This window comes from Sesamum indicum, linkage group LG8 (genome assembly GCF_026168435.1).
Source record: "Sesamum indicum cultivar Baizhima isolate 11 linkage group LG8, ASM2616843v1, whole genome shotgun sequence".
NCBI classification, from domain to species: Eukaryota; Viridiplantae; Streptophyta; class Magnoliopsida; order Lamiales; family Pedaliaceae; genus Sesamum; species Sesamum indicum.
In genome coordinates this window covers 18564084-18835096 of record NC_142664.1, presented here as the reverse complement: position 1 = coordinate 18835096, position 271013 = coordinate 18564084, and the positions used below count along the sequence as shown (strand labels likewise).

General features: G+C 36.6%; 43 protein-coding genes, 2 long non-coding RNA genes, 1 other non-coding gene and 3 pseudogenes across 84 annotated transcripts in view; 21 read left to right on the top strand and 28 right to left on the bottom strand.

The window, feature by feature from the left end:
- The first annotated feature begins 405 nt into the window (after nucleotides 1-405).
- On the top strand, nucleotides 406-2770 carry LOC105168616 (zinc transporter 1). The gene is made up of 3 exons (XM_011088751.3): nucleotides 406-1410; nucleotides 1536-1685; nucleotides 2278-2770. The coding sequence occupies exons 1-3, from the start codon at nucleotides 805-807 to the stop codon at nucleotides 2581-2583; spliced, it is 1062 nt and encodes a 353-aa protein (XP_011087053.2). The 5' UTR covers nucleotides 406-804; the 3' UTR covers nucleotides 2584-2770.
- A 3972-nt stretch (nucleotides 2771-6742) lies between these two features.
- LOC105168094 (myb family transcription factor IPN2) lies at nucleotides 6743-8896 on the top strand. Of its 2 annotated transcripts, XM_011088028.3 has the most exons (6): nucleotides 6743-7064; nucleotides 7176-7252; nucleotides 7389-7455; nucleotides 7546-7615; nucleotides 7780-7822; nucleotides 8044-8896. In XM_011088028.3, the coding sequence occupies exons 1-6, from the start codon at nucleotides 6896-6898 to the stop codon at nucleotides 8722-8724; spliced, it is 1107 nt and encodes a 368-aa protein (XP_011086330.1). In that variant the 5' UTR covers nucleotides 6743-6895; the 3' UTR covers nucleotides 8725-8896. The 2 variants fall into 2 exon arrangements, with proteins under 2 accessions (XP_011086330.1, XP_020551474.1); XM_020695815.2 differs by lacking the exon at nucleotides 7176-7252 and having other exon boundaries at nucleotides 6753-7064.
- A 2640-nt stretch (nucleotides 8897-11536) lies between these two features.
- On the top strand, nucleotides 11537-13431 carry LOC105168615 (organic cation/carnitine transporter 3 pseudogene; annotated as a pseudogene).
- A 5828-nt stretch (nucleotides 13432-19259) lies between these two features.
- LOC105168092 (polyphenol oxidase I, chloroplastic pseudogene) lies at nucleotides 19260-21322 on the top strand (annotated as a pseudogene).
- A 3073-nt stretch (nucleotides 21323-24395) lies between these two features.
- LOC105168091 (hydroxyproline-rich glycoprotein family protein) lies at nucleotides 24396-27766 on the bottom strand. Its single transcript, XM_011088026.3, has 4 exons — nucleotides 26619-27766; nucleotides 26384-26533; nucleotides 25319-25504; nucleotides 24396-24790 (listed from the first exon to the last, which is right to left on the bottom strand). Exons 1-4 carry the CDS (start codon nucleotides 27654-27656, stop codon nucleotides 24710-24712), a joined length of 1455 nt encoding a protein of 484 aa, XP_011086328.1. The 5' UTR covers nucleotides 27657-27766; the 3' UTR covers nucleotides 24396-24709.
- Nucleotides 27767-28461: 695 nt separating this feature from the next.
- Nucleotides 28462-30597, bottom strand: LOC105168090 (metacaspase-5). The gene is made up of 2 exons (XM_011088025.3): nucleotides 30211-30597; nucleotides 28462-29639 (listed from the first exon to the last, which is right to left on the bottom strand). Exons 1-2 carry the CDS (start codon nucleotides 30554-30556, stop codon nucleotides 28717-28719), a joined length of 1269 nt encoding a protein of 422 aa, XP_011086327.1. The 5' UTR covers nucleotides 30557-30597; the 3' UTR covers nucleotides 28462-28716.
- A 1020-nt stretch (nucleotides 30598-31617) lies between these two features.
- On the top strand, nucleotides 31618-50372 carry NUA (nuclear pore anchor). Its single transcript, XM_088883271.1, has 34 exons — nucleotides 31618-32206; nucleotides 32293-32439; nucleotides 32711-32809; nucleotides 33677-33805; nucleotides 33926-34018; nucleotides 34121-34186; nucleotides 34841-34930; nucleotides 35062-35139; nucleotides 35907-36016; nucleotides 36203-36323; nucleotides 36483-36575; nucleotides 37830-37878; nucleotides 38515-38618; nucleotides 38715-38783; nucleotides 38998-39141; nucleotides 39232-39336; nucleotides 39423-39536; nucleotides 39662-39740; nucleotides 40220-40263; nucleotides 40371-40440; nucleotides 41675-41781; nucleotides 41920-42054; nucleotides 42133-42231; nucleotides 42348-42389; nucleotides 42478-42531; nucleotides 42728-42907; nucleotides 43035-43082; nucleotides 43409-43450; nucleotides 44709-44783; nucleotides 44849-44923; nucleotides 45006-45190; nucleotides 45420-45522; nucleotides 46338-46454; nucleotides 47323-50372. The coding sequence occupies exons 1-34, from the start codon at nucleotides 31901-31903 to the stop codon at nucleotides 50134-50136; spliced, it is 6186 nt and encodes a 2061-aa protein (XP_088739397.1). The 5' UTR covers nucleotides 31618-31900; the 3' UTR covers nucleotides 50137-50372.
- Nucleotides 50373-52253: 1881 nt separating this feature from the next.
- LOC105168088 (nitrobindin heme-binding domain protein) lies at nucleotides 52254-54261 on the bottom strand. The gene is made up of 4 exons (XM_011088022.3): nucleotides 53965-54261; nucleotides 53728-53868; nucleotides 53080-53148; nucleotides 52254-52577 (listed from the first exon to the last, which is right to left on the bottom strand). Exons 1-4 carry the CDS (start codon nucleotides 54127-54129, stop codon nucleotides 52458-52460), a joined length of 495 nt encoding a protein of 164 aa, XP_011086324.1. The 5' UTR covers nucleotides 54130-54261; the 3' UTR covers nucleotides 52254-52457.
- A 1079-nt stretch (nucleotides 54262-55340) lies between these two features.
- Nucleotides 55341-58994, top strand: LOC105168087 (serine/threonine-protein kinase RHS3). Of its 5 annotated transcripts, none has more exons than XM_011088018.3 (5): nucleotides 55341-55736; nucleotides 55932-56053; nucleotides 56250-56368; nucleotides 56632-57470; nucleotides 57919-58994. In XM_011088018.3, the coding sequence occupies exons 3-5, from the start codon at nucleotides 56366-56368 to the stop codon at nucleotides 58787-58789; spliced, it is 1713 nt and encodes a 570-aa protein (XP_011086320.1). In that variant the 5' UTR covers nucleotides 55341-55736; nucleotides 55932-56053; nucleotides 56250-56365; the 3' UTR covers nucleotides 58790-58994. The 5 variants fall into 5 exon arrangements, with proteins under 5 accessions (XP_011086320.1, XP_011086319.1, XP_088739398.1 ...); XM_011088017.3 differs by having other exon boundaries at nucleotides 55917-56053; XM_088883272.1 differs by lacking the exon at nucleotides 56250-56368.
- A 568-nt stretch (nucleotides 58995-59562) lies between these two features.
- LOC105168086 (isocitrate dehydrogenase [NADP]) lies at nucleotides 59563-64156 on the top strand. Of its 3 annotated transcripts, XM_020695983.2 has the most exons (16): nucleotides 59563-59795; nucleotides 59944-59987; nucleotides 60499-60542; nucleotides 60622-60731; nucleotides 60895-60932; nucleotides 61172-61249; nucleotides 61338-61391; nucleotides 61476-61577; nucleotides 61743-61834; nucleotides 62591-62694; nucleotides 62821-62889; nucleotides 62969-63084; nucleotides 63220-63254; nucleotides 63338-63480; nucleotides 63567-63689; nucleotides 63767-64156. In XM_020695983.2, the coding sequence occupies exons 3-16, from the start codon at nucleotides 60507-60509 to the stop codon at nucleotides 63858-63860; spliced, it is 1194 nt and encodes a 397-aa protein (XP_020551642.1). In that variant the 5' UTR covers nucleotides 59563-59795; nucleotides 59944-59987; nucleotides 60499-60506; the 3' UTR covers nucleotides 63861-64156. The 3 variants fall into 3 exon arrangements, with proteins under 3 accessions (XP_020551642.1, XP_011086317.1, XP_088739399.1); XM_011088015.3 differs by lacking the exon at nucleotides 59944-59987; XM_088883273.1 differs by lacking the exons at nucleotides 59563-59795; nucleotides 59944-59987; nucleotides 60499-60542; nucleotides 60895-60932.
- A 452-nt stretch (nucleotides 64157-64608) lies between these two features.
- On the top strand, nucleotides 64609-66837 carry LOC105168084 (Acid phosphatase/vanadium-dependent haloperoxidase-related protein). Its single transcript, XM_011088014.3, has 5 exons — nucleotides 64609-64880; nucleotides 64973-65107; nucleotides 65204-65241; nucleotides 65393-65459; nucleotides 66227-66837. The coding sequence occupies exons 1-5, from the start codon at nucleotides 64698-64700 to the stop codon at nucleotides 66620-66622; spliced, it is 819 nt and encodes a 272-aa protein (XP_011086316.1). The 5' UTR covers nucleotides 64609-64697; the 3' UTR covers nucleotides 66623-66837.
- Nucleotides 66838-66981: 144 nt separating this feature from the next.
- LOC105168083 (protein SOMBRERO) lies at nucleotides 66982-70310 on the bottom strand. Of its 3 annotated transcripts, none has more exons than XM_011088013.3 (4): nucleotides 70174-70310; nucleotides 69534-69715; nucleotides 67915-68192; nucleotides 66982-67673 (listed from the first exon to the last, which is right to left on the bottom strand). In XM_011088013.3, exons 2-4 carry the CDS (start codon nucleotides 69700-69702, stop codon nucleotides 67134-67136), a joined length of 987 nt encoding a protein of 328 aa, XP_011086315.1. In that variant the 5' UTR covers nucleotides 69703-69715; nucleotides 70174-70310; the 3' UTR covers nucleotides 66982-67133. The 3 variants fall into 3 exon arrangements, with proteins under 3 accessions (XP_011086315.1, XP_088740426.1, XP_088740425.1); XM_088884300.1 differs by lacking the exon at nucleotides 70174-70310 and adding an exon at nucleotides 70082-70135; XM_088884299.1 differs by lacking the exon at nucleotides 70174-70310 and having other exon boundaries at nucleotides 69534-70068.
- Nucleotides 70311-73196: 2886 nt separating this feature from the next.
- On the bottom strand, nucleotides 73197-79683 carry ABCD2 (ABC transporter family protein). Its single transcript, XM_020696461.2, has 10 exons — nucleotides 79164-79683; nucleotides 78865-79063; nucleotides 78680-78747; nucleotides 77567-77893; nucleotides 77251-77415; nucleotides 76371-76599; nucleotides 75643-75875; nucleotides 75236-75548; nucleotides 74093-74352; nucleotides 73197-73803 (listed from the first exon to the last, which is right to left on the bottom strand). Exons 1-10 carry the CDS (start codon nucleotides 79428-79430, stop codon nucleotides 73618-73620), a joined length of 2247 nt encoding a protein of 748 aa, XP_020552120.1. The 5' UTR covers nucleotides 79431-79683; the 3' UTR covers nucleotides 73197-73617.
- Nucleotides 79684-80734: 1051 nt separating this feature from the next.
- Nucleotides 80735-87529, top strand: LOC105168082 (sodium/hydrogen exchanger 6). Its single transcript, XM_011088011.3, has 22 exons — nucleotides 80735-81119; nucleotides 81248-81299; nucleotides 81411-81470; nucleotides 81609-81633; nucleotides 82080-82165; nucleotides 82283-82394; nucleotides 83256-83318; nucleotides 83426-83445; nucleotides 83529-83626; nucleotides 84475-84503; nucleotides 84602-84633; nucleotides 84722-84769; nucleotides 84873-84933; nucleotides 85010-85107; nucleotides 85188-85263; nucleotides 85362-85381; nucleotides 85549-85646; nucleotides 85776-85885; nucleotides 86364-86447; nucleotides 86671-86768; nucleotides 86849-86931; nucleotides 87171-87529. The coding sequence occupies exons 1-22, from the start codon at nucleotides 80939-80941 to the stop codon at nucleotides 87218-87220; spliced, it is 1584 nt and encodes a 527-aa protein (XP_011086313.1). The 5' UTR covers nucleotides 80735-80938; the 3' UTR covers nucleotides 87221-87529.
- A 1345-nt stretch (nucleotides 87530-88874) lies between these two features.
- On the top strand, nucleotides 88875-92369 carry LOC105168081 (protein ENDOSPERM DEFECTIVE 1). 2 transcript variants are annotated; one of them, XM_088883097.1, is made up of 7 exons: nucleotides 89425-89565; nucleotides 89643-90133; nucleotides 90455-90574; nucleotides 91151-91267; nucleotides 91383-91472; nucleotides 91767-91874; nucleotides 92116-92369. In XM_088883097.1, exons 1-7 carry the CDS (start codon nucleotides 89457-89459, stop codon nucleotides 92200-92202), a joined length of 1122 nt encoding a protein of 373 aa, XP_088739223.1. In that variant the 5' UTR covers nucleotides 89425-89456; the 3' UTR covers nucleotides 92203-92369. The 2 variants fall into 2 exon arrangements, with proteins under 2 accessions (XP_011086312.1, XP_088739223.1); XM_011088010.3 differs by having other exon boundaries at nucleotides 88875-90133.
- A 312-nt stretch (nucleotides 92370-92681) lies between these two features.
- On the bottom strand, nucleotides 92682-98211 carry LOC105168080 (putative WD repeat-containing protein C2A9.03). 2 transcript variants are annotated; one of them, XM_011088009.3, is made up of 10 exons: nucleotides 97990-98211; nucleotides 97408-97515; nucleotides 97122-97289; nucleotides 96934-97020; nucleotides 95979-96113; nucleotides 95787-95897; nucleotides 95342-95433; nucleotides 94603-94708; nucleotides 93690-93776; nucleotides 92682-93529 (listed from the first exon to the last, which is right to left on the bottom strand). In XM_011088009.3, the coding sequence occupies exons 2-10, from the start codon at nucleotides 97504-97506 to the stop codon at nucleotides 93116-93118; spliced, it is 1299 nt and encodes a 432-aa protein (XP_011086311.1). In that variant the 5' UTR covers nucleotides 97507-97515; nucleotides 97990-98211; the 3' UTR covers nucleotides 92682-93115. The 2 variants fall into 2 exon arrangements, with proteins under 2 accessions (XP_011086311.1, XP_011086310.1); XM_011088008.3 differs by having other exon boundaries at nucleotides 97408-97558; nucleotides 97990-98210.
- Nucleotides 98212-100192: 1981 nt separating this feature from the next.
- Nucleotides 100193-104223, top strand: LOC105168078 (Phosphoglycerate mutase family protein). Of its 3 annotated transcripts, XM_020696484.2 has the most exons (6): nucleotides 100193-100596; nucleotides 100921-101020; nucleotides 101111-101290; nucleotides 101769-101886; nucleotides 102857-102935; nucleotides 103483-104223. In XM_020696484.2, the coding sequence occupies exons 1-5, from the start codon at nucleotides 100371-100373 to the stop codon at nucleotides 102932-102934; spliced, it is 702 nt and encodes a 233-aa protein (XP_020552143.1). In that variant the 5' UTR covers nucleotides 100193-100370; the 3' UTR covers nucleotide 102935; nucleotides 103483-104223. The 3 variants fall into 3 exon arrangements, with proteins under 3 accessions (XP_020552143.1, XP_011086305.1, XP_088739376.1); XM_011088003.3 differs by lacking the exon at nucleotides 102857-102935; XM_088883250.1 differs by having other exon boundaries at nucleotides 102857-104223.
- Nucleotides 104224-104465: 242 nt separating this feature from the next.
- LOC105168079 (myb family transcription factor PHL7) lies at nucleotides 104466-108494 on the bottom strand. The gene is made up of 7 exons (XM_011088004.3): nucleotides 108228-108494; nucleotides 106776-107006; nucleotides 106156-106232; nucleotides 106020-106062; nucleotides 105820-105877; nucleotides 105467-105536; nucleotides 104466-105224 (listed from the first exon to the last, which is right to left on the bottom strand). Exons 2-7 carry the CDS (start codon nucleotides 106993-106995, stop codon nucleotides 104682-104684), a joined length of 1011 nt encoding a protein of 336 aa, XP_011086306.1. The 5' UTR covers nucleotides 106996-107006; nucleotides 108228-108494; the 3' UTR covers nucleotides 104466-104681.
- Nucleotides 108495-111266: 2772 nt separating this feature from the next.
- LOC105168076 (protein PHR1-LIKE 2) lies at nucleotides 111267-114064 on the bottom strand. Its single transcript, XM_088883249.1, has 6 exons — nucleotides 113698-114064; nucleotides 112877-112953; nucleotides 112699-112753; nucleotides 112192-112261; nucleotides 112016-112085; nucleotides 111267-111872 (listed from the first exon to the last, which is right to left on the bottom strand). The coding sequence occupies exons 1-6, from the start codon at nucleotides 113897-113899 to the stop codon at nucleotides 111441-111443; spliced, it is 906 nt and encodes a 301-aa protein (XP_088739375.1). The 5' UTR covers nucleotides 113900-114064; the 3' UTR covers nucleotides 111267-111440.
- Nucleotides 114065-115978: 1914 nt separating this feature from the next.
- SRD2 (snRNA activating complex family protein) lies at nucleotides 115979-123093 on the top strand. Of its 6 annotated transcripts, none has more exons than XM_011087998.3 (12): nucleotides 115981-116287; nucleotides 116720-116875; nucleotides 117017-117072; nucleotides 117838-117904; nucleotides 117981-118036; nucleotides 119476-119674; nucleotides 119747-119835; nucleotides 119936-120014; nucleotides 121383-121478; nucleotides 121868-121993; nucleotides 122084-122344; nucleotides 122716-123093. In XM_011087998.3, the coding sequence occupies exons 2-12, from the start codon at nucleotides 116729-116731 to the stop codon at nucleotides 122995-122997; spliced, it is 1458 nt and encodes a 485-aa protein (XP_011086300.1). In that variant the 5' UTR covers nucleotides 115981-116287; nucleotides 116720-116728; the 3' UTR covers nucleotides 122998-123093. The 6 variants fall into 6 exon arrangements, with proteins under 6 accessions (XP_020551558.1, XP_011086300.1, XP_011086302.1 ...); XM_011088001.3 differs by having other exon boundaries at nucleotides 115982-116287; nucleotides 116723-116875; nucleotides 119933-120014; XM_011087999.3 differs by having other exon boundaries at nucleotides 115982-116287; nucleotides 117981-118041; nucleotides 119484-119674; nucleotides 119933-120014.
- A 323-nt stretch (nucleotides 123094-123416) lies between these two features.
- LOC105168074 (E3 ubiquitin-protein ligase WAV3) lies at nucleotides 123417-125649 on the bottom strand. 2 transcript variants are annotated; one of them, XM_011087997.3, is made up of 3 exons: nucleotides 125338-125648; nucleotides 125130-125243; nucleotides 123417-124750 (listed from the first exon to the last, which is right to left on the bottom strand). In XM_011087997.3, the coding sequence occupies exons 1-3, from the start codon at nucleotides 125464-125466 to the stop codon at nucleotides 123455-123457; spliced, it is 1539 nt and encodes a 512-aa protein (XP_011086299.1). In that variant the 5' UTR covers nucleotides 125467-125648; the 3' UTR covers nucleotides 123417-123454. The 2 variants fall into 2 exon arrangements, with proteins under 2 accessions (XP_011086299.1, XP_011086298.1); XM_011087996.3 differs by having other exon boundaries at nucleotides 125130-125649.
- Nucleotides 125650-126508: 859 nt separating this feature from the next.
- LOC148787279 (uncharacterized) lies at nucleotides 126509-129391 on the bottom strand. Its single transcript, XR_016066604.1, has 3 exons — nucleotides 129279-129391; nucleotides 128676-128771; nucleotides 126509-128493 (listed from the first exon to the last, which is right to left on the bottom strand). It is a non-coding gene; the product is annotated as an uncharacterized LOC148787279 (long non-coding RNA).
- A 278-nt stretch (nucleotides 129392-129669) lies between these two features.
- On the bottom strand, nucleotides 129670-130209 carry LOC105168613 (cell wall / vacuolar inhibitor of fructosidase 2-like). Its single transcript, XM_011088747.1, has one exon. The coding sequence runs from the start codon at nucleotides 130207-130209 to the stop codon at nucleotides 129670-129672; it is 540 nt and encodes a 179-aa protein (XP_011087049.1).
- An 818-nt stretch (nucleotides 130210-131027) lies between these two features.
- LOC105168073 (glucose-1-phosphate adenylyltransferase small subunit, chloroplastic/amyloplastic) lies at nucleotides 131028-134246 on the top strand. The gene is made up of 9 exons (XM_011087995.3): nucleotides 131028-131482; nucleotides 131896-132192; nucleotides 132338-132607; nucleotides 132699-132878; nucleotides 133057-133160; nucleotides 133296-133407; nucleotides 133568-133666; nucleotides 133732-133851; nucleotides 133969-134246. The coding sequence occupies exons 1-9, from the start codon at nucleotides 131186-131188 to the stop codon at nucleotides 134083-134085; spliced, it is 1596 nt and encodes a 531-aa protein (XP_011086297.1). The 5' UTR covers nucleotides 131028-131185; the 3' UTR covers nucleotides 134086-134246.
- A 1399-nt stretch (nucleotides 134247-135645) lies between these two features.
- Nucleotides 135646-138448, bottom strand: LOC105168072 (26S proteasome non-ATPase regulatory subunit 11 homolog). Of its 2 annotated transcripts, none has more exons than XM_011087993.3 (2): nucleotides 138289-138448; nucleotides 135646-137090 (listed from the first exon to the last, which is right to left on the bottom strand). In XM_011087993.3, the coding sequence occupies exon 2, from the start codon at nucleotides 137063-137065 to the stop codon at nucleotides 135794-135796; it is 1272 nt and encodes a 423-aa protein (XP_011086295.1). In that variant the 5' UTR covers nucleotides 137066-137090; nucleotides 138289-138448; the 3' UTR covers nucleotides 135646-135793. The 2 variants fall into 2 exon arrangements, with proteins under 2 accessions (XP_011086295.1, XP_088739178.1); XM_088883052.1 differs by lacking the exon at nucleotides 138289-138448 and adding an exon at nucleotides 137205-138261.
- Nucleotides 138449-140189: 1741 nt separating this feature from the next.
- Nucleotides 140190-144207, bottom strand: LOC105168071 (putative galacturonosyltransferase 4). The gene is made up of 9 exons (XM_011087992.3): nucleotides 143568-144207; nucleotides 143390-143424; nucleotides 143259-143300; nucleotides 143019-143145; nucleotides 142706-142941; nucleotides 142022-142293; nucleotides 141469-141826; nucleotides 140796-141371; nucleotides 140190-140718 (listed from the first exon to the last, which is right to left on the bottom strand). The coding sequence occupies exons 1-9, from the start codon at nucleotides 143674-143676 to the stop codon at nucleotides 140443-140445; spliced, it is 2031 nt and encodes a 676-aa protein (XP_011086294.1). The 5' UTR covers nucleotides 143677-144207; the 3' UTR covers nucleotides 140190-140442.
- A 5547-nt stretch (nucleotides 144208-149754) lies between these two features.
- LOC105168068 (putative galactinol--sucrose galactosyltransferase 2) lies at nucleotides 149755-154509 on the bottom strand. The gene is made up of 14 exons (XM_011087990.3): nucleotides 153939-154509; nucleotides 153416-153660; nucleotides 153085-153175; nucleotides 152840-152888; nucleotides 152669-152760; nucleotides 152331-152438; nucleotides 152132-152260; nucleotides 151529-151939; nucleotides 151236-151377; nucleotides 151083-151150; nucleotides 150816-150950; nucleotides 150524-150735; nucleotides 150318-150406; nucleotides 149755-150223 (listed from the first exon to the last, which is right to left on the bottom strand). The coding sequence occupies exons 1-14, from the start codon at nucleotides 154244-154246 to the stop codon at nucleotides 149942-149944; spliced, it is 2361 nt and encodes a 786-aa protein (XP_011086292.1). The 5' UTR covers nucleotides 154247-154509; the 3' UTR covers nucleotides 149755-149941.
- A 1353-nt stretch (nucleotides 154510-155862) lies between these two features.
- Nucleotides 155863-162719, bottom strand: LOC105168067 (calcineurin B-like protein 2). 4 transcript variants are annotated; one of them, XR_848307.3, is made up of 10 exons: nucleotides 162277-162710; nucleotides 159913-160067; nucleotides 159277-159359; nucleotides 159044-159103; nucleotides 158677-158785; nucleotides 158266-158318; nucleotides 157713-157793; nucleotides 156784-156896; nucleotides 156076-156267; nucleotides 155863-155938 (listed from the first exon to the last, which is right to left on the bottom strand). XR_848307.3 is itself a non-coding variant. In XM_088883824.1 (10 exons), exons 3-10 carry the CDS (start codon nucleotides 160034-160036, stop codon nucleotides 156210-156212), a joined length of 681 nt encoding a protein of 226 aa, XP_088739950.1. In that variant the 5' UTR covers nucleotides 160037-160067; nucleotides 161833-161983; nucleotides 162277-162713; the 3' UTR covers nucleotides 155863-156209. The 4 variants fall into 4 exon arrangements, 3 of the variants coding, with proteins under 3 accessions (XP_088739950.1, XP_011086290.1, XP_020551240.1); XM_088883824.1 differs by adding an exon at nucleotides 161833-161983 and having other exon boundaries at nucleotides 155863-156267; nucleotides 162277-162713; XM_011087988.3 differs by having other exon boundaries at nucleotides 155863-156267.
- A 382-nt stretch (nucleotides 162720-163101) lies between these two features.
- Nucleotides 163102-167227, bottom strand: LOC105168065 (BTB/POZ domain-containing protein At5g47800). The gene is given in 6 exon segments (XM_011087986.3): nucleotides 163102-163410; nucleotides 163412-163780; nucleotides 163858-164595; nucleotides 164688-165086; nucleotides 165263-165332; nucleotides 165413-167227. Coding segments are annotated over 6 exon segments (2007 nt in total). The 5' UTR covers nucleotides 165688-167227; the 3' UTR covers nucleotides 163102-163254.
- Nucleotides 167228-169199: 1972 nt separating this feature from the next.
- On the bottom strand, nucleotides 169200-172076 carry LOC105168064 (protein phosphatase 1 regulatory inhibitor subunit PPP1R8 homolog). The gene is made up of 3 exons (XM_011087984.3): nucleotides 171923-172076; nucleotides 170758-171378; nucleotides 169200-170184 (listed from the first exon to the last, which is right to left on the bottom strand). The coding sequence occupies exons 2-3, from the start codon at nucleotides 171234-171236 to the stop codon at nucleotides 169374-169376; spliced, it is 1290 nt and encodes a 429-aa protein (XP_011086286.1). The 5' UTR covers nucleotides 171237-171378; nucleotides 171923-172076; the 3' UTR covers nucleotides 169200-169373.
- A 640-nt stretch (nucleotides 172077-172716) lies between these two features.
- On the bottom strand, nucleotides 172717-178558 carry LOC105168063 (C2 and GRAM domain-containing protein At1g03370). 2 transcript variants are annotated; one of them, XM_011087983.3, is made up of 10 exons: nucleotides 178386-178558; nucleotides 177645-178301; nucleotides 176143-177375; nucleotides 175656-175838; nucleotides 175239-175522; nucleotides 175017-175133; nucleotides 174370-174632; nucleotides 173987-174254; nucleotides 173633-173905; nucleotides 172717-173340 (listed from the first exon to the last, which is right to left on the bottom strand). In XM_011087983.3, exons 2-10 carry the CDS (start codon nucleotides 177991-177993, stop codon nucleotides 173146-173148), a joined length of 3165 nt encoding a protein of 1054 aa, XP_011086285.1. In that variant the 5' UTR covers nucleotides 177994-178301; nucleotides 178386-178558; the 3' UTR covers nucleotides 172717-173145. The 2 variants fall into 2 exon arrangements, with proteins under 2 accessions (XP_011086285.1, XP_088740100.1); XM_088883974.1 differs by having other exon boundaries at nucleotides 174014-174254.
- Nucleotides 178559-179147: 589 nt separating this feature from the next.
- Nucleotides 179148-182538, bottom strand: LOC105168062 (farnesyl pyrophosphate synthase). The gene is made up of 11 exons (XM_011087981.3): nucleotides 182247-182538; nucleotides 181274-181298; nucleotides 181049-181164; nucleotides 180857-180943; nucleotides 180658-180774; nucleotides 180490-180578; nucleotides 180157-180208; nucleotides 179975-180070; nucleotides 179832-179876; nucleotides 179645-179734; nucleotides 179148-179558 (listed from the first exon to the last, which is right to left on the bottom strand). Exons 1-11 carry the CDS (start codon nucleotides 182364-182366, stop codon nucleotides 179358-179360), a joined length of 1038 nt encoding a protein of 345 aa, XP_011086283.1. The 5' UTR covers nucleotides 182367-182538; the 3' UTR covers nucleotides 179148-179357.
- A 1680-nt stretch (nucleotides 182539-184218) lies between these two features.
- Nucleotides 184219-184982, bottom strand: LOC105168061 (farnesyl pyrophosphate synthase-like; annotated as a pseudogene).
- A 4157-nt stretch (nucleotides 184983-189139) lies between these two features.
- On the top strand, nucleotides 189140-192562 carry LOC105168058 (serine/threonine-protein kinase D6PK). Of its 3 annotated transcripts, none has more exons than XM_011087977.3 (3): nucleotides 189140-189405; nucleotides 190109-191188; nucleotides 191339-192562. In XM_011087977.3, exons 2-3 carry the CDS (start codon nucleotides 190236-190238, stop codon nucleotides 192207-192209), a joined length of 1824 nt encoding a protein of 607 aa, XP_011086279.1. In that variant the 5' UTR covers nucleotides 189140-189405; nucleotides 190109-190235; the 3' UTR covers nucleotides 192210-192562. The 3 variants fall into 3 exon arrangements, with proteins under 3 accessions (XP_011086279.1, XP_011086278.1, XP_088739803.1); XM_011087976.3 differs by having other exon boundaries at nucleotides 189140-189561; XM_088883677.1 differs by lacking the exon at nucleotides 189140-189405 and adding an exon at nucleotides 189586-189768.
- Nucleotides 192563-192752: 190 nt separating this feature from the next.
- LOC105168059 (uncharacterized) lies at nucleotides 192753-194421 on the bottom strand. Its single transcript, XM_011087980.3, has 4 exons — nucleotides 193825-194421; nucleotides 193622-193740; nucleotides 193407-193522; nucleotides 192753-193256 (listed from the first exon to the last, which is right to left on the bottom strand). The coding sequence occupies exons 1-4, from the start codon at nucleotides 194234-194236 to the stop codon at nucleotides 192974-192976; spliced, it is 930 nt and encodes a 309-aa protein (XP_011086282.1). The 5' UTR covers nucleotides 194237-194421; the 3' UTR covers nucleotides 192753-192973.
- On the bottom strand, nucleotides 192911-192983 carry TRNAF-GAA (transfer RNA phenylalanine (anticodon GAA)). The gene has a single exon. It is a non-coding gene; the product is annotated as a tRNA-Phe (tRNA).
- Nucleotides 194422-197217: 2796 nt separating the features above from the next.
- LOC105168056 (SEC14 cytosolic factor) lies at nucleotides 197218-200739 on the top strand. The gene is given in 12 exon segments (XM_011087973.3): nucleotides 197218-197851; nucleotides 197941-197969; nucleotides 198574-198657; nucleotides 198747-198800; nucleotides 198875-198952; nucleotides 199069-199122; nucleotides 199289-199348; nucleotides 199424-199519; nucleotides 199667-199768; nucleotides 199889-199969; nucleotides 200172-200436; nucleotides 200439-200739. Coding segments are annotated over 12 exon segments (1008 nt in total). The 5' UTR covers nucleotides 197218-197796; the 3' UTR covers nucleotides 200489-200739.
- Nucleotides 200740-200871: 132 nt separating this feature from the next.
- Nucleotides 200872-202933, bottom strand: LOC105168057 (WEB family protein At5g55860). The gene is made up of 2 exons (XM_011087975.3): nucleotides 202672-202933; nucleotides 200872-202573 (listed from the first exon to the last, which is right to left on the bottom strand). The coding sequence occupies exons 1-2, from the start codon at nucleotides 202915-202917 to the stop codon at nucleotides 201017-201019; spliced, it is 1803 nt and encodes a 600-aa protein (XP_011086277.1). The 5' UTR covers nucleotides 202918-202933; the 3' UTR covers nucleotides 200872-201016.
- Nucleotides 202934-204093: 1160 nt separating this feature from the next.
- On the bottom strand, nucleotides 204094-218616 carry LOC105168055 (sister chromatid cohesion protein PDS5 homolog A). 3 transcript variants are annotated; one of them, XM_011087970.3, is made up of 33 exons: nucleotides 218346-218615; nucleotides 216852-217055; nucleotides 216559-216740; nucleotides 215576-215702; nucleotides 215274-215492; nucleotides 214650-214866; nucleotides 214432-214577; nucleotides 214191-214336; nucleotides 213721-213870; nucleotides 213554-213602; nucleotides 213268-213459; nucleotides 212960-213142; nucleotides 212336-212490; nucleotides 212118-212244; nucleotides 211779-211928; nucleotides 211633-211692; nucleotides 211400-211536; nucleotides 211180-211297; nucleotides 210937-211065; nucleotides 210610-210809; nucleotides 209138-209291; nucleotides 208801-208947; nucleotides 207777-207857; nucleotides 207048-207677; nucleotides 206857-206958; nucleotides 206270-206349; nucleotides 205798-205849; nucleotides 205615-205698; nucleotides 205468-205505; nucleotides 205278-205340; nucleotides 205043-205197; nucleotides 204544-204893; nucleotides 204094-204460 (listed from the first exon to the last, which is right to left on the bottom strand). In XM_011087970.3, exons 1-33 carry the CDS (start codon nucleotides 218436-218438, stop codon nucleotides 204428-204430), a joined length of 4953 nt encoding a protein of 1650 aa, XP_011086272.1. In that variant the 5' UTR covers nucleotides 218439-218615; the 3' UTR covers nucleotides 204094-204427. The 3 variants fall into 3 exon arrangements, with proteins under 3 accessions (XP_011086272.1, XP_011086271.1, XP_088739177.1); XM_011087969.3 differs by having other exon boundaries at nucleotides 206857-206961; nucleotides 218346-218614; XM_088883051.1 differs by lacking the exons at nucleotides 204094-204460; nucleotides 204544-204893; nucleotides 205043-205197 and having other exon boundaries at nucleotides 205278-205380; nucleotides 206857-206961; nucleotides 218346-218616.
- A 2717-nt stretch (nucleotides 218617-221333) lies between these two features.
- Nucleotides 221334-226819, bottom strand: LOC105168053 (uncharacterized). 7 transcript variants are annotated; one of them, XR_016066904.1, is made up of 5 exons: nucleotides 226628-226819; nucleotides 225592-226407; nucleotides 225368-225449; nucleotides 224444-224551; nucleotides 221334-221589 (listed from the first exon to the last, which is right to left on the bottom strand). It is a non-coding gene; the product is annotated as an uncharacterized LOC105168053 (long non-coding RNA). The 7 variants fall into 7 exon arrangements; XR_016066907.1 differs by having other exon boundaries at nucleotides 221334-224551; nucleotides 225592-225660; nucleotides 225786-226407; XR_002287633.2 differs by having other exon boundaries at nucleotides 221334-224551; nucleotides 225592-226121; nucleotides 226225-226407.
- A 4656-nt stretch (nucleotides 226820-231475) lies between these two features.
- LOC105168051 (sm-like protein LSM7) lies at nucleotides 231476-234875 on the bottom strand. Of its 2 annotated transcripts, XM_088884088.1 has the most exons (7): nucleotides 234533-234875; nucleotides 234211-234378; nucleotides 233397-233465; nucleotides 233173-233254; nucleotides 232569-232640; nucleotides 232303-232355; nucleotides 231790-232080 (listed from the first exon to the last, which is right to left on the bottom strand). In XM_088884088.1, exons 3-7 carry the CDS (start codon nucleotides 233397-233399, stop codon nucleotides 231949-231951), a joined length of 342 nt encoding a protein of 113 aa, XP_088740214.1. In that variant the 5' UTR covers nucleotides 233400-233465; nucleotides 234211-234378; nucleotides 234533-234875; the 3' UTR covers nucleotides 231790-231948. The 2 variants fall into 2 exon arrangements, with proteins under 2 accessions (XP_011086268.1, XP_088740214.1); XM_011087966.3 differs by lacking the exons at nucleotides 231790-232080; nucleotides 234533-234875 and adding an exon at nucleotides 231476-231783 and having other exon boundaries at nucleotides 234211-234442.
- On the top strand, nucleotides 234875-238109 carry NUDT2 (nudix hydrolase homolog 2). Its single transcript, XM_088884087.1, has 9 exons — nucleotides 234875-234975; nucleotides 235079-235305; nucleotides 235984-236049; nucleotides 236173-236310; nucleotides 236514-236591; nucleotides 236690-236740; nucleotides 236838-236872; nucleotides 236964-237072; nucleotides 237679-238109. The coding sequence occupies exons 2-9, from the start codon at nucleotides 235129-235131 to the stop codon at nucleotides 237868-237870; spliced, it is 846 nt and encodes a 281-aa protein (XP_088740213.1). The 5' UTR covers nucleotides 234875-234975; nucleotides 235079-235128; the 3' UTR covers nucleotides 237871-238109.
- A 1492-nt stretch (nucleotides 238110-239601) lies between these two features.
- Nucleotides 239602-241008, top strand: LOC105168050 (uncharacterized). Its single transcript, XM_011087965.3, has 2 exons — nucleotides 239602-239983; nucleotides 240469-241008. Exons 1-2 carry the CDS (start codon nucleotides 239722-239724, stop codon nucleotides 240804-240806), a joined length of 600 nt encoding a protein of 199 aa, XP_011086267.1. The 5' UTR covers nucleotides 239602-239721; the 3' UTR covers nucleotides 240807-241008.
- A 153-nt stretch (nucleotides 241009-241161) lies between these two features.
- On the bottom strand, nucleotides 241162-242693 carry MTACP3 (mitochondrial acyl carrier protein 3). 3 transcript variants are annotated; one of them, XM_011087963.3, is made up of 3 exons: nucleotides 242578-242693; nucleotides 241673-241886; nucleotides 241162-241487 (listed from the first exon to the last, which is right to left on the bottom strand). In XM_011087963.3, exons 2-3 carry the CDS (start codon nucleotides 241877-241879, stop codon nucleotides 241296-241298), a joined length of 399 nt encoding a protein of 132 aa, XP_011086265.1. In that variant the 5' UTR covers nucleotides 241880-241886; nucleotides 242578-242693; the 3' UTR covers nucleotides 241162-241295. The 3 variants fall into 3 exon arrangements, with proteins under 3 accessions (XP_011086265.1, XP_088739243.1, XP_088739244.1); XM_088883117.1 differs by having other exon boundaries at nucleotides 242630-242682; XM_088883118.1 differs by lacking the exon at nucleotides 242578-242693 and adding an exon at nucleotides 242216-242571.
- Nucleotides 242694-246417: 3724 nt separating this feature from the next.
- LOC105168048 (SNF1-related protein kinase regulatory subunit beta-2) lies at nucleotides 246418-249742 on the top strand. The gene is made up of 4 exons (XM_011087961.3): nucleotides 246418-246981; nucleotides 247793-247971; nucleotides 248056-248218; nucleotides 249250-249742. The coding sequence occupies exons 1-4, from the start codon at nucleotides 246784-246786 to the stop codon at nucleotides 249574-249576; spliced, it is 867 nt and encodes a 288-aa protein (XP_011086263.1). The 5' UTR covers nucleotides 246418-246783; the 3' UTR covers nucleotides 249577-249742.
- A 7272-nt stretch (nucleotides 249743-257014) lies between these two features.
- On the top strand, nucleotides 257015-261361 carry LOC148787278 (uncharacterized). The gene has a single exon (XM_088883559.1). It carries the CDS (start codon nucleotides 257015-257017, stop codon nucleotides 261359-261361), a length of 4347 nt encoding a protein of 1448 aa, XP_088739685.1.
- A 1926-nt stretch (nucleotides 261362-263287) lies between these two features.
- LOC148787277 (uncharacterized) lies at nucleotides 263288-266942 on the bottom strand. Of its 2 annotated transcripts, XM_088883426.1 has the most exons (3): nucleotides 264971-266942; nucleotides 264139-264899; nucleotides 263288-264079 (listed from the first exon to the last, which is right to left on the bottom strand). In XM_088883426.1, the coding sequence occupies exons 2-3, from the start codon at nucleotides 264886-264888 to the stop codon at nucleotides 263423-263425; spliced, it is 1407 nt and encodes a 468-aa protein (XP_088739552.1). In that variant the 5' UTR covers nucleotides 264889-264899; nucleotides 264971-266942; the 3' UTR covers nucleotides 263288-263422. The 2 variants fall into 2 exon arrangements, with proteins under 2 accessions (XP_088739552.1, XP_088739551.1); XM_088883425.1 differs by having other exon boundaries at nucleotides 264139-266942.
- A 334-nt stretch (nucleotides 266943-267276) lies between these two features.
- On the top strand, nucleotides 267277-268861 carry LOC105168047 (uncharacterized). The gene is made up of 3 exons (XM_011087960.3): nucleotides 267277-267443; nucleotides 267554-267635; nucleotides 267907-268861. Exons 1-3 carry the CDS (start codon nucleotides 267429-267431, stop codon nucleotides 268656-268658), a joined length of 849 nt encoding a protein of 282 aa, XP_011086262.1. The 5' UTR covers nucleotides 267277-267428; the 3' UTR covers nucleotides 268659-268861.
- Nucleotides 268862-269911: 1050 nt separating this feature from the next.
- The window catches only part of SVR7 (pentatricopeptide (PPR) repeat-containing protein), a 2389-nt gene continuing 1287 nt past the window's right edge, over nucleotides 269912-271013 (top strand). Inside the window, exon 1 of the mRNA XM_011087959.3 lies at nucleotides 269912-271013. This exon is cut by the window's right edge and continues 1287 nt beyond it. Coding sequence (XP_011086261.1) covers nucleotides 269972-271013 — 1042 coding nt within the window. The 5' untranslated portion in view covers nucleotides 269912-269971.

Sequence of the window (271013 nt, the reverse complement as noted above, 5' to 3'; positions counted from 1 at the left end):
TAATTAACATGTCCAAATCCCATACAAGATATGTACGTTCGTCTCATTTTTATGTGAATTTGATACATTTAGTTATTTAATTATTTTTTTTCCGTTAGCTGACTGTTAATTTCAAAAAGGGTATTTGTAAGTTTTTAAATAATAAAAAAATATCTATAATTATGACAAAACTCATTAGAGTACATTAAAATTTATTCGATAAAATTACACTTTATATGTATATGTTAAATACAATGTGAATTTAGGATGTTATCGTTCTGTATTTCGAACAATACTTATTGAAATCAAATTTAATCAGATCATCAGCACTAAGTGTGATATATATTTGGCAATATAATTGATGAATTTTTTTCTAAATTTCTCAATTCCCAAAATGGATCTTTCGAACTATCATATCACAAGAGTCCATGGTGGAAAGTTCTATCTTGGTTGCACCAAGACCATTAAACGCGCTACCATGCCTACACTCACTCAGTCAGTCACATGATCATCCGCTCATCCAATGGACTAAGTGCAACCAACATAGGAAAAAATTCCCCCCATGCAATACGTACCTAGTACAATGTTGTGATTTTTGGACCCATCACAACCATTCATCGGCCTACCCACGATCCTTCCCCGGAGATACTTCCAACAATCTAAATACACATTTCTTTAGCTGCACTATAGCTGCCACATCAAGACTTGACGCAGCAAGCATTATAACACGCACTACATTGTCCCTACAAAAGACTCAACCTCTCTACCTCACAAAAGACTTACAAGCTTTTCTTCCCCACCGATGATTTCTCCCTCCAATCCGCCATGACCAATCGTAAGTTGGCAATCTTATCGTCCCTTATCGTCGTTTTTGTTCCAGCACCGGTCTTGGCGGACTGCACGTGCAATGGCGAAACCGAGCAGCGCAACAAGAGCGAGGCCCTCAAGTTCAAACTCGTCGCTATTGCTGCAATACTGGGGGCTGGTGGCATTGGCGTGAGCCTCCCACTTCTCGGCAGGAAGTTCAAGCCCCTTCGGCCCGAAAATGATGTTTTCTTCATGATCAAGGCATTTGCTGCCGGCGTGATACTAGCGACCGGATTCGTTCACATCCTTCCTGATGCATTCGAGACCTTAACGTCTCCTTGCCTTGCAGGGAACCCGTGGGGGAAATTTCCCTTTACGGGGTTCATCTCGATGATGGCATCTATAGGCACATTAGTAGTGGACACAGTCGCCACCAGCTTCTACGAGAGTTCGCACCTCAACAAGGCTAAGCAGGTGAGTGTGGACGAAGAGGCGGGTGATGATGAGCGTGCTGGCCAAGTGCACATGCATAGTCACGCCGCACACAGCCATGCTCATGGAGCCGACGTTTCGGCCCAGGAAACAAGCCTGCCGGATCTTGTCCGACAGCGCATAATATCACAAGTACGATTGTTAAAGATTCATTTAACCTTGAGGTCCTTGGTTCCAGGCTCTGCAGCCATCACATTGGCGCAGAAGTGGCCTTTTTTCTTTTCTTCCAGTTCTTGATTGGAACATTGGTTTTGTAGGTATTGGAGCTGGGAATTGTGGTGCACTCAGTGATCATTGGGATCTCACTCGGGGCTTCCAAGAGCCCTGAAACCATAAAACCTCTGTTGGCAGCTCTGTCTTTTCACCAGTTTTTCGAGGGTATGGGGCTTGGTGGATGCCTCTCCCAGGTATTACTATCCTCTACATATAGTCTGTTCATTCTGGGAAAACGAATTTAAGTATGTTGCCATAATGTTTTCATCACTTCGTCATATATTCCCAATTCTCACTACAAAGTTATTCCAGTCCCCACTTTTGCTTTGTCTTTGAATCGTCTTCATCTCTACCTGTAAGGACCAGAACTGCACTAATTAAGACACGCCCAAGAAACTCAATTCATACATGTACATTTTGTTACTACTTTTGATCATACATAACGACCCGAGTCGTTTTTTGCCCCTGATGTCGTCGCGGTTGAGAAAAGCCGAGTCCAACTTGACAATTTCAGAAAGCGTTTCTCAACAGAAACCCTCTGACGGTCAAATTAGCAGAGCTATTAAAAGGAGGAAGGTTGTTTTCAAAATTATTGGCATGGCATCTCGAGATGCCTCCACATGTCATTCCACCTGGGATCTCACATGGGTAGGGTCAGGCCAGACCAAATTCGAATAAAGAACTTAACCACAACGTGTCAAGGGTATTTCAATATTTTAATACGTTACACCATCGCATAATATCTGACAACTATTCGCTATGTTCTTCTTTTTGGTGCATAATTAGGCGAAATTCAAGTCATTGACAACAACGATCATGACCGTGTTTTTCTCCTTGACTACGCCATTCGGGATTGGGGTTGGAATTGGAATTTCAAGTGTTTACAAGGACAGTAGCCCCACAGCCCTCATAGTTGAGGGGGTCTTCAATTCTGGATCAGCAGGAATCTTAATCTACATGGCTCTTGTTGATTTATTAGCAGCTGATTTCATGAATCCGAGGATGCAAAGCAATGTGAGGCTGCAGCTGGGAGCTAACGTCTCACTGTTACTAGGAGCTGGATGTATGTCGTTTCTGGCTAAATGGGCATGATTTCTTTCAACTTCATTCCTATGTTTATGTACTTTTCTTGAATAACCAGAATGGGACTAATGTTTGTGTAATATTTCAGTCGATGTAAATTTCTCTGTTTTTTTCTTGATCCTTCAATCATTTTCTCTTCTGTACTTGTTTTGTATTGGAAGCTATTTTGATTTCAGTATAAAAAGTTTTGACGTTATACTCAGGTGTCACCGACTGAATTCTTTTATTTTAGGACAAATTTGGCATAAATACCAATATTTACTTGTTATCTAGAAAATTTTCAATACTTTCTACGAATAGAAATTTGAAATTATTAATTTTATCTTTAGTATATCTTTTTATTTTTTAAAACAATTAAAAAATTATAAAAAAAAAAAGAAGTCGGATGAGATGCATGGAAAAACTTGAAAATTGTAAAGAAGTTGTTCCTTTAGTCCATAAATCTTTTTAAAAAATTTAAGAAAGAAGTAAAATTATAATTTATAGTGCATAAGTACATTTTGATTCGTTCGACACAAAAAAACAAATGAAAAACTAATGAATGCTAACGAATTGGATTAGTTATAGAACTGCTGTTAAAATTATAGATATTAGTAATTTTTCATGCGATCAGATATATTTATAAATTATAATTATACCAAACTTGATAGAAATTGATTGTAATTTACCTAAATTTTATTAAAAACTCTTGAAACTGTGGATACATAGACAGCACAAACACTAATCAGTAATCAGGACTTGACCAAAGACTTCCTGTTAACAGCAGGCGTCTTCACGGTTGCGGGAGGCCCTCCCTCCGGCGGGCCTTCGTCGCCGCCGCCGCCGGGCGAGCCTTCGTCGGGCGGGCCACCTGGATCGCCTCCGCCGCCGCCACCAGTGCCGCAGTCTTTGCTGCAAATGCATTTCCAGAATTTGCATTGGCCAGTTACGAACTTCTCTTTCTCGCAGATGGCGGAGCAGTTTTTGTCGCTGAAGCAAAGGCCTGTAAACAGTTTGCTGGGCGACTCGCAAATAGCCGCCTCCCCACGCATTATTATCATCTCCTCTGCATTCAATTTTTATATGAACATCATAAAAAAGAATAATTATATTTGGACATATTATACCCAAAAAAAAAAAAAATTATAATAACACCCTCTATAATATTACAAATTGCCCCCCACCCCACCCTACAGAGACTATCTCGTGATCAGGGGCATTATTGTAATTTAATATATATAACAGGTCTAGCGTAATTTTTCAAAATCGAAAAATCATGATATAATATGCCTAAATTCCAAAATGTGATTATATCTAGATAGGACAATTTAAATTTATAGAAAAAACTTGAAACAATTCTATATTAAATTAATTCAAAATTCAATTAATAATTTTCAGAGTGTATAATTCAACAATCGGAACACAAGGTAAAAACTTACGGAAGGCCAAGAGGAGGAGAAAGAGCAGAAGATTTTGGAGTTTGGAAGGCATTTTGATGATGAAAGTTGGAAGGTAGGATGATGATGTCAGAATGGGGTAGCTTTTATAGTGAAGGGGGACATCAACATGGTAGCAATGTTGAAGCATTTCGCAGACGATTGAAAACTACATTCATAACAGTTTTCCCATTATTACAAACTCATAATTAGTGAGAGCTTTTTACGTTAACTGCAAATCTTCATTACATTATTATAAGGAAACCACCATTACCAACTCACCCCTCAAACTACTAATGCTTCCTACCACCTTTTCAAAATCGGATACAAAATTACACTCTCTTACAAAATTTACTGTTTAAATCAAATCATTTTTTGTTTGGATTTGGACAAAAAATATTAACGTTAGAAAAAATTTATATATTTTTCTTCAAATACGTTAGTTTGTTTTGTCCAAACCTTAATGAAATAAGTATAATTTCAAATTCAATACACAAAAGTCCAGAAGATCCGAGATCCAATTTGGGCGGGTCTCTTTGTTCACAAGTTTGAGTTATGGGCCACCACATTTTCTTTCTTTTGTTCATTCAGCCCATTAGGATGTCAGAAGAAAATGGTTTTAGCATTTCATAGGGGACATTGGTTTCTCAAAAAAAATAAAATAAAATTAGGTTGGTTATACTTACCATCTTCCAAGAATACTATGTATTATAAATACCTTTTAAAATTTAAAACGTACCATAAGGTCTTTTTTATTTAACGGCATTAACAATTCTATTAAACTGCGATTGATCATTTCTAAATATTAATTTTACTTAATATGTTATAAAATAAACTAATAAATATATATATAGATATTCTTTTTCCTCCCTTAATTAGCCAATATATGTGGTGTAGGCAAGCATTGCTTATTAATTACTATATATATTTGTCGCTATGAAAAATTAATTTAAATTGCGTTCCGACAGAGTTGAATGTATTTTGGACAGTTGAAGCAAGAAAGTGAGAAAATGCCAAATTTGCATCTCAGATTGACACCCTCAAAGAAGCCCTTATTAAAAAATGTGATGGTCCCATGCATGCATGCATGCACGAATCTGATTCCCCACCCCCCGCCCCTAATTTCTAGTTGACTCACTCCTCATTCTACACTTGATATACTTAATAGGATAATATAAAAATAAAAGGCACTTTTCACTCACAAACAACGATTTGTGACACTGTTATATTCATTTTTTTTATCGATAATATACATTCTCTAAATTAGCTTTTAATTTTTTAATTTAAAATATATATATTTTAAAATATAAAATATTATTTATTTTATACATGCAGAATCCACGCCTCACGTTGAGCAGAAGATGATACATAAGGGGTCCCACGAACACGACCTCAAAGGAATAGGAACAAATACTTGGAAAAGCATGTAAAGATGCTTAAAATTTAAGCAAGCATATATGTCCCCAATATCCATTCCCTACCACTTTTTCCACTACTCTCTCTCTCTCTCTTCAAAAATAAATTACATGACAATTTGAACACATTTAAGTATTTATTAATGTAATAAAAAAATAATCAATTATATGACAAGTACAATAATCTTTATCATGTGTTTGTTTAGGTGCAGTCAAACCTAATAATTAACAAGGAAAAGGAATTAGTATAACTCTCTGTCTTATCGAAAGGACTTGAAATCCAAATGATGTTCCCCTTATTGGTTTTAATTAAACAAGTGGTTTGAGTGATTTACAAGTTTCAAAATCTTATTTTTTTAGCTAGACATTTTTTTAAAATAAAATCATAAGATTCGTTAGAAATTAAGACGAACAATATCTCGCGTAATGAGACAACGACCAACTCGCAAGTCGCATCTTTTATTTAGAAAATTTAGTGGGAAGAGAAAGAAGCAAGGAATGAGAGGACAATCTTGTATTCCACAAAAGCGCTAGAGTTGAGATTGAGCCATTGACGCTTTTAACCAGTGGAAAAGTAGCTCCGCATATTTCCCGCTTTATGCCTTCAAGTTCCCCTCCCTTTGTTTTTTACTTTTTTCCACCCTTTGTTCCGTATGTGCACCCAAATATTTTTTTTTAATATGTTATAAAATAAACTAACAAATATATATATAGATATTCTTTTTCCACCCTTAATTAGCCAATATATGTGTTGCAGGCAAGCATTGTTTATTGATTGTAAACAAAAAGTTTGGGTGGTTTATAAGCCCCAGACTTTCTCTTTTTAGTAAGACGTATTTTCAGGACAAAATTATGAGGCTCATATAAAATCAAAATGAATAATACCTCATACAATAAGATATCGATCGAATTACAAGCCACATCAACATACTAATCAACTTTTTAAATTTTACTCGAAAAATTGAAGGGTTTGTTTATTTTTGTTACAGAGATTGCCACATCAACCACGTCTAGTGATATTGATAATTTTAATCCAGCTTCTCATCATCATTCCATTTTAGATTTATAATGTGACCCCCCCCCAAAAAAAAACAAAAGAAATGAAAATTATTGACTATCTATTTCGAATTCAACTGTATCTTTTATTTTGGGAAGTCAGATGTACAAAGATGGCATCACTTGAAAAGATTTTTTATACAATATAAATTTGTATATATTAAATAAAATAAAAAAAGTGAAATAATTAATCAATAGTTACTATTAATTATTAATTATAGATGTAAATAACTGATAAATAATTATTATTAAAATAAACTAACACTCATATATGGATGGTTTACGATCAAAAAGTCATCAACCTCGACTTCGCCAATTAAGTTCTTCCGCCCCGGCTATTCTCCCTTATATGCGTCGCATTTGTTCTTGAATCTCCGGGTATTCCAAGCAATACTGGCAGCAGAAAGGGGAGGAGAGAGAAAGTAGAGAGAGAGAATGTTCCATCAGAAGAAGGCATCAAGTATGAACTCTCACGAGCGGCCGATGTGCGTTCAAGGAGACTCCGCCCTCGTCCTCACCACTGATCCAAAGCCCCGTCTCCGCTGGACCGTCGAACTTCATGAACGCTTCGTCGACGCTGTCAGGCAGCTCGGAGGCGCTGACAGTCCGTATCTATCTATCTATCTATCTATCTCTATACATATATACATGCATCATCATCTCATTTCTCTATCTGTAATTAATTATGATTAATTGTTTGTATTAATATGTTTAGAGGCCACACCGAAGACCATCATGAGAGTGATGGGGGTGAAAGGTCTCACTCTCTACCATCTCAAGAGCCATCTTCAGGTTCTTTTTAAAAAAATATAATAATTTGTTTTTTATTAACTTAATTACCCTTTTTTTTTAATAAAAAATTATAGAGTGGGATATTGTTGTGATTTTAATATAATTTTTTTGTTTTGATTTTGTTGATAACTTTCAGAAATTTAGGCTGGGAAAGCAGCCTCACAAGGAATTCAATGATCACTCAATGAAAGATGGCGAGAGAGGTACAAAAACACAACACAGACTTGCATATTTTCTTGAACTCTTATTACTAATTATATTGAAATCATACACTTGTGGAAATATGCATGCAGCTTCATCTTTAGAACTTCAACGAAACACTGCGTCTTCGTCGTCTGGAATGCTGGGGCGCACCATGAACGAGTGCGTTTTTCACTTTTTATCCTGCCGTCTCCTCTAATGAAATCTTGTATATATTAGCCCTTGTATTATGCGTGTTCGTGTACGTTTAAAATAATTTGGCGGTGATTTCATTTGTGGGATGTGCGATATTTGAATAAGTGTGCTAATACTTTTGATGCACTTAGGATGCAAATGGAGGTGAACAGAAGACTGCATGAACAATTAGAGGTAATTATTAACCTGTTCTAAGACCAATAGTAGAAAATTTTTAATCGAATCAGGTTTGATTGAATCAAATTTTCACAGCTCACGACAAGTTTATTACATTTGAAATGTTTCGACCAAATTTGATTTGAGTTACAATCTTTCCGAATTAGAAAGTATATATATTGAATGAAATATGTCAAAATGTCTATATAAATTGGTAATTGATTTACAATATACAACAGGTCCAAAGACACCTGCAACTCAGAATCGAGGCTCAGGGCAAGTACATGCAGACCATTCTTGAAAAGGCCTGCCAAACCCTTGCCGGCGAAAACATGGCGGCGGCCGCTGCTGGTGGCTATAACAGGCCGGCCATGGACCCGGAAACATCAGCCATGAAAGATTTCGGGCCGCCACCTCCGCCGATGATGAATTTCTCACCCCTTCAAGATCTTAACATGTATGGAGGCGGTGATCAGCTGGAACTTCATCACCATACTATGGAAAGATCGACTGTCGATCATGTCTTCATGCCGAGTGTTAACGACAACCTGTTATTAGGCAAAAAGAGACCTAATCCATACAGCAATGAGAATAGCAGTAGTGGGAAGAGCCCTTTGATCAGCTGGGCTGATGATCTGAGGCTGCAAGAACTGGGAACAGCCTCATCGTCATCATGTCTTGACGAACACCAGATTCATCAGATCACTCCTCTCTCAATTGACAGAGGCGGTGACGTCGATTCAGTTTCGGATATTTACGAGACAAAGCCGATGGATCTTTTATTGGGGGACAAGAAATCGGAAGCTTCGACGGCGCTCGAGAGGCCCTCCTCCAGTCAGGCGGCGGCGGAGAGGATGAACAACTCCTCCATCAGCGGCGGCGGAGGAATGCCACAAGGGCGGAGCTCACCGTTTGGGTGACTAATTAATTAACTTTATTTTAATTTAATTTCCTCATTAATATAGACACTTGCACTAATTAACTACGTGTTCTTGAAGGGTATGTGTAGGGTTTGAGAGTTTAACATCAGAGTTGCATTGTAATTCAATAGAAACATCTGCTATGATCATATTTAGAGCGATGATTTTTATATCAGGCTTGTTAATTAATATATAATTAGCACACACCATAATTACCATGTTTATTTTTTTATTTACGTGACTAAAATTATAATTTTTTCTTACTCTTCAATGGAAATTATAATCTTGAGAGAGAAAAAAAAAATCAGAAAACTCTTAGGAATTTCTAAAAACAATTTTCGTATATTTCAATAAAAAAATACATTAACTGCAGGTCAGGAAAGGCAACAAATAGGTACGTATCCAACTTTCATGCCCTCTAGGGTTCCATGTTCCGGTTGGTATCAACTTTGACTAGATGTGGTAACTACGCGCTGCTCCTAACTTTATTCTCATTCCCTCCAGTCCCCCCCTAATCTAATTTTCCACAGTTTTATTATGTTTTTTTTTTAAATGATCAACTATTATTAACCGAAATAAATTAATTATAATTATAATACAACAATTTTTACTATGCAGTATACAATATTTCATGTACATGGGGGGGTTCGAACTTATGAACTCTAAGATCATGGGACCTCAATTTCGCCAATTGAACTATGCCTCATTGACATTTCCACAGTTTTATTATTTGACCACTTTTTGGCACTCTTTGTTCGTGGCTTCGGCAGAGGGGTGCCAAATACCTAATTTAATTGGATTATGTATTGGGCTAAATTGATAAAAAATAAAAAAAAGATTAAAATTATTAAAAAATTACATGACTAAATTAAAAAAAAAAAATTCGCTGAGATGTTTTTGGGAAAAATTCTTAACCAAATTAGATTTGGCTAAACAAAACAGATCACCTAACAAGTGTAATCCATTTGTCATTTGATTGGTCACTTTTTCATAACTGTATATTAATCATATGGCAAGTGTATGTACTTATTATATAGGTTAAATTATAACTACGTCTCCTAAGGTTTGATATAATTACGAATACGCTTTTATTTTATTGAATAATTACAAATACCCCCCAAACATAAAGTAATTATGTAGCCCTTCGATAATGAAATAAATATTACTATTTTACCCTTGTTGGATTTCTTTTAAAAATAAAAAACTATTTTAAAAAATTTTTAAAAAAAATTAGGGTAGGTAAAATAAATATTCCATCGGGAATATTAGTTCCCAAGAATTGGACAATCCTCCATTTATGTCCCGAAATCATTTTGGTCATTTAACTATGACAATATTAGTTTTAATCATGTACCTTTCCATTTTGCTTAGATTCTGTCGTTCAGCTATTTTTATGACTATTTTGCCTCTTTTTATAATAAAGTTTAATAGCTCATTCTAATGCTCTAAAAATAGCCCAATATGCTTCAGAAATAAATTAAGTCCACATAAATTCATAACTTCTTTGAATCGCTTTGTTTTCGGATATTTCAAGTCCTCGATCTTACTAACTTCCTCCAACCACACACCACAACAGAGGATCTTAAGGATCTCATCCGTTTTCTGGCTTAAATATTCTATTTTCATAGGTATATGGATTAACCTATGTCCATAATCTTGCACCGTCTTTTGAATTGAATTTCTTTCAAATCTTGAGAAATCTTCGAGGCATCCAGTTCGAGTTCTTTCTAATCAGTTCCTTTAGTCATAATTTGTAAAACTGTATTAGTGAAGGAAATTACATGTTTCGTTTCTCCTTGCTGGTAATCTATCATGGACTTCGATTGTGTATATGTTTTTCACTGTATTTCCTGGTAGCACCTTTTCGATCAGGTGAATTCTCCACCATTTTCTTTGTTCCTCCTGGTAAGAGGTTTAGAATCCGATTTTATGGTCTTCTTTAGAATTCTTAAGACGAAATTCTGTATCTATTTTTTCAAGATTTGAAAATACTCATGGTTGTCATTCGAATCCTCATTCGGTGTTTGAAAATAATCTTCTCCCTTTTCTAAAATTTCCATAAAGAAATTTCATAGCACCCAATTTTAAATTTTATACCACCCAAGTTTAACCATTAGACCAATTATAGCTACTGATGGTCGGGGTTACCAAAAAGTGAATTCTACAAGCTAATTAACCTGGTGCAACAGGTTCGGAAAATGATAGTTGAATCATTAATTTATGGATAATTATGTTGTTTTTCTTGAGATTATGTGTAATTACGTATAAATTTTATGTGGTTTGGAAAATTAAACCTAATACTTCAGAAGTTTATTTCTATTTACTGAATAGACCATTCTATTAATTAAAATTTATCAAATTTACTGATATTTACAAAAAAAATAGAATGAAAGGCTATATTTACTCTATGATTGATTTATTATTAACCTATTACAAATCAAATTTTTCTAACCAAAACTACCCATATAGAGATATCTTCACCCTTATAAGGTTATTTTAGTTAGAAAAAAATTGTTTGACATGCAATAAGTGAGCTATAAGTCAATTGGGAGTAAATATAAATTCATCTTTTTTTTTTTTGGCTAATATCTGTAAATTTGATTAATTTTAACTAATTGAGGGATTTATATGTTAGGCAGAAATAAACGTCACGTATTACAATATAATTTCATATAACATAAAAGATTTATGTGTAATTATATACCAAATAGAAAGAAAAATGTCATTTCCAATGGATTAATGATAGTCGTACCATTATTAATTATGTATGGCTATAAGCTAAAAGTTTCCCAAGTTCATTAATTGTCTTATTTATATTCAAATCTGTCGACCGCTCTATAAATAGGCTTCAGCGCAGCTCCGCGATATATGTGAAAAACGGCAAACACCACGTACGTACTCATATGCGAAATATCAATGAGTAATATAAATTCACTATCCTCACCGACGGAACCGTCGACTTGTCCACCGGAGCAACACCATCTCCGCTCGCTCGACGGCACAATTGAACACTGTGTGAGCCCGAACTTGTCGTGGAAACAATTTCTCCAATGCATCATTGTATCATTTGCGTGGTTCTTCGACGCGCAACAAACCTTCATCTCTGTCTTTACCGATGCTGAACCTAAGTGGACTTGTAAGAAACACTTTTCGTGCAATTACGAAACCACTGATATATGCCAGCTTCCCAGGGACTCCTGGTCTTGGGTTTCACCTGCGCGCACGTCAATCGTATCAGAGTGGTCCCTCGAGTGCGCTGGCCCAATAATCACGGGCTTGCCGGCTTCATCCTTCTTCTTGGGGTGCCTGGTCGGCGGGTTCGCGCTGGCCTCCTTAGCGGACTCGTCTCTGGGTCGGAAGAATTTGTTGGTTCTGTCTTGCCTGCTCATGTCACTACCCGGGTTGCTAACTGCATTTTCCACCAACATATGGATGTACTGCGGGTGGAGATTTATCAGCGGGTTTGGACGAGCCACGATTGGAACCTGCGCGCTTGTTCATGCAAGTGAGCTAGTGGCGGAAAAATGGAGGGCAAGAGTTGGAGTCATTGGATTCTTGTGCTTTACTTTAGGATTTCTCTCTCTCCCGGCTATAGCTTTTCTGCTAAGAAGTTGTTCGTGGAGATTAATCTATCTCTGGACTTGCGTTCCCTGTGTTTTCTACTCCCTGTTAGTGTATTTCTCAGTTCATGAATCTCCCAGATGGCTTTTCATCAAAGGGAAAAAGCAAGAATTCGCCAAAACACTTAGAAGCATGTCCGCGCCCGAGCATTGGAGCACCTTAACAGAAAGTTTCCTGAGCCATTCCATGGAGTGGGGGGAGACAGAATCAGAAGAACTTGGGATTTGCTCTGCCCTCGCGATCTTGCTACAGAAAAGCTGGGCTTTTCAGCGTCTTGCAGTTGTAACTTTAGCAGGTTTCGGCATCGGCATGATATACTACGGGATCCCATTGGGCCTAAGCAATTTGTCGTTCGATGTATATTTAAGCGCCACATTCAATGCGCTGTCCGAATTGCCGGTGACACTAGCCATGTTTTTCGTTATGGGGAAACTTAGGAGAAAGGGCACAGTGGTGGGATTGGCTTTACTGAGTGGGATCTGTTGCCCTGCGTCTGCGTTGGTAAGATGGAAGGGACTGCAAATTGCGCTGGAAATCGTCTCCTTCTTTATGGCTCGCGCGGCATTTGATGTTCTCTTGATTTACACATTGGAGTTATTTCCAACTTGCGTCAGGAACTCCGCCGTGTCGATGGTCCGGCAGGCATCGTTGTTTGGCGGGGTTCTCGGCCCAGCGCTAGCCGCGGTGGGCAGAAAAAAGGGGTTGCTCTCGTATGGCGTGTTTGGGGCAACGATTTCGGTCTGCGGATTGTTGATCGCTTGGTTGCCGGAAACTAAAGGAAGAGTATTGTGTGATACGATGGAGGAGGAAGAAGAGTGTAACAAGCAATGGTTACACAAGTAATCAGTTTACGATCTGCTACAGTGCTTCCAAACCCTAAAATTTGACTCCTTCCTTAGTGATGTAATTGATATTTCTTCTTCTGGGAATTAAAATAAAATTTTACATAATAAATGATCATAATAATATAAAAGAAATTTGATGGTTAAAATACATAGGTAGCTATATATAGATTAACGTCCTATTACTTTTGCAAGGCTTTAATTACTTGTTTCCAATTCTCTTTTCACTGTTTTTTTTAATAAAATTGAGCTACTTTCTAACTGTGTCATAAATCAAAGTGATGTGAATAAAGAGTGTATGTCCCAAAGGATCCAACTTGAGATTTTTGGATCTTAATTGGCAAAAAATGGAGAATAGTAAACCAGTTTAAGACTGCAACTTTTATTCTTGTGCAAGTGTAATGAAAAGTTAATCATTTATAGGCAACTTTCCCCATCAGTTGCATGGACTCGGGATCTGCAAGTCTGCATTAGACAGGTATAAAGATAAAGCAGTTAAGAGGATAGTGGTTTGGGACCAGTCATGGTTGGGAGTAGGGGACCTGGCCTGGGCGTAGGAGAGTAAAGGCAAGCCGGAGCTGTCTGGACCCAGCTCATATCATCATAATACCATGCCTAAGCTTATCCAATCCCAACTCCCAGATAATACGGCTTCAACTATGATTAATTCTAGCTTCCTATTACGAAAACAACAGATTAGACAATTGGTTACTATTTTTTTTATAATTGCTGGTCTGTATTATGACTTAGTTTTTTATTGTATTATATTGGGATGATAAAATGAGTAGGATATATATATATATATATATTCATTTGGTTATATAAATTCTAAATTTTGCTAAAAAACTTGAAAAGAAAAAAACCATAGAGGCAGAATTGGCAAGGGTTCAGAGATAGAGTTTCAGACCAAAGTATGGATTAGAGAGAAAAAAAAAAAAGTATTTCTCTTTATAAGAGACGGATTATTAAAAAAAATTGGGATAATTAGACTTTCTTCCCTTAAAATTTGGTGCAATTACACTTGGACCCCCTATGATTTGAAAAATTACATCAAACACCCTTGCGGTTTGCTTCCGTCTAACAAATAAGTCTTCCCGTTAGTCAAAATTCACCGAATTTGTTAATATTAACGAAAATAATAGAAAAATTATATTTACCCAAATTATTGACTTATTACATGTCAAATAAATCTTATTATGACCAAATTACCCTCATACGTCTTCATGCATTAATGCATGTGAGAAAGTATATCTTCACCGTTATAAGGATAGCTTAATTCGAAAAAGATTGTTTGACCTGCAATAAGCCAGTAATAAGTCAATCGACTTATTTGTTAGATGTATTTTTTTCAAATTATAAGAAGTTTACATGTAATTACACTAAATCTTAGTAAAGGAGAGTGTAATTATCCCTAAAAAATTAGTTGACATTCGGATTAGTCCATCTCTTATCCATAGATGGAAACTTTTGAGTTCACCACTGCGCCATTAGTAAGTAGTGTAGAGACGGATTTTTTTGTCGCTATTTATTTTCAGCAACGTGATCTTAATTTCAGAGACAAAAAAATGATACCCATTTTCTTGTACTATATAGAGATTTCAATTAATATTTTTCTATATATATACACACTATTATAATCAAATTATATACAATATTAATTTTTTATAATTTTGCATAAGCATCGAGTGAGCTTCATTGATAGCATTTTTAATCAGGGTGTATTTTAGGTCAGAGTTGTGACTCAACACAACTTAATTACTATTCCACCGGCCAATCTCGTGTTGAATTTTCTATTTTAAATCATGTTACATTTTATATTTCAATTAGCACTAAAATATTTTCGTAAGTAAAATAAATGATGTAATTTTTTGTAGACATAACATGTTTATATTAATTAAAATAAAAAAAATATAATAGAATTTGAATTTGGGTATTATCATCTAAAAGTTATTATTGTAAATTTGTTAGTCAAATAATCATTTAAGTTCATTATATATTCTTAACTATTATTGTTCTATATATAAATTTTTGTATGATTTAATAAATTATTTATTTATTAATAAGACGATTATAAGTTTAAGTAATTATTTATAAGAAAATCTCAATATTATAAAAATAATAAATAAATAAAATAAATACATCTGAACCCAATGTGGGCCTGGGTTGATCCATGGGATGGGCTTTGATTTTAAAAATAGACCCAATTGAGACCCACTTAAAGGTCTAGGACCATGTCGACCCAAACTTTTATGTGATTTGAAAAATTATATCTAATACCCCTGATGTTTTGCTTTTATCTAATAAAAAAGTTACTCTGCTAGTTAAAATTTATCAAATTTGCTAATATTAATAAAAAATAGGTAAAATATATTTTGCCTCCCCGAACTATTTTTAATGTAACATTTATTCCCCTAAACTAACAGATAGGACACTTACCCCTTACAATTAAATTTTTGGACAACATTATCCTTATATATTATATATATTTAGCTAGTTCAAAGAACTCTTTTTAGCAATTTTTTATTTTAACTGTAATTAAATTTTTTCTTAATTAAAATAATATCTTTTATTTATAATAAAGTAAAATATAATTAGTGAATTAAATAGTTTTTTTTTTATTTTTACAGACTCAAAGTTAAGCAATGAACGAATAAAATAAATACACAAAAAAAAATTGCATGAAAATATTTTATTAATTTGGTAATGAAATTAAGTTATTAACTATTTACTCTTTTAGATAAAAATGAGTAATTACATATTGGTTTATATTTTCTTTAAAAATATGCTAAAATTAATCATTTTTTCTATTTAACTTTTGGTTAAACATATATATTTATCAATTTCTTTTAAAAAACACATATGAGTTGTTGGTAATATTATATTTATTGTATATATATCTACTATATATATTAATTTATACTTCACTTTTAATTTAAATTCTTCACATATTGAACAAAATTTTTATTTAAAAAAATAATTTGATAATGATTTAATACGCAAAATACTAAAATATATTAAAAATAATATATTTGTTCAAGGCATGAGGGGCATTTTTTTCCAACCAACGTGGTAAGTGTTACATTTGTTAATTTAGAAGGATAAATGTTAGATCAAGAATAATTTAAGAGGGCAGTGTATTTTATCCGAAAATTTTTTGATTGATATTCATATTTACTCTCAATTATCTTATTAATGACTTATTGCAGGTCAAAAAATTATTTTACGTCCAAACTACCATTTACATCTTCTTACGTTAATGCGTGTGAAGAGTTCGACACATGAATAAGTTTGAAATCATGGGGACCCCTCTCCCTCTCTCTCTCTGTGTGCAAATGAAGATACCTATTCCATGAAAATGTTTCAATTATAATTAAATTATAAATTTCTATCATCAATAAAAAATATGTGTAATTAATTAGTAATTATTATTATAGTATAACTATTCATAAATAGACCAATATCTACATGGTTAATGGAGGTATTGTTTTGCGTATCGACGTGAGTTATTTATTTATTATTATTAGTAGGAAAAAAAACAAAATAACAATAACAACATGAACCATCAAAATCGAAATCACATTGATTTTCATGGACATAGTAAACAATTCTGATCAAATTTGGACGAATCAAATTAATCACAGAGCAATTATATCACACTTATTATATAATTTGTCACTTTTTTTGAACTGTATATCAATAATACAACAAGTACATTACACTTGTCATATAAGGAAAAAGACTTATAGAAATGGGTATTACAACAATTGTAGCCATAATATTTAATTCCACTTTATTTATAATTTTTAGTTCTTATCCATACCAAAAATATATTAGAACGGTTGGTTCGGAGTATATTAGACGTGATAATAACCTCGTAATCGACTTAGTTTTTGTAAAAATATTTAGGATGAAAAATTCATCGAATTCTAAGGAGCTAATAATTAATTATAGGAAAAAATTCATGAACGGCTAAATTTATTTGATTTAAATGAATGGTCTACATCTAATATTCTTTTATATTAGATATTTATATATTTTTATACATTAGATATAAATATATAAAATATATATTTTTAACATGTATATATAGAGAGAGAGAGGTAGGTTCGGAATGGGGGGAAGAAGACGATTGGTTGGGGGGGGGGGGGGGGGCATAGAGTGGGGCGTTGGGTGAGGCAGGGGGAGGAGTTGGAAAGAAGGTGATTTTTTTAATTATTATTTTTTTTCTAATTTTTATATTGATTTTAGATTTATATGATCATATTATATATCAATAAATATATATGAGATCAATGTTCGGCTTTTGATTGGTTGATGAAATTTGGGCCTGAATTAAAATGATCCAAATTGAACCATAGTTGTTATTGATGAAATTTCAACCATCAATTTATATGAATTAAAATCTAACGATTTTTAGATAATGGTATAAATACTATTATAATTAAAGGATATTTTTCCAATTAAAAAAGTTTTAATTAAACGTAAAATGCAAAATAGTTAGAAAAAGAAATTCTTTGAACTATATATATATAAGGGCAATATCGTCCAAAAATTAATTATCGGGGATAAATGTTACATTTGTTAGTTTTATGAAGTAAATGTTACATAAAAAATAGTCTTATGACATATATATCTTGTTTTAATTTCAACACTGAATTACTATGGGTGTTGATTTCACTTTCGTTGGTTTTCCTCTTGAAATTATTTCTGTTCTTATTATTGTGGTTTATAATCTTTGGGAAGTCATGCATGCATGGTTTATATAAATGATATTGGGAGAAATAGTACTGGTAGTTGATTAAGCTTTAAAATATTTTGAGCAGTTGCACTCTTCATTTCTCACTCTCTATCCATGAACTTAAAAGTCATATTGTTTTTCCTGCTGAACAATCGTTAATTTTTTAGTTTAATTATTGAGATTAGTACGTGGGTGTTTTTTTTCTGAAGAATTGATGATTTGCCGTGGATTATGGCCTCTTTGAAATTACTGAAAAGGTTGTTGAAAAATAATAACTTCTTTGAATTTAAAAACTTTTTTCTTAAGCAGTTGATTTTAATTTATTTATTATTTTGTGGATCCTTATGTTATTTTTTTCTTTTTGATTGGAATTCGGTATTTTTTTTCAGAGTCTCTAGCAGAATTATTGATGGTACTTCCTAAACGTTGTTTTTGCAATCTGCTAATTAAATTGTTGAGCTTGATGTTCTTCTTTTAATATTGGTTCAACCGGTTTTGTACGATAAAATATTACCGTTCTGATTTGCACCAACAGGATAATTATACAAAGGTTTGATTTGTTTCTATATATGGTATTATTAATCCTAAGTTTTATACTAAAGTTTTTATAATTTTTTTTGCAAAAATAACTAATTGTGTATCAATATCTCAATCTATCTATACTGTAAAAGAAAACCTTTTTAACGTACAAACTTTTGAATACTTACGTTTACCCTTTAATTTATTTCTTAAATTTAAAAATTGGTCATAATTGCAATTTCAATATTTTTTAATAACCTCATAATTATATATATTTTTCTTTCTCTCAGTCCACTACTCTATGTTTCCTTCTCACATTCTCCATTTTTTTTAACTCAAAACTTTTATATTTTTAATAAATCCATAATTATATTTTATTTTTTTTGTCTTGCACCTTATGCTACATTTATTCTTTTCACAAACTTCTTTCTTTCTTTTCACCTTACACTATGTTTATATCTTTTTATAATTTTTTTTATATGCTCGCGAGGACCGCATACAATAATTACTAGTGTCTACAAAAATTAATCTTTTCCAAATTGAGCATATTTAAAATATTTATATTAATATAAAAAATCAATTTTTACTCATAAATAACGGTTTGTAACATTACTAGACGAGGACTCTTACGTTGGTTTACTTTTATTTCTTTCTTTAAAAAGAAAAATATGTTGTATTGATTCCTGAATTGATAATAATATCATAGCGTTCGGCAACTTGTGTTGATTCTTCAAGGGTTTGGAACATGTGCGAAATTATGCAATCCCATGGATTTTTTCCCCCCTCCCATTTCAAGTAATTCATAGAAATAAAAAATGAATGAACTGGAAAATAGTGACGGAAAAGAGTGGGGTCTAAGTTTTCACAGGGTTTGCACTATAAATAGAGTCTCATGCATGCTCCTGTTGCATCCAATACCCATACATACATCAAGAAACTATCCATGTCTGCTTTTCTTCCTTGTTCATGGGCAGCCCCCATTCTTCCCACCTCCTCCTCCTCCTATTCGTCTTCTCGTGTTATATACTCCAACCCAACGGCACCCAAGAACGCCAAACCTAAACGGCGATTTTTGTGTAGTGCCAAAAATGACAACCAAAATGCGAAAAAGTAGTCATGATTCCCAAGGGAATAACAAGTTTGATAGGAGAGATGTGTTGATAGGATTAGGAGGGCTTTACGGTGCAGCGAGTTCTATCAACCCACTCGAATCATCGGCTGCCCCCCAATACCACAACCTGATCTTAACACCTGTAGCACTGCAACAAACATAAACAATGGCCAGCCTGTGCCCTACAGTTGTTGCCCTCCAATTAACAATAGGATCGTCGATTTCAGGCTTCCTACCAGGCCTGTCGCATTCGAGAGGCCCGCGGCTCATCTCGTCAATGCTCAGTACATGAGCAGATTCAACTTGGCGTTGCAGCGCATGAGGGACCTTCCTGATTCTGACCCGCGTAGCTTTACGCAACAAGCAAACGTGCACTGTGCTTACTGCAATGGGGCGTATACCTATCCAAGTGGAACAGGGACGCAAAGGCTGGAGATTCTCAAGTCCACAACTGTTGGCTCTTTTTTCCTTTCCACAGGTGGTACCTATACTTCTTCGAGAGAATCTTGGGATCTCTGATCAACGACCGAACGTTTAGAATGCCGTATTGGAACTGGGACAGCCCCTCGGGTATGTACACTCCTAGTATGTACCTGAATAACAGACAATACCCTGCCTTATTCAACGAAAGGCGTAATCAACGGAAGATGAATAGACCGGCGGATTTGGGCTACTTCGGCGAAGACAACAACCTGACCCCAAGCCAGACGGCTGACAAAAACTGTGTCATAATGTACAATGAGATGATCCGAAATGCTAACTTGCTCGAGCATTTCATGGGGGAGCCGTTACGTCGAGGAGACCCGATCAACCCCGGGGCTGGAACACACGAGGCGGGTTCACACACCGCCATACACATTTGGGGTGGGGACCCAAGGCAACCCAGTGGAGAGGATTTGGGCAACTTCTACTCAGCGGGTCGAGACCCGTTGTTCTATGCCCACCACGCCAACGTCGACAGGATGTGGACCATATGGCGAAACCGAAGAGGCAACCTGCCCAGAGATTTTTCGGATCCGGACTATTTAAATACCCAGTTCTTGCTTTATGATGAAAACAGGCAACTTGTGCGTGTCAGAGTTGGTGATTGCGTGGATAACTTGAGACTGGAGTATAATTTTCAGAGCCGAGGGGTGACTATCCCGTGGACCAGTTGCCCCCCAAGAGCCCGTGTGACGGGGACAAGAGCGGGGAGAACAGTGGAGGCCCCGAAACTTGAAGCAGTGGAGTTTCCGCTAAAACTAGACAAGGTCGTCAAAGTTTTGGTCCCCAGGCCTAAGAAATCGAGGTCGAAGGAAGAGAAGGATAAAGAAGAGGAAGTGTTGTTGATCTCAGGCATTGAAGTCGACACTCAGAAGTTTGTGAAATTCGATGTTTTCGTGGACGAGGAAGAGGATGATTATGTGAACTTGGCTAAGAGTGAGTACACGGGGACATTTGCGCAGGTGCCGCATAAACATGAGACTCCATTGCAGATAAAGACATCGAGATACCTGGAACTGGTGGACTTGGGTGTTGACGATGATGATGAGATATTGGTCACTTTGGTACGAAGAGCCGGAGATATCACCGTTGGTAGTATCAAGATCGTCTATAATCCTTCTAATTAGTCAAATGTTCCACCTACCACATCACCCCTATCTTGTAATAAAACAAAGTTCAATTCCACAACTTTATTTTAAAATTATCAAATTGATGAATTCGGATATAGACTAAAATTGCCACTACTACTAGAATTGTTATTATGTCCAAATAAAAATACACGTAGAAATTGGACCAACCATTCAAAGCTTTGATTTATCCATTATTTATCACATATTTCGGAAAATATATTTTTTATATTCAGAAAAATAAGATAATGAGAAAGCTTGGGTTGTAGCCATCAAATGTATAAATCAATGGGGTCGTTCAGAGGCTAATCTCCGTAAAAAAAAAAAATAGTTGAGACATCCAAATTTGTACTTGGTGAATGCATTTCTAAATACGATCAAGTTGTATGATTTCGTACTGATCTAATGATTTATTTGTGCTTACTCGAGTAATTTGGATTAGATCAAGTTCGATCAACCCGAGCATAAGGTGAGCGATTCTCAAGAGCTTCTTAAATGTACGCTTTGATTGAAGGATATGAAATTGTGAATTTACAATAATAAATTCTTTAAGATGAATTATTATCTAAACTTTTGAATAAATATAACATACATGTATATTCATGCTAAAATACTAAAATATTTTAAATTCTTATGAATATAAAGGGGAGAAGGCGGGTTGGGGAAGGGGGGGGCCTTACATGGGGTGGGGGTGGGGGTTGATTATTATTTTTTTAAAATAATAATTTTATTTTAAAATATTATAATAATATATTTGTATCCAACACATCATTCAAGTAATTTTCTAAAGTCACGGGGGACTAAAAATCCCAAAAAAATATTTAATTGGCACGCCATTTTATTTTTTCGATCAAAAATCAAAATTTCGGCCACTGAAAAATTAAATTCATCAATTTGAAACTTATCAACTTATAAATAATGAGCATAATTATCAAATTAAAATTGACATTGACCATATTTTAACGGACTAAAATTAGCCCAAGTGATTAGAGGGTAGTGTTAGACAGTATTTTTAATAGACGGATATTTAAATTTTTACATGATTTTTTTTTATATTTCGTCATATCAAAGAAGTCAGAATAAATTTAATTCCTTTATAATTACTTATGGTGACTGAGTTTTTGACCATCTATTGTCATGGAACATGTAAACCAGTTCATAATAGACGTGTAATATGACTATCCAAAGAAGAAAGAGCGAAGACGCATAACGGAATTTTTTTCACGTTTTCGGTTTTTGTTTTCATGCAATAATTGAAAGTCGTGATTGCTCTTCCTACACAGACAATGCACTATGTTTGTTTTCATTTTCAAGTTATTTTCGAAATAAGTCAAAACATATTCAATATTTGTCATCATACAAAAACACCTTATCTGAGTGTTTTTAACTGTTTTGGCATAATACATATATATACACATACATAAATATATATAAAAAAGACATGATTTGACAACGAACAGTAATTTTTGTCTCTCAAAACACAATATTAAACATACAATATTTATTTTAAATTATCTTAAAAAACAAATCCAAACATATATACTATCTCTAACACATACTTATTTATCTTTGTTTTTCTCTCTCTATCTCCATAAAACACAATAAAACACTGCGAAAATGAATCCAAACATTATGACGGCACCTTGGGGACAAAGTTGGACCATTTCCCTAAAGTAACGTGCGTGCCAGTGCCAACCTTTATACATTGGCAGTACCTACATTATAGTATTTTCTACTTATAATAATAAAGTTGATTATTGGTAATAATTTGTAAATCATTTATAATTTAGCAAAGATTGAACACATGCGTCCTACTTAATAAGGTTTATCTCAATTAACGAATTTATTGGGTTTGATTCCAACCATATACGTGGAATGCTATTATATTATATAGTATATATTGTTTACTGTAATAATATGTGTTGTTTAAATCTAACTTATCTGATATTATTAATCATAATATAATTGTTGTAATTATTTTGTTAAATATTGATATTCGACAACAGTAATTATCATCGATATATTTTAATTAATAATAATTCATCGCTTTTAATTAAAAAAAAAAACCAACACACACGTCATATATATATATATATATTGCAGCAATTACGATCATAAGATTATAATTTTGCTTGTTGTATAATTTTTTGTTGCCGTCCCATAAGAAAATATTAGAAGAATCACTCCAACCGCTCAGAGTAAATTCGGGCGACAATGATTGAATCTTTTTGGGAACAAAGAACAAAAAATTGTTATACATATATTAAGCTTGATAATAACATGTTATCTACACATACCTACCGTGAAATTTTTCGAAATGTACCGAGCAAATAATTGATTATAAGGATAATTACACTCATTTTCCTTAAAATTTGGTGTAATTGGTGTAATTACGCATAAACTCTATATGATTTAAAAAATTACATCTCATATCCATGATCTTTCCTTTCATCTAACTTATTTATTTTTTGACTTATATATTATCCATAAAATAGATTGAAGTTTAGTTTTAGGGACAGTGACAATACCCTCCCCTAGACCCCTGTTATTTAAAAAATTATATTAATACCCCTAGGTTTGCGTCTATTTGAAAATAAATCCATCTATTAGTCAAAATTCACCAAATTTGCTAATATTAACAAAAAAATTTGAATGGCAATTGATATTTAATTTTTTCAACTAAACTACCCTTATAACGATTAAGATATACCTCCTCACATGTATTAATGCGTGAAAACGTATGATAGTAATATAATCATAAAAATATTTATTTGACCTACAATAAATTAATAATAAATCAATTAAAGAAAAATATTTTTTTAAATTTTTTATTAATATCAGCAAATTAAATAAATTTTGACTAACGGGATGACTTAGTTATTAGATGAAAACAAATCTCAAAAGTATTAGATGTAATTACTCAAATTATAGAGAATTTACATATAATTATATCAAATTTCAGATAAAGGGAGTGTAATTGTCCCTTAGTTTTATGTATGTCTCAATGTACTCAAGTATTATGAGAAAATATATGAAATAAATGTGCAAGTTAATAAATAGTTTCTTCATTATATTTGCTCATGATGGTGCCACAAGTAGGCCAATTATTTCTGGCCTATGATCACAACAAAAAGAACAAGAATTTAAATTTCATCCTTCTCAAGCTGCTGAAGTCTAATCGAACTGGGCGGAGCTTCGGCTAATTCCAGTACAAGGTTGGGACATCAAAATGAAGTATCTATGAAATTAAAATCCAAATATATGCCATCATGAATATAAATGTGCTACAGGGAGAGAGCCCGTGATGAATGGCTTCAACCCCCTAAAATTCTCATGGTTGTAAATTATTACACATCAAGCTGAAATGAATGTCGTGAAAAACGTTCACTACTTCGATGTTTTCGCAAGACAAGGTCGAAATAAAGTAACACTGCGACTATTCAACCAAAAAGCTCCTTTGGGCAGTTTGACAAACCTCCCGGTGATATTACATAATTCGAAACACAGAGCTTCTTCAAGCAGAGTATAGCCAGGCCATGCAAACTTATTTGTATTGCTGAGAAACCTCCATTACAAGCTTATCCATGAATTGGCATTTCTTGTCAAATCCCCAGCCTGGATTGCTCTGCATAAGTTATCAAAGCAACCAAAAAATAGTAAATAAATAAATGCACCGGACAATTAGATCATAAATTCAGCCCAATACATATCTTGACCAGACTTAAAGAAAGCACGGAAAAACCACAAGTCTTATAATTTATTTATTTAATCGTTTATTTTGTGAAAGAAAATAATGTTTAAGATTCAAAAATACACTATTCAACTTAAATTCAAATTAGTGCAGCAAACCAACATTTTGTGTTCCGTACACTAATTTTATCGAGTTTTTTTCTTAACTCATGATATTGTGTCACCATAAACCTGTTTCCTCCTAAGTCTACACAGAGCTGGAGAAAATCTTTTAACCTCTAGGTACAAAATCATTTCATACTGGGCCTAAATGCATATCCCCTGAGGGGAGTGGTATGAAGCAGACACCAAACAGTTGACCAAATGACACACAGAAAGGTGTGCTTGCAGAGAAAGCATGTCATCAAGCAATAAATGGTTTTTATGGCACAATAAATAAGTCCAATGGAGACAGGAATTTCACCTGCAATGAGAGAACAGCACGCTCAGTAAAACGCTTTACAGAAGAAGGTGCACTAGCAGGGAGAGTTTTGGCCACTCTCTCCAGCTCTTGCTGCTGCTGCTTTGCAGTTACTCTATCCGGACCACTATAATGGTCTACTATCTCTTTAATAAGAGGAACTGTCTTCATTGTTTCTTCCATAACTTCCTATATATGGGGCATCAGGCAAGATCGTTACAGTTGATAAATCAAAGGCGAACTAAAGAATAAACGACACTATGTTTATGAAGACAGCACAAACGAAACACAACAGAGGAACTTCCTTACAAGAATAATGAAAGTCTAATGCCATAAAAAAGCTACTAAAGAAACGATATTCTGTTGAACATATTACTTCATAAAACAATCAGAAAGTAGGAGTAAAATCAGAAGACACTTCGTAGACCAAGAACATTCAAAATGAAATAAATGGATGAGAAGCAAACTCCTCAGTTGCTCATTCAGAAAATGGAATTTGCAGATAAAGCTCAGGTACATATTCCGTTGATGAGAACACAGCTCTAATAAGTCAACTGAAGACTTGTCAACCTAGATTCCCAGAAGCCATAAAGAACTTCAACTATCACAAAAGAAAGACCACAAGTTTCAGACCAATGTACTAGCTAATCAGAACATAAAATCTAGAAAAAGACTGAAGAATGAAACAGTAAATACAGAAATATAGGCCCACATTTTTGCCACATTTTATGTTTTTCTACATTTGATGCTTCAACATATACTTTACCATTAATTCTGTATTGACCCTCAATATTTAGTTCAGTTCTGATTTCCTTTTATGTGCAAAGGGTTCACAGGAATTTCCTAAACCAGTAGTAATAACGGGCCAAAGGCATATATCACACGGCAAACCACCAAGGAACATAGCATTGCAAGAAATTGAAGTTTAGCAAGTCCTGTTGCATAAATTTCGCAATTGAATGGCAAATATGCCTCATATACCATTCATTTGCACTAAACAGAGAGCATATGGTTGGATAACTCAGCAGTTCCAGGAGAATGAAAACCAAAAAGTATAGGTTGCTTTACCTCCCACTCTTCTTGACTCTGGATCCCTTCGTATGCCATGAGGAATGGCTTCATCTTCTCAAGTGCATCCCGAAGAGGAATAGGAGGCTTCTCATCAATATCTGGGTTGGTGCCAAACTCTTCCATCAAATACTCTGGTTCACATTCAATCTGCACAAGGAACCCCAAAAACAAAAATCAAATGAGTTCATCGCACAGACCCAATCCAACAAGAGGAAACCCATGAAGGAATTACCAATAAGTTAGTGTGAAGAGCATCCAAATAGGCATCATCAACAGGGGCCGGCAACACACTGTTGGACGCTTCCTCAAACGCTTCAGCCAATTTATTCATACTCTCAGGGCCAAGCTTCTGAGCCAATTTCTCCCCATCCGCTGGATCACCAAGATACAGTCCCCCAGCTTCATCATCAGAATCCTCATACATATCATCACCTCTTCCTCTCCCACCAATCCTTCCTCGTCCTCTTCCTCTTCCTCTCCCTCTCCCTCTGCCCGCTGATGCACCTCTGCCACCTCTAACTCCAGCTCCACCTCTCTCGCCTTCCTGGTCTCCCCTCGACAAAATCCCCACTGCCCTTTTCACTTTCTCCTCCTGGCTCAATTGCTCACGAGGAGAGCTCTTATCTAGTGCCGGCACGTCAGAAGCAACAGCCTCGGCTGAATTGGGCTGCTGCCGCTGGCGAATGTGACGATTCTCCATTTTAGGCTTTTCGGATTGGACTGCAGGTGGTTTTATGGGCTTCCCGCGGCCCACGCCAGATAAAACATTGACGATTTCCGTTGGAAGTTCTTTCTCTTTTCTTACCGGGACTTCAGATTCAGCGGAATCATGTTGTGCCTCTTCGTCCTTGACGAAGAGCAATGGCATCTTGACATTAGCTTTTGACGGTTTTCCAGAGGAGTCCGATTCTTCTTGCGGAGGTGGCGAGGGGGACTTACTGGGAACAAAACCACGCCCGCGGCCAAGAGGAGGAGCCCTGGAGTCATTGTTCAAGAAGGAAGAGAATGAAGGGATAACAGGGGCGGACGGAAGTAGTTTACCTCTGCCTCGGCCATGTCCATGCGGCACTGGAGATACATCGTCGTGTTTGGCACTGTCGGGTTCATTTTCGGTGGGGCTGTCGACGGTGAACTGGAAGGGGCTAGCGCGGCCACGACCTCTGCCGCCACCGCCGCTGGATGAGGTGGAGAAAGCGGCAGAAATGGAGGAAGTGGTGGCGGTGGGTCGGCTGATCACTGGGTAGGGGATCTTCGTTAAGCTTCTTCGCATTTTGGAATTCTGGACGAAACGATTCGGATCGAGAACCGGATAGTACAGCCACTAGGGTTTATATGTTTTGGGAATTCTTTCCCTTATTCCTTAAATCTCTATTTTCTTCTCACCATCTCCAACTTTTAAATTCGTTAGAAAAATCTCTAAAACATTTAAAAAATATAATGAAAAATATGTATACAATTAAAAATTAAATAAAAAGACATGAGAAAACATGTAATTTGCAACAATTTATTTAATTTAAGAACAAAAAAAAAAATCATATATTAGAAAACATATGTAAAGTTTTATCAAATAAATGGAAACATTAAAATTGAACAAAAACCAACATACCAAGAAAGTATAAAAATAAAAATATAGATCCGAATTATGATTTTATACAAAACTCATAGGTAGTTCAATATCAAATTATAAGTTACAACGGTGATCACTTTTCATAAATTGTAAATTAATTATATTATACTTGTTATATAATTAGTTCGAGTTCGGCCAATCCCAATTTGGATTATAATTTTTCGTATAAATATAGGTGTATTGCACTTTAGATACTTTATCTCCTAAAAAAATACATTTGGTCTGATAAAACTTACACTATTGACATATTAATTCTGTAACAATGCGATCAATTTAAATTCCGTATGTTTTATAAATGGTAAAGTATTGCATTAAAATATGAATAAAGCATTTTGTTAAATAAGTAGACGGGATGAATTTTATCCACAAGATATGTATATATAGAGCTAACTGATATGAAAAGATTGATATAAATCAAAATTTCAGAGAAAATATAGCTGGAATACAAATCACTTTGTTCTTGCTGATCAAGTTGCGACCTAAACTACACAGTTCAATGTCAGCATTCCACTTCTGTTCAAGTATTTAGTGAACGTCAAGCAATGATCAACTTCTTATAAAACTAAGAAATAACACAAGCTCACCACACGAATACCTCTGCAGATCATTCACCATCATGATCACAATAACTTCCCAACAAGAGAGTATTACTCTTCACATGGTAGGCAAGCATATGTTGGAAATGATGATCAAGGCCATCATGCTAGCAAATAAAAGGAGCTTTAACATGATTGTCGCTGCAGTAAAGTCCGGGACGCTGAGTGTAGCCTTGTCTCTTCAATATTTCCCTGGCGTTGAGCACGAGATCTCGGTTACTGACTCGACCATTTGTTTCTGCTATTATCATCTGAATTGCATTGCTTAGGGCACCATAAGCTTGACTAGCATCACCTGGTGGGTTGGCATCGGCAGACGTTTGGTCAGTTTGGCAACCGCTGATGAGAATGCCACTATCTGGCAGTGATCTGCTGGCGCCTCCAGCATAGACTTCCTTTTTGCTTCCAACTTGGGTTTCCATGGCAGGTTTTCCATAACTCCCATTGGTTTCTTCCAGCTTTTGTTGCAAAAACTGCATGGCCATGCCCCCCACCATACCCATGAACCCACCACCTGCATCTGCTCCCTGGCCCTGGCCCTGGCCCTGAAGATTGGTCAAGATCACCTTCATAAATTTCTTAACCTTGGGGCTGGCATCATCACCGAACACATCAAATAGAGTCGGCCTCAAATTGCCTACGTCTATATCGTTCTTGCCAGTCCTTTGCTGGAGTATCTCAATAAGAGTTGGGAGTGGCAAAGATTTGTTCTTCATGTAGCCCTGCCCTTGATGATGTCCTCCCAAGTCTTCATGTTCTTTATCTTCTTGGTGTTGGCTATGGTCGCGCCCAAATCCCATTCCAGAAGGGATGCGGAAGCCGTGGGACTCAACAGCATCTTCAACTCTTTTCTGCAAGAAGTTCATGAATCCACCGCCAGATCCATGCTCATCTTCCTCATTTCCCTTCGTGCTCTCTCCAATTTGCTCCTTGGCCTCATCAATTAGACCACCACTGTGACAAGAATCGGATACAATGGTGATTCGGCATCCCCCTGGTACTTGGTCAACTAAATCTCTAAAATCATCATCTGATGTCGCACAGAAATCATAATCCACCGAGTCAAAATCTCTAATTTCATACTGCAATCTTTCATATCCAATGAAAAGGCATACAAATATTATTGTCGTATACATTCATACTCCTACATCGCTTGAAGCTAAGGAAGTATGAACATACTCAGATGCAATCATCAACGGCGAAAAGATCATACCAAGAAACTCCATCATATCTAGTATTACATAAATCAGGCATCAAAATTGAGCTTCATAAAGTATATGAGCAATTCTGTCTTGTCCAGGTCAAAGCATAATCTTTGGAGCACAAAGAACAACACATTATTGATGTAACCATGAAAAGTCCAATGCACGTACCATGATCTCACCAAATCATTCAAAATGCTCAGTTCACATTTTTTCCATTTTGATTTATCTATATCTACAATCTTACCCAATAGGGTTTCAAATCAAACAACACCTTATAATATATTTCATCACCCAGTATGTAACACTCACATGCCACACACACGTTTACGTACGAAACACACAAAGCACACAAATCATCAGAAAATACGAAAGAAAAGAGAGATGCCGGCGGCTGACCAGTAATAAGATTCATGTCACTGGGGACAATGCACTCGTCGTAGCCGGTGTCGTCATCCTCGCCAGTCTCCGCCGGAAGGCGCGTGCCATGGCCGCTGTATTGCACGAAGAGAAAGTCCCCGGGGTGGGCGGATCTCACCAAACTGTCCAACGCCGCTCGAATGTTCCGGCCGGTGGGCTCTGTGTAAGAAGCGTCTGTGTCTATGAGCACCGTGATATCGTCATTGTGAAATCCATAACGCTCCACCAGGCATTCGTGCATTCGCCGTACATCATTGATGCAGCCCTTGAGCTCCGCATTGGTTCCCGGGTAATTGATCCCGATCAATACCGCCCTTTTCGCCATCGCTTTCCCGGATTGTTTCTGGTGTTTGAATGTTTTCTTTATATTGCGTTGTGTGGAGTTCTTTGTATGAAAGTGTATAAACTTTTATTTTATAGGATGATGATGTAATATAATACCATACTACTCGGCCTCCTTTGGTTTTATTTTCGTTTTTGATTTATAATTTTTAGGATAAATTATTAATGATTTTCATAAAATTTATCATAATTATAAATATTTAATTATTATTTAAAAATTTATAATTTTGTTATAAAATTAATATTTATTTAATAAATACCTTTTACAATAAACTGTCATATGTATTATTTATTAAACGATGGTTCATACAATATGAAATTTTAAAATTTTTAAGTGACGAGGGATATTATAATTATAACAAATTTGAATGAGACTTGTTGTATTATGGATTTATGATTAATTATTTAATGTAAAAATCATTTATATTTTTACTTAAATTGATATTTGATATGATATTATTGAAAATTTTAATTTAATGAAAGTACAATCATAATTTTTATTTAAATAAAAAAAATACATTAGCTTTATACAATTAATAATAAAAAGTCACTCTCTAAGTCTCACCAGCAAATTTAAATAATTTTTGTATGGTCAATTTATTTTTATACGTTATCCGTATTAATGCATGTGAGCAAGCATATCTTCTTTTGTAATTAAGTTAAAAAAAGTTTGTTTGATTTGTAATAAGTCACTAAGAAGACAATTAAGAGTAAATATCGATTTTCGTTCAATTTTTTTTATTAATATCAATAAATTTAATAAATTAATTTAATAAAATGACCTATTTATTAAATATAAGCAAAGCTCAGAAAGTATACGTGTAATTACAATTAAGCGAAGGAAATAATTTTGTTGTATTTCAAAATTTGGGCTTGGGTCTAGATCCGTCTGTTTAGTGACCTAACCCGATATTGGAATTAATGGGTCGAATAGGCTTTAAAATAAAAGGCCCAATACTATTGGGCTTCATTTAAAGTGAAGCCCAACATTCACCGACCTCCTCAACCCCTGTCTGCGGTTCTGAGTGTAGAAATTGTAACGTTGGTTTAGATACGAACGGTCCTCTGTTTTGCTGGTAAGGGAAACGCGAAGAAGCTTTTCTAGTCTCCCTCCAACTTTCCATTTTTCGCATTCTTCCATTTGTTTATACGCTCACTTTCCGATCGCTAGGTTTTTTTTTTTGACGCTCCTGTTTGAATCCCTCGGTGCGGATAACTAGGGCACGGTTTTCAATGAAGAAAGGAAGAGGAAGAGAATAGGTGATGTTTGTAATAGGAAGATAGTTGTTTATAACTTGAGTATACATAGAACAAGAAAGAGAAGGGGATGCCGCTGTTTATTTCGGAGGAAGAATTCCAGCGGTGCTCGGGGGACGCCGGGCTGGTGGCAGAGAGGGCGGATACATTTATCCGGGAACTCTACAGTCAAATCGAGACGGTCAAGGCGGAGGCTGATGCGGCGTCCATCACCCTCGAGCAAACTTGCTCTCTCATTGAACAGAAATACGTTTCCCTTTCTGCGGAACACTCGTCCCTCCAGTCTCAGCACTCGGAACTCAACTCTTCCCTTGAACAGCGCACCTCTGAACTCGCGCAACTTCAATCCGAGAAACAGCAACTCGTGCTTCAATCTGTAAGTTTGTGCTATAACTTATTTAGGTGGGTATTAGATGATTACTAACTAGTCACACTTGTGTTTTGGGTTGGGGAAAAATAAAGATTGAGAAAGATGGAGAGATTGAGAGGCTGAAAAGGGAAGCATCAGAACTCCATAAATCAAAGAGGCAGTTGATGGAACTGTTGGAGCAAAAGGATTTGGAAGTCAGCGAGAAAAATGCCACCATTAAGAGTTATCTTGATAAGATTGTAAGTGAATTAATTGTCATACTACTATTTATGGTACTTGGAGAAATTTTAGTTGACTATGTCCTTTAACTATGTTGCTTTCTTTTTGTTGTTCGTTGAGTGGTGAAATAATTGTTGACATCACCTGTATCTATTTGGATCTTATCTTTAGTTGTATTTCTTTAAGATTTGTGTTATATCGATAATGTTGAGCAAGAACTATGCTCCATCAACAAATTATGTTTGTTTTATGAAAAACTTTACATTTATCCTTGACAACCCGGCTTTGAAGGTCAATTTGAGTGAGAATGCTGCATCAAAAGAAGCACGAGTGGCTGATCTGGAGTCTGAATTGGGACGACTGCAGGCTACATCTGCCCGTGCTTTGCAGGTGATTTGATCTCTTCTTATGTGTTATGTTTGCTTTTAAACCATGGACTAACCACTAACCATTGCTTCTGATCTTCTATTTTTATTTGCTGTCGTTACATCTACAATATTGTCATATCTAAATTCTGTGATAAATATCCATGTTTGCTGGTAAGTGGATATCTTCTTACATGATGATGTTTGCATTCAACTATGGACTAACCACTGCTTCTGATCCTTAATTTAATTTTTTTTTCCTTGTATCTACACTTTCATGGTGCATATGCATGTGGTGCATCTATCTGTCTTTCCTTTCTATAATCCTACTTTTTCTAGTGCTAGATAACTTATCAGTGAGTATATGGAAAACAGAAGTTTTCCTTTTAGGTATTGTTGGGGCCTCCTTACAGAAAATGGAACATTCTATTAAGAGTTGAATAGATTTATGCAATGATTCTATGGTTAATTCCTTGTTCAGTGCAGATGGTTCCCATTGCACTCTATACAGCAAACTATAGTTGATCGACATCTTAGTGTATCGTGAAGTGTGGACAAAGTTGTGCAGAAACAAATATTTAGCATCTGAACATTGAAAGTCAAAAGTGTACCTTGAGTTGCACTTTTTAATAAGTGAAGAGATTGTTTAATTTTTTGTTACAATTTTGCAACCTGATTAATTGTTCAAATCTACGAAGTCAAATTCTCTTAGTTGCATTTGATACTGAACTCTACTGCAAATTGCTTTTTCTCCCCCAGCATTTAGCACAACACTACCTCTCTATTTTTAGATTATGTAATGTGAAGGTAGAATTTGTCAATTCTTTTGCAGGGGCCTTTCTTCTGGGTGTGGGCTATACTAACATCATGATTTTTATTTGAATCTGAGCAGGAAAAAGAGCTTCTTGAGAGGCATAATACATGGCTTAATGAGGAGTTGACGGCTAAGGTTGACAGTCTTATCCAGCTGCGCAAAGCTCATGGAGAGCTTGAGGCTGATATGAATTCTAAGCTTGCTGATGTAAGAATCATTTTTTTGTACTCCTAACAAGGAAAAGAGGATTCAATTTTAATATAGAGTCTGATATTCTAATTGAAATGCACTTTATGACTTTAATGCGATATTTTCTCTAAATTCCAGGTAGAAAATAAATTTAAGGAGAGCTCTAGTTCATTGAAATTGCACAAGAATAGAGTGAGGGAGTTGGATGAAAAGCTTGCATCCACAGAAAGGGTGTGTTCTTTTGCATGTCCTTTCTTTTTCAAGAGACACTATGTCATTATATTTCTATTTAATTTTCCATCTCCTTATATATTTGTTAACATATTTCGCTAGGAGTTGTTGTCAACTAAGGATGCAGCTGCGGCTGCAGAGGAGCGTTTCTCTGCTGAAATAGCTACAGTAAGTTTAACCATGTAATAATGCTTGTAAATTCTCCTTAACCAGATTACCTGTATTTTTTTGGCTATTGTTTAATGATTTCTGTTCTGGCTCTAAAATTATTCTCTTCAAATGTTCTTTCCTTTTAATACTGTGAGTGTGGTTGATGCAAGAGCATCTGTATTTTCTTGGCTATTGTTTAATGATTTCTGTCCTCTGGCTTTAGAAGCATTCTCTTCAACTTGTCTTCCCTTTCAATTTTGTGATTGTGGTTGGTGCTGGAGATTATGGTGTGGGCTACTGGTTGGGTTTGCATGGGTATATTTGTAGTGGTGACGGTATGATATAATTGCTCGAGTCGGGTTTGACCTGACCTATTCTGCAACTTATTCTGAAGTAAGGTGATCAGCATAACAAAAACAAAATACGAACATCTCTTGTAAGAAACTGCCACTTTTGTCTGTGTTGTGTGTCTTGTGTGTCTGTAATGAGTCATGCTCTTCTTAGTTATTTGATGGACTTCCAAGTTATTAAAGGATATCTGGTTAAGATTTCATGTTATTGATTACATATTTTCAAGCAATGCACTGGTAAACCGTATTTTATGTGCGAACATTTTGCCATATCTATGCATTTGATAGCTGGTTTGTGTTTGAATGTTTTTTGACCACATAGGTAAGCAAGCTTGTGGACTTGTATAAGGAAAGTTCGGAGGAATGGTCCAAGAAGGCAACCGATCTTGAGGGAGTCATTAAGGCTTTAGAAGTAAGCCATGTTTATAATTATTTTGTCCAAAACTGCCGAATGACACGCAATGCACTAATTCCTCCTATGAACTTGCTTCATTAATATGCTACGTACTTTTGCTGTCTAACTCTGTTGTTGCTGCTGGTTAGACTCACTTAAATCAAATTGAAAGTGATTACAAAGATAGGCTTGAAAAGGAAGAGTCTGCAAGGAAGGAAGTGGAAAAGGTATGCCTTGTTTCATGTGCATTTTCCTCTGGTAATCATTCAGTTCTTTGTTAATAGTCGACCTCTTCTTTTCTGTAACGCCTGTTATGTAAGAAATCTAAAAGGTCAAAGACATGCATAATAGATTATGGTCGGTCCTTTTCACAATCCCAAGCTTAACATTGTTATTGTATTTTATAATTTGGTATCTGCTCCTCAGCACTAGCTCAACCTCCAGTGTCTTTTCCTTACGATCAGGATATAAACTACAGGAGCAGGAACTGATTGCATGGTTCTCCATTCTTTATATCCATTCTATTACAGTAATACTTTATTCACTAGAAAAGAATTTTGTTAGCATGTTTATTACAAGTGCACCTGGGTTACAGCAATTGGGCAGTTCTTTTATTGAACATTCACAAGATTCTGTATCTTGGAATTAGATATCTTTTGTTCACTGGCTCAATGTGTGTTTCTCAGTTCTGTCTGACCATGCACTTAACAGTCTCTGGCTCATTCACTTAATGAGTGTCTGTTGATGTCTACGTGCATTTTTTGTGTTTGTTAGGTTGCGATAGCCTTCTTGCAGAACTGCGAAGGAAAAGGAATAGAAGGCAATGGTTTTGCCTCTCTAGAAAATACTTTTTGCTCAACTTCTTTGTTGATCATAGTTGTTCACTTGTTTCAATTTGGTTTATTTTCCAGCTTTTGCCATTGTTCTTTCTGTTCTGGTAGCTAGTTATGCATCTGTGGTAACTTATGTTTACTTTTTCTTTTGGCTGGGATAGGAGTCTGCTGGTCTAAAAGAGAAGCTTCAGACTACCACAGCAGAATTGGAAACATTAAGGAAAGAAAACAAGCTACAACTTCTTCCTCTGAGTAGTTTTACAACCGACTCGTGAGTGACTCTGCAACGTCAGAAGTTTTTCTAGATAAAGTTGAATATTTTATCCTTTTGTTTTCCACTGATTTTTGCAAGACATTTTTGTCTGAATGCATTAAATAATGACAAACAAATAGCAGTTTACAACTTCCTACTAACAACTGCAAAGCTTTAATTTCTTTTCACTTTCTTTAAATCTAGGTGGGTAAACTCTGTTAATACTGATGAAATGGGTGAAGATGATCGAGCAATTGTACCTAGAATCCCTTCTGGCGTTTCGGGAACAGCATTAGCTGCTTCACTTCTCAGGGATGGGTGGACTGTGAGTTGTATTTCTGTTTTATTATTCTTGTAATAAATCTTTCGGAAACCGTAATTTTTCCCTCTATTAGCCTTTCCAACGCAAAGTATAGGATCAATATTATAAATTACTTAGCTTATCCTTTTGCACTCACTTAGTTGTTTGCATGCTTTGGTGAAGCTGGCTAAAATGTATTCCAAATACCAAGAAGCTGTTGATGCACTACGACATGAGCAACTGGGAAGAAAACAAACCCAAGCTATCTTGGAGCGTGTATGTTTTATTGAACCGTTACAAATGTCTTTGATGCCAAGTTACCTAGTTTCTATATGCTATAGTCAAATCATGCTTATTGCTAGTCCTCAGTGATGTATCTGGATCCTGATGCTGTTTTCCGTTGTCACTAACTTCAAAATTTACTGTTTGGATCATGCCCTGCTTATGCTTTTGTTCGAAGCAATTTCTGCACCTCCTTGTGCATCCTTTGATTAGCCATGAAGCTATTGTTCTCTCTTACTGTGCCTAGTGGCCAGTGTGGTGAAATTTCAGATTTAGAGATAGAAATGAACTGTGTGAATATCCTCTGAGCTGCTCTTAACTTTGCATTTATTATCAAAGCCATTTATAGATGTTTCCCTACGCATACTTTGTTAGCTGGTAAAACTTTTCTCCTGTCATTCCTGTTGTTGATTATTTTGATGTTGTAGCAAATGTTAAGATTTAGAGCTAGAAAGTCGTCACATTCTCCACGTTCTTTTCTAATTTTCTCAAATCAGGATATTGTATAAAGGAAATTCTTGATTAACTTTTGTGGTTTATATACCTGCTATGGTTGTATCTGTCGTTTCTCTTTTGATGTTTTACATCATAAAATCTGTTATGCTGACAATAAGGTTAACTTGTTACTGTTAGTTTCCAAAATTATTATATAATTGACCTGTATTTTATAGCTGTAAGGTTATTTACCACCTTAAGTATAGTTTGGACTTGGAAGAAAGTAAAACAAAGACTAAATGATAACCATGAAGCGTGGATCAAAAGAGAAAAGGATAACTGTTTTCAAGGTGAAATAGAACTTATCATTTTCCACAATCCTGAAAAGGGACTTTGTCAAGTTATTTGGAACATAATATTCTCAACAGAATGGTTCTGGGTTATAAACAGTATGGACTAGCTGGTCTGTGTATCTAGTTTGATGGTTGCTCTAGAACCTACTGCTTGCTTCTGTTTGTAGAGCTCTATTTATTTCCTTGGTACTCACATTAATTCTAGCTGCATTTGAAAAATGTTATATGCAATATAACATGGTTACTGCATGCTACCATAGATTGTGGTCACCCACAATTATATCAATGTATTTGGCTATTTTGTTGACAGATGCCAGAAAGTTGTGAAGTTGAATATCTTCTTTCCTTCTTCTTCTACCTGGCTATAAAAAATGGCTTTCCTTTAATTGCTTGATTTTCTAAGTAACGATTTGGTACTGATCTCTTTTGGTTTTCTGACCTTTATTTATGTTAACTTTAGGTGCTTTATGAAATAGAAGAAAAAGCAGGAGTGATCATGGATGAACGAGGTATTTGCTTGCTGTTATATGCTTTTTGCGGTAGGGGAAAGAATTATGTCATGATATAATTATTCCTAATGCAAGCATTGATGCCTGTTATTTTGGTCGGGTAAAGCCTGCTAACCATAAAGTTTTGCCATATTATCTTTACAAGTGGTGCCAAGATGTTTGACAAGGAAGATACACTATTTAAATTGAAGTTTATGCTTCAGGAAACAGGATAGGAAACTAATGGCTTTCTGTTCCTTCTGCATATCCTTGCTTGTTTAAAGCAAGATATATTTTTCTTTTTGGTCATGAACATGGATCATTGTTATACATATGCGAATGTGCTGATAACTATATATATCTTCTTTTGATGAGAGCTGGCATGTAGCCTGAGCTTCTGATTGATAGGTGAGGTCATTTGTTAGCCTCTTATTGTTGTATTGCCATGTCTTTTCAACTTTATTTCTTCCTTAGTTGGAAGAAAGTTTCAAAGAAGCACATAAGTGGCCTTTGAGATGTATATATATATATATGTATGTATCTAGTACCAAGCATCCATACTGTTTTCATTTGTTGGTCTTTCTTACAGTTCTACAGTCAATGTGGAAGCCCAAGAAATAAAGTTGAGCTGACAATTGAAGAAATGTCTTTTTGCAGAGGAACATGAGAGGCTTGTTGAGGCATATTCTGCTTTAAATGAAAAACTGCAGCATTCACTGTCTGAGCATTCTACTTTGCAGACAACCATTCAGGAGCTGAAGGTTTGCGCCGTGATCTTGTCTAGATTGGTACTAAAGCACATTGGTCCCTCTTGAGTATTGTCTTTGAGGTTGACACATACCCAATTCATTTTTTAGGCTAGCTTAAAGAGGCAGGAACGTGACTATGTGGTTGCTCAGAAGGAGATAGGTGACCTCCAAAAGCAGGTTTGATTTTCATGGCATCTCAATTGTTTGGTTTAAATTTGAGATATTACATTGATGTCACAGGTACATTTGCTGTGAGCTGGGTTCTGAACTGATAAACCTTCGGGAGCTTTCATTTTCATGCTTTCTAGTTTTGTGATTGTGCAGTATGTAGCCTATGCTTGTTAACATTTTTTAAAAAAACTTTCTACACCTACTTTTGTTGCTGTCTTAGGTGGCTGTCCTTTTAAAGGAGTGTCGAGATGTTCAGTTGCGTTGTGGATCTGTTGCTCGTTATAATGATGATGAGCTGATCACTGGTCCTGCTGTACCTTTGAATGCTGAATCTAATACTGAAAATATCATATCTGAACGGCTGGTATGTTTTTGTGTCATTTCCCTTTACATGCAAGTGACTTGCTTACCTAGAAACAAGGAATGATGGGTGTTGAGTCTCTTTATGTTGCAGTTGACCTTCAAGGATATAAATGGATTAGTTGAACAAAATGTCCAGTTGCGGAGTCTTGTTCGCAACCTTTCTGACCAAATTGAGGAGAAAGAAGCAGAGTTGAAGGCATTATCAAATTCCCGTTGTAGTTGCATTCATTATGCTTCATTCGAACATTATTGAGCTCACAGGTGTTCTTGTAAAATTTCCAGGATAAGTATGAGAAAGAGCTTCAGAAGCATACAGAGGAGGCTGCATCTAAAGTTAACGCAGTATTACTGAAAGCAGAGGAACAGGCAACAATGATTGAATCACTTCATAGCGCTGTAAGTTTCTCTAAGTGCTTCGTGTGTGCTTTACGTTGTGTCTATTGTTCATCATGTGATATTTCAGTATATTTTTTTAATTGACTTGTTTATGCTTTGCAAATTCTTTATTTATATGCAAATAGGTGGCGATGTACAAGAAATTATATGAAGAGGAACATAAACTTCGTGCTCATACTACTCATCCTCAAGAAGCAGTTCCAGGTTTTCCTACTTTCGTCATTTCTTTTTCTGGCTCCCTTGTGCCATTCTCTGTAATCCCTTGCTCTAGATTGCTATTTTCATGCTTTTGAGTGAACTCTTCACATGGAGTGCCTTTGGGTTGTCAATGCATCAAACATCAGTAGAAGAGTCTCTCCTGGTCTTGTTTTGTTCAACCACTAAGTTGGAAGTTGGATATCTGATGGTGAATTCTCAGTTTTTGTGTCTCCTATGTTGCTTCCTTTGGTGATGGTTGTTTGAAGGTGGGGGTGGGATAGGTGCATGCTTGGGCTAACAGCCATTTAACATCGGACAACTGCTAAGTGAGCTATGGAACAAGCTCTTGTCCATGATTTTGTTCATGATTAAGCAGATAATCTCCCTTATTTATCTAATTGGCATTGTTTTTATTTACTTTTGTTGCTTAGTTAGTAGTTCATTTGCTATCATTCTCTGACATAACTTGTGTTTTTTATGTGCAGAACGAGGAAGCATGGAGATCATGCCTTTACGTGCAATTAGTTATGTATGTCTGTAAAATTAGCTAGAGAAAAAGATTTCTTGTGGCCTGTGGCTATCATCAGTGCTGTGTCTAACTAATTCCTGTTTCTGATTACATGTTATACTTTGTAGGATTCATCAAAAGAAGTGCAAGAGCAGGCTTTGGAGCGCCTGAAGAATCTTGAAGAAGATTTAGCTAAATCTAGGCACGTCAATATTTTCTTTTCTTTTTTCTACTTTGGTCTTTCTCTCCCTGCTATCTTCATTTCGTTCTTAGTTCTATATTTTGCTTGTGGATTATATTATGTTTGTGTTTGTCAAACTTTTCATTAGTTTAACTTTCCCTTTTCCCTTGCTAATCGTCGATGTTAAAGTGATGTGCTCTTGTTATGCTCCTGTGACTAATGCTGTCTGGCAGTTCATAGTGATGGAATATTCAGATAAAGCATTAGTTGGATGTCACGATGTGGGTGCCACTAGGATCAGCAGGGGAATACAGTGCTACTATTTAAACTAGGATGGTGGAGTTAACAGCTGCTGTCATCCTATTGAAATCAGTTTGTTTGCATGCCATTGTTATATTTGAATGCATTTTTCCTGGTACATTTGATGTAATGATTGTCATGGTAGTTCATGACTCACGAGCTAGGTAGTCGAAGGCAGCACACTTACTTTTGGTCTCTTAGATCTGTGAGCTTAGGTTTCTGAATGCAGCGTGCTTATTTTTTGGTTTCTCATATCAGCCGCGGCGACCATGTGGCCTCTCAGATTGCTTTTATTAATACAGTTGAGATATTTAAATGTAGAAATAAGTGCAGCAATGATGTATAAATAATATTAGGTTCAGTTTATATGATTGCAACTGTATTAATTTTGAACAGTTGTTGCCTATTCTGTTGTCTGAGTTGTTACTCCATAATTATGTTAATGTTATCACTATTGGCAATGAAAGTACTAGTTATCGGGTGCATTGTACTATTAAACTCCTGAGAGAGAAATATGTGTTGGAGCTAACAGTTACCAGGCAGTATGTCACATTCTATTGAGTAAACACTTTGATAATTTATAAGTATTAGTAGTATTGGTGATGATTCTAGAGGCGTGAAAGTAAAAGGGTACATAGCTTGTGTGTGATTACGGGAGTTTACTGACCTTGTTTATTTGCTTGGTGAATAAGATATGTAAACTTGGAAAGATGATATTCATTTTTAGATCTGTTGGCTCAGAGTTGCCTTCCCTGCAACTTCTTGATCATAGATCTATGCCCACAAAGAATGGACGAACCTTTTCTGGTCATCTGGCGCTTCTCCAGGAACATGGCCTCTAACTGTAGTTATCTTGATCTTATTCTCTACTGGGTGCTTTTAGAAGGGATATGACTTTCTACCTCTAGTTATCTTCATTTATTCATTAATGGTTTGTATTTATTGTGCTACCCAGGAATGACATAATATCACTGCGAGCTGAACGTGACAAGTTAGCCCTAGAAGCACAATTTGCACAAGAAAAACTTGCCCGATTTATGAAGGAATTTGAGCATCAGGTTGACATGTTTGAAAGCTGTAATTTAATTTGAGCAAACACGGGATGGATGTCACGGATCTAGCACATTAGTTTCTTTAATATGTGCGCATTTAAGCTGTTGGTCTTATGTATAGAATTTGTTAATTGTTTATCTCAGAGAGAAGAACATAATGGACTTATAGCCAGAAACGTTGAGTTCTCACAGTTGGTAGTTGACTACCAGAGAAAGCTGCGTGAAAGTGCTGAGTCGGTGGATGTGTCCAATGAACTTTCGCGAAAGTTAACAATGGAGGTCGCTGCCCGCTCTCTGCCTTTTTGGTGCTATTGGATTTTCTTTTCAATGATAATGAATGTTATGTGTTCGTTACAGGTATCAATATTGAAGCATGAAAAGGAAATACTGCAGAACTCTGAAAAGAGAGCATCTGATGAAGTTCGTAGTTTGTCAGAGAGAGTTCACCGGTTGCAGGTCTTCACTTCCTTGCTTATAATATTAATGATGAAAAAGATGATGAAATGAATAAGATGTATTCATATTGTAAATGTTTTGTGCCAGCACTCATTTTAATTGTTACTTTTCTTTAGGCTAGTTTAGACACCATACAGAGTACCGAGGAAGTGCGCGAGGTAGTTTTTCTTCCATGATTTTTCTTGTCTTTGCAGTCAGTTATTGAGGATTATTCAGGATCTAACTATTATTGTCTCCACGGTCCAGGATGCCAGAGCTATTGAAAGGAGAAAGCAAGAGGAGTATATCCACAAAATTGAGGTACTGAATCCTGTTATTTTGTTGTGCATCCAACCTGTGGATGTGAAAGTTATGATTCTTGACTTTGTAGGCATGCACAAGAAGCATAATGAAAGCTTTCCTAGCCTTTTTGATCCTTTTATACGTGCGCGTTTGTGCCCATAAATGTGTAATTTCCTTTTTGGTTGGTGATGTATCCTGAAGTATTTCTATGCAGAGAGAATGGGCTGAGGCAAAGAGGGAGCTTCAAGAAGAGCGAGATAATGTTCGGAGTCTCACTCTTGAGCGTGAAAGCACCTTGAAGAATGCTTTGAGACAAGTTGAGGAATTGAATAAAGAATTGGCTAGTGCCTTGCAGTCGGTGGCAATTGCTGAGTCTAAGGCTGCAGTTGCAGAGGTCCTTACTTGGGAAACTCATTTCTATATGATAATGGGGATTATTCTTTAACATTTATTTAGTTCTTCTATTGCTTGGTCATTTAGGCTAGTAGTAGTTTTTTGACTGGTGCAAGTATTTTATCCAGGCTCGTTGCTCTGATTTGGAAAAGATTATGGAATCTGGAAGAACAAAGGTATTCTTTTTTAATTTTATGCACGTTAGAACTCCAAATAACCCCCAATCGCTGGGAAAAAGAAGAAAGAAAAAGGAAAAAAAGGCCCAGAACCAACCAGAAATAGAAGACATACAAAAGTGATATAATTAGAAAAGGATGTATCTTTATCATGATTTGGTCATTCATAATAAAGGGTGGTTGTTCGTTGGTTGTCCATATTGCTTTCCGCTGTGCAGTATTGGGAATAATTCCTTACTTTTCAGCCGCTGGGTCTTCTGTCCAAGTTTTGATTGAGCATATTGCTACTTTATTTTGAATATTGTCTCTCTTAATTTATGCTGCAGGATCGTGATGGTGCAGATGGTCCATCCTCTTCTACTGAAAAGGTAATTCTGATGATCACTTATATCTAACATTTGTTCTGTATTGATACTGACTTCTGAGCTTTACCATATTTGGTTGTTCACGTGATTTATCTGTATTTAAACAAATTAAACATCGTCCTTAACATTTCTCCGGTTTAAATAAAGAGATCAATTTGACAACGATAAAATGCATTTATTACCCCCGTCCAATCTTCACCATAGCGACGTGTAATGAGTCTGGAGTTGGAAGAAGCCTTGCTGAGAACTGGCTATAAAATTATCATGTTGCACCTGAATTCTTTCGAATCCTAAACAATTCCAAAAATTGTGTTATACCTTGTAATTGATGTTTTGCTTATCAAATTGATACAAGATAAAATTCATATGTTTCAACTAATTGTTTGATTCGATGTAAGTCCCTTTAAGTTTGAATTTAGATGAGAGTTCCATTCACGTGGGCGCTTGAAATCATCCTATTCTCTACCCATTAGGGTCCCTCAATTGGATTCAAGTGATTCTTCTTGTGGGAGTTATTCTGTTTTTTGTATTCTTTGCTCTAATTATGTATGCTAACATAATTTATTGGCATATCTCATATCTTGGCCAAATCTTTAAAACTATCTAGGATATTCATAAATAGTAGGCAAACTATTGAGAACTGTGCTACATTGAATTTAATTGAGTTATGTCATGTAATTTTAAGTATTGTAAACTTGAGTCATATTCGGATGGTGAACCTATCACCTATCAACTAAAAATGTATTTCCTCGATGTCTCTGTATTTTCCACCTATTTTTCTGTTTCTGGGCAAAATATAGGCATTAATTAGGTTGATGCCACCAAACGGGTCAACAGAATAGGAATTGCACCTTTTGGTGTATGCTAGCCTCCATCAGCACTTGAATCTGTGTTGGATTTGATGTTATTTCCTCCCATATTCTCTGTGACCCCCAATGTTCGCTTGTCTTTCAATGTATGAATATGTTACCCTTGTATAAGATCTACCAACAATGCATATTGCGGGAGTTACCTTAGACAATATCTACCAAGAATTTCAGCAAAATTCTCTTCAATTGGTCAATAGATCGTCTGGTGTAATGTTGGCTTGAATCCAAATTTTAGGCTTACAGTCATATTTTATCACATCTCATATAAATCCTAGAGCAATTTTCCTTGTCGGTTCTTTCTTATTTTACTCTAATTTAGCGCAATACACGGTGAGGCACATTCAAGATCGTTTATTAAGAATGTTGATTGAAATGTTTTTTCAATCCTTTAGATGTTGGCGAATTTCCGGGATGAAATTGAAAAATGGAGAGGGGAAGCACAGGCTAGCAAAGATCACATGCTTCAGGTATGCGAGTTATAATTTTTGTATTTTAGTTCTACATTTCAAGTGCTGAAATTCAGTTCTCTCAGTACAAGAGCATAGCGCAAGTCAATGAAGAAGCACTCAAACAGATGGAGCTGGCCCATGAGAATTTTAGAAATGAGGTACTATTGTTGCAGTTTAACTTCCACAGAATGTTCAGTAACCTCATTAGCTAGTGCCATTTAAATGGAATTTGTGTTTCAGGCTGATGAAGTTAAGAGATCTTTAGAAGCTGAGCTTCATTCACTTAGAGAACGCATCAACGAGCTTGAAAGTGAATGTAAACTGAAGACCGAGGAAGCAATTTCTGCAACTGCTGGGAAAGAAGAGGCCCTTGCTGGTGCTTTGTCTGAAATTGCTAATCTGAAGGATGATTGTTCTGTTAAAATGTGAGTTATGTTGGTTGGTATTATCACCCAATGTAGTTCGGTTAACTTTTCTGGCAAGGTTTGATTATTATAAAGTTTGTGCCATATGATGATACAGTGAGTTGAAATTTATTAATTTTTTAAGGTAGAGATAGACCCACACTTGGCTCAAAGTTGGGACAAAATATTTAGATATTATGATCTTATATGTCCAATTGACATAGGTTTGTTGCTTGTTCTTGTAAACTAGGTCACAGATTGTGGTAATGGAATCAAGAATCTCTGCCTTAAAAGAGGATTTGGAGAGAGAGCACCAAAGATGGCGAAGTGCTCAAGATAATTATGAAAGACAGGTTCCGTTAATTTCATATCGTTTGGCTTTCTGCAGGTTATATGATTTATCTTTATTCATCATAAAAGCTAAAGTGAATCAGGTTGCGGTTACTATGTCAGTCGTGTTAATTAGGTCTTGAAATTTGTGTTTTGATATTATGTCCTGTGGAGCTTAGGTGCTTCTTGAGAAAAAATGAAATTCAGCTTGGTGGATGAGCTTGTGTTTAACTTGCTGTAGAAAATTTTATTTTCCTTTTTATGGCCAGATTCTCACAGTTTGACTGAATTATGCGAAAAGATATCCTGTTTTATTTACACATGCAAGGGCACAAGCTTTCTCTTGAATTTTGCTAGTTTCATTTTGCTCCTAGTCTACTATACACCTTATGAATCATGACAAATTGTTTCCTTCTTGATTATATGAACCCTGCATGACATCCCCCAGAAAAAAAATAAAAAATCAACTTCCCAACATGCATGCATCATGGAATTGATAGATGGAAGCCTTTATCTTGGTTTTGGTTTGTACCTTATGTTGTGTAGGGAATTGTTTCCAGTAAGTTGGGAGAAATATAGTGATTGGCATCATCAACATCTAATAAATGGTTTGTATGGGATTGAATACTCCCAAATCAAGTTATATTTTCCTCCCTTTCCCGCAGGAGAATCACGTTTCTAAAAAGATTGATTCCATTGGTTTAGCAATTTTCAACCTCCTCAAGTTGCCTGTTTGTTTACGTGCGCATGTATCATGTTTCTTGTTCTCAATCTCAGTGATTTTGCTAAAACAAAGTATAAACCCTGTTTCTTTATGGTTTTGGTTATATTTATCCAGGTTATTCTACAGTCAGAAACAATTCAAGAGTTGACAAAAACATCACAAGCTTTGGCTTCAGCTCAAGAAGAGACAACTGAGCTCCGTAAAGTGGTGGATGCTCTCAAAACTGAAAACGTATGATTTTTATCTATTGCATTTCACTTCTTGTCTTGTATTTCTGCTTAGTTCTAGTTAAACTATCTTGCATGCATAATGGGACTACTAGGATTGGCGGTAGGGTAGAGGATATTAAGGCCTATATTTGGACCTTGAGTTTGAATGAGCTAATTGAAAAGCATTGGAACATAAAGCTAAAAGCTGTTGATTATGCGTGTTAGTACTCAGAAGCTCTATTTGAAAGAGTTGGTCTCTTTTTTCCTTTTCTGGTTGGGAGGAGGTAGACAACCTAAGTGTGATATAAGTGCAAATCATCACATCAAGAATGACTTAATACCATCCCAGAGAAAAGGTAATGACTTAATTATGATTTACGTGTGAAGATATCTCGAGTCAACTGCAGGGAAATCATATTGGAACCTTGGGCTTCTCCTGTGCCTTTTCCTTTGATAGTAACTATAGAAAACTAAGAGAACCTATACCTGGATAGGTATTTCACCTGACTGTGGATGAAATATATTTCTTCCTCTTCATTTCTTACGATAAATGATTAATCTGAAAAAGACTAAAGTTATAAATTATATGGACAATGTGTGCTGTCAATTAAAAAAGATTCATGTAGTAGACTAATAAATAATTGGTAATTATTGACAAAAAGCATGGTGAAGCTTTTACCTTGCAATGAGGACTGGGAGGTGAGGTCTTGATGAATATCTGCCTTATTGATGCGGAGGGTGGAACCGAGGGTTGTGTTTTACTAGTTGGCGATGCACCAATGTACCATTGATTATGTGTTTCTTCCAAGTTATGGTTCACTGACTTTTATTGTTCTGCAGTTATTTTGAAAGAATTGTACAATTGAGATCTTATCTGCTTATATGTGCAGATTGACCTGAAGTCGAAATGGGAAATAGAAAAGTTAGCTATAGAAGCTTATAAGAATGAAGCAGATAAGAAATACAGTGAAGTCAATGAACTGAACAAGATGCTTCACAGTCGACTTGAGGCCTTGCACATCAGATTAGCAGAGAAGGAACGTGGAATAGCTTCTGGAAGCAGTTCCCAGAGTTTTGCTGATGATGATGGGCTGCAAAATGTGGTGAATTATCTTCGACGGACAAAGGAAATAGCTGAAACAGAGATCTCATTGTTGAAGCAAGAAAAGCTACGTTTGCAATCTCAGCTAGAGGTTGCTTTGAAGTCAGCTGAGAATGCACAAACATCGCTAAATACAGAGCTAGCAAAAGCACGAGCATCTTTATTCACAGATGACGAGTTCAAGTCTCTTCAACTACAGGTTAGAGAACTAACTTTACTTCGTGAAAGCAACATGCAGCTCAGAGAGGAGAATCGGCATAACTTTGAAGAATGCCAGAAGCTTCGTGAAGCATTGCAGAATGTTAGGATTGAAACGGAGAATTTGGAGAAGCTTCTTAGAGATAGAGACACTGAGTTGGAAGGTTATAGAAAGGAAATTGAAATTCTAAAGATGGAAAAAGTGCATCTTGAAAAGAGAACTGATGAGTTGGTGGAGAAGTGCAATAATGTTGATCTTGATGATTACAATCGTCTGAAAGAATCTTTTCAGCAAATTCAGGTCAGTTTAAGAGAGAGAGATTCACAGTTAGAGGAAACTAAGAAACTTTTATCAGAAAAGCAGGATGCTATATCACTTTTAGAGCGAGACCTTGCCAGAAGCAGAACAGAATTGAACGAAAGAGAGACGAGGATTAATGAAATCTTGCAAGCTGAGGCTTCTCTGAAGTCTGAGGCTGAAAAAATGAGGCGACTAAGTCTTCAGGCAAGGAGAAAGTCTGAACAATTATTGAAGGAAAAAGAGGAGATGAGCAAAGAAATGCAGGCCTTTTCCAAACAATTAGAGGAGGCCAGACAGGTAAAAAGAAATACAGTGGACCTTGCAGGTGAACAGGCTCTGAGGGAAAAGGAGAAGGAGAAAGACACCAGAATACAAATTCTGGAGAAAACACTTGAGAGGCACAGGGAGGACCTGAAGAAGGAGAAGGAAGATCATCATAAAGAAAAAGAAAAAAGTCAGAAGATACGGAAAACAATTATTGAATCTCGTGAGATTGTTACTCAGCAGAAGACAAAGCTCTCAGACGAGCTGAAGAAGCATAAAGAAGCTTTGAGAGCGCTTCAAGATGAAGTGGAGAAATTGAAGAACTCCGGAGGTAGTCAGACGGAAAGTACATCTGTGGGCCAAGATTTTTCCAGTACTCTTTTGGAGGACTTTGCCTCTGCATATTACCAGGCTGTAGAGAATTTTGAACAGGTTGCACAACCAGCTTGTGGCGAGCTAGATTCTGCCACCACTGACACTCCTCTGGATAATGCATCATCTGCTGGTGCTCCGGTTGGTCAAGCAGTCACTTCATTGACTCAAACCCCTGCAGTGTCAGCTGCAAATATTCCTCCGACTAGAACAAATGAAGAGAGAAGACTTGCTGTAGCTAAGGCAAACATTAAAATGGGAAGGAAACTAGTCCGTCCTAATATTACAAAGCCCAAGGAACCTCAAGGTGATGTGGAGATGTCAGAAGCAGATGAGTCTAACATCGGGTTGTCATCCCAGAATACAGAAAGTCAAGGAAATGTAACTGGCCTGGCAACAGCGTCTGCGCGTAAACGCCCATCAGCTTCAGTTTCTTCTGATCTGCAAGATGAGATGCTAGCTCCAGAAGAAACAAGCTCTGATACGCCAGCTCCTCTGCTGAAAAAGTCAAAAGCTTCAGAGAGCGCACAAGAGGGTGGTGAAGAACCATCAGCTGCTCCTGTGAAGCTTTCGGAAGTTGTACCCATTGAGGAATCATCAGATGATGCCGGAAACCTTCAGCAAGGCATTAATAAGGAGGAGCATGCTGATGCTGAAAGGGAAGATTTTGAGACTGCAGGTGAGCAAGTGGAAGAGCCAACAACGGATGAACAAACTCAGGCCGAGCTATTGAGCGACACAGGTGAAGTTGCAGAAGAAAAACTGGACAAACCAAGTGAAACTCTGGTATCTGATGATCAATTGAGAGATCAAACTGAACAGGACATCCAGCAAATAGTTACAGAATCTGGTGGTGAGAGAGAAGAGGGAGAACTTGTTGCGGACTTTGCTGATAATGATGGTGATAGCAATGTATTTAATGAGATGGGGGCCTCTGAAATTGGAGAATTTCAGCCAGAACAATCCGTAGAACGGGAGAATTCTCCCATTGCTGAACCATTAGCTTCAGCGAGCTTAGAAGCAGGGGAGATTGATCCTTCTGAAACCCCAGAGGAAGATAAGAATGTTGACATGACTGAGAGCATGCTTGATAGTTCTATTAAGCTTAATAATAATGCGGATCAAATTGCAGAAACGAGTCAGGTCCCTGGATCTTCTATTGCGACTACCACTGATGAAGTGTCAGTTAGCACTTCTGTTGATGCCGCCGGGTCTTCAGAACAAGGTGGGTCTGCTCCTACATCTTCAGAACAAGGTGGGCCTGCTCCCACACCAGATGCAGGTGCGAAACCAGTATCACCTCTGAATAGCTCAACGACCATTAATCTACAGGAGAGAGCAAGGCAAAGAGCACATCTGAGACAGGCTGGCTTGATTGCTTCTTCCCCCAGCAGAGCCCGTGGCAGGGCCATCCGTGGTCGTGGTGCACGTGGTGGCCGTACTCCACGTGGGCAATCACCTTCCTAGGAAGGTCAGTACTTGATCCTGGTTTTACTTTTGATTGATACTATGTCGATTATCCCATAGAGGAGAATCCTGGAAGCTGGAAAGATTTTAACTTTTAGCGGTGTTGATGAATTCATGTTTTAGATGTGCTCATATTATGTAATGATTTCTTTAAATTTCATCTCATTTTTGTTTCTGTGGTTTTAAGCGTATTTATGTATTCATCCATCTTATCTATCAATGATGTGTGTGTATTAGATGTGGTTTCTTTTAATTTCATTTCATTCTTCTTTTCCTCTGTACTCTCCCATCTTATAAATCAGTGATTTTGTGTGTGAATATTCGCTAGATGTCTCATTTATTCTTTTGTGTTTTTCCCTTCGCGTCCATTTTTGTTGGTCCGCATGGTTGTAATTGAGGAGATAAAGAACTCACACGCGTGATCGTCAAAGTTGAAAACGAAAAGTGACCAGCTAGGCTATGTTTGGTTGACCCTTTATTCTTTTCTACAAAATATGTTACATCTCCCCGTTCTCTTTTTCCAAAATAAAATGCTTCTTGTACTCTATACCCCCGGGATATCAAAAATCTTCCGATGAAAATATTAAAAATCATCTCTGTATTACGAATAAATATTCACACCGCTTCTTGGTTAGTTTGAGTTTATTTTTTATTAAAACAATTATTAAAATGTCTCTTCTAGTCAATCAGTCAAATTAGGTTTATTAATGCATTTAGTTTATAATATATATAGTTTATAACTATTAAGATATATTTATAATATATATAATTATAATTTATAAAAAAATATTATATCAAAATAATAATCATAATCCGCCCCCCCCCCCCCCCCCCCGCCAAACCCACTTATCGGCCCCTGCCTCGCCCCCTCCCCCAATCCCTGCCTCACCCCCATGCCCATACTTTTCCTTCACCCCCACACAGTCCGACCTCCTCCCCCCTTCCCACCCACCCTTCCTCACCCAAATTTTGGTGATGATCGTCGCCCGGGGTGATAAGGGTGTGGTCTGCCGCCGTTGCCACTATTTCTTTTAATATATAAATTAATTAATTAAAATAATATTTTATTGTATAAATAATTAAATACTTATTATATAAAATAATATTTTATTATTATAATATTGTATATATCAGATGTGAGAGAATGGTAAAAATATATATAAAAAAAAAGGTATTTTTATAGTCAATTCGCAGTCAAAGCGTGTGTGATCTAATTTTTGTATGTGGTTTTTTTTTTTTTTAACTTTATTATATATCACTGGGGGGTAATTGACACTTCAATTTTTATAAGGAGTTTTTTGAATATTTCTGTTATCATAGGGGGTTCCTGAAATTTTTCCCTCTATATATACTTAGTCATCGAAGCACATTCCATCCGCGTGTATAACTTAATTTTTTATTATATTAATCTAATATGAAAATGCAAGAAGATAAAGCGAATAACTAATAAAAATTGATTAAGTGAATTGACTTTAATTATGCATGAATAAAAGAGTATTGTTAGAATTCTTAAGCAGATGGTGAAAAATGAGTATACTTGAGGGTACTTTAGTTGACGACATATATGTTGTTTACCAATTGTAGTTCTAAATTATTTTAAAAGGTATTTGAAATTTGTTTCAATTACAAATATATATTCATCGTTTGAAGAAAAAAATAAATGTTTCTTGGAATATGGAATCCATTACTTTCTCTTTTGCACAACCATCGTTCTGAAACAGGCTAAAGCAAAACCTTTTTAGAAGGATAACGGAAAACCAGTTGCCCGAATGTTTTACGAAGAATATCCTAGCACAAAGGATTTTTTTTTCCTCCATAGAATCCATAGTTACATGATTATATTATTTTAATAAATTGGATGATTAAATAATACATTAAGTCACTCTATATATCAATATAACTAAAATTTTTAATAAATTATAATAAATTCACATAATAAGATGAATTTACTTTAAGTGATCGAACGTCCAGGGGAACATAGGCTTTCGGCCTAATTTTAATCACTAAGCTAAAAACTCATTATTGAAAGGATTTTTTCTTTTCAACAGTCATTTTCTACGCATCAAGAAGTTGTCACAACCCATAAAATTTTCAGTAGTAAGAGTCACTACTGACGGTGACTTGTCAAAGAATCTTTTGTATCCGTTTACTTCTCTTTTCTTTATTGATAATCTTTTAGTTGAATATCTTGTCAACAATTGTCACATCAAATTTCAAGCCCTCAACTTCAAGGATGTCTAAAGATGTAGGAGAGTAACTGCAATAGCGATGGGTGGTACAACCGCTGATTTATTCATCACAACCTGGGAAAAGGGTTGTCGTCATAGCTTTTTAAGGACGGCCTTCAAATGCGGCTGCAGGCTTGTGAGGTTGGTGGCCATCTCAACCACGTATGATAATTCTCCACTAATCACTTCATAGATTCGACTCATCTCTTTCACCTGCCATCACAGAAACAATGTGTTATTCTTGATACATATTAATGCCGTTCCCTAATTTCTGGTCTTAAATTTATGGTAAATTTCATTTATACGTATTTTTTATAAAATTACAAATACATCTCTTGAAAGGTGTTAGTGCACTATTTTTGTGGCAGCTTTTGCCTCGGAATAGGGGGCGTAATACCTACAACCTCAATGGGTGTTTTTAATTTTATAAAGGGTAGGCAGTGTATTGTATTTGGGCCTAAATTATCTTGAGCTTCAAGAGGCTTCTAGAATGACTAGCTAATACAAACTCAGCCCATTTCGAATGTAGATGTACTATTTAACTTGTCAACTTAAGGTGTACAAGGACTCAAGAATTATTCACATGTTAATGGGAAGACATCTTCCTGACAATAGAGCTTGGGGATCCATCATGCGACTACGCAATTAAGATAGTAGAAGTGAAAACAAACATACTGAAATAGTTCAAAAAACATGCACATCTCTACTGATTTACCTTGGTAGCATTCCCAACAAGGGCACTCTTTAGCTTCACTCTTCTCTGTTCTGCATCATATGTTCCTTTCTGCAGATCAATGTAGAACCACAGCATAATAGCATCAGACGCTAGCTAATTCTACTTGTATCTAGTTTTCTTCTATCTAAGTGGTGACAAAACCTATCAGCCCATTTCGGAGGTGATTAACAGCTGCACCATAAGTATGAAAATTTTCTGGCGAAATACCATGAGATCGTTGATCAGTTGGGAAATTTTCTCTCCTTAGACAGCATGGAAACTTGCAGTTACTACATATTCTAATCAAATCAAGAATCAAGTTGCTCTGACTTACAAGCTACACATATAACATCAACCACTAAAATAACCAAGTTAAGCAATCAATTGTGCAAAATTCATAGCTAGAACATATGATTTCTTGGCTTTTTCTTTTTCGCAAGAAAGGTAAATTGGCCTATGCAGGGAATAAGGCATCCCCTGGTTCCAAAACTAGCTGAGAAAACAGAAACACTTCTCTCGAGCAACCTAATAGACTACAGAAGGAGGACATCCTACTGCAACATTCACCACTGTCTACCATCTTAAGACTTATCCATGGATGATCATCCCTGTGGCAACTTAACACACTGATGAGAGAATGATGATTACCTGAACCTCAACGAGAGCAGTGCTCTGAGCAATAACAACTTCAATTGTACCATCGAGTTTAGGCCGCCAGAAACCACTCTCGGAATGCATTGGCTCTCCGCTGCTCAATTTCCACGTCTTGGAAGAATAAGCTATCACGGGCTTCCCTCGTCAAAATATAAAATTCCTTCAGATCCTATATATTTGTGCCGTAATTTCAAAACGGTTTTGCATTCAGACAATTGGAAACGAAGGTACCTTGTTGGGAACGTGAGAGAATTGAAGCTCCTCGGAGTACTTGAAAGGGGAGATGGTCGGGAAACTGCCTTCCCCTTGTCCCCTCCACGTGCCCAGCAAGTACGACAGCGGCTGGACCGCCGGATGCACAGCCGCTTGCTGCAGCGGTAGGGAGTTTTCAGCCATCTCCACGCTTTAGTTCCGGCTGTTTTGCGCTCGTTTGAACCTTACGGGCCTCTGCTTCTCCGTCGGCTTTGGGGAGATAAAGTAGCCGTTTCTGACTTGTGCGATAACTGTATAATACGTCTGGTAATTCCAAATCACATTTATTCGGGCGGGCGACCTATGAGTCTGGTGGGTCGGATCGGATCCGGCGTTAGGCCGGCATTTATCTCCACTACCAAAAATAATTGATTTTCCTCATTATGTCAAGAATATTATTGTCATATAAAATCAATACAAAAATTTAAAATTTAATCATAGTTATATATTTAATTGGACGGGAAATCTATTCTTATATTTGAATTTGTATTTTGAATGTTTTGGCGATAAGAGAAAAAAATAGAGATAAGTAAGTGTGTGTTGAAAATAGATGGGGTTTGAATTTATCTTTTGAGATAATTTAAAATATTTTAAAAAAAGTGGTGCAGGTTTGATATTGGGATTTGAGAAAGAAAAGTCACTGTTCATTGTCAAATCATATATCTTTTATATATATTTTTATATATAAATATGTATGTATATAAATAGTGTATGTTTAATGTTGTATTTGTTAGACACAAAAATCACTGTTTATTGTCAAATCATGTCTCTTTTATATTATTAAAATATAGAAAGTTGAAAAATAAAAAAACACATAAATAAAGTGTAGAGACACAAAAATAAATATTAAATGTGTTTTATCTCATTTCAAAAAATGTGAAAACATGAATCAAACATTAAAATTTCATCAAAGAAATGAAGATAGAAGGGGGAAATATTCACCATCATATATTGATCTTGCATATTAAATTCAACTCAAATATTTCCCATATTTTTTTTCAGCTTTTTTATTTATTATTATTTTTTTATAAAAATATAGTTCGTTAGAGGTCTATCGAAATAGATTGAATTTTCTGTTACAAATCATATTTCATCTTTTACTGTATTTAAAAAATACATATTAAGTATATAAAATATTTCTCAAAATAAAAAAACGTGATGCCGACCTGTGTATTGAATGGTGTAGAAAATGGGATAGAGTTTGCAACACAAAATTTAATCTGCCACCAAAGTATAATATATAATTTGTCATATTTTAGGGAGTGAAAATGGAATTAAAAGAGAGAAGTGGGGCAGAAATGAGAATATTGAAAATTAATTCCTACCACGAGTATATTCAGAGTTTGAAATGCCGAAGCCGATCCTCGCGTATCCCCCGATCTGGCCTGCCACCTCCACTGACCTCTTCTCCCTTTCATCCCTCCACGTCTCTCTCTCTCTCTCTCTCTCTCATTCTTTTATTCAGTCCTGGGTATAAAATGGATTTTCCATTTCTATTTTTATTTCTTTTCCTCGCTTCCCGCAAATTTCTCTCCTCGCCCATCCACCAAACGGATGATGCCTTTGATTGTAGCAACAACCACAACGATGTCAAATACCAAACTCCATTGCACGTAGTGGCAATGGATTTTATCAAAGTCCCTTTATTTTCTTGTGGGATTTCCCTGTGTCCTTCTGCCTGCCTTTCCATAAACCAAAACACCTTCTCCAATGTTCGCTGATTCCTTGGAGGCCATAGCAGAGCCCACCTGGTGAGTTCTTCGTATGGAATAATATGGGTTGTATGTACATTTGCATGCACGAGGATTATCAGTGTATCATTGTGTCATATAGGAATGAAGATTTGATGTTTAGATCAAGAATTCATTGCCTGATGAAGAACAAGAACATGGGCAGATTTTGCATTTTGTAATTCGTTTTACTATTTGCAGAGTTTTTTGTTTCAGAATCTTGTCGTGTAAGCCCCTGGCGATGTTATTTTGTCTCACGGGTGCAGACTTGATTGTTATCAGTATTTCCTGTCGATTGATTCGGCTATAAATGCAAGTGGAACAATATCAGGAAAAAGGTACCTATTGATATAACAATTTTGGGATTGCCATAGACTTCAATGGTCTGCATGAATTGAAAAATGTTGAAGATGGGTAATTGAAATGTATCTCTATGTTTCCTTTTCAATGTTGTTTCCGGAGACGTTAGAATCATCATCAAAACTGGCATAGGTTTATAACGAAATTGTAACTCTGATTTTCCTATGATTTTAGAGCAAATTTCAGGGCAGTGGCACCGTCTGTGATCCTAAATTTGATTGGAAATGAGGAGGAAGCTTAATTATCTTCAGGGAGCTAACTGTTAGAGGATTTTGTTACGTATCCTGGAAATGGTTAGAGAAAGATTTACAGCTTGTGCACATATGCATAATATAGCTTCATGACTATTCTGAAAATGAAGTTTGCTCTGTAGTTATTAGTTTTTATCTTATTCTTGGAGTTCTTCCTCAGTAGAGTAATTTGATAGATCAAATGGAATAGGGCATAACGGGTTTTAGTTTTCATCTTTTGATTCTTGCATTTGATTCTTAATGGTTCTTCATTGATTCGGTGATGAGATAAATGGATAAGATTTATGTGTTTTCTTCAAATGTAGATGAGTCACACACCATCAGAAGACAATGCGTGTGAACCTGGCCAGCAGGACCTGGCAAGCAAAAGTTCTGCCACATCAACTTCAAATATATCTAAGGACTTGAAGAAATCAGATCAACTGCCAAAAAGAAGCGCCAATCCTGGCCGTGTCTCTCCATGTGAACCTTTATCTGTAGGTCCCAACTCTGAATTTAATTCAACCTCCACTCATAAATCGCCAAGTGAATTTAGAAGAAATGACGCAGTGACTCCAATTGGTTCAAGTCCATGCCCATTGCCCAGTCCTAAAATATTTACGGATACAGATTATCTGACAAGTGGATCACCCGCAATATCTTCTAACTTAAAATCAAGTAATGCTAAGAGCGGAGTATCAAATATCAATCATGGCTGGGGCGGTGTTAGCAGCAATCGCAGTGACAGCTTAGAAAGTACAAGTGCACCCCTCAAGCCCCATACTGGTGGTGATGGCAGATGGGATGCCATAAATTCTGCTTCTCAAAGAGATTCTCATCTTGGCCTTAGCAGTTTTCGTCTCCTAAAGCGCCTTGGTTATGGAGACATTGGAAGTGTCTACCTTGTTGAACTCCGAGGAACAAATGCCTTCTTCGCCATGAAGGTTATGGATAAAGGTTCTCTTGCAAGCAGAAATAAGCTACTCAGAGCTCAAACAGAAAGAGAGATTCTTGGTCTTCTTGATCATCCTTTCTTACCTACCTTATATTCTTACTTTGAGACTGATAAGTTTTATTGCTTGGTCATGGAGTTTTGCAGTGGAGGTAACCTTCATACTCTTCGGCAAAAGCAGCCCAATAAGCATTTTACAGAGGAAGCTGCCAGGTCACTACCCACTTACGTTATTGATCTTTATGCGCCTTTCTCATTTACATGCCATCTCAATTTTTCTCCACTGCATGCTAGTAAATTTGGACTATAGTGTTAGGATTTGACTACTTGCACCATTGTCACATCAGTCACATTCCACACTAGGGGGAGCCTTATTTATGTAACTGATATTTGCTTTCTCTTATTATATCTTTTGCATTTATTATCATCATTGATGAACTCGCCTATGAGCTATGTCACCAATTTTTTGTGTTACTTCTTTTCCACAATCCGAGTTGGTTTTTCTTGAAGCCGAAACTGTTATTCTACGTCTATCTGATGCATGATTAGCCTTAGGCATCCCATGACTAATTGTTTGTTCTGTGTACATTCTCCGACATGAATTTGGCAAAGCAAATAGCACCCTATTTGACATTTTGTTTATTAATTCTACTTTTTACAGATTTTATGCATCAGAGGTCTTGTTAGCACTCGAGTATCTGCACATGCTAGGAATTGTTTACCGGGACCTGAAGCCAGAAAATGTCCTAGTGAGAGAAGAGGGCCACATCATGCTTTCCGACTTTGACCTCTCACTTCGTTGTTCTGTCAGTCCAACACTCGTAAAATCTTCATCTGTTCATGTGGCAAATCAGAGTGAAATTCCTGGTGGCATCTTGGATGATGACCATGCTGTACGTGGGTGCATGCAGCCATCAACTTTTCTTCCGCGCCTCCTTCCTACCAAAAAGAATCGCAAATCCAAATCTGATTTCGGGCTGGGTAACAATTCTAACTCCCTTCCCGAGCTAATGGCTGAGCCAACAAACGTTCGTTCCATGTCATTCGTTGGGACTCACGAATACCTAGCCCCGGAGATCATCCGTGGAGAAGGGCATGGCAGTGCAGTAGATTGGTGGACATTTGGCATCTTCTTGTACGAGCTCTTACACGGAACAACCCCGTTCAAGGGTGCTGGCAACCGCGCTACACTCTTTAATGTTGTTGGCCAACCATTAAAGTTCCCTGAAACTCCACAGGTTAGTCTTACAGCCAGGGATCTCATCAAAGGGCTCTTGGTGAAGGAACCACAGAAGAGAATTGCATACAAGAGAGGCGCTACCGAAATCAAACAGCATCCGTTCTTCGAGGGCGTGAACTGGGCTCTTGTAAGATGCGCCACGCCGCCACACGTTCCTGAACCTATAGACTTTACGCAGTTTGCGAGCAAAGATTCAGGCCATTCGGACAAGAAGGTTGCGGACATGGGAGGTGGTGATAAGACCAAAAGCAACTCAACTGATTCTTCTTATGTTGAATTTGAATATTTCTAGGACCGGAACGTCTTGACTTTATGATAATGATGTATGCATCTTTTCTGAGAGTGAGAGTGATTTACACGCTAATGTTGGCAGGTTGAAATTGTTCCGTGGTTTCAATTTTCTGGATGGTAACATTATGGGGATGGGAAACACAAATTCTTGTGAGGCGAACTGAAGAATGTGTTGCATTTGCAAGGTGGATGTTTCATTTGTACTAGTTGTACGTGCCAAGTTTGATGCATGTGTACAAAATATTTAAAAAATATAAATAATTACGTATCATTTACTGAAATCTTTTGTTGAATGGGATTGTAATTAAAATAAATAAATAAATAATTTTGAAATAGATTATATGAAACCGGAGAAAGAAAAAAAAAACTCAAAATAAATATAAGTATTTTAAAAATTAATATTTTACCGCTTGTGGGTAGAACTGAAAATATCGAATTTAGTTGTCAGATCAAGACACCAAAAAGGTGGTGGCCAATAATTATACAGTAATATAGTCAGCTCTTTCCAAGTTGTCGGGTTGATGATTTTGGGCTAAAAGATCCATGATGTTGGGTGTGTAATACCGATTGGACATTCCTGCAGTCCTATATAAAAAAATACTTTTAATCATAAATAACCACTTATGATATTGTAATGCTAATTTTTTTATTATACAAATAATATGTTTAAATTAATTATATTTATTTATAATATAAAATATTATTTATGTAATGATTGCACCAATGTTACTGCGATTTGTAGAAAAATTACATCAATTTGGTTACTATGTGTGAAACGGAACAGAAGTGAATTAAATTGGAGTTGTCGTGTTCTCAATAGCAAAGTAGCATTCAACCGGCCTATGTTTGTAACAAGCAAAGCAGTACTTGAAAGAACCGAATTCTATTACTGAATTGTGCAATTTCCTCTTCAATTTTGCTCAATATTCTTACTAATTTGAGTAGAGTTTCTGCGCCGATGGACTTCGAGAAGATAAAAGTCGACAATCCCATCGTAGAGATGGATGGTTAGTACCATGTTCCCAGTACATTCTGTGTTTCTGTCTGATCATCTCTTCTCTTTTGATTTCTTTTCCTGTCGTTTGCGCCGGTTTCTTGTCTGGAAAAAATGAATCATTGGGTGTTTGTCTCTTCATGGCTTTGGTTCCAATTTAGGTTAGACTGGAAGTGATTAGCGGAAACAGAGTATGATGTAGCAGGTGGGATTGCTTTCTAGAGCAGGACAATCTATCTTGGTTAAACCTAGTAGATGCTGATATCTTGTAGTAATAGTTGCATTTTTCATTTTTTACGCAACTCTGCCCTATGGGTTCTGGGCATATCGGGTGACTTTGAATGGTTAAGAAATTTTCATGATGGATATGGATCAAGCGTTTGCTTGCTTGGTTTTGACGGAAGACCTTGATGATAAGGTTACCTTTGGTGATTGAATGAAATGGAGTACCGGTTATCACAGGTCCAAAGCCATATTTATACAAGGTGTTCGAGTTGATTTATTGTAAATATCCTTCTCACTTTAGCTTCTCTGTTTTTTTATTTTTCATTTATTCTCTGGACCAAAGCCGATCAATGTTTTTTGAGAGTGTGTGTGTTTATTTTATGCATAATACAAGAAGAACATACTATCTTTATAGAGACAGTTCTCATACTTCAACGTATCTGCAAATTGGGAGCACAATCATAGTGACTTAAATGGAGAGTTTGGTGCAGGTGATGAAATGACTCGAGTGATCTGGAAATCGATCAAAGAAAAGGCATGTATAGTTATTTTATCCTTGTTGCTAATTTGAACATCACCATGCATTAGTCATAATGATTTCATATAATTTACAGCTTATTCTTCCTTTCCTGGAGCTAGACATCAAGTATTTTGACCTTGGTCTTCCTCATCGTGATGCCACGAATGATAAGGTTACAGTTGAAAGTGCAGAGGCCACACTTAAGTATGTAACTCATTTTCAAGTTCTTTTGTTTTTATTCTGAAAGATTCATGGGGATGCAAAAATGAATTTCTTGCTTGATCTATGGATTTTCAGTATGGGGCATGAAATTTCAAATTTTCATTTCATCTTGTATTACACCATAAGACCTTGTATTACACTCTAGGTACAATGTGGCAATTAAATGTGCAACCATTACTCCAGGTATGTGTACAATGTATATTAAACTCCACCGTTCAGACTTTATTATATTCATTCCAGTCAACACTTGGTGAAACCATTATTCACTGGATTGTTGTTGATGATCAATGTTGCTTTGGCTAAACATATAACTGAATTATCTCATCCACATCACAGCTCCACTTGTTACTATCCATATTAATTTGTTGTCCTGGTTCTATTTTATGTTGATATTTTTATGACTCTTTTGACTGATTGAATAGATGAGGCACGTGTTAAAGAGTTCAACTTGAGACATATGTGGAAGAGTCCAAATGGAACCATTCGAAACATCCTAAATGGTTGACTAAGTATCTTAGAACTTTCTTGATTCCGAATCTTCATTTGATTGCAGATTTTGACTGGTAATATTATTTTCACTTGCTACAGGAACAGTATTTAGAGAACCTATCATATGCAAGAATGTTCCTCGGCTTGTTCCAGGTTCTTATTATGAGGTGCTTGGAGTTACAACTAAAGCATTTCTTCCCTTGCTAATGCTAGTTACAAAATTTTGCCTATTCTTAGGTTGGACAAAACCAATATGCATTGGGAGACATGCTTTTGGTGATCAATATCGAGCTACCGATCTAGTCATTCAAGGACCTGGAAAACTTAAAATGGTGTTTGGTATACTTGCAACCATTATATTATTTCTGCATAGTATTCTATACATATAAATTTAGGTTTTCTTTATAGTGCTTAATTGAAATAAAGAAGACTCGTCTTTTGGAGTCGTATTGCTCTCAAATATATGCGATCTGCTATGACAAAGTGGCACGATACATGTTGCAGTGCCCACTATGGCTGAAGAGAGCACAGAGCTGGAGGTGTTCAACTTTACGGGGTCTGGTGGTGTAGCTCTGTCAATGTATAACACTGATGAGGTCTGAATCTATAACTTACCATTGAGTTCCTGTTATCATCTTGTTTATGTCACAGTAGTAATGGTGATGTGGTGATATAGAGCTTATAACACCACCCCAAGCTATCACTTCATTTACACTAAATAAGTCCAGCTTCAATTCAGATCTGCCTGTACAGACCAGTTAAGCAGCAGTGTTATTTTATCTTTTCTGTCTTTCTCTTTTTACTTTTTGAGGAGAAAACTTCCATCATTGAGATTATATTTTTGGACAGAAGGAAAAGATTTGAACTCTATGAGAGTTCTGAAAATGCAGAACCAGGTTAAAGAGTTTATAACTTATTTTTTACTGGCATTTTCTTTTTCATTCTATCTCTCCCCTATGCCATTACAAATAATTGGACATATGCGGAAACAACTTAACAATCTTATTGTGTGGGACTTTCCACCTATTGAGATCCTCCCTATTTTATAATAAAATAATTCCTATTGTGTTGTGTATTCCTGTTACTACCAAACACAATGCATGCAGAAGACTGATAGTTTTTGGCTTACACTAGATTATATGTAGTCCAGTGGGTAGCCAATAGAAAACTCTGTCTAGTCTCTAGGAATGATTTGGGCCTGGAAGAAATAAAATTGAATTTTGACTGATGACGCAGACTTGAAAGACCAAAAATATTTTACTGCATTTTCTTACAGAAAGGTCAGCAGTTACCTTCTAGAATCACCTTGTAATTTGCATGATGATAGGAGTGATATACTTCCCATTGCGCAGTCTATTCGTGCTTTTGCGGAGGCTTCAATGAACACTGCTTACCAGAAGCGGTGGCCTCTTTATCTTAGCACCAAAAATACCATTCTAAAGAAGTATGATGGAAGGTAGTGATTTTATTTTGTCTAGTATCCTAAGTTCTACAATTCCGTGCTATGCTCCACCATTTGTGAATTGAATTCTCCTTCTTTTTTTTCTTCTGCTGCTCATTTCTTTGATTTCAATTCCTGAAGATTCATGGAGATCTTCCAAGAAGTTTATGAAAGAGAATGGAGGTCCAAGTTCGAGGCTGCTGGGATCTGGTAGAACTAAGTTTATGAAAGAGAATGAGTCCACTTTGTCTCTTTTTCCTTTTTTAAATCTATTCTCTTGATACAATAGGTATGAGCATCGTCTTATAGATGATATGGTTGCTTATGCCCTAAAGAGCGAAGGAGGTTATGTTTGGGCGTGCAAAAATTATGATGGGGATGTTCAAAGTGATTTTTTAGCCCAAGGTTTGTAAAATACTTTGTACATCTAGCTTTAGCGCAATGAACACTTGCCTTTCCCAAAGGAAGAAGCAAAGTTATTTTTCGTTATTTCATTGCATTAGATTTGAGGTTACAAAGTATTCATTTCTCTTGATGCAGGATTCGGATCGCTAGGTTTGATGACATCAGTACTAGTATGCTTATTATATCATCGATCTCGTCCATCTCTTTTTCCCTTTTATGTTGTACCATTACCAACTTCTTAGTGTTTCAATAGGTATGCCCTGATGGAAAGACAATTGAGGCAGAGGCAGCACACGGCACAGTTACACGCCATTATCGTGTTCATCAAAAAGGAGGTGAAACTAGCACAAATAGCATAGCTTCAATCTTTGCCTGGTCACGGGGGCTTGCGCACAGGTAGCAGATTGATTTTCTCGTCTTCTGGTTCCATTAATATTCATTATTGCTTGTATATTAACGCATTACTTCATCGACTTTTCAAGGGCAAAATTAGACAACAATTCCAGACTCTTGGATTTCACAGAGAAACTTGAGGCTGCCTGCATTGCAAGTGTAGAGTCTGGAAAGATGACCAAGGATCTTGCTCTTCTTATTCACGGACCTAAGTGAGTACAATTCTTTTCTGTTCGATTTCCGTTCTTATATATTATACATTCCTCTAGCATGGGTGTGTTTCTTGCAGGGTGTCGAGGGATCAGTATTTGAATACTGAAGAGTTCATTGACGCGGTTGCTGAGGAATTGAGAGGTAGACTGCCGAAGAAGGCAAAGCTATGATCACCTCATTGGAATCTGGCATGGGAAGAGTATCTGAACTCGATGTTTCTTATCCCTATCTATGTATAATGTGAAGCTAATGTCTGTAGCAGTCCTTCCACCATCAATAAAGACAATGAAGGTGTGATTCCATCACGGGATTTTCACACATGTGTTATATGTGATTGTAGAATCAAGAATGGCTCCAATAGTAGCAAGCAGTAGTTCCTGTTGCAGTGAATGCTGTAAACCACTGCTGAGACGCATTCTGACATAACCCATCCCCAGATAAAGAAACGCATTCTTACATTGCTTCAGTGATACTTGTCATAGTGCTAAGTGCAAAGCGATGGATTTGTTTGCTTCTGTCACATTTTAGACATTGTTTAGCATATAATTAGTAACTAACTAGTCATCACGCCAAATTATTTGCATATGCATATAATAAATAATTTTTTTATATTTTAAAATATAATATAAATAAAAATAAAACATAATAAAAAAATTAACTTATTAAAATTTTGGAAGTCGATTAAGTCAATTGAGATCACACAAAATTGGTAAGGAAAAAAAAGGCCAAAATACTAGGAGAAGAAGTCGGGGCTTGAACCTCCGACCTTGTATTTCACAGCTACACGCTCTAACCAAGCTTGTTGTTTAGCACTTACACTAATATACGAGCAACCAAAATTGGGTTCTTTCTTGAATTACCAAAACTTTGCGAGGCTTCTTTTTAGTTTTCATAAAGCTCAGGGGGCGTTCAATCCAAAGCAGGAATTAAGTAATCCTACAGTTACAAACGCAATTGACCTTCAGAATATGAAGAGAAATTTCAAAAATTAGCAGCCGAATTCAATAATGTTACTGCAAATTTGCAACATTTCCAGCAGCCCATTTCTGGAAACCCGAAACAATTTTGCACCCACAAATCTCTTCCCCAAAAGAAATCCCATAGCTCCTTCTTTTCGCTTCCGTTGTGTCTCTGAACTCGCTTGTCAGAGTGTTTCAATCAATGATATTGCCGGCGTTTATCATAATAAGGTGCAGTTATTCGTTGAGATGGGCTGTTAGCTTTTGAATTTGGTGTTCTTTTTTCAGTTTGATTTTTTAGTTTGTATGAAATTGGTGTATAGGTTCTGGTAGCCGCAACTGTATCTGCAGCAATTGGGCAACTGACAAAACCGTTTACTTCGACACTCTTATATGGCAAGAAATTTGATTTAAGGGCTGCCGTTCAGGCTGGAGGATTCCCTTCCACACACTCTTCTGTAATCTTTTTTTTTCTTTTAAATTTAATTTAAAGATCATAAAAACAGATAGTCTTAGTCTCATCTAAATGTGTGTTGTTCATTCCCAAATTCCAGGCTGCTGTGGCAACTGCAACTTCTCTTGGTCTTGAAAGGTTTCCACTAGATTCTACCTTTGGATATCTAGTGATCAATTTGTTTATTTTCGGTTTTGTTTGGATGAGTGTCTATCTTTGGGAGAAAATGTGTGGCATTGGATTTTGATCATAGTTACTAATGCAAATGTTGCTGATGTATCTGTTACAGGGGATTTTCTGATGCTATTTTTGGTCTGGCTGTAGTTTATGCTAGCCTTATTATGTACGACGCTCAGGTTTGTGTTGAAATCTCTTCTCTTTCTCTGTTTGGTCAACTTAGGTTGCCAAAGCCAGCGTCAAATTAAGTACGTCAATTGAATACGTAATTCCATATTGAACTCTAGGATCTTGAAATGAAATACTGGGAACAGGTCTCTGCTCCAGCTGGTAATGAGCCAAAGATGTAATCTTTGTTTATTTGGTTACTTTGACTTTTCAATACTGACCAGCGAAGAAAAGAACCTAAGTTTAACAGAGCATTGATCAAGCCTTAAAAGCTCAAATTGTTTGTTTGTGTACTTGCACCAAAAATTTTGGCCTTCAGCTCCTAGTTTTAGTATGTCTTCTAGTTTCTGTCCCTTAAACTTGAATAAGCGTAAGGTTCCAGTCTATGTCCAATAGTCATCCATGTCAAAAATTGAATATTCTCTCAGCAGATTAAGCGTATCAAATATGCACATCGAGACTTCTCAAACGTGGTTAGACATTTGTATTGTTCCTTTTATGTAGTCTTCAGGTGGATTATGATTGTTTGATGTCATAGTAGCTGTGTAACATGCTAAAATGTTTTACACAAAAAGGTTAACTTTATCCATTTTTGGCAGTGTAGCTAAATTTACTGAAGTATCTTATTAGATTTAGGTTGAACAAGAGACCTCTTTACATGCCTCAAAATTGTTGAATTCACCAGGCAAAATCACTGGCATCTCTATTACATATAGTGATATGCAGCCTTTTACAGTTGTTTGGGGAGTTATTCAACTTCCCCTTTATGCTTTTGCAGGGAGTTAGGAGGGAAGTGGGCACTCATGCAAGAGAACTAAACAAAGTTCTGCTCAGAACCGCGTCACATTCAACTGCCTCCAGAAATGATGCCAAAGATCTGACCAATTCTTTCCCAAGAGAATCATCTCCAAAGATGGAGAACATTGACCCTCTTTTCTCAGATGCGACGAAGCCAACAAAATCTTCTCTATTACTCAAGACTGATGACAGGAAGCAGAGCAACACATCCTTTATAAGGTCCTCTAATGTAGTGTCTGAGGTCAATGGAGGATTAGAAAGTTCGGCAGAGAGTTGCCCTCAATTGAAAGAATCAATTGGCCACACAGAAATTGAAGTCGCAGCAGGTGCCTTGTTGGGTTTCTTAGTTAGTGTAGCAATATGCCCATATGTATAATACTATAGTATACGATTCATTTTTCTGAACATTTGAGTTCAAGTGTTAGCTTCTCCATGCAGCTCGAACGAGCATACATGGAATTTGTCAGGACATATTTGTACATTCTGATTGAAGGATTTCTCCTGACATATTTGACAGGACCCTTTTATGACCTAAACATAAAGTGTTCTTGAAGTTAGGCTTTCACCTCTTCCCACATTCATTGTTCCATATGATCAGCCCTTTGTGTTTGATGATACATAGAAACTTGTTTTTGTAGCTTCATACTTACGCAGAAGGTTGCATAACATTACTTCCAGCTAATTTGATAGTTGGAATTGCTATACACATTTTTCTACATTTAACTGACACTGAAATTGACAATGCATATGATAAGCAGAAAACCAAAATCTTGCACATAATCCCAAGTACTTGAAATATGCAGCCTCACAACATAAACGAATAGGTTTCAAAGGCTGAAGGCCAGGTTAGCCATAGCAACACAAATATCTTAAATTACCACAAAAAACTACTTGGAATATCTGGAAAGATCTGCTTCCAGCCCATGGTAAGAAAACGGAATCCTCTGGGTGGGTGGAACAAAATCAGCAACCTGAGAAAACTGGTGACATTTGCTGATATGGTCCATGGTCTGATGCGTAGCTCCCAGTAATTTGTCCAAAAACGACCAGTCACCGGAAAACTTCTCTGGCTGCATGAGCCCAGCACTGGTGCCACAGCCGGAGGTGGCGGCACTACCGGATGTTAACCTCAACAGGTTCTGGGAACTCTGCATGTCAATGGTGGGCAGTGGAAGTGAGGACAAGAATGAAGGTGGGACGGTATCGGGACTGAGTAGTTGTGGGAGATGCATGTTGGAAGTGTTGTGGTCATGAAATGTGTAGTTGTTATAATGTGGTAGATGATCTGAGTTCTGCTTCTGCTCTAAGGTACAACCACCAGCTGCATTGAAAGGCACAATGTGCTCTACTTCTTGGTCGAATTCGGGGTTGAAACCTCTGGTGTGGCTCTTCTTCTTGAATACTCTGCACACCACCCACCCATCTTCCTGTTTGATCAAAATTAAGTAGGACAAAGTCAGATTCTTAAGGGATATGATCATAATTAACCTTAAATAATACTATATACAGTGAGGCTTAAGAATCTTAACTTATAAAAAAATGTAAAAGAAAAACCACCATGTGATTTACATACATGCATGCATGTATAACTAAAAGCTATACATTTGTTGTCTGCGTATAAACAACGAATTTTTATGAAGAAAATGGAATTTAGTTTATAGTACGTACTTGGATTTCGTGATCAGGAGTGTGATCGTCCAATCGGTACTCGTGCATGATCCAATCAGTCTTCTGGCCGTGAGGGGCACGGCCGGTGTAGAAGACTAGGGTTTTTCTCATCCCGATTCTCTTGGAGGTGCTGAGATGGATGGCCTTGTCCCTCCCCGTCGCTTTCCAGAACCCCGCTGCCGTCGCCCGGTTCGTCCGGGTACCCGTCGGATACTTTTTGTCCTTGTGGCTGAAAAAGTACCATTCGTTTTGGGGCCCCGACCCTATTCTACATTTCTCTGCAATGCAAATTCATATCCATTACTATACATAATTACATTTTATGACGAGGAAATTTGCAATTTTAGTGTCGTTGTAACATAGGAGATGGCATTTTTTGTCCGATGCGAATTTATTTTTATAATTTAGTCATGTAATTTTAAATTTTGGCAGCTTTAGTCTTTTATTGTCGGAAAATCACATGTGACTGCACATGACTCGATTAAATTACAATTTTAGTCTTGTAAATCAAATTACACAGGACCAAAATGCCAACCACTTCTAAATTACATGACTAAATTTGCAATTTAATTAGATCATGTGTAAATTGCATGTAATTTTTATTATCAATTTGACTGAAAAAAGGCTAAAATTATCAAAACTTTAATATTATAAGACTAAATTATAAATATCAATTCATACAAGAAAAAGAATATCAACTCCTAATTATATGACTAAAAATTATAATTTTTTTTATTACGCAATTTAACCCCCTCAAAAATCTCTAAATTGTGAATTCTTGTTCAATTCTTTTACCAGTATTTGCATATCCTGATCCATCTTTCAAAGATCAGCTAATTAAATTTTTTGATGTATAAATGTAATTGTCTGAAATTGGTAGTAATTCATCAAATTAGAATAGAAACTTGTACATATAGCATAAAATTGCTAGGTAAATAAATATTCTCTAGGTTAACTCAAAATTATATACATCCTTTAATTTATATATGATTATTTAATAATTAGTACTTATATATATAAATAGCTCTTATTTGAAATATATATATATATATACATGCATACATATATATAGTAGTTTGGGTTTATTGGATGGAGTGAGATTTTAGTTTGTTCCCATGCAAATGCCGGCCGTATACTATACGTTTCCACTTCATCATACGCTTAATTTGCCATCAAACTCACAACTATATATAATATCATCACATTAATTACCTCATTTATACTCTATCCAACCCCAATTAAATAATTAAACTATATATACACTCTGTAAGGTTATATTTGGACGAAAGAATTTGAATTTCAAATTAATTAATATTATTTAAGAAACAATTTCAGATGATTCTATAAAATATAATTAAAAATGATCGAGCAGCAAAAGATTCGAATTTCTTTGTAATATATAATTATTCAATTATAGATTCCAAAAAGAATATGTTATATTTGAAATTCCTATCTTTAAATTTATTTAAAAAAATTATTTCCAAAAATACTACTACTACTCAAAGATCTTCAATGATTATATATATATATATATATATACATAAAATTAGAGGAAATTAAGATTAAATATGATAAAGAGGTGAATTTAATGTAAGAAGGGGAAAAATTAGGGCAGGTACCTTTGAGGTCCCAAGGTTCAAGTTTGTTGAGATCGACTTCCCTAATAACATCCAAGTCGATGTGTTGGTAAGAGACCTTCTTCCTTAGATAGTAGTAAAGCAGCTCCTCGTCGGTGGGATGGAACCTGAACCCTGGTGGAACTGATACTTCCCCATTTCCACCCATCATAATTATGTGTTTCCTGCACTTGTCATCCAATCCATTTCAATCAAATCAATTGTGCACATCCATCTACCTACATATACATATGATGATGTTCTTCTACTCTAGTGATTAATTAAGGATTGAATGAGTCAAACCCTAATTGTTACGACCTAGATTAAGATTAATCATGCACATGATCATGAACCCTAATTAACATCCATCTCGGAATAGCTACGACTGCAGCTCATGATCAAACCCTAGCTAGCTAGAGACATATGTATATGTATATGTATATATACACTAATTAAGCTTGTTGAGGTCAAACATGGAGCAAGCAACTACACATATGTATGAGTGTTACAACGTTGACAAACGAGATTTCATTTAGGGAGGGTGACGTAACCTTAACTAAACAGAAAACTTCGCAGGAAGCGAGGCAAATTAGGTGATGATCCATCAGCGGAAAGTTGATAAGAGAAGAGAGAGGAAGCAAACCTCTGATTTTAGGGTTTCCGATGCGCAGTGCCAAACGGAAAAGACAAGCAAAAGTGCCGGGGGAGAAATGAATTGTGATGAGAGTACGTACGTAAAACGGTAGCTGTTGGTTTATTATGAGCACACAAATCGAGTAGTGTCGTCGTTAAAAAGACCTGCATTCATATCTATATATCATATATACATACATATGTACTACAATTAAATATATATATATATATATGATCAATTCATTGCAGAAATTAATGAAGGCTAATTAGGTATTTCTAATATCCTTGTAACTAATAGGTTTAGTACTATGATGCATATTAATTTTGCCCTTTTCTTTTTTTTCCTTTTTATTTTACACTGACGCACATATTTAAGAAGGTCTTGTGCCCGAATCATTGGGTTGTCTCCCTAAGATCCATTGATATATTGATTGATAGGAAAACAAAGTAAGTACGATAAGAGGGTGTTGGGCTAATTAAGTTTATTTACAAAGTCGATTTATAAGACAATGTTTGAGCTTATAAGATGTTGTATACACGTAACTTATTTAAAAAGAAGTTATTCAAGTATCCAGCTAATAAATAGAGATTTAAAACAATTAAGTTGGGAACTCAAATTACGTACCAAATGCTTTCTAGCATCTTATAAGTTGTTTTAAGAATTTATAAACTGACCCAATCACTTGATAGATTTTTTATGTTATCTAATATTCTCCGGGTTGAAAAAGTCATATTTTTTCCATTATTCTGTAATTTGATGAAGTAGAATGCCTTGAACTTTTCATATTAAATTTGCTAGATCTTATGTTTTACTTAGAGTTGCTTATTTTATTTTCTCCAAACACATCTAAATACCGAAGGAGTAGTGTGTGATCCTACCACACCATGCATCGATCCAACGCTTTTTCAAGAAAAAATCGTGATGTTTAGCCAAAGAGAAGAATGAATCATCAAATTAGAATGTTTGATCAAGAACTTTTAATGAGAATCGGAAAAGAGATAAAAACTTGATAAATTTCAAACTGTATATAATCAATCATCCTTAATCCACACAACATCCATTGAAATATTTTTATAAGGGAAAAGTATCTTATTATGAGCAATATAATATTATAATAAAGAAAAGTATATAGTAGTGACAGAAATAATTATAAAAGAAACATATGTAATGAGGTTATTATAATTAATCTGTGAAGGAGAAATTGGAAAGTGTCGTTGAAGGGGGAGACCTACACATCCCAAAATTCGCCGCATATAAGTGATGAAAATCTGCACTACTGCCAATTACTATATAGTACTACCCATCTCATGTGGTTATAAATTTGATGAGGGGATGAGAAGATAATTTACTCTCCCCACAATAATTCACCAACTGAAATTAGACATTAGAGAGAATTTTTTAGAGTGCATTCGGTATTGTCAAATCAATAAATAGTAACTTGAGGTACAAAATAATATTTTGAGAAATTATATAGTGTGGTAAAAGTGTATATATTAATTTATTGTAAGACTTATATACACAAAATTATTTTTTTGGTCCTTGTAAGTAATTGTGTATTGCCAATATATACATCAACAGCATCTCTTCTTCTCGGTCAAAACCATACCCTCCCTATATTTATATATATTATCGCGTATTCATTATTATTAATATATGCACTGCTCGTCAGAGTCAAAACAAGAATTAAGGAATTTGCCATTATTCCCCCCTTAGGCTTAGCTAGCTACTTTTACATGCACATACGCCAGCTGATAGTTGAAAAACTGGCCTTTGTTTGCTTTTCTCCGAGCATACAACCTCTCATTTCATGTCTACTAGTGAAGACCTTGTCCGGCTCTTTTCCCTTTTTTTCTGGCCATGAATCCATATGTATTATATGTACATGCATCTCTCCTCCATATCAATAAGAATTCTCAACTTGACTTTGGATGCGCTTGCACGCCGTAATCAAAGTCTGAGTACAAGATATGGTTTGTTTTGATCCAAATTTTGTAATTTTATTCATGTATAATTGTAATAAACTCATCATTTAATAATTTCAAGATTTGATGGGATTCAAATGTCTATCATTATCCCACAACAAATCAAAAAAATATTTTTGAAAAATCATTATTATATATTGATCTATATATGTATTTGGGGGTGGAGGTGATTAATTTTTTGTATAGCTAGGCAAAAACGGTTGCTAGGCAGAGGTTGAAATATGTAGGGTGGGGTGGCGTTGGCATGCACGTGAGAGGTGCATGGAAAAGAAAGCAAAATCCTGAAAGTGCGCAACATATACACGTTCCTGCCCCAAAAGAAAAGGATGCGATCCCAATTCCCATGCCGGCCTCGATTGCCTTAAACTATAGTCATAATCAACCTTCACGCCTTTTATTTCAGAGCCCAACCCCATCCCTACGTTACCCCTCTACTCTTCACCATGCATATACTCTCTCATTCACATAGATGCACCAGGTCAAACATGGACCATAATTATCCATCTAAATTTATAATTATTATTCTATCCAATCCAAGATCAGAGTGTGTTATAGATAGGATTAATTACTTTTACACTTTTTAATTTGTATTCATAAACCATTCTTGTCTTTTATATAATTATATAAAACGCTTTTGGGAGTTAAAAAATAGGGATAGTTCATGTAATGATGTTAAGGTCTCAAAGGGGTTTATGTAATTTTTCAAAAATCAGAGATAATTTATATAAATAATGTTGATAATATCTTTTATGGATGTACGTGTACTATTTCGAACAATTTGTGTAAATAAGTCATAAATTAAAGGGTATATATGTAATTACTCCATATAGATTATATAAAGAGAGAGGGGGAGTGGGGACACGAGCAACAGCAGCTAGGTAGCTAGTACTGGGGGTGCCGTTGCCTTAACGAACACTTTCTAACATTAATATGCAGCTTAAAATAAAACCTGCAGTAAATGAATAAATCTAATGCTTGCATCACAATCAGTGAGCTTGAATTATTTGATAGATCCCATAATTGAGTTTCATGGGATAAGTGAAATGCATGTAATGAGAAACTTCTATACTCTAAAACAACTTAATTAAATTCTTGACAGATATGTTCATCAATAAGTCACATGTACATCTATTTCTCCAACAGCTTTTAATGCTCGTAAAAAAATACATGTAGAACGGAGCAAGTGCAGTGCAAGTTCAGAGTCGAGAAGGATTTGCAGGGCCATAAAGATGGGGATATCCATGACTTATACAGCCTAGCCTATTATGCTAATAGACAACAATTCCTCACATCAATTTGGTCAAATGCTAGGCATCAGAAAGGTATAACTTAAACTCTAAACAAATATTTTCAGTTAAAAAAGAGGAAATTTTCCAGACTGTTTTCTTGGGACTATCGATCCTGGTCCCGTTTATACCATCTTAAGCAAAAGAGTGGACATTGCAATACCTCAGTCTAATGAAGTTTGTATTTACTGCTTTGATAAGTTGTATGCAGAGTCCTTCTTGATGGGCTCGAAGCGCCAATTGGGTAGCACACTTGTTGGTTCCACTGGGGATATGTGCAAGACATTCTTATGGTGTTCGTAGAGTGTTCGCCTGTGGCCAATGCTTATGTAAGTAATCCCAGTAGTTTCAATTAGCTTATATAAATGTGCCTGCAAACACAAGTTAAGCTTAGAGAGAGTAGGAATTACAAGGTGACAGAAGTGTTATACAACCCTAAATTTGGACCAAGTATAATAGACGAAAGGCATTTTATTGAAAAGTATACTAATTCCAGCTAATAAACTGTCGTAGCTAAATGAATAGTAACTGCAGCATTAAGAAAGGTGAACATGAGGAGTACTCAAAACTTTGAATAAAAAACACCAATAAAATATGCATACACACAGGAGTTGTTGGAGGCAAAAAAAAATGAAAAAAAGAAACGCCAATTTCAATTACCTCATTAGCTTCATCTAAAGCACTCGTAGATTCATCTAATAGAACCAAGTTTGGTTTAGAGAGCAACAGGCGTGCAAATGCTAGACGTTGTTGCTCGCCTATGGAGAGAACACTAGACCATTCATATGTGCAATCCAGATCAAACCGTGACAATATATAAGCAAGTCGAACATCTTCCAGAACTCGTATTAAGTCGTCTGTTGTTGGCTTCACAGGACTCACATCCATGTCTTTGCCACGCATCAGGAAAGGCAGTGAACCTGTAAACATGAACGGTCAGCAATTTTAGCACTCGAGGGAGAGCAAGTTTATCAGTAGTAATCCTACTTTTTACCATGGCATATCTCCTATTTCACATTCCTTTCCCAATCAACTTGTAAATGCTCATACTCAGTAGAGGTCAATTGGTCCTCCAGGGTTAAGGTAAAGGAAGTTAAATCTCATAGAGATTAAAATCTAAATCCTTTATTATTTTACATGGTCAATATAGAAGTCACTCATCTATGTCATGCATATCAATTTCCATCTTCCCACAAAACATGGTCTTGTCAGATTTCAACCCACGCTAGTTATATATATATATAGTTAAAAATTTCTTCAGCCACTTGCACGTCTCAAAATTATTTTCATGGCGTAGCCTACCAGCCAATTCTATGGCCATCCTACTTACTTGATTGGTAAAGCCTCATACCTTCTTGCACTCAAGTTATTTCTATCCCTCTTTCTAATACCCTTGTGACCATCCTAAAGAGCATGAATGTGCAACCCTCGGTACAATGCTTACGAACTCTTGGCTGTTTTCTACTTGAATGCTAGCAAATTCAGATAATCATCATTTGCATGACATTTTTCTCGTTTTCACAAAGCTTATGAATTACATTTATCATCAAGAAACCGAATGGATTAATTCTTATAAGATACAGACAGTTGGTTTGACAGTGAGACAAATTAACGTTTACCTCATAGGTGATCACTTCCTTGAGATCACCCGGCATTAATTTAAAAGGCAAAAAATGAATTTTGATTCAGAATACATCACAGTTTGGAGCCGTGATTCAGATGTCTACAATTGGATTTCACCCACTCAGAAATTTCACAACAGCAATTCCCAAGGATATGGTGGCACAAGGAAAGATGTCATACCAGTTGGCGTATCACTTTCTGACATGGGTACTAGATCATCATTCCAGGTAGGATAAAGCAATTGATGACGAAGAGTTCCCAAAACCATGTATGGTTTTTGTGGAAGAAAAAATACATCTCTTGAATTTCTCGTATTGTGTTTGTTGTGCTCATGCACCAAGGTTGCTTCAGGAGAAGCTGCATCTGCAGAAAGGCATGGCGAATTATCCCTTGCATTTCTGTCATAGAATCTTATAGTTCCCCTTCCGAAGTTCCAAAGACCAGCTACAGCTCTTAGTAATGAAGTTTTACCACTTCCACTCGGTCCTGTAACCTGTTAATGCAGCTATGTACCAGCAATGAATCCTTTCTTTTAATTTGCTTAACTTCTTAAGCTGAGATCTCAAAGATGAAATATAAATACAAACCAGCAGATGGTCCTTCTCACAGATCTCCAATGACAAGTCCCTAATAAGAGTTGCTTTACTTGGAGTCAACAGGGTTAAATTCTCAACTGTTAGTAACTTTGAACCTCTGTTGATGGTCAGAGCTCCGTTGGATGCAACAGAATTGCTTACATTGCAAAATTCACGAGAAATTTCTTCCGTGGGTTCCGTGTCACTTCTGGTCTCGTTACTAGTTAAAAGATCATCAAATTCACCTGTCATTTGAAATATGTCAAAACCTCTTCACACATGGCATGTTACTCAAACTTCATAGGCATACATGTGAGCAGTAATTTCCAGCAGTAGACCTGTGAACTATTATGGATTTCTCATTCAGTAATTTACAGATTTCAAACCTGAAACTCTATATTGAACCAATGCACAATTACCGCTGCAAAGATATATATCAAATTGGGCCTCATCTTTACATAGTTTTTGTACTTCAGTGAAACATAAACATGGTATGGATCGTAAATGCACAAACATCTTGAAGGCCTTTGCCTAACAAGTTATCAAGTAAGTTCCCCAAATCTAATGAAAGTAAAGGAATTAGTCCATGTCATGGTAACTTAAGGATACGTCAGAACCAGGGATCCTCATGAAGATTACATCACTCAGCAAGTGAAAACAAAGCCCATATGTGTCAAATTAGTGACGGTTGCTGATAATTACCCATACTTTGAGATATTAATTGGATGCAGTTTGAGTACCTAGTCGATCTATGACAGCAGAAAAGGCACTGATAGCCTGAAATTGGTACACAATGAGGGAAAAATCTCCAAGTATGTGATTGAATGCAGATACAGATTGATTTATGACCCCAAACTCAATTTTGCCAGAGAAGTACATGGGCGCAACAACTGCTGCAGGAAGAATCTGGATCAGGTATCGGTAGCCATTGGTAAAGAACTCCAGATTTCTGGAAGATATCAACAGTTTCTGTAAAGTTAAAACGGCATAAAAATGAACATATTAAGATTTAACAAGCATATGACTTAACTAATAGTAGGAAATAGTGAGAGATGAAGAATCAATAGGTTAAAAGTTAACACAGTACAAGATATAGGATGCACATATTCTCACTTTCAGATTACTTTCTTTCTTCATTTGATCCTTTACTTAAAGAGAGCAACAAAATAACTTAGCAGCTAGCATTCACTCCTTTTCATTATGGTAAACTTGGTTGCATTTATCTGTACATAGCGATACTAAAGGTTTTACATACAGTCAAGCATTCCATTCAACTGCTTTGGTCAAATTTCCGTTCTAACTCTGTAAAGAAAGATTTCCAGAGTCACATTACATTCAATGTAATTTAATTATCAAATCACGATTGCCTTGATAAAGGATTAAGCAGCCAATTAAACAGCATAATCAGTTCAGGTCCACTACAGAAATGATCAAGGGACAACCACCACTTGAACTTAATTACAGTTGTATTTAGAGAATTTTCTGTTTTAAGTGAAAGATGGCTTCAACCCCTTCAGAGGACTTAGATGCTATAAGAAATAAATTCTCTGATTCTGATGTGAAGGACATGAAATTTCAAAAACAGTACTTAAAAGACAAAATGTTAAAACTTTTACATACACTAAGATTTTCAAAAGCGCTTCTGAACCGCTGCAGCAGCAGTTGCATCTCATTTTCCTCGCCATTATAGAATGCAATGGATTCAGCATTTTCTCTAACGCGCACAAGTCCATAACGAAAATCTGCTTCCTTTTTCTCTTGCAAGAAGTTTAGAGTCACCAATCCCTAAAAGTACAGTTCTCATAATCAGGATGTAATAGTCTCTTATGCATTAATACAAGTACACTAGAAAAATGTTTTACTGCTTAGTTGCAAAGGTGCATAATTGGTAAGTTGTTGACCAATGACTAGATTGACTTTCAAAGGTGAAAGTTACCCTCCCAAGGAAGACACTGATAGCTGTTCCGCCAAGCGAGTAACCAAGAAGTACAAGAAACAGTGGCGGATAAATGCCATAGAGTATGTTACTGAAAGATATCAAGTCCACAGTCGCATTGAAGAGTGTCAAGGAAAAAGCAAGAGCCGTGCCAGTGAAAGAACTTAAATCATCAACGATCCGCTGATCAGGATTATCAATAATTGACTGGGATTGTATTTTGTAAAAAGTTCGATTCTTCAGATAGCGATCCATGTAAAAGCTTGTCATCCAAGATCTCCATCTTAAAGAAAGGGTATCTTTTGCATAATCTCTCAAAACGAAAACCTGAAAAACAATAAAGTCAGCAGGAGTGGTGTCCAAAACCAAATAGCTAGCAGAATGATTAACAATGAGAGAGAAGCGAAGAGAGTTGCAGAAGCATCCTAGACCAACAAATAAAAAGAGTCCTGCTGAAACACCACAAAAATGATTCTTTCCTTGTTTGGTCACAAGTATAACATGAAAGAATGTATATCCGAACATATATAAACACAATTAGGGCAGAATTCTAAAGTTTAGACATTCAGATGAACTTTAACACACATGTGGAGGCTAATTTAGTTGTCTAGAATGGCAGAATAATAAACTTGAGATATTAAAATTACCCTTTCTCTTCACATGGAGTGATAACTTCTAATCCCTGAAGACACTCAGTAATATGTGAAAAAGGCCTCTTCTGATTATATTGAGCATAGGTAATGTAAGGCAAATCTGTTATATAACTCATACAACAAACTAATATCTATCCATGTGGGAAATAATAAAAACGCATGCATCCCACATGCATTAGAAAGATGCATATGAGATATGCCTGACGTAAACTATCCAATAGTGAACGACTACATAAAACTTCTGTTAAAAAAAAAAAAAAAGAAAGAAGAAGAAAAGACTGCATAAAAAGTTGCATTCTTATGACCGAAGGTAGCAACTAAAGAAAACAAGAAGAGTGAAATTGAACTTGTTTCCCGTGTTAGGCATTTCAGTAGAAGCAACAAAGCCAGACCACGTCCTATAAGGAATGCAGAAAAGATAAACTAGACAATACCTAAGAAAGTGGAGCAATGTGCTCACCGGAATTCCACCAGCAAAACTTGCCAGGTAGTACAACAATTGCTTGGTAAATTGTTCTTGATCCTTGTCTTCCATAATCCCAAAAACATGCCAGAAATCACCATTGTATCAGAAAATTAAGCTAATGAAAAATGCAGTAAACACCAACAAGAAAAAGAAAAAAGAGGCTGTCAAAAAGAACATACTGGCTAGGGAGTTATAAAAGTCACGGCCAAGAAAATTGAAGCCAACGGAAATTCCAGTGGTCGCTAATGTGAGAGCAAATACGGCAGCCAGTTGCCACCGCGCCTGAATCTTATCATCGGAGGACCAATACGGAGCAGCCACTTTCCAGAATCTTCTTAGCAAAGTTTGAACATCAGGAACCTTTCTTTGAGAATCCTCCTAAATCCATAAACAAATTGACCAAATTTTCGCTTCATTTTAAATAACTTGAACCATTGAACACCCTCCCTCCCCCAAAAAGATAAAGAAAGTAAAATACCTGATCAGTTTGCAGCGGAGCCAAGGAGGAACGACAGACAAACGCCGAAAACGTAGTGTCCTTGTGATTTCTCCTCCGAGAATCGATGTAAAACGAATATTTGTGCGATAAAGCGAAGCAGTAAAGCCTGTGATGCTTGAAATTGCTGCAATTGAGCTGAGAGGTGCTGAAAACAACTCGACTTGCACTTGAGAACGCTTGAGCTCTACAGAAATCTTGTAGTGGTAAGTGGGCAGGGGATTCCACTCCTACCATTTTGCTCGTCATTACCAGTAGCAGAATCCGCCAGGCCGCTCCTCCTACAGCAGTTATTCTGCGGGTAAACTTCAGAGAAATGGAGTTCTCATCATCGAAAAAATGCTTGGAATTGAAGCAATGAGGAGGTGCTCTTCTCGCGAGCTCTACTGAGAATGAAGAAAAATATTATCGGCATAGACAGCAGGCAGGGAAATTAGCAGCTGTGGAGATGCCACGTCGTGAGCGCTCCCGTCCAATCAGCTCTCGTCCCCGCAAATAGCACTGTATTGTATAAATCACCATGAAGAAAAGACGATAATAATATCCAACATTGTTGGGGTTAAACGCTTAAAACTAGAACTTGGGGGTGTTTAATGCAAATATACATTTAATTCGTGGACTTAATTTCTTGTTCAGATGTATGATTGGTATTTTTATTATTTTTTTGTTTTTTATTATATAAATAATGTGAATTTATCGTAATTTTTTTAATAATTTTATAAAAAAATTATCTCTCCATATTTCTCTTTCCGCAAACTTTTTGGTATTTATTTTTCTAAGAAACTTCTATATTTTTAATAAATTTATAATTGTAATATTTTTTTTTGTCGGTCACCTCATGCCATGTTTTTTTTGTTTGATTTTTTCTTTATTCTTATAATTTTTTTTTCTCTTTATCTCATATTATAATTTTTTTATATATATTTCGCAGGGATCGCGTGCAACGATGATTAGTTTAATTTAAATTAAACCAATTTTTAGGTAAATTGTTTCTTTCTATATTTATTTTTATTATATATAATAGGATTAATTACACTTAAATTTTATTTAAAAATATGAAGTTAAACTTTTTCCCTAAATAAAATTTTGAAATTATAATTACATCTCTTTTGAAAAATTATCCGTTTATATATGACCTAATTTTGTTAAAATTAGAATGAAAAATGTTGAAGTTAGCAAAAAATTATATAAACTTTTAATTTTTCACCGTATTTAACATATGTAATAATTTTATATTTATAAGGAAAAAATATAATAATGCTAACCTCACTTTCTATAAATATATTACATTTAATATTTTATAAGTACAAAAATATATATTTGAAAATGTTAATTTAGGACCAAAATTAAAATTTTATCTAACTTTTTTGCTAATGTCAATATTTTTTATTCATAATTTTAAAAAAAATAGATCGGGTGTAAATATAGAATTTTTCGAAAAGGGTGAAGGTGTAATTTCAAAATATATTTAAAAAAGATATAATTTTATATTTAACAATGTTTTGAATCCAGCACATTAATTAGCTTAGATGTTAACTTAAAACAGTGAGATAACCCTTAATTAAGCGGGTCGACCAACCACCTCATTCTGATAATTGCAAAACAATTCTCTTCAAACAAGAAATAGGAAGATGCCCAGAAATTCACAACACTCGAGATATAGGTAAGTGTACTTGTTTCTTGATTCAGTTGTGGTGTGTGTATTTTTCGGCTGGTGGAACGATTTGTGAGAAGCACAACAGTCCCGAGGAATCGGGATGGAACAGTTGCAAATATCTCCGGCCGATTCGATGGGGAGCCCGGGGAAGGAACAGCGAGCTGCCGGCGTTGGGATTCTTCTACAGATCATGATGCTCGTTCTCTCATTCGTCCTCGGCCACGTTCTTCGTCGTCACCGAATCTATTACCTTCCAGAAGCCAGTGCTTCTCTCTTGATTGGTAATTTTAGCTGCGATTTATATTTTTTAATTCGGTTGCCTTTACTTAATCATGATGATGATCACTTTGTTATCTGATTACGGTTTTGGATGTCTTGTGGTGTAATGGAATTTTAATTTGGGGTACAGGTTTAATTGTGGGTGGACTAGCTAATATTTCCAATACGGAGAATAGCATAAGGTTACCTCGTTATATTCATGATTTCCTTGTACATTTTATCTTCTTTTGGTTCGCTATAAACCCTATCTGTAGGATTATGGAATTCTTTGATAATTTAATTTGGTTTTACAGGTCTTGGTTCAACTTCCACGAGGAGTTCTTCTTCTTGTTTCTGCTGCCCCCGATCATATTATATCCTTGAACCGTGGAGTCGTGGACCGACTTTGTTTTAAATCTAAATGTTTGCCACTGTTCAATCTTGTTTCCTACTCGTTCATGGTTTCACCAGGCGCATGATTTCCTTAACTTTTTTCTGGCTTTTGTGCGCACCCAGTCGGGCTTCAGTATGCAACCTGTAAGTTTATCCATGTTTAACTTTTTGTACTGCTTTTTCTTTTGAATGTTGGAAAAGGGACCAAGAAGACTGTTCTGTCTCACGCCTTATTCTACCCTAGTGGGCACAAGTGTGCAAACACCAAATACAATTCAAGAAAATAATGGAAGAACTTTGCATTGACCTAACGACGACCAATTCTCTTTTATAAGTAAGAGCTTCAGTGTGAAGTTTATAGAAGGGAAGATGGGCAAGGGGCAAACTGAGTTCTCAATTGTTCAGGTTTCTAGATGTAATGTCTGAGAGGATGTTTCTGCTTATATCTTCTCTTCAATGCTTAAGGCCAAACCTGAAAACTAACCGAAACAAATTACTCAGTATTCCCTAATAGTTTCTTACTTTCATTCTCTAATATCGAAATGAACTTAATTCTATGAGCTCAGTACCTTCATTTCTGTGATTGGCAGAAACCATTCTTTTCTAACTTTGGAGCCATTGTGACATTTGCAATTTTTGGGACTTTTGTAGCTTCTGTTGTCACAGGCGTTTTGGTGTGAGTATCAATTAGTTCCATACTATAAATGTCTTACAAATTTAAGTGCTCTAATTTAGGGGGTATTTATCTAATCACTAGTTTGCTAACCTTACAATTTAATGTCTCCTATTACAGATACCTAGGTGGAGTTACATATCTCATGTACAAACTTCCATTTGTCGAGTGTCTAATGTTTGGTGCTCTCATCTCAGCTACTGATCCTGTCACTGTATTGTCTATATTTCAGGTGACCTGGTGCTTAGATTTGTCATGTGCAATGTTTCTTCACTGCCAGCTTTGCTAGTTTAATATTTCATGGATCACACGTTGCAATATTTGAGAATGTTTTTGTTGGACATGTAAAGAAATTATTACAGGAGGAAAAATGCACTAGGTGGATATAAAGTCTACATGTAATTTCACTTATGGTTTTTCAATTACATTGATAGAGCTTGCACACTGTAACACTACCCACGTCTGCTACCATGTTCTATGAGGTAGCTACACCTTGTTCATGTGATTTAGCCTCTGAATTATTATTCTTTTGTAATTACGATTAAGTTTCTTTCGGCATTAGATGGTTTTAGAAGTTTTTACTATATTGATGGATATGCTGATTGAGTGGATTAACTTTCGCTGTTTTTATTCAATAGAATTATTGATCTTTGTGCAACTACGTGAGTGATAGTCACTCAAGCGTAGCTCTTGTTTGCATAGAAAACAGTATCATCTGTGGTGAATACTATGTTTTTACCTGAAAAGAGTTTGATTATTATAATGTTTCCTTAGGTAGTCTAAGTGACAAGTTGTTAATATAACTGAGCGGAATTCTTGTTTAATTGCTATTAGGTTTAATAGATCATGTTTTAAGTTCGATATCTTTACCTTGTTAGCAGATCGATGTTTTTTAACAGTTGAATTTTTGTGTTTGAGTCCTTTGCCTTTTCTCCTTTGGTGATGAATGTAGCTTTTTGCATTCAAGTGTATAACTCTGGAAGTTCTACATTTCTGGATGAAAACTTCTGAAGTAATATCACTTTATGCCATTGAAATCCCACTTAAACCCTAGCTAAACTACTAAAGATTTCTAGTTCATTCCTGTCTGCAGGAACTTGGTACAGATGTGAATCTCTATGCTTTGGTCTTTGGCGAATCTGTGCTAAACGATGCAGTAAGTTTTGTTGGTTTACATTGATGCTAAAATATGGATATTATTGATCAGGTTATTTATTAATTCACTAATTTTTTGTTGAATTATGTATGTTACGCTGTTTGAAGATGGCAATTTCTTTGTACAGGTCAGTCAAATTGCAGTTATCCATCATAATGAGTATGAGGTTGCAGATTCAGTCATTAATAACCTACTTTTATAATTTTGTAGGACAATGTCATTGGTGAGAAGCAATATGTCAAGTGGTCAAAACTTTCTCATGATCGTGGTCAGATTTCTTGAGACTTTTGTTGGCTCTATGTCAGCAGGTTTGGTGCTGGACCCTATAACAATTCAAACAGTTTGTGTTTTGATGTTCCCAGTTTATGCTTGACTCTTTAGAGTTATCAAAGTTTTACCGACATGAAACTATCATGTTTTTCCCCAATTTTCTGATGATGTATGATTTTCTTATCTTTCCTCCAGATCCTTCCAGATCTTGAGAACTTGTTGACTGATTAATGAACAATTTATGTGGAAACCATATCTTTGTTTCGCTGAGAACAATTGTGCTTTGATTTGAAAAGAAGAACATTAGAGTAAATTTGGAAACCCTCATCGGCACAGGAAAAGCAAATTACATGAATCTTAAATTTCAATCATTTTATGGGATATGTCATGGATTCACCAGCAATTATTTATTATTCTTGTACCCTTTAAACTGCTTCAAGATCTAAGTTTACTGATTAGGGAGAAAGGGAGTGGAACACAGGAACTGCTAGCTGTTTGTGAATTATTTTGGTGTGACTTATTTTTTTTTAAAAAAAAAAAAGAATTATTTTGGTGTGCTTATTTATTGAAAATTCCTTTTGTCTGGATTTTCTGAAGTTGAGTTAATATGTGTTGTATCTTTTAATTTGACAATAATGAGACCTACACATTTCCCTCAACACACACTCCGCTCAACAAAGCCCAACTCTTCGGGGTTGAGATCTATGTATTCTTCAACCCTGCTAAAATAAGGTCTTATACTATATTCTATCTTCATCATCTGATCATAGAACTTTTCTTGCTATTTTTTTTTTGCTACGGTTCTATTATAATATTTCTTACCGAAAAATTCTGGAGAGAACACATATATCTAAGCTACTAAGTATAGTTTGTTTCTGAACTGCAGGGGTTGGAGTTGGATTCACATCTGCTTTGATATCCTTTTTAAATGGTTGTTATTATTCTGAGTCAACACTTGCTTTCAATTGTTTTAAACTCATATTGAGCTCTGTTGTAGCCTTGACTTCCAGAACCTTTTCAAGTATGCGGGTTTGGATATTGACAAGTAAGCACATATCTTCAATATTTTTAGATTCGAGATTTGATTTATCCATGACAAATTCTAATTGCAATTTTTAACTACTTCTGTACAGTCTTCATAATTTGGAGTGCTGTCTGTTCGTTCTCTTCCCATATTTCTCGTAAGATACCTTTTAGCTGGCCTATCTTTTATTATGAAAGGACTATGTATCTTTTTGAGTTTCCTTGGTGCTCAACTTATGTTCTCATGTGATTTTTTCCTAGATACATGCTAGCTGAAGGGTTTGGCCTCTCGGGTATCGTGTCCATATTGTTTACTGGAATAGTAAGTGGAACTCATTTTACTTTGGATTTGGCATGATAATGTGATGAAACATGGTCACCTGGGTTATTTGTGCTAGGTCATGAAGCACTATACTTTCTCGAACTTGTCGGATAATTCTCAGAAATTTACAGCTGCATTTTTCCATCTGATATCATCTTTGGCAGAAACTTTTGTGTAAGCAATCATTTAGTCATGTACTTATAGGATTTTTTCTAGTGTATCTTCCACATTCTTACTTTTTGTCCATTTTGCAGATTTATATACATGGGATTTGACATTGCCATGGAAAAGCACAGCTGGTCTCATATGGGATTTGTCTTTTTTTCTATTGTATCCTCCTGTAGTGAAAATTCCAAAATGAGTCATTTTTGTTTGAACTTACTGAGATCAACTGCTGTTTTCCCATAACTTGCTCCAAATTATACCAGTTGTTCATTGGAATTGCAAGGTATGCGTAGTTTGCCTTATTCTGAAAGTTCTGTTCATTCCTCTTATGTAAAAGGGACAAAGTAGCCCCATGCTTTGCCTATAGTGTTTTGGTTGTTAGATGTGAGTGATGTTGTTACATAGTAATTTTGAGCAATTATTAAACCTTTTTATACCTGTTTTATGAAGAGCTGCAAATGTGTTCTCGTGCGCATATTTGGTGAATTTGGTCCGACCTTCGCACAGAAAAATACCAATGAAGCATCAGAAAGCACTTTGGTACAGCGGTAGGTGGAGATGAAATTCTAGTTGTTTGAACTGCTTTCTCTTATATGCACTCCAGTCAACATTCTCTACCCTTCTACCTTTTGTGCTTAGCAATTTTGCACACATATACTAATAAATATTCATTACAGGGCTCCGAGGGGCTATGGCCTTTGCCCTAGCACTGCAATCAGTTCATGACCTTCCAGAAGGGCATGGTCAGACAATATTCACTGCGACAACTGCGATAGTTGTTCTGACGGTAAGTCAAAACTGTTAGTTTTTAAATTGACTAGATTTATCTTGATGCTTAAATGGGAAAATAGGTCCTTTCAGGCAGCATATGCAACTGGACTGATATGGCATTTGATATAATTTGTTCATGGTGCCTCGGCACCATATTGTTGGAAAAGCCAATTAGTAGCCATAGTTTCATTTATATTCTCTGGTGGTTGGTTGTGGACTAGCTTGAAGAGATGTGTTAGCACTCAGTTTTCTTCTGACCATTATTCAAGGCTTAATACACCAATTTATGCGTTTTTTTTTTTTTGGTAGAGAAACTTTAGTTTAAATGCCACTCATTTATCTCACGTTCTCTAGTTTATTAGATTATCATACATATGTGCTCACACTTCACTTCGGCACTAGAAATTACTGAAGTGGAATGAGGCATTTCATAAGTCTTCATTATGGAATATAGTTGTGGTATTCTTGACATTTATGTTGTTGGAAAATTTCAGGTCTTACTGATAGGAGGATCAACAGGAACCATGCTGGAAGCTTTACAAGTTGTGGGTGACGGCCATGATGCCCCACTTGGCGAAGTAAGTCAACATTATAACTTAGTTGTCTCATCCTGCACTTTCTGCTGAAAAGCTGGTACAAGAGTAATAATGGTATTAGCCAACTGAAAATGGAAAAGATAGATAAATTCTATGATCTCTTTCCTGAAAGCAGAATATTTGGTTTACATGATCTGAAGGAGTAGTTGACAAAATTTGATAAGAGAATTTGCCAATTATTAATCATCATCTTCCTTATGTTCAGAGCTTTGAGGCAAATAGCGGCTACAGAGCTCCTAGCTACGAGGGGGAATCATCATCTGGGAGCCGGTTCAAGATGAAACTAAAAGAGTTCCATAAGAGGTATGAAAAGTAATTTCTGGAATTCCATTTTAACATCCTCTTTTCAATTGATTATTATGGTTCTGGATTCTTTCTTGCAGCACTGCATCTTTTACTGCATTAGATAGGAACTACCTCACACCGTTTTTCACAACTCAAAATGGCGATGATGAAGATGAGCATGGTAAGATGAATGCCTGGATCAACTTTGCCTATATATAAATTGTGTGTATGTTTGGCTATGTTTTTTTTTTTAAATAAATTTTATTTTTTGGCACATCAAGTACCTATCTGCACGAGGCTTTTGTAACCGTAATTCTACCATGTCCAGAATGAGCGGGCATGATCCCAGTTATACTGTTCATATAACCTTGGTTCAGCCCATCCATTTAAAGTGAACCACTATTTTTCAATGTTGTCCAGATGAACTTCTTGGAGATTCCAGGAGAGGAGTGCTTCGCGGACATGACTGAACCTACTTGCAATAGTTGGTTAATTTTATCATCGTGACTAGGCGTATCACACTGGAGATAAGGACTGGTTAGTGCATCTCAAATCCATCGGTCTATAAGTATACTGTTAGAATCATCTTTAGAAGTATATTGCGATCCAATTGTAGATTGGAGATTTTAGCCTAGAAACTGTACTGGTAGGATTGCTGGGTACAGCATTTATTCAATCTCTTTTTAGTCGGACCATCCTTGTTCCTGTACATGATGTAAGAACTGGTCTTGAGATCATGACATGTTCTGATGATAATTTGATGGCTATTATTTGTTCAATCTCTTTTTATCCAAACGTGGAGAATTTCGTATTTCTTGAACTTTAGGCAGAGGTGTTTGCAGATCTACTGGATGATGGAACCCGTTATGCTTTCGCCATATTAAATGTCTACAAAATATGTAGAGTAACATTCATGTGGTAATGAAAAGAAATGTTCCAACTTCTAATGGTTCTTCCATAAATGAAGGAAGAAGAAGAAAGATCATCAATGAACCTTCTGAGATGAAAGAGCAAATGTCACACTTTTGCATTTAATTTATAAGTTCGAGTCTTCATGAGACATTAAATCAATGTCTTAATTTTAAGGTTGTGTTTTGTGATTAGTGCAAGAATTGGTATATATCAATAGCAGATTGATAATGAATTATTTCAGATATTTATACCATTCTCGAATAGACTACTTTACGATACCATCTTTCTTCTCTTATGAAATTTTTCGTTTGTGATCGAGGGCGGTCACTTTTATCCTATATAGATAGATTGCAGTTAGAGTAAGAACTGAAACTGGACTAATTTCGTTACGTTGACCCAACGGAGCGGTAGGGAGACAGCATAGCCTTCAGCTCCGCCACTTTATGGGTACCGCTTCTATCTTTGGCGCTCTGAATACGGGTATGATTATAACTTTCTTTCCCCACCACTCTCACCTCTTCCGAAAGACAAACTTGCCTTAATCTATCATTACATATGATATATCGAGAGTTTAGGACCATAACGCAATTCATTTAGAGAATGCGAGGAAAGTAGATCCAGTTCCGAGATTGAGAAAGCGGTGAATAGAGTTAGTGAAGTTAGATTGGAAAGTGAAGTTCTAGCTTAGATAGCTTGACTGAAGAGTTGTTGCTTTATGAAAGATTTTCTGAAGATTACATCCATTACCTTAATTTTTATTTTCATTCAATAAATAGATTATCATTTGGTCAAAATTTATTGATACTAGAAAAATAAGAAAAAAATGAATGAAAATCTGTATTTACATTTGATTATCTTATTATCCACCTATTGCAAGTCAAATAAATTTTTTCTAATCAAACCACCCTTGTACCTATTCACACAATTAATGCATGTGAAAAAGTTAGTTCTTATGCTTATAAGGTCAATTTTGTCGGAAAAGATTTATTCAGCCTACAATATAGTTGTAACTCAATTAAGGTAAAAGACAGTAGACAGTAACTACAAGGATATAAAAAGGTTTTTTAATAAATAGGAATATAATAAAGAGAATCAACAAAATACGCACACGGAAACAATTGTGTGGATCAATATAAAAAGAAAAAAAAATACTAAAATGGATTATTTGATTAGTCCCCATTTAGCCCGTTTGCAGCCGGGTCTACCCAACAAATTTTCGCCCGTTTGCAGTAATCGGGTCTACCCAACATTTTCAAAATAGTTAAAGAATACTAGTAGGAAATAGAACCGTTACCCGCAGGATATATTGTTTATATTTCACAACGGCTAGTTTCTCAATCATTTTTCCTATTTTCTTTCAATTTTACAAAATCCTTTCTTCTCTTTCTGCTGCCAATTTTATAAATCATTGGAGGATTGAGGGTATCTTAATTCCTAATTACGTCCTGTGGATAAATTTCCTATCACTGAATCCGGAGAACTGGGTGAGAATGATCGAACCAGGAGGTGGAGGAGCAGCAGACTCGACGTCGGAGCAACCAGCTCCGCCTCCGCCGCTCTCCCAACGCCGGCCCAGAGTGAGAGAAGTCAGTTCTCGGTTCATGTCTCCTTTAATCCATTCCAATTCAACCCCAAACCCTTCCGATTTTCCGCGCTCGAAAACTGTCCACCGCCGTCAACCGTCCAAAACCGACGAGAATCACATTCCTGAGACGAATCGTAGCTTAGATAAATTGTCCGCTTCAATTGTATCGACTATACAGAGAAAACAGCCCCAGCAACGAGTGAAGCAGCATGCTAAAGAAAATGGAGAACCCAGAGATCATCAGCATCCCGAAGCTAGGGTTTCATCAAGGCCTGACACGCCGATTGCAATGGGCACAGATCGGATTGTTGCGTCGAGGTATAGGCAAGTTCCTAATAGTATCTATCGTTCAAATTCGCTGAATAGTAGCAGTAACGGATGTGCCGCTGTTACAGCAGCGGCTAGGCTATTGCAAGAGGCCACATCTGATGTGGAAAAGAAGCTCTCGAGGATTTCAACATCGAGAAGTGATGATATGGATTCCAGTAGTACTACATCTTCAAATCAGGGCAGTTCCTCGTGCCCAAACTCCCCACTCTGCATGCCAATTAACAAGCTGCGGGGTGTTCCTGATACTCGTTCTTCTATGCCCGATGTGGATAAATGGCTTGCAGAGAGGAATTCTAGCAATGCTGGCAGAACCACAAGTGATTGTGCACGTTCGCTGAATTTTTCATCTTCTTTGAAAATAGGGGGAGGCATTTCCCTGCCTCCACATCCTTCGTCATGTATAAGGTCAGGATTAGATGTGAAGAAAGGAAGGAAGGTCATTAGTCACCAAGAAGATGTTCATTCTCTCAAGATGTTGAGCAACCATTATCTACAGTGGCGGTTTGCCAACACCAAAGCAGAAGCCTCCATGCGTGTCCAGATGCAAGAAGCTGAGGTTTGTCCCCAACTTCCATAGAGAGAATTTACTGTGTGACTATTCAGATATTCTTGTATCTTTATCGTCCACACTTATGGTCTTACAATTTTTTAACTGTTATTACAAAGTATATTTTGGTAAAACCAAAGGTTGCTGATTGAGATTAGTGTTTGTATTTCTGCCTTAGCGCATAATATTTATATTCTTATTTTGCATCTCCTTTTGTCTGGGATCCTGCGAAATGATCAACCCTTGTCAAACTGAATTTTGACTTTACAATGTAACCACTTATCTCCTTTATTTTATTCATATACTTACGCTCTTTTCTTTCTTATGCAGAGAAAGTTTTATTCGATTGGCGACAAGCTATCAGATTTACGTGATAAAGTGAAAAGGAAACGCATAGAACTTGTAGTATTGAGAAGAATACAAACTTTGACCACAATTGTTGAAACTCAAGTAAGGGTTCCAATCCTGATTCCTTGAACTTTGGTGTGTTTGTTATGCTTTCAGTTTTTTCATTTGTACTTTGAGCTTTATGAATGAGAGTTTGTAATGCATAAAAAATGCAGACTTTGGATAATTGCAACTATCTTTAATGGGTTGTTTAGTTGACATATGCAAGAGCATTTTATGTGATTGTAGTAGCCTTCCTTCAGCAACTTCTCAATCCATATGTCATGTATACTAGGGAGAAAGGTTGTTGGCTATTTGATACTTAGAGGTGTCAAAAGATGTTAATTGTTATAGTATTTCCTCCTCCAATATACCTCATTTCGTCGCTTCACATATGTCAAATGTGCCATGAAGAAAGGATGGGAAATGCCAAACTTTACTATCAAAAGAATGGAAAAAGGGAGGAAACAAAACTGAGAGTTCAATCTCTTTACACATTTTCCACCTATCATTGTTTACTGTTTCTCTGCTTCCACCTTCCTTCCATGGAATAAATGTTTGTGATGACTGCCTTCTTTCTCTCTCCTAATATATATGAAACTTAAACATTAACATACTTTTTCTTTATCATGGTTTTAGATGCCATACCTTGATGAATGGACTACTCTGGAAGAGGATTACTCAACTTCCCTATTAGGCACAACAAATGCATTGCTTAGTTCCTCAGTTAGACTTCCCGTCGGTGGGGAAGTGCGGGTAACGTTTCATCTTCTAATTCTCTACTATGTACTCAGTTTACCAAGACATGGCATTGTATAGTTTCTGTTTTCCTGAATCTAGATGGACTGATTTATGAGATGAAAATTTTCAGGCTGATACTGCAGAGCTAGGGGAGGCTCTTGGTGCGGCTCTCAAGGTGATGGAATCAATAGGTTCTCATATTCAGAGATTTATGCAAAAAGTAAGCCAGCTACAAAACATTGTTTTTTCTATTTAATGTGGCCAGTTAGAACATCTAGTATATTCTTGAACATTAACTTTTCTTGTGGAGTGGCAGACATGCAAAAAGCAAAATAGTTTTCATACATTCATTTTGTTAGTTAATGGCTGCAATTATTACGTTTTGTTATTATAAATACCCAGAATGTTTTCTTTGTTTTCCATTTTTTCTTCTGAAGTGGATATTCTGCGAAAGGTAGCTTATTCAATCCCTACATATTGAAGTTCCAGAGTGACATGGTTTCTATCTCTGCAGGCTGAGGAAATGGATAAATCAGTCTCTGGACTAGCTAAGGTGGCTGGTGGCGAAAGAGTTCTTGTAGAGGACTGTGGATATCTACTATCAAAGACATATACATCGCAGGTGCATATATTCTTCTGATATGTGTTTGACTCCTCGGGGAATGATGTTCTTTCCAATAAAGTTCTGTAAATTGTTTTCTCTAAATATTGCTTATCAATATTTACAAACTTTGGTTCTTTTCGATGCTATGGAAGATAATTCCTACATTTGCCTTTTGGCTATTGGTGTAACTGAAGACAACTGCTTCAAAAGTTCTAATATGATTTTTGTTCAGAGCTAATTTTTACATTTATTTTTGCAGGTCAGAGAATGTAGCTTAAGGAGCACTCTAATACAAATTCATAGCAGCAATAAAAATCAAAAACAGAAGTGCGACGAAAAATCATAGAGAAGTCAGAGCAGCCCATGAGGTCAGTAAGCTGTATGCTAACTTACCTCAGATTCCAAAATTAGGACAAGAGAGGACTCACTTTTTGCTATTTTGACACTGAAAAGAAATTCTGTAAATGTACCAAATTATAAATGTTAGTGCAAATAAATACTCTTTAGATCGAATGAATTCCACCTTATCGCCTAAGCATCAAAAATCTGTTTTTAACCCCTAGAAAAATTGCCGCTTAAAAAAGGTGCCTTTAGATTTAACTCCACAGAATCGAAGTGCGGACATATGCACTCATTTAGCATCACTTCATCGGTTCATCCTACACAGTATAATTTCCAGCTAGCCTGATTTTGGACCAGGAGGTTCTCATGCAGAATGAGATATAACTTTCCAATTAGCAGATTCCAGAAAACCCGTTGAAAGGAAAGAGCAGGGGTCTTAAGTGTGAACTAAGCCAGCAACCTTAAAAGAGTAAACCAACAAACTTAAAACAAGTAGTCGTTTTCTCCTCTTGCTAAATATTTCAATGTAAAAATGAAAACAAACATCACCAGAATGCCTTCGCATGGCTTGCAAATATCACAAGAATTACCCAAAGGGGCAAAGTCAGACGGAGTATCAGCACCTCTAAAAAGTATTAGGCGTAAGTTAACCTATTATAGACTATACTAATCTATCTGTCCACTGGCTAATGCTATACACAACCTAGTGACATTCCCACAAAAAAAATTGGCCTTGATATATTGATTTCCGTTCTTGCCGCATCAAAACACATTATAGGCCTCTCATATTCACTTCTCTGCCAGTTGAGTAAATAGCCAGCCAGGCAGATTCAGCCCCCTTGAGAAGTAAATAGAGAGATCCACCTGTGTTTCTCTCCAACAATAAAAGCATGGACTCATCAAAGTAACCAAATGATTCACATTAGAGAGTCCAGATATGAATAGTTTCTGCATCGGTTGTACTGAAGGAGGCTACCATAAGTACGATCCCATACCCCAATGAAGAGGGAATCTGTATCAGGACTGAAAGAGACTCCAGAGATTTCACCAAAGAAGTCAATCTCTTGTTCCTTCTCATAATCATTCTTCACATCATACACGTGAACAAAATCAGCTGGTTCAGCCATTGCCATAAACTGTCCATCAGATGTGAAACGGATAGATCGGATTGCGCCAAGATTTCCCTTGAGTACAGCAACAGACTTTGACAGGTTTCGAGCATCCCATACTCGACAAGTTTTGTCCTGGTTCCCTGTCGCAAACATGTGACCATTTGGATGCCATGCAGAAGCAAAGGAGAAATCCAGATGTCCACAAACAGGCGCAATAGTCTATGAAAGAAAAGGAGTTACTAGAGCATAAAAAACATGATGAATCAAAATAACTGAAATGTAGCTGGCCGTTGGTCCCAGAACAATATATCAGCTCTTCTCCACTGCCCAATGTAAGTTTTGGTTTTACCAATATTAATTATAGAAATTAAGTACCCACCTTGCCAGTTTGTGAATCCACCAACACCCCATCAGGGTTGTCCCCAACAACAGCGATGACTTTGCCATCTGGACTCAAAGAGGAATGCTGCAAACAAACTAACACAACATTACCAGAATATACTTTTAGAGAGACGAAAGATTATAAAAACCAGAATGAGGTGAAATGAGCACAAGTCACTCACACACGCAAGCAACTTTTCTGCTCACGGTTACATGGGACACACACTAAGCTCAAGCAATATAATGTCACTCAGGCTCAACGGCAACCCAAACACCTAGTGTTTTACTAGTAGGAAGCAGATTTACACATGCTAGGAAATATATAGGGCCTGCCGTAAGAGCATAAATCTCGAAAAGTTTAACTCCAGTAAGATGGAAGTACATATGTGGGTCTGAAATTATGCTTTGTCATGTAAAGAGTTCATGGCAATACATATCAACTTTCATGACACATACGAATACAAGCAATAGCTAATACTATACCAAGTAACACACCCAACGAAAATACCAAATTATAAGCATGCAGAAAGTATGTATGTTCCATCCTCCCTAATAAACTCCAATTTTGGTCATGCAAGCATGCCACCTATGTTTCATGTGAGACATTTACCATATGGTATGCCAAAGATACTTTGGAAACATATTCAAGTGGGTTCTCCTAAACTGCAACAATTTTCAAGTTCCTGTCCAAACATACAGTGACTACAAAGCCACATTGATTGCAAAATGGATAATTTCATGAAAGCACCAACCGGTCTACAATTAGACAAAATACTTGTCATTATTTATTTGCTAGTCATTTTCACAAAGACACCTGCTATTTGTCAGCAATTTCATGAGAACAAAGATCCATATCTGTCACTATTCGATTTATGTGCATGTAAATTTATGTTGCAATAAAGAGAACTTACGTTCACAGGCCATGGGTAACAGAATTGCTTAACAAGCTGAAATCTCTCCATGTCAAAATCCCGCACTCCACCATCGTTATTTGAAGCTGTGAAATGAATAGAACCACTGATGGTGGTTCAAAACCAATTAATTCCAGACATTGGATTGAGATTTTTGGCAGCTTTCAGTTTGGCAGACTCAATGCATGTGCTTAAGATTATAGAAAAATGAAAAGAATTATTTCTTTGTTTTGTATGCTAATACCATTTCCTGAAATTATGTCTGGCATTTACTGAATTAAACAATCCAAATTAAGATGTTAACCAACGTGATTGGAAAAAGAAATAAAATAGAATAGAGGTAAATAGGGACTTAAAATATAGCGAACAAAGGACAGAAGAATAAGAAAGCTAAACTCAACTAAAAAAATGGGAGAGAACAGATGATAGAATTTTGGCAAGGAGAAGTTAATCACCTATTGCAGTGAATAAATTGGTTCTGTAAAACGCCAAAGACACCAATCAATTTGAGCTAATTAGTTGCAACACTTGAGTACTACCTTCAATTAACAAAATCATCATAAGCACATCTAACAGCTCATCTATGAGCTGTTACCACTTGCTAGGGACCAAAATGGGTGACATGAAATTTCCTCAATCATATAATTCTACAGCATATTGCATACATGGTTTCTACTTCACACAGAGGTTAGGAGAGCAGAGAATTTTGGGTGGGTTCAAGACAAAGAATGAAGTTTACCTTGGACCATCGTAGATCTCAATGGCATTTGTGATAGCATTATCATCATAAGTTGTCCTCGTACAAAAGCTAACACCAGGGCAATCTAGATCCTGCATTACATGACGAATGTTTCATCCAGCTATCATCAACAAAGAAAAGAAAGATTCTTCGAGGAGCAAGTGTTATTTCTCATTATTGAGTTTGAATATCTCCATGTTAGTATGATCTCTAAGCTAAGTAATCTTTATTTCCTTCTATATGAGGGGGAAAAACTCAAGGCAAAGAGATCATGTAGCTGAAAACAGGGAGGTCATCATATCTTGACGAAAACAAGTAGTCTCCCGACCAGAGAAAGAACCAATGGCGACTGATGCATCAAATCATAGACATCATCTGGAAAGATGCACCATATCTGAGTGTGGGAAAGCACAAATGATAATAAAGCTCTAATCAATAGGACTACCTTGCAAATAAGCTCCCCCTGGGATCCCCCAGCAATCAGCAAATTGTCACGTACAGCCATAGTAGTTACTTGTATCTGACTAAAGCCTTCCAGTAAACTTCCCGGGTGTTTCTATCAGAAATAATAAATTAGCACCAGATACCATAATACCTAAAGGAAATTATAACTTACATGTCTCAAATTTATGATTACCTCACTGGGAGCCACATGACCGGAAACATTGAGAACTTCAGTCTTCTTGGAGCTCAATGAAGACCAATGAATGATTGAATAATGCGACATGAGGTAAACATCATGCTTTGAAGTTGACCAAACCAGATTCCTCAACTGCAATCATGGAGCCATTTTGAAGAAAAGTCAAATCCATATTATCCGTAAAAACACCAAAAAAATATAAGAATGTATGACAGGCTACACTACCTATGATAAATTATTCTAACAGCATATTCATCAAAAGAAAGCAAAATACACATGTATAATAGTTACCTAAATAATACCTAACACCAAGCTTAAGACCACAAGTACCCAACCCAATCATGATAGGCATCATTATCCAACTAGAAAATTCCGTGGTTCAACTATCGGACAACGTCAGCGGATGAAACTCTAAATTTGACTCGAAATGAGAACCTCTATTGGCAGCACAAAGAACTATACCACTTTATATATTCAAGACAGATTCTTCAATTATCTCGGCACCTCTACTCCAAATTTTAAGAAGAAAACGAAATGCTCAAGGGATAAATTAGAATAAGGAAGATAGAGCAAAACCCTTGTCTTCCATCTGGTTGCCTTACCCCACATCTAAACGTATTAGCCGCAGATAGGACTATTAGCTTAAATCAGAATCCAGCAATACCCTTCTGAGAATTAGGCAAAATCAGATTTTTCTTGAAACTTATCAATAAAGTGAAAGTTTTAAAAAGGCTGGGCAATACAGAGTTCTGTGTCTGCCTCATCCTGCTCTAGGCAAACACAGTTTTATTTATTTGGGTGTGCAGAGCAGTCTCAGTTAAATGCAAAAGGAGAGTGTATTTTATGTAGTGAATAAAAGTACAAAAGTAAAACAACTGAAAGCTTCTCAAGAACCAACAATCAATTTAGAGCTTAAAATATTAAAAAAAAAAAACATAGTGTATCTCTTTACCTGAAAATGAAGAATGGTTGATTTTACCGATCTGGTATTCTGCCAGAATTCATAATACACACCACCTTTCCTTGTCAACTTGCATTCCTAAAATATTCAAAAGGAAAAGTTAGATCAGTTCGCATGACAGTTAAGATATACAAAACCAACCCAACTGCATTTTGCTATCATTTGAATCTGAAAATTACCTTCTCTGACCCCTGTCCAGATTGGGGAATATTCTCATAATTCTTATATTGTTCCAGTCTAGTCTGCCTATACTTCTCCCTTGATATGCTTAACCTCTCCCACGGGATTCCTTGGATATCCTTCCCTTTCCGTGCCTCAGCGGCATAAGTATCCATGAACTTATCATCCTAACCACATTTCAGTTGATTTACATCACCAATAACCAAAACCAACAAGAAAACATAATGCGGTAGAGTTAAAACTTAATAATTATATTAATGACTATGATTTGTAGATTGAACTGACCAAATTGTCATACTCATCCTCATCCTCATCGAACTCAGAATCTCCCAATATTCTACCAGCAAAAAACATATCCTCGTCTACTTCGTCTGCATAATCCATAACTTCCTCCTGGAATGACATTTCCAAATACTCAACTGCACTCACTTGTTAGCTGCAACAAAGGCAATATCATAACAATTTCAAAGCGGATGCATTCATCAATGGCTAGGAACTAAAGTGCACACTACAACACCCGGATTGATTAGACTCTGAAATGAGAATTGCAAAACAGTGGGCTAGCCAATGGATCATATAGAAACAACAATGAATCATACTATACATAAAGTTCATCTCCCTGAACTCAAAAAGAAAAATCTCGTGACTAAATATAACTCAGAGCATCCAAGCGGGAAAAAACGTTAAACAAAATAAACTAGAAAATTCCATCAGAACTACTCCGTTCTCACTAAAGAAACCCTAGACAGCAGAAGAAGTCAATGAAACAGATAATGGAAGCATAAATTCACAAATCAGCAACATATTAGAACATCAAAAGTCGAGCTCGTCCAACCATCAAATTAAAGATAACAACTTTATTCTGACCTGCAATTCCCCCAAAATTGATGAATTATTAGAACGACAAATCGGTTCTCGAATAAAAAGAACAACAATCAGAGTCTCGCGACTCCGACCGAGATGATTAGGGCGAGATCTCCGTGCCCCAGACCAAATTCAGCGATGGCGATCTGTCCATATCTCAATCCGGATAGCGCTTAAATTACGACGGTTATCGCTTTAGCCTCGGTAAAATTTGATTCTGGTAATAATAAACCACTAAATTGAGAAGGTTTTGAGAGTTAATTTATTTTATCGATTTAAATTAATTATTCATCTTATATTCATTACTCTATTTAATTAAAAAAAGTATAATACAAAATTAAATTACGTATCTCTTCAATTATAATTACTAATAATTTGTCGCACACCTTTTGTATTTGCAAATTGTACAATGTTATTTAAAATATTTTTTTATTATTTTAATAAAATATATATAAAATAATATTAATATTAAATTTATAAAAAATATATAAGTGAAAAGAATGCCGAAAAGAAAATTAACTATCAAAAGATAATGGTGCGTGGAAAGTTTTTTTTTTTTAGAAGAGTGGACGGGTGGAAAGTTAATAAATAAATTAAATTAAATATTAAAATTAATATATCAAATTAATTGAGACACTAATTTATCTATTTTCAATTATATAATACGAATCGTTACTATACACAGACAGATTGACTTGGATTTATGTCGGTTCCAAATGGGTCGATCCAAAATGGATCTAAGTGAATGGGTCCTAAACAGATTTAGTTGCAAATTTGTTGGTCAAGTTAATATAAATTATTTTATTAATTAGAATTCAAATGTTTTAGAATTTCACATAATGAAAAGAAAAAAAATCATATTTGAACTACTAAAAAAGATAAGTACTACTCATAATGCAATACGATTAAACTTGTATCACACGTCATTTCTGACTAATGATATGTATATTAAAATTTATTTGCTAAATCATAAAGGACAAAATATCTACGAAATATCTAACAAAATACTATATTGTATCAAAATAATTCATAAAATTTTGGATGTTCATCTTGAATAAATACCAAGTGGTGCAACAAAATTCTCTATACTTGTTGAGAAACACTTTTCATTTTCATCACCTTTAGAATCATAAATTGTACTTGAAATAAGAAAGTGACAAAAATATAAGGATAAACTACAACAACCTCCCTTGAAATCTGACATAATTATGAAGTATATGGAGAAATAGAGTTGTCAGAGTATGTGTGTATTTTGGAGAAAGAGAAAGTGTTTGTGTGTGTGTGTGTGTGTGTGTGTGGAGAAAAGGAGATGTCGGTGCACCCAATTGAGAAGAGAAGATTGTGGTTTATTTTATTTTATTTTTAGTTTATGAATTGAATCTGTTAAGAACCTATATTTAGGCCCATTAACAACTCATTTTAAACCCATTAACAACTCATATCCAATTCTTACAAAGTATAATTTTATTTAGTTCGATCCATATCAATCTATTTTAAAATATAATTAACTCAACCCAACCTGATCCAAAACTAGTTGGGTTGAGTTGAAACCAAATGTTTCAAACCATCTTGACACTCCTGCACGAGCATATAATTATGATGTGAGATGAAAATAATATTTTTTTGTAGGGTAAAATACCTCTCATGCCTTGAACAATTATTATTTTTGAAAAGAAAATATGTTAAAAAATATATTTAATTAATTATTTATATCCAAAAAAGTCAGTTAATAACTTAATTTTATTATCAAATTAATAATTTTTATTCATGAATTCTTTTTGTATATTTATTGTACTCATTTATTAGTTAACTTTGAATTTGTATAAAAAATAAAATTCAAACTTTTTGACTCACTAATTATATTTTTACTTTATTATAAATAAAAGATATTTTTTGAATTAAGAAAAAATTAATGAAACCTAAAATGCAAAATTATCTAAAAAGAGAAATTCTTTGAACTAATATATATAACATAAGGGAAATTAGTACAAATTTATTAGGATGTAAAAAATTAGTAGCGTTTATAAATATTAAAAAATTGATCTAGTATCATTGATGATTGTTTTTGTTTAATAAATAAATTAGTTAAATTTTATAAAAAAATAAATATAACTTTATATTTATTCAAAATTAATTTAAATAGTTTTATAATTAAATTGACCCTATATATTTTCATGCTTGGGGTTGGGAGGAGGCATACGTTCTACTAAATTTGATCCGTAGGCCTAAAGTCGTGTAAGGGAAGGTGGGAGTGTCGAAATCGCACCATATCAAATTTCAAGACTCCACGAAACGAAGCAAAAACAAACAAACTGCCAAAATTGGTGAATAGGTCTGCTACCAAATATCTCGTCGAGGAAAAGAGTTAGCGGATTCTGTCCGCCATGAGTGCCGCCGCGCTGATTCCGATCACGAATACCACCGCATTACAGTTGCCGTGCTCATCGACAACCGTGTCGAGAAGAAAACCCTCGGTTTCGACCAGGAATTCACTTGTCATTGAGACCGCGGAAGACCAGGCCTCGGCGGAGACTCCGCGGGAATCCGTCGCCCGCCGCCTTATATTGCTACGTCACGCCAAGAGCTCCTGGGAAAACCGTTCCCTCAGAGGTACTCATTTTGGTTACTCTATGTACTGGGAATGACACCCAGTTTATGTTTGTTGGTTCCGCAGCACGAGATTGTGTGCAGTTAATCGATGAGAAAATGGAGGGAAGAGAAATGTGGTGGTTGTTAATTTTTGTTCGCGAGCTATGTTGTTAGGAATTTGTTCACAGTGGATTTTAGAGAACATTGATTCCCTGCCTCAATTTGTCTCCTCTTGGGCTTTGTAAATATTTCATCTAAATCAAACGTAATCAATTACAATATTTTTCTCTGAAGCAAGGATGTAGTAGGTTAGTTGTAGATAATTCCATTTTTCTTATTTAATAGATCATGACCGACCTTTGAGTAAATCTGGGAGAGCTGATGCTGTCAAACTCTCGCAGAAACTTGAGCAGTTGGGTTGGATTCCTCAACTTATATTATCCAGGTGGAATTTGCCTCTTAATTGTAGTGTAAATGGTAAATAAAATGAAACCATGATCTCAATTTTGTATTCGATTTTCATATGTTGCTGTAGTGATGCACAGAGAACAAGGGAAACACTGAAAATCATGCAGGAGCAAGTGAGGGGTTTCTTGGAAGCCGAGGTACATTTTATTTCAAGCTTTTACTCGATTGCAGCAATGGATGGGCAAACAGCAGAGCACCTTCAACAGGCCATCTGTAAATACTCAAGGGATGAGATTCTTACAATAATGTGAGTATTATTGATTGTGACAACTTCTCATCCCATTTTTTTGTGTTGGGTGACGAATGAAGTGAAAGTACATTGCACCCAAGGACCTCTTTGAAACTCTGTAGTTTGTTGTGAATTATTTTTTAACTCATCATCTGCAAACAAACATGAATATTCGTAAACTGTATTTCTACATTCAACCTTCTCGAGGTTGGTTTTAAGATTAACTTTTTTATTGCTTGCACACTGCCAAGATACTTAATGATTAATTAAATAGTAACATAAAGATAGAAAAACATATACATTTTGCAGAGAGTAAAGGGATTTCATGCAACTACAATTTAAAATTTTAAATGATCTACAGTTTCTGTACCACATTATCTTGGGAATCTTCGCTGGTTATTGATGGGATTTCTTGATGTTCACTTGCTGAATAAGAAAATGACTACTTAATGACTGTTCCTGTGTTGGATGATTGGATCTTCCAATAATCATGCAGGTGTATGGGGCACAATAGGGGATGGGAGGAGGCAGCCTCCATGTTTTCTGGTGTCTCCATCGAACTGAAGACTTGCAATGCTGCTTTGCTGGAAGCAACAGGAAAATCATGGGAAGAGGTCCTGTAATTGTTTTATTTTTTATTTTTATTTTTGTATTTAAACACTCATTACAGTATCTGCATGCTTTTAATCTTAAGGAGCGAGTAATTACTTATACTAATTTATTATGAAATGCATAAATAAAGGAAATTATCATATGAAAATTAGGGAAGAAAAGACAACTTTCTGTTTGAGAGCATCTATTTCCTTGTGGATTCCTTGTTGACAGTAATGACAAGCTGATGAACGTTTTTGTAGATAAAGACTGCCCTTTAAATTCTAGTATCAAGTGGTTACTTGAATTTTTATCACGATATTTTCTGGGTTGATATAGCCTCATTTGGTTTTAAAAATGGAAGTTGTCAGACCTCAATGTATGTGTGCTTGGTTATTTGGTTTTCCAGGTAAAGGACATGTGAGGAGGTTTCAGAAAGTCTCCATAAGCTCATGGATTTGATTTCCTTAAAATTTATTTTCAGTAACCATTATTGGCAATAACAAGTCTAAGAAACCAGTGCAGTTCTCAACAGGATTACTTGTATGACTAAATATATTTGGACTGATACAGTATACGGTGTAAGAAGAATAACGTGCTTTGTATTGAAAATCTATAGAAGCATCTAACTTCACTAGGAAAAAAGCTCCTAGACTAGTAAATAACCTATGAAGTTGAAAGTTGACTCTGGGGTGTCCAGTGAGGTGTTCTTGGTTTGCTTCATATCTGAGATAATGCTGTGAAATGATGCCTGGAAGATGCTTGAGATTCTTCTCTTGGACATGGCTGAGTTAAGCAGGTTGGGAAACTTTAGATGTTGGACTTTTGACCAATGGATATTTTGGCCAGCTTCAGAAATCATTTGATTCTCGTTCAACTTGATGAAGATTATTCTTTTATGTTTTTTATCGAGTCAAATGAATCCATAACATGCTTGCAGGGCCCAATCTCTGCTAAAAGCGGAGGAGATAATTTTTTTATCCGTTTGTGCAGGGTAATAAGGCTACATCCATTAACAACCCTGAAAGTGTCTTGCAAACTTTCTATTCAATCAAAAAGGAGTTAATTTGAGGTGATCATAATTAAAATGCCACGTGCAGACTGTAAAATTTAAAGCATCAAGTTGTCTTTGTTCCAGGTTACTCCACTTATATTACACGCTCAGGGTTCAAAAAGCAAGAGATACCTATGTAAAATAATTGGCAGCTACACGATATTTTGTGGACTTTTGTAAAAGACTTTAGACCTTTTAACCGAGCCTAGTTCTCTTGGTCTTGGTGCATTTGTTATGAGAATGTTTTGTTGCTTCTTGATGTGTTGTGTGAATGTTGAGCAAAACCCAGAATTTTCTTTTATGTGTTAACGCCGAGTCAGCAGGTTTGACTAAGAGAGCATATGTAGGTTGGTCCAGAAATAACTAGCCTTCACTGTTTACCTAAAATCTGAAATGGAAATTTGCAACATTTTACTCTGATGAGTATTCTTCATATTGTACATCAAATCTTCAGTTATTTCTAGAGGAAGTTGGTAGCATTTAGCACCTTCTGCATTGCTTTAGTGTTTTCTTATCTTATTAATCTCTTACATCTCCATCTGACATCATTTTGTTTCAAACCCAGGCATTTTCTTTGGCAGGGTTTGGTGGTTGGAAGCTGTATGGCATTGTAAAGCCAGATGCTTAGGACTCGTCTTTTGAGACCAAACTATCATCCTAGCTACCAGTGCTCTTGCTTCGCCTCCTTTTATGCACGGGGACAGATGAAGAGGGTAAAATTCCCTTTTCCATCCATTCTCACTAAGTAACTCTGCAATCTTTCCTTCCAATCCACCCTTTTGCTATGGTTGCAAAGAATTGGGTATGAGCAGGAAAAAAAGAGCTCCGATTGTTGGAAATACTTCCCTTCTTGGCACTATGTTTTATTCAGCTAAGAGAAGTTCGTTTCTCCTATGAAGTTGCGTCATGAGGAATGGATACCTATCTGTTGAAACTGGAAATTTTAGGAGCATCCATGAACCCAGCCAGCTGAGATGGAATTTTGACTGAACCATTAAGTTCTGCTGGGGTATTCTCTACAATGTTTTATGTTCTTCAATGTATACTGTTAGTTTTCTCCAATCCATCTTTTTCGGTTCGTTAAATGCCAAAAGATTTATGTTGGAGGAAAGGAAAAAAAAAATGAAGTGGTAGATTTATTTATGAGTGTCAATATCTTGCATTTGCTCCTGGGCCTGATTAAGGTCATTTTCTGTAAGCTGTATATGTTGCTCACCTGTCACCTTTATTGAACAAAAGGGTGACCTGTAATCGCCATGGTGCTGTTATTTATTTTAGAATGATAACCAATCAGCTTGGAAATTAACTTCCAAATCTGAAGTTTGCTTTAGTTGAAGGGAAGTGAACTTTACCCCTAAGCTTGCTGTTAAAAAAGTTGAGAATAGAACATTAAATAAGAAATCTAGGGTATTGTTAGAAACGCGTGTAAGCTCTAAAGTAGCCCATGTTGATACAAACATGAGATGTCAAAGTGAAATGATAACACACATAATCCAAAGAACTAATTCCTAGGAGCTCAGAAGTTGAGTGTTGAAAGAAACGAAGAGGTCAGTCAATAAAGCTGCAATACCAGGTAATATCTGCACGTTCACCCACTGAAAGGAAAAGCTTCAAGGATATAAAAGCTTCTAAACCTAACATTCTCATAACATCTAAATACCAGTAAGGTTTTCTGACCTAATGTAGGTATGTATTTCAGAAACTAGACATACAAGGTGACAAATGAGTGGTAATGTAGGTCCAAGCAACATGGACCAGGACAAGCTACAGGTTGCTTTCGGGGACTCTTTCTAACTTATTTTCGCTGCCAATGGATAACCCTGATGAATGATCGAACTGCTCTCTTGTCAAGAAAATAGAGTGTGGCTGCTGGTAAGGAGGGCTCAAGCTTGACTCAAGTATTGAATGAGTGAGAACCATCTCTGGTTTAGTGAATGCTACATCAGCTCTTCCCCGTTGCTTTTTCCCTGGTCTCTCACTTGGGCTTTCGACTGAAGAAGTCACATGGCAACCAGAATCAGGGGTTAGAGGCTCGTGGTGAGAGGAGAAAGATTCATCAACTGAAGGACTCTTGGCTGGGATATGCTCTTTGGCAGGCTTGTCAGGAAAAGGTGGCTCGGATGTCGGACCAGGAGTTGCTGGCTCAGTTTTATTATCGGACTCAGGGTGAATGTCCTGTGTTCCTGGTGCGGGGACCCCTAAGCCAGGTTCTTCTGAAAGAACTCCACTGAGGCGTTGTTGTTCCTCGATTATCTTTTTTAAGTACTTTCCTTGGGCTTCTATCCGCAACTGCAGCTGTCTTTGCACCTGTAAGATTCATTAGTAGTTTCATAAGATGAAGCCACAGGAGGTTCCCTGCAGTAAGTACCTACATGGCTCCAGGATTAATTAAATCAAGTTGTCCTCTCGATACAATTTAGAGGGATGAATCTTAGATGTTTACAGATGGAATCTATTGAAAAATCTCCACAAGTTCGACATCATCATGACCAAATACAGTAGCCATGGGACGGCAAAGAAAATTACTTTAAAAAAAAAATTGGATGTACCTCTAATTGCTCATGCAATCGCTTCTGAACCTCCATCTGCAGCTTGAGTGCTTCGGTTATTTGCATTCCACTATAAGCATAACAAATAACTTCTTTCTTGTATTAGAACAGTCACGTTAATATATTCACAATAGAACATAGCTTTGTGGGTATTAGATAGTTAAAGAGAGTACTCTAGACAACCAATTAGAGATGAACTAATCACAAGGAGGATATTTCATAAACAGTTGCCAAGTGACTCTTGGCAAAATTGTATAACGCCATGCACATCCATATGTGATCCCAAAGAGTCGGGCACATCCATGTGAGATTCGAAGGAAGGAATGACAAAGATGAGAGGAGATTTCACTTACGATGAGCCATCCAAACTGGAAATAATGTCTCCAGATTCTTTCTTTTCAACTTTGTTCCCTTTTAATCAAATCAAGACAATATGTATAAATATATTAATTGGCAATCCAAAAATACTCAATATTCAACAAGTTATATGAATATATACAATATGGAACAATCTACACCTTACGTAAAGTACAATAACAATCATACAACCTACCATCAGAAGAAGAATCTGGAAGATACTTGGCAAGCCGATATTTCTGTTGGAAGAAAAAGGGTAATGCAAGCTGGTGAGCCGACATGACAAATGAATAGATTACCGCATTGTGGAAAGGATTCCATGAAATGCATACCTGTAAGTGGCTTTTCACATGGTAGATTGTTAGCCCTTGAACTCCCATAACTCTAAGAACACCTTTAGGAGTTGCTCCTGAAATACAGTGATATATATCAGAAAATTTCCTTGCATGATTGAAGACTGGGATAAGACTTCCTCCACTTGAGATGTCGAAAACCATCCCTTGCAACAGTTTTGCAGAAAATCTTAAAAAATTTGACAATTTTACGACACTGAAGATAACTGGTTTGGTCTTTTGCGGTACCAGCATGAGGCAACTACACAAGAGTTATTTGTCTCAGACTGAGAAAAATATATATCCCCAAGAAACCTTGTCACCTGGACAGTGCGACCACACAGTAATGCAAAATCTACCTATCCTCACTCGTCGGACGTGTCAAAGCAGGGTATTCTATCTTTCCCTTCTCAATTACACAACAAAGTGGATAATATCTATCACAGGCTCAAAAAGAATTCATTACATAAATGGAACAAAATCACCAAACTAACCTAATGTCTTTTTCATCTACCTGCTGTTTTTTTATCCTTTTTGTCTGTATTTTATACTGCACCATACTAATGTCTAATTGATTTACTCACTGTGGGCACCAAACTTGTATATAAGAAAGAACTCACTGTCTGGCCCACCAAGTTGTGCTACGGCATCAACAAACCGCTCGTGAAGCTCATGCGTCCAACGAAGCCGCTGCTTAGATGCCAAATTGGGATTGTTGTTCAGATTGCTACTTCCACTGATAGGATCCATTCTGCTGGCACTGCAGTCTAATGGCTGAGTTTGAACAACTGGATTCCCGTGAGCTAAGCTTGAGCTAGGAACAGCTTTGGGTTGATACATACTTCATTAATCTATCCGGAAAAAGAAATGATATCAAAACTATAGGACATAATAAATCCTGAAATTGGCAGATAAACTCGATGGTCCATACCAATGGAGGAGAAACTTTATCAGCAACTAGCATACAATTTGGTCATCACAATTCTTAGTAACAGTCTTCATTCTTTCTCTTCCACTTGAATGTGGTGCAGCGCACGGGTGGGTAATATACAGAACTAAAGTTTCCTCAAATGATTGAATGATGAAGATTTATTATCATACAGTAAATCCTTACTATAAACACAATTTTACTCTCTGAGGTTGTTTTATAGAAAACGTCAAACATTTATACGCGCTTGTGTAAGACAGTTATCATAGTGAAGTATTATCAAAGAACTTGAGGAACAATGTTAGATTATTACAGGCCTTAACTTAAACGGGAATCTAAACCTAAGAGGAAACAAGGTTAGGTATTAACTCCAATCGATTCAGTTAAGTAGTTGGGCACATTGAATGCAGTTTATGAGGTAATAATCATAATACTGTAAATTCAGACAGACAGAAATTCCTTAACTTCTTATCTATAAAATTAATACTCTGTTCATAATTCAGGTATACACCAAAGAGAATACACACTTGAAGCATATCACTTGCATGAGACTATAAGGAAGTAAATGAAACTCTCTTGTAACCTTCATATCATCCACGAAAACTGGATAAACCAGTGGGAAAAGGTTGAGCAGCATACATGACAAAAGGAAGAGAAACTTGTGGCGATTTGTTTTCATCTGATTCAATGAAGCTGGATTTAGCACACGCTAAAATCTTCAGAAACAGAAGCTATAGCAAAAGGGTCAAAGATTTAATGAATTGCTGCAGTCTACACTTACCCATAACAGAAGGAGATTTCAAACTGAAACTACAACACATGTTGACTGAAAAGACAAAAGAGAAAGAAACTAGGAAACAAAGAAAACAATTTGTGTCAAGGAACTATCCAGTAGCCACTTCGCTTCCAATAAAATAGTACAAAAATCACAAAACTAAAGTCGACGCATAAACGTAACCCTAAAATTGTTGGCTCTCCTATTTTCTCCCACAAAATTACGAGAATTTAGCACTTACGCATCAGAATTACCAATCTCAAAACAACCAAACAAGAGTTGACCGAACAACAAGTAGTTCCAGGAGGAAAAAAAAAAGGAGCTTAAATTGTTACAGTAATAACCGGCAAAGAAAACAAAAATCCTTACGCAGATCTGTGCAACTCCAAGGCGCGATCCTCCAAATCTTCCAACAACACGAATTCAACAGGACCAGAACCAACACTGTTGCTTCAAATTTCCCCGAATTGAACTCCTCAAGAAATTCCGGCCACAAAATTTGAAAATAAATGATGGCGCAAAATAATTTTGAGCTGGCCAATGAATGAGTAGTGAAGCAAGCACAAGCAGCAGTGATTGAGCTGAAGGAGGAGCTCAGAAGGGCTCCCAATTCTGGAAATTTTGTTTTCTTGTTCAAAGCTTGATCAGGGGTATTCTGGTGAATTTTTTTTCTCATTTTCTATTAAATTTTATATCACTTAAATAATCAAATAAATGTTTTAATTTCAAATCTTTTTATATTTTTAATTCCATTCAATATATACAATCCACGTGTATAAAATATTTCTTTTAAAAAAGATAAAATTACAATAAATTCTCTTAAATCTTATCGTAATTACAAATACTCCATTATTACTTGAAAAATTACAAAATAATTTCTAAAAAAATAATATAATGGTCCTTACAATGGACTATCACGAGAAAATATTTATTAGACGATTATTAATTTTAAAAAAATATTTATAACTTTTAAATAATAACAGATCTCTGTAATTATAATAAATTTTAAAAAAATCCGTTATAATTTACGCTTAAAAAATAATTAACATAATTTTTTGTATACTTGTCTTATATATATATATTAGAGGAAATCCGGTGTGTATCATGCAGTCATCAGGTGGGAATGGGTGCAATTCATTAATGATGCATGCTCATTTTTATATTATTTTAATGTAAATAAAAATACTAAATTATAATGTCAATTTTCTTAGAAAATAAATAAAATGACAATTTAATACTAAAAAAAGGACGTTAATCATGAACTAAATAAAACTGTTACCATAATAAAATTTTATATAGTTATGTCCAATTATTACATAAAATCAAGATAAGACTTTGCAAGAAAAAGGGCAGAGGCCCACAGCACAAAATCCCACCAATCATATAGGAGACTGGTTTATATTTGTGAGACATAACCAATCAATTACCCCAACTCTATCCATTGGGTTCCTTTTTTTTTTTTTTAATTTTAAAAAAAAGCTATTTTGATGGAGATAGGAAGGATAAAATGGTAATATCACGTTTTATTTATTTTTAAATAAAACCCCAATGCCAAAAACATCAAGAATGGATTATGGAATCTTATAAGTTAGAATTTGATATAATATAAAGGGTAATTTTATTTATTCAATTACTATTTTTAGTGGGTTGTAAATGTTTATTTATGTTGTAGTTTTTTTAGTGAAATTGTTGGATCATTGTATTAAAATTTTAATTAGTAATTAAGTAATTGTTAAGTTAGAAGTAGAACAAAGGTTGTGTAGTTAAATTCTCCCCCTAAAGTTTGGTGTAATTATATGTAGACACCCTATAGTTTGAAAAATTACATCTAGCATTTCTTATATTTGCTTACGTCTTATAAATAAGTTCCTTTGCTGGTCAAAATTCATTGAATGTTTTTATATTAACAAAAAAAAAATTAAATTAAAATTGATACTTGCCCTTCATTGATTTATTTCTAACTTATAACAGGTCAAATAATTTTTTTCAAACTGAACTACTCTTATAATGATGGAGGTGTACCATCTCATATGTATTAATACGTGAACACGTATGAGGGTAATTTAATCCTAAAATGATTTATGTGACTTGTAATATGTCGATTGGAGGTAATACATATTTTTTTCCAATCTTTTTGTTAGTATTAGCAATTTCATTGAATTTTGACTAACGGACAGACTTATTTATTAGAGAAAAATAAATCTCAAGAGTGTTGGGTGTAATTACACTAAACCGTAGGAGAGGGGAATGTAATATCCCTAAATTAAATTTTAAAAAAAAATTAGATACAATGATACAAATATTTTGGTGGGACTTACCTAAGGCTAAAAATAAGCCAAACTATAAATCTAGGCCAAGATTGATTGATAACAGCTGGCTTGAATTTGGCTTGTTAAATTTAATAAATCAAATTTAAATAATATTTTTGTTCATAAGCTTTTCAGCTCGATTTTGATTAATGCACAAGAATAATAAGATATACTTAAAAATATTAAATTATTTAAATATGATTTATATTTGATTCAATTAAACTTTATTTAAACTCAATTAGATTAATATTTAAATAAGATACAAATGCAATTTTTCAAATAGATAATAGTTGAAACAAATGTGGATAATAATATGTTTGGCTTGATTCAGATCATTTACGTTTGTAGATTTGTAGGTAATCACACTGAATTAAGAGATGATTGATATATTGGGATTGTAATTATTGAAAATGATGAGTTGCAAATTGGCAAGTGTGAGTCACAAAGCAGCAGCTATCATCATATTATATTCATTAAATCCAAAAGTACCCACATAAGAAAGCATTTGATTTGACATTTCGCCTTATTTTGGGATCATTTCTGTTTGTGCATCCCAACTTGCTAAGAGCAGCCAACCCCTTTAATCTTTATTGAATTTTCATTCTGCAACAATTCAATCTTTTAGTGAAAAAGTACTGGGTTTTATTTTCTTTTAGTATAATATTCATTAATATATAAAAGTATGTTTTTTAACAAATAGTACACATTTACACACACATATATATATATTAAATTTTTTTATACAAAATATATATGCATTATATGATGTAATATTATTTTGTAATAGAAAATTCGGATCGAAATTCTGAATTATTATTTTTATTAAATTGAAAAAAACAAACTTCAAATAATGAGGTCGACAATGAAGAAAACAAGAACCTAAATCAATTGTTTGGTAAGTACAATATCCTTGCAGTATGATTAGTATATAATTTGAGAAAATTAATCAATTACAACATAAGCGCATCACTTGTTCTATGATTGATTTAATTTTATGTTAAAAATTTTCTCACAATCAAAAGATTCCACATGACAAGGAAATTCAACTGAATTTTAGCAAATAAAAAGAAAAAGAAAATGGCAACAATAAGATGGTGAATGCAGAGAAAAGGGTCCATATTTGAGGTGAAACATCAGCGGCTCTAAATTTACAGCTTGAGATGAGGCAATTCTTGTATGTTTCTGCCACTCCGATCAGAAGAGATTCATAGAACAATAGAACAAGTATAGCGAACTGACGTGCCAATACTAGGTGACTACTGATCAGAACATTTTATACACCAGGCCCGGAGACTCCATGGGAATTAACTTGTATATGCAAATCTGGAGTATAAAGATTGGACTCGCCCCATACGAGCGAGGCATTTGTTGAATCCATATTTAGCAATGCTTTCCTTCCTACGGGGCTCTCTTGGGAAGTAAGGCAGCTTTCGGTGGAACAGTCGGTCCGTTGAGGATGGAACTTGGTAGACACTTGCCCAGGGCCGTTGATTCCCACCTCATCAGCAGATTGCGATGGATATGATCCGAGAGGATTCAGGGGAGCACTAGGTGGCACTTTTGTTCCTTTTCCTTCATAACCATCTGCGTCGTCGCTTGTGTCTGTAGCTCCAAGAATTTGATCAGCAAGCATTTTGCAGGTTCTTTCCAACATTGCTATGTACCTTTTTTCAGCGTCCTGACGAGTCTGCAAATGTTTTTCGGCCTGTGTAACCAAGTTAAAGCACGATCAACTAAGTGCATCACTGAGTAATAACTAATTCCGAGTAACACGTTAGTGAGCTGGTTGCGTATTCTTGGAAACACGGAAAAAGAATTTGAAAGTCTCAGGCGGATCCGGAAACTTACTTCAACTTGTAAGTGTAGTTTGCTTTGTACTTCCATTTGTGCTCTCAATGCTTCCTTGACTTCATAACCCCTACACATACAATTCTTGAAACAGTTACTTAAAGTTTTATCAGTGCCAGCTAATAGAAGCACCATATATATACTACAGAGTTCTGCATGCGAATACAAGCTCTTACTCATTAGGGTCAGACCCTTGCAAGTTTTGAGGAGAATTGCTGCCACGAGGGCTATCCAAAAGGTACGAACCTGAAAGTCTCCACATTTGATGAATGAAGATGTGAGTTTGGTATTTAGATATCAAAAAAGAAAAACTCTTGCTTAGAAGCTTTCTAACCCAATATCTCTTGATATAATAGTCAGTATGACTTAGAATTTTTGGCTGAACACATTCGTGTTTCTTTTCCAACTGGAAATTTTAATTCTCCATCTTCCTCTTTCTTTGATGAGCATGGTTTAGGCAGGGGATTAATGATGGGTTGAGCAGGATTAGGTTATTTGCTACGTGAAGAATTTTTCCTTCACTCCTCTCTGGAAGTTAATGTTCAGCAGCTGTACAGTATATAGAAGAAAGTATCTCTGGGTTGAATATATAAAATTAAGCAAATGTGCTCCCATTTTTTTCCAGGATTTAGATAAACTGAAGTTACTTCCATGGAGAGACTCGATGGAAAAACTGGACCTACCATCTTTTGAAGCGTCGCCAAACTCTTTCCCAGATTGTTTGCCTAATCTATATTTCTGCAAGAAAGTATGGAACACTTAGTCAAACAACTTCAAAGAGTACCAAATCAAATACGAGTTCCACGGAAAACAAAAGCACACGATAATGTAGAGAATTAATACAATAAAATAAAAGCTAACCTGGAGATGACTCTTCAAATGAAACAGAGTCAATCCCTTCACACCCATGGTACGCAAAATGGCCTTTGGAGTAGCTTCTGCAAGTACAATTAAGTTAAAGTCAATGAAAAGGCCGAAATTCCTAGTCAAGGAACTCTTCCTATAAGAAGGTACAAATCAAACACCCAAGATACAAAAATACATTGTGGCGGAGAGATCTAACTCTTAAGTTATTCTTAGAACTGGTTCCTTGCCGAATAGTTGTTATGTTATTAGTCATGTCGACTAATACAAAGCAAATGCAGACAAGGGGTATTTTCTCAATCCGCTTTGGTGATGCATATGCCAAGAATCCCAATATGATTGGTCTTCTTTATCTTGATAAAGTTGGTGAATAGTCATCACCAGCCTCACCTCCTTTGCATAGCCAGCAAAAATTGTTTGCTCGACGGGTTGTCATTTTTTCTCTAATAAACATTCCAAACTACCTTCATCGAAGTAGCTGCTTGTAAAGTTAGAGACAGATCATAATGTAAATCCTGTCAGCGAAACCGGTAACGAGAGGGTAAAATCTTCAGATTCCATTTCCTAGGGGGAAACGAAACCTATAACTTCCAAATTCATACAGCTCCATATAAACCAATATCCAGAATATCGACATTCCACAAAGACAACAAATTCAACAGCCAAATCAAAAATTTGGAGAACTTAGAAACCCCATCATCTCAATCAACAACACTTATCAAAAGAATCCACATTATCCACCAATAAATTCAAAAGGGTCAAAGATTACATCCACTGATGAAAAAAAAAAGAACGTAGGGGAAAAACCATATGCTTACTGCTGGGGCCACCAAGCTGAGTAACGGCATCGACAAAGCGGTCATGGAGGTCGGCAGTCCACCGGAGGCGGGGCTTGGGGTCTGATGTGAGGACCAAACAGGGATCGCCAACAGCCCGTTGACCATACCCACCTGTGTTTGGCGCCTGCATGCTCTCCGGTCCCAAAATGGGCTCACGCGGTTGAATCAATCTGGGATACATGTGGGCAGCGACGATGGGGAGAGGACTTTCGGAGTTGTAAAGTGAAGTTAGGATCTCTCTCCTTTTTCGTTTTCAGCTGATTATTAAATTAGGAAAATGAGAGTATGCAAATTGCTATCCTTTTCGTTCTTGCGGCTGTTGCCCAATTCCTATGATTGACTTGCAAAGAAGATGGACTCCGGTCCGACCTAAAAGATTCGACATGATAAAATTTAATTTAAAAACAACTATAATTTCCTCATTAATTATTTATCGTTTGATTTCATATATTTCTCATTTAATAAGGTAATCATTGTTTTTACTTTAATATTGTATTTTATGAATAATTACAAAAGATGAAAATTCCATCAAATAATTTTTTCGTCCAACATTTTCTTTTTTCTTTTCACAATTATATAAGATAAGAGAAGTTCAAAACAGATATTCAATAAAAATTATTAATTTAAATATTTAATAAAAAAATCGAGTTCGAATATTTAAAAATGTTCGAAATAGATGTTCAATAAAAAAGATAGAATCCTATAATATCAAAAAGTGAATATTTAGGTAATATGAATATTTTAATCTCAACTGCAATAAATGAGGGGATAATGCGATATATCTACAGTATCTCATAAAGTGGTATCCATAAAATCGAGTTAGGTATTAATATCGAGCTCTAATGTCATGAACAAAACATGTGTTTGTGTCTGATACATAATTCTATCACGTATGATCACCATGTTCATATAATTTGATATAATTACAAAGTCCGTTCATTGTTTGAAAAATTACAAATAGTGATATTATTATACAACCCTTTGATGGTAGAATGGAAATCTCAACTTTATTTTTGTAAAAGAGCAAAATGTCTGTCTGTTGGAGTTATTATAAAATATATATATATAAAATTTGATGTCGGGCATATACTATTATAAAAATAAATACAAATATGTTAACATTATAATTTACAGTCAAAAGAGACATTTCAAGCAATTCAATATAAAATTTGGACGAAGCCCTAATGAAAACTAATACAACGGGTCAATTTTGAGATTAACGTCATCACCAGGTATATTGACAATTTTTCCAACAATAAGTGAATATTAGCAATTATATAAAACTTAAGGAAACTCGATATAATTTACCCTAAGTTATATAATTAAGAACATTACTCCGGCAATTTACAATTTACCAGTAATCTGTGGCAAAATTTTATGTGCATGCATAATTCTAAAATATTAATTTAAAAAAATTGTATATATTTAAGAAGAGGTGATAGAAAAAAAAATACTATCAGAAAAAATAAATTATAGAAAATAATAAATGTTTCAATCTTGATTTGATTTTCTTTATTTTTTTTTAATTGTCAGAGACAACAAGAAAAAAATAAATACTTTGGAATTTCTAAATAGATTAATTTATCAAAAACAAATTTAATATGAAATAATGTAAATGAAATTATTTATAACCCTCAAATAATTAAAACCATTCCTTTTTTGTACATGAATAGTTATTTATACTACACGCGTCTTTTAATTTAAAATTAGCAATATGACGCATTCTAAATACGTAAATGTACAAAAAGTACAGGTAACGAGGCCTAATTTAATTAGTAAAATCGAGGTAAATTCGAATCCCATTAATATATAAGTATTGGTCTATTGTAATAGTATTTATTAGTTATATATATATATATATTTGATATTGATAATTGATAATTAAAATTTAAGATTTAATTATAATTGATTTCTTAGAAAAAATTTATTTTGAAGTCACTTTTTTTTTTAAAATTTATAGAAACGGTGATTACATAATTACGTTAATTTCAATCAACTGAAAAAGTACATCAATTCGATCAATAAACTTAGATTATAATAAATTGATATTCCCGTAAATTTTAAATTAAGGGAGACAAATACTTATTAAGATATTCATATTAAGTGAGATGAATATTCATATATTTAATGAGATTCGAACGTATAATTTACTATTAATTAATGAGACCTTGATTTTAACCACTAAAATAAGATATTATTGGTCGGAAGCCACTATTAAAGCGTGTATCAGGAAATTGGGCCGGGGCCTGGTGGGAAACACGAAATCGCTGCTTCTCACTGGGTTTGCTAGTAACACGACTCTTCTTAGTTTGAAGACCGCAAAATTAGAAAACAGGAAGCAGAGATGAAGAGCCGCCCGCTAAAACCTTCCCTGATTGTCTCTGTGTTCAACTTCATATCCAAGAAATTTACTGCAGTAATTCAGGAGACCTAATCCCCCTGGAAAAACCCAACGACGACGACGACGCACTGCGCCGCCTCCGCCGACCGCGGCCCTTCCCTGCCTCCCGGCCGCCGCAGCGATTGTTTTGCGCTTTCCAATTACCAATACTTTCTACTACGAGTGTTGGTTAGTTCCGAATAGTATCTGCAGAAGTGTGTATTCTTATATGTTTGTTGTGATCTTTGTTCGCTTTTTTCTGCTGTTTTCACGGACCAATGTTAGGAGATTTCTGGTCTTGGTTGAACTACTAGCCATTTATTTTATTGTTGATGATAAATAACGAGTACGTCGACCATATTCATGCTGGTTTGGGTTACGTATGTTGATCTCCCTATAACTACTGCTTTTATAACTTTCTTGTTTCCGCTGGCAGATAAGTTCTTTGACGAACTTTTGCTCTAAAAAATACTGCTAGTTTATGAAATGTATAGATACCCTTTTGCCTAAATATATGAATCTGTTGATGCATTCTGGGAGTTGCCTTTGATACTATACGGTAGGTTTTCCCTTTTCTGCATTTCCTGATTTTTTAAATATTTTTTTCTTTTGTTTTCTCAGTAGATATATATGTCTGCAATGCTGATGGGACATGATGAGGGTGGAGAAGATCACAACGTTTCAATTCCACTTGGTGGTCCGATATATGTCCGCGACATGGTTGGCCCACTCATACGAGCCCCAGACTTTGAAAATTCTGTGTTTCAAGAACTTCAGGTATTCTATTTGGTGTTTTCTGTGTTTAAATGCTGTGAGTTTATTTGTCTCTATTTCTATCTTCTTAATGCTTATCGAGATGATGATATGGAATTTCTTGGCTATTTTATCAAAATTGTGCAATTTTTTCACTTCTTGCAGAGTCTGAAAGAAGAGCTATCCAGAGACTCTTTGGAGACATGTGATGAAGAAATTTTGTAAGCATTCCCTTGTTTCCAACCCTTTTTTTTCACATCAAAATATAAAGATTGAAGACCCTTCAATGGGTTGATTGTGCTACTTTATGCTTCTTAGAACTCCAATAACATATCTGATGCCTGACTATATTAACACTGTAGCACACTACTGAATGGATTGTCATAATGCATATGGATTATGGCCTTCTGGGAGCAACCTTTTCTCTTCTTTGAAACACATGATAAACATGGTGAAACAGTAGAGTACCTCCGGGTGTGAGAATTCTCTATTAATTTCTATGTATGGCTTTCTTTAACTCTAAGATGGAGTTTATGATAGAGCTATGCGCTAATGTTCATATTATCAACTAGCATAAATTTCCTTGGCTTCGAGCTGTTTAACACAGCACTTCAATGAAATATCTCCCTGTCACGAGCTGCTATGTGATGGCTGCTCTGTCTATTAGAGAACTTGCGCAAGTATGTCATAATATATCCTTCAAGGAAACATAAATAGGTCTAGGTTTGGATGTTCTTTTGCACTCATCATCTGTACTTGTGTTTGTCTTCTTTCTGGTCATCTCTGCTTCTCATGCATGCCAGGATTTTTTTGTTGGCTTTCCTGGATTTCCTTATTAAGTTGTTTTCTTTCTTGTAAATTGTCTACAGAAGGATGCTTCATTTCGGCTGCATTTTTCTTCCCCCATTTTTTTTCCCTTTGCACACCAATCTGATCTCTGTATCCCGTGTCAAACACCTGATCTTTTGCATTTGTAAACTTAACAGGGTTGATGAACTGAAAATAATTGGAGAGGATGAGTTAGTCGATAAAGCATTTGAAGAAGCGTTTAAGGTAACTTCTCCAAAATGAAATGCTACTGCTTAACTTACCTTATAGTACATGAAACTTCTTCTCTGTGACGAAACAGGAAGGTGAATTGGCAATAGATACTTCACAACGAACAGAAGAGCATTTGAGCCCCAGGTCAGGTAAAAATTGGGTTTGTTTCCTGCCTATATTTGGATATTGTTGATTGAAAATATGCCTGTCCTCAGATTGGTTGTGCCTTCCGCACCCCACTTTATTGTTTCTGCATGTGGAAAATTTTCTATTTTTGTTGCCTCCTATTTGCTGAGTAAGATAGCTTTCAAATACTATAGCTGGACTACTTATTTTTTTCCATGTCTGTTTTCTATATAACTCTCTAACCCATATTTCTTTTTTGGTTAAATTACCTAGAGAAAGATGTTTGTCCTTTCTCAAAAGTTAGGTGTACCATTTTCAACTATATATAATTACAGATAAGTAAGTTATTTCTGCATACTTATGATTGGGGGAGGATGTTGCTTGCCTGCGGGGCATCTTTTGCGCTGAAACTTATAGCCGCTACCTGAGTCCTGATGATCAGCGCAATGGGTAGATTTTTACTGAATAAATGACAGAGGGCTAAATCTGTTGCAGATGCTAATATCTTCTCGGCTAAAAATGGTTCCCTTCATGGCTTGGTAGAGATTTTGAATCAGACAATACAGTTGGCTGGTAAAAATGATACTGGCATGCTGGCTTAGTACATTAATATTTATTTGAGAATAAATAGAAAAGAAGTGGCTGAAAATGCAACATGTTGAGTCATTATTTCCACAAATGAGTATAGATACGACTCTTAGGGGCGTTTTGAGAGAAAAAAGTCAATCATATTAGAAAAAACCACAGGTTATATGCTTAAGAGTTGGTGTGTATTGTCTTGCTGTCTAAGTAGTAGCTAGCGCCATGAAACTTCCCACTAAGAAGCACCTTGTGTCTGATAGCTCGAACAGGAAGTAAACTCTGGTGGTGCTAAAATTTATCCCCGAAGTTTCTTATTTCTAATGTACTGCTAGCAATCTCAAACATCCCACATTGCACGGGAAGTGATGCTGTCTGAACTGTGAATAACATGCCTAATTGCCTATAATTTTTTTTGGTCTTATCACATGTATGTATTAGAGTGTCCTCAGTCCTAGTATTCCTAGTCTTTGGTATGATAGGCTTAGAGATTTTTAGTGGCATTTTTGGGCAACAGTTTGAGGGGCCGGTTCACTGAGAGCATTTGAGTGTTTGTTCTTACCCCCAGGTCAAGTACCATTGAAACTTCAGATCTGAGAGCTTTTTGGTAGGTTGTTGGTGGACAAAAACTAGAAATGATTAGAGATACAGTAAAATGCCACTAAAAAAAGCCAAGTGGAATGTGTATTTTCTTTTGGGAGAATTGAAGGAGTTTGGTGGTTGTGGTTTTGAATTTACAAGATTTCAATTTTTTTGGAACATCAGTAACTTTATTTTCCTAAAAAGTGCGTGCACCAAACAATGCTGTTGCTGGTTGGCCTGTTATATGTGATAGTATTTGCCTGATAAAGACATCTGATTTCTAGTATGATTTTCAGGAGAACAGATGATAATGGTACATCTGGTCTTGAGCATGGTGGTTTGCACAATTCAGACGGGGATATGAAGGCAATAGTTTCAAGTGAATGCTCGAACGTGTTGTCCGTGAGAGCTTGTCGTGATAAGAAATCAAACAAAAACCCTTCAGGAAAGAGGAAGAAGAGGAGGCATGAGAGAGAAGAGGATAACTCTTTTGATGTATGACTGAATGACTTGGTTATTAATGTTTTCTTCCTGTAATATATTTTTGACATTCTTGCTGTTTCCCAGGAAAGCTATATTGCAAAGGTGGAGGAACTTGCTAGAATTAAGCAGAAACAGGAAGAGCAGAAAGCAGCTGTGAGGCTGCATTCATTCGAGTAAGCATTTTAAATCTTTGATGACTGCTTTTGATCTGTTTTATCACTTTCTTCATTCACATTTTTCCTTTTTGGTATTTTACGTTCTCCCTTGTAGTAGTTCGAAGGTCCCTGGTTCTGGATCAACGGCAAAAGCTGATAAGATAAGATCACTGAGATCTGCCAGTGTTTCAACAAAGGTTTGTCATCTTCCTCTGTTCCTTTCCTTCCAATCCCATACGTTGTGTGCTAATCAGACTTGTACATTGATATCCACTATTTCACTGTGGTTTTCTATTTCTAATTTGGTGCACTTAATTATTTTTGTAATTTACAAGATTTAATGATAAAACTTGGGCACATGGCAAGGCTGTAAAAATACGCTGTGCATCTGTCAGGATCAACAAAAATAATTAAATAGATGAGGGTTTTAATACCTATTTTCCCATTTTCCCTGTATTGATTCCTAGGGTGGTTTGAATTTTTTCAACTCATCCAAGGAATCTGAGTTTGGTTATTACACATTTTTGTGATTTGGTACTCGCTGATACAAGTCTTTATTTCATTATATGCATTAAGCGATCACACCTTGATATTCCTTGGCAGCAAGGATTTTATAGAATAAGATCAACATTTTTGTGAGTGCATCAATACTACGACTAAAGATTAATTTAATTAAAATACTAAGGGGGTGATTGGTACCTAGGAATGGGAAGAGTATTCCCAAGTTTATACCTACATCTATGATTGTTATGGTTTAGGTTTGGGAATACTTATTCCAAGGGGAATTCTTATGCCCTTAGATAAGGTATTGACCATTCTCTCCCCAAACATGGTTTAGCTATCCCCAACATGTTGGGAATGAAAGTGCTTTTTGTTTCCTTGTATTAGTCTTATTTTTAGTTTTAATTGTTATTAAATTGAAGTACTTCTTGTGTCTAGTATTGAGAAATGATTGTGTATGCATGGTAATCAAAAAATGATATTAGGATATTTAATTGTTTTTATTAATTCAAAATATTCCTTTCACTGAGTAGACGAAATAATTGTAGATGCATTGTGATTGAATAAAATAGTCCATTTGGTTGTTCAAATCAATTTTTTGGGCAGAAAATTATTATCTATATGTTTACTGAGTCAATAAGTTATTTTTTTTATGTAATTAAATGTTTTTTACATATATATATATATATATTTATAACATATGAGATGTTTTATAACCTTCTATAAGCAATTTTGAAAATACTACTGTTGTACAATTTAATTCATCATATTCAATAAAATGTGAATAGGCAATTTCTTTCTAAAAAATTACAAAAGGGGCAAATTTGTTATAAAAGTAATTTCATTCCATTACTAAACGTTATTTTCTAATTATCAATTTTGTGAATAGAATCAACCAAGGAAATAACAATTCTATTACCTTCTAAGAGTCGTGGATTGTAGAGTGGTTTTCCTCCTTCCTTCTCAGTGGAATGAAAATGCTGTATGACCTGGTGATCATTCTTTACGGCAATTGTGAAATTTATTTGTTTTAGCTGTTTATGGGCTTTGCAAATGCATGGCAGGTGAGAGCCTCAAACACTTGTGATAATGTACCAGTGCAATTTCCTGAGGCTGTCCTCTGTTTTGAGGTTTACCATAACAGGAAAACATGGTTGAAGGTATTTGTTACTCACTTATTGGCACCTAAAAAATGCGTTTTTCAGAAAATTTCCACAAACACTCCAAATTAACTCCATATATAGCAACTATTCTCTAGGGAGCTGCTTTGCTGTAGATACAAGGAATTGTTTCTGTTTTTGGTCCTAGTCAGTTATTTCCAGGCAGTTCTCTCCATGTCCAGCATTTCCCCGTTTTCTACTCCTCTTTCTTAAAGAAATATAACCATCTTTTTGTGGGAAAACCACAAAATATTTATATCATACATCGAGTAGTTCTTGAATACTTATGTTGGGTAACTTATTCAGTTTGTCTACATCCTTGTTGTCCACTATTTTGTTCACATCTCTTTTCATTGCCTCAACTAATGATTTCTGGAAAACATTTGTAGACTCAAGAATTCCTGGTTCTAGGACGGCAATTTCTGACTGAAGTAAGAGACAAAACATATTGTTTGACGGATGAGATAATGAAGAAGGCGGGACATAATGATCCTTCAGGATATTTCTTGATAGAAGTAAGTTTTTGAATCACTAAGCAATCTACCTTGTATTCTCTTCCACTGAAATAAAACCGTTAAGTGATTCCACTGGGAATATGTTTCCAGGATGTTTTTTATAATGATATGAGGGATTGTTCTGCCACGGATTACAGTAAGCCCATACTTGATTGGCTCGAGAACTCTAAGAATGATGCACTTGAAAAGTGGGAATTCATTGTTTCTGGTGAGTTACAACAGAAGCAAAAGGCACTTTTGGGCAGTCAAAGCAAACAACAGTTGCCACAGTTGAAATCTGCTCACATGCAGACTACAAGATTCTGTGACATAAGATTTCGACTTGGTGCTGGATATCTTTACTGTCATCAGGTATGTTGTCTTCTTCGTTTTCTCTAGTTTGTTGCTTTTAGTGTGTTTTGGGGCTAGATTCTAGACAAAACATAGTAATTCTTTAAGAATCTCAAAGAGCAATTATTGGACTTCTGAATAAATGGTGGTTTTTTGTGCCCGAAGACTATGGGGCTACTTACCAGTCTTTGCATCGAGTTTCATAAATTGTTTTTGGCTAATATATGCCCGACTTATGGCTGCTTGTCTTGATTTCTTCTCTTCACATCCTTTTCAACTTTGCATCCATTTATATTCTGTGGGTGGTAAGAGTGAGCGCTTGATTTTGCCATGTTGCTCTACTTTGGCGTGCAGCATGTTTTAATGCAAACTGTTAATTGTTATCTTGCTAGGGGGACTGCAAACACATAATTGTGATACGTGATTTGAGGTTGATTCACCCAGAGGATGTTCAGAACCGAGCAGCTTATCCAATTCTCACTCTTCAGCAAAAGTTCCGTTATAGGAAATGTTCTGTTTGCAAAATATACAGGGCAGCAAAGATGACGGTGGATGATAAATGGGCCTTGTCGAATCCCTGTTATTTCTGTGACGTTTGTTATTATATGCTTCATTATGCAAACGGGTCTCTGCTCTACAGTGATTACTCCGTCTATGATTATCATCATGAATGACTACTATTATTTAAACAAGAATTTTTACTGGATGTTAAAAAGTTTTGTAGGATGCATGCTATTGTATGTATTCTATTCAGCTGGTAATTGGTTTAATATCTGCCCGTTAATCTTCTGTCAATTGGTGCGGCTGTTGTGATGATTATATACTTGAACTCTAGTTGCATCAGTTGTGAAAATAACGTAGTATATGCTTCTGTGATCTGTATCTACTTGACAACCACTTGGTAAGAAATTTGGTCTTCTGGGGAAATTTATTACTGTTATTGGTGTAGGAAGTTTTTTAAATTTCTTTAAGATTGTGCAGGGAGTAAATGCTGAAATAAAAGGCAAATTTATTGAAATTGGCATATGGAATAATCCATTTTACTGCTGGCTGTCATTATATTAGTAAGTTAAGTAATTACTCAAAGCAAGCCTAACTTATAAATTAAATGAATAAGTGACTGTATAAGACTTAAATTACAATTCGTGAATCTGTCAGGCTATAGCCTATAGCACCATGTAAATGCTTGGCCCATCTGCTAGCCATGAAAGGATCATGGTAATCCCAATTCTCAGCACAGCTCACTCTAACCCCTACTGTTGTACCTTCTCTATTCTCTCTTCTATCTCCTTTATTCCCCAAGCCCAGAACAATTTTACCTGTTCTAATGCATTCACTATCTCTCCCATCCTTGTACCTGTAATCCACGCATACGCTCCCTGACTCACATGTATACAAAGGGATATTCCTCTCCTCTCCTCCTCTCAGTTCTCCGATCCTCACAACCATCTGGCCTTCCCTGACCCTCAGCTGGACATCTTCAATTCTACCCCCTAGCGTTCTTGCTAGGAATTCTTCGAATTCGCGCATGATGAACCCGTTAGAAGTGCCAAATCCGTAGCCGACATGGAACTGGTGGATTGTAACTGGAACTTCAAGGTTGAACCAATGGTAGGATGGGGATGGAGTGTCAGTCAGATGCAAGATACAGGAGTCTGGATTCTTGTGGACACGATCGCTGAGTATCTTTACTCCTTTCTTTAGCCCTTCCATTGCATCTGCCTGCCCTGTATGGAATAAGTGATCGATGACTTGTAATGCAGACCTCTTCCCATATGAAGTCATGCGCCTGAGAGGAAAGACATGTGCTGCAGCTGAAGAATAGGTAACAATGGCCAGACGATCCATGGACCGTAATGGGAAAACCACCAATGCCATGGCTTGTTTCATGAGCCTCAAGTGAGCCCCATTGGGGTTTGCAACCAAGACCACATCTGTAGCTGGTTGATCCACCAGTTTCAAACGAAGATAAGCTCTGTTGTATAAGGAGCACAGTGAAGGAGTGGGAACATGTTCTGGTGATTCTTCCATTGAGGATGATCCTGGATAAGTAAAAGGAACACTCTGCAGAGAGAGATAAAGACGGGGCTGATCTTCACAAGCTTGGCCAGGCTCAACAGGATCATCATCATCATAGCGAGCTGAATGCAAGAATGACCGCCTGTGACCCCGCAAATTGGCAATGGAGTCATCAAGGATCTGTAGAACGGGATCTATCTTACAGCGCAGGGAAGACCGTGTACTTAGGGAGCGAGGTAACTGAGTCCAATGAGCACGGCAAATGGGGCACGTCACACTACCGTGGCGGACATTGGACAAGATGCAAGCAAAATGGAATGCGTGCGAGCACTGGGCTGTGAATAAGGCCTGCCCTGTGCTGCAACCGGAGCTGAAATTCAAAGGATCCAAACATATTGCACACAAGTTCTGCAAATCCATACGTGAAGAAATAGTGTAAGCAAGTGATCAATCAATCAGAGTCAACTTTTGAAGATATGTCAGCAGCACCAAAAGGAAACTACACAAACAAAGATAAGGCTTCAAGAATTCGGTCTTGTATGTCTGAAAGTGTGTAATGTGTGGAAAAGTACGAGTCTTATTGCATATGTATTGCAAATGGTGTCTGCAAATATTTTCAGTCTTATAATGTTGGGAATGAGTGAGAAGGAATTCTCCAGTTCACTTGAAGAGGAAAAGTGTCACAGACGCCTACTTGCTTAAACAAATTGGGATCATTTGAAAAGAATGTTCTAAGGAAAATAGAAATAAATAGTAAATGCCAGAAAAAAAAAGGAAAAGTAGATACCTTATTTGAAGAAGAAGGGCTGGGGGTTTCAGTTTCTGATGAGATGCTCTTGCAAGAAATGTTGCTCTTCTGAGTTTGCAGCTGGGAAGAATTACTGGCTGAATCACAAGATACCTGATTTAAGAAACATTTCAACAAATAGATCAGAACAGAGAGAGAGAGAGAGAAATAATGAACTTTTTCCATCAAGAGAGAGAGAGAGAGAGACAGTGGAGTTGTGAAGAATATGGGTGGTTTGTTGTTTGCGGCAGAAAGCGGCACAGGCACATGTAGGCACAAATATTTTCTTGGCGGCTTTCTTGAGTTTCCAGGCGGCGCCACCATCTCCTCCGCCCATTTCCACCAATGGGTTGCAGGTGGAGTTGGAGCAGACAAAGGACAGAAAGCTTACAGGAAGAAGTGCTCTGTGTCTACCAGTTGGTAATGTATGAATGTGATGATTGATGAGAATTGAGATTGATGTATCACTCTCTTACTCTTACCATCTTTATATCTCCCATTTACGTGCTCTCCCAACTTTTTGGCACCTCTACTCTTCTTTATTATTCATTTGACACAACGGCTTCTACAAATTTTAGTTTCATCAACTCAATTAAATTTGAATCAATTATATAATTGATTTGTAGTTTAAAACAAAATAAATAATTTATTTAAATTAAGTTGATAAATTATAATAGACATTTTAAAAATTTATTATAATTATAAATATTTTTTATTTTTTAAAAAATTTATAAATATTCGTTCGTGATAGTTCACTATAAAAAAATATTTATTAAACTCATATATTGCTCCAATAAGTTACTCTCGTTTAATTGGAGATAGAAGTACACACATTGTCATAGTTTTTACTGTATATGTTCAAACACTGATTTATGAGATTTGAATCCAATATATTCCATCATCTATATTTTTTGTAAACCCACATTTACCCTTTTTATTTTTTCTTTATGAATTGATTATTATATCATGATTATCAAAATTAGTAAGGAATAATTATATTGAAACCCCTTATCTATGTTCTATCTACGTAAATTATCTATATTTTTTGCATAATTATAAAAATGATCTATGATAGTAAAAAGAATAGGAATAATTTGTGTAATAATATTGACGTGTTGAGGGGGAGAGGTGTATGTATATATTCTTTTTTTTTAAAAAAAAAATCAGGGGTGATTTATATAATAATATTAATGTTTTCAGTAAGTAAATGTTTTCTAAAAATAAAAATAATTTATGTAAATAAACTATACGTGGGGTGATATAGATGTAATTATTCCAATTAATAATTATAAAGAAACACCTCTATACTAAAATTGAATTTTGTGGACTTTTTAGCATTGGTAGGTAGAATTCCAGTGAATAAAGAAGAAAAAAGAGGCTCCAGATTTACATTTGAAATAATAACTTTAAAATAAATAATAATGATGGGTTGTGGTGATGGGGATGGGGATAGGGATACCCATTGCCCGCCTCCACTTCCAACTTTAATTCAAACTCAAAATGCAGCTTCCTTCTTCAACACAAAAGCACCAAAACAATGGTGCTTCAACCCCTTATAATGTGTTTTATCAGCTTATAGGTGAATAAAATATTTTATTTTATAATATTGGACCCTCTAGTTTGTTGTCATAAATTTGTAAATGTATTTATCAATTATGTAGGTAAATGTATTTCATTTGCTCTGTGGTTGGTTTGGTTCGATCGAACTTAATTTGAACAAGAATTTTCTTCCGAATAATCCTCGTGAGCTGTCAAAAATCAGCTGCACTCTTAACCATTTTGATCTCAAAAGAAGTTAAAGATGTAGTTTTGGGGTAAAGTCGGGCAATGGCCTGTCTCTGTTTAAAGCTTATTGTTGACACGATTTCAACTTTAAGCCATTTTTTCTTTCTCTTATGAGGAATCTCTTTTCCTTCTCTTTTTCTCAGTGACAATTATTCTCCTCCCACTTCTGTCCCTCGAAAGAATACAAGCCCACTGCAAGACAGAATCAATTTCTCCATTTGCTTTTCTGACATCCCTTTGCGCATCAATCAAAGTGTGTAATTGACCCTTCATCAATTGATCAACTGAAGATGTTCCCAACCATCCGTCCGTCGATTGTTCTTCGCCATCAGGTCAGAGTGTCTAGATTCCATTTAGAGGATTGAGCAGGTTGAGTAGGCGATTTGGCGGCGTTTATAACCTGCCCTTCTCTTTCCTCCGATCCAAACCATAACCCTACTTCCTCCTTTGTTTCTTCTACTTCGACTCCTGATTTTTCCACCCGCCAGCGCCACGCAGTTTTAAACGGATATCTACATCGCCGCCACCGAGAAGATCATGGAGCGGGACTTCTTCAACAACATCTCGACGCCCAGCTCAAGACCCTCGAACACCGCCGTCTACGAAAGGCAGGAGAATGCAAAAGGCTGGATGCTCATGCCGCATATAAGTTGATGTGTTGCTTCATGGCAGATGACTAAGCATCTAAGTTCTGACAGGTAAAAGGAAGATGCTGAAACCAAAAAGATATCAACACGTGGCGAATGACTCAGCGACTAATGGCAAAAAAGTCCCGGTGCTGACTCAGCAAATTTAGGTTGACGTGGAGGACACTCAGCTTGTCTGATGAGACGTCATTGTTGACATGGCTGTGGCTACTGAGTCAGGTACTGCCAATGAGGAGCATTTGACGTGGCAAATGACTGAGTAGGTGATGTTGCACCTGACATAGCATCCAAGTGAGCATTGCTTGATGACTCAGCAAACGTAGCAGATGTGTCCGATGGGTGGCACTGGCCTATCCCCTCCCCGGCCCGAAGAAATCATGTCTGTTTCTCTCTCTTCGTCTCAGCTGGCACTCCACCCTCTCATGATTAATATGACCCGCTCCGTCCGAAAATCCTGCTCATCCTCTGCGGCAACCCTTCTCCCGGCTTCTCTGGCTGCCTGTGGGCAAGCCAATCATTTTTCAGATGGCATGCTGTACTTAACCAGTGAGTTCCTGCTGTTGTGAATGCCATGTGAGTTCCATAGCAGAATCATCTGTGGGCAAGTGGTTATAGCGAAGAGCCCCTATTAATTTGCCGGAAAACAAGAATGTGTACTTGTGCTCACATGTTTCAGTTGTTGCCTTAAGAGAAGAGTTTATACTTTGTTCCTGTAATTCTTTCTGCCTCTGTAAGCTCCTTTCCATTTCTTGGGAGGAGGAAGGCCAAAGCCTTTATCATCGCCGAATTCCAGTCTCAACAACACCGACAATGATGTCACTCTCAACAGTGGCATCTCGGTGAACATTTTCAGCCAAACCCATGAAGTCCCAAGTTGTTGTTTGAGGTTGAGAAGTTGTACTGGGGGAAAACTGATCCTACTTCTTCATATCCTGAATGGCATTCCAGAGAATTACAACTACTTCCATATTACTTTTTCATTTCAGAGATAATGAAAATTTTATGTCACAAGTGTTTAGCTTATGCCTGCCACAACAAGATTAGCTTAAATGTAATTCTGAGATTCAAGGAGAAAACAAAGAGTGAGGGTATGCAAGAATGGAAGCTAAAGAACCTCACTGCCAACAATTCCTGCTCTTGAGCTGTGAGGTAGGCTGCAAGCCTATTAAAACTCCCCGCATAACTTCTCAACAACGATTGCCTCAGAAACCTTTCAGTAAGATACATACAAAATTAATATAAATATATACCTGCATATTGCTATAAAGTACTAAATACATTTAAACTTCTGCCAACAACTTCTTGAAGCATGGCTAAAATGGTATGATGAAGGTGACTGTCTCTTCCAGCAAGGTCTATGTAACTTTTTTGTTTTTGTAATTTTTCACTCTCTTCCCGACTCTTACCTGTTCTCTTGGGGACCAACAAGTTTGAAGGAAAATTCTTACCAAAATCAGGTTTGACCAAACCAAATTAATTACGGACCAAGTGTAATATGATTGGTCACTTTGCCTGAGTTGTACATTGTCACAGCAACACATATATTGCAGTTGCTATATAATTGATTCAAGTTCGACAAAACTGATTTCGATTAGAATTTTTCCAAATTTCAAAGCAAAGATAGTATTCCGACACCAGTAAAGAAATTAAAAAATTTGCAACAAATGAATGTCAAAACACTTGCTATTTAACTCAAGTAGCTCATATGATTGCATACCTAAATATAACTACTTTTCTGTAGGAATTTGCACGGAAAATGAGTTGGGATGATGATTCAGATTTAGTCCTACTCTGTCTTACAATTCTTGCTGGTGGTGCCAGCACTCCGCAGCAGTTGTGGTTCAGCAAAAAGACATAAGAAGACAAAGATGCATAGTTGAAAACTCTTACCTACCGATCTTCTTCAGCTCCAAGAATTTGGAGGGCGCTAAAAATCACAAAAGCAACCAGCAAAATGTAGGAAAATCGACACAGACAGCATGCAGAATTTGTACATACTTTTTATGATTCAGTATATGTATTTTAACTAATGATTGATTTTGATCAGAAACCATCCAAATCGGGACAGTTTCTGAAAGTTTTTGCCAAAGGTAGCCCAAGAAATATATCTAGAGATAAATGTACAGCTTAGAAACAACAAAACAAATATTGGAAAGCTTAGCCAAATCTTCATTCCTCTTCGACAAGGGCGATGGCCTCCCCACACTCGCCTCGCAACTGCGCACACTATTCTCGACATCAATCGACAATTCATCCAACCCGTAAAACGTCTCGGAATCCAAATTTCCCAGCATTTCCGCAAGCCTCCGAATCGCCTCCTGATAATACCCCAGGCACTTCCTCAGACCCGTCAAGAATTCAGATGCTCCACCCGATTCCATGGATTTCAGCTCCGAGGCAATGTAGTCCGCGGTATCCGTTGCGTTGAGATAAGCCTGGCGGTAGGCTATGTACGCAAGAACGTATCTGTCGGCGCCAACGGCGTGTGGGTCGGAGTACATGGCCTCCTGGCAGAAAGCGTAGCTGGTGGTGTTTCTGCAGATTTGGGTGGCTAATTCGGTGGTCCCCGCGGCGGCGACGCTGGTCGAGAGGAATAGCACCGAAGTTAAACAGCAAACCATGGAGGCGTAAGGGAGAAAATCGGCCATTATTGGCGATACTGCAGGAAGAGGATGAAGATGAGGATTTGTTTGTTTGTATATATGATCAGAATCACGTGAATTAAACCTCAGAGTCTTGGGCGTACATTTATATATATATATATATACAGAAATACATACAGTGCATGGAGTAGTTAATACGTAGTTTCTTAAACAACACAATGAGCGGAAAATTTAAATTTGGATCCAATTTATTTAAACTTAAGACTAACTATATGTAATAAATATAACATGTAATAATCTATGTATAATAAAACAAAATCATTGCAACTATCCATCTAAATAACATGTAATCCGTAAATGTGATAGCCTCAATTCTACTAAGGTAATAAAATGAAAAAGGCCAAAAGTTTTAGTATTTATCTAAAAGAATCTAACTAATAGGGTGTTTTTTTTTATCTGTTCTTTTAAATATATAAAATATATATTTATCGAAAACTTATATTGGGTTGATTTTACATTTTTTGGTATAATTATTAATATTTATTCAAAAGAATCTAATTATTGGGATAATCACTTAAGGATTATCAGTTAGTAAAATAATGAAATATTTTTAGATTTCTTTTATCATAAAGAATTTGAAATACATTATAATGCTATGAACCATAGTTCAAAATAAAAACTCAAGAATTTAAAATTCTTTATCGTGTGAATTTATCCAAGCAAATATGAATATAGTTTATTAAAATAAGTAAAAAATGAAATAAAAAATAAGTGGTGCGTACGTTCCCAAAGCTCATAGTCGTTATCAAAAGATCCTCTTTGAATTCATTCCCCAACACACATTCCCAAGAACGATTTTCATGCTCATATCTTCGTTCACGTTCATTAATAATTAACAATTAATCAAACTGAAGCCAGTCAAACTCATCATCAATCTCAATACTCATTTATTATTATTATTATAGATATTAAAGCTAGTGCAAGTGTTCTCCATCATAGTACACTGACAGTGTACGTGGGGATGAAAATGGCGGCCGTGACATCTTCGTCATCGCCTATTGGATTCAAGAAGATTTATGGGCTCTCGTGTTCGTCATCTTCCGAGGTGAGTGGGCGGAACAGATCGCAGTGCAAACCCGCCATATGTTCTTCCAAATCGGAGATGTTTGGGGGGAGTGTCAGTGTGTGTGTTAATCTGCGAGGGAGCAATGCCGGACGCAATGGGAAGGGAGGGTTGCGCTCTGTCCCTGTGGTTTCTCCTAAAGCTGTTTCTGATTCCAGCTCTTCCCAGACTTGTCTTGACCCTGATACCAGCACTGTAAAATCCTCTCTCTCTCTCTCTATAGACGTGTGTGTGTCTCTCTGTGTGTGTGAGTCGCATTTTTCTTGATCTTATGGAGATTGTTATGTGTTGATTCATTCTGATTCAATGTTTTCATGGTTCTCTTGAAATTGTGATAGTATACAATGTAGAGCTTTATATGGTTGTTGCTGTTTGTCTTGGATGTGCAATATGTGCTTTTGTGGATGAACTAAAAGAAGCAAAGCTTGTCTTTTGTGCTGATTTGAACAACATAGAGTGTTCTTGATGAATGAAGCAATAGTGGAATTTATGACACTTCTCATGATCTTTAAGCATGTGTTTGGCCTATTTGATGAACCGTTCCTGGATTTACGGAACAGATTCGGATCTGTGTGAACCGAGCTTTTCTTTGATATTTGTTGATTCAGAGTGTTCTGGGCATCATTCTTGGAGGTGGAGCTGGGACGCGGCTTTATCCTCTTACCAAGAAAAGAGCGAAACCGGCTGTCCCTCTGGGTGCAAATTATCGGTTGATTGACATCCCGGTTAGCAATTGCTTGAACAGCAACATATCAAAGATCTATGTGCTCACTCAATTTAATTCAGCATCTCTTAATCGCCACTTATCAAGGGCGTATGCTAGTAATATGGGTGGTTACAAGAATGAAGGGTTCGTTGAAGTTCTTGCAGCTCAGCAAAGCCCAGAGAATCCAAACTGGTTCCAGGTATATAAGACACGATCCTTTTGATGGTATCAGTGGGAGGGCATTACTAGTTGGTATCAATAAGAGGGACATATTTAGCATACACATCAGCTGAACAAATATACAGATTCATTTATTTGTCTGCTTCTATTGTGGTATCTATTAGGGTACAGCTGATGCTGTGAGGCAGTATCTGTGGCTCTTTGAAGAACACGACGTTCTTGAATTTCTGGTTCTTGCTGGAGATCATTTATACAGGATGGATTATGCGAAATTCATCCAAGCACACAGAGAAACTGATGCTGATATAACAGTTGCTGCATTACCAATGGATGAAAAACGTGCTACGGCTTTTGGACTGATGAAGATTAATGAGGAGGGAAGGATAATAGAGTTTGCAGAGAAGCCGAAAGGGGAACAACTAAAGGCAATGCGGGTAAAACTACAAGTGATCATCTCTTGCTTATATTCTTGTTGATGTTTCTTATCTACTGATTTGTTGTTCATTTGTCTCCTGACTATGCTAGGTTGACACCACGATTTTAGGTCTTGATGATGAGAGAGCAAAGGAAATGCCTTATATTGCAAGTATGGGTATCTATGTTTTCAGTAAGGATGCAATGTTGAATTTACTGCGCGAGAAATTCCCAGGCGCCAATGATTTTGGAAGTGAAGTTATTCCAGGTGCTACTTCAATCGGTATGAGGGTAAGCTATGTTTGAGGAATTGGATGCACAAGTATACCTGTTTCTACTTCATACATCAGAGTAATCTTTTCTTGATGAACAATGTGTGGGAAATAATATGTATTATGATGGTAGTTCCCTAAATAAGATACTTGAGTCCTCTATTTGGTTTCTGAATAACTTCTTTTTTCTGTTTCAGGTGCAAGCCTATTTGTATGATGGTTACTGGGAAGACATTGGGACTATTGAGGCTTTCTACAATGCTAATCTGGGGATCACGAAGAAGCCTGTGCCCGATTTCAGGTAAATCACCGTAATAACTCAACACAAGTGATAAAGCCTGTCTCTGTTCCCCCGCCCACCGGTCCATTTCCCATGTTTCATGGCGGCAATTAACCAAGACTTGCATTTTACATCCAATTGATCAATTGGCTGCAGTTTCTACGATCGTTCCTCTCCAATCTATACACAACCACGTTACCTACCACCTTCCAAAATGCTCAATGCTGATGTTACCGACAGTGTCATTGGTGAGGGTTGTGTCATAAAGGTAAAGATCTGTCTGTTTTGAACACACACGTAATATGGATGAAGGTTTTGTACTGTAGATTGTTAGTCAAGATATAATGATTAATGATTTTGACCTCTCATGGAAAGATCATAGAGAGGAAGATCAGTGCTTACTAAAATGCTAGTTCTTAACTTTGCAGAATTGTAAGATTCACCATTCTGTTATCGGTCTGCGTTCATGCATTTCAGAGGGTGCAATCATAGAGGACACCCTGTTGATGGGAGCTGACTATTATGAGGTAATTTTGTCGGTTACAACATTTTCTGGATGTTCCAACACTAATCCTGCTGCCTCTTGAACCAGACTGATGCAGATAGAAGACTCCTAGTAGCAAAAGGTAGTGTTCCAATTGGTATTGGCAAGAATACTCACATAAAGCGGGCAATAATTGACAAAAACGCCCGCATTGGAGACAATGTGAAGGTAGATTTTATCATGGTCATCTATTACCGCGACACTTGTGTGTTTTTATTTATGTAAATAAAACATTGTTATGGTTAAAACTCAGCTTGCTTCTTGATTCCTTTATTATGCTTACAGATCATTAACAGTGACAATGTGCAAGAGACAGCAAGAGAAACAGATGGATACTTCATCAAGAGCGGCATTGTCACTGTAATCAAAGATGCTTTAATTCCTAGTGGAACAATTATTTGAAGATGAAGATCATCTTTAAGCAGCCCAAGAGCCATTTTACTTGACTAAATTCCTGTCTTTTTTTGCACCTACTCTATAGAGCAAAATCATGCAATAAAATGTAGTCATTTAGCCAGATTAAGACAAGGACGTGAAGTGCAATGCCAATGCATGCTTTACCATGTTGATCTGACTTGTCTTTAATCCTAAATGTTTTCTTGGATGCTTTTTCCTCATTGCATACACTCCATTTTATTTTGAAAGCCTATATTGATGATATACTATGTTTGGATCACCTTTTTTGAAACATTTTTTCAGTTCAAGAGTTTTTCTGGAACTAGTAAAATAAAATTTTATTGACATATAAAATTATACTTTTTAATATTTTTTAGTTATCAAATAAAATTTTAAAAAAATATAAAACATCTCAAATTACTCATATACTTATAATATCTTTATAATTAACATACTTCTCTTTCTTGCAAAGAGATGCTTCTTCAATTTTCAAATCGCATCTATTCTTAATCATATAGCCTATATGTTTTCCTAGCATCATATAGCATATTATGTATCCAATAAATACACTTTAAATGCTAAAATTACATTTTAATCTATCTACTACAAAAAGTATTCACTTTACATAACGAGTGATTTTTAGTTGATTTTTATTTTTCTTTTAACCTATGTTACTTTTCAAAATGTTTACTTTACATGACAATTCATTTAATTGCTTTTCATTTGTCATCAAACCTATATATTTTAATATATTAAGTGATCTAACTAAGTGTCATTTATATCTATATTAGGAATCTTTTTCTTAGGTAAATGTAAATTACATTAGAAACGAACTATAAAGTGGTAGAACATGACAAAGGCAATGGGCCTAATTCACATACAACATAGCCACCACTTACCAAATTTCACCCCATTAATTCCTTTTAATGTTCATAATTTTTTCTGGTCATGTCGCCTTATATCATAGAGGTATTTTGATCTAGTAAGTGTATTATATTATATAAATAATATGCAAAAAATTGATATCAGTAAATGTGAAAAATTATTAATAGGAATCAATATGGATAATGTGAAAGTAATTAATAAGAATAAATGTGTGTAATGTGAAAAGTAATTAATAAGTATATTATTTCACATTTTTATACTTAAAAAAATTACATTACAAAGTTAATTTAGTCCAATCAAAAAAAGAAAGAAGCTTTTTAGGTGATCTACACTTTTATAGATATATAATATAATATAAATATAGATATAGATATAGAAGAGTATTCTGAAAAACTTATTAAAAAGGTTTGATGTATCTCTGGATGTTTCTGAGAAAACCTTTACTTGTTGTTTAGTGTCAGATTAAACCTTTTAATGATTGAACGATGTAATATAAGTACGTATCTATAGTTTCGAATGAAAATTCATACATATACATAAATATACCTCATATACTAATTAATATCAATGCTTACTACTTCCTAGAGTACACAGATTCTCAGTTCTTGTGAGCACATAATATCCAATACAGGACTGCTAGAAATTTCAAGGGCACCGTGTAATTCACACAAGACTATCGAGTGCAGAATAAGTAGGATATATGCTAAATTGACATGTAAATCAACAAAACAATTACAGCCGAGACCAGCAAGAAAGAATCCAATTACCTCAAGGTGGAAAGGAACACATGGAAGATATAAGTAGAGATTTTTGTTCCCTAATGTCGTTCTCAAGCCATAATTTTGGCAGATCTTACATAAAGACTGTCTACAACCTTTCCCATGTTTGAAATGGTCTCCAGGGTATCAGGATAGATGGCATCAGTCTTGGGATCATCGAATATAATAAGGCATCCAGCACCCTGGTCTAATGTCCCCGCGAATTTCTTATCCAGTATCATCTGCGATAATTTCTTTTCTACATGGTGCACTGGCAATTCAATCAACTCTGCTATATGAGAGATCTCAACTCTTGAAAAAGGCTCGATCAACCGGCAAAGATTTTGCTCCAGTAGCGTATCGTAGAGGGAAGATAGGTGCCTATGCACAATAGGGTCTTCCTCCAGCTGTGTCTTAAAATTTTGCAAAGCAATTTCGAAGAGCCTGAGTGCACGTTTCGAATGGGCATCAGCAACTGCTTTCATTGCATCGAGCTCTGGTCCTTGATATTGTAAACCCACCTTAGGTGAGGATATGATTCCTGCCACATCATCAGCCTGGTTTACCATAATTTTGCACAGCAACATATACTTGAGGCTGTATATTGCCTGGGCATCATCTAGAGCATTAAAAGCCTCGAATGCTTCAAAGAAGTAGCTGTATGCAGTTTTATAGTCCTTTTCTTCTGCATGTAGAATCCCACTCTGCAAATCTATAGTGCCCTGTTGAGCGGGAGGCACATATATAGCATTGGCTGCTGTTCTTGCTGCAGTGAGTGCAGCCTTTGCTTTAGGCAGGTTTCTCAGAGAGAAATGAAGTTTGCTCTCAAGCAAGTTGATTTCCACAAGCAAAAGTTTGTCATCTAATCTTCTGACCTCCTTGATAAGACCTGAAAGGAGATTCAATGCTTCAGAATATTCCTTGTTGTCCATCAAGAGAGCCGCAAGTCTTGCCTCAATTCTTTGACGTAGAAAAGTTCGCTTTTCAGTGCGTGTCCATTGCACTATTTCTTTGCAAAGGGAGATCTGAAGATCAGATGTACCAGGAATTTTAGCTACTGCATCGACAATACCACGAACAATTTTTGCAGTTTTTGCCTTCGGGATCAAGGAAAAGAATGGGCGCAACTTGGTGAGGAGGTTTTGAAGTTCTGCTGCTCGACCCTCTTGTCTGAGAAGATCAGAGAGATTGGTAATAGCCTGTTCCTTTATTCGAAGGGCTTCAGAAGAAGATGAAGGATTTTCTAGCACCTGGTAAAGGATAGATATTGCTTCAGGAGGAGTTTTGGCTTCAGCAGCCTGGAACAGTGAATCAGTGGTGGCAGGAAGATGTGAAGTGGACATGGTCACAGCTTTCAGACCTAAAATTCTGCAATTTTAGTCTCAGCATTAGTACCAATAACATGATACCATATGAATGGTATAATGATGTCGTTTTGGCAAACCATAACATGCAGACAAAAGAAAAGTGTTTGAGACATACTGATTTATTTAGGACTCAAATTGCTTCCACCAATTTCTTCTTCTTACAGTAACCATAACAGATTGATTCATCGACAAGAAATCAGACACAATACACAGAACAATAATGATGGTTTAGTAAAGCAATAAATTGGAGAATTGTTATCCAGATACTTTAAAAAGAAATCATTAAGGAGCAAATTTCTCATAAGTCAACACGTAGGAAATCAGAGACCATAGAAAATTATTGGTAAAATTAGCAGCAATGAACTTAGTAGTTCACATATAGAGAGACAAAATGACAGAAGCTACCAAAAAGGGAGTCCTGACTTGTAACGAAAACAGTGTGATTAGTTGAAGCACTTGTATAGTGAAAAAACTGGCTGGTGCTTTTATTTGATGCAAGATAGGTCGCATTTGTATAGTCAATTTGTGGAGAGGGAAAACTATGCTGAAAGCTTTATCTACAAATTTTAGTAAATTGTGAGTAGCTGAAATCTACTAAATATAATCTGCATATTTGTTCAAATACAATGCTGATCCACGTCTATCTTTCTCTTCCAAATCGTGCTCAACATTTGATACTCTGTGCATTTTCTCACAGCCAGGTTCAGTTCAGAAAGAATTCCTCTTCACTGTCTCCCATTCATGATCATATCAGCTTCTTCCTTTTCTCTTAAAAACCGATAGCTATACTTACCATCGCGAGGTCTTTGCAGTCTGACCTCCACTATTATATAGGCCCCACAGTGTAAACAAAAAGACATTGTCATCGTTGGTCCGAACTACTTCATTCTGCTAGTCCAAACTTTAGAAATCAACATTCGCTAACACCTTCTATTTTCTCTCCACGGCAAACACTCACGCTCATATTTCCCAAGAAAACAATCGGAAAGAATACCTCAGCCTAAAACCACGCATATAGACATAATTCGAGCTATAATTCAGAAAAATTAATGAACAGACTTCAACTATACAGCAGAAAATAGTAAAATTTTACTCTCGGTTCTCAATTCTTCTCTTCAAGAAATTCAAAAACCAAAGCATCAAAACAGAATTTTCAGCGCACGACCAAATGAAATAGAGAGAAAAAGACGTAATGAAACCTGAAAACCTCGCCTTGACGCTCCGCGAGATCCCAAACCCTAGGAGAGAGAACAGAGGAAAAGCAAAGGAGAAGCTTGTCAAATACTTCAGTTTTCAGAGGGCCAAAAAGAAATAAGCGAAATTCCAAAAACCGCCCCCGCAATTTCAAGAATTTCAAAAGTTACCCGTTACCTATACCACTTATACGGGCCGAAACGAACCGAGTTATAGATCAAACCCAAGCCCAGTTTTCCTTATCGGGTCGGATACATCGCAAACCATTCGTCAACCGCATCGAAGCCCAAAATACCCAATACGGTAACATAAAGTTGGTAACATTTTAAACCATTTCCCTTATTTTTCTTAATTACCTTTTCAATTATGGAAAATTGCGATTTTCTTTTTCCAAAACTAATACATAGACATATATATATATATATATATATGTATATAGCTTCACAAAAAACAATCTCATGTGGCTTGATTCGATTCTCACTTTTAAATATTCTTTTCTTTTGAATTTGAGTTCTTATTTTTCTACATGAAATTATTTCACGACCACCAAAAGTTATTGTCAAATAATCAAGAATCGAACATTGCCACATCAACAACACAGGTCTAGAGTCTCGTCAAATCCTTCAGGGCATGTTTGAAAATGTTCAAAATAACCACTCACCAGTTTATTCTTGAAAATTAGTTGAGAAGCGTGTTCTTTTATCATACAATTTCTGCTTTTGAAGTGCTTAAATTAAGATGATCTAGGCCAAAATCTATAAATAACTCTAAATCAACTTCTCCAACTTATTGATAAAATTAAAAATATTAAATTATATATTTTTATTTTTAAATACGCCCAATATTTACTACTGTTTAACTTATAACTATTTCTACAACTTATTCCTACCACAAAACAAAAGATATTGCAAACACCTTTTTAGTGAGATATCTAATTTTTAGCAGACTCACATCAAATATGAATCTTCTATCATACTTTAATAAAATATAATATTTTTAAATTAAAAAAAATAAAATACGCGTATAAGTGTGATATTAACTTAAAAAAACATAATAGAAGATCTTCACCTTACAACTGTACGGGATTTAGACAGTTGTTGTTGCATAACATCAAGTAATGTAATGTATACTCAAAATAAAATTTATGATTGGTAGGGTGGCTGCACGTGAGGTAGCTGGGCCGTTTATGGGCGTCTCAGTCTCACATAGTGGGCATCAAAGCGTCCCTACCTCCCAACAACCATGTGGCTTTGCCTTCTCAACAGCCTGTCCATCCCTCCCCACTGCTCCCACGCCAACCTCTCTGCTCAGTGCTCACAAGCTGCGATTATTATATACACTAGCTATACATTATTCTTGGTGAGTCTCGAAATTTTGAATTTTCAAGAGATTGGGTTTTGATAGAATCCATATTAACCTTCGTAGACGGAAAACCGTGATTGTCTTGAAACTCAGAATCTGATTCGTTCGAAGGTGTTCTTGAGATTTCAAATTCGAAATCTGTGATAGTATTCATGTGGGCTCGTCATACATGAACGGTTATGATGTTCTAAGAACTACCCTTCGAATCCGAGGAACATTGTCAGACTGCTGTGCCCTCGTGTGCTGTTGCCGTGCAAGAAAACAAGTTTGTGCAGTAAAAGACTTAACCAAGATCTAAAGTAGGCCCAGAATATCAGCTAATGTTGAGAAGTATATACAAGGTTTACAATCTGATTAAGTTAAGGTTTGTGTCGGTGCGAATGTCGGCAGGGGCTGATCGAATAATTCAATCAAGTGGAAGTTGAAAGGGATGGCCGATATTTCATGGATAGCCAACAGATTATGCACAAAGTGACAGTTCATGTAACCAAATGCAAGTTGCAAACTAGGAGGGAAGAACTACAGGAAACCATGCTACAAAATGGGAAAAAAATGTCGTGTTGTATCCATTTACAGATACAGTGCAGTTCAGCGGCTCTACATTGATCAAGAGTAAAAAAATAAATGAAGAAAATCATGAATCAAAAGCCAGTATACTCTGCTAAGGGATATATACCAAGATGGCTTATGCTTTCGCTTTGAAAAGTTAAGCATCATCACCTAATTGCACAGACCTGCAATAAAAACGCAAGGGCAATCCCAAAAGGGATCTCTGAATGAGAAATTGTGAGTGGCGTTTATGGAGTGATGTTGCATTCCCGTAAATATTGGTGATCATAATCCACAAATCTTGCCCAGTAGTTTCGGAACTTTGGTATGGCTATCTCAAGCCACGGTTTCAAGTTGCCATTGTAATGTATTACTGCTGCTCGTTCGATATCCTTTTGAGATACGTTTGGATTATAGCCGAGTCCCAGAACATGCCAAGATTTGTCAAGGGCGTAAGTGCGATTCCAAAAGGTAATCAGGCCTGGTGGAAGAGTCCCCAGCTTCCATAACAGTCTATCTTGATTCTGGAAAAAACACATTTCTTGTCAGTGTTGCACATGATAAATATTATGGACACATACACAAAGCAAATGGAACTCACCAGGCTCTGCCATTTGTGGTACACATCCGTGATATTTTGTTTCCTCCACTCATCCAGATCAAAGATATTCATCCCAAACGCCCAACCACAAGCACGAGGGTCAAAATTTCTTGAGATAAGAGGGTTTGAAAAATTGAGGTAACGGTCGAACCGGTGAAAGCTCTCTCCACATGTTTCAACCACTCCGATGACCTTCTCCTTTAGATCAAGAGACCAGAGGCCAGTGAGATCTTTCTGGACTACAATATCATCATCTAAGAATAAAACCTTGTTCAGCTTGGGGAAGATCTCAGGTAGGTAAAACCGGAGATGATTCATGATTGACAGGTACTTCGGATTTCTAAATTTTAAGTTAGGATCAGATTCAGCACGTCGGTTTTTGAAGTAATAATCAATCATGGAGGGTGAACCCAACTGCTTAAGAACTGGACTGTAGCTTGAGTTTAACCATGTGAACTCCTCAACATTCTGAACCTGAATTGTTGCTTTGCCAGGGGGATTGGCTAAAAACCACATTCTCATTGCAGCATAATTGAGCCTATCGGTGACAACATGGAAGACGTGTTTTGAAGGATCCTGCTCAGGAAATTTGAAGCATCAAGCTGAATTAATTACGAGTATGAAGATGGATGAATGGAAACCCATTCTCTGACAATATAACATTCTTGCTTACCTTTGCATGGGTTATTGTTGAGTTCACAACTACTGCTGCTGCAAATACGTTGTCTGAAAATAAGGCGTAGTGGTATAGCTTGGGATCATCTAATCTTTCACTGTTCAAGAAATGCTGCTGAGACGAGTTCAACATGAAATACTCTGTTGTAAGGCGCAAAGGAAGACAGTGAAGCCCTTTAGGCATTGTCTTGGCAGTTAAATGTGTCAAAAATAGGGCCTGTTTCTTGTGGACTCGGAGCTGCTCCTCAGATGAATGAATCATTGCACGAAGTTTCTTCACCACAGCAGCACAATCATCTTGTATTTGTTTCCCTTTCAACAGAGTTTGCTCCATCGCTTTCAACTTGTCATAAGCACTAGATTTCAATCGCAAACCAAATAATATTAGAACTACATGAAGGACTGAGCAAAACAGAAAGGAGAAAGGAATTTGATCACTCCACAAACAGAAAGCAAAAGTAAAAATAATGAACCCAGATAAGTCATTTTTATCAGGAATTTGAAATTCTATAACTAACAAAATGTGAAGTGCATCCAACCAAAAGACTAACTTTTTTGGCAGCTCAGAATCTTTGGTGGCATCTCCCAGTGCACGGTGGACTTCCTTCATACGCAGTCGCAGCTCCCTTATAAAGTGGACATTGTTTCGAGTTGCTGAGAGGGAAAGATAAAGCTTTGCTTGAATGAGTTGGTCCTTCAGCTGGCGGACACGAGCATCTGGCAGAACTGTCCGTTCACTCTGTTTCTCAGTTATAGCCTTCACTTGTTCTCTAGAAGTATCTTTGCCAGAGGTTTGCGAAGAGTGCTTTAGGCGTTTTCGGTCCTGGAAACACATAAGAACAGAAGAGATGATTTTGGAAATCTTGGAGAAGGGGAGGTTTTCACAGTCAAAGTGAAACGGATGATCTTGTGCATCAAAGAGCACCAATATGTATTCAAGGGTAAAAGTCAAACTACTCTAAACTACCACCAACTTTATTAGTAGCAATATACAGACTATAAGATGTATAAGGTTCAACCAACAGAAAAAGGTCAGTTTTAAGATGAATTTGAGACTTCTTTTAAATAGAAGACGGAACCCTTCCCAGTCTCCAACATCTCAATTACAACAGCTAAGATGAACTATAAATTTCTCATACTGCCTTAAAACTGTAAGATTATAACAAGATTTCTTCACTCGGAATAGGTAAGACAATTCAGAAGCCTTAGTCAACGATTATATTGAATAGTCATACCTTTCTCTCTAAGGCATTTTCTGATTTGCCGTCAAGAAGCTGTGATCTTGTTTCTTCCTTAACATCAATTTGTCCACTCCCACTTCCTACAGCACTCAACTTGGTTTCATTTGATGCTTCTTTCCCCGTCTCAACATCAACCTCGTGCTCAACATCGATCACCTGTCTTATGGGATTCTCATCCAAAGAATTCTTGCTCAAACTGGATGAGTTTGTAGTTCTATCTTCCGCTAATTCTGTTACAGAATGAATCATAACCTGAATTTGAGTTCAGCACAATTCAAACTAAGACGAAAATGAAGCAAATACAAACCTTCAGTGAGTTGTCTAGTAATGCGAGTATTCTCTCCAGAAGAATCATCAGAAAAATTGGAACCGGACTCGGCTGAGTTTTCCAAATAAACTATGCCCAACGGCTCTTTCAATGTAGTAGATGATTCCTGTCAATTAGAAGAGCAATTACAACAAACAGAACAAGAAAGATCTAAAAATTCCACACAAACCGTACACCCCAAGAACAGGCAAACAAGAGGGGCAATAAAAGAATCCACACCTGAGGCAGCACATTCAAAGGCCTAACTTCACCAGCAAAAGTCTACAAAAGAAGAATTAAAGAACTCAACATCCCACTAGAAAAACTAAATAAAGAAAAACCACAACCATCAGCGACAAAGAAAGACTTACAAAGGCTGAAACATCTTCAACAAATTCATTCCTAGCTGTAAAAAGCAGCAAGAAAAACACAAATCAATCACGAAAGCCAGAAACAACAACAAGAAAACTAATAAACCTCATCCTATAGGAAAAAGGGAAAGATTAAGGATTGAAAAACAAAAGAGGAAGAGAGAAGAGGGAGCATTACAAGAAGAGGAAGTGAAATGGACTCCAAGAGTGTCGGTGTAGAGAACAATAGGGGCAAGAAATGTCACCAGCAGAAAGAAAAGTACTGATTTTCTCAGCTTCATCTTCATCTTTACGGCCCACCCTCTCCCCCTCCCACTAACTAACTTGACGGCCTCAACACTCGAAACCAAATCTTTACGCCAAAACACATGAACACAAGCACACCCACAAAGGGAAAGTGACGAAAATACCGGGACGAAACAAAGAAATCAAAAAATCGCTAGTTTCTGAAATTCTTGGACTAGATTTCTACTACGAAAAAACCCAGAAAAAAAAAAAGGCAAGAGAAATCCAGAGAAAGTGTGTAATTTTTGGGCTAAGGTGTCTTCAAATGAGCATATCTATGAGGAGGAGAATCTTGTTTGCATCAACTGAAAGCAGCCCAATTTCTGTAGGGTAAAAACCAACTGAAGCAACCAATGGGATGAATGGATGAATCAAGAAAGAGGGATACAAAGGCAAGAAAGGGGAAAGAGACGGAAAAATCCCGTGAAAACGTTAATGGAAGAGGAGAGATGAGGGAGTGGGTTCTGCTGCTGCGTGGATGTGAGTTGGGTGGTGTGCTGTGTTTTTTCGTTTTTGCCGTTGTTTGGGAAGCAGAAATTTGCATTATTTCTGCTTTTATTAATCCCAATTCCCCTTGCCAATTCATTTTTATCGGATAAATTATAATAAGTTTTTGGAATAATCACACTTCCATTCTCTAACATTTGATATACTTATACATCAATTCTCTATTATTTGAAAAATTACATTTAAGACTCTCAAAATTTGCTTTTATCTAATAAATAATTTTCTCTATTAGTTAAAATTCATCGAATTTATTAATACTAGCAAAAATATCGACAAAAAAAATCTATATTAATCCATGTTTGACTTATGACAAGCCAAATAATTTTTTTATAATCAAATTACCCTCACACGTCTTCATGCGTTAACTCAAGTGAAGAGATATATCTTCACCCTAACAAACATAGTTTAGTTCCAGAAAATTATTTCACCCAATAAGTCAATAATTAGTCAATCGAGGATAAAATATAACTTTTCATTCAATTTTTTTTGTTATATCTGCTTTAGTATATCTTGATTAACAAATGGACATATTTAATGTATTTTAAACGAGAGCAAACGTCAGGGTGCTTTTCTCAAGCAGGGAATTTACGTATAATTATACTAAATCTCAAAAGAGGAGTGTAACTATCCCTAAATTTTTTTAAAATTTTATATAATTATAAATATATTTTTATTTTAATTATTATCTAATAATTAATTCAATTCGTTAGTTTTTATTACTTTCATCCATTAGTTAACTAATCAAAATGTTTTTATAGATAAAAAAATATAATTTTATTTATTTTTTTGATTTTTTTATTAATTAAGTAAATAATTTTGTTTACAATTTTTTAAAAATTTTCATTCTGATTCTTTTTAGAGTTTTTTATTGACATAACATATTCTTATCCAAAAATTATATAATTTTATTAAAGAGAAGTATTTATAATTTTTTATTAAATAATCCGTATTATTTTTATTTTTATGTTTTTTGTTTTTACTGTAAATCTGATTTTTTTTCCCTTAATAATAAAGACTAATAATTGATGACAATAATGAGACCGGAGCGGGCCCCCTTTTTATTTCCGCCTTTTTGACTTTCTTGGTTTAAAATTTTCACACAATTTTAGATCATAAAATAACAATAATAATAATAATAATAATAATAATAATAATTAATACATTTTTTGTAAAAATAATTACGAGACTATAAAATTATGTACAGAAGAAAATTTTATAAATTTAAATTGAAAGGATTACAATATCTCAAGTGACGATTATTTTTTAATTATTCTCTCTAAATTTCGATTCAAAGGCCTAAAACATAATTTTAAATATGGATGCGTGATATCTTTTAGTTTTGTAGAACAAATTACGTATTATTTTGAAATATGGCATCGATGTTGTGAACATTTGATGATCAAATATGATATTAAGATTTTGAAGATTTGATGTTAAAAAGACATAAAACCTCGCAATGGTGGAATTTCATCGTGGTATGAAATTTTTGAACTTGCTTTATTACATAATTGTAGTGTGTATGTGGTGGAGGTTTGATGATAATAATTATCAAACGATCAAATTGCCCTTCCATTTAAAAAAAAAAATTATAATAAAGGACAGGATTCGCGCATGAATACGCGGATCGGGTCGGGCCAATTGACCTGCCCGCTTTAATGAGTCGGATCACCTGACACTCGGAATAACAAGATGATGTCACGTAGCAAGTTTTTAAATGGTACTGTATACTATAAATATCAGCATTTATGAACATCTATAGACAAGTGCACTTATCATATTTTTTGGTCTCACTCGCTCTCCACTGATCGCTTCCAATCCTATTTTCCAACTTAAGCATTAGAGAGCCTTAGTTGGGGGCTATACAGCAAGCCTAACGTATGTTCTTTTATTATGATTCACTTGTAAAAAACTCAAAAAGGGATCCAGCGACCCGATATCAAGGTACCAAATTCAGGACAAGATGGTTATTATTTAGTTCAAAATGCTTTAATGCCAACACGCTTTTCAGTTAATGGTTAAAATAGTAATTAGATTAGTTAATTAATCAAATTATTTGCAAACAAGCCCTTAATATTGAGAATGTACAAAATTGAAATTTTAATAATTATTACCTTCAATGAGTTTTGTTTTTAGTATGGTAACTTTGGTGCAATTTTAAGGTACCAATTAGTCATCCTTAGTTTGGTACTTCTTTCCTATTTAAAGTACAGCGATTATTACATTGCCCCTCTTTAAAGTTTGGTGTGATTATATTTAAATTTTTTTATAATTTAAAAAATTACATCTAATATTATTGAGATTTGCTTCTTTCTCACAAATAAAATCCATTCGTTGGTTAAAATTTTTCAAATTTGATAATATTAACAAAAGAAAAAAAAATTGCATTATCTTCCCTTAAGCTTTGGTGTAATTAGATATAAACTCCCTGTAGTTTGAGAAATTACATCTAACACTTTTGAAGTTTGCTTCCGTCTAACAAATAAATTCCCCCGTTAGTCAAAATTCATTAAATTTGTTAATATTAACCTAAAAATTAGAAGAAGAATCTATATTTACTCCGATTGACTTATTACTGACTTATAGCAGGTAAAATATTTTTTTTAAGTTATCAATAGTAAATAAATAGCAACTTTTATTCAATTTTTTTTTTGTTAGTATCAGCAAATATTAGTGAATTTTGACTAACGAATAACTTATTTGTTAGATGGAAGCAAATCTTAGGGTGCTAGATGTAATTTCCTAAACCATAGGGGGTCTATGCATAATTATACTAAACTATAGGGAAGGGGATATCCCTAGTAAAATAATTGGGAAAAAAATCTGTATTTACCCCTAATTGACTTATACCATGTCAAAATAATATTTTTATAATCAAATTACCCTCATACGTTTTCACGCATTAATGTATGTGAAGAGGTATATTTTGACCGTTACATGGATAGTTTAATTTGAAAAAAATTATTTGACTTACAATAAATCAGTTTTGAGTGAATTTTGATTAACAGGAGACTTATTTGTTAGACGGAAGTAAATTTCAAGGACGCCAAATATAATTTTTTAAATTACAAAAATTTACGTATAATTATACCAAATCTCAATAAAGAAATTCTAATTGTCCCTAAATTATAATTCAAAATAGTACTCTCCTTTATCATTAAACGGTTAGTAAGTTGAGCTCGACACACTAAAGCCCCATCCTTAATTGCGCTGTCCCACATGCTCCTACTCTCAATTATTTTCCTTAATTTTCCATTAATTCCACCTTTCTCAATGTCTGTTCCAAGAAGCGAAAATGACTGCTCCAAATCATAGGTTGTGAAATTTGGACCACCACGCGAGTCCACCTTCCGCCGTTGATCGCGCTCTCTCTACTTCTAGAAATTTGAACGTGAACATTATAAATTTTAGCGTAAATTATATTTTATCATTTGAACTATAATCATTTTTATATTTTGTCAAATTTTTTTTTATATCAATTTATCATATCAATTTTAAGAAATTTGTACTTTAATGTATATGACCGTATTTTTGTTGATTTTTCTGCCAAAAAACATCACATGTTGTGCATACGTGAAAAATATAACATCATATAACTTTTAAGTATCACATGTGCACTGCATGTGATATTTAACTTGATTGAAAAATAATTATAAATGACAAAGTGCAAAATTTTATAAAATTGAAATGGTAAGTTGACACAAAATAAAGTTTAGGTGCCAAACTGTAAAAATAATTATAGTTCGGATGACAAAATGTAATTAACCCTAATTCTTATTAGTAAATGAGCAATATATATTTTTAAATTTGTATTAATTTTCACGTGAAATGAGAATATGTAAATGAACTGTGATCTCAAATCAATATATTTTCAACGTATAAATAAATTTATTTTCTCTTTAAATACTGTTTTAAATGCTGAAAACTCAAAATAAAAACACAGAATTCTCTTCAGTTGTACAAGAAAAATGTATTACAATAAAAAATCTACATACAATAGAATCTATAATAATTAATTCAATACATCTCCTACCTTCTCAGTTGGGCACCGTAGGCCCATTGGGCCACAGAGACTAATGGGCCTAAAGTAAAAAACTAACAGTCCACAACTCCACATCAGAGCATCAGGAAGATCAATAGTACTCTCATGCACAAATCTCATCACATAGCCTTCGACATCATCAATTCTTATATACTTCTCCATCCTTACAAGGACAAGAAATGCAATACCTAGTTTGCTGCAAAATCTTAGTACTTCACAAACATGTAATCTTTGAAGAAACCAGATATAAACTGATCATGATGGAAAGAACATGGGATATTCTTCTAGCTAGGCCTTGTTCAAACCAATGTTGTCAAGAGGTTGATCAATGAGAGCCCTCCAAATGCAATCTATAGAATCGAGATCGTCGACTTTGAACGACGGCCACAAGCTATCGTCATCGCACTTCTTGTCATGGGAGTTTCGATCAAGGGCTGGTGAATTCTGCACGCAAGATTGATCAAGATTCGCTACAAAAGTGTCGTCTACGTATGAACAACACGGTGCAAACACGTCCTCCGGTTGCAAGTAGTCGTCCACCTCAAAAACAACGCCGTCTTTGAGCCATGGAAAGTCGAAAACTCCAACAGCATCACAGGATTCATAGCCCGTGTCGCCTCTGTAAGAGGAATCATTGTCCAGGGAGCTGATCATCATGGTTTCCAGCTTCTTGCCCTTGTGTGATTCTTTGTTCTTCTGATCATCTGTTTGATCTCTTGTTCTCTTCCTTTTCCGACCATCCTTCTCCATTCTCTCTTGCTTACACCGTCTGAAAACGAAACACGACATAAAAAAACATAGACATACACAAGTAAGACAACACCACAAACAACAACCTTAATAATCCCAAAAAACATGCATATCAAACTATGAGAAATGCTAACACAGATTTTGAATAATTCAAGAAGACGTTTGTTCATGTCAGAGTTTGTGTTGATGATTACCTTTCGTGTCCTGTTCTCTTTCTTCTAAGTGATTTTGGTTCACAATCTAAGTGATATAGAGCTAATGAATAACAGTTTTAATACATATATACACACACAATACACACACAGAGTGTGTATAGAAATGCACACCATCCATCACTGCTTTTCGCAAGCTAACAACTCTCTGCCTCTCCTTGCAATCTCTCTTTCTATGGTATAGATAGATAGATTACAATGGGATGTATGCATGTAGTATATGTGTATAGTTAGAGAGGGAAATTGGCTTTAACATCCTATAAATACGCTTTTTCCCCTGATCTTCATCTCCTATGTCTCTTTTTTTTGACATTTTGGGTTGGTAAAGACCCTAAGAAATTGCTCTTTTTGCGTTCTTTCCTTAAAAATAAAGCAAAAATTTTCGACTTTTGATAGTTTTTTTCGGGAAAAAAATGAGGAAATCAAGAATTAGTACAATCAAAACAGTGTGTAGGAATTAATGTTACTTTCCTTTCCCTTGAGGAGGAAATGATATGGGCTTCTTTTTATTGGATCAGGACACAATCATTTGCAGTCATTGGGATAACATTTTTAGTCATAACATCGTACAGTTGTTTGAAGCTAACTCATGTTTTTAGATTATTTCACATGTTCATTGCTGCCGCCAACAATAATTGATAATTTGTCTTGATACAGATCATTTGGACTTTGGTGTATTCATCACATGTTTATCTACAAGAAAAAATGTGAATTATTTTCAAATCGAATTACGTTTACAAGATTTATGACAGAAGGGTCTCAGTAATGAGCAGCAATTTCCCAAGAATTCGTTCCGGTGGGAACGTTAACTGTCAAAAAATGGTGTTCACTGTTGAAATGGAATTGAGCCTCCGTCGTATTCACAGAGCAACGTTTCGGCTCTGAGCTCGAATAGGCTCCAAAAACACCTTCGCCTCTTCCTTGGATTCGTATTCCAGGAAATAAAGAATCGTCGATGGCCTCAACTGCATGAACGGCCCCTCCGGAGTTGTACATATTTATCAGTCCAATGGGTGCAAATTGGATTTCTTGATGATAAACCTGTAAGATTCCGAGACATGGTAGTTCTTATGTATGCATTGCTTCCTGGTATGCAGACAGAAAAAGACACATGTTTACTAAGTTGATGAGCTACCTTGATGGGAGATACTGTAAAGACATCACATTGTAAGGTTTTAAAGCCGATGTTCAGCTTTCCATGCGTTGAGAGTCGGGAGAGAGAACCTGAGGATTGTCGTAAGCAGAGAAGAATTTTGAACAAACTTTGTCTCAGATGAAATTGTTGGAATCTCAGTAGCTAGCTGTATTTTCAAATGTAGTAAGCAACTAGAATCAAGGAACCTGATTTGAAGGAAAAGACCGCAAATTCTCCATCCCAGGATTCGGGTGAAATTTCTGAAAGGTACTCGATATCTGCTGGGGATATCTTTCCAGCCAGCTCAAGGTCGTTCTTTTGAACGGTATTCTCCAGACCAGGCCAAGTTCCTGCTCCTTGGCAATTGAATACGGCAAGAACTCCAGTAAGTTTGTTCAGGTTCCATATCTTCATGAGGCTTTTTGACAAGAACAGAATATGGGGTTAAAACGTCACCTTATTTCGATGCAACAGAACATTGTTTAGCTGAGGAAATACCTTTTCCCATCTGTAACTGGATCGTTGAATAAACAATCACGAGAAGGCCTTCCAGGATACCTTGCCCTCATCACAGATCCATCAGGCAGCACAAGCCTCTTGAGTATATCAAAGTCGTGGTTTCCAGGTTTATCACTGACATGAACGATTGTTAATAAGGATAAAAAAGAAGTCCGCGTAGAATAATTTTAGGATGCATTTTAACTTTCTTTTACTGAACAGGAAGTAGTCCATTGTCGATGAATTAACTACACTGTTTGTGCATACCTTACATAGATGCCACAGCCTCCAACAGCTCGAGCAACTGCATGAAACTCAGCTGCATCATGGAGGCTCTGGAAGCAAACGAAAATAGAATTAATCTCTGGGAACGTCACTATCAAAATTATGCAGTCGTATGACAGAAATAGCATTCCATACATAGAACATGTCCCAATCCGGGACAACTATTTCACCAAAGAATAAGCTGTTATAAGCTACAGCAGCTATATGCAGAGTCTGCGTCGTTGGGTTCTTGGGGTAATAATCATCTGATGCACGTGTGATTGCACTTGCTTTTGAGCTGTAACCACAGATAACGAATGAAGTTATCATTATTTTTTGCATCTGAATATTTGCTATTGAAAGAATAACAAGCCGAAACATGCTACTGTCATCTCTACAGGAAACGAGTTAAGAATAACAACAGAAATTCAACATTTTCAGTTCAGTACTTGTAGACAGAATCCGTGTTCTGAGCCATACAGCATATGATGCCATTATCTTGAAAATTATTGGATATTGACTTTTCGAGCGATTGCTGAAAATGTCTAGTAAGTGAAACACGTCCTCCTGAACCTGTGGCTACTGTTTCTGGTAAGTTCTGTACATCAACCTTAACTCCGTCCACTTCCTGTGACGCAAGATATCTGTGTAGATCGTCATAAAACTCAAATATTCTGTCTGGATCGATTGTACCAACACCATACTCCTCCATAGAGTCCATTGCTATGTCCCTCTGATGTGCAAGATTTCCCGGTGATTGTAGTGGGAACTTTAGTTTGGGATTATACTTCTTAGTTCCTGGGGCATCTGGATGAAGTCCACCCCAATATCCCATTAACGCGTGCCATACGTACACGTACCTAGAAGAATGCCAGGATCCGTATTACTAGAATAGAACAATAACTTATGATATCTATCAATATTTCAAGAAGGCTGTCATATTGCGACTGGCAGAGATTAAGAAATTCTTTTGTCATCATGTTTGTACATGCACTCGTAAAGGTGAATAAAAAAGGCAAACTTGAGAGGCCAGAAACAGGGAATGAGCATACTTGAGACCAAAAGTGCTCTTTATATCTGAAACAAAGTCCTTTAAACTATGCGGCGTGTTGCTTGAATCATCAGCTGCTGTCTTCCGAAACTTACTGTTTTCTTTTATACTCATCAATCTGGCCCCAAACCTGCATTTTTATGATTCATGACATTGGGCTTTTTCCTCATTAATACCGAGGATACTACTAGTCAACTTACTGTGTCCCTTCAATCAAAGGCTCCCCCTCTTTCTGGAACTCATTGGTTGTATCTTGCCAACCATCATCAATTATTAGAAACCTTGCTGGAGTACCACCTTCAGACAAGCTGAGAGAAAGACTGAATGACTCAAAGAAACTATGAAAGAACTGAATTTACTGTAAGATGCACCCAAAAGAAAAAAAAAAAGAGAAAGAAAACAGCTCATTCAAAAATATTTTTCAAGATTCTGGTTTCAAATTGGAAGCTGTTTTACTTTTTTCCCGTCCATAACTCACAGACTCGAAGTTTTATCTTAAAAAACATCAGTTGACTAAGCATATTGGGGTAGAACTAACCTTTTTAGGCCGTCTCTGATTCCTTGAGGATTGACGTCTTGGTAAAAGGCATCCCAGGTGCACCAACCGAACCAATCTAGCATTCCAGGCATCTGCATCCAACATAAGAGTTTATTCTAGTTAAACATTTTCATTTATACTACTGAGACGGAATTCTGCTGGTAGACTTGCCTGCTTGGTCTCTCTAAGAGCAAATGTTCCGCTGTATTTCTGCAGAATCCTGTGCATTGGCAGAGGTCAACAACCATTCTTGGGCATGTATTCATTATAACAATGAAGAGTCCCTAAATATTACAAAGTCACTGGACAAAGTAGTCTGTTTTTGTGCTTTCATAATTATAAAACAGTATCTGTCTTGCATTCTTTTAAGCTAATTTAGTCATGGAATTTTGGAACCAGCTCTGAAGCCCACCTACTTCATAGATTCCTTGATCAGTTCGAATGGGTTGTCTCCAAAGTTCACAAAAACTGCCTTGGGAGACGCTGATGCAATTATTGTGGAATCACCTGTAGAATCATGAAAAAACTCACATCACAGAACACAAGATACTCACACATGTAAGTACAGGTTCATAAAATAAGAAGAGCAGTATTCTTTAGATATCAAAACTGTCTCCCCGCTTTCTGCTAACAGAGATTTTTATGCAAGAACCTTCGCAAGCATTTAATGCAAGTATTCAATCGTGTATTTCTGAAATAAGGAACACTTTTTATCATAAAAGAGTTGTAGAGACTGAAGCTTCTCACCAGTTTCAACACAAACTTCAAGCTCGTCAGCTGAGTTCCCCTGCAGGCTGCTCCTGAATTCACCGTCTAATATTGGCAAAAACAGCACATATTTGGCATCCTGGTTAGGCTCTTCAGAAGTTGGTCCTTCCCTTGCCTCCAGCAGCAACATCTGTGTTTCGACAGGAATGTCCCTCCCAGAATTCCCAACTCGAGGTATCATCCACCAGATTTTAAACCGAAACAACGATAGCAATCTCGCGTCTCTGCATAAACCACTTACGTCATATCATTTGGCATTAAAGTTATATCAACCATTCTCTTCCATTATCTTCTTCTCAGGAAATTCATTCAATACCACCATTGTTCTATAATTGTGGAAATTCACTGTTTTATCAAGGCCACAGATTGAATTCCAAAGTCTCAACAACTCTCAAGATACTTAACAAACATCTACTTTTCAACTACCTTCATCAGATCAAGAAAAAGGAATCCCTCAAACTTCACAACAGAGAAAGAACAAGAAACAAACAAAAAGGCCTACTCAATAACTCCTAGCTTGAAAACATGCCGAGAGCTGCTCTGAGTGGAAATAGCACCCAAAAATGCCGATGAATCGGAGCCCGCTGTGATGACAACATTATCAGGCACACCCAAAAGTGCCTCCGTCCCATTAAAGCTTAGAACTCCATTTTGAATTACTGGAACCGCCTTGAGAAACATAGAATGGCTCCTCCAGCCTGTACGCACAAGCCCATTTGGAAAAATCTTGCCATTGGCAGGTAGAAATGGCGACAGATTGTTCAGTTTGAGTTGCAGAGCTCTCATAGATGTGCAAGCCGCCATTGCCATTGGAGAGTTTAGGTTGCCAAATCACGCGAAGAAGATGTTCAAGATTTATATATATATGTGCATATATATCTAAATGGACCCCCAAAAGTGAAAAGGCAAGCATTTATCCGACAAAGGGAAGAAAGCAACATTCTTTCTTCCTATCCTTATTGGAAATTTATGAGTTGTTAGTCTCTGTGACGTATCTTATTGGCCTCCACGCATTTCTCATCTACAAGGAACAAAATATCCTCTCATTTTTCTTGGACAGTTAGGCCATGAATATATGAACTAAATACAGCTTTCCTGGAGAGCTGAAGACAATTTATGTCAGAAGATAATGATTTTCTGCAAGTGGGTATAAAAAAAAGTAGATCATAATTGTAAAGTGCAACAACGAAAGATCGATTCTTTCTTTTTTTTTTTTTTTGGGGGGGGGGGGGGGAGGGGGTCGGGGGGGGGGGGGGTTGTCTTATTTAGAGTGGGGTTTCTTAGTGAATGTTGTCGTCTTCCCTTCATTCGGACAAAGGAAAATTCAATATCCAGCAACAAGAATGATCAAAACTGAGTACTTCACTGCAATCCCATTTTCCGGAGTAAGGCCTTGTCTTTGTATTTTTTCAAGAATAGGAGGTTCTGAATTTCCTAATAAAGAGATGGGAATTTGGATTGAGCCAATCCATCTTCTGTATCTTGCTCCACACTGCACTAAATCTTGATTTCAGGGTTTAATTAAAGACTAATTACCATTTCTCAAATTATAAAAAATAATATAGTACATTGCACTCTTTAATTGTACAATTATTTGCAACAAAATTATGTCAATCTTGAATATAAAGGGTTTTTTTTTAAAAAAAAAAATTTAATAGCCTTTCCTTTATAACAAATCATGACAAAACTTGGGTATAAACTATAAAATTACAGGGGTTGCACATCTCTTTATATGAATGAGTCAACCTGGAGGGAGCTTCAACGGTTTCAACTCTTCTAATTTCTCATTGCAATTATCCCTCTCCACCTCCAACCTTTGTAATTGCTTCTTATCTTGTGTGTGAAAATAGAAATGAGAGAGAACGAGAGGATTAACTAGAAAAAATAAGGCAAACATGAGGAAAGGATCAGGGCATTGTCACGTTTGAAGAAAAATCTATGAAAATAGACTATATGACAATTTTTCGGCGACAAAATTCATTGAAATTGGACAGAGGGATGGTGTGTGCTCTCATTGAATGTTACTCAGTGCAAAGTATTATTTTTATAATTTAACATTACATCGTACAAAATCACTATAATTCCAAAGTGCAAATTGTCCCAAAAGGAAAGAAGACTTTTAAGGCTCCGTTTGAATCATTTTGCATGATACTTCAACTTGGGTTACCTTGGGAAGAGTATTTTGAAGAAATACCCGACAATGTGTTAACTTTTTTATGTTTGAATTATTTTTTTAAAAATATTTGTAATTAATTAATGGTATCGCAAATCATATATAATGATTAAATATGTATATATACACAAAGGTATATTAATCAAATATATTTATATATATATATGTATCATTAGATAACAATAATTTTAACATTATAAAGAAAGAACTTAAAAAAACTTGGAGGCAATGTTTCCTCAGAATCACATCAACAGATCCACAACCCTTTCTATATGCCCATATATAAAGCTCTTGCAAAAAATAGACTCCAGCCTTGTTCTAAACAAAACCTGAAACAACAAATACAACAAATTTGTTCAAACAAAGAATCCATCCTGAAAAATCAAATGTTTTATCTTCATAATCTTGATAAACGTATATAGAGCTGTCAAATACTCATATATACTGAGGAGAAAAAGAATCCAACAATTTCATCTCTGCATCCAGTTGGGCGAGAGCTTTCTCTGGGAGAGCTTTACACAAAGAATCAACAAGCTGTCTAGATTCAAATAGCCACACGCTATCGCTATCCGGGGTGTGCAACAAGAGTCGGTCCCCGACCTACGTATCATCAACTTGAGAATGGAATACAAAGCTGGGGAATGTGGTGGTGATGTCTCTGTCCATCAGAAGTAATGGGTTTAGTGCTCAGCAGTTATGTTTGAACTTTGAAGCATTGAATGATATAAGATTAAACCCCAGTATGCATCTCTATCTAAATATATTTCAATTATTGTTAGCAAGAAAAGAATCAATTATAGCTTGAATGAATTGAACCTTCACCCCACTTTCATGGAAGAACCCAACTGCACAAGATGTTCATTGGTGTGGGAGTATGCGTGAGTGTGTGTGTTCATTTGAAAAGATAGCTATCATCAAGTTCCCCAAAAGTTGATGGGACATGCCTCAATCAGCGTTAACTTACATAGAGAAACATTGTTAATCAGATGTTTCATGCATAACATCATTTTCAGGCAAATAAATCAACAAATTAATTATAGCACACACTAAGGCATCAACTTATCAATCAACTAGACCTCGGGCTTTCAGTATGGAACAATGTCTGCAAGAAATTTGTTGAATCAAATTAAAGGTCAGATCAGAACATCCCTTTAGGGAAGTATGACAAACTTACTTGAGGTATTGAAGGGTCATATTCTTCAAAAGAGATGGATGACGCATCACAAGGCTCCTCCACTCCTCTTTGTCAATCCTTCCATCATGTTTGGTATCTGCTTCCTCAAATGTCTAGAGCCATGTGTTGATTTAATCATTAATATTGCTGGAGAACAGAACTCAAACTATTCTGGCTACAGTATCCAGGATGCCGTAGCATGGATTTAATAACTTAGTTAAGAACCATTTATGGATATAAATGCTAACAACATGCACCAAAAGGATTAGGGAAAAAACCTATAAAAAACAACTTGCACCTTCATCCACCTTATTCTTTGCAATGCTCTAATTATTTGGACGTATCATCATTATAGTTTAACTTCCATTTCAATTTGTGTAATAAATACCATACATCACTAAGACGCTCCATCCTCAGTAAGGATTTAATTCTGGTCCGCAAAATATAAGTCAAATCAGGCAGAAGCCTAAAATTTTTGTCATCCAATAGCAGTAAGTAAAGCAAAAGTTGCAGCTGCTGTTGACACTATGCACTAGTAAGCCCCTACAACAAGGCAGAACAGCAATATGAGACTACTATGCTTAGTTCCACATGGGCCCATAATGGTGAAACCCAAAGAAATAAAATAAAATTGTCAGCCAATATACACGCCGCTCGTCCCCTTCACAAACAATTGGGATAGTCATACATATGGCTATAAAGGTATTCTTACATAATTTGCACCCCTCACTTAACCGCCGGTCCGTTTAACGTTTGGGTTCCAGAGTTCATAATAAATCTGCTAAACAAGAAGAGAATAACCAAAAGATCTGCCAGTTCCAATGTAATACTCAAAAGGTAAATTGCCAATGTAAAAAAGAGTTAAAGAACCTATAGAATCCATGCTACAGGTGTAAATCTGGATAAAATCAATCAGACTGGGGCTTCACCTTGTCAATGATACTCTCTATAACCTCATCTGAAAGGTTCATGCCAGATTCAGCCAGTGTTGCCACCACCATTTGCTTTACCTGCAACAACCAAGTGGAAAATCATGATCCGCAGCTTAGCTTTGAGATGATTATACTAAAAGATATTCCATTTACAGTTCACAAATTACTGTTTAGGTACAATCCAGATTTGTGAAGTATTTTAAACCTAAAGACTTCTGATGTACAATATATTGGTAAATATCAGGTAACAAGAAAATATTAGGGAAATAGATGCATCATTACTAAGACAGAATAAAGTTTGTGTTAAAAAAGTATCTGGTAGATAATCATTAAAACTTCATTATGAAATAGTGGAAAGACTGTCTGGAAGAAGAAACATCATACTGATAGATGTTAAACCAATTAAAATCTGGATTTTCCTGAAACTGGATATATATAACCACCATTGTACCCAAATTCTCAGTAAAAGACAATGACAAAGAATCTTCTTAATGATCCCATGACATCCAAATCTTTAATAGAGTTTTTCTCCAAGGGAAAGGAAATTTACCTCCTGTCTTTCAATGAACCCTTGCTGCTTCAGATCATATAGCTGGAATGAAACTGCAACAGTGAAATGTTAGAATCACCAAGTTGAAGGAATATCAGAATCACAAATCACAGCCATTCTAGAAACAAAAAAAGCAGATGAATGAATAAACATGAAGCTACAATGCAATATAACTACCCAAATTATAAGATTTTAGCACATAATTGAATGTAAGCAACTAAAAAACCACCCCACCCCCTGACAAACAGAAATGAATGAAACTTGGTCCACTTCAAGACTATAGCCCTTGTCCTTTTGCTTTGGCATATTTATATAACTGGTTGAAGAGGCAATCTGCAGAGCCTCAGAGAATAGAACTGGATGCCTAAATGAGACCAGTAACAAAATCAACAATGAAAACATGATGCTTACAATCAATCTTGTCATCAAGCGGGGCATTTGGGTGAAAGACTGAAAGGGCACGGGCAAACTCTTCAAAGTCTAATATCCCATTGTGCTTTGTATCAAACAGATCAAAGACCTTCAGAATACAAATAACTCATCGTTAAACTTATCACACTAAATAAAACATGAAATAATCAGGATAACAAAAAAGAATATTTTATGTAAGAAAGCACATGTTGACTTGTGCACATGAACGCGGTAGATATGTAGGACAAACCAATTCAATTATGCATGCAGCTTAAGTAATTAAACTTTGTCGTGACTTTATTCAAGAGAAAATTCCAGACACGGCATATTTTAAGCACTTTGCAATATTTGGCACATGAATACTAACCCTGTCAGCGAACAGGCTCTCCTTTTTGCTTGTCTTAAACAGTGCAAGCTGGAACTCTTCCTAGAAATATATACAAGTTGCAGAAATACCAAATTTAGATTTAGGAAGTGAGTCAATAATAGGAGAAGTGCAGAATCAAGTCTCAATACTGTAATGTGACTGCAGGAAAAAGTATAAGCAACCTCATGCCGAACATCACGATAAAAGAAACTAATACAAATACCATCCATTACCTTGTTAATCAGCCCATCATCAATCACAGCACTGCTGATCTTTTTAAACAATTCATACAAGGCTTCTATTTCGCTAACACTGACTGCAGCAGAACACCAACAAGAGAAAAAAGGAGCAGAATTTAATTAGCACGCAAGTCTATAGCTTGGCTGGAAGAATATAGAATAAAAAATTCATGCAAACTGCATGATGCCAGTTTTATGCCATTTACCAAACCAATCTTTTCTTCTATTTTACATGGAAATAGTTATGCCGAACAAGATTATTTCACAACCTCTAAGCCTTAAATTTGATCCTATCACACAATAAAACAGAAGATCACCCAGCACAGGAAATGCAAGCACCTGGTAAAGAAAGAATTCTGTGATAATCTAGATCTACCCTGAAAAGGAAAAATGAAAAAACTCAACCAAAGTTACGTTTTAATTGATCAGAGATCTTGTGCGAAGACGTCAAACACAATTTTCATTTACTTCCTCTGTTATTCACCCAAATCACATTCTGAACTTTTCTTCTTTCATTAAATACAATCACAACATGCCTGCCTTTTAAAGAATAGAAAGTATGAAGGAAATACACCGAATCACTTGGTTCTACTCAGAAATATAGAGAAATATAAACAATAAGAAACATACAAACTGTCTGCCTCGCTAGAGCTTCAGGATTTTCCAGGCCCCAGGACTGCTTGTTAATGTCAGATTCACAGCAGTTTATAACAGTAGAAAGCAGATGCTTTACTCCATCCAGGCACTGCACCATGATCTTTGCCAGAAACCAGAACACTCCATACCTTTATAGCAAGACACTGAAATTTTTAATTCTTCGACACAAGCAGAACAACTAGTACTAATAAATGTATCAAACAAACTTCTATCCTTCCCCATCACAAGCAATTGGAGAATCAAGTTAACAAATTCTCAAAGATATGGAGGAACACCATGATGATTGCAATTGAATCATATGGATGAACGGTCCATTACTTCCGTCATCTACAAAATGGGTTCACTGAAGATTGGGATTTGTTAGCACACCTAACTGGCAAGGATTATTTAACTTAGTTATTTTCGGAACAACTGATGTGAAGATCATAGGTAATGTCATGATATTTTGTTAAATTTGCTTTACACTAGAGAGAACAAATTGGGTTTTAATCTCACAAAAGTTCTGGGACCAGTTGACTGGACTTTCACACATCTTTGACAAGGCCTGCACTTCTCTGAAAGTCTCCCTAAGTTACTACACAATTAGTATAGCAAGGGCTTTAAATGTCTCAACATATAATGAAAGCGACTCTATACAAAACTTTTAAGATTGTTTGACATAAGTCCGATGGTGGTTTTTAGTCATCCATGTGAACCCCACATACGTGATCACCCTAGTTCGGATGATTAAATCATCTGATAGCATGATCATACAACATTACAAATTGGTTATTAATGGTACGTGTGGCTCCATGGCACGTGGCATAGAAGGCGAGAACCTAGCCCCATTTTCCAGCAATGGTGCTGGGCCATGGCAGGGCAGGCAGGTGCGCTTTTTATTTAAAAGAAAAACTGAACAAAAGAACCCTAATCTTCTCCATTTTCTCTCTGCAGCAGTAACATTTCTCTTCCATCTCTTCAAGTAATGTCTTCTTTTTTTCTCTTCTGTTTCTCGGATGCTACTGCTCTTTTTATTCTCTTCTTTCTTTGTCCTTTCTTCTTTTCTTTTCTGGCAAGGCCTATTATTCCACCTCTTATTATCCTTCTTTTTGTGTTTTTTTCTCTTGGAACTTTGGTAAATTGTTGATTACTTTTTTGTGTGTAATTCATTGTTATTATTTAAAGTCATTACTTAATTTTCTTGCAATAATATATAATTTGCGAAACAAACAAATTTGTGGTTTTTCTTGCTAAAATTATGACAGTAATTTGCTTTCTCTTGAAACTTTTGGCTAAAAAGTTAAACCTAATCTGAAACCTGATGATATTGGCAAAAATACTAAAGGTATAATAACTATTCCTGTAAATCTGCACCGTGCTTCAAAAAGGGGCATGCAGCATACGGAGCCACTTTGCACCATGATGCATCATGCGCCTTTGACAACTATGATACTAATATCATAAAAAGAACAGCAAGTTCAGGTTCAAAAAACGCTGGTGTTTATTTTCAGTGTTTCCTCGAATTTACACACTGTCGTAATTAACACATCTTTTATCAGTGTTCAGCATGTCAATTAGCCAAAGAAGACATGCGGGCAAAAACAAAGAAACTAAAGTACATTATGGCTTAAGATTAGTTGACTGTGACTCGTGACTTTGTGCAATGGCATCACACAATTTCACGATACGATACTAAATGTAGAAAAGTCATTTAAAGATCATGCAACCGTCTTTCTTAGCTTTATATCTATAACAGGTAATGCAGAAAGATCCAGTTGTCTGTATTATCACAGCATTATAACATAAATGGCCCTCAAAACCAACGAGGTACTGACCAATCATGGTTGAATTACTGAAAAATGGAAATCTACAATCATAGGGAATAAATGCAGAAAAAAAGATATATTTTCTTACTAAATTAAAACGAAGGCAATATATTCCTTAAAGATTTAACTTCTCCGCATTTATACAGGTTAATCAACTCTTTCCACAGGGATACTAAAATTGAATCACTACACATCCAGAAATGACAGCAATATCCTACTGAAAGACATTCTATATCAACCTGAAAACCAGAAAAATGAATATCAGAACTATATATGTCAAAATCAATTTTGTTGAAATCATAAGATGACACATGAAAAATAAAACAAAATCAAATTGAAGTATAAGAAGCAGTGGTTCTAGCGTGCATGGATCTGTACCATATATCTGCCGATCCATTCAGAACAGTTTCTCGAGATTTTATAAGGTGGAATCCAACAAGAAACTATCCACACCAATCAAAATACATACACGACAATACATAACAACTAAACATGGATGCGCATAAGAGAAAGAAGAGGCAAAGAGAAGTACCTTTTTAAAAGGAAATGGGAGGAGAAGAGAAAAACATATAGAACATTGTGTATGCGGATTCACTCGTCCCCGAAAACTCCAAACTTTTCGAACGCAAAAAGTTATTGAAATTGCAATTTGAAGGGGTTTTATATTTTTCTCTCCTTTTCTTCAAAATCAAGAAAAGGAAGGCCCAGAGCAGGAAATGATTTAAATTGGTTACAGTATTACCGATTCATGAAACAAAACAATGGAAATTGAAGAGAGAGAGAGAATATCGAAATATAGAATGAGATTGAGCCCTGCAACTGCAAGTGCAACTGAAACCTAGAGAGAGAAAGTCGGAGTTGTATGTATCGTGTAAGTATCTGCAGTGCAGTCAGCATATTGGCTGCCGCCGTGGCGCTTAGTTGGTGAAAAAGGCGCGTCACCTATGATACAGTGCACAAGATTAACGTGCTCTTCCTTATTCACAACCGTACGATGGTGACTGTGTGTGTGTGTGTTCACTTATAAACTTGAGAAATTTTAATATATACTCATTTATTTTAATTACACTAAATAGTAAATTGATTTATTTTCCATATTTAAAATACAAAATTATAAAATAAATATATAACAACTTAAATATTCCTCATAAACTAACGTTACATTCTATTTTTGTATCAAAAGACGTGTTAAATATCGACTAAAAACCTTTTTCATCGTGAACATTTCATAATTATTTGCGTCGTTGCTATACATTACATGAACATTTGGCATAATGTGAATCACTAGAGAAAATGTTTTACTATCAAGCTACGAATACGAAAAATGCATTAATTATTTAATATTCGGAGAATAATATGTAGCTCTATCAAGAAATGTGAATAACTGTATACATATGATGCACAAACTTACATATGTTTGTTTAGATCTTCATGTTCACAGATATGTGCCTGAATGAATTGTAATAACATGAAAGCTTTTTTAAGACAAAGTTGTAGTAATCTTAATGGGCTATCTCTCTCTGCTTTTGCTGAGTGTCTTTTCTGATACTCTTCTCACTTGAGCGTTCTTGTGATGATTCAGATGAATCCCAGCAATGTCCTCTTCTCTGATTTCCCTTCCTTTCTCCGTTTCTGGTTTGGTGACTGCTCTTATCTTGAAGCTTTTGGTCTTGTCTTTGTTGCTGCTTATCATCAGACTTCCTCAGATTGCGATGAACTCCACTTGTTCCAGGCTCTGAACTTCTGTTACCTTTGCCTTTGCTGGACTGCTCGCCTGCACTCAATTTTAGTTTGTTCAGCTCGTCTCTGATGTCCGACGTTTCTTGCCTGTCTGCATGTTGTTCTGGAGATGCATGCGTTTTGTTTGTCGTTGTGTGGCCTTTCTTCTCCTGCTCGTAGAAAAGAACTTGAACCACTGTTCTCAGTGGCAAGAGTTCGTTTTTGACAGCGTGGGCTCGTACTTCTGGAGACAACTTTTGGCAATCTAGAAATCTACAGATTTGTTTCTTGTCTGTTTTGCTCAGATCAGGGTGCTCCTGTTGTTGAGTCAATGTATAAAGAATGCATTAGATGATCAAGAGAATCTTCTACATGAGATGTATTGGAAGCATACCTTGAGGTAAGTATTGATTGCCTTGTAGAGATCGTTGTGCTCGGGCCGTGCATTTCCTGGGAGCGTTTCGATCAGAGATTCAAATTTATGAAATGGCAAGTTGGCATCCTTTGCTACCACTAGCAGGTAGGAATCGACAAGCTTTCCAATCTTATGAATTGATCTCAGTAGTGATTGGCTTTCACCTGCAGAAGTTTGTCTTCTCCACTGCCTCAAGAAACTCTCTAGAACTGTCTTGACCAAATCAGTGTCATGGGAGGTTTGATCGTTGGGGGCCCAAGTCGGAAGCAACAAGTCGTCCAGCGTTGCCTCCTCGAGCTGCAAACTTGAGATCCTCAAGAGTTCTGCTTTTGTCACCGGAGACACACCAAGAAAGTTGGCGATGCTGAGGAGTCTCAGCAAGAATTTGATCGAGACAGATCCTTTATCTGCTGGAATCAGGCCCACAATGGTCTCAAGAATTCTTTGTTTTCTGTGTGGAGAATCATCTACTTGAGAACTTGAGCTCTTGTTAGGCTGACTTTCTGTCATGTCTAGCAGCCAACGGCACGCGTAGACATGCAAAGCCTCCCCGATGAGCTGTGGCTGCAGAATATTTGTCGACTTAACAGCAGTAACTATGCATCTGAACATGTCGATGTCAAGGAAAGATATGTCCTCTGTCCACCAATCCTTTGGCACCGACTGGTGGCGTTTTTTTGCGTAGCCTGGCCTAGTATAGGTATAAGACCATCTGACCTGAAGAAGGGCCTTTGTCTATGTCAAATTCATATATGCTTGAGTACTATTACCTAGTAGGAGTTCAGTAAACCACGGGAGGATTATCTAACCTTTGCCGGAGGCGTCAATATCTTGTCAACGATGGATTCGATGCATCTTCTGACAATGCTGAGATTTTCTGACCACTCATACACTCTTTGTGTGTTCTGAAGAGTCACGACAGAATCCTTCCAGCCTTCAAGAATGCAGGATGAGAAGAAGGCCTCTAGTTTCATGATGAGGTTTCCGTTTTCAACTGCTTCTGTCATTCTGAGGAACTTGGCAGCACAAAAGGCAGACACAAAATTGTGGGCACTGAGGTTGATTGAGATCCCGTAACAAAACTTGGCACAAAGCTCAAAAGCCTCGTCTCCGCCTGGAATGTCATGTAGGTCCAGGGCGACATTGGTGGAATCCTCTTTCTCGGAGGAAAGCCGTTGTAATAAACCACACTTTGGAAGAAGAGAATACTGCAGCTAGGCACAGTAGAAGCAAACAACATCTGTCTGAGTGATCTTGGATAAAATTTAGATACTACTGCCGCAAGAAAAAGCTGGTCTGAAGGGATTAATGGTTTAAATTCTGATTTCAGTTTGATGATTATATCTTCAAGATTTCACTTGCGACATCTTATCTCTGAATTTACCTTATGGAGAAGATAAGTGATATTGTTTATCCGAATGGTGAGGTCACTCGGTACATCTGATAAAACAGTCCTGAAAATGTCCAAATTTTGATCTCAGTACCAACTCATCTTTTCACCTTAGCAACTGCAGTTGTATGAGTTTTGGCTTACCTAGTTGCCTCCTCCGTGTAGAAGGTGTCTGGACCAGCCCCGAGTTTCATAAACTTCATGTCTGCGATAAAACCTTTTGGAACGAAACTTTCAGGCCACAGCTGATAGAGCTCTGGCTTACCTTCTCCTACTATTTCCAAAGAAAATTCGTCATCTGAAATTACCTGTTGCATATATTGGAGAAAAACTAACGAAAAAACAACAGAAACGGAAGCCTTAATGTTACTTAAGTTACACGTAGGAAGAGCAGTCCAGGTGAAAGCTTCTGTCAGCATGAAACTAGAGAAGAGAATTTGAACTGATTAATTACTTCATTATCAACTTTCAGGCTCACTCTGAACAAGACCATTTAATAAACTAGCTTCAAAGGAAAAAGCAATACAGCTGGACTAGTGACTGGTTTCTGTGTATTACATGCCATACAGACGAGAGAGGACTTATATCCTACTAACGGAAGTGAAAAAAGGTACTTTTTCAGCACTTTCTGAGATGGAAGGAAGACAAGTTCGAGAGAAGTTTGGAGGAGTGCACATTATGGAAGTTTACTTGGCAATCTCACCTTCTTATTGCTGAAAATATGCCAAACTTCCGTAGCCGTCAAAACCACTGATTGCCAAGTGGTTACCTTCCTTTAAGCATTCATTGACAAGCAAGAAACAAGTTGCACTAGATTGATATATACATCACTAGAAGATTGAATGTCCCCGGACCCCCCTAGACATATACGAAATTGTTATCTCCATCTTCAAGAAGGTGCCCTTTTCGACTTTTAGCTTTTTTAGCAATTGGAATCCCACATAAAGACCCTTGCTTTGAGAGAAAAATCAGTGGTGAGTGGTGAGTGGAGTTATAATGCATGGTGCAGAATCGACGTTTCTTTCATAAGCAAAACTAAGCCGAGCTATTGCTTTTCCTGAAAACGAGGGAACAGAATAAAACAAGGAAAAATATGGTGGAACTTATATACGTTGAAAATGAGGCCACAAATAAAGCACACAGAAAATTGTGAAGCAAAAGAAAAGCACCATGTCTCAGTAGCCTTATATGTATGTGGTAGTAAGCTAAATTTGGCAGTAGCATATTGAGATTTATAAGGGACACTTCACAGATTTCCAATGTAAGTTACCATAAAGTTACTTCTCCATCCTTCTTTATATAATTATCTTAGCTACTATAGCGCGACAAAACTTAGTGATACACATAAAGCGGCCTCATCTTACACAGTTTGTAATGAAACGGATGTTGCCAGAACCGGCATTCAAACTGAAAAAGTGCCGTAAGCATCTTGTGAATACACAATACTAAAAACTTACCAATAAATTGAGCTAACTATGCTGATATAACTAGCTGCAGATTTACACTTCTAAGCACTCCAACTGGCTGTTAAGAATTGATGAACCCGTCGAGCATGATAAGTATGGAAACCAATCTCTTCAATCTAACTCCATTTTCTTACACATTTGTCTGCAGAAGAACTGAACCCGCGATGGATCCATGTTTGCTGCTTCATGCATGTAATAATCATAGTACAGAAAATTTTAGCAACAGAGACTGTTCAAGAACACAGCTAGAGAAAGGGAAAGAACGGATGGAGGGAGAGAGAGGAGAGAAACAGGTTATTTATGGGGTTGGGTCCATGTATGAAACATATGAGCTATGTGTATTAAATGTGCTCTTAGTCAACATAGTAATACATCATAAGAAAGCTAATGATAAACTACTTGAACATGGGAAAAAGCAAAAAAGATCATATTTTTTTCACAAAGGAAAAGGTACCCAAGCTACACATATATTGTTAAGTGATGAAGAGTTCTTGATGCAAAATAGCATGCAATGCAAGTGGGCTTAAGACCTACCAATTTCTAGAGGAAAAGGTCATTTTTTCAAGAACTGGGACCATACCATACAGAAAGATCCTATATACAAATCTCATCATCATAGTTCTCCCCACTAGGGAGGTGTGGTCATCTTCAGAGAAGTGATGGCTGGTTTTCATTGTATTCCGTGTCGGCCACGTGGTCCCATCAGGCACCGTATGATGCGCACAATCTTGATTGGACCGGTCGGGAGTTGAGATCGATCCATGACGTGGGAGTCGAGATTTGATATGTTGCCTATACATGTTGGTGGTTTGGAGGCTGGGCAGTGACCAGCAATTTTCATGCTGTCGACCCGATTGTCAAATGCACGCGTGCAAGTATGTGGCTTGCATGTCTACAGTTATTATTTGAATTCAACTGCTTATGATGTCTTTGTTTGATTTGATCTCTTTTGTTGGTTCTTGGTAGAGTAATTCATGTTTAAATTGTTGGCTGAAAGAAGGAAAGAAAGTTTAATCCATCACATATATAAGTACACGTGACTTGCCGTAGGTAAGAATCTGGCATGTACAGTCAGCTATGTTATAGTTGTAAGAACTTCAAATGATGGGGTGCCCAAAATTTACATTGTTAATTTTATAGCTTAAAGCAATAATATTATCTAATCTCTATAGTCGTCTTTCCAGGAAAAGATTGTGGTATCATGACAAGGGGTAGATGATGGCCATGATTACGATAATGATAATAACAACATGATCATCATCATAGCTATCACTAGATATGATGTCCAACCTATATTTTTGGAGAAGAAAATGATGTAATAAAGATGATACATCTGTCTAGGATCATTCTTGCATAAAATTTAGTCCACCCATTTGCTTACTTCTATATAAATAAAAAATTCTTAAACCATAATGATCTTATGATTCTCTTGGAAATGAAGATAATTTTGAATTCATAGTGTAGGAATTGAGAAATTTTTAAAAAAGTTTAAATTTTTTTAAGAATGTCTTTCTTATATAAAATTTCAAAAAAAAAATTCTTACTATTCAGGTTCAATAGAATCAAATCAATCACATAATAAATATAATACATTAATATAAAAAATAAATTACACTTATTATGTAATTAATTTAAATTGATATATCGAGACTTAATTAAAATACGTATAAAGAGAATTGGAAACGGTTTTTTATTTGTATTCGGATGCTCAAATAATGATTTCAATTGAAACTATAACAGGTATCTTAAATTGACCCGTAACCTGTGTGGAACCCAATTATCATTCTTGGAAATCTTTTTTCAGAGATATGGGCAATATTTGAGTCTCCCACTTCGTAAGATGGGTCCAATGAGTTGGGGCAGGTCCGGCCTTTTAGTTGTTGCCACCACATTGGTAAGCATTGAGGTTGTGGGCTCAGAACTTTTGCACAAGATTCTGATTAATTTGATATCGATCATGTGAATTTATAATTATATAAGATCTGAATTTTTGAATCAATAGACATGTATAATTCAATAATTAATAGTTTATCTGAGTACAAATTTATATGGACGATATTATCTTGTCCCAAGAAGAAAATTCTTTTCCAACATACTCATTTAAGAAGAAAATTCTTTTCCAACATACTCATTTACACAGTGAAGATAATTGAATGCGTTACTGCTGGTTCATACTTCTACTACAAACAGAACTCGCAGAATTAAACCGAAACTTTGAGGAAATCAAAGATACAAAAACTAAAACAGACAATGTTGGTAGATCGCAAATACATGAAACCCCCCAAAAACAAAAGACATAACCCCAGTAATAGGCGCAAACTCGGGCCGCAAGCCAAAAAAGGAGAGACTAAATGGAGACATATATTGTACCACCAATTTGGCTAACTAAATGTAAAAATTGTGACCTGCCTAAGATTATCAAAAAACAATGTTTAGCATACAAGTTATGGATCAAGCATAAAAACTTAGGTTCCAATATTTAACGATTCCATTTCAAATTTGTCCAACTTGTACAGATTGAAAATTCACTTGTATGAAGTTAAACCAACCTAAAGGTTCAACACCATTGTGTCAAGTGACATGAAACGGAATAGATGCAAAAGTACAACAAGACATATCCATTGGCAGGATGTCATGTCCTACCCAAAAAGATCATCATCATTATCATCCTCATTGTTGCCAGAACGACTTTCAGACTTTTCGTGTTCACTGCCAGGGGTATTTCCTCCAATTTTAGTCGGAGAAGCTTCTCTACCACCAGATTCAACAGATGTATATGCCCAAGAAGAACCTACTTTGGTTGAAAATGATTCTCCATAAAGATCATCATATATTCCACCACTCTTTGCAGGAGCTTTGACCTTGTCCAGAACCTGTTTTAGTTTCTCTGTCATGCCTGCTTTAGGAACAATGGCTTCCTTCACAGAAGAATGTTCCTTCCCTTTTGGTATTACCGTAATCTGTACAAGGGATTCATATTTCCCAACAAGACTTCCTTCTTTCACACCGACTGGACCCGGTTCTGTCTCTACATCAGCTCCATCAGAAAATCCAACAATTTCAACCAGCTCTCCCCCAACCTGATCCTTAAATGCCACTTTTGTTCTTCTAATTCTCTTAGGTGCTCTCTCAGTACTTTTCATATCTAGAGATTCAGTTGAATCATATAATGTGTTGGGTCTTTTCAATCCATTCAAAGTACAATTGATGTAAGTGTTATAAGCCAAAACTGCTTCTTCATCTGAGGGATCAGGAGGCGGCGGTAAATTAATCTCCATGGGTTTTCGTGGAGGGAAAAGAGCAGCATTATTTTTCCTCAGAATGTAAGTTCTGGTTGAAGCAGCAAATCGCAGCGACTGCCCAACCTCTAGCTCAACAGGGGAATCTTTGGTCAATCGTTCATTGGCAACAAATGTACCATGTGCAGACCCTAAATCAATCACGTATATGCTGTAAGAGAGATATATAACTCGGTCAGGTCCATATGATCACACAATGCATATACCCCATCTAATCAAAGAGAGCCAAACAATAAGGAGTGAGATCTTGAAGACAAATTGTCCACATACTACAGGGAGAAATGATTTACAGAGCTTAGAGGTTGACCAGATAACAGATCATATTTCAGACCAATCATGTAACAAGAGGCCAAAGCTAAATAATCAACCTCACAAGCCCAAATACCTTGCAACTTAGAGAAGCACAATATTACATCAAAGCAAACATGTGTGATGGAGTGCTAAAATAACCAAATCAAACTCTTAGGATCTGGGCCAAATTTTCCTTTTACATCTATATTTAACATGAAAAATGCATCTGAACATCCTATTGATAATTCTATAGGCCATGCAAATGAGTTCAGTACTGTTTATCAATTATGTGCATTACTAAGCAGTTTTAAGAAAGTAAGACGGCAGACAAAACTCCATACATAGTATAAATCGGACACAAATAGATTTGGACTTCGTGAATGACACAAAAGAAAGAACCAAGATGGAGCATTAAATGCTGGTTGATTCCAACCTGCCATTTTTATGAGGAACCACAGCTGCATGTTGCCGTGAGACAGACTGATGGTCAAGCACAAAATCACAGGCATGCAACTGCCTACCAAAAATGTGCCTCTTCTTATCCAAATTAATCTGGTCAAGAACCTCCCCTTCCTTCACAACCTCGAGATAATAAACACCAGGACGTGGCTCAATTGCCCAATCAGGAGGCTGCCACGTTGACTGGCCTCCTCCAACCTGGGTTACTTGCTGAGTTGGCATTGTAGCAGGTGCCACATCAGGGGCCAGTGTCTTTTGCACCGAATTCTGATCATTTGGATATTGACTCGGTGGATATGATCCATGAGCTTGAGTAACTGAAGCTGCCGTAGGATAGGCAGGTGTCCTGAAAACTGGTGGTGTGGCTGATTTAGTCGCAGAATTACCTGTAACTGAGAAAGGCTCCAAAGACTGGGCTTTCTTGAAACGATCTAGACCCGCTCTCCCGTACATAGTCTAAAGCCCAATCTTCTTTTACAAAATCCTTAAACAACTCCAATCAGGTATTAGTACTACAACCCCATATCCGAATCAACCTTAGCAGCAAGAAATCAAACCAGAAATTGATCTCTTGCTTCTTTTTCACTGCAGGTCCCTGCCAAATACCGACTCGCATGAGAAGCAAGTTTAACAAATAGAAAACCAAAACTACGAAAAACAAAAGAAGCTAATGCTCCTAAACACTTCATTGATTAGACATTCTGAACTCAAACAGCAACATAAGTATCAAGAACCCAATTTCAACTGTATCAGAGATTACCCAAAACGACAACTCGTTAAATATGTTAAAAATCAAAAGGTGGACGTCATTGCAACCAGAACCCAAACCAGAACAACCCTTGCGAAAACTGCATACTTTATCTTCACTACATTGCAAGTAAAATCAGTGCATGAAAGTATCCACATATTTTAAGTAGTCAATCAACCTAATATAATTAGAAAAAGAATAACATTAGCAAAAAGAAGCAGCAACGACAAAATTTTTAGGGTTCCCAACACAAAATCTCTTAATTTCTATAATCCAAGGCGCGGAAAAAGCAGTTTTTCGGTCTGTAACATTCCATCTTCTAAAATTTCAATACCATTAAATTAGCTCAAGAAGGAAAATTGTGAAAGTGGGCTGTAATTTGTAAACTTACCCGTCCAGAAATTTCGTATCTTCAGTAAATGGATTTATGAGAAAACAAAACAAAATTAGAAAAAAAAAATTGATACAATAGATAGATCATTGATCGTGGAAAAGCGAGGGGGAACGTGAATCGACGACGGAAAGCTGAGAGGAGAGAGGGTGGAGAGGGGGGGGGGGGGGTAAAGGAGGAATATCCGTATTGGGCCAGGTCTTCAAATTTAGAGTCGTTTTGGGCTAGGCCCATTTCTGTTGCAGCTATATAATTGTAGGCCCTCTAAATGGAGTAATGCTATAGCATCATCCTTAAAGTTTTGTATAATTATATATGGATATTTTATACTTAAAAAAAAATATATTCAGTATCTATAATAATTGTTTTCATTGATAAATAAATCTATAAAAAAATTAATAGAATTTTCTGATATCAACAGAAAAATTGACACCCTAATATTACACTAATATTAACCGTTTATATCTTTACGGTAAATACTACTATCAAGTTCGATTTAATTAAATAAGCATCCCAGTATGAAATTTCAATTCAAAACCAATCCAAAATTCATTAAAAATGATATTCTTTATTATACTTAAGTTTTAAAAATTAGAATTACCTTGGTTATTTTCATATTTAGATTTATAAAAAGATTAAATTGAATTAAATGTTCAAAATGCTGAAAGTACTTTAGAACATTACATAAATGCAGAAGGATAATTTGTTTGGTATAATTGACAGCACCATACTGTATGTATTGTAACCCTGAACTGTGTTTCAACTCAAAGAATCTAAACCAATATTTTGGACATCACACAAGCATAAAAGGAAGAAGATCCTGTTACTGAGTCATGAAACTTCTCCAAATCTTACAACAATACAGATCTCCAGAAAATAATACACATGAAGATCTGCTACATACTAAGGAACTACATCCACGTTCACCACCAAATTAGTCATGCTAAGTTTTCGACCAAAACTGTTCACTTGAGAACAGGTTGAGTTGATTTTGCTGCATATATACACTCGGTGGCCGCTGCAGTGGCCATGCATGAGTCTCATTACATCAAAGCATGAACAACAATTACAAAAATATAAGGAGCTATTCAGTTTTGCCTCTTAGCATCATTCTTGACATGGAAGAGTCAGAGACCATCAAACGGAATCGACATGCATTAAGCATAGTGTCATTTTAGTTGTTTCTACCGCAACTGGAATCAGAGCAGCATGTGGAAAAAATTTTATGCCCCTGAAATGTATTCTTTCTCTAGTTCACTGAACATGATCCTCAGCCGCTTCAGCAGATTTGAAGTAATGCTCTTTCTGATCCTTTTCTGGTGTCTCGTGTGTTGTAACCATTCAATTCCAAAGTATACTTGAACACTACAACCTACTGATCTTGACGGTAGATCCTCAACCTGATACCTTAAGTGAAGCTGCAAATAAGTGCCATATATTGGTCAATAGGAGATCGTATGCCTTCAGAAATAAGAAAAAGAATACAGAAAGTTCTACTAAAACCCCCTTAAGTTATCTTTTACATTACAAATTTCTTTTAGCCATCTGGTTCTCAAATGGGAATCTGTAAATGCAAAATATTGTTGTAGAGATGCATTCTGATTTATAAGACCAAGGAACCTTTCTGTATTGTATTCAGTCACTGTAATTATTCCTAATAGCAATATATATGGAGTGCTTATAGGAACATGGTAGATGGCATGTGCTTACTGTGAAATAGTTGCCAAGCATAAAGCCCTGGAGATTCATGATTTCTTCAACGAGATAACCATTGTTACTAGAAAGGCCAGACTTTTGCTGAGTGCTAGTCACTTCTCCTCTATAACGAGATATAAGTTTATCAAATTTGTAGCGAAGCTGCCTCTGATAGACATCCGGCTTTTCAGATTCCCAAGGTGTTCGAGTATAATTGAGGCATCCAGCTCTCTCCGCGACCCTCTGGTCGATGTCACACTCTCCGAACAACTCCATAAAGAAACTAGTCTGTGAGCAACAAACAAAGATAGTTCAAAGTCAGTTGCATGTACAAGGAAGATTGGGGTGGGTACAAGGAATATTACTCACAGGAACTGCTAGGACAGAAGAATAAACCATAGACATATTAACATCCTCAGGTCCCCGAAAAGACCCATTGTCTTCATTTTGAAGGCTTCTGGCATCAGAATCTTCGTCTGCTGTTTGATGCCTTTTAGACTCCAGTTCCTCCTGGACGCTTTCAGCCATAGACTCCTCTTCAGCAGTTTGGGGACCATTTGCTTCGGATTCTTCCTCCGCTATTTGTACCTTCTGTTCAGGAGTCAAGGCTCTTGCCTTCCAGAGTGCCATGATTGTTCTGTATGATACAGACTTAGAGAATCAACTACAGATGAAATTCCAAACTATGTATAAATGGTGTACGCATATAATGTTAACTACTATAGAAGTAACTGATGTGCACTATAAGTTACCGTTGTGCCACATCGAAAGACACAAAAGAGTGGAAATGAAACTTCAGCCTGCCATCTGAATCTTGTTTCTTTGCTCCATGCCGTGCGTCAAATCCTCTTCCTGGCTTTAGTATCATCACCATGATTGGGCTGCCCATTGACGACAGAGTCGGAGGTATAACTTGAATATCTTCTATGTCTTCCCAAAGAAAGAAAAATTTCGTCTTGTGACCAAATAGGTCTGCATGGAAGCCAATCATTCTTACTGAAAGAAAGAGACGGCCCTGCCACAGAGCAAGTAAATTAGCAACCAAGACATAGTAATCCACAGAAATGTATAGATATATACATTTCATGTCAGAAGATTTCATTATATACAATGAACCCGTTTAGCAAGTCTGAATATCCTTGTCTCGGTTTGTGCCTCAGTTGGCCCCATGAATCATTCCACCTAACCCAATAGAGGAAAAGGAATCTGAAACTACTCATCTAACTTCTGTAAATACAGGATACTAGGACAGAGGAGCAGCAGCCTTATAATCCAACTTTAGGAACGGAGTTACAAACATTATTTTAAAGAAATAGATTACCAGTATATTTTCATGACCAGAGAAAACACAAGATAACATGAATAAGTTTTTATTTAATAAATAGCTGAATTTAAGTACCTGGAGAGGCATTCTTCGTTTCAAGTTACAAGCGAAGTCATTGATAAGAAACTCCTCAGGGGGCAACCCGAAAAGCTTCTGGAATGCTGAATTTGTTTGAGGTGAACGCAATTTTATCTGCAAACATTTCATGCATGTTAATAGATCAAATAAATGGAAATGTGAAACAAAGTGTCAATCCATCAAGAATCGAAGCAGTAAGATGAGGAAGAAGCCTTTTACCTTCTTGCCAACTTCCTTCTCCATCTTAGCTATATAATCTTTGACAATATTTTTACCCTTAGTATTGTTCAAGAAAATTTTTAAATGTAACTTTGACTCAAATGCCTGACCCAACTTTCCTTGTAGGGGAATCCAGATATCAGACAAATCCGAGAAATTAGATTTTAAGAAATTAATTTCAGCACGTCCAAGAGATGTAGCCTCACTGAAAGGCCCATCAAAATCAAAAACTTCCACACCCAGCGTAGATGGAGGCTCATCCGTTGCATCAAATTCAAAAATTTCTGCAAGGAACTAGTTATGTCAATGAAGAAGCTAATCCAACACAAAAGTTTATGTAACTTTATCCTCTTATAACTTGGCAACAAAGAAAGAGAAAATGCTAGCTAAAGAACAGAAGATAGTAGATACACATACCATTCCAAAGAGGTTTAGATCTCTGAAACTTGATAGAGCTTGTTCTTTTTTTACCATTGCAAGTAAACACCACATAAGGTTCGGAGGATCGTCTTGAGTTCACCTTTACCAAATTGCTCCCTTCAATTAAGGCAACCGTAAGCAACCATCCATCTCCCTGTCCTTTGATTCCGTGATCGCTGCCTATAATCAACAAAACAAAGGTGAAGCATACAAACTGAGACAGATAGGCCAACCTTGCTGGACCAGAAACCATGGTGGCTAATCAATATAACCGATGATTAACTCAAAGCTTAAAACAAGCAAAGTTGAAACAGACATGCACAACCATGCAGATATGTAATCGTATATGATTCAGAGATAAGTAACGTTGTACTTGAATGCGGTTCAGTTAGGCCACATAATCGATATTTGAACAATTGATGCTTTTAGATCACGCAGGTCATCATTTCTTCAGCGGCGTGCCAATTATGAAGTACTAGAATACCTTTTTGCGCTCTGGCCTGCATAAAGCGAGACGCCGAGTCCAGCAGCCGTTGCCCTAACAGAACCAGTACTCCACATACTATTAATTCACTAGGGGAATCAGGCAAGTCCAAACCAACAAACTCAAGACCCTGAACTGTACTAGGCATAGCCAGTGATAAATGTGTGAGCACATATAACCCCAATAAAATAGCAGCAATTACTGGAACGTTAACAAAATACTGAACAGCCAGTTTCCAATCAGACTGATGCTCCACTTGAAGAGATGCCAAAAGCTGATCTTTCTCGGAGCCAATATCTTTAAGATCAAGTGGCTTTACCATCTGGGCTAGCAACTTTTCCATCTGCTCAAAGCTCTCCTTTATACCTTGTCTTGCTCCGTTTTCAATCATACCTTTCATCATAGTGCTCTGTGAAAAGTTAATTCGCCAAGAAACTACCAGTCGAGAAGACTGCTCACCTGAAGGCTGTTCTGGGCCAGGAGAAATGCAGTGAAGAACTTCCGCCTTAAAAGTTTTCCCATATGGAGCATCGGGAGTGTTCACAGTGGCTAAAACAGCAAAAGCCTTGCCATCAGCTTTCAGATATGTTTGCTCCTCTGTAGCTTTCAAAGCTTTAACCAATTTGGTCGGAGGTTTAATAGAAGAAACCACTCTTTTTAGGCTCTCACCATTGTTTTCAAATTTCCAAGGTCCTATTTGCAAGTCAGTAGATCCCTGCATATCTGCTGAAGACTTCAAAAAGTTTGAATCTGGTGAGAAGATTATTGAGTTCAATTCTGGAGGTGCTGTGCCATAATATTTGTCTAGAACTACTCCTCCAGATAAATTACTTGGAAGTTCACCTCCTTGGTCTTTCATCTCCAGACTTCTCATCAATTCTTGGAAACCAACTGACGAGAATTGTTCCTCAGACTTCTGCTCCCCATCCACTGAGTTCACACTTTCAGCATCTGACACATCAGTTGCTTCAACAGAGGTCATGGGTGTTGTGTCCCCATTCTTATTAAACATTTGTACAATTCGATCAGCAAATGTTGGTGCGTGTAACTTTTCTTCCGCAGAAGAAAGAACTTCTTCTAACCTCGGACAAGATGACCTCCGATGTAAAGACCTTGAAGCTGTGTCGCGGCCAGGAAAAGAATGCTTCTTTGACAATGCTGAAGGATCGCCAATGGGTGGCAACTCCAACAAAGTGCTATTTTGCGAGAAACAAATGGTAAGAAGAATTTCACCTATTATAACAATATAACATTGTCAATGTGAGGAATCCCTCTAATTATTTGAGGTAAGCTACGTTCATCATATGCCTTAGAATATAGCCCGCCAAACATATGCCATATGAAAATTAAAACTGAAAAAGCATATACAGCATCACTGGAACTATCATGCACGCATAGAACAACTAAAAACATGCCAGATTAGACATCAACCATAAGCATAGAAGATAAAAAACTTCTAATGCTTCCAAAGCAAAAAAAAGAAAGAGAGAAAAAGACCAGACCACCATCCTTGCTCTTGGCCTTCTTGTTCTTGGACTGCAACACGTACCAAGCAGTGCCAAGGGACTGGTCTTTAGCTTCAAAAACCCAATTGACGGGCACTTTCGTCTCTCCAACAAAATCATCATTGAAGTACTTGTCTTCATCTAAAACAGATATAACAAGCTCTTCTTTCAAATCTTCAACTTTAAACGTGAATTCCTCACACCATGATGGATTCAAACATTTTTTCATTACTTTAGTCCGGAACTTTTGCTTCCCCAGCTGCAGTTTTACATATGGATCACTAAGTCCATGTGCGTCCTTGGCATATATATTTTTCGCTTCAATTACACGGACCAAAAGCTTCATCTTAACCGAAAATAATCAACAAAAATCTTATGATTGTTTGCTAATCAAACAATCTCACAAAGACTTAACATAAAGAATATGGTCATTTATGTGGAAAAGAGTTTGTCCAATAAACAGAATGCATTAATTGCATAAAACCATAAAATCGGTTGAAGAACTCCGAACGACCATACACATAAATATGGAAAGAAACAAAACCAACTCCTCGCTGATATTCTCACACATGAGAAATTGGTCTATGAACAAACAAAAAATGCCGAATGTTGGAGTGAAAAAGACAATCTCCGATCGCCGCGATACAAGAAAACCTGCAAACATCAAGGAATTCCTTGTGATCGAGAATGCAGAAAAAATCTAAAACCGGTGGACATAATTGAACATGTGTTACAAACCCAGGATAAATGGAACTTAGATTTGTGGGAGTCTGAAATCGATTGCATTTCTCCCAAACGCATGTCAGAGAGAGAGAGAGGGAGAAGGGAGGAAGCGTAGTTGCAGAAAAGCATGCAGTCCCCTATTCAATTCTAACCGTCTCAAACGATTTCCCTTTTTTTGCATTATTCAATTTTCCTTCTTTTTCTGAAACCTGGAAAATGTCGCTCCATTTTGTTTGTTGTTTTTTTCCCCCCAATAAGATATGGTTAGTTAATATATTTTACAATATATCTAAAATTAAAATATTAATTAAATACATCAACATTAAAAAAAATAAGATTAATATTAAAAATAAACTATATATCCACGTTAATAGAACTCGATTTCATAACTTTTTTAATTAACAGAAATTTTATATGTATGTTTATATATTAATACATGAATTATAATTACCTTATAAATTCCATGTATGAATAATTGATATACTAATTATTAGTACTAATCAGCAAATACTATTTAAATGAATAACACCCATGACCTATATATTGATGGAATCAGAACGTATGATAAAATAGTTCCAAGTGAAATAAATCTAATTCATATTTTTACAAAGAATTATAAAACTGTTTTATTCTTTACAAACTAAACTTTAAAAGTAGCATCAGAATTAATAATACAAAATGGCATTATAATGAGAATATCAAATGAAATTTTTAATATTAGAAATGTTATTACTTACTTAGTACCCAACCAGCACATGACAAGTTTATGGACTAAGATTCACTCAATCAATTGGCTTTGTTCAGGAGACGTTTCTTATCATAATAGCCACGAAAACGTGTTTTACACTCTCATCAAAGAATAGCAATACCCTGGAAGTTGCTATAAGGGGAAAAGGTTACTATTACAAATAGAAAACTTGTCTTTTTTTCTCTCCAAGTAGAAAACAATTCCTCTGCTTATGTCCTGTATTTTAGGACCTCTTACCATTACTTCTGCCGCTTATATATCTTGTCCAAGAAGGACTTCAAGACTGCCTGCACAGTTTTGCTGGGATGAGCATCGATCGAGCGCGTTAGTCTGTTGTAACTCTTGCTTTCGTATTCCGCAAACACACCTTGGAGATTAATGTCGTTATAGAGGGCCTTAATTTTTGCAACATCAGCAGGATCTGCCTTTCCATAGTGCTCCTGGTAATAAATGTATCCAGTGTGTTAGAACACATATGAAAAGGGTTGGAAGAATGGGGGAAGATACTGAGGGGCTTAGTTCTTACGAATAGAATTTTCTTTTGTTCTTCGTTGCAGTGCTCCAGGGCTTTCACGACTAGCCAAGAACACTTGAAGTCTTCAATATCCGTTCCAATCTGTTGATGGATAAGGATGAATTATTAAAAGTAGCCATTCAGGATGCTCAAGGTTTAAGAATACGAAGCTAATGGGGAACAAAGTTCAGGACCTGACCTTTCCAATCTTTTCAGGATCGCCAAAACAATCTAAGTAGTCGTCCTGAGCAGATGTCAAATTTTAAACGAACGAGAAAGTCAGTAGCACCAAGAAATAATGGCTGAGATAAATACTAACATCGAGATGCGATATAAACTCACTTGTACTTGAAAGTAGATTCCCATGTCAATGAGCACGTCCTTCACATGTACATGGTTTTCTAGGTTCTCGCCCGCCATGAGCAACGCACATGCAACCTGTATAATTATAAGAAATTTTGAGCTGGAAAAACACATTTCTCTCAATCTTGAATTATGTATAATGACAATTAGTCCCCACTCACTGGAAGATAGAATGAGTAATAGGCAGTCTTGTACTGAACAATGCGGCGGTGACTGCAGCATATTCAAAACAGAAAAACTTATGACCAGAAAATTGGAAAGAAAAATTAAAAAGTTCTAAGCACCATATAGCAACCACTGAAATGTCAGGATTTGCAAGTGAAAAGGGTCAGGTCATGAAAGGCTTGGACTGGAAAACCAATGAATGGAGCCAATGGCAAGCAACCAACAGGCAAATTCAGAGATTATGCATGTCCAAATGTCATGCATACACCTTGATCGATGGACAATTTATATTTCAGTTGAAGTCAAGACTTTGAAAATTCTCCACTCACAGTGGCAATGAGTATTTCGATAAATCCTTTTCTCCTTCAATAGTAGTGATTAAATCTATCATCTGTCCAGAAGCAGTTTGAAACTCCACCTAGCAACATACAAATACTGAAGTTAGAATATCTAATGGGGAAGAAATCGAATTCTTTATTACTGATCAGTCATAATACCTCGTTGAACAAATCCAGCAAGTCAACATAGTAAGGCTTTTGTCTGAAATGCTTCTTGAGAATTCTAGGAATGTGGTTTCGGAGCATGATCCCATCATTTACAGCAATCAAACCAACCTAGAATGAAATTCATTCATTCAAGGTGAATGGCTAGGGGCTTAAAGCCAAAAAGCTTATGACCATAACATTGAGCACAAACCTTGGGGACTCTAAACCAACATGGTTGACCACGCCGGGTGTGAGAACTATCCATGATATCATCAAGAACAAGAAAATATGCCTGAAGCTGCCATTACAATGTATAAAGTCAGATCCTAGTGCAGAAAAAAATCTCCAACTGGAAAAGACTTTTGCTACTTAAACAAGTAAAGAAGTATCATCTTTAACCTACCCATTCTATACACCAGCCCAATGCACTAGCAAGGAACACCTCATCTTCAGTTAAGTCTTCACCTTCTTTTAGTAATTTATAGCTATCAACAACTGAAAGGCCTCGGTTTAACTTTCCTGCAAACAGTAACTCAGTCTTTAGTACAGAATACTTCAGCAGGTGAAAGTATCATACATGAGTTGTATCTAATATTTAGAACATGAATGTTGCTCAAAGAAATAATACCTCCAGGCACATTGTAGTCCAGCATCTGTCATAGATAAAAATAAAGCCACGTCAGGAACCACAAGAGCAGCAAACTTATGCGTGTTGTGTAACTTTAGCCAACATGTCATTATCAATGTTCTATATTACATGATATCAAATTCAAATCGTGGTAGAAGTTCAACAATTTGTATGTGTGGTTGTGAAGTTACATTTACGTGCACACAGACAAAGTCAAATTAAAAAATGATGGATACGACTTCTTGAATCAGTATCACAATCTTTTCAGAGGATGTGTAGTGCATGTGAAGAGTATAGAGAAGTAACAAAAGAAGAGGAAAAGAAACAGTGGAAAGCAATTAAGACACACTGTGATGCCTAGTAGTAAACAAGATGATCGTTAGAAACCATTAAAATGCCCAATCCCGCAGGCACTAAAAATTTAACCTAAGTTGCGGAATTTTATAATCACTTGAATCTGTCTGTCAACAGTCAACACTGATCTGAGCCAGACAGGCCCATTATTTCTGAACAAGAAGGAACAAGAAAGTCTTTTATGAACTACTAAATCTATCTCATTATCTGTCTAAGTTATTGCTTCTATTTATACCAAAAGCAAGAGCTGTTCTTTCTTACCTGCTCATCTCCTCCACATTATCCATTTCAACAATTCGGAAGAACACAACATCAGAAACTCCAGATATTTGCAGAACGCTTATCAAATCCCGGACTAGGCACGTTTAGACTCTTAAAAAATAGGTTAATCAATTGAGTATTCACCAATATATGTCCCATGATTCACTTTCGTTGGACAGATGGAGAAATTACAATGAGCATCCAATGCAAATCCCATATCAGAATAGTAAATAGAACTCAAACTGTGAGCAGAATTCAGCAGCCCGTCTCTTACACTCCAAGATTAAGCAGAAACGAATACGATACATCATATATGCAAGCAAACAAGAAAAGAAGAAGAATAAATCAACAAGCTAACCCGCTCGACCCATTGGCGAGAAGCATCAGTCCATTCAAAAGCGGGGTCATTCAAGAGGTCCGATTTGAGCACGGAATACACCCCAAGAAACACAGTCCTCAGATCCGACGGATTCGCCATATGTTCGCCGGAGAAGTAGAGGGAACAGAGGGACAGGCAGAGCGAGAACAGAGAAGAGATGCCAATTGCCACCTCTCTTGTCTCTTTTGAACTGTAGTGTATGTATGCAGTAAGAGTTGGGGTGGGGTGGGGAGGAGTGAGGTGTGGTGGGGTGTATGGTGTACCCTCTGCTTTTGTACTACAAAGCAGCATGCATTTACTCAGGTCTTGGGAGCTGCTCGCTGAGGTTTGCCATACTAATATAATAAATAAATAAATAATAATATATTTATGTATTAATTTTAAATATATTAATTTATAAATATAAAATATTATTTATTACATACAAATAAAAATAGAGATTTAGAATCAATTACGTTGGACCCGAAAAGGATATTAAGGGAATTGGCACATGTGATTTCAATGACATTGGGAGCCAATGAATGTTGTACACGTGTGAAGTTGATTGGGGGTTGGTGGGAAATTGGATTTCGTAATTAAATATTTTCATTCACGTGTGGGAATGGAGAACAACTTTCTATTTCGTTTACCAGATTTGCTGTAAGAAAAACATGTAAGTTTTCTAATTGGTCCCTTACGTTATTCAGTGGGGAACTTAATGACATAATGTCGTGTTTGTTAGGGGACACAGTTTTCCTTGACAAGATTTTTCTTTATTTATTATTTATTCCACACAAAAAAGACATTCGCAAACCAACTTTTTATTCAACTAACCACCACCCTTTTAAAATTACTTTATTTTTTATATTAAGAACATTTTCATTTATTAAAATTCAAAAAGAAATTTATGGTAATTGTATTAATACATTTGGGATGGAGACGAAAATCGAATACTTAATTTGGAAAAAGATAATCTTTTGAATTTATTGTTTTAAAGATTATATTTTTGTATAAGGTATTAGGTGAAGATTATTATCTATACAAATAAATTGGAAGAATTTAGAAAAGAAAGTTTTATAAAGAATTCCATATGGTGGGGGGCTGATTAGGTTGTAATTATAGAAGCTAATAAGTCATTTACATGGTAGGAGCCCGTTATTAAATACTACACGATTGAGTTGTTTAATGCAGATAGTAAAATTAGAGAAAAGAATAAAATTACAAAATTGTCCATCATCTTCACCGCTCCCCACCCTCTACTTCCTACCATCGCCCTCTCTTATTCAAAATTGGGTATCTGATTATAAGAAGGGTATACATGTAATTTCTCATTTGAGAATGGATATTCCGATGATTTTTTCCACAGCTTTTTATCTTCACAAAACTAACAAATATTTCTAAACCAATAAATATATTTATAAAAAATAATAAAATAAGTGACCTTTACTAAAAAAATGACTATACATTCTTTAGTCTTTTTTATCTCGATGTAGATTGTAGAATACAGTTCCCACAATTTCTCTGCTTAGGTCCTGTATTTTAGGACACCTCTTACCATTACTTGTGCCTATTGTATATCTTGCCCCAAGTGGCCTGCACGGCTTTGCTGGGATGAGCATCCACCCAACGTGTTAGTCTGTCGTAGCCTCTTTCGTACTCCGCATACACACCTTGGAGATTAATGTCTTTATAGAGGGCCTTAACTTTTGCAACATCGGCAGGATCTGCCTTTCCATAGTGCTCCTGGTAATAAATAAATCCAGTCTGTTAGAACACATATGAAAGGGTCAGGTCATGAAAGGCTTGGACTGGAAAACCAATGAATGGATGCAGCCAATGGCAAGCAACCGACAGGAAAAATCAGAAATTAAGCATGTCAAATCGTCATGCATACACAGTGCATCAATGCCAATTTACATTTCAGTTGAACATATGTTCCTTATTTCGTGTCAAGACTTTGAAAATTCTCCACTCACAGTGGCAACGAGTATTTCGATAAATCTTTTTCTCCTTCAACAGTGGTGATTAAATCTATCATCTGTCCAGATGCAGTTTGAAATTCCACCTAGAAACATGATAAATTATACTGTAGTTAGAATATCCAAGGGGCCGGGAAGAAACCAAATTCTTAACTACTGATCAGTCATAATACCTCGTTCAACAAATCCAGCAGATCAACATAGTAAGGCTTTTGTCTGAAAGACTTGTTGAGAATTCTAGGAATGTGGTTTCGGAGCATGATCCCATCATTTACAGCAATCATACCAACCTAGAATGAAATTCATTCATTCGAGGTGAATGGCTAGGCGCTTAAAGCCAAAAAACTTATGACCATAATATTGAGCACAAACCAACATGGTTGACCACGCCGGGTGTGAGAATTATCCATGAACAAGAAAATATGCCTGAAGCTGCCGGTCCAATGTATAAAGTCAGATCCTAGTGCAGAAAAGAATCTCCAATTGGTAAAGACTTTTGCAACTTAAACAAGCAAACAAGTATCATCTTTAACCTACCCATTCTATACACCAGCCCAATCATCTTCAGTTATGTCTTTACCATAGCTATCAACAACTGAAAGCCCTCGGTTTAACTTTCCTGCAAACAGTATCTCAGTGTTTAGTACAGAATACTTGGAAAGGTGAAATATCCATCGTACATGAGTCGTATCTAATATTGGGAGCATGACATGTTGCTCAAAGAAATGATACATCCAGCCACATTGTAGTCCAGCATCTGTCATAGATAAAAATAAAGCCACATCAGGATAAAACTTGGTGAATCAGTATCATAATCTTTTCAGTGGATGTCTAATGCATATGAACCGTACAGGGAAGTAACAAAAGAAGGGAAAACGAAACAGGGAAAGCAATTAAGACACACTATTAGTAAAAAAGATGACCATTAGAAACCATTAATATGCCCTAATCATTCATTTTTTATTTTTATATATCCTTAAATTTGGGACTAATTTAAGCATCGGACTGCTAATCCTTTATTTTGCAAGTTCTTTTTTCTGGGGAATTTATTTAAAAAATACAGGAAAAAAAAATTAGAAAAGTAAGGTGAATTGGAGGGATTTAGAAAAGTAAGTGCCACCATGGTGAGTTAATTTTTATTAAAAAAAAAAATTTCTCTATGTCACCGCGGTGGTTAACCGCGGTGACATTGTTTTTAGAGAAAAAAAAATTTTTAATGTGTTATCGCGGTTCAAAATCAAGGTGACAATTTTTTTTTTTAAAAAAAAAATATTATTTTATTCCACGACGAATTGCTGCCAACTTTTCGTTAAAATTTCGGCACCATCATGGCGAGTTGTCAACCATCAAATATACCGTTCGACTCCCCTTGATGAGACAAACATTTCCCCACAAACAATTTCAAGTTTTATCAATCATAAATAATGACTTTTTAGCACGACCACCGCACTTTTCGATCGTCGATTCTCCGCCATCAGAGCGACCCACGATTACGGACAACCACCACTGGACTCGCCTCGACCTAACGGTTCTAACGAGACCAACCTAGTTCAATTTTATTAAATATTTGTTGAGATATGAAAATTTGAAAATTTTTCAGCTGAAAATTCGCGCTGAAGCTGTTTGCTGTCATTTCTCCACCGTCAGGACGAATCACATATTAAGACCATAGCCGTTCGAATCATGTCGTCCAGACGATTCCAACAAGACCAGTCTTGCTCAATTCCGTCAAGTATTTGTTTGTTCAATTAAAACACGTATATTTTAAAATAGTTATAATTTTATTAAATTTATTTATTAATTAATAATACTATTAATAATTAATTAATAATATTATTTATAAAAATAATTAATTAATAATACTATTTATAATTAATTAATAATACTATTTAGACCAGTCTTGCTCAATTTCATCAAGTATTTGTTGACAATTGAAAATTTGGAGATTTTTCCACCCGAAATTCGCTGAAACTGTTTGCCAAATTCATTTTTTTTTTGTTTGTTCAATTAAAATATATATATTTTAAAATATTTATAATTTTATTAAATTCTATTTAATTAATTATAAATAGTATTACTAATTAGTTATAAATAGTATTATTAATTAATTATTATAAATAGTATTATTAATTAATTAAATAGAATTTAATAAAATTATAACTATTTTAAAACATATGTATTTTAATTGAACAAATAAATACTTGATAAAATTGAGTAAGACTGGTCTTGTTGGAATCGTCTGGACGACAGGATTCGAACGGCTATGGTCTTAATCTGTGATTCGTCCTGACGGTGGAGAAATGGCAGCAAACAGTTTCAGCGCGAATTTTCGGCGGAAAAATTTTCAAATTTTCATATCTCAACAAATATTTAATAAAATTGAACTAGGTTGGTCTCGTTAAAACTGTTAGGTCGAGGCGAGTCCAGTGGTGGTGGTCCGTGATCGTGGGTCGCTCCGGTGGCGGCGAATCGACGGCCGAAAGGTGCGGTGGTCGTGCTAAAAATTCATTATTTACGATTGATTAAACTTGAAATTATTTTTTTTTAAAAAAAAAAATTGTCACCGCGGTTCACATTAAATTTTTTTTTTTAAAATCAATGTCACCGCGGTGACATAAAGAAAAATAAATTTTTTTAAATAAAAATTGTGGCACCACCACGGTGCCACTTACTTTTCTAAATCCCTCCAATTCACCTTATTTTTCTAATTTTTTTCCTGCATTTTTTAAATAAATTCCCCCTTTTTTCTCATGAATTTTTACTCAAGTGGCCCAAAACCATCTCAAAGATCCAAAGACTCTGAACTTGTGTTAAAATTGCACGCATCAGTTATAATTTCTAAATTTATGTGTGAGGAACCAAATTTTTAAATTAAAAATAAAAATTGTGAGCTTGAATTGACTAATATGAAGTAAGTTAAAAAAATAAGAATAATTTTAAATTTAAAATCAAATGTGAGGGACTACAATGAATTTTACCTGATTTATATAATTGTCTTAAAATATCACGTGCAGTGCTTGTGATCATTCTTTGATAGAATTTTTCATTGAAAATTGGTACGAGAAAGCAAAATGTAATTCTCATGTTTTTTAGGTGACAAACTGTAATTAAAAAAATATAAAATAAAAAGCATAAAAACACTATAATTCAGATGACAAATATACATCATTCTTTGATCAACTGCCAAAAATTTACCCTCCTATCCAAGATTCTCTAGTTAAAAAATAAATTTTCAAATTTAAATTTTTAATATTTGATATATATATATATATATGTATATTTATTTGGATAAATTACATTAACACTCTTTGAGTTTAAGTCAAAATATACAAACGGCCTCTACCTTTTACAAAATTACAGCTACACCCCCTGAAGCAATAATTGTAATTACAACTATTCAAATGTAATACTTATACAGATATCACCTAAAAGACATTACACTAACACCCTCATGGGGTGTAGCTGTAATTTTTAAAATATAGAGGGTGTTTGTATAATTTAACTTAACTTTAGAGGATGCCAGTATAATTTACCATATTTATTTAGCATATATAACTGATGATTTATACTTAAAAGTATACTATATTGATTAATTTCAAATAAACACTAAAAGTTTGTTTTTTTTTTTTTTATCAAAATAATTTTCCCAGTCAATTAAAAAAAGTGTAAGTTGTCTAATACTAAATAATTATCCATAATGAATTGTTAGGTTAGGTATTGGTGAGGAGGGCTGGTGGAGATTAATTAGCGAGGGTGATTAAGGTGGGTGGTTAGTATTTAATGATGATGTGAAAGATTCCGCAGCATTTTGAGACAGTTGGTCCCATTAAAGCGTTATTGAGTGGGGAACTTAATGACCTAATGTCGTGTTTGTTAGGGGACACAATTTTCCTTAACAAGATTTTTCTTTATTTATTTATTAGATATTAGCAAACCAACTTTTTATTTAACCAACAACCACCCTTTAAAATTAATTTAATTTTCTTTTACATAAAAAATATTAATAATAATTGTATTTATTTATTTCGAGTCGAGTCGAAAATCGAATACTTACTTTATGAACCTCAGAAGAAATAAATTTTTTTGTGAGTTTATTATTTTAAAGAACAAACTTCTATAGATAATTCAATACGATCCAGTTTACTTGAGTTGATTATGTTGAATAAGATTAATTATACAAGTTAGTAGGCCATTTACATAGCTGGACAGGGGCTCGAGTTTAGAGTTAAAACTCGATATTAAATACTGTTAGGTTGAGTTATTTAACCAAAATAATAAAATTGGATAAATGATAAAATTACAAAACCATCCATCATCTTCGCGGCCGCCACCGTTGCCTTCTTCCTTCCCCCGTCGTCCTCCTTGCCTTCTTCCTCCAACTTTGGTAGTCCCTCTTGCCGCCTTCTTCCTCTCGCCCCCTTTCCTCGTCTTTTTGTTCATCTGCGTAAATGATATAATAGAGTTGGGCATTTGAAAAAATTGAGGTTATAAGGAAGCGTATATATAATTTTTTTATTTGAAAATGAATTATCAAGTAAAATGCATATTATTATTTTTTTATTCAAATGAAACAATATAACAAAATATCTTATCTATTATTAATTTCAGACTTTTTATTATATATTTAATTTAAATTTATTATATTATTTAAATAATTTATATCACAAAGTATACGATACATACATCATTAAAAATTTGATGAGAATTCTTTTTTTCACAAACTTTTACAATTTATTTGTAAAATTATCCGTCTTAATTTTTATTAAGTATTATTTACAAATACTCTTAATTTTTACAATGGTAAAGGTAAGATTTTTTTTAATGATTTATTTCTTATTATAAAAACAAAAATATTACAAAGAATCGTAAAATCAAGCTCTGAGTTAAGACCTCGTTTGGTTGGGGAATCACTCGCTAACCCATTGCGGACAGACACACACCAAAAACACGAAAATGAAACTCAATCTGCTCAATTTTATGATAGTAAAACTTTCAAGAATCTAAAAATAATTTCATTAATCTTCGTTTTCTCTCTCCTCCACTTGTTAACTGCTGGCACAGCCTCACGGGTACAAGAACGAACGACCAGAAACAGGGCCGTGGAGTAGTTTCTCTCTTCCACAGTGCTCTTTTTTCACTGAAAAAGCTGTTTTCTGAAGACTTGTGTGTTGCAAATTGAGGTCCTTTGTCCTATTTCCTTCTCAATCCTTTGGGTTTTTTGATGGGTTCGTCGTGTCCCTTGGTTTCAAGATTCTGTGCGGTTCACTCTCTGATTGTGGATCTGTGGTGGGGTTTTCTTTTGGTTGTGGGGTTGTGATCAAGATCTGATTTTTATGGTAATTTCATCATGAATTGTGTTTCTGATGAACTGTTCTGTCATTATAGAATAATTGCATGCCATTGTAGAGAATTGCTACTCATTGCCTTTTCCATGGTGGTCCTTGATTCCATGTGTGGAGTTCATCTGCTAGGCTTTTCTTTTCGTGTTTCGGGGAGTGGGCTTGATTTTTTTACTTTATTGAAGCCTCTTTTGTGGGAGAAAGGTATATGTCTGGATTTGTGTGATTGACTGGTGTTCTTTGCTTGTGTCATCGCTCTCTGTCTATTTTCTAGCTTCCTTTCTTGGTATTTTGCCCTCTTCATATCTGACAAAGTTACAGTGGAGCTTTTGGTTAGTCTCTGGGTTTTCTTGAAATTTTATCTTTGATAGTTTACTGCAGTTGAAGACGCTTGACTATTTTAATCTCTGAATTTGTTCCTCATTGATTGATACACTAATTTTGCGATTTAGTATTATTGTGAATTTGATATGTGAATCCAAACAACCATTTTCTGTAGTTATGTTGAGAGATTATGTGGACTGAATGGTTTTCCAACTGGCAGGCTTGTGGTTTGACAGGGTTGATGGACGAAATGTTTGAATCTTGATAATGGGCGTCATAGCTATTGCAGTTGTTGCTGAAAAACTTATTAGTTGGAACTTTCTTGAACAAAGTGTATTGATTCTGTGATGGCCTCAAAAACGGATACTGGAGCTCCCATAGGCGTGCAACAAAAAGCTATTGGTGTTCAGCACGTAATCAACATAAGTTTACCTTCTCTGGTCTCAAAGACTGATGAGCTCAAGCTGGTTAATCCTGAACAATCAGCAGAACCTGCTAAGGTGACTGCTGTGCTGTCTAAAGAAGATAATGAATCCAACAGATCTCCAACTAATCTTAAAGATCCTTTGAGGTTGTTGGGAAACTCAGACTCCAGTATCTCTTCCACTGGATCAGAGCAAGCATCTACAACTCAAGATCTTGAGGTCCATCATAGAAGCACCTCCCTGGAAACTTCCACTGATCAAGAAAAGAAATCATCTGGCCTGGGAAGTGTGAAGAACAGTTCAGTTTATGCAAAGGTTAGTGATGGAGTTAGTAGTCTAAGTCTTGCAAAAATGAGCGGAAGTGCCAAAATAGGTGATTACAATGACTTCATTGAGAGTGGAAAGAGCAGCATGTGTCGGGGAAGCACAAGCAGTGATGTGAGTGATGAGAGTACTTGTAGCAACTTTAGTAGCATGGTCAACAAGCCTCACAAAGCAAATGATGTGCAATGGGAAGCCATCCAAGCTGTGAGAGCCAGAGATGGCATCTTAGGCCTGAGCCATTTTAGGCTGCTGAAAAGATTAGGTTGTGGAGATATTGGGAGTGTTTATCTGGCTGAGCTGAGTGGAACCAAATGTTACTTTGCAATGAAAGTTATGGACAAGGCATCCTTAGCAGGTCGCAAGAAGCTTCTTCGTGCTCAGACAGAACGAGAGATATTACAGTCCCTGGACCATCCCTTCCTTCCTACTCTATACACCCATTTCGAGACTGATAAGTTCTCATGTTTGGTGATGGAGTTCTGCCCTGGAGGAGACCTACACACACTTAGACAGAAACAACCAGGAAAATATTTTTCTGAACAAGCAGCAAAGTAAGACATCTTCAAACCATGTCTAATATTGAACTCAAACTTCAGTAAACCTCCTTCGTTTAGTCTACATGCAAATTTTCTGAAATAAGCTGAAGAGTGTGTCTTTTTAGCTCAATACACTTACTGCTTTCGTTAATTTCCTTGTGGCAGATTTTATGTTGGAGAGGTGCTGCTTGCTCTTGAGTATCTTCACATGCTTGGGATCGTCTACCGTGACCTTAAGCCTGAAAATGTTCTTGTTAGGGATGATGGACATATAATGCTCTCCGACTTTGATCTTTCACTTCGATGTTCTGTCAGCCCAACTCTCATAAAGAGCTCTTCCTCTGCTTCCGATCCTCAGCACAAAAGTTCCATGTACTGTGCCCAGCCAGCATGCATTGAACCGGCCTGCATTCAGCCATCATGTGTTGTCCCGACAGCATGCTTCTCTCCTCGTCTCTTTTCTAGCAAATCCAAGAAAGACAGAAAATTAAAAACCGAAATTGGAAATCAAGTGAGCCCACTGCCTGAGCTGATTGCTGAACCAACAAATGCTCGATCAATGTCATTTGTTGGAACTCATGAGTATCTCGCACCTGAGATCATCAAAGGTGAAGGCCATGGAAGTCCGGTGGACTGGTGGACTTTTGGGGTCTTTCTATATGAGCTTCTGTTTGGTAAAACTCCGTTTAAAGGATCTGGTAATCGAGCGACACTTTTCAACGTTGTTGGACAGCCCCTTAGGTTTCCAGAAACACCAGTTGTCAGTTTTGCTGCGAGGGATTTGATTAGGGGTTTGCTCGTAAAAGAGCCTCAGCGTAGGTTGGCCTATAAAAGAGGCGCAACGGAGATAAAGCAACACCCATTCTTCGAAGGAGTTAACTGGGCTTTGATACGTTGTGCCACCCCTCCTGAGATCCCCAAGCCTGTCGATTTCGAGAGATTACCTCTTCCCCCAGCAAATGAAAAGTCTGCTAATATTGTTTCTGTCACTGATCATCAGAAGAGTGATAAATATCTGGAGTTTGATTTCTTCTAGTTAATGTTGACATCGTTGGCGCCTGTACTGAATCAAGAACAACTACTCAGGACAATCTGGAAGACAGCGACCATGGTTTTGCCCTCAAGGGGTGTGATAACTGGCTGTTCTTACATCAAGGCAACGGTAACCTATATTAATGCTTTCACTGCACATGGAACTGGACAACGGATGGCCACAGGATGAGTGTCAGCTAAAACATTTGCACTGTGTATAATTTTTCTTATCTTATTTAGGACTGGTTGAATTTAAGACATGTTAGGACCGAATCTTAGACGCAGCCGTCAACTTGTATGTATGCTGCTGTATGTGCCGACATTTCAGTTACCAATCAGCTACACACATTCCTTGCAGTGAGTTGATATTGTTTCTCTTTTAGTTTCAGACAAGAAAATACGATAACAAAATTTGGTTATTGTAAAAAGGTCTGTCTCCTGATGTATTTATAATTCCTACAAAGTTTATGTTTCAAGTACGCCGTGGATTACTGCGAAACTTACCAATGTACGGATGCAAGAACATAAAAATATGGTACAGAGCAAATCAACAGAAACCTAGCTAGTCCAATGTTTTTATGAATTAGCCTATAATGTTTACACCAGTTGATCTACAAAACCCAGAAATCATTTACTAAGAGATCGAATCCTAACCGTACATACTGCTCTACATAGTTTTACAGTGGCAGTAAATACAAAAATGATTGCGGTGAGCGTGGATCGAACACGCGACCTTCAGATCTTCAGTCTGACGCTCTCCCAACTGAGCTATCCCCGCTTGTGCTCTTGACTTTGCAACTGATCAATCAAAACGAAATTAAAACACCCACAAGAATACGACTCGTCCACATGTTCTTGGTCTTGGGCTGATCCTGGAGCAGTCTGATGAGTTATCCGGAGTGAGAGAGTGGAGGAGGAGGAACGAGACTCCGCCATCACCTCGGACATCTCCTTTCCTTCACATATAATCTTAACCTCACAGAACTCAGGTGCATTCTGCACTATCTCATCAGCCACCCCGTTGCCTTTCCTACTTGACCTCAATATCCTCCTAAAACAAAAAAAAACCCATGAGAAACAAGATTTACATATATATATATATATATATGTGTGTGTGTGTATCGAGAAATTCTAACCCAAAATGAATTCGAGATTCGGGTAAGAATTCTTGGGTATATATCTCAAAAGTGGGAAATTTTACCTGACGGTGGACTTGGTGGCACCTAAGACCAGCTTTCTTATGTTGAGAATGGGAATGAGGTCGAGTATAGCTTTTGCTTCCGTGTCACTTTCTATGACTATGGTGTCCGCTTTAATCTTTGATGATAATACAATCATGATCATCACAAGAATGCATCAGAGTCTTTGATTGTGTGTATACATATCTTTTGCAAGTGTTGAATTAATTAATAATACCTGGGAAGCAGAACAGACGATCAAGAACTTGCGTAGAAACTCTCTCCTCTTCCGTCTTTCTTGGGCCATGTAAATCTCCTTCTGCTCAGGGTTCACTTGACTTACTGGTAACATTCCCACTGCCATTACAACAAATATTAATACACAACACACAGCAGCTGTGTTGACTGTTGAGAGAGAGAGAGAGAGAGAGAGAGATTTACAGGGGGAGGGAATAAACTTGGTCTCTGGGAAGACGCGAATGAGAAACACAAGAGTAGAAGAAGGGTTAAGGACAGCATGGTTGAGAGTCCAGATCAAGGCATCCATGCTTGTCTGCTTGTTCCCGCCCACCGCCACATACACCACATCTTCCCCTCTCTCCTGGAAATCAAACGAAAACACGCTTTCCTCTACTTCTTCTCTGATAGTACTCAGATGATAACTACCACTAGTACAACCTCCATTGTTGTTCCCAAGATCAAACACCGAAATTAACTGAGCTTCTTGAATCTCCCTCAACCCACCTCCGCCATTGAAATTCTCCCACCGCCCGTCATGATAGTGAGCTCTCAGCTGCGGAACCTCCCGGCCAGAATTCCCGTCCAAGGAACCGATTGTCAGGTTCGCCGCCATTTCCCACGGGACAAGGATCAAAATTAATGATCTCAACTGCGCTTTTCTTGATGATGAGGATGGAACTTTTCTTGGGATTTTATTTCTAGGTTTTGAACAAGTGGGACAAGAACATCCTTGGAACGTGGCGAGAAAATTGATGGAAGAAAAGGGCTAACATCGACTCTGATTCTCTCCCTCATTCTATAAATTGGAATTTTTTTAATCTGGTCGAATTAATTAATTAAAGTGTGATGCACCCGTTATTTATTTTTATTTTTTAATTATATATTGATTACAAAATAAATATATTGTAATTATCATATAATAAATTTAGATCTAATTAGAATTTTTCAATTAAATTTTCTCTCTGGAAAAATGAAAACCTTTTTATTCAAATTAATTTTGAATCAAATCAGACCAATCATATACTTATCATATGTTAATCAGTCTTCTTAAATTATATAATAATTATAAATTACACTTATTATATAATTAATTTTAATACAAACAAAATCAATTCAAACTAAAATTGCCAAAGAAATGGATCCTTTGGCCAACAATTATTGACTGAGTTGGCGACGAGACCAGCATTGAATTGCGTCGGTGAATAAAATGTAATTCTTATCTTCTAAATAATTTGTAATTTTAAAATTATATCCTGACCATAATAATTGATACCCTTAGGGAGTCAATTTAATTTATCCTTAGGGAGTCAATTTAATTTATCATAATAATCAAGTATAAATTATTCAAAAAAAATTTAAAAATTTTGGTATTGATGTAGGTCGCGCGAAATCAGGATTTTCGGATTGAATCGCTATGTCGGATCGCTGGATTGAGGTCGTTGATTCCCTCTTTCGAGTTACCTGTTGTGGATCTTGAGAACACAGCAAACGTAAGACTAGCCGAGAAGCCCTCGGCGATGGCCCTCCGATGCTTAAGTTAAAAAAGGTGGGGTCGAAAATATAGTAACGAGATCGAATGAGATCACAAATATGACGGTAAAATGAAGTGGTGAAAACGTGTTTGAATAATCATAAATGAGGCTATTTATACTTGTACGGTACCCTTTGCTTAGGCGACACGTGGCTCTAATGAGGACGAGCCACGTCACCCCTCTGTAAGAACCTGTTGCCGCTGCTGCTGTACCTGCGTCATGGGTCCCACGCGCTCAGTCCTAGAATACATGAAAAAATGATAAAAAATATAGGGGTATTCTGATAATTATATAACTTCCCTTATCAGGTATAGAAAAAAAAATGTTTCTTTGGATTAAATGTGACTATACTTAATTAATTACATTAAATTATTGTGTTAATTTATTTGAGTAATGACTGAATGCATTTGATTAGAAAGAACTATGTGAAAGGTTCGGAAACTGATGACGTTGTATGCTTTAATTAAATTATTGAGACATATCGTAATCACATGATCACTGCAAGAAATTATTAACTAGAATTAACTGTAATTGGAATTTTATATTAATCAATTATTAAGGAATATGCGAATACGTAGGGGGGTATCTTGGACCGTAGAGAAGTAGTCTAAGCTCAACGTATACGAGATCACGTGTAGGATTAACAACGTTCGATCATACTATGAAGATGATCTTATGAGTTTGTAAGAAAACTATAAGATAAACGAATGTATGAATTTGATGTGGCATGAACTGTTCAGTTTTTCTTTGTTGTTGTTTTGTGTTTCCATACATGGGTTTTTGACCTATGAATTTTAAATTTATAATAATATATTTATTGGATTTCGATATTTGAACGTTCGTTTTAAATTATTTTTTAGAGTTATTTAGAATTTTTACTTCAAATTATTCCTAAAATTCAAATGTTTTCGTTCGGGTGCAACCCTTAATCAGATTTAACTGAGTGGTTGGAGGGTTACTGCTTGAACATTTTACGGCTTGTTCTGATGTATCAAGATGGTATAATTAGATTGATGCATTAATATGACGAGATTTCTTCTAATTAAACAAAGACGATCTTCGTATATGCACGAGGATATTAATTTTTTTAAATTAATCAATAAATTCAAAAAAAATAAAATAAAGAAACAATATACTACGATTAAAAATAGATTAAATACCTACAATAAGATATGGACTCAGACTCTCAGTAGCCCACTTGAACCAGTCAATTTTGGGCCCAGCCTTATGTATTCACCTAAGACATTGGGCTTTGTAAATTAAGGGCTTGGAGCTGTATAATTTATGGGCCAGGGCTAAATGCTTAACAAATTCTTTTTTTTTTATTATGATTAATAATATCTTTTAATATATTATATTTCTTTAGATTTTTTCTTTTTTCTTTTTTCTTTTTTTTTTAAAAAAAAAAGGTAAATATTTGGGTTGCTATCATAGACCGACCAGATGTGTCATTTCAACTAATTATTTATTTTGGTTTTAAGAATAAAAAATAATAATTGTATGGAGGCCTGATCATGCTGACTAGGATATAGTGTCATCCTTTTGTTTGATGCAAGAACCCTACAGATGATTTAAAATTTTATTATATTTAATTTAATTAATTAAAATAAATAATAGTTTATCAAATTTTAAAAATATTTTAATTATAAATACATTAGTAGAATTATCGACATGACCAAATAACTGAATAGGCGGTTATATTAAATAAGGATATTTTAAAGTATTTTTTTAGTCAAAATATATACTTTCAGTCAGAGCCGATTATTTTTAAATGCTCGTATTTAATAAATGGTATACTATACGTTAAATTTAATGTTTTTTTTTGCCAATGTCGTATATATTTCAAGAAAATATTATATAACTAATGTGCAAATAATAGGAAATACAAAACCTTTTTTCTAATGAAAAATATATTTTAAGAAAAGGTATAAAATTGAATATTATTTTGTTGATACTTATATAAAGTATCTTATTGAATCAATGGGTGGCCTTCATTCTGTTTTACTGCCGTCTCTTTTCAACTTTGCACTATAATGTTATCTATGAAACTGTTATGTATACAGTATATACATATCCTCACAGATTCTGGGCTTAGAGTCAAAATTTCCCTTGTCATTATTTTATTTAAATTCTGTTGATCCTGACTTAAAGTCAACTTTGGTGGTGTGGGGGGGGGGGGTGCTAAATTCTCTGTCAGCATCTTTTCTCTGACTGATCTTGAGCAATCCATAGCCATTTCTGTGTAAGGAAATCAAGAATTCACATATTTTTTGTCTGTCTTAGGATTTCAAAAGAGTGAGGAATCATCAGCATTTCCAAAGGGTTCTTTTCTTTTTTGTGTTTGTTTTTGTTTGTGTCTGAAGAAGAGAGAATAGAGGAAAGGATAAGAGAAGGTAGAGGGGTTGCCTTTCTTGAATCTTGACCCCATTAGCTTTCTCTTTTTTCCTTAAAAATAAAAGTGGAATCTTTCTTTGTTTCTCTCTATCTCTCTCTCTCTCTTGCTGTTGTTCTTTCTTGCTCTGCATTCCCTTTAACCAACAGAGTAAAAAGAAAAAGAATTGTATTATATATGCAAGTGAAAGTTGAATAAGATTTAGTGCTAAGTTATTGTTGAAAGCTTTTGTTGTACTAAGAAGAAGAAATGGCTGTGGTTCCCCAAGAATCCATCAATCAGTTTGAAGCGTTAATGGAGGAAGGTCTGCTCATGTTGATCTCTTTCTTTTATGTACCCATTACTCATAATTTTGTTCTGATCTTTATGATTTTCTTGGTGAACTGTGTGCAGTTGATGAATCACTTAAAAGGACATTCCAGGTTTGTATCTGTTTAGAAATTATTTTTCTTCTTTTCGAATTTTGGTTCTGCTTATCAACTCTAGTCAGGAAATTCAAGAATTTCTCTTTTGGGACTGTTTAATTTCTGTAATATGCATTCTCTGTTGTGTATCTGAATTATATCATCTCAATGTTTGAACCGTGTGCCTTCATCCTCTGAATGTTAACTGTCAATCAACTTCACTTTTCATTGATGATGTTATATTTTTCTGTCTTTGAATTTCGATGAGCACAACCCATTTCTTGAATGAAAAGGGGTGAGAAATCAATGTCCTACTTATGCATTTAGGAATTCAACTTCTGGATCTTGGTGCGTCCATACCTATCTGCTCTTTGATATCCTGAATAAAAGTAATAATATGAAGAGAAGGAATAGTGTGTCCTGTCCGTGTCTGACATAAAAACCATCTTCGGACTCTCTTATGTTAAAAACCCTCCAGTTTTCAGATTCATTATTTTCAGGGATTTACTGGATCCTCCTTATAAATTTTGAGGAACTCTATCTCAACACAGCTGTAGTTGCATAGATTTCTGACCCTTTTTCATAGTGTGAGAAATCCTTATCATTTGCAATCAATTTGCAGAATGTACATCAAGGATATCCTCATGAAACTTTGACGCGTTTTCTGAAGGCGAGAGAAGGAAATGTTACAAAAGCTCACAAGATGGTCAGGCAAAAAAGTCACCATTTAATATGTGAATGAAACATATTTGCTGAATTCTGAACTCATGAATTGCTCACTGTGTGATATTTCAGTTGGTTGATTGTTTGAACTGGAGAGTGCAAAATGACATTGATGATATGCTAGCAGTAAGTACTTTTCTGGGATAAGAATTTCTGCCAGTACTCAACTTCTGATTCTACTGCTATTCTTTTAACTGCAGAAACCCATCATTCCTGAAGAACTATACAGAGCCATACGTGATTCACAGCTTATAGGATTGTCGGGTTACTCATATGAGGTGAGCTTTTTGATGAAACAGGAACAGGTTCAATAGATGCTAACAAATCAGATTAGCATTTTCCTCTTTCTTTGGGATTCCACGCTCTTACTAATAATGGAGACATTTTCCAACAGGGCCTCCCTGTCTTTGCTGTTGGAGTGGGTCTGAGCACATTTGACAAAGCATCTGTAAGTCTTATTATTACTAATTATTATTTTCAGTTTCAAGAGGTTTAACTATGCAACTTTCATGTCTAAACATCAAGCTTTTACAGATCACAGAGGTCCCCACAATTTGCTTAATAGCTTTCTGTTCTTACTTTATTCACTTTGACTACATCTGCCTTCATCATAGGTTCATTATTATGTGCAATCCCACATTCAGATCAATGAATATCGGGATCGTGTGATTTTGGTGAGCACTCTCGTGCTTTATCTCTATGTTTTCATTTTTTTTTAACATTTGATTAACTCAACTTGATGTTTTTAGCCTGCTGCTACAAAAAAGTACGGGAAGCATGTTAGCAAATGTATCAAGGTTCTAGACATGACTGGCTTGAAGTTCTCAGCATTAAACCAGATAAAGGTACATCACCACTCAGGAATAAGAGATTTCTAGTTTATTTGACTGTAATTCTCCTTTCCAGGGTGATTGAAGAAATCTATTAGAATTCTTTGTTTATTATTCTCAACATATATGGGCATATGGCACTCATGTTTTGTTCTTCTGCAGCTCATGACTATTATTTCTTCAATCGATGATCTCAACTACCCCGAGAAGACACAAACTTATTACATTGTGAATGCCCCATATGTCTTTTCTGCTTGTTGGAAGGTTTGTTCCACATTTTTGTCCCCTGGTGTTAGTCCGTAGCTTTAAATTCCCTGATATGTGAATTTTGCTCTTTTTAGTTTTCAACGGACGCAACAATCATAACCTTTGTGCTATTATCAGGTTGTGAAACCACTTCTACAGGAGAGGACAAGAAGGAAAATTGATGTATTGTCTGGCTGTGGACAGGATGATCTATTGAAGGTAATTTCATGGTTATAATACTTTTACGGCACATTGTATTAAGAAACTAAATTTATTACATGGCACAAACTTAATCTGGAACCTAAGGGACGAGCTCCTCTCCTTCATGAAGTCAGTGAAATAACACTTTCCATGTTCACAGTTAAGATATTTCTTTGGCAAGTAAAAGCTTTAAAGAAAAATTATTTGTGTTTGGGTGCAGATAATGGATTATTCCTCCCTTCCCCATTTCTGCCGTAAGAGGTCAACCGGCTCTTCCAATCACTTGGACTCTGTTGAGAATTGCTTTTCCTTGGACCATCCCTTTCACCAGCAACTTTACAATTACACTCAGCAGCAATTCTTCATTAGTAAACCTGCTGCACCAGTAAAACAGGGGTCGGTACATGTATCTTTGCCTGAGGATGCTGATGAAGAAGATATAGCCAAGACATTAGAATCTGAGTTGGAGAAATTCAAGGATCTTGATATTGTCCAGAATCACTGAAGGGCCTGCAAATCCGTAACAACATGGGCTAGAGGATTCATCACGTCTGTCTTTCAGGTTCAAAATTACATCTTACCCGAATCTCTCGTTCTTAGCATTCTAACTATTCTAGCTAGTTATTCTATATAACTCTATCAAAAGATATCTCACATTAGTAATGTACATCATGGAGAAATGCCACAGATAATGTCTGTAATTGCATGTATGAATCTTCTTGTTAACTTAAGTTGTAAAGAAAATATCTTGTGCTGTACTTTTTTCTATGTCAAGGTGAAATTCTAAATTCTTTGAGTTGTTACATACTTTACTGTTTTCCGTGGAGACCTGTATAATTTCTGTCTTGAGGGTAATTCTTCAATTCTTTCATGGACAAGCATCTCTTCTAACTTGACTATTGCCCCGTTTTCCCAGTTGCTTTGTCTTTGTGTTTCGGTAAACTATCTAATCTACTCCAGAACATACAAAAGTTAATTGAGCTTACAATTTCTTTCATGAATATCTACAGTCAATGAGACAGCCATCTTTACAATAAGAGTATCCTTTGTTTCTTGGTGTGAACACTAAGATTTTTCTTCAGAAACATACGATGGTTCTCCGATTTCATTCTCTGCTTTCTCACTCCATTTCTGGAGTTCGCCCTCCACTACTTCTTTTGCAGCCTCTGCCATCTCTGCTCTCTTTAGAGCATCCTCAATTTCTGATTGTATATCATCACTCTCTTTCAAAATCCCCTCCACTTTCTGCAGCACTTGATCCTCACTTGCATTTATAGTTTGGACGTGTGCCATTAGAGCTGCTACTTTTTCATCAGCCTGATTTTTACATGCCTCGATCTTCTGTTTCATCGCCTCAAACTCCTCAACAGACAATCTGATCCTTCTAGCCGATCCTTGACCTTTAAGGTCAGCAGCATCAGTTCTTGGAGAATTATGAATTTGATCATCAGCCAGCTTCTCTGCAACTTTAGCCGCTTCAACTTCTTTCAGTGCAATCTGCAGCTTTTCATCAGCTTCTTTGGCTGCAGCTGTTAATGCTTCAGCTTCTTGCCTGTATAACTCAATATCCCTCTGTATCCCTTCTGCTTCACGTCTATCCTTTTCAGCTTGTGCTAGTAACTTATCTAGATTTGATTGCATATCACGAACAACATTCCTGGACATGGCTGTCTCAAGCTCGGACTTGCAATTCTGTAGATCAGCCTGCATTTTCTTCAGTGTTGATTCCGCTTCCAACGCCTTTGTCTCAAATTCATAATGCTTCTTTTTCGCTTCCTCCAGCTGTTGTTTAAGTGAATCCACAGAACTTCTGAGTGATGTTTCTTCTGCAACAACTTCTTGCAGTGTTTTCTTATCACATTCCAACTCAGAAATTACTGTTTGTAAGGAATTAAAATCTGAAGTACGAACATTGTGCAGCTGCTCCTGCACAACCTTGATTGCCTCAGTAGCTTCTTCAAGCTTCACCTCCAGATTTTCTTCTGGACCATATTCTTCTCTCAAACGCGTGATATCCTTTTCGGCTACTTCCTTAGCCGACTTATGAACCAGTAAATGAACCTCCTTTTCTGCAATAAGTTTCAAGTGCTCTTCTTGGGCCTGAAGAGAGGCATGCTTCACCTGATCAAGCGTATCTCGCAGCATAGCAACTTCTTTCGCGAGTTGGCTTTGCCTCTCCTGATTCGTTTTGGCTGCTTGTCGGGCATCTTCTGCTTCATGAAATGCCGTCAATTTTGCTTCTAAGGCTGCATCAAAATCCTGCCTTAGATTCGTTAGCTCTTGTTTACAAGCACTAAGTTCTCCTGCAGAGGTCTTGTAACGTTCCCTTTCTGTGTCGACATCCAGCTTCCACGCTTCGCTCCCCAGTTGAGCTTTGAGGGACTGCTGCTCTTCCAGTTCTTTCGCTCTACTCTTTGCAGCTTCTGTAGCTTTGATTGCTGCTTGCTTGGATTCACTAAGAGCTTCGAGCTTGTTTGTGAGTTCTTGCAGCGTTCTATTAGCCTTCTGCAGGTCCCGTAAAGCCTGAGCCTTTGCACTTTCCGTAATTCTGAGCTGATCTTTGTAGTACTCAAGTTCCTTTAGAACCATGTGATGCTGTGTCTCCTTCTCTAGAAGTCTTTGCTGCAGATAAGTAAAAATCAACTCACAATCATCAGATAATTAGAAATATTACCAAGAAACAACGTTATTTGCATCTACATAGTAGGAAGTATATAAACCTCTTCGGCTTTTGTCTTTTTTGTGACAGGCCGTGCTCTGGGGGAGCCAACTTCACCAAACAAACTCACAGCAGCCTTGACCGACTCAAAGGGCGCTCTAGTGTCTATCTCTCCAACGTCCGTTCTTGGAGAATTTGTGGATTTAGGAGATTCAACAGGCGCTGGAGAACCAGCAACAGTTGGAGAACCGGTAGACCTCGGAGATCCAAAGCCATTAGGCCACGTTCTTACGCTAAAACCAAACATCTTTTCGTCTCTTCAACAAACTGGATAAACATGGAAGAAATTCGTGAAATTCTAAAGCAATCCACATTTGAAGCAACATTCCCAACACCATCTCCTGTCAATACACATGTTTGCAACCTATACACGATTATAGAACATGCAACCTGTATCATTTCCCAGAAGTAATTGGGAACTTTCGAACAGTTGTTGAATATATCAAAGGTGTCAAACATGATTAAAAGTAAAACCAAACATTGTTGAAGATATTGAAATGAAAGGAATAGAATCATACGTACCTCAAATGTTCATGGAGAAGCAATCAAAGGAAAAGGAATGGAAATATGTTGGTTCTTTGTCGGATTCTTGATCCTATTTCCCTTTCATTAATAAACAGACAACAGATGAGATGATGACGATGAAAAGAATTGCACGCTATTTGTGCACAAAAATCTGTGTTCATCCGATATATGTGTGAGCGAAAGAGACAGAGAAATCTCAAGTCATCACAATGGAATTCAAATACGATGAATATGTTATCCAAATGCAAGTAAAAATTGGCAATCATCGCCTGTGGAAGGCCGACTACCGCGCTCTCGTTTAAGTTCCCACTCCGAATTTTCAGCTTTTTCACCCAACTTATTGCTTGTTTATTTGTTGAAATAAAACTATGTTGGATGGGAATACATGATACATGCATGCTGTTTGAGTTTTGTGGTATTTTATAATTTATCATAACTTTATAGTTCATGTACGTATAATCTATTACTATTGATTTTTAGTTTCCCCCATATTTGTTACAGCTATTTTTAACAAGAGAAATAGGATACCTCTTCTATTGTTTTTAAGACTATGAGAATATCACGACACCAAGTCACAATTACAAATTGCGACTTGGGCTTTTTTATAAAAAAATATTATTTTTTATTCTCAAACCATGACTTGTCATATTAATATTAATATATTATAATAAATTATATTAATATAATTTTTTTGTAATAAATAAATAATTAACCCTTAATTTGATTGCCACGCTTATACTGTAGAGAAAGATAAGACAGTATGGAACAAGAATTAGAATAATGTTTAATTTAATTTTAGGTTAACACACCCAAAAATTTAATTTAATTTAATTTCAATCATTATGGCAGGCTGATGTATGTTCCCTCACAAAACCATTTGAAAATAGACCAAATAACGTTTGATAATTTAGAAATCTACATAAAAATCAGGAACTCTGCAAATAGCAGGTACATACAATTTGTAGCTGTACAGAAGATCTTGCACATACAAGAGAATCAAATATGAATAAAGGCACAGTCTTTTATCCTGTAGGAATGAATCGTCTTCTCCTGTAACTTCTACGGTGTGTCATAATCTACAGCAGGGCAATCGCATGCAAATTTATTTAGATCAGCAGTTAAATCGTGTTATGTCTTAAATATTAACTGTAAGCTATTTAGAAGTGCAACTAATTTCGCATGCTCCAGCACAGCCACCAATGTGCAGCAGCTGGGCAACTATTTGCATGGCCTTACTTTTTTCCAGAGCGCTGCTTCCACATACTCTGCATTTTGAGGAAGAAAGGGTTAGTCAGTGTTAAACTGTTCTTCGTAAACACTCCAAATGCATATGGCTGGCGTTGAGTACCAGAGGTTCGTTGTCTGAAAGCTCGGTCTCTGAAGAATCAGAAGCAGAAGTCTTCTTGTCAATCTTCTCTGACGCTGTGGCGTGGCTGTGCAAGCTGTCCGCTTCATCCGCAGATTCTTCATTGATCTTATTTGGCTGCTTCTTATCTGAAGAAGAAATTGCTTCATTATCAGATCCATGAGCATCATGTGGAGATCCGCGAAGATTGTCACTCTCAGTATCTTCGGAATCTTTTTCATCATCTTTGGGCTCTTCTGCATCACTCAATCCCTTCTCAACATCTTGCTCTTGTTTCTGGTCCTTGTCAGTTAGCTCCTCCTCAGCAAAACTCTTCCCGGTCCTTTGGTTCTCTGTATCACCATGTCATACAGAAGAAAAGTCAGCAGAAAATCACAAGCCGTAGCGCTTGATTACAGGCCTGTTTGAAGAATTTAGCCTAGAAAATTGCAATTTGTTTTTGCCCAAATTCTGGAGATAAAAACTAGTATTGATCCTTCACCTGAGTCTGAATCATCAACTGAGGAGGTAAACTCAGGGTGTGCATCATGTGGGCTTCCACCACTTTCCCTAAAGGATTTACTCTTTAACATGACTTTTGGCCTTTGTTTTGGACTTTTCCCTGCTGTTCTTTTTCTTACTTCAGATGAAAGAGATCTGCAAATAAATTCAATTATATAAAGCTAATTACAAACAAATATGTAACTATCTGAATAACTAGAGTTGCAAAAACCTACTTCTCTTCCAATTTTTTATCTTGTTTGCGGCCTCCGCTTGATTTCCTTCTCTGCCCAGATGATCTGGAAGCAATCAAATGAGTTAGCATCCGAGTATTAGCCTCTGACAACAGCAAAAACAATATGGTGATGCCTATGAGAATTACAAGATATGTTAATGTAGATGCAGGTTAAATGAAGGAGATCATACCCTCCTTTAGGAGGAAGGCCCTTGGATGAACCAGATCGCTGCAATGGCCCAGAATTACTCGTTAGATCTGATACTGAAAATTGTTGACAGGAAGCAACAATTGAAAACAATCCTAATAGGAGAAGAAAAACTTAGAGAGTACAAAACCTTGGCCTCCAGACCATTGTCAACGAGCTCCCAGCGCTCCCTTTCTAATCGAAGGACTTCCACATCTCCATCATCATATAATATCTTTGAACAAGTTGATTAATATAAGAGAAAAATCAAGAAAATTGGTTAAGAATTCCATAGAAGGATGCAAGGAAATAAGATTCTTAAAATGCAGCATACCACATGCTTCTTTTTCTGGGTGTCGAATGACTTCACAACACCTTCATAGTACCTGTGTGAAAGACAGGTACAACATACTGTCACCATTATTCTATGGAATTATCCAAAATCTTTAGTGTAGTCTATGAGAAGTGTGTGCTATTGGTATGAAAATGAATGACTGTAACAGAACATATGGCAGTATCTACTCGAAACTAAACGGGCGAAAGAATGATATAAATCCACTCATTTATTCACATTTCTTGAAATTTGACAACTTTCTGTGAAAATTTTGTGTAGATCAAAGTATCAAAAAAGAGAGTTGAAATGAAGAGTCATAATGAGAAAATGTATCAAAGGTAGACAACATGGAAGAGAGCATTGATGCCTGCAATAACAATAACATTCTACATTTTGGCATTCCCATTTATATTTCCCTAATTCAGTCTTCACATCAAGATATAGCATACAGACCAAATCAAGAAGCACTTACTGCTTATCCATGGGCCACCAAACTTTTATTCTGCAACCAATTAAGTCTTCTTCGGAACTCCTGTTGTCTTTGGTTGTGCACTAATGACAGAAAAATGAAGAGAACTGAATAAGATTTAGCAAAACAGAAAATTTGGAACCTTTAGTTCAGAAAGGGGAAAATGAGAAAAAATGAAACTAAGTAAAGTTGCAAAAATAATTTGAAAAGGGATTTTCCAGGGAGATTAACTAATGAATCCTGTAAAGTTACAGATTTATTGTATCTGAAATAGTGGATGTGATGAAGAAACCCCGATATTCAGGTTCTATGTTCACACTGTTAAACTATGGCACAAACCGCATGACAGATCAAAGAAATGATCAAATTTGAAAAGGTGCCATTGTTTTGTGGTTTTACCATGCTTCTCACTTCTCACAGTGGCATACAAGTCGGTATGTCACATTGCAATCCCATGCATATCCTACTTCAGTTCGGAAGCATTGGCAAAACATTATTAGTAGCCATTCAAGTTTGCTATTTAGCGTGTCTGCATTCACAATCTCAATCTCGGAACATTTCACAAGAAATCAGAGGCACGAGATGCTAACCTTTCCTATTCCCATGACACTTTCTGGCCTTTGCTTCTTCATAGATCCCAACTTGGAAGAAGTTATTGAGCGTGGGCTTTCAGTATTCCGGACTTTCTTAGGCTTCTTCACATAATAAGAGAAGGTGAAAGGCACATCAATAATCTTGAAGCATCATATCTCCCATAAGTTTCATTGGTTGAAAAGCATACCTTAGCTTCTGGTGAGTTATTGAGTACCACATCGTGATCTCTGCCAGAACGTTTACCTTTCTGCTTAGACGAGGAGCTTGATTTCTTCCTAAAACGTGAAGATAGCAATTTGAACTCTGGGGATTCAGCAGTTTTTTCTTGCATACATTGATCTTCTGAACTAGTCTGAGGCTTCTCATCCGTTTTGTCAGAGTCATTGTTAATATTCTCCTGATTCACATTAGTGGGCCTCTTAGAATCCTTTGAACTAACTGCTGGGGGAGACCTGTGGGCTTGACCAGATGGCGTCCTTCTACGTTTTGGGACAGGAACATCAGTTGATTCACTAGACAGCATATTCCTCTTCTCACATTCATCGCCACTTCTCCTCTTTCTGCGAGCACATCCATGCCCATTACTTGACTCAAACTTGGTGTTTGCAACCAAACTATCAGTATTTATTTCCTTCACCATTTTCAAGATAAAATCACTTTCATTTGCCACGCCAGCCTGTGCAGGCTCATACTTCACCTCTTTTTTTGCCTTTGCTGCCTTCGCTTTCAGACGTTTCATCAACTTTCCTAGTGGCATCTCACTGCCCTCTGTTTCACTGTCCTTCATGACATCATCCTCTGAAATTACTGAATGAACCTAAAGTTGACAATGTAGCATACAATTAAATTACCTTACAAAGCCAAAGCACAAACAGAATTCCTCATGCCACTAGGTGGAATGATTTTAAAGTCTTACAATTCCATTAGCTTCCAGTTGAAGTGATTCAAAGTGGGCCACGACACCCGCATCTGCTAGCCATGTCTTCACTTCACCAACCTAGTGTCAGAAGGTGTGCAATCAAGCATGGACATCATGGATCACAGTAAAGCTACATTGTTACAAGTTAGAGATAGGCCTTTGTATTTCACTCATTTGTAAAATGAAAAGAAGTGTTGGAAGGAGCCATGAAATCTTGAAAGAACCATGATCCTGATAATGAGATGATTAAATTTAGGTCAAACTTTCTATGACACTTTAGATAATCATAGATGGTCTAAACATAGTAACATACTAGCAACTTTAACCCAGTGTCCATATTCTGATCAGAAAGAATCAAACATCAAAGCATATTGAAACTAGTCTACTGCTAATAGATGATTGCAAAATGTGCTCAATTTTGAGAAAATAAGGACCTCATGGCCAGGGTGGAGAACAATGGCGGAGCACCTAGAATTGAAGAATGAACAAACATGTCTGGTAACCTAGGTCAACGCTTAGATGGACGAGTTTAAGCTGAGGGTAGTTTTTACTGTACTGGATGTATTGATAAAAGTAAGAGCTGAAATGAAATCTACAAAGCAAGCACAGATTCAAAGGCAGTCTGCAATCTGCATGCCTTAGACACAAGGGGAAAAGTTCAAACTGATTATTTCATTTGCGTATTTCCACAGAGGAGCAGTCAATCTTACATAAACAACCATATTTGGTTTACTCTTGGTAAAACAAATCAGGCTTTAGGTTTAGAGCTTTGGCTTTTATCATAGGCCTTTGTGAATTGGTCATACATCAACTTCTAAATATAACACACAGCTGAATACCAACTGCGGCCCATTAAATAGAGAGAAATGCCAAAAATATTCTTTCACTTGAATGTGGCCTGCCTCTGAAACAGATGTTGTATGTAAAAAATTGAGTTTGAGAGTAGAAACTATTCACTTGTCAGTTATATTCGCATCAATACAGAACAAGATTTGCATAAAGGGAGTCTGATTATACATACCAGAGAGTCATTTTCCTCTTTCTTCTCAAGTGGTTTGTAAAGCACAGGAGGTAGGATCACAGACACACTAGAATCTTGAAGATCATCTTGCTTTGGAGCTAACCGCTTAATAATCGGCATACCAAGGTCACACAGAGCATACAAGTTCTGCAATATATGATTTCGATATAATATATGGCATTTAACTACAATAACCATATCAATAAATTCACATTTAGCATTCCATTTTTGCTGACAAGATATCCAGTTCTTTTCTCGGTTTTTCTGTGTGGGCGGACAGTTTTTCTGCCTTGTCAAACAGATAAAAAGATCCACCTAACGGGACTTAATATCATACCTTGGACTTAGCTGCATCAAAAGCATCCTCGGAGTGCTTGATACATTGCAAAAATGAATTCAAAAGTAACACGCTCTCCTTGTCCTTGCTACTGACATCAGATTTGCCATCTGCATCACCATGCACCAGCAGAGACAGGAATAGATACAACTGCCTGCAACAGATGCATATACATCAACTGGATACCAAAGAAAGAAGTTCACTCACTATCATACAGTATTAGAAACATGCAACATCTTGTCCTACAACAATTTATAGGAACTGGCAGTTACTGCCACAGCATTTGAAGGTACAATGGATGTTCTAAAACCACACTAAATTTAATCAATTGCTGGAGAGATGCATCTCATAAGATAAAGAAGGAAAGAAGTCTACACAAACTTGCATAAGTCATAACAAGTGCACTCACATTAGAAAACAGATTGATCTCCTTAAAAGAAAGATACTTGCGAAAAATGAAGATGGTTCTTGTGTAAAAAGTTTGTCCACAGTAGATTAAATGGTCCCCATTTCTTAACCCAGAGAATTCAAAAACATGTTAAATAAACAAATCATATATACCCACCCGTCCAAAATGCAAGATTTTGTTTCCTTTTTACGTCGTTTCAAAATTAGGCTCCAATTTTATTCCGGCTGTAACATCTCATTTTAAGTAGCAATTTGACACCATTAACTCCAAAACACTACTTTTAAAGGCAATAGTGTAAAGTTATATAGAACTTCCACTTTTTCAGTTTTTCATCTAAACTTGGCTGCCAATCAAAAAGGATGTTTCATTCACTCAAACCATTTAGTTCAAGAAACAATATTTATAGGGTTTCTTAGTCCAGGCTGGTTATGTTGCTCCCATAAGATGAATAACTCAATAGCCAAGATAAACTTAAATCATCAAGCCTCTGTCAACAACCCTCCTATTAGCTGTCTCATGCTTTTCCATAAGAATCTACCCACGATTCCTTTCTTTGAAAGACCCAATAGTTAAAAAAAAATGCAAAAAAGTGAATCCGTGCACAGGGTGCACTTACGCTCATCCACAACAAGCAAGAGCAAGTGACTTGAAGTATATGTAAATTCTATGTAAAATTCCTGCACACATGTTAACCACAATAAGAAATTTCAGAAATGGCATCATATTTCGCGTTATAGATGCGCCATTAACTTCAGTATAATCATTGCTGCAGTAATTTCAGATATATTGTCCCATATTTCAGTAGCCAATCCAATTTCAGCAAAACAAATTCAAAGACCGCATAATACACTTACAAAAAACAAGTGGTTCAAACCAAAAAGGACTAGCATCTTAGAAACTAATGAAAATGAACTTCCTTAGCAAGCTATTTGCGGATGTTTTGGGCATCAAGATAAAATGGACATGTCGAAATTTGCCTGACTCCGCGTGCTTTCTGTGTTCTCTATTAGCTTTTTCTGAGTTCATGCTATCATTAAAATTTACAAGTGTCAATTCAAAGTACCTGTATATAGGTTCAAATCTTTTGACATCTTTGCATTCATCAATATTAGGAAATGACGGATGATGAGCAAGTGCATGAACCACGTATGGGAGAATGTATTCTGGATAAAGTGGTGGAGACATTGCATCAGTCTGCAATGAGATATGGCGTCCCCTCCCTTGCCGACACATCTGGATGATGTCATTCAAATAGCGTTTATTCTGCCAAACAGGTCAGAAGAATATGTATTCGTATCATTTAATAGACATTTAGCAAGTAACTGATGTGGTATAAGTACACTCCCCAAACCAAAAGAACGAATATAATAAACACTGATGTAGCACATACCTCTTCCAAATCCGACTCTGATGAAATATCAAGCAAGAAGGCACATGCATACTTTGGGTCTAAAATCCGGTCCCTTACATATTGATGAACCTTGTCCAGAAATAGTTTGTTTACCTCAGGAAAGTTGTCCTACATATCCAAGGGTCAGGGAGCTACAACTATATGGTGTTCTGCTTTGTTGGTAATAGCATTAGGAAATTCATCCAACAAACAACCATGTACTTATAGCCAAGAAAACTGTACCTCTGAAGTTCTCAATGCAAGGTAAAGAACATCAACAGGAAGTTTGTGCTCCCAGTGCTTTGATAGGCGAAGAATAGCTTTTGCCGCAGCAAGTTTCAAATGAGCTTTATCAACTAAACTGAAACATGAAAAAGACACCATATCAGTACCAGAATGAAGAAAAATTTCATAACTGTAACCTCTTCAAAGAAAACCTCTGGTATTGTACTGTCTAAATGACCTTGATTTAGTCTCCCTTGAGATATCACCGAACAAGAGTATATTCTTCAGGATTTCAATTATGCCATCAATTCCAGAACGAAGGTGAGCATCCTTGACGGGTAAATAGCTCTTGACTAAAGCTTTAATGCCAAAAATCTGCAGGTCAAATTCTGATGCTCATTTAATGCATAAAGCTTTTCCAAGAGGAGAACTATTTAAGTGATGAGGATGAGTATATGCTAGCAGAAAGACCTTTAAAGAACAAAGTTCACTTCTATCATCCCAACAACCAGTTGCTTTTTCTCCTGCAATCTGTAAGTGAAGCATGTTTTATAATAATTTCATAACAACCAAAGAAATTATGGATCACAAAAATCTTTGCATTGATAAAGGCATACATGTCCAAGCTCCAGTATATTTGCCTTGATGAACTTTTCAACCTCACTTTCTCTTGTTTCAAAGACTGGCATAGCAGCTTGGGCTATGCATCCCAGAGATTGTAGTACAGCTGGCAAACGGGACTTCTCTTCAAGCAGATCAACCAGCCTCTACTCATTTAGAAATATTTTAGAGGAAAGAAAAAAGAAAGAAAAGAAAGAGGAGCTCTGAATTATCAAATTTCACCATAAGAAAAGAGGACAAAAATATAAATAAACTGAAGAACACAAATCAGAAAGTACAAACTATAGCGAGACGTGATAATGGATAAAGAAATAGAAGAAAAAGCACAGAGAAACCTTGTAAAGAACAGATAGTGACATCAGACCATCATCTTTGGTGATCGATGCCAGGGCATGAACAGCATACTTAGCCTGCCTTCGGCTACCCTCGATGCATATGCGCTCAAGAATAAGGTCCAACGATCTATAAGCAAAAGGATTGCATTCCAGCAAAAAATGACCGAAAAGACGAAGAAGAATAATTAAGAAAGTTAACAGATTTGTTGACAGTCTACCTTGATGAAACACCCAGTTGTTCTCGGATAGTTCCCCCTGCCTTCGCAAGAATATGCAAAGTACCTTCCTTTATTATTTCATTATCATCCTCAAGAAGAGGTACCAAATCTTCTTCAATTCCCCCAAGCAGCAAAGGACAAAATCGTGCAAGAATCTGAGAGCACCATATAACACATAAAAAAATGAATTTCACTATTGCAGGTCACGTGATATAAATAGCAAGCAATTCTCCAGTACTGTATGGGTGAATCGAGGATAGAAATCACATTTTGCCCAAGAACATTCCATGGAATAAAAGAGACTGGCAGGATAGTCAAGCTCATTTGTTTCAAGCATAAAATCATAGTACAAAACTAGTGTCATCAAGTCTTCCATGTAAAACCATTTTAGTTCATCAGTATGGCTTTCCATCTAAATGCATCTCGTGCACAAATATTCATTTCAGTCAGCTATTCATGGTTTGACAGCAATGATCCTAGTCCGGTTTAAACATGCATATAAGATCCATTAATCCACTATAAAATAGTCAAACGGACATCAAGGGAAATATAAAATAAAGATATCACTACACTTGTATCATCAATATATGTATGCAGAAGTAATGTAAAAAGCAAATCTCCTACCACAAGAATAGTCATGCAGGATAAAATTAAGTCTGTGTTTCCAGTAGATTTCTTTACTCCAGCCTCCAGAAGGATTTCTTTAACATGATCCTTGTCAAAAAGTAGATAAGAGCATTTCAAAGAAAGAAGGCTCAGAAACTCGGACAGTCGATGCTTGTGACCCAGGATTTTCAGCAAATCATCCTGCATTGAGGTTCACAAAATCTGTCAAATTATCATATATGATTTTGCAAGCATTTTGAAGTTACACTCCAAAAGAAAGGAAATAAGTTAAGTAGAATGATTTCAACATTGGTTTTATGTCCCACCCTTAAATTACTAGCTTGAACAGAGCTGGTGTCCGGATTAAGAAGTTGCATCAATATTTTCCAAATGTTGGAATCTTTTAACTGGTCAAGAATCTGAAAACTCTCCTCCGCCTTTGCAGGATCAGTAAAACAGCGAGACATAACACGGCAGCAAAACATTACTTTCTTTTCGATCTCAGCACCATCACCTTCCTGCACATGGACAAAGACCTAATATTTTCATCAAAAGATACAGCAAGAAACCCAGTGGCCAAAAATTGATATATGTATAACTCCTTGAGGAAACCTGAGACAATTGTCTGAGGGAAAGGTACTTCTGCATCTCTTGTTGTAACCTGCACCAAAGTAGTAAATATGTAACAAAGCAGTTACCAGATCATGTAGTTGGAAAGCAATATAATCCACCTACAAACAAAATACAAAAAATCCACATGTCAAAACAACCACTCTAACCTTTGCTTCTGCTCTAGGATCTTCTCAAGAGCCTTTACCTCGACCTTGTCAAACCCAGAGAAGATTCTAACCCAATTTGCCACCTTATCTTTGACAGAAAAATCAACTGGGAACAAGGATAGAGATATGATAGGTTCAATTGCATCAGATCTGCAAAAAGAGAGCAAGGCTTTTAAAATGGTGTGCGAGAAATCACAAGTCAAGAATGTTAAAGCATCTTAGGCACCACTCATTTGGTAGTCAATACTCTGACTTCTTCTTTACTAGGTTCTGAAGATACCACTTTCTTGGAAAATCAATTTATCTTTTGAGGGGCTTCTTAGCGTCATAAGTTTACGGTACAAAACTGCCTCGAGTTGGAGTAGTGATCGTACTGGTTATTTGTTCGAAAATGTTATTTGGTTTTTAAGTATATTTCCATCCAGGACTAGTTAACCAAATCACTGCAACCAAAAAATTCATTATGTTACCTGAAATCTTTATCATAAAAGCATCTCAAAATCTTGCCAACAATCCAATCATATTCATCATCCTTCGTTGAATCACTAGACCGCTTCATGCAAGATACTCTATATATGTCAGCTAACCTCTCCATGGCATACCTTTTCACCAGAAGCTGGATGGTTGCAGCAAAAGCTATGAGAACACAAGCAAAGTAGATACCAAGAATTAATAATGAGAAAGAGGTACCGTCACTGGATAGGTACATACAGATTTGTCCCGAAGGCGTTCTGAGACCAGTTTGACAGTCTCAACTGGTATGGATGTGAGGGCATGACATGCTACATCGCAAACCACAGAAACAACTTGTTTACGAACATTCTCATCATAGTCCAACAACCGGTCAGAGAGAGCATCTGGAAATTGATTCACATCATTAGTTGAAGAACTTTGAATATGTATTGGAATGTCGGTACTAAATTCCTTACAGATCATTTGATGAGCTTCAGCCCTGAAAGGATTCTCCAGAAGACAAATCTTGACATACTCAAGGACAGACATTCTGACTTCCACCACTCTATCAGTCAGCCTTTTTAGGAACTCCAAAAAGACAGGCTTGAATGCTTCAGAAATAGTAGATCCCGGAAGAGCAAAGAGGTCACCTACTAAACCCACTGCTTTCAGACGAATGTCCAACTGATCGCTCTGTTGATGTCAGGTAAACTGATCAACCAACATATCCAACTATGGTAGTTAAGACTATCACAATTTTGCAAATTCATCAAAATCACCAATTTGGGCCCCCAAAAGAGAGTATATGCAGATAGTGAACAGATAAAAAAGAAACTCTAAAATGGATGCCTAGTCGCAAACCACAGGACAATAAAGATCCTAGATGCATGACATCATGTCCTTATACCCATAAAGAAAAACATAGTCAACGATATTGTGCATACTTCCATTCTCTATATATTTTGAGATTGGGATGATTCAAGAATAAACACAGAAATTAGCTCTCTCTCTTCCACCAAATGTCATATGTGAAACCGCAATCTAAAGTTTCTTAATCATACAGGAAAGATAGATACAGAAAAGCAACTGAGATTGATTACCAGTAGCTCTCCAGTAAGATATGGAACAACTCCTGATAAGATTTGAGGAGCACAGCGATAGATGTCATAAAGTACACGATGATAATTAATCTCACACTTTAGGGGTCTGCTGTCTCCTGACATCGACGACACAAGAAACTGTTTTATGCTAGGTTCCAGTTTTGCAGCACAATTCCCTATCACATTCATAGCAAGCCTCCTCGCAGCCAGAGTTACATCCTAGCAGAAAAACCAAATTCATTACTTACAAGCACAAGGCACTCGATTATTAAACATTGAGCACGAATGGGAAGAGATCTTACCTCCTTATCTCGGCCTAAAATAGACAACAAAATAAGTAACAGGTTCTCTGGTACATCCTCACTTTCTTCCAAGAGAACCTCCATGATTGTTTGCATTGAAGTCAATACATTCCCAGGGTGGTCATCTCTGCATAAAAAGAAAATATAGGTAATTACATCAACAGAATACAGACACATGAAGCATCTACAACAACTATTTCAACAAGGTACCTTCTTTTCTATTGACAACTGCAGCAGGAATCCATTTCATTATTACACTCCTTACAGTTGGCAAGTGGTCAAAAAGTACAAATATACAATTTACACAGAAAATATTCACTACCTGGTCTCTACATGTTTCTCTTTCCAAATGACATTGCTCTATAAACTTTATATGGTCCAGACATCTCAACTTGACCCTGACCCTGACCCTCCCACTGCCAACATGCAAGTGGACCCTAATGGCATGTTCAACATGCCCATGCAGAAGATGTCAATATAATACATCACTTTTTCCAGTCCCAATCAAATATAAAAAAACAAGTCTGACAAGTTCGATAACAGATAATCAGCTTATTCTCCTCTCTCCTCCATCAAGTTTTTGCAGACAAAATAGAACAAGAAAGTGATGCACAGGTGGAAAAAAACAAAAGGATAAGAATTTTGATGGCCATAGGAACTTTTAAACATATAGGGAAAAGAATGAGGAAAATCAACAGAAAAGTTGATATCCTCTTCACATGACAAAACTGTTCAAAATCCAACCTGAAGAAATACTTAACCAAGTTAACCAACAAATCAAGGTTGAATTGAAACACATATATCTACTTAGGAAAATTAAAAATGGCAAGCAACACACTTCATTTATCCAGAAATATGAAGAGTCCAAACAATTAAACATATATTCCCTCGAAAACATAAACATAAACAGGTGGCGTGAGCAAGTAATGAACATAAACTTAATTCATGACTAATTGAAAGAGAACTCAAAACCATGACCACACCTGGCAACAGCAAAGAAAATATTGAACATTTCATCTATGAGATCATCACACTCAAGATCCAGCATCACCACACAAGATCTATATCTTGCCAAGGTTTCAAGAATTACAACCCTCCTTCCAAATGTTGGGCCACTTATATCACTTAAGCCACTGAAAGTACTGACGATCAGCTGAAAAGTATCCTGGATTCAACAGCAAAAATCAGAACCCAAGTCATAGATATTCATGATGGAATTGAACCATACACTTAAGGTGTTATCTCCGGTAGTCACACAGTCTTAAGGAGGAAGTACCTTCAGAACATCATCATCGTAAGGAGCCTCAGGGGCAGTAATTCTAGTTATTTCACAGATACAGGAAGCCACTAAGAGCTTGACCTCCCGATCTTGATGTTTCAAAAGTTCTGGCTCTACAACGGCATTTAAGAGAGACTGCATGGACTCAACTATTGGTTTTGGAGGTGACTGATCTAATTCAGACAGATATGCTGCGCCTTGCTGCATGAGGAGGAGCCATTTAAATTATGTGAAGCAATTAGTGGAGCTTCCAGATAACTATGTGTAGAAACTTAGAAAACTTCCACAGCTCATGTCCAGTATCTTTTGACATGTGATAACATAGTAAGGATCAAAACACACACACACACACACACACACACCCAAAAAAAATAATAAAAAGAACCAGAATATAAATAAATAAGGCTTATACTGATTGATCTGGAAGAAACAAGTTAAGATTTTTTAAGTAGGAACCCACAATATTTACTAGAGGACATATGGCTAAGTTGCCTAAGTATTAATGTCATGATATACGAAAGAGAAGTTCTTTGATATAGGGTGGAAATGATAAAACTACAAAATTCCTTGTTGCAAAGCAAAATCAAATGGTAAAATGAAGTACACGTGATTATGCACATGAATGTCACTCTTTATTCAATTAGATTACAAGAGGGATGGAAAAGGGTGTGATTGTAGTGTTCCACTTTCAAATGCATGAATTTTATATAAGCATGTGCTACTTTTTCTTGTTTTCACCAATTTCCACAGAAATACAAACATGTAAATGTATCCGAATATGCTGCAGGTATATACCAAAAGTATATCAAGCAAGCTGAAAAGAAAAGAACTGCCAAGTCAGATAACTTCCTTCACATAAGATCACATGGTTCAATAATCTTCACGATGAAGTCAGAGAAAAATAAGTGTATTATTGATAAAACTTTCCCTTACAAACCAAAAGAAAATATTGTTGACTGTTTATATTCAATTGCAATTGAAGTCTAAGTAACAACATCTTTTCCTTTTTTCACAGCTGTAACTGAAATTCTTCAAAAGGACTATAGACTTGGGACTCTCCTTGAGAACAATCCAATATACCAATTCCAGAGAAAGTGTAGCTTTAAAAGACAAGACTCAAACTTTCTGTTTCTCTGCCGAAATTCATCGGCCACGGAACCCCAATTACCACAAAGCAGAACCTACGTAGTATACTTGTAAATTGAAGTCGTAGGCACCCAAAGGTTCAATACCAAAACTCAACCGAAATGTAAAATATTACCACGAAAGACTTGGACTTTCTGCTTAGTAACAGGACTAACAAAAACCAAGCATCAACTCGAATGAACCCTAATTCATCCCAAAATAGCACGCCCACTATAACTTTCACGAATCACAAGCATGCATTCACAAGCGGAACTCCATTATAAACACAAATTAGTTACTACACCAAAAATCAACTCCCTAATGAAATCCGAGCGGCACGCGGGATGTATACAGAGCGGCTCTCACCTTCAAGAGTTTAATGAGAGCGTCTTTCGAAGCCGGAGGAGTCTCCAACTTCGATCCCAGCTCTTTCAGCTGCTGCTGCAGCTTTTGAGCCATGGAAACTAGAATTCAGGGAATCCCTTCGGGCCTTCAAATGAAGAGAGGTTTTTCATACGCATTCACCGCGTATGTTGTGTGTGTGGTTTTCTCAGGCAGTGTGTGTGAATTGGGGTTCTTTATTATTTCGAACAAGAGAGCGAGAATAGCTTCTCTGTTTTAAAGAATGTAAATTAACAAGTGAACTAAGCGCCCCGTGCTGGGCCTTTTCAGTACCATTTCAGATTTTTCAACTTTTGCAGTCTGCGTCTTCTACTTTACGATATTTGCATGTTGGCCCTTGTACTTTGCTTGGCTGATTTTTATTTTTGTCAGATTGCTTGTGTGTGAGAATTTAGTTGAGAATTATTCTAAAGTTGACAATTTGGTCAAGAGAGAAGATTGAAATTTATTCAAAAATTAGTGTCAAATGAAAGAGGAATTACAGTTGTGCGCCAATGATGGTAGACGGTTGTTTGGTGAAGGTGAGTTGATAGTAGTAGTAAGACACAATTAGAGGTAGTGCATAATTGGAACGATTGATAGTGAAGCCATAGACTCGTAGCGTTGGAGGCTGATGACTTGGCGGTGAACATGCAATGATGGGTTGTGTCGATGGCGATGGTGAGTGAGGAGATGATAGTGGCAAACGTGGTGTTGAATAGTGGTAATGTGCCACTTTTATGGGATGTGGTTGAGTAATGGTGGCGGGTTAACAACGTTGTACATAATTGTTGGTGAGTCGTGACTAGAGTTGGTGTAGGTTTGGGATGCGGTGGCCGGTTGTGGTGGTGGTGGTGAAGGACAATTGGTAATCGTCGTACGGGATATATGTAGTTTACACCCTTTCCTACGTATTAGTATGAGATATATGTTTTAAAACATTTATTAGAAATTAATGAATAAGATTAGATGGATTTAATACCATTGGCTATGGTAGAGATGAAGTCTACTCACAAAATCATGTGAGTCCTTTTTGAATTTTATGATTTGTCCAATGATGTAATACACTCATATTGTTACTATTTAAATCTGTCCAGTTTGCACAAACCAAGTCATTGATTGACAATATTATAAATAACATGAAGAGAAAGATATAAGGGATAATTGCATTTACACTCCATAATTTATAAGTTGTTTAACAAACGATTCTTATCGTTTGTATAATTACATAAGTCACTATTGACAGCAAAAATTAACAATCTTATTAAATTAGAAATGCTTCTGAAAAAATTATATTTTTGGTCCCATATGTTAGGGTCTTTTTTAATTAAATCCTATTTATTATGATTTCTCATTTTGTATTCCCTAAGTTAAAAAATTCTCAATTTTCGTCGTCAACATTTTCAGTAATTTTTTTTTCAATTATAATATGGTCAGAATGATCAATTGAGACAAAATTAAAGTTTAGGGATGTTAACGTTTAGAAATGAACTTGAGAAATTAAAATAATTCTAAATGAACACGTAAGGAATCAATTATAATATTTAATTCTAACAAATAAGAAAAATATATGATACTTCTAATTCCTCTAAAGTACTTAAAAGATTAATGATATATCTAACTAAATAGGCAAATAATTTTTCGACAAGCTTAATTTGCTAGGAAAGATCTTAAATAATTAAAAAAAAAAAAAAAGAATTACTAGGGCACATTAAAATTTAAAATGAATATCAATGAATAACATGTAAATACTAATCCAAACTTAAAAAAAAAAAATATTGAATAAATATCCTCAACTTTATTATTAAATTAAAAGTATTGTTGAAAAATTTAATTCAAGTGATTTTTGACTAATTAATTTTATTTTAATATTAATATTAGATAAATATTTTTAGATTATAATTTTTTTCATAATATAATGGACGTATCATTTTGAGAATTCTAATTAATGTAACTTATGAATAAATATAAGATAGTGAATCTCTTGAGTGTTTATTTTTATTGTAAGAAAATATTTGTACCTTTACTGGGGTACATTTCTATATTGTGCTCTTATTGAGTTATTTAGTTAATTCTTTATTAAATGGAACTTCTTACTTAAACAATCCAAAATAAGGAGTTTTGACAAATTATTTTATTTTACTATTGAGTTTGTGAATATTATTATTTTTGTTTTCATATTAATTGACTTGATTACAAAATAGTGAAATACAATCATCTGCGAATAAAAAATATAAAATTTTAATTTTGAAAAATATTTTTAATTTAGTAGTACCAATTAAATTTAGAAAGTGAATTACAAATAATAGAAGTAAATAGTTTTATCAATTAAAACAATTATTATCAATTTTTTTTGAAAATATAATTGTATAATACTGATGTTTCAATAACAAAAACATAAATAACATCATGAACTTAATACATTTTACGACTAACTATGATAAGAAATTTACTTGTAAAAACATACTTATATAATCTCGATGAAAGAAGAAATATTTCGTATCATATGTCATGTCAGTAAGTTTCTACTTCGGTAATCATGAGCTATAGTTATATATAACCTAGAGAGTTCGTCATATTCTAAAGTTGCTAATAGAATGCCGAATTTATTGATGTGTACAAATAAGTCTAAATTACTATGGGGGATGAAAACATGCAAGCTAGCTTGTTGATAGACACTACCTTAACATCGATATATCTCAGTTGGACTGTAATTTTTCTTTTAGTTTGTTGATGATGATTGTATACTACAAAAGTTCTATTTTTTTTATTTATTTTTGGTTGGCGGTGTTTTCTCCGTATGGAGAATAGAGTTCAAAGGTGTTCTAATTGTAAGTAAAACAGTGGTAGAAGTATAGGAAAAAAAAAAAGAAAATAGTTCTCAAAAAACAGTTGATTTGAGCTTCAATGATGTACCAACTTGTGTATATGGTTGAGTTGATTTTGATCAAGTAATAAATATACAACTAGAAATTGGTTTCGGATCAAAACTTTTATTTCTTTGGCTAAGAAACAAGGCGGTCTTATTGGAGCCATAATACAAAGAAGGCCGAAGTACTACCATACACACTTAATTCTTATTTACAATAGACTCTTTACATAGATGGCTGCCGATTCTTGGAGAACCCAGGAGGGTTGATACTCTGGTGCAAAAGACTCGTATTGGTGCAAAAGACTCATACTCCAAATTACTTGAACCCGATCGACGTGAAAGCTGTCTTCGCCAGCACTAAGTTGTTAGAATGAAATAAACAAACAAGAAAATTTGTAAGAATCAACAATTAAAGAGAAAAACGCGCAACAGAATGACATGCAATAACAATTTATATAAATAACATCTTTTCTTTAAGAACTAATTTAAACACCCAATTGTTACATATTGGCTGGCTTAAAGAAGAGTGCATCTTCGACAACATCTAGAATCACATAATAACCTATATATCCATATATTCCTCTCTACCATTTTCTAGCCAAAAAAGCAACCTTTGACCTTATCAATTGCTTCTTTATCAATTTTTCCCATATTTAGAAATCAAGTAAGGTTGAAACCATTGCAATTTACTTTGTATAATTCAAACCCAAAAGTGTCTAATTTCTATGAAACACTCACGTACTCAACATTCTAATTTGGAAAAGATGGAACTACGGATTCTGAGACCGCTTTAAATATGACAGGCGCAAGAGAGTTGGAGTTGAGACCTAAACGAGAAGTAACCCTCCATTATTTTTCTTGATTTATTCTCGGTTTGTTTATCATGTTAGGTTTTGTTCCCATGTTGCTTTATCAAAACTTTTTGTTTGTCGTACATTTAAGATTCTTGTACAAATTTTACAAAAACACCATATTTATTCATATCATCGACATCTCAACTTTGCAGGCGTATCAAAGTATTGTTGGAATTCTATAGCATACAATCACAAATTAGTTCATTTGTGAACTTTAAAAAATAACATACATATAATAAATTGCAAAACTGTTCTAGATGCCAATCTCATTATCGTTTTTTAAATTATTGGCAAATATCTTAAAAGAGTTTTCAACACATCTTGACAAGTTTCAGCACGATAATCATTTGTCAAAAGAAAAGTTAATAATGTACTTTCTTGGAAATCTGAACAAATATGGCAATGAATGCAATTTGACCAAAAATAGTAAACTGAACGCTTTCTAAAATGTTCCAAAAAACTTCAAAAACTGTTTCAAAGTCTGTTACTTTTATAAAATTAAAATTCAACAAAAGTAATTTCACTTAAAGTTCAAAACATATGACTTTTCATGCATTTATCCAAAAACAATTAAATGAATTCATCTATTGCTAATCAAAATATTTTGTTAATTTTTCTTCATTATTTGTAAGTTCAAGCTGATTGAAAAATGAGTTTATTATAAAACACTTGACAAGAAAAACAAATCTTTAAGTAAAAGATAAAAGCTGATTTTGAAAACATTAATTGATAACAGAAGAACAGTTAACAAGAAAACCAATTTCCAGTAATATTATTTAGATATAAAAATTAAAAGGTTCTTCAAACACAATTTAAGTTAGCAAAACTATGTGTTCCTCAAAAACCATTTATCGACTCATGAAATTATATAGTACTCACAAAATATTTACCAAGTCCTCTTGAAAAATAGATTTTAAATTGGCATCTAGACAACAGTTCGGCATTTTAGTATAGCATTTAATTTTCAAAGTTCACAAATAAAATAATTCATGATTGAATGATATAGATTTTTCAACATATTTTTCTATGATACGCCTGCAAAAACAAGAGTTAATAACATGAACCAACATGAAGTTTGTAAATTCATACAAGAATGTCAAATGCATTACGAACAAAAAATTTTAAGGCAAGCGCATGAAAAGAGAACCCAACACAATAAATGAACCAAGAATAAATTTACGAAAAAAGAGGAGGGTTTATTCTCCAATTTAGGTCTCAACTCTAACCCCTTGCATCCTTCACATTTTGAGCAACCTCAAAACCCATAATTATTTTCTTTCCATACGAGAATGGTGATTGTGTGACTTTTCAAAGAAATTAGAGCAATACAATTGGGTTTGAATTATACCAAGTGTAAAATCAATGGTTCAACCACCTTGATTTCAAAATATGGAAGAAAAATTGACAAAGAAGAATTAATAGGGGCACTGGTTACTTTTGAGTTAGAAACTAGAATAGAGGAATATGAAGATAGGAAGGCTACCATTAGGTTCTAAAATGTCATCAAATAGCATACTTTAGCAGCCAATATATGTTTTAATTGAGCATTTAAATCCTACTTAACCTTTTGATTCCCGCACGATCTTTATCGATGAGGTTATCTACTTCGCACAGAATTGGCAAATCAAATTCAAACTCTGGCCCTCGCTCTTGTAAAAAGACAAGTATGAATCTTACTTACCAATTGACATGCTTCACTTGTAGAATCAAATAAATGCATATTATACATATTACTGAAAAATGATATATGACCAGTAACAATAAAACTCACAAATAAAAGAATTCGTGCTAAATTACCAGTAACAACAGTACTTCTCCAAGAGATTATAAATAGTATGACATCTATTCTTTGCATTAAGATAGAATTATGAAGGCACAAAAGAAAACAACACAGATACATCATTGCGACATGCTCTAATTTAAAGGCATAAAATAGATACCGCATAAACAAGATACCTTTCTATATGGCACTTGAGGGAAAATATTATGTTTGTCCATTAATTGGTCTAGGAAGTTAAAATATCACAGTCCTAAGAGAATATTATAATACTTAAAGTCAAGTTAAAATAAGAGTAAGAGAGAGTGGGTGATGGCACTTAGCTTTCAGTGTATTACATATAAGAGTAATATACTTGGGAAGTGTCATCATAGTCCCAAGAGAATATTAAGATACTTAAAGTCAAGTTCAGATAAGAGTACGAGAGAATGGACGGATGACACTTAGCCATCAGTGGATCACATATATGCAATAAGAGGTGAAGTAGGCAAATTGATCAGGAAACATAATGTTACTTACTGCTCCTCAAGTAGACACAGATTCACTAATCAAAGTGAGTATATACATGGCTTTCCTTTACCTTCAAGCAGTAGTCTTACTCTAGCTTGTGTAATTGAGAACATCAGCATCTTGCTCATATAGCTCCATGTGTTAATAAGTGGAGCCAAAAGGTTTCAGCAACAAAGTCCTACGTGAACCAAGGATCATTTGGCAGCAATTTCTGAAAACTTAAAATATCACTAACCTCTCACACAGGTAGAAATCATTTCCACAAAAATCTTTTGTGAAAAGCTTGTAAGTGTAAGTATGATTCTTTTACATCAATGCAAATAACCTTTTCCCAAAACAAGAAAATCACTTCCATTACATTTTTGCATTCATTTAGATTATACAACTTCGAGTAAAGAACTTTCTGAAACAGAAAATGCATACATTTATATTATTGCTGCAGTCACATTCTTTCCTATCTCAATGGTAGGAAGATCATCCAACACACCAAGATGACAATCCAAACAAAAGCCTGTAGACCCTCATGGTAGATTTGGAGAAACAAAGTGACTATGTCATTAACACTCATCGCAATTTGATAAAGTCTTGCAATTAACTCAAGCGTACTGATCAGAACCTATTAGACTTAAGAAAAGGGATGGGAAAATATATGCATGCAAAACACATTCAGGACGTTTTGGAAAATGATAAGTCAAAACAAAGCAACAATCAAACTGTAAATAGTGAAATCTTAAGGAGGATTTAATTGCAGTAATCCGGGGAACAAAATTGTTTGAGATTCCAATAGGCCACTGCTGTTGATTGCATTCTGAGGATCAGGGATTTCAATGGTAAATTAATGTCACTAAGAGTCGAAAATGACCAGATAAAACCAAGAAAAAACAATCATAAGCACAAGAGTTTCTGAACAGAAATATTAGAACCAATCCAATTTCACAACTGAACAAAGACATGGCCTGAATTTCCAAACCAATCAAATTTACACATAACTAACCTTGTCTTCCACCAGTTAACTTGACTTGGACACCCTTGTCGACCAACTTCGCCAAATCCAAAACTGTTCCTTTTACACCAGACTGAAACAAAGAAACAATCTGTATATTAGAAAAACTGACAAAACATATATAGACATATAGATCTATATATATGCACCCGTGCACGCACACACGCATGAGAAAGAAGAACCAATAATTCGTGTCCTTATTAAGGCTAGAATACCATGTTTAGGGAATACGTCTCACGAAAGATTGCTAAAGAACAGCAGCTTTATGCAGCAACAAATATGGCCTGCAATTGTCGAAGAAGCAAAGAAAACAATGAGAATAAACTTAACTGCTCTTCACTACACATCTTTTAACAAACAAGAGTAAATACATGATGCACCATATACAAGAACAAAACATGCAACTTACCTGTAATTACAATTACTTATTCCCGCATTCCGAAAATGACATGAAAGAAAGACTGCAGCTCATCCTTGCACATGATTTAAAGCAAAGAAAGGATACAAGGGACAGTTCCACCAAAAGAACACTATCCCAAGAACACATTTTCTTGAAAATGAAGGTAAATTCACCTACTTGACTTACTTTTTTCTTGAAAGGAGAAGCAGTTAAACAGAGTCAAGAGACTTGGAAATAATTTTCAGGGAAGTTCCTTAAAAGTAGTTCCAGCAATTTCCTCGGTCATGCCTTGAAAATTCTATTATTTGGGAGTTGCTGATGCCAGAATTACCAAACCGTGTACAACTTCAACATAGAATGTTAGGAACTAACATCACCATTTTATCCAGTGTAGCAATAAAAATCACAACAAAATCAATACAGTAATCAAACAAAAAAACAACCATACCAAAAGGGAAGAGGCTTCAGAACCTCCAATGATGGGAGCCGTCTTGGCTATTCTCCTCGCAAGTTCTGAACCAACAAAACTATCTTCACCGGCAACCTTGCATTTAAGTCCCGCACCTTTGTCCCCGGCAATAGTAATCCATGACGTACTAGAGAACCCATGTAGTAGTTGAATTTCAAGAACCTTGAATTAATTCACCAACACCATAAAGAAAAAAAAGAAAAACAGAGTAAGACCGTGTAATTCAAGAATTCGTGATCTTTAAGAAGTGCTCATACCAAGTTTTACATGGGGAAGACAAATTCATTTAAACAAGATACATTTAATTTCGCAAAGCAGGAACCCTAAATCAAGAAACTTAAAAAAGAAAAAAAAAAACTCACTTGCTTTGATCAAGAAGTACCTACTGAAAAAAAGGAGAAACTGAGGTTGGAGAATGGTGGCTGTCAGCGGAGGAAGGCGAATGGTGGCTGTCAGTGGAGGAAGGCGCGGCTGCCTGAAATGTTGAGAATTGATGCTGCCGTTGAGATGGAACCGAGTAAATTTTTGTTTTTCTTGGCTTTTTTTCTATTACACTTTATATTCCATTTTTATAGGTTTTTAGTTAGTGTGTGTGTGTGCGTATTTTACAACGATAACAAAGTTTGCACTGGGCTGGGCCGTCAAACTGTGTTGGGCCTTAATGGATAAGTTTTCTGATCTTATTTGCCACATATACTTAGTTCTATAAATATAAATAGTTAATTAGATTAATTTTTATTAATTATTATTTATCATCATTATTTTTTACTTTTTTAAATCCATCCATTTATGTTAAATTCTGAATTGTTTTTTATTATAAATCTTTCAAAATTTACATCAATTAGGTTTTATAATTTAAGTAATTTAATATAAAAACCTTTCTTAATTTTTAAAACTCGTTTTGTCCATCAATTAATAGATACCATATAATATTTTTTAATTTTTTTATTTGATTATATTTATGATTATTTCATCATTTTTTTCTTTTTTTATGTACATACATACTTATTATTAATTTTCTTTAAGAGGTCATGCAACAAAAACTATAGTGTTCAGTATCAGTTATAAAAAAAATATTATTTTTAAATTAATGAATTTAAAAATTATTTAAATTATAAAAATTATATTTATCTATTCAAATGTTATTAACTCAATTAGAAGTTTAATTTATTTAAATAAATAATTCAGTCAGCGGAGGAAGGCGACTGCTTGAAATCTTGACGATTGATGCCGCAGTTGAAATAGAACGAACAAACTTTATTTTTATATATTTTTTGCTATTTTTTTATTTTCACTTTCAACTGATATTCCTATAATTTATAGTGTATATTTTAGTGTGTGTTGTGCATTTCACAACAGTAACAAATTTGCAGTTTTACAACTCACTTCCAATAGGGTTGGGCCAGTAGCCTTAATGGATAAATAATCTCACTTGCTTTGAGTTGGTCAATTTCAAAAAGTACCTACTTAAAGAAAAAAAAAACTGAGGTTGGAGACCGGTGGCTGTCAGCGGAGGAAGGCGGCTGCCTGAACTGCTGCCGCCGTTGAAATAGAACGAACAAATTTTATTTTTCTATATTTTTTGCTACTTTTTCTTTTTCACTTTCAACTAATATTCCTATAATTTATAGTGTGTGTTGTGCATTTTACAACGGTAAGAAATTTGCAGTTTTACAACTCACTTCCAATTGGGCTGGGCTGGTGGCCTTAACGGATAAACAATCTCACTTGCTTTGAGTTGATCAATTTCAAGAAGTGTCTACTTAAAGAAAGAAGAAACTGAGGTTGTAGACAGGTGGCTGTCAGCGGAGGAAGGCGGCTGCCTGAATTGCTGCCGCCGTTGAAATAGAACCAAAAAATTTTATTATTCTATATTTTTTTCTCCTTTTTTTTTCACTTTCAACTGATATTCCTATAATTTATAGTGTGTGTTGTGCATTTCACAACGGTAAGAAATTTGAAGTTTTACAACTCACTTCCAATTGGTCTGGGCCGGTGGCCTTAATGGATAAACAATCTCACTTGCTTTGAGTTGATCAATTTCTAAAATAACCTACTTAAGGAAAGAAGAAACTGAGGTTCGAGACCAGTGGCTGTCAGCGAAGGAAGGCGGCTGCCTGAACTGCTGCCGCCGTCGAAATAGAACGAACAAATTTTGTTTTTTTATATTTTTTGCTACTTTTTTTTCTAGCTTTCAACTGATATTCCTATCATTTATAAAGTGTGTTGTGCATTTCACAACGGTAAGAAATTTGAGTACCTATTTAAAAAAAGAAGAAACTGATGTTGGAGACCGGTGGCTGTCAGCAGAGGAAGGCGGTTGTCTGAACTGTTGCCGCAGTTGAAATAGAACGAACAAATTTTGTTTTTCTATATTTTTTGACATTTTTTCTTTTTCACTTTCAACTGATATTCCTATAATTTATAGCTTGTGTTTTATTGTGTGTTGTGCATTTCACAAAGGTAAGAAATTTATAGTTTTACAACTCACTTCCAATTGGGCTGGGTCGGTGGCCTTAATAGATAAACAATCTCACTTGTTTTGAGTTGATCAATTTCAAGAAGTATCTACTTAAATAAAGAAGATACTGAGCTTGGAGACCGGTGGCTATCCGCGGAGGAAGGCGGCTGCCAGAACTGCTGCCGCCGTTGAAATAGAACGAAAAAATTTTATTTTACTATATGTTTTGCTACTTTTTCTTTTTCACTTTCAACTGATATTCCTATAATTTGTAGTGTGTGCTTTAGTGTGTGTTGTGCATTTCACAATGGTAAGAAATTTGCAGTTTTACAACTCACTTCCAATGTGGATGGGCTGGTGGCCTTAATGAATAAAAAATCTCACTTGCTTTGAGTTGATCAATATTGAAGAAGTACCTACTTAAAGAAAGAAGAAACGGAGGTTGGAGACCGATGGCTGTCAACGGAGGAAGGCGGCTGCCTGAACTGTTGCCGCCGTTGAAATAGAACGAACAAATTTTGTTTTTCTATATTTTTTGCTACTTTTTTTTTCACTTTCAACTGATATTCCTATAATTTATAGTGTGTGTTGTGCATTTCACAACGGTAAGAAATTTGCAGTTTTACAACTCACTTCGACTTGGGTTGGGCCGGTGGCCTTAATGGATAAAAAATCTCACTTGCTTTGAATTGATCAATTTCAAGAAATACCTACTTAAAAAAAGATGAAACTGAGGTTGGAGACCGGTGGCGGTTAGCGGAGGAAGGCGGTTGCTGAACTGCTGCCGCTGTTGAAATAGAACGAACAAATTTTATTTTTTAATATTTTTTGCTACTTTTTCTTTTTCACTTTCAACTGATATTCCTGTAATTTATAGTGTGTATTTTAGTGTGTGTTGTGCATTTCACAACGGTATGAAATTTAAAGTTTTACAACCCACTTCCAATTGGGCTGGGCCGGTGGCCTTAATGGATAAACAATCTCACTTGCTTTGAGTTGATCAATTTCAAGAAGTGCCTACTTAAAGAAAGAAGAAACTGAGGTTGTAGACCGGTGGCTGTCAGCGGAGGAAGGCGGCTGCCTGAACTGCTGCCGCCGTTGAAATAGAACGAACAAATTTTATTTTTCTATATTTTTTGCTACTTTTTCTTTTTCACTTTCAACTGATATTCCTGTAATTTATAGTGTGTGTTTTAGTGTGTGTTGTGCATTTCACAACGGTAAGAAATTTGAAGTTTTACAATTCACTTCTAATTGGGCTGGACTGGTAGCCTTAATGGATAAACAATCTTACTTGCTTTGAGTTGATCAATTTCAAGAAGTACGTACTTAAAAGAAAGAAAAAACTGTGGTTCGAGACCGGTGGCTATGAACGGAGGAAGGCAGCTGCTTGAACTGCTGCCGCCGTTTAAATAGAAAGAAAAAATTTTATTTTTCTATATTTTTTGCTACTTTTTTCTTTTTCACTTTCAACCGATATTCCTGTAATATATAGTGTGTGTTTTAATGTGTGTTGTGCATTTCACAATGGTAATGAAATTTGCAGTTTTACAACTCACTTTCAATTGGGTTGGACCGGCAGCGTTAATGGATAAACAATCTCTTTCTACATTCACATCAATTAGTTTTTATAATTTAAGTAATTTTATATAAAAATCTTTTACAATTTTTAAAACTTGATTTTGTCCATCAATTAACGCTATAATATTTTTTTATTTCATTATATTTATGATTATTTCATAATTTTTTTTTGTGTACGTACATATATATTATTGTTTTTATTTAAGAGGTCATGTAACAAAAATTACGGCGTTTAATATCAATTATAAAAAAATATTATTCTTAAATTGTTGAATTTATAAATTCTTTAAATTATAAAAATTATATTTTTCTATTCGAATGTTATTGACTAAATTAAAAGTTGGATTCATTTATAAATAATTTTATTGAGCGAAGCGATCATAATCATATAAATATGATTAAGTTGGTATTTATAATTTAATATAATTAATAATAATTTATGCTATATATATATATATATGTCTTTATCCAATTTATTTATTTTTAAGCATTATTTGGCCTAATTTACTTATTGAATAAATTTTATTCTTAATATTTTAATTACAAGTTTCGAATTAATGCATTTGAAACTATTATTGCAAGTATATTTTTCTAGTGAATAACTTTTAAATTTAGAAGAAAATTTATATCTCACTTAAAATTCATGTTTACATAATTTGTAGTACCATCTAAATTTATGTTTCTAATGCAAATTGGATAAATAGATTTTTTTATTTTAATTCTTTTCTTAATTTTTTGATAATATAAATTAAAATTATTAAATATGACTCATTAATAATGATAACAATTGATAATAAATTAAGTTCAAATAATTTTAATGGGTTCATATTTTTATAGAAATATCAGAAGAGAAAAATATATCTTATTTGAAATTCAAGTTGACATTTACAATACCTTTTAAATTTATTTTCCTGATGTAATTTGAATAACAGAACATCTTTTTTTTTTGTTTTTAAGTTTTATCAGAAAAAATAAACATATAATTTTTTGATAATATAAAATAAAATTAATAATATGACTTAAATTAATTTTATGCAAGAAAATTGTCACCCTGCAATACACGGGAAAATGGTAGTTTTTTTTAAAAAAAATAAGGATAATTTGCATAAATAATGATATTTCTGATGAGTGTATGTATAATTATATAAAAGATGACAATAATTTGTATATACAAATTATAAATTAAGGTTGTGAATGTAATTACCGGTAGATATTATGGAGATTAAGTGGTATATCAATACTACAATAGCGCTTCAAGGCAACTGTGTACAAATTTACAGAATAGATTTCTGTAATGTGATTGCGCACACAAAACTGGAGCAAGAAATATACTCTGGAAATTCCAAAGCAATGCCTACAAGAATTGAACTTTCAGGGGAACAAGTAACTGGGAACAGGGTTAGAGTCTACGCCCCATCCGGCTGGACAAATGGGTTGGCAATCTCAGCTGTCCCGTCGCTGCCGGAAACAAGCATCACGGCAGTCCCCCGACACACCTGTAGTAGAAGATGCAGACGACGTTACTGGAGTAATAATCATGGATCTATGTTGTTCTTGAAGTTTCTGAGGAACACGATGTGTTGTCAGTGAACTAGCATCGACTGGAATAAACAGCGGCATGCACAAGTTGATTTGACGACAAAATGTAATTACCTACACTGTTAACTAATATGAAATTTCTCAAAGATCCACAAACCTTGGAAAACACAGGACGCTGAGACAAAACCATAAATCATGGTGTGGCTGACGAGGATTATGAAAATCCTTCTGAAATGCAGCAAGTGCATAACATCCTTGCAGTTTAGATGGAGAAAAAGAACTGACTTTACATTAGGACATTCTGGAAGAATCATAATCTACCCGCAAGACTCGGCCATCTCCCATTAAATTCAACTCTTTATCAGATCAGGTAACAACTTACAGTGACTAAACTAAACGTGAATATTCCCCAATTCAAATCATCAAACACACAAAAAGGATCGGGATTATATGATATATGCTATGAGGAAACATACTATTAAGCCAAGGCGCCGCGTCTGGTCAGTAGTTTTCAGTGGATCATCAGGGTCTGCAGGCGCAATGAAAATAAGTGAGGAATTGTATTGAAATTAAAATATTACTCATAAAGCAACATGAAGCAGCTGCTTCCTACTTACTCGGATGAAATTTGAAACACAACATGATATCCTTAAGTGACAGCGGTTATGAAGAAAACAACTAAGGGATTAACTGCAAAATATTCTCTACAGCGACTACGGATGACAGAACATAAAATAATTACCTCTGAGAAATTCAATTGCTTCATCCAAAACAAGATTCAGCAAATGGTCATATCCTTTTAACGTCCCAGTCACTGAATAAAAAAGTCAAACGTTAACTTATTTTGGGTGAAACTACAACAAGATTTACAGCCAGTAACAAAAGTCAATACAGATCAAGTGGTACTAAGACTTCAGCCATGAACATAACATAGAAGATTCAGTTAACCACAGCATACTGATCAGAACCTATTAGACTTAAGAAAAGGGACGAGAAAATACATGCATGCAGAACACATTACAGACCTTTTGCAAAATGATAAGTCAAAACAAAGCAACAATCAAACTGTAAATAGTGAAATCTTAAGGAGGATTTAATTGCAGTTATCCGGGGAACAAAATTGTTTGAGATTCCAATAGGCCACTGCTGTTGATTGCATTCTGAGGATCTGGGATTTCAATGGTAAATTAATGTCACTGGGAGTGGAAAATGACCAGATAAAACCAAGAAAAAACAATCATAAGCACAACAGTTTCTGAACAGAAATATTAGAACCAATCCATTTCACAACTGAAACAAAGACATGGCCTGAATTTCCAAATTAATCAAATTTACACATAACTGACCTTGTCTTCCACCATCTAACTTGACTTGGACACCCTTGTTGACAAACTTCGCCAAATCCAAAACTGTTTCTTTTCGACCAGACTGAAACAAAGAAACAATCTGTATATTAGGAAAACTGACAAAACATATATAGACATATAGATCTATATATATGCACCCGTGCACGCACACACGCCTGAGAAAGAAGAACCAATAGTTCATGTCCTTATTAAGGCTACAATACCATGTTTAGGGAATACGTCTCATGAAAGATTGCTAAAGAGCAGCAGCTTTATTGAGCAACAAACGTGGCCTGCAATTGTCGAAGAACCAAAGAAAACAATGAGAATAAACTTAACTGCTCTTCACTACACATCTTTTAACAAACAAGTTAAATAAATGATTCACCATATACAAGAACAAAACATGCAACTTACCTGTAATTACAATTACTTATTCCCGCATTCCGAAAATGATATAAAAGAAAGACTGCAGTTCATCCTTGCACACGATTTAAAGCAAAGGATACAAGGGACAGTTCCACCAAAAGAACACTATCCCAAGTACACATTTTCTTGAAAATGAAGATAAATTCACCTACTTGACTTACTTTTTTCTTGGAAGGAGAAGCAGCTAAACATAGTCAAGAGACTTGGAAATAATTTTCGGGGAAGTTCCTTAAAAGTAGTTCTAGCAATTTCCTCGGTCATGTCTTGAAAATTCTATTATTTCGGAGTTGCTGATGCCAGAATTACCAACCCGTACAACTTCGACATAGAATGTTAGGAACTAACATCACCATTTTCTCAAATTTCTGGATCCAACTGACACTCAATGACTCGACTGACACACTCATATGCACTGAAACACAATTCATCACCTAGAAGAATTCAAATTTAAGAACTGAAAAACAAGCGAAAAACAAAAAAAATAGGTACAGAGGAGAAGAAAGCGCATAAAGCGGACAACTAGTCCACGGCTGGCAAAAGTATAATTGAGAACCAGAATCAAGAATCACGGGTCCAAGATAAATAGAAGGAAAACCAAGAATATCTTACCAGTTAGTAGAATTTTTCTTTTGCAGCTACGAGAATTTTGAAACGACGAGGCTAGAATTGCTCAGGGATTGCGAAAAAGGGCTTCGCAACAAAAGATTACTCGTCAATATGGCGGAGTGGGGAGTGAATGGATCGGCGCGGGCTCTTCCACTTTTATACTCTCCAGCGCTAAAAGAAACAAAGAAAGAAAACTACTTAACTGCAATTCAACAATCAAGACCGGCATAACTTAATTATTTTATTTTTATGTAAAAAGTTAACTGTTTTAACTCAGTAATTAACTAAATTTGATCGTTATAATGTAATGTGAATCGTTAATTACATTCTTTTTGCTTTTATATTTATTTTAATTGAATCGCCACTTGTGGGTGTTACGACGGATGGAGAATCAATGACACGGCGGCGCGTTTGCCGTCCCGACGGATTTAGGCCGTGGTAGGCTTGACGGTTTCCACGTTTCTTTCCGTTTGCTTTCTGCCAACATAGCGTACGACTTTTATATTATTTTGGGATTTTTCTCAGCCTTTGGTTGAGGTCGTAGTGCGAATCCGAATAAATTATCCAGCACTACTCCATCAGAAAGCAAAATGATCGCAATCATATAACCACTATCTATATGTCATACGCAACTATAAATAGGGATTATGACTTTTATCAGGTTTCTTTTTCGACCATCTGTTGTCTGTTTCTCCACTTCCAGACCTCTCTTTTTGCGCTGCAAGAATCAGCCATTCTCCACTTCAAAGTCACCCCTTTTATCTCAAGGTTACAAAGATTCAAAAACCCTTTATTTGTTTTCGTTTGATTAGGAGGTTTCAAGATTGCGGAGTTATTTAAAGAACGGAATTTCGTTTCTTGGTTATTTCAGGGAGATTGACCAAGAACAGATTTGGGATTTTCTTGAATATTAGATCTTCAATGAGTTCATCCACTTCACCGGTGTTGTCGGAGAAGCAGATTCAACAGGTTGATAGGATACTGGAGGGCGAAGAAGATCACCATGGAGGAGTGATAGTTGAAATGACAAGTGAGCCCCTGGACCCTGTTGTCTTTGCTTCCTTACTGAAAGCCTCCCTTTCCCATTGGCGACAGCAGGTACTGATTGATAATGTCTTTCATTACAACTGAAGTATTGCTACTATTGTTTTTCTTGTCGTTTGTTGCAGATTTACATAAAGGCCTTCGTCTTTTGCAAAGTTTGAAAAGGAAACAATGCTGTACTATTATTTCTTGAATCATGATAATAGATGCTGAAATTTTTATGTCTTTGAGTGTCGTTGAGGTTGGAAAAAACCTTTGCTGACTATGTTTGTGTCGCTCCATTTTTTCAGGGTACATGGTGTTTAAGATTCAAGCTATCATGAACTCAAATGAAACTCTCTCTATTTTCCATGTTTTTACTTTACTGTTGCAGCAATAACACTGTTCTGTATCCCGTGTTTCCATTTGGAACCTCCTATATGATGTTTGAACGAAGTCGAAGATAAAAGCATAAATGAGTGCAGGCAAAGAATGCATTTCTGCTTCCCAAAGAATTGTTTGGCTTAACATATGTTTTTGTTTAAACCAGGTCCTAGAATATTTATTTCTTTTCTTTTTGGTTATACTTCGTTATCTAATATCTACATAACATTATATTTAGGGATATATATACACTGTTGATAGTTATATAAGCACAAGTAGGCTATTCTCTCTTGGTGCTCTTTTGGTGATTCTGTAGATGCAATTTTAGCGAGGGCATGTCGAGTTTTTCACACTGAGGTGATGTTGCAGGGAAAGAGGGGTATCTGGATTAAAATTCCTATCGAGCTTGTGAATCTTGTTGAGCCTGCTGTTAAGGTTGGTTACATCTATTGTTAGATTTGAAAAAATTCTCATATTGGTGGAAGCAAAGAATCTTTGGGAAATGCTATTTTAACTTATCTACCAACTCTACATTATCATGGACATCTTATGTTTCAGGAAGGATTCTATTTTCACCATGCAGAACCTAAATATTTGATGCTTGTGCATTGGCTTCCTGGTACAGCAAATACTCTGCCAGCTAATGCCTCACATCGAGTGGGTATTGGTGCGTTCGTCATGAATGAGAAGAATGAAGTATGTTCCCATGTTCCTTTGTTTGTTTGGGTGCCTTTATTTTCGGCTAAAAGAATGCTCCTGCTTTGTATTATGGCCCTTATGTGCTGCTAAAAGTTTATACTAATATGTTGTTTCTTAGCGCTAGGCAAATTGTCTTGACATTCATGGCCATCAACAAAATGACCTTGCCATTTTCTTATTTATTGGCAACTGTTATACAGGTGCTGGTAGTTCAGGAGAAGAGTGGAAGATTCCGTGGAACTGGTATATGGAAGTTCCCTACTGGAGTTGTTGATGAGGTAGGTCCAAATAGTAGGTTTTCTGCTAAAACTGGAGAAATTTTATCAAATAGGAAACTGCTGCTCGGCTTTTGGAGTAACAGCATGTATGTTCACAGGGAGAAGATATATGTGATGCTGCAGTCAGGGAAGTAAAAGAAGAAACTGGAGTAAGACAACTCTCTCGACTTGGTCATATTTTGCTGCAGTGCTAATCTTTAGTAAAGTTGTTTAACTGCGCTAATATTTTCTGTGGTTGTGTTTCAGATTGATTCGAAATTTCTGGAAATACTAGCATTCAGGTGCCTTCCCGATGTCAGCTCTTCCTGATGTATTTGAAAGATGGATGATGTTTTGTTGCTAAAATATCTAACTTTATCCTATGAATTCCAGACAGAGTCACAAATCATTTTTTGAGAAGTCGGATTTGTTCTTCGTGTGCATGATGCAGCCACTCTCCTCAGACATCAGACCTCAAGAAGCAGAAATAGAGGCAGCCCAGGTTTGTCATGATTATAATTCATAGAGTAACATGTTTTTTGTTAGAAAAAGGTCCCATGGAAATGTTTCAGTTAGACAACTGGTAAACAATGTAGACTTTTTATACAGCATTTATTTTCAACTGGAGTTCATATATTATTGGTGTATCAGGAGTTTGTCTTTTTTAGGAAGATTCACTTTTCCTATGAGATACATATGAGGTTTTCTATGTCACTTCACCGCACTTAAAGTATTAAAAATTGAAAATATGAGCAATCAAGAACTAGCTGAAAAGATTGACATCCTCGGCCGGAAAATGAGATTTCGGATTTATTAACATTGGGCCTTCGGTATGCATTATTTGTTAACTGAACCTGTCAAAGTATGACGCAATTTGGCATTTTGGCTGTTCAATACATGCTATGCAGAAATAGTTGAGCGGTATGGAGGAAAAGGGACTGATTATCAATTTTTCCAATTCGAATTTCTTACATGCAATGTAAAATGACAACTTATTTCCCTTGAGATTCGTTAATTGTTATACTTCTCCACACACACACAGCTTTTCTTGTGGTAATTCACGTCACTAATGCAAAACCACTCATATTGGCTTTTTACTTGATTCCAGTGGATGCCGTATGAAGAATATGTAGCCCAGCCATTCGTCCAGAAACACGAACTCCTGAGGAAAATTGTTGATATATGCTCAGCAAAGAAAGACAAAGACTATTCTGGATTTTCAGCTGTGCCGATCACATCAGCTTTTTCCGAGAAGCAGGACTATTTGTACTTGAACGGCCAACGCCTGGACTTTTTGTAAGATTTAGGACTTTGGCTATGTATCAACATTCAAAAGATTGCTTCCTGACTGGCAACTTGAAGACTGATCAGCAAAACTAGAGAGCCATTGTGAGTATAACGATGTTTGACAGCATTACCGGAATTATTTAGTTCTTTTGTATAACCTATTATTCAGAGCCTTAATGGCTCCAAGTATGTAAATGACATGAAATATTACGGTGTATATTGTCGTTGCAGACTTTTCATTTGCAGATTTTAGCCTGTTCTTGAAATTCTTTCCCAGACTTAGTATAAATAAAGCCCTGATAGTCAAGATTTTGTGACAGATTCTGATCCATCCTTGTTGAAAATGCCTCCCATGTAAATATATTTCTGTCAGAAAAGGTGACCGGATTAGGTTGGAATTACTTGTATTTCAATTGAAAATTTTGGAGGGAAAATTAGGGTTCTCTGGCACTTTTCCCCAACCTCCATTGTTGTTTTAATTTTGTCTGTGACTCTGTGATTAAAGTATATTGACTTTTGACATAAATGACACCATTTAAAAATTGATTTTTTACCAATTTTGATTCAATCGATAGGCAATCTCCCATGAAAGCGAACATATAAGTCTCAACCCAACGACTAAAAAGTTAAAAACTCCCTCCCGTTATTATTAGGGAAGGCCATACTTATAGTATTTTATGTTTAATCTTTAAATAGAAGGTAAATTATAACGAACTTTTATGAATTTTGGTTCAATTATGAATTTTTCTTATTATTTGGGAAATTTATCAATAGTCTAGATTTTCGATGAAACTAAATTAACAACTTTGCACTTGGTGTTTCTTCTCTTATTTTTTTAGAGAAAAAGAAATGAAGTTCTTTAAAACAAAATCAAATTGGGTGGATGGGAAAAAGAAATTGAAAAATTGTACCGAAACTGTCCACTTAGTTCTTAAAAAGAATCACGATTTTAAAGAAAGTAAGAATTATAATTTGTAATCTACAAGATATTTTCGTTAGCTCATTGTAAAAAATGGTTGGAAACCTAACGATTGAGCTAGTTGTTGGATGATCTTTAAAATAAAAGAGATATTGATGGTGATTTAACGATGAATATTTGTAATTATGTCAATTTTGAGGACGTTTGTTGTAGTTTACCTAGAAAAATAATTTAATTTTTATAAACTACAATATATTTCTCTACAACCATATCTCCCATGGCAATATTTTTCCAAACACTCGATAGTCATGAAAATTTTATAACGTAAAATATATGACTGCAAGGACGATGAATGTGAATTTAAAATTGTAAAATAAAAGAATTATATATCTTGAAATTTGTTTAGATTTAGAGTATTTATGCAATTGTCCATTAGTTCTAGAACTAGATATAGGTTATGTACTTTCCTTGGTATGATTATTATTGAGAAGGGGACGCAGTTGAATTTGTGTAGACAGATAGGAATAGTTGGGGGAAGGCTTGACCAATTGACTCAAATCCCTAAATGCTTACCAAAACGTGGACGTTTTATTAATTTAGGGTTCAACAATTAAAATGATTACGTAGGTGACGAGATTAGGCGACCAACCTACACGTACAGTTACCCTTGCCTTTCCCAACTTCCAATCCAATCTTCTATTTCATGAAAATTAAAAAGAAAAAAGAAAAGATAAAAATCGTTTCTTGAATTGACTATTATGACCCTCCACAACTCCGACCTTCACTACAAATATCAAATTTGATCAAGGGTCGAGTCGTAATTCAGATACTTGAAAAGGATCATAGCATACCATGCAGATCAGAGGCTTATATTATACAACGCCCAGGTGGTGGCTTTAACTTCATTATTGTCCCTTCAAGAAGCTGCAAATCATTAGTACAAAGATGAAGATCATCAGCCAGTTTTTGGGATTTTTAGTGAAGATGATGATGTTCTTAGTATTCGTCGTCCTCGTCTTCCTACAAACTCCGACTACTCATGCTATGGGAGAAGACGACATGGCGGTTGAATTATCTGGTAGCAACGATGTGGTGAAGTGGGCTGGTTATGGGGAAGAGAAACTCTCCACAGTTGTAATTGGTGGCAAGCTTCTTTGCCATGCTACTGCGAGTCACAAACTTTCCAGCCATCCACATCCAGTCTCAGGTTCTTGTTATTTTTCTCAAACTTCTGCTGTTATCTTTGCCGCTCAGTGATCATCAGTGCACAGAGATCATAGATTTTTTTACATATTTCTCTCTTTCTTTCTTTTTTACACTGAAGATAATATTTGCTATTGAAGTTTAGATTAAGATAATTTAGTTTCTTGCTGTGGTTTGGTTATGGATTTCGATATTCGGTAACTACGTTTATTTGGCAATAAAGAGGATGATTTCTCAGACATTGAAATTATGAGTGTCTCATAGTAAAAGGTATGGTGTTCACATCAATTTAGGCCTAGGGGGCTAATTGATGAGTTCACCTGTTAATTTACAGATGGTTGATCCTTCTTTTCTGTCTTTCTTCCCTACTTATATTATTTCCATATAGGGCTCTCTTTTGTTTAAAAACGGATGTGACTTTGCTTTGGACATCAACCAAGTTAACATGAAGAAGAAACCTTAAAGAATTCCAGCAATAAATTATTGCAGGTGCATTGGTGGCCGTTTTCTGTGCCATGGGTGGGAAGACAAGGAAATCATGGGCAAAAGGGAGCACAAATAGTTATGGAGAATTCCTAATTGATCTTCCCTCTCATCTCCATGCAATTCCCAACTTGGAAAAGGTATGTATTGTTCAAGTTCTTCATCTTCCAAGGAGCTCCCCCTGCCGACATTCTTTTACTGGAAAACATAAAGCAATGAAGCTGACATCCGTAGGTGAAGGTGTTCGTAGTTACACCACACATAACATACATTTGATGCCAAAACCTTCACAACAGCGCATGAGAAAGGCAGTCAAAACAGGACATACAGTATCTGTCTCGTAATGAAATGGGGTGTAACATACCAGTTATTTGCATGCAGCTCGGACAGATGGCGCTTCAGTCACGCTGAGTTGCAGGCTTCAATTGGCTTGCTGTTTCCTAAGTCAGACTTTCAAGAATTTTGTGCTTGTGTGCTTTTCTTTTTTCCCTGTGTGTGTGTGTGTGAGAGAGAGAGAGAGAGATAGAGAGACAGCTTATGCTTGAAATGTGGGGGGGGGGGGGGGTTGTAATTACTGTGATGTACAGTGTTTGGTGGGTAATAAAAATAAACTAATGGAACTTCTTCATATAAATACATATAATATCAAGTGAAAATGAAATTTATTCAGTCCATTCATGCCCAGAAAAGCCTACGGGGTAAAGAATCCGTCGAATAAGACGAAAGATAGCATAAAAACACCATCCAGTTAAACCATAACCATTGGAAAGGATTGTTACAGTAGTGGAATTGTACTACAAGTAACTGTATCACTTTCTAACTCTAAAATACAGTTAAGAACTCTCAGAAACTTTCTCACTGGAACTAGAGAGGATATATTTAGCAACATCAGCACAGCATTTAAGCTTATCAGCTTCTGCATCAGGTATCTCCACAGAGAATTCTTCCTCAAAAGCCATGACAAGTTCCACTCTGTCCAGGCTGTCGAGGCTCAAGTCCTTCTGGAAATCAGCTTTTTCTGTAACCTGCGACATATAATTTGCTGTTAATTACATATGCTGTGGAAACCTTCATGACCAGGATTAAGGTGGTGGTTTGTTGGGAAAATAAACATCACATGTCAAAATAGGCTTAAACTGCATTTGAAGATGGTCATATGAGCTATTTAAGAACAAAACGTATATCATCATAGCACAGCAAGACTAATTACCTTAGCAGCATCAATCTTGTCAAATTTCTTCACCAGTCTAATCACTCGATCCAGCACCTGATCCTGGTTGACACTTGCAGCCGTGCTACAGGTACACAGCATTTGCATATGCCTTTGCGTTCGATCAAGATATTCTGGAATTAAACACCCTTTCACAGGGACCTCAATTCTCATGTAACTCAAAATAACTCCCCGCAAACTTTGCATTTTCTCACTGTCAAATTGGTAGAGGATCATCAATCAAAAATATTCAGGCCACTGGACAACAGCATGTATCTCTACAAATAGACAAAACCAGGCCGGTGCATTTAAACATTGGGCGATCACACAGACAAACGAAAAGGAAAGAAGAGTCAGGCTAAACTATCTTTTAGCATGTTCTTCATTACACATTCTTCCAGGAGAAAAATCAACATTGATGCAGGACAACATCTGGTTCCAAATGTACAATACACTAACAAGTAAATACCCAACATGCTCTCGTAGGTGCAACAAATCCAGAAGTATTCAAACAGGGGAAATGAAGATTCAGCATCCACTGACCAAAAGACTAGCAAGATATGAATTCATTGTGCTCAATTTCTTGGCCATTGGCACTGAACGGCCAATTGTGCTAAGAAGCAGACAACAACCAAAATCCACCAAAACATGGCAGCCACTTCCATTCAAGTGCCAAATATGCACCTCAACTTCGACCGACAAACCATTTACCGAACCCAATAAATCGTGAAAAAAGGATTGAAGACTGCTTCAAATCTTTGCTAACACAGGGAAAAAAATGACCCCCTCAAGATATTTCAAAGCATTGATCATCCTATTCCATGGATAACAGATATAACCTTTCCAAGATAGTCACGTTAAAAATCAACAAGACAAGAAAGCAACTGAGGAAGAGCTCAGCTCACCTGTCACCTGTTTGCTTAAATGACTTAGAGAAGAGCTCAGCTCACTTGTTACCTGTCACCTGTTCGCTTAAGGACTCAGAGAAAACGTTCTACAGACTGAAACACAATAACTGGGCCTGAGAAAGCAGGAAGACGATTTGTTAATGGGCCTACACATGGGCTTCAAATTAATCACTGAATTTATTTTATTTTATTTTTAAAAAAGATACTGACTTTTAGCAGTAGAATCAAATGTTGAAAGGGTGGTCACATGTCTCTGTCTCCAACCCAAAAATAAAAATCTAAATTATATCGACACCTTCTGAAATTATACTTAATAAATTAATAATTTATGATACACTCTTGTAATTCTTTACTATTATTAATAATAGTTATATTAATTAATAAAATATCATATAATAATATTTTAATTTTAAATTATACAATAAAACCGTGATAAAAAAAGATAGGTGAAAATGAAAAAAAGAAAAAAAGAAATAACTGTCAAAAGACAATAACAGAGTCAGAAGTTAGATAAACACATGAGAAAAAATTAAAATTTATATAAAAAAAAAGGGACCAAAAATAGAGAGATATTAAAAGGATACTTCTTTTAATATATAGTATAGAGATTTTTTATTATTTACGTCTATTAAGATTATAGTTGTAATTACAAATATACCTTAGATTGAATAGCGAAACCTTGTATAATGCGAATAGGGCTTTAATGAGTTCTAATATGCAACGTCAGGCAGTTCCGTTTTCTCGGTCCGAGAAATGCATTGTTGGAACTGGGTTGGAACGACAGGCGGCTCTAGATTCAGGGGCTCTTGCTCTAGCCGAACGTAGGGGAAAGATCGTTTATATAGATACTACAAGATCCTTTTTCTCAAGGAATGGAGATACTCTAAGCATTCCATTAGTTATGTATCAACGTTCCAACAAAAATACTTGTATGCATCAAAAACCCCAGATTCAGCAGGGTAAATGCATTAAAAAGGGACAAATTTTAGCAGATGGTGCTGCTACGGTTGGTGGCGAACTTTCTTTAGGGAAAAACGTATTAGTAGCTTATATGCCATGGGAAGGTTACAATTTTGAAGATGCAGTACTCATTAGTGAGCGTTTTGTATATGAAGATATTTATCACTGGATACATTAATGAAGATATTTATCACTAACGAAGATACATTACGCTCACTAATTTCATTAGTGAGCGTTTTGTATATGAAGATATTTATCATTGGATACATTACACTAATAAATTTATAAAAAAAATATGGGGTGTTTATGTAATTTGATTTAATTTTAATAGTGTTGGTGTAATTTATGCTAAAAAGAAACGAAAAAGAGTGGTGAAAGAAATTGGGGAAGTCGTTTTCTGGTGGGGTCGAAAAAGAGTAAAAGTCGCTTGTGTGCTAGACTAGATGATGAAAAATACTGTTAAATCGCTTTTTGATACTAATGTAATGGCATGGTTGACAATGATGAGATGTCACACTACTGGTAGCGACTATTTGGCTTCTTCCCCTACAACCATTAACTATCACTCTACTCTACTGCACCAATTACCATTTTTACCTACAAAATCTTCAACTCAAGCAAACATTTTACTAAAATTGACGGAGCTCCGTCAACAAATTTGGAGTTATGAGTTCAAATTTTGTTACAAAATAATAAATAATAAATATAGGAGTTGACTATATTTATATTCTTTTCAAAAATATGAAATTATATTTTTTTCAAAAAAAATTTGAAATTATACTTATCATCCCTTTGAAAATTCATTATTTATGTTTGATCCCTCCGAAAAGTGTTGACATTACCAAAAAAAATGCATGGATTTCTAATTTTATTCATTATTTAATGTGTTCATGTAATAATTTTGTACTTTTGAAAAAAAAATATAATGATGTTAACCTCACTCCATATATATACATGAAAAGTTAAATGAGAGACAAAATTAAAATTTTATGTATTATTCTTTGTTTAAGTTAGTATTTTTCGTCCAAATCCTGATAGAAGGGCGATTAGATGCAGTTCGAGATTTTTCTAAGGGATGTAAGTGTAATTTCAATTTTTTTTTAGGGAAAAGTGTAATTTAGCATTTTCAGAAAGAGTCTAGGTGTGATTAACCCTAAGTTAAATTAGTAAATTCATTTTAAACAGATTAAATCGTAACAAGTGTTTGGTTACGATGTACGGCCTACCAAGCTCGTGACACATGGATAATGGTTGATGGCGTCCAATCATCATCCAATTGTGTCATATCAATATGTCTGTCATTTTATTAAATAATGTGTCCTATGGGTAAACAATGCATCCATTTGGAGAAAATTGTATGTTCTTGGGGTGAAATGATGAATATATTCAGATAAAAAGTTATAAACTTTCAAAGGCATAGAGGGCGTTGCTGCATCTGCTTTTATGATTGTCCAACGTAACGTACAATCAATTACATCCAAGGATAGAGGGCGTAGATATTCTCAAATAATGACTTTAGAGATGGCATCTAAAGATGTTGTTCTACCTTAATATGTTTGAACCTAGCAAGGTTCTTAAAGTGACGGAGACCCCGTTACCAAATGTTTGTGTATCTATTTCACTTAACATGAGTTTATTGATCCAATCGATTTATTATTTAATTAATTGCTATTGATGCAATTATATAATTACCACTTATACTGAAATGGTAGAAAAACAAATAAGTCTTCTATAAAAAAGGACTTTTTACCTTTCAAACTATCCTTATACCTTTTCACATAATAATAAATGTGAGGTGATACATCGTCACTCTTACAGGAATAGCTTGGTTAGAAAAGATCTATTCGACCTGCAATAAGTTTTTAAGTCAATTATAGACAAACATAAATTTTCATTTCAAATTTTTTTTCCTGATTTCATCAACTTCTGTAAGTTTTACCAATGGATTGATCTCTTTGTTGGTCGAAAATAATCGTAAAAAATATTATGTGTAATTGCATCAAATATTAGGAGAAAATACTTTTCTAACTCAAAAAAATTATTTTTGAGGTGTTTGGAATGTCAATTTTTACTTTTAAATTGCAAAAAGTATTTTTAGGTTAAAAGTTAGAAACACTTTAGGGGTTGCTTCTAGCTGTTTTGGTTTTCTTTATAAATAAATCCAACTTTATTTTTTATGAATTCACCCTTATTATAATAATTTTAATTTATTTTTAAAATTGCATGTTTAAAATTGATATTGAAATTTTAAGATAATTTGAATAATTTAATAATAATAAATTTTATATTTTATTTGCGATATTACCTAGTTATATTATTCCAATATCATTAAAAAAATATAAATTAAATGGCTATGATGAATTAATAAAATATAATTTTTATAATTATATAAGTTTAATTATTGTGTATGAATCAATAATTATATTATTTAGAGAGAGTGTCAATATAGTTTATTCTAAAAAATTATTACTTAGGCAAAGTACACTAATTATTTTCAATTTAAAAACAACAAAAATGAAATCAAAATTGAAAATAGCCTGTCCTTCCCCTTCTGAGTCATCGAGATTTACCAGTAATTAGAATTACTATGAATTAGACTCAAACTTTATCACATAATTTCAATGGAGGAAGAGAACTTCATCCTTAAGAATTTCAGTTGTACACACTGTTCTCAATCCAAAGATCAAGAGAGAAAAAAGAAGGAAGAAAGAAAAGAGATTCCATGGTAAGAACTAAAAACACTGTGAGTGTGGGAAATTTCCAAGAATTAATGAAAAGCATCTAGAAGAATAATTAACAGTTGCCCCAAAAATATAAACAAAGTGGCCTGTCAATGAGGATGATGTGACCTGCATCCCCCCATTAAACCCACCCCCCCCTCTTCATCTTGGGCCCTTCTTTTTCCCCACCATCCACACCACATTATTCATCATCACACCCACATTAAATTACATTAAAACACAGTTCCAAACTCACAGGATTGCATAATCTCACACCCCTCCTCCACTCTCTACCAATCAAGAATAAAGAATCCATGTGTTGATGCTATTAATGGTTCATTCAAAGTTAGGATAGTGAAGGGATTTGGTTTCCCAAACAGCCCAATGATTCTAATCTATCCACACCCTATTGAACCTCTTCTACTTGCTTTGTTTCATGTTGGGTGCGAAGAGGAATCTTAAGTAGATTCTTAGAGGTTTTGTTCTTCTGGGGTGTTTTTGTTTTTGTGGGCAAGAAGTGAAAATGGGGAATGCTAATGGAAGGGAAGACGGTGGCAGTGGCAGCCCATCTGGGGTCGAGGAGGGCGGCGGTGGGCAAGTTAGCATGGCTGATCGAGATGGTGGGGCAGGTAATTATGCTGCTGATGGTGGTGAGTATATGGGGCAGTCCCCCCTTCCAAGTCCTAGGGCTTCTCAATCTCCTTTGATGTTCAGACCTCAGGTCAGCTTTGTTGTTTTCTTTCTAATTATTTATGAATTCTTGAAGAGGCCCTCTTTTTGGTTGCTTGTAATTGTTAAAAATTGATGTTTTATTTGATTGTGGTGGTGTAAAAATGTGATCTTTGGTTATAATTAAGTGAAATGTTTGTGGTACTGAGTTGTAGTATTACACTGTTCTATGGGTTATCGTCTAGTACATGCATGAGTGACTGTAGCTTACATGATTAGTCTAGATCTGAAGACTCTGAAGGTTGGATTCATTCCTGCTCATCATTCTTCTTTTGCTTCAGGCATGTTCAACTTTTGCGATATTTCTATCAGTAATGTATGTACAGTATATTTAAAAAGAAAAAAAGAAAAGACGAAATAGTTGGGTTTTAGGGAATTTATGTTAAACATCTCGTGATTGTGTTGAGTGAGAGAACGGAAGTTAGTGCTTTTGAACAGATGACTATTTGCTTATCCTATTTCACTAAATATATTAGATTGCAATTTGCAAATAGAGATATGCTGCTGGAAGGTTGAACTTTCATTGACCACTGCTTGCGCAAATTTTGTAATGGCTGTTCCGGTTTGCAAGCTTTTGTCTGTGGCCATGTTTTAATTTGGAGCCTTTGTTTATGAAGAAACCTCTGTTTCGTGTCTGTTGCCTTTCAGCTAATTCCAACCAAAGAATATTACACATGGCTTGGCATTATTAGTTTAAATGTAACTGTAAAGCATGGGAGCGGTAATATTATCTGCTTCACGTCTTCTTTAGATCAAGTTGTGGTGGACTGAATCAAATGTTTCATCCCTTGTTCTATGTGCAGATGCCCATGGTTCCTTTAAAAAGACCTGGTGAACTGCACATCCCTAATCCTTCATGGATGCAGACTACCTCAAGTTATGAAGACAGATACAATGAGCAAGGTATTCCAACTATGATAACGTGGAGCTATGGCGGCAAAGAAGTTCTGGTTGAGGGGTCATGGGATGATTGGAAAACAAGGTTGTTCTTTTGATTTATATATCGATACCTTTATTAATCTTCAACAATTATAAGCAAATTTTAAGCGTTGGCGACTTTCTACAGGAAGCCCTTGCAAAGATCGGGAAAAGACTACACAATCATGAAAGTACTCCCTTCAGGAGTTTATCAATATAGGTTTATTGTTGATGGACAATGGAGGTACTCCCCTGATCAGCCCTTGGAACATGATGAATCAGGAAACAGTTATAACATATTAGACTTGCAGGTGCACTCTTGTTTCTCCTCTTCCTTTTATCCTCATTGTCTTTTCATCCCTTCTCATGAAAATGTTCACTTCTGCTTATTAATCTGTACTTCTGCTCTGGGATATGTATAAAAAATGTACAGAAACAAAGTGAGACATGAATTCTTAGGAACGAGCAAGAGAAATGTGCTATTAAGTTGAAGCTATTTTGATTACTATTGTCTTGTTCTAAGATCTTTTCGTCTTTCGGACATCATCGGCTATGCTTTTTGTAATTCTGAAACTTAATAGCCTTCTTGTTTTAAATTGGTTGAATTTTATCATCAGTCTCTCTGTGATAATGCCTCTCTGTATGCCTTACACTTTTTATCAGATCCAAAAATTGGTTATCGCTTGCTGGTTTACAGGTTTAAAAGGAATATGTGTGTTGTGTATTTACTATAAAATCGTGGTGTGCTATTTATCAAAGACTTCTTTAATCATAATAATGACAAGCATACATCACTTTTGGGGGGCAAGTAAACGTACACTCTGCACCTTTAATTGCATTTCTCGCCAAATTGTACTTAAAGTTCACTAGTTAAGTTATGAATATTATTTCTTAGTTGTGCTCTACCTTAGTTTCTACTGTGTCTTGAGTTTATTGCGGCTGATAGCAACTGGAATATCCTGTATGTTTTTCATCATACAACTCCAGACCTTAGAATCTGAAAAGTCGCTCGAAAGACAGCAAAATGTTATCACCAATAGTTACATGTGGTACAATTGATAGAGATTGAACGTTGGGACGATTCTTAACTTTTTCTGAGGGAAAATATATGTCGAGTTTTGGATTCTACACCAAAGCATAAAAAAACGATGATCATCCTAACTATGCTGGCTGATACTGTTAAAATGCTTTCCTCTCTGGAACGAGGGTCAAATTTGCGCTTTGCTTTTTAGTTGATTGCTGGGGGCCTCACGTGAACGTCTCTCGACCATGTTGATTTTCATACATTCTCTTGCGAACTATATACTTAATTGACAAAATAGTGCTTTCTGATATGCTGCAGGACTACGTCCCAGAAGATATTGACAGCATTTCTGGTTTCGAACCACCTCAGTCCCCCGATTCCAGCTACAACAACTTGCAACTCAGTCAAGAGGATTTTGCAAAGGAACCACCACTTGTTCCTCCACATCTAAATTTGACTTTGCTTAACGCCCCATCGTCCCACATGGAGATCCCGCCTCCTCACTCAAGGCCTCAGCATGTGGTGCTGAACCATCTCTACATGCACAAAGACAGGAGCGGGCAGTCAGCTGTGGCACTTGGCTCCACCAACCGGTTCCTTTCCAAATACGTGACGGTGGTGCTTTACAAGTCCATACAGAGGTAAAACAACTGCAAATGGACATTCATGTAATTGATGTAATCCTCAACACGACACGGTAGGCAAATCATTTGTGTTTAATCTGGAAAAGCCACAGATGATCATTTTGAAAACTGTTTGGACATGCAAGCGCTTGAGCTATTTCTTCCGCAGTTGCTGCCTTCTTTTATTATATCTTCCTCTGCACTGCTGGAACCTGCCCAGTAAAGAGAAAGCCATCAACCAGAATTTCAAATTTCCAAGAAAAGAGGGAGAAGTCTTACAAGAATTATTGAAAAAGAATTACGAATAATTATATTTGCACCCCAGATCTATAATTTATTTACACAAATCATTCCAAATATTTTTTTATCGTTTTCCAAAATTTAAATTTACTACAAAATAACTCTCGAGAAATTACATATGGTTCCATTCACAGCTAGACAATCACGCAAATGTGGTAATGAAAGAACATTTGTGATGAGAACCTGCAGAAGAAAGTTCCAAAAGAGTTCACGTGGTTCAATCTACCATTGGTCCAGGTTAGGAAAATGTTGAAAAGAATCAGGTTGTGAGAATCCATGACGTAGATTTTTGTTTTCCTCCCTATCATCATCTCAATTTTTTTTTACATAAGTTCATATTATTTCTCGTATTATTTGTACTTATAAACAATATGTAGTATATTTCTTTTAAATATACAAATAACAAAAATACATATATATATATATATATATACATGTGATATTTATATATTAAATCGAATACTTTACTATATAGAATCTGACAATCTTAAGAAATTTTGACCCGTGATGTGCAGAGTGTAGACCCATTATCAACTAATCCAAGAATTCGGATTGAATTTTTGAAATACAAATTTTATTACATTTTTTACTAGGATCTGGACCAAATTAATACTTGTATGCCTACCCAGATCCCACATGTAAAAATACTCATTGGATCTTGCTCATGTTGTACTTAAAATAAATTAATTTATTTAAAATATTTCATGAACCGACGATTGATAAAATAAATAATTCAGAGTTGCCGTTGTGAAAATTAAAAAAAAAAAAAAAAAACTCTAATGCTAATGTCATACCTACTCATTTTTGTTTGTCTTTTTTTCTTTTTAACAAAAAGGAAAACCTTAAAGACTTCCTATTTAAAGGTCTCAAGTTTGGCTAGGGCTGGGACTTGGTTCAATCCAAATCCATTGTCATCCCTAATATTGTATACAGGAACTGCACGACCCCATTTTGATCAAAGAAAGGATTGTGCATTCGAGAGAGTTGCAAAATTGCAAAACTTGTCATACAGTTTAGTACCATTTCAAATTGAACCCACTATTTATGAAATTTTAAAATTAATCATAATTTTCGTAAAAAGTTGCAAAATGACCCCTCCACCTACAGACACTTGAGTAGATATAATGGAAGCTAACAAAATAGACTCGTTATTAGAAGATTATTAAAATCAAGTGAGTATTAATTTTTCAAATAATTGAGAAATATTTATAATTATGTTAAATTTCAGAAAAAATTTATTTTAAATTAAATTAGTAAAAACTCGAATTTTAAATATTAAAAGATAATTAAAAAAAATTAATCATGAAGGAGTAATATAATAGATAAATTAATAGATCTTCACCTCGGATTCCATAGGGCCAGACCTCCAAAATATCCTATTTTTTAATTTTCCTTTACGCACACAGATTGCCACAAAATTGGTGGGTGTGGGTGGAAAAAGTGCACTGAGTTTGGTGCACCAATACTAATTATTTCTGGATGCACATAATTTTGCATTTGAAAGCCAAGTCCTCCACATCGCCTGTGGTCGCACTTGCATCATCCGCAGCACCACCAAATCTTGGGCCTACCCATTATTTGTTGACGTAGTTTATGACTTGGTCGATATTTTATTGTGTAAGATATTATTTACTTTAATTTTATATATTAATAAGTTATTTTTTAATCGTTGCTTAATTAGGGATGACAACGGGATGAGTTTGTCAAAACTCGGGATCCACCATATCAATTTTTTTTAAAATTCAGACTCAATCTTGTCTTGGACGGGATCTGCTAGATTAGACTTGATAGATCCGATAAGTCCGATTAATATTTTTAAAGTATTAATATATATTTAAAGATAATACTATCATAATTTTATAAATATGAGATTAATATTATTGAAAGTTTTTTTTTATTGTAAATTTATATGTGATTGTTTTAGGGGCATTGAAATATTAAAAAATTTAGATGCAGGACTTATATAAACATTAAAATATTTATAAACTATTTATATCGTTATTCTAATTTATCAAAATATTAAGTTTGTATATTATATGTAAGTGTAAATAAAGTATACATAATTTTTTGCATATAAAATATTAGAAAAATAATGGGGGCTGCTTTAGGATGTGTTCGAAGTCAAGCTATTAAGGTTCGAAATCCGCTTAAAATTTCAGAACTCATCCCAATCTAAGTGGGTTGGGTTCAAATTCACTCCAAATCGATCGTCATATTAATGTGTGGCACTTATCTATACCAATTTTGGTTACACACGTAATGTAAATTCAAATCGATCCCATTGATTGTAAATTGGTAAACGATTTAATCAAAAAATTAAATATAAATTTTGAAGGAGGAAAAAAAGAAATAAAAAAAATAAAGAAAATTCCCCCAAATTCGTTATCAAGTGATTTCTCGAAGATTCCATATGCTTCCCAAAAGACAAAAACAACCACCCAAAAATTGCAAGAAAAGGCTAACAAACAAACAAATGACCATCAAAATTATTTGACAAGTAATGAGGGCGTAATTATGAACTTGAAGCGTGTAAGTCCACAACAACATCAATTTAACCGAAATAATTGACACCCTCTTCATTTTCATTACTTACCGTTTCTTACAACAATAAACACAACTAACAAACCAATCATGTCTTAAAATTCGACATATTTAATCATTTATTTCACGAAATTTAGTAATTAAACGCGTTGAATTTTTTCAATATTCAGAGACATTTTGAAAATCTCGTAAAGTAGGAAATTAAAAATATTGTACTCTTATTTTATGTGACTACAATATAATTTCTTATGATTGTATCGATATATTATTACAATATTAATATGATGATATAATTAGTGTTTAAATAACAATAAAAATTGACATGGAAAAAAGCTTTTTAATGAACTCATTAAATTCTTGCCGGCAAAAGTAACAGAGGAATACTACTCTAACGTCATCGAGAAAATAGCTGACATGATTTGAAACAAGAAAATTTTAATTGAGTGATTAACAACATCCAACGTCATAGATCTCGAAAACAATCATCATGACTTTAAGATAGTGCACCCATTACTAAACTAATCACATCTTGATATACATTAGTAAAAAAATATATAAAATTATAAGGGCAAAAGAGTAATTGGATATATAGGAGGCACACCATAAGTACATAAAACCTATCACACCATATAATTTTCAACACCCCTATAAATACCAAAATACTAATTTTTTAATCCAAGACTACTATTCATTGACAAGACCCCTCCTTCTTGATTATTACACATTTTGCGGAAATAATATTTCACCTGGTGTAAAAGTCCGTCGTGGTAAAATCCCGATTTATTCCTTAGCAAAAAAACCTCAACCACATCATTGGCGCCGTCTGTGGGAAAAAATTTCACCTCGACGTTGAGCATGCACACCAGGTCCCGAGCCCGTGACGTACACGATCTAGACGCAATACGAGAAGCCCAAGCGAGCGGAATGGAACAGAACCCCCCTGGCGAACAGTCAGTTCCTCAGGAGGTAACCCCCCTAACACACCAGCAAACACCCCTCAATGGGGGACTCCCCTCATCACATCAAAAATCTTCGGCCGTGCCCCCAACCGGAGTGCTCCCCTCGGAGGCTCCACCCCAAGAACCGATGATCCAGCTGACGCAGGAGGCCTTGCTAGCCTTGATACGAGACGCGTCTACACGAGCTGCGGCTCAAGCCGTGGCCCAATTTGTGGCGCAACAACCAGTGAACCCGCCCCCTCCTTCCCCTCGTAGAAGTCGAGAACTATCCTCGGCTCCCGAGGAGGAGGAGCAGAGGCGAGAGGAAGTAAATAGTCGGATTTCCAGACCCACAGTTGCACAAACTCAAGATCGGAATCTCCATAATCGAGAATCTTTCGCCCCCCCACCAACTTGGGGAGCCGAGGATTCCCACTTGCCGTTGGGTGTGGCACCTCCAAGACGGAGCCCATTTGCCTCCAACATTCGGGCAGAGGCGCTCCCAGCTGGTCTCAAGGTGTCAAATCTGTCGGAGTATGATGGAACGGGAGACCCACAAGAACACTTAGACAAATTTTACGCCAAGATTGATTGGTACGATCTAAGTGACGCCGCTTACTGCAAGGTCTTCCGCACTACGCTGTCAAAACGCGCATTAGCTTGGTTCAACCAACTGCCCGCTGGAACTATTTCTAGCCTCAAACAATTGGTTCAACGTTTCTTGCACCACTTCTCCATGAACAAAAAGGTCCCAAAAACGGCGGCATATCTATTTACTATCCGTCAGAGGGAAGGCGAGACTCTGAGAGATTTCATGCAAAGGTTCGTAGATGCAGTGCATGAGGTTCCTCATGTTAACCAAGAGTTGTTAGCTAGTATTGTCCAACAGAATCTACAACCGGGAAGATTCAAAGAGTCTATAGCAGGCAAGCCCCCTAGCGGTATGGAAGATTTACTCGTGCGCTCCCAGAAATACATCCGGATTGAGGAGTCTAATGCTTTGGATCCTTCCCTTAGCGGCAAAAGGAAGGTCGAGAAGAGGAAAAAGAGCCGAAAAAGAAAGATGAACGCAAGCATGTGCCTCTGGCGGGGTTTGCTCACTATACCCCCTTGAATGCTCCCAGGGGGGAGATATTAATGGTGGCGGAACAGCAAGGGCTAATCAGTCAATGGCCGACAAAGATGAAAGATAACCCTAAGAGACTCAAATCCGACAAATATTGTCGTTTTCACCGAGACAGGGGACACATGACGGAGGAATGCCATCACCTGAAGAATGAGATAGAAAAATTGATCCAGCGGGGACACTTAAAGGAGTATGTCAACCACTATGCACAAGGACGCAATTTTGACCGTGGGCCGAATGTGCAAACTCCTCGTGACGATAACTATCCCACCGCAAGAGTCATCCTGTGACCTCAAAACGATCAACAAGCCATGAAGGAGGAGCTCAAAGTTCACGTAGCGGAAAAAAAATATTTTTTGGCTAGTCACTTGTAATAGGAGAAAACTCGAGTAGTAGCTCGACATATCCTTCTCCCCTTTTGATTTTCCCTAACACTTTGTATTTCGGAGTTTAAGTAATGAAGTTGGTTTTCTTGTAGTAGTCCCAACAAACGAGACGAATTTAGGCGTAAAGATCCTTGAAGTTTCACGAGGACCCTAGAGGCAAAAATCGTCATTGTCATATAGACAAAAGTCGCTATTGCCCCGGGACCCCCTAAACGGAACTTTCATTGAGATCCTCGTCAATAATGTCGCCCCGGAAACTTCACATCCCTTTGAAGTTGGTAAAAGACCGACTCCGGGACACGAAGTATCCTTTGAGGCAACATCCCCTTATCAAATCCTTGAGGCAATGTCCCCACATAAATATGTTGGACTCGCAAAGTTTTGCCCCCCCTTCCGAAGTTGGTAAAAATCTAACTCCAGGGCATGAGCAAAAACATCCCTTGAGGCAACATTCGACGGATATAAGTCGTATGAGAACAAAACAACAACTGAGTAAGTGTAGCGACTACATTTACGAATATAGAATACTATCGAGTCACCTCCTAAGATTTTCAACCTAATGGATGATGAAAAAATCACCCCAAGAGGCAACGTCTTCAGAAAAGAAAAAAAATACGTCGCTTCACTTCCTCCAAAGTTTTGGGGGGCTCCATCACCACTTGTAAGAATTATTTATGGGGAGCCTCTCTTGAAAATGATGTCGAAATTCTCAAGACAAATGAAAAAATTTAGCGGATGAGATGAATAAACTCTGAATGACTCATACTAATAGAAAATGAGAGCAAGTATTGTTGAAAAATATTTGATGGTGTAGTGGTAGGAGTTCCTACTCACCACCCTTTTAACCTGGGTTCAAAACCCAGGTGACGCAAAAATTAGCACCTCCTCACAACACTTGAAAACTCAAGCTAAGCTTGAGGAGGGCTCGAATTACATCGCCTGGTGCGCTGCACTCCACCACCTGGTGCACCCCCCCGGCGCGCGGCCGCACTGCCTCGAGCTGGGCTCGGGGTGCACCACCTGGTGCACCCCCCCGGCCTCCAGCTCGAGGCACTGCCTCGAGCTGGAGGTGCGCGCGCCCACGGCCGCGCCATCCCCAGCTCGAGGCACCACCTCGAGCTGGGCTCGGGGTGCACCACCTGGTGCACCCCCCCAGCCTCCAGCTCGAGGCACTGCCTCGAGCTGGAGGTGCGCGCGCCCACGGCTGCGCCAGCCCCAGCTTGTGAGCTGGGCTCGGGGTGACCCCCTGGTGCACCCTACGACCGAGGTGCACCCACTCCCATGTGTTAACTCAATTCAAAAAAATATTTACTCTCGCACAAAATATTCTACCAGAAAGTTCATATTCCGTCCGAGAGTGGGGGGCTGTATGATATACATTAGTAAAAAAATATATAAAATTATAAGGGCAAAAGAGTAATTGGATATATAGGAGGCACACCATAAGTACATAAAACCTATCACACCATATAATTTCCAACACCCCTATAAATACCAAAATACTAATTTTTTAATCCAAGACTACTATTCATTGACAAGACCCCTCCTTCTTGATTATTACACATTTTGCGGAAATAATATTTCACCTGGTGTAAAAGTCCGTCGTGGTAAAATCCCGATTTATTCCTTAGCAAAAAAACCTCAACCACATCTAATGAGTACTCAAATATCATACCTGCAAAAGGACCAAAATACCCCTCATTAAGGGCATTACAGTCATTTCGTGATCAGGATCCGCGAATATTGTAACAGGCGGGTCGCGTGTGACCCGACCCGGATCGCGTACACCGACCGGAAACTCGGACAATCCTCACCGTTCGATCAGAACGCACACCAACGAGATAAGGCCACGTGGCCCAGTACTTACCGTACAACTGGGTATTATAAATAGACCCCGGCACGCCATAAATGAGGTAACTGATACGCATTAATTGAGACCGAACTCCTAGATCGAACCAATTTCATTCGACCAAACTAACTTGAGCGTCGGAGGGTCATTGTCGGGGACGTGCCCGACGAGCTCACGGTTCGTGTTTTCATTCTCAGGGAACCCGAAATCTGGTCTTGGACGAATAGGCGCTTCGAGTAGAGATCGCATCACGAGATCGCATATTTCGACCCGGATCAGTTGGCGCCGTCTGTGGGAACATCTGAGAATTCCTTAGCATAATGGAAGGTTCGTCGAGGAGAAACGCCGGGGAAGAAGAAACTCCAAGGAAAGGGGTGGGAGCAACCATCCAACTAACCCCTGATGAGTTACAGAAAATGATAGAGGAAGCTAGCCGGAAAGCAATCGTGGAATATGAAAGAAGAACTGCGACCCCCCTGGTCAAGGAAACAGCGAGGAGGCAACTGTTCGAGAATGTGGAACCGCTTCGAGAGTCAAGAATACAGGGCGGACAGGAGCATCGCAGTAAACGACCAGCGTCATCCGACGCTGGCTCCAGCAGTCATAGTCGTGCGAAGAGAAGGGAACCGGTAATCTCGAGAGCGGAGGTAGAAAGTGTGGGAAAGCAGATAGAGAACCTTAACAGACAGATAGATGAACTCAAAAAACGAGGAGAAATAGTTGTGCACAACAAAAATTCACCCTTTAGCAACGACATCCTGGTCCAAGTGGTGGAACCCGGCTTCCGAGTACCCGATTTGCCAAGATATGATGGAACTAAGGGCCCCTACGAACATGTAGCGGCCTTCGATATGGTTATGAACTTATACGGGCAGCCAGGCCCAATCATGGCCAAGTTGTTTGCGACCACATTAACTGGAAAGGTACAAGAATGGTTCACGAACTTACCGAGGGGAAGCATTGATTCACATGAGCAAATGATCCAGAAATTCTCCTTCCACTTTGCAAGCCAAAGGAAGCAAAAGAGATCTGCCACCCATTTATTCACCATACGGCAGAGAGAGGACGAGACATTGAAGAGTTTCGTAGGGAGATTCAATAACGAAATGATAGAGATACAAGATCTGCGTATAGATATGATGGTCAGTATTTTGATTCATGGTTTGAAAAAAGGCCCGTTCGCATCCGCGCTTGCACGCGACCCGCCTGGAGATGCCGAGCAGCTCATGGCTCTAGCCCAGAAATATATAGACGAAGAGGAGATGAATGCGATGAAGGACTATGAGCGGAAGGAGCGCGAGCAGATGTACAGGAAGCCGAACGAGGCAAGAGAGGTCGGGGGAAGTAGACAGAAGCAAGAAAAGCAAAGGGAGACCAAATACATTCCCAAATATCACAACTACACCCTACTGCCAATGTCGCGGGAAAAGGCGTTGATGATGGTCGAGAATGCAGATGTTCTTAAATGGCCAAGGCACACTAGATATACACCCTCCAAGAAATTTTCCAACAAATACTGCAGGTTTCACCGGGAGAGAGGGCACAACACGGAAGAGTGCTTCCAATTGAAAGACGAAATCGAAAGGTTAATGAGGCAGGGGTACTTTAGAGACCGAGTCCCCCACAATTGTAGAACAGGCAGGGAGGAGCCAAGGAGAAGCAGATCGAGGAGCAGAGACAGGAACCCGGGGCCATCGAAGTCGATACACGCCCAAACCACCCCAAACAACGCGCCAACTAAAGGAGTAATTTACACGATTGCAGGGGGATCTAGCTCGAGTAGCTCGAACAGGGATAGGAAGAGATGCGCTCGAACTTCGAACTCAAGCCGAGGGAAAGAGTTCGTGCTGAAAGTGGAAGAAGAGGAAGCCATCTCCTTTAGCAGCTCTGATAAGCCCGAGGAGACGGGGGAGATGAACGACCCGATCGTCATCAGACTCGACATTGCTAATTTCACAGTTCACAAGGTCTTAGTGGACAGCGGGAGTTCCGCAGATATCATCTTAAAAAACGTGATTGACAAAATGGGCTTGGAAAATCTTCGGTTGGAGCCGGTCAAAACACCACTAGTCGGTTTTGGCGGAAGTGAAGTAACGTCCTTGGGAATGATTGAGTTGCCAGTATCCATAGGGGACGAGCCCAGGCGGAGGACAACAATGGTAAAATTTTTGGTAGTGGATACCCCATTTGCGTACAATGTGATATTGGGCAGGCCAGGACTGAACTCATTCAGGGCAGTCATCTCCACTTACCACATGAAGGTGAAGTTCCCAACGGATCGCGGGGTAGGAGAGGTAGCGTGCGACCGGAAAGAGGCGCGGAAATGCTACAATCTATCACTGAAGGGAGAACCCGAGGCGAAGAAGAGAAGAGTGAAAGAAGACGCTGAACCTCGGCCCTACGAGCCGGAGCACCTAAAGCCCAGTGAGGAGTACAAAGTCGTCCAACTCACTCCTGATGAGCCGGACAGAACCACCAGGATAGGAGCGAGCCTGAAGGAGAGAGAGGTGGCTATGATTGAATTCCTGAAAGAGAACATGGACGTGTTCGCGTGGGGTCCATCTGATTTCACAGGAATCGACCCTGGAGTGATCGTGCATAGGTTAAATACAGACCCAGCGATGCGACCTGTGCGACAAAAGAAGAGGTCTTTCGGGAGCGACAAAAATGAAATCATCCGAAAAGAAGTGGACAAGCTGCTCAATGCCGGGTATGTAGAGGAGATTCAGTACACCGATTGGCTATCTAACGTGGTGCTTGTCCCCAAATCCGCAGGGAAATGGCGAATGTGTGTGGACTTCACGGATCTGAACAAGGCGTGTCCCAAGGATCCCTACCCATTGCCCCGGATCGATGTCATGGTGGATTCCACCGCAGGTTACGAGATGTTCTCAATGATGGACGCGTACCAGGGGTATCACCAGATCCACATGGCGGAAGAAGACAAGGACAAGACTTCGTTCATCACGGAAAAAGGAATCTTTTGTTACAATATGATGCCGTTTGGTTTAAAGAACGCAGGAGCTACATACCAGCGCCTGGTTAACAAGATGTTCGGAGACCTGCTCGGAAAGACGATGGAGGTGTACGTGGATGACATGCTCGTAAAAAGCAAGAGGTCGCAGGATCACCTCACCGATCTCGCCCAGGCGTTTGCTATCATGAGATCATACGGGATGAAACTCAACCCAGACAAATGCACGTTTGGAGTAGGTGGAGGAAAATTTTTGGGATATATGGTTAGCGAACGGGGAATCGAAGCTAACCCGGAGAAAATTCGAGCCATCATGGATCTGCGCTCTCCAGCCACAATCAAAGACGTCCAGAAGTTGACAGGGAAAATCACCTCTCTCGGAAGGTTTATCTCGCGGTCAGCTGACAAAAGTCTCCCTTTTTTCAGGATTCTGAGAAAACCCAAGAACTTCGAATGGAACGAGGAGTGTGAGAAGGCCTTGCACGAGCTGAAGAAGTACCTGACGACCCCTCCCTTGTTAGCGAACCCGAAGGAACACGAAGAACTGTTCCTCTACCTGGGCGTATCGGAACATGCAGTCAGCTCGGTGTTGGTAAGAGAAGAAGGAGGTCAACAGAACCCCATCTACTACGTAAGCAAAATGCTCCAAGGGGCCGAATTGAGATATACGGAGATGGAGAAGTTGGCACTCGCGCTCGTGGTCACCGCTCGAAAGCTACGACCATACTTCCAATCGCACAAGGTGATCGTGCTAACGAACTACCCCCTGAAGCACATAATGTCGCGACCCGAAGCGTCAGGACGATTGATCAAGTGGACGGTAGAGTTGGGGCAGCATGACATAGAATATCGACCTAGGACGGCCCAAAAAGCACAAGTACTAGCAGATTTTGTGACAGAGTTAGCAGGTGAACCCGATCTACCCAGAATGGTCGAGGAGCAAACCTCCAAATGGATGCTACACGTAGATGGAGCCTCGAACGCCAACAGTGGAGGGGCCGGAGTATGGATACAGGGGCCGAAGGGAGTCGAGATCGAAGCAGCCTTTCGTCTGGCCTTCCCCGTGACCAACAACGAAGCCGAGTATGAGGCGCTCGTACTGGGACTAGAGCTCGCCTTCCAGGCGGGCGCCCAAGATTTGGAGGTGTTCACGGACTCTCAGTTAATCGCTCTGCAGATCGAAGGGGCGTATGAGACGAGAGAGAAGACCATGACAGCTTACAAGGAAATCGCTCAGCAATGGATGAGAAAATTTGACAGATGTTCGGTTTTGCAGGTCCCAAGAGCAGAAAATGACAAGGCTGATGCCTTATCCAAGTTTGGGGCGGCCATGGATGGGAGTGGAGATCGAAAGATCACGGCTCTGGTTCGAGCACGACCAAGTATCGCAGGCGGAAGGGAGGTGCAGACGGTCGCAGAACCTGAATCATGGAAGGACGAAATCGCCAAATATCTTAAAGATGGCACCCTGCCTCTTGACCCCATTGCCGCTAAGAGAGTCAAATTCAGAGCCACCCGATTCACTATGTTGGCAGGACAGCTCTATAAGCGAACGGTAGATGGACCTCTCCTGAAGTGTTTGGATGAGGAGAGAGCTCTATATGTTATGCGGGAAATTCATGAAGGGAGCTGTGGAAACCACTCTGGAGCAAGGTCGTTGGCTCAGAAGATAATACGTCAGGGATTCTATTAGCCCACGATGGCAAAGGACGCCAAAGAGCTAGTGAAGAAGTGTGAAAGTTGTCAGAAATACGCATCCCTTATACACCAACCCGCGACCCCGGTAGAGCCGATCAAAATAGCCTGCCCATTCGACCAATGGGGGATCGACATCGTCGGACCTTTTCCCCCTGCACCAGCCCAGAAAAAATTCATCATCGTGGCGGTAGAATATTTCACCAAATGGGTCGAAGCGGAAGCGGTCGCTAAAATATCTGAGAATGAAGTCATCAACTTCATTTGGAAAAATATCATCTGCAGGTTTGGTCTGCCTCGCATACTAATTTCCGACAATGGGATGCAATTTCAGGGGAAGAAGATCACGGGATGGTGCAAGGAGCTCAAGATCGCACAGCACTTCACGACAGTTGTGAACTCGCAAGCCAACGGTCAAACGGAGGTGACCAACCGAACAATCCTCCAGCATTTGAAAACACGGCTAGACAGTAAAGGATCATGGGCTGAGGAACTACCCGGGGTCTTATGGGCTTACAGGACAACACCTCGCACTGCAACAGGAGAGACCCCGTTCTGCTTAGTATATGGGACGGAGGCTATCATTCCAGCAGAGATCGGGGAGGAATCCCAGAGAGTGGCAATGTATGACCCCGAGGCTAACCAACAGGAACGAAGCTTTGACCTCACCATGATCGAAGAAAAGAGAGATGGGGCGTACGCAAGGATTCTGCACCACAAAGGGTTAATGATGAGAAGCCAAGGCCGAAGAGTTCGACCGAGAGAGCTCCAGGTGGGGGACCTCGTGCTTAAAAAAGTCGAAGTCTCAAAACATGTAGGTAAACTAGAACCCCCATGGGAAGGACCGTTCAAGGTGGTGGAAATCAAAAAGAAAGGGACGTATAAGTTGCAAGACATGCAGGGGCGAAGTCTACCACGGCCATGGAACATCCAGAACTTGAAAAGGTTCTATGCGTAGCCTCGAGAGATCGCAGAAAGGGAGATCGAACAGGAGCCTGCGAAAGGCCATCAACAAGGAGATCGAACAGGAGCCTGCGAAAGGCCATAAACAAGGAGATCGAACAGGAGCCTGCGAAAGGCCATCAACAAGGAGATCGAACAGGAGCCTGCGAAAGGCCATCAACAAGGAGATCGAACAGGAGCCTGCGAAAGGCCATCAACAGGGAGATCGAACAGGAGCCTGCGAAAGGCCATAAACAAGGAGATCGAACAGGAGCCTGCGAAAGGCCATAAACAAGGAGATCGAACAGGAGCCTGGAAAAGGCCGAATAGCAGATTAAAGGTTAGGGGGGCGGTGCCCCGAATCACCAGATTGAACAATGCTATTGTGTAAACATTTGTACCCACTGTAAACTCGTGTTAATTCGATTTATAAAATTATGCGCACCTTTGTTATGCTCTTTCATGCACATTTGGTTTATAAACTCATTTCGTTGCTCATCTTTTTTCTAATCGCAACATGCCAATCTGCCAAGACCAAACGCGAACTGAGAAAGACGCGTCCAAAAATGCGAACTGAAAAAGATGCATTCAAAACCAAACGCGAACTGAGAAAGACGCGTCCAAAAATGCGAACTGAAAAAGACGCATTCAAAACCAAACGCGAACTGAGAAAGAAGCGTCCAAAAATGAGAACTGAAAAAGACGCATTACAAAACCAAACGCGAACTGAGAAAGACGCGTCCAAAAATGTGAACTGAAAAAGACGCATTCCAAAACCAAACGCGAACTGAGAAAAACGCGTCCAAAAACGCGAACTGAGAAAGACGCGTGCCAAGATACAAAACTGGAAAGGGTGTATTCAAATACCATCTCGGAAAACTAACTCCCAGTACGCAAAGGCAAAATGTGGCATGCGAAGACATAAGCCAGTTATGAAGAACATCAGATAGAAAGAGTAAATTGCATTAACGAATGGGACATTTATAGTTTCGATATGACCCATGAATCCATTCCCCTAGAAAATGTACAAGTTAGCCGGTATGTATCGAGGGGAAGAAGGGGTCATACAAAAAGAGGAGGTCATACAAAAAAGACCAAAAATCCTATCAAAAAGAGTCTAAGCAGCTTCATCATCCTTGCCCTCCGCATCGGCTTCAGCTTCCATCTCCGCACGAAGGACCATGAATTCGTCATCCTTCAGTTCGGGGTCTGGGGGGTAAGGCTGGAGATCGCCATCGAGAGTGATATCCAGTCGGCCGCGATCAAATGACTCTTGGAACCCTCCGAGTTTCTCGATTTGATACTCGCAGGTCTTATAGCCTTTGGTGAACGAGTCAGTAGTTTTGAGCTCCAAGGCAGTCGTGAAAGTGTCCGTCTTCAAGAAATCACGAACAGCAGCCATACGGGAGTCAGCTAGAAGTTTCTGGTGCTCCACGAGAAGGATACGACCAGACTGGCCCTCTTCAAAACCCCTCATGTGGCCCTCTGCCAGTCCGGCCTCGCGACCAGCGTCGAACCCCTCCCTCCTGCCTTCGGCCAAAGCAACGTCCCTATCAGATATGGCGATCTCCCTCTCCTTCCTAGCAACATCGAGCTCGCCCGACAACCGCTTGATTTGCTCAGCGTAGGATAATAGTTCATCCGCGTGCTTCAGGGCCTGATTGTCCAGTTCGACCACTCGGGCCTGAAGCTCCTGCACCTTCTTGTCAGATTTGATGTAGTTCTTGCGGTAAGAGGTGCATTTCAGCGACAAGCTCCGGAGAAATGTTAGACCCTGCAAAACCGTTAACATATGAGTTCGGATAGATAAAGACAGCCGGGATAGAAATTTACCTGTAGCATAGCGTGGGCACCGAATTGCTCGACCCGAACCGGATTGGTCGTTACCAAAGAGCCCTGATCACGGAGTGATGTCAGCGAGTTGTACACGTCGAAGGGCTCTCCCTCAGCCTCAGCAAAAAGCACCGAACTCGTGGAGCCGTCCCACCTCGTGGGCTTCGTGGGGTGCGACTGAGAGCCCGCTGTAAACCCCCGGGCTTCCTCCCAGTGCAAAGCGAGCTGCTCCAACTTCAAAAATCTCTCCCGCTCGTCTTCTTGGCTGCACTTGTCTGCAGCTTCCCGAGCCATCCTGCTCAGACTCTTAGACCGGGGTGACGGAGATTTAGGGGGATCAGAAGGACCCGCCGACTCCTTCCCCTTCGAATCTTCCTCATGCCCGTGTTTCAACGAAGACCGTTTCCTCTTTTTCGTTTTCTCCCAGCCAGCCTTCCCCGGTTTATCGAACTCCAACCCCAGGTCTCCACTGATGGCATCCAAGTTCAACTCCAGGTCGCTGGAGTTATATCCGAGAAGAGGCAGAGAGGGGGTCCCTTCGCTATCGACAAGGATGGGCTGGCGGTTGGTAGGAACAGGCAACGCATGGGCTTGCGACGGAATGGGTGCTGGAGGAAGATCCTTAGGGGGAACAGGACCTTTCGCAGTTTGATCCTTAGCTGAGGTAGAAGCGACCTGTTTCCCCTTGGCCTTAGCCTTGTCTACTTTGTTCGCAACCGCTTGCATCCGTAGGGCGTTATGCGAACTCATGATGATGCTATCTGCACAGATGAACATTTACGTAAGCGTAATAAATCAAGACGGCGAGAACAGCGTGAGAAGAGAAAATCACCTAAGGACTCCTCAATGTGGAGGGACGCAGGAGAAAGCCCAGAAAGCTGTAAAACCTTCTCAGATAGAAGCTTCTTGGGGTCGTACTTATAGGACGTTAGACTCCTTATTTGGTCACCTTCTAACCCCCCCCACTAGTTTTCGGAAGAGGTTTATACTTAGTCCACTCGTTCTTGAAGGGCCAGACACCTCTAGGAGGTCGAATAAAAATATAGCGATCTAACCAGACCCCTACATTCGACTTCAGGGCGCTCAGGTACCCACATTCAGGCTTGGCAGAAGGTAGAAAAAACCCCTACTCCCAGACCGCTTGGAGGTGGTGAAAGAATACAAACTCCAAAAGTTGTCAAAACTGGGTTCGAGACCCAAAAATTGCATTATTACCACAAAAAGAATAATATGGGTGATAGAATTAGGGGAGAGTTGCATGGGACATAACCCCAACTTATTCAAGATCGAAGCCACAGGAGGGGCCAAGGGAAACCGGAGTCCGGCATCAAGGTGTTTGATGGAAAAAGCACTAAAACCCTCAGGGGGACGGTGCATACGATCGAAGGTGGCAGGGATGATGATGTCGTAGTCAGATGGGATGTGGTACTTCTCTCTGATCCTAAGAACCGAGGTCGTTACCTTACTAACCAAAGCCTCCCAAGGGTTTTTAGTGAGTCTATCCTGGAATCTAGCAAGAACCGATGGTCCAGCTTGTTTATCATGGAGTTTGGAAATAGGAAACTGCTTGTTCCTTTTCGGAGAAGTAGAGAAGGACCCATGAGCCGACCCATACACAGACTTAGAGGCAGACCCGGACTCAGACCTAGACACGGACTTAGAACCAGACTCAGGAATGCCAGCGGATCCAGAACCAGGATGCGACTTAGAGTTCGAGTTAGAGCTGGAAGACATCGTACCTTAGAACAGGATGGCTCTGGAAGCTGCAGATCGAATTCGAACTTCAGGCTGTAAAGATGGTCGCCGAAAGTCAGTAGGTGGGGGCAGGAGAAATGTTTTGAAAGCTGGGAGTATTTATAGGCAAAGCCCCTCGGGATACGCGCCACAGATCAGACTGATAGGACGGAGACACGTGTCTGCAGTGACGCTTCGACTTCCTCAAAAGCGCGAGCTCGCACTTTGAGAAAGTGAGGGAGTAATGATGAGTACCCAAATATCATACCTGCAAAAGGACCAAAATACCCCTCATTAAGGGCATTACAGTCATTTCGCGATCAGGATCCGCGAATATTGTAACAGGCGGGTCGCGTGTGACCCGACCTGGATCGCGTACACCGACCGGAAACCTGGACAATCCTCACCGTTCGATCAGAACGCACACCAACGAGATAAGGCCACGTGGCCCAGTACTTACCGTACAACTGGGTATTATAAATAGACCCCGGCACGCCATAAATGAGGTAACTGATACGCATTAATTGAGACCGAACTCCTAGATCGAACCAATTTCATTCGACCAAACTAACTTGAGCGTCGGAGGGTCATTGTCGGGGACGTGCCCGACGAGTTCACGGTTCGTGTTTTCATTCTCAGGGAACCCGAAATCTGGTCTTGGACGAATAGGCGCTTCGAGTAGAGATCGCATCACGAGATCGCATATTTCGACCCGGATCAACATCACATCTGTTTTCACAATTTTGTCCAATCATCGATCAACCACTTGGTTCAATTTCCCGAATAATCAAATTTATTAATCTTTTATTTGAATGTCTACTATGGTTTATCTCGAAATTAATATTATAATTTTATTAATTAAAAAATAATTAGAATGATGTAAACAAGCGAAAAAATGAGTTAAGTCGGGAATTTGTTAATATTTTTAACACATGAAGAATGAAATATATGTAAGATTTTTAATGGAAATCGGTGGCGCCGTGTTTGGATATTCAATGAGTAGTAAAGCATGCAAATCTTGAAACGCGTCTATGGGTGGCCATGTGGGGTGCATGCCCCATAGTTGTATTTGATCCTCACCAAACAAACCCCTCTCCTATTTAATTTATAAATAATTATCTCTTTAACATATATATATATATTTAAAAAACTAAAATGTTGGTAGTGTATGATTGAGGAATGAATGGGAGAGAGGAATGAGAATAGAAGGTGAGTTGTGTCTATCAATGCCAGCACATGCAAAGTGCAACACACAGAGTAAAGAGTCAGCAACACAGCCCCCCCGACCCCACTCCCACCCCAACCCACCTCTCTTTCTAGAGTGAGGGGCGGACAAAATTTTGATTGTATCGTCATGAATTAAATTGAACGTCGATTCCCAATACAACGAAGCCTACCTACGTTCTCACTTTACTTCCCACTCTCTTCTTCCATCCTAAGGAACCCCCACACAAGTTTCCTCTATCTCTCTCTCTAAAAGTACCTTTCTTTCTCTCAACTTGGTGAGTGAGAGCAGCATCCGGGTCAGGTATCACTGTTCAAGAACTGCATTAGTCATGGCGGTTGAGAAGGTATGAGTGCACGCTAATCTGTCAACGCTCATTGTCTATAGTTCTTGATCATCTGTAATTCAATTCTTTCGAGATTAACAGTACCTGTCTGCGCTTCAATCTATGATCAGGTTACACCAATGGTGCTCAGGGTTGATCTCCAGTGTCCTTGCTGCTACAAGAAGATCAAGAAAACTCTCTGCAAATTTCCCCGTGAGTCTCTCAATGCTCTTTTCCATTTCGTCCCGCACTTACTCACACTCACACTCAAACACATGTATGGTTTTGCACTGAAAATGTGTGTGTGTATAATCATTGTAATTTCTGCATCATATAGTTCTTATCTTGATGAGTTTGGGGATGACTGTTTTTGACCATAAACAGCATTTTCAGCGTGCCCACAACTTCAATTTTGTCATTTTCTTGCGAAAAGAAACTAAGTTATGGAGTGTTGTTTTTGGTGCAAAAATATTCGGGACAAGAGAAATCAGAGACCAGGTGTATGACGAGAAGAACAACACCGTCGCGATCACGGTGGTCTGCTGCAGCCCCGAGAAGATCCGTGACAAATTGTGCTGTAAGGGTGGCAAGGTCATCAAGAGCATTGAAATCATAGAGCTCCCCAAGCCCGAAAAGAAGAAGGACGCCGATAAGCCCGGAAAGCCTAAAGATCCCGAGAAACCCAAAGTGGTGGTGGTTGAGAAGCCCAAGGAACCTGAGAAGCCTAAGGTGGTGGTGGTTGAGAATCCCGAAAAGCCGCCCAAGGAGGCGGAGAAGCCCAAATCTAATGGGAAAGCCGATAAGCCCAAATCTAACGGGAAAGGTGACAAACCCAAGTCAGATGGAGAGAAGCCCGCAGAAGCTCCGAAGGCAGAAAAGCCCGCAGAGAAGCCCAAGGAAGCTCCAAAGCCCGAGCCGGCCGCAAATTCTGAACCGGCCGCGAAGGCGCCACCTCCAGCGGAGCCAGTGAAAGGGCCCGAACCGGTCCCAGTAAACGGAGTCCCATCGGTTTTCCCCTACTGCGGCCCAACCTTCGATGCTTATGCTGCCGGCCCATATTACCACGGGTACGGTTTCCCCCCGCCACCACAGCCATGTTACGAAAGTTACAACGGGTATGGACAGGGGTACGGGCACGGGTATGGATACGGCCACGGGTATGGCAGGGTTGGGTACGCGAGCAGATGTGATGGCTACTTCAGTGAAGAAAACCCACAAGGTTGCTCCATCATGTGATGGCCGTTTTTCTTGTACTGAAAAAGCTATAATAGAGAATTTAAGGGGGTAAAAATGCAAATAAATACTTTAGCGTCGGTGGGTAATGTTTGGATGGTTCAAGTTTTACAAATAATTTTCTTTTTCTCTGTAATCAAAGTTGTCTCTAATCATTGACGACTTTTATGTATACTTTTGAATGGTTGATTTTGGTTCTTTCTGCATTTTCTTGCTACCAAACAGCTCCTTTCAACTTTTCCATTTATTCACATCGCTGGAGAATGCAAACAAATTACCGGTTTTCATATGGATCGAATCGTACCCACGCTTTTAATATGGGGGAGCGTAATATAAAATTATCCCTTTTCATGTGGGGGCTACTATTTAAATGCGACATCGGCCTGGGAGATAAGGGCCATATAAGGAAGAATACCTCTAAATTTGATGTTTTAACTGTATAGGAATATTTTCTGGCAGTCGGGACCCCTGACCTTCATGTTGGTTAAGGATATCGTCCTGCCGCGCAGGCCCCCTTGACCTTTAGTAGGAGGTTGCCTTCAAGATAAGGGTGCCTTCAGTTCGCCTATTCTGATTGCCTGGTGTCGAGCCCTCGCTGCTAAAACTGAGTCCAATGGCCTTTGACCAGCGTGGATCGAAGAATCCCACTTGGATTTTTTCTTTTGTTTGGGCCTTATTCGGATTGAGCTCCCAGCTCTATCAAGGGCCCTTGGGCTTCTGCACTTTCCTCCTTAGATTTTGGTAGTTTGCGCCGCTCCATTTTTATGGGTACTATTATGACTCAAAAAATATTTTAAGTTTAAGGGTGACCAAGTGGCGCTATGTGACACCTTATTTTTGTAAAAGATAAGTCACGGGATTCTTGAAGAACCAACTTTGGTTCTTGATTTTTTTGGTAAGTCAGTGATAATTGCATCATATATTTTTAATATTAAATATTTATAATTAATCAATAATTACTATTATATTAGACAAATATTCATATATTAATGGGATTCAAATATTACCTTTTGATTATGGGGCGTCCGACCCTCAACCTTGTCCTTTTTTCATAGAAAGAAAATATATTATAATTCTCAAAATTAAATTTGTTTTCCATTTTTGGGATTTTTATTAGTTGTTGAAGGAGCCCATATTCATACATAAGCCCAATGTGGAGAAATTCAACGGTGAAGGGAAAATGTAAAATAACTCAAAGAGGATGGGAGGGTAGTTTCGGTAATTCGTGCTCCCGCCTTCTGATAAGGCCTCTTCTTGAACCCCAAAACCATGAACAAAAACCCAAGACTCGCTGAGAGTGAACGGGAGGAACGACAATGGCGTACAGTCTGAGTTCCTCACCATCCTCTTCACTTTCCCGCGAAACCCATCTCTTCTGCAACTCTCTCTCGCCTCCCGACCTCTTTCAGCTCAGAATCCACAAGAATCTCATCTTTCCTCTCAAGATTCACCCCGTGAAATCATCTCTTCGTATATCCTCCAGGGTCTCTTTACAGGAACTACACGCCAACGCGGTCTCTCAAGACTCTGAAATCCCGGATGAAAAAGGTGTAGCTTCATCCAAGTCCCACGTCTGGGTCAATCCCAAGAGCCCCAGAGCCTCCAAGTTGAGGCAGAAATCTTATGATTTCAGGTATGCTTCTTTGGTTAAAATAGCCGAGTCTTTGAATTCTTGCAGCCCGGTAGAAGAGGATGTTTCTACTGTGTTGAATATTCTAGGGGATAGTGTAGTGGAACAGGATGCTGTGATTATTTTGAACAACATGTCGAATCCCGAAACTGCACGGGTAGTGCTTAATTACTTTCAGAAGAGGTTGAGAGTGAGTAGAGAAGCTGTTTTGTATAATGTGACTCTGAAAGTATTCAGAAAGTGTAAGGATTTAAATGGGGCGGAAAGTTTGTTCAGTTGCATGCTTGAAAAGGGGGTTAAGCCCGATAATGTTACTTTCTCGACGATAATCAGTTGTGCTAGGCAGTGTTCTTTGCCTGAAAAGGCGGTTGAGTGGTTTGAAAAAATGCCATCTTTTGGGTGTGAGCCTGATGAGGTGACTTGCTCGGTAATGGTTGATGCGTACGGGAGAGTTGGCAATGTGGATGTTGCTTTGAGTTTGTATGACAGGGCGAGGAGTGAGAAATGGCGTCTTGATGCTGTGACTTTTTCCACCTTGATCAGGATTTATGGGTCGATGGGGAATTTTGATGGATGCTTGAATTTGTACGAGGAAATGAAGGCCTTAGGAGTTAGGCCCAATGCATCTGTGTATAACTCGCTGTTGGATGGTATGGGAAGAGCCAAGAGGCCGTGGCAAGCCAAAAACATTTATAGGGAGATGGTTAGCAGTGGGATTGAGCCGACAT

Excerpts from the sequence above, each read along its gene's own strand:
- MTACP3 (XM_011087963.3), bottom strand. The coding sequence starts at position 241,879 with ATGCAAAGTTTGCGGGGAGTTATTTTGAGTTACATGAGAATTGAGGTC. Across the intron at positions 241,488-241,672 it reads ACAAGATTGATGCTGCTAAG|GTTACAGAAAAAGCTGATTT; the intron begins GTAATTAGTCTT and ends TATATGTCGCAG.
- SRD2 (XM_011088001.3), top strand. The coding sequence starts at position 116,729 with ATGTCTGCAATGCTGATGGGACATGATGAGGGTGGAGAAGATCACAAC. Across the intron at positions 119,675-119,746 it reads AAGAGGATAACTCTTTTGAT|GAAAGCTATATTGCAAAGGT; the intron begins GTATGACTGAAT and ends GCTGTTTCCCAG. Across the intron at positions 122,345-122,715 it reads GATATCTTTACTGTCATCAG|GGGGACTGCAAACACATAAT; the intron begins GTATGTTGTCTT and ends TTATCTTGCTAG.
- NUDT2 (XM_088884087.1), top strand. The coding sequence starts at position 235,129 with ATGAGTTCATCCACTTCACCGGTGTTGTCGGAGAAGCAGATTCAACAG. Across the intron at positions 235,306-235,983 it reads TTTCCCATTGGCGACAGCAG|GGAAAGAGGGGTATCTGGAT; the intron begins GTACTGATTGAT and ends GTGATGTTGCAG. Across the intron at positions 236,311-236,513 it reads TCATGAATGAGAAGAATGAA|GTGCTGGTAGTTCAGGAGAA; the intron begins GTATGTTCCCAT and ends ACTGTTATACAG.
- ABCD2 (XM_020696461.2), bottom strand. The coding sequence starts at position 79,430 with ATGACGAGCAAAATGGTAGGAGTGGAATCCCCTGCCCACTTACCACTA. Across the intron at positions 79,064-79,163 it reads CTCCGCTGCAAACTGATCAG|GAGGATTCTCAAAGAAAGGT; the intron begins GTATTTTACTTT and ends TTATGGATTTAG. Across the intron at positions 74,353-75,235 it reads AGAAAGTGATACGCCAACTG|GTTCACTGCCTTTCCTGATG; the intron begins GTATGACATCTT and ends TCATGTTTACAG.
- LOC105168055 (XM_011087969.3), bottom strand. The coding sequence starts at position 218,438 with ATGGCTCAAAAGCTGCAGCAGCAGCTGAAAGAGCTGGGATCGAAGTTG. Across the intron at positions 211,298-211,399 it reads TCAAGGGAGACTAAATCAAG|TTTAGTTGATAAAGCTCATT; the intron begins GTCATTTAGACA and ends TTCATGTTTCAG. Across the intron at positions 205,699-205,797 it reads CCCAGAAAAAGAAGCATGTG|ATATTATATGATGATGGAGA; the intron begins GTATGCTGCATT and ends ACTTGTTCAAAG.
- LOC105168072 (XM_011087993.3), bottom strand. The coding sequence starts at position 137,065 with ATGTCCACTTCACATCTTCCTGCCACCACTGATTCACTGTTCCAGGCT.
- LOC105168050 (XM_011087965.3), top strand. The coding sequence starts at position 239,722 with ATGAAGATCATCAGCCAGTTTTTGGGATTTTTAGTGAAGATGATGATG. Across the intron at positions 239,984-240,468 it reads CCATCCACATCCAGTCTCAG|GTGCATTGGTGGCCGTTTTC; the intron begins GTTCTTGTTATT and ends AAATTATTGCAG.
- LOC105168081 (XM_011088010.3), top strand. The coding sequence starts at position 89,153 with ATGATCGAACCAGGAGGTGGAGGAGCAGCAGACTCGACGTCGGAGCAA. Across the intron at positions 91,268-91,382 it reads CCGTCGGTGGGGAAGTGCGG|GCTGATACTGCAGAGCTAGG; the intron begins GTAACGTTTCAT and ends GAAAATTTTCAG. Across the intron at positions 91,875-92,115 it reads CAAAGACATATACATCGCAG|GTCAGAGAATGTAGCTTAAG; the intron begins GTGCATATATTC and ends TTATTTTTGCAG.
- LOC105168074 (XM_011087996.3), bottom strand. The coding sequence starts at position 125,453 with ATGGTGGCGCCGCCTGGAAACTCAAGAAAGCCGCCAAGAAAATATTTG. Across the intron at positions 124,751-125,129 it reads GCCCTTCTTCTTCAAATAAG|AACTTGTGTGCAATATGTTT; the intron begins GTATCTACTTTT and ends ATGGATTTGCAG.
- LOC105168062 (XM_011087981.3), bottom strand. The coding sequence starts at position 182,366 with ATGGCGAATCCGTCGGATCTGAGGACTGTGTTTCTTGGGGTGTATTCC. Across the intron at positions 181,299-182,246 it reads CTCGCCAATGGGTCGAGCGG|ATGCTGGACTACAATGTGCC; the intron begins GTTAGCTTGTTG and ends TATCTATGACAG. Across the intron at positions 181,165-181,273 it reads GGACTACAATGTGCCTGGAG|GAAAGTTAAACCGAGGCCTT; the intron begins GTATTATTTCTT and ends TACTGTTTGCAG.
- LOC105168616 (XM_011088751.3), top strand. The coding sequence starts at position 805 with ATGACCAATCGTAAGTTGGCAATCTTATCGTCCCTTATCGTCGTTTTT. Across the intron at positions 1,411-1,535 it reads GACAGCGCATAATATCACAA|GTATTGGAGCTGGGAATTGT; the intron begins GTACGATTGTTA and ends TTGGTTTTGTAG. Across the intron at positions 1,686-2,277 it reads TTGGTGGATGCCTCTCCCAG|GCGAAATTCAAGTCATTGAC; the intron begins GTATTACTATCC and ends GTGCATAATTAG.
- LOC105168059 (XM_011087980.3), bottom strand. The coding sequence starts at position 194,236 with ATGGCGGCGAACCTGACAATCGGTTCCTTGGACGGGAATTCTGGCCGG. Across the intron at positions 193,741-193,824 it reads CAAGTTTATTCCCTCCCCCT|TGGGAATGTTACCAGTAAGT; the intron begins GTAAATCTCTCT and ends TTGTAATGGCAG. Across the intron at positions 193,523-193,621 it reads TCGTCTGTTCTGCTTCCCAG|ATTAAAGCGGACACCATAGT; the intron begins GTATTATTAATT and ends TTATCATCAAAG.
- LOC105168058 (XM_011087977.3), top strand. The coding sequence starts at position 190,236 with ATGGCCTCAAAAACGGATACTGGAGCTCCCATAGGCGTGCAACAAAAA. Across the intron at positions 191,189-191,338 it reads TTTTCTGAACAAGCAGCAAA|ATTTTATGTTGGAGAGGTGC; the intron begins GTAAGACATCTT and ends TCCTTGTGGCAG.
- LOC105168087 (XM_011088018.3), top strand. Across the intron at positions 57,471-57,918 it reads TTTACAGAGGAAGCTGCCAG|ATTTTATGCATCAGAGGTCT; the intron begins GTCACTACCCAC and ends TACTTTTTACAG.
- LOC105168063 (XM_011087983.3), bottom strand. The coding sequence starts at position 177,993 with ATGAAGCTTTTGGTCCGTGTAATTGAAGCGAAAAATATATATGCCAAG. Across the intron at positions 177,376-177,644 it reads GGCCAAGAGCAAGGATGGTG|GTGAAATTCTTCTTACCATT; the intron begins GTCTGGTCTTTT and ends TTGTTATAATAG. Across the intron at positions 173,906-173,986 it reads CTTCTGTCCTAGCAGTTCCT|ACTAGTTTCTTTATGGAGTT; the intron begins GTGAGTAATATT and ends TGTTGCTCACAG.
- LOC105168076 (XM_088883249.1), bottom strand. The coding sequence starts at position 113,899 with ATGTATCCCAGATTGATTCAACCGCGTGAGCCCATTTTGGGACCGGAG. Across the intron at positions 112,954-113,697 it reads TCAGCTTGGTGGCCCCAGCA|AAGCTACTCCAAAGGCCATT; the intron begins GTAAGCATATGG and ends TTGTACTTGCAG. Across the intron at positions 111,873-112,015 it reads AACTACACTTACAAGTTGAA|GCCGAAAAACATTTGCAGAC; the intron begins GTAAGTTTCCGG and ends TTGGTTACACAG.
- LOC105168613 (XM_011088747.1), bottom strand. The coding sequence starts at position 130,209 with ATGGCCGATTTTCTCCCTTACGCCTCCATGGTTTGCTGTTTAACTTCG.
- LOC105168048 (XM_011087961.3), top strand. The coding sequence starts at position 246,784 with ATGGGGAATGCTAATGGAAGGGAAGACGGTGGCAGTGGCAGCCCATCT. Across the intron at positions 246,982-247,792 it reads CTTTGATGTTCAGACCTCAG|ATGCCCATGGTTCCTTTAAA; the intron begins GTCAGCTTTGTT and ends TTCTATGTGCAG. Across the intron at positions 247,972-248,055 it reads TGGGATGATTGGAAAACAAG|GAAGCCCTTGCAAAGATCGG; the intron begins GTTGTTCTTTTG and ends GACTTTCTACAG.
- LOC148787277 (XM_088883425.1), bottom strand. The coding sequence starts at position 264,915 with ATGTTCATCTGTGCAGATAGCATCATCATGAGTTCGCATAACGCCCTA. Across the intron at positions 264,080-264,138 it reads GTGCCCACGCTATGCTACAG|GGTCTAACATTTCTCCGGAG; the intron begins GTAAATTTCTAT and ends ACGGTTTTGCAG.
- LOC105168057 (XM_011087975.3), bottom strand. The coding sequence starts at position 202,917 with ATGTTTGGTTTTAGCGTAAGAACGTGGCCTAATGGCTTTGGATCTCCG. Across the intron at positions 202,574-202,671 it reads AAAAGACAAAAGCCGAAGAG|CAAAGACTTCTAGAGAAGGA; the intron begins GTTTATATACTT and ends ACTTATCTGCAG.
- LOC148787278 (XM_088883559.1), top strand. The coding sequence starts at position 257,015 with ATGGAAGGTTCGTCGAGGAGAAACGCCGGGGAAGAAGAAACTCCAAGG.
- NUA (XM_088883271.1), top strand. The coding sequence starts at position 31,901 with ATGCCGCTGTTTATTTCGGAGGAAGAATTCCAGCGGTGCTCGGGGGAC. Across the intron at positions 39,337-39,422 it reads AGAAAGAAGCAGAGTTGAAG|GATAAGTATGAGAAAGAGCT; the intron begins GCATTATCAAAT and ends TAAAATTTCCAG. Across the intron at positions 43,083-43,408 it reads TGGAATCTGGAAGAACAAAG|GATCGTGATGGTGCAGATGG; the intron begins GTATTCTTTTTT and ends TTTATGCTGCAG.
- LOC105168051 (XM_088884088.1), bottom strand. Across the intron at positions 232,356-232,568 it reads AGCAATTGAATTTCTCAGAG|ACCCTGATGATCCACTGAAA; the intron begins GTAATTATTTTA and ends TTGCGCCTGCAG. Across the intron at positions 232,081-232,302 it reads CGCGGCGCCTTGGCTTAATA|GATGTTATGCACTTGCTGCA; the intron begins GTATGTTTCCTC and ends CTAAACTGCAAG.
- LOC105168094 (XM_011088028.3), top strand. The coding sequence starts at position 6,896 with ATGTTCCATCAGAAGAAGGCATCAAGTATGAACTCTCACGAGCGGCCG. Across the intron at positions 7,456-7,545 it reads AATGAAAGATGGCGAGAGAG|CTTCATCTTTAGAACTTCAA; the intron begins GTACAAAAACAC and ends ATATGCATGCAG. Across the intron at positions 7,823-8,043 it reads GACTGCATGAACAATTAGAG|GTCCAAAGACACCTGCAACT; the intron begins GTAATTATTAAC and ends AATATACAACAG.
- LOC105168086 (XM_011088015.3), top strand. The coding sequence starts at position 59,747 with ATGGACTTCGAGAAGATAAAAGTCGACAATCCCATCGTAGAGATGGAT. Across the intron at positions 61,250-61,337 it reads CATTCGAAACATCCTAAATG|GAACAGTATTTAGAGAACCT; the intron begins GTTGACTAAGTA and ends CACTTGCTACAG. Across the intron at positions 61,392-61,475 it reads TGTTCCTCGGCTTGTTCCAG|GTTGGACAAAACCAATATGC; the intron begins GTTCTTATTATG and ends GCCTATTCTTAG.
- LOC105168079 (XM_011088004.3), bottom strand. The coding sequence starts at position 106,995 with ATGTATCAACCCAAAGCTGTTCCTAGCTCAAGCTTAGCTCACGGGAAT. Across the intron at positions 106,233-106,775 it reads ACAACTTGGTGGGCCAGACA|GAGCAACTCCTAAAGGTGTT; the intron begins GTGAGTTCTTTC and ends ACTGTATTTCAG. Across the intron at positions 106,063-106,155 it reads ATGTGAAAAGCCACTTACAG|AAATATCGGCTTGCCAAGTA; the intron begins GTATGCATTTCA and ends TTCTTCCAACAG.
- LOC105168082 (XM_011088011.3), top strand. The coding sequence starts at position 80,939 with ATGGAACAGTTGCAAATATCTCCGGCCGATTCGATGGGGAGCCCGGGG. Across the intron at positions 86,448-86,670 it reads ATGATGCCCCACTTGGCGAA|AGCTTTGAGGCAAATAGCGG; the intron begins GTAAGTCAACAT and ends CCTTATGTTCAG. Across the intron at positions 86,932-87,170 it reads CGATGATGAAGATGAGCATG|ATGAACTTCTTGGAGATTCC; the intron begins GTAAGATGAATG and ends AATGTTGTCCAG.
- LOC105168083 (XM_011088013.3), bottom strand. The coding sequence starts at position 69,702 with ATGATGGGTGGAAATGGGGAAGTATCAGTTCCACCAGGGTTCAGGTTC. Across the intron at positions 68,193-69,533 it reads TGAACCTTGGGACCTCAAAG|AGAAATGTAGAATAGGGTCG; the intron begins GTACCTGCCCTA and ends TTTGCATTGCAG. Across the intron at positions 67,674-67,914 it reads CTCCTGATCACGAAATCCAA|GAAGATGGGTGGGTGGTGTG; the intron begins GTACGTACTATA and ends TTGATCAAACAG.
- LOC105168073 (XM_011087995.3), top strand. The coding sequence starts at position 131,186 with ATGAAAATGGCGGCCGTGACATCTTCGTCATCGCCTATTGGATTCAAG. Across the intron at positions 132,879-133,056 it reads CTACTTCAATCGGTATGAGG|GTGCAAGCCTATTTGTATGA; the intron begins GTAAGCTATGTT and ends TTTCTGTTTCAG. Across the intron at positions 133,161-133,295 it reads AAGCCTGTGCCCGATTTCAG|TTTCTACGATCGTTCCTCTC; the intron begins GTAAATCACCGT and ends AATTGGCTGCAG.
- LOC105168071 (XM_011087992.3), bottom strand. The coding sequence starts at position 143,676 with ATGAAGATGAAGCTGAGAAAATCAGTACTTTTCTTTCTGCTGGTGACA. Across the intron at positions 141,372-141,468 it reads CAACAATAACCCATGCAAAG|GATCCTTCAAAACACGTCTT; the intron begins GTAAGCAAGAAT and ends TTTCCTGAGCAG. Across the intron at positions 140,719-140,795 it reads ACCACAAATGGCAGAGCCTG|AATCAAGATAGACTGTTATG; the intron begins GTGAGTTCCATT and ends TGTTTTTTCCAG.
- LOC105168080 (XM_011088008.3), bottom strand. The coding sequence starts at position 97,527 with ATGTCATTCCAGGAGGAAGTTATGGATTATGCAGACGAAGTAGACGAG. Across the intron at positions 93,777-94,602 it reads GTTACCCATGGCCTGTGAAC|CATTCCTCTTTGAGTCCAGA; the intron begins GTAAGTTCTCTT and ends GTTTGTTTGCAG. Across the intron at positions 93,530-93,689 it reads TGGATTCACAAACTGGCAAG|ACTATTGCGCCTGTTTGTGG; the intron begins GTGGGTACTTAA and ends TTTCTTTCATAG.
- LOC105168047 (XM_011087960.3), top strand. Across the intron at positions 267,636-267,906 it reads AACTCTCTGCAAATTTCCCC|AAATCAGAGACCAGGTGTAT; the intron begins GTGAGTCTCTCA and ends TCGGGACAAGAG.
- LOC105168068 (XM_011087990.3), bottom strand. The coding sequence starts at position 154,246 with ATGGCAATGGCGGCTTGCACATCTATGAGAGCTCTGCAACTCAAACTG. Across the intron at positions 153,176-153,415 it reads TGAAGTTTGTGTTGAAACTG|GTGATTCCACAATAATTGCA; the intron begins GTGAGAAGCTTC and ends ATGATTCTACAG. Across the intron at positions 152,761-152,839 it reads CTCTTAGAGAGACCAAGCAG|ATGCCTGGAATGCTAGATTG; the intron begins GCAAGTCTACCA and ends TGTTGGATGCAG.
- LOC105168088 (XM_011088022.3), bottom strand. The coding sequence starts at position 54,129 with ATGGCTGAAAACTCCCTACCGCTGCAGCAAGCGGCTGTGCATCCGGCG. Across the intron at positions 53,869-53,964 it reads TCTCTCACGTTCCCAACAAG|CCCGTGATAGCTTATTCTTC; the intron begins GTACCTTCGTTT and ends TGACGAGGGAAG. Across the intron at positions 53,149-53,727 it reads CTGCTCTCGTTGAGGTTCAG|AAAGGAACATATGATGCAGA; the intron begins GTAATCATCATT and ends ATTGATCTGCAG.
- LOC105168090 (XM_011088025.3), bottom strand. The coding sequence starts at position 30,556 with ATGGCGAAAAGGGCGGTATTGATCGGGATCAATTACCCGGGAACCAAT. Across the intron at positions 29,640-30,210 it reads TGACATGAATCTTATTACTG|ATGATGATTTTAGAGATTTA; the intron begins GTCAGCCGCCGG and ends GTGCGACATCAG.
- LOC105168067 (XM_088883824.1), bottom strand. The coding sequence starts at position 160,036 with ATGGTGCAGTGCCTGGATGGAGTAAAGCATCTGCTTTCTACTGTTATA. Across the intron at positions 156,897-157,712 it reads TAGAGAGTATCATTGACAAG|ACATTTGAGGAAGCAGATAC; the intron begins GTGAAGCCCCAG and ends ACATGGCTCTAG. Across the intron at positions 156,268-156,783 it reads ATGACCCTTCAATACCTCAA|AGACATCACCACCACATTCC; the intron begins GTAAGTTTGTCA and ends TCTGATGGACAG.
- LOC105168091 (XM_011088026.3), bottom strand. The coding sequence starts at position 27,656 with ATGCGAAGAAGCTTAACGAAGATCCCCTACCCAGTGATCAGCCGACCC. Across the intron at positions 26,534-26,618 it reads CTCTTCACACTAACTTATTG|ATTGAATGTGAACCAGAGTA; the intron begins GTAATTCCTTCA and ends TTCCTTGTGCAG. Across the intron at positions 24,791-25,318 it reads GTGCTGTTCTCTCATTGCAG|AGCAATCCAGGCTGGGGATT; the intron begins GTGAAATTCCTG and ends TAACTTATGCAG.
- LOC105168084 (XM_011088014.3), top strand. The coding sequence starts at position 64,698 with ATGTTACTGCAAATTTGCAACATTTCCAGCAGCCCATTTCTGGAAACC. Across the intron at positions 65,242-65,392 it reads ACTTCTCTTGGTCTTGAAAG|GGGATTTTCTGATGCTATTT; the intron begins GTTTCCACTAGA and ends TATCTGTTACAG. Across the intron at positions 65,460-66,226 it reads TTATTATGTACGACGCTCAG|GGAGTTAGGAGGGAAGTGGG; the intron begins GTTTGTGTTGAA and ends ATGCTTTTGCAG.
- LOC105168078 (XM_020696484.2), top strand. The coding sequence starts at position 100,371 with ATGAGTGCCGCCGCGCTGATTCCGATCACGAATACCACCGCATTACAG. Across the intron at positions 100,597-100,920 it reads GGAAAACCGTTCCCTCAGAG|ATCATGACCGACCTTTGAGT; the intron begins GTACTCATTTTG and ends CTTATTTAATAG. Across the intron at positions 101,887-102,856 it reads CAGGAAAATCATGGGAAGAG|GGTAATAAGGCTACATCCAT; the intron begins GTCCTGTAATTG and ends CCGTTTGTGCAG.
- LOC105168064 (XM_011087984.3), bottom strand. The coding sequence starts at position 171,236 with ATGTACGGGAGAGCGGGTCTAGATCGTTTCAAGAAAGCCCAGTCTTTG. Across the intron at positions 170,185-170,757 it reads GTTCCTCATAAAAATGGCAG|CATATACGTGATTGATTTAG; the intron begins GTTGGAATCAAC and ends TCTCTCTTACAG.